The sequence below is a fragment of the Passer montanus genome, unplaced genomic scaffold (genome assembly GCF_014805655.1).
Source record: "Passer montanus isolate IOZ18808 unplaced genomic scaffold, ASM1480565v1 scaffold64, whole genome shotgun sequence".
NCBI lineage: Eukaryota > Metazoa > Chordata > Aves > Passeriformes > Passeridae > Passer > Passer montanus.
Window position 1 is genome coordinate 3,215,507 of NW_024371482.1, and position 243,793 is coordinate 3,459,299.

The 243,793-nt window shown below is 48.3% G+C and overlaps 1 protein-coding gene and 1 long non-coding RNA gene across 3 annotated transcripts; one reads left to right on the forward strand and one right to left on the reverse strand.

The window, feature by feature from the left end:
- Window positions 1–90,411: 90,411 nt before the first annotated feature.
- TOX2 (TOX high mobility group box family member 2) lies at window positions 90,412–243,589 on the forward strand. 2 transcript variants are annotated; one of them, XM_039728203.1, is made up of 9 exons: window positions 90,412–90,591; window positions 151,931–151,996; window positions 179,508–179,753; window positions 217,234–217,473; window positions 221,683–221,910; window positions 231,989–232,069; window positions 234,282–234,689; window positions 235,921–236,051; window positions 242,394–243,589. In XM_039728203.1, the coding sequence occupies exons 1-9, from the start codon at window positions 90,490–90,492 to the stop codon at window positions 242,428–242,430; spliced, it is 1,539 nt and encodes a 512-aa protein (XP_039584137.1). In that variant the 5' UTR covers window positions 90,412–90,489; the 3' UTR covers window positions 242,431–243,589. The 2 variants fall into 2 exon arrangements, with proteins under 2 accessions (XP_039584137.1, XP_039584138.1); XM_039728204.1 differs by lacking the exon at window positions 90,412–90,591 and adding an exon at window positions 105,851–105,907.
- LOC120511343 lies at window positions 224,812–225,784 on the reverse strand. Its single transcript, XR_005629701.1, has 3 exons — window positions 225,380–225,784; window positions 225,144–225,235; window positions 224,812–225,011 (listed from the first exon to the last, which is right to left on the reverse strand). It is a non-coding gene; the product is annotated as an uncharacterized LOC120511343 (long non-coding RNA).
- Window positions 243,590–243,793: the final 204 nt, after the last annotated feature.

Sequence of the window (243,793 nt, forward strand, 5' to 3'; positions counted from 1 at the left end):
TTGCTCTGAGATCAGCTCCCTCCAGCCCTTCTTGTCCCCTCTCTCTTGGAAGCATTTAGACCCTGAAAGTCAGAGCCCATCCTCCCTCTGCAGCTTTGGACTCAAAATCCTGCCCTCCACTCCAGCTGTGCCTTTGGAGAAGTTTGACTGCATGCCAGGAATGCTCTGACTGAGCCTCTCGATGGTTTTCATCTTTGTCCCTTCCCCCTGCCATGCAGAGCTGGGACCTGCTCCCCATTGAGGCTCCAAGGCAGGGATGTGTCCCCACCAAGGAAAGCCCCCAAAATGTCCCAAAGCACCACAGGGTGCTGAAATCTGCAGCTCCCTGAAATCAGTCCTTCTTCCCAAAACTGTATTCTGCCTTTATTTTCAGAAAACCTTCCTGAACCACAAGCCCCTTTCTTTTTTTTCCCACATCCTTGCAATGATCCCCACAGCCAGGCAAGGACCTCACCCTCCAGCCAGGGCTGTCTGTCCATCCCTGCAGTAAAGGATACAGTGGTTTAATTTGATTTTCAGGCTATGGTAATAGATAGGAAAAAATGTGGAGAAAACTAAAAGTACCACCAAGAAGGGAAATGCACGAGGACAGGGATAGCAGCAATTCTGCAAGGAAAGAATCTGGATGGACCAGGATTGTGAAGGAAGAAGAATCAAACTCTGCTCCTCACTGCAGAAAAAATCTGCACCACAGCCACCAGTTATGTTTGGGGTAGCATCAGCCCCTTTGTCTGGGGATATTTTTCCAGCAAGTTTTGTCCCAGAATGGTAGAAATTTAAAGCACATTTTTGCTCTTCCTCTGAGGAAACAGCAGGGATGTGTCTGTGTGGGAGGGAGCTTTGAGAAGGAGCAGGGTCTCACAGGCTTGGTGTGCCCACACTTGGGATGGGGCTGCTTCTCTCTGGGGGAGAGGCAAAGCATTTAATGGAGAATCAAATCAGGCTCCAAAAAGGGTGGAACCCCTCTTCCTCCTGCTGGCACCAACAGGAGCTCTAGGTGTTGGACACTCAGGAAAGCCAGGAGGAATGGTCCACAGTGCCTCCTGAGAGCCCAGTTCCAGCCTGGAGGCTCCTCTGGGGAACACCCCACAGCCAGGCTCCTTTGGCATTGCTTGCCCAGTGGGGAAGGAGCCTTTTGGGGCTGTGGTGGGGCCAGCTGGGAGCTGAAGGACATCAGCTTCTTCCAGCTGATTGTCCTTGGGACTGATGGAAATTGCAGAAATGAGCCCCAGGACTGGATTGGGGCAGAGTCCTTTTACCTCCATCCACCCCAGGAGCTCAAAATGAGCTTTAGAGCAGGGGAAGCCTGCACACACTCACACCCTTCCCCAGCTGCCTGCACCCCCTGCACTGCCCCTTCCACCAATCCACAGACCCCAAAAGCAGTCAGGAACCTGGAAATATCCCAAGTGCCTGATGCTCAATTATCATTAATGATCATAATGATAATTCAGCCTATTCTCTTCTTACTGTTCTTTTGGGAAAAAAAAAACAACCAGAAAAACCCCAAAAAACAAAAAAAACCCAAAAACAAACAACAACAACAACAAAAACAAACAAACAAAAAAAAAAAAACAAAAAAAAAACAAACAAAAAAAAAAAAAAAAAAAAAAACCCCCAAAAACAAACAACAACAACAACAAAAACAAACAAACAAAAAAAAACCAACAAAAAAACAAAAAAAAACCAGAACTCCCAAACCTGGATACAGTTATGAAATTTTCTTTCGGCCTCCATAAACCATTTCCAAGTAATTATACAGCGAGAGGAGTTGAAAAGGAGCCGTGCACAATTGTCATAAAATGTAATTAATTTGGAGTAATTCACAATGGAGAAAAAGTGCTGCAAAGAGTAAATTGGACAGGAGACTTGTGTGCTGGGGAGATGTGGTTTTGAAAGGCTGCTGACTAATACAGCACTGACCTGAAAGCAAATCCTTACATTCATGCTGGACCGGCTGTTTCCATGACAACAGTTGTTATTAGTAACTGAAAATGTATTGCTCTTACGAGTGGCAGCATATTTTTTTTCAGCTGAATTCAAGAGCAGCTGGGTACTTTACTCATGAAGATAAAGTGCTCAGATCGCTCCGGCACTAATGCTGTGTGCTGCACCTCTCACTACAGCAGCCTTATACTTACACATGACACAAAGAAACGGGAGCATTGCTTCAGGGAAAAACCTCCCAGGCTCCGTGTAAATGGCAACTTGTAGCAAAGAAATCAAAAGAAAACAAGCACGGTCATCACCGTGCTTTAAATTAACCCTTTGGTGAAATTCCCGGGGGATTCAGGCTGACTGGGGTGTTCAAGGAATGGGTAAATCCTGTTAGGAGCTGATCAAGCCAGCCTGACACCCCCAAATGTGATGCCAGCCCCCCAAGGGGCACTGAGGGCATCTCACCCTTTAGGTTAAGCTGCTTCTCATGCACTCTCCCCTCTTGTTCCTGTCCTGAGAGCAGCAATTGTTATTATATTTATGAACAAACTCAGGAGAGAAAAACTCTCCCCTGGTTCAGACCTGTGCGATGGCTCTGACTGTAAAAGCATCCCTCTGAATTTTCCTGAGGAGGAATATTTTAAACTGAAAAGGAGTAGGTTTAGATCAGATTTAAGAAGAGATTCTCCCCGTGATGGTGGCAAGGTCCTGGCACAGGGTGCCCAGAGCAGCCGGGGCTGCCCCTGGATCCCTGGCAGTGCCCAAGGCCAGGCTGGACAGGGCTGGGAGCACCCTGGGACAGTGGAAGGTGTCCCTGCCATGGCAGGGGTGGGATGAGCTTTAATGACCCTTCCAACCCAAACCATGCTGTGATTCTTTGAAGAGAACCACATATCAAAGAGCTTGGACTGTGACACCCCTTGAAATACTGTGGGTAGACTCCAATTGCCACTAAACCAAGAGAATCTCTGACAATTTAATCCATGGCTGCTGTGTGGTGTGCATTTCACATGTCCCCTTCTGGGGTCTGTGGAGAGAGTGGTACTGTGGGTATGGACTTGGACTTGGACAAGCTTGGACTTGAAATACTGTGGGTAGACTCCAATTGCCACTAAACCAAGAGAATCTCTGACAAATTAATCCATGGCTGCTGTGTGGTGTGCATTTCACATGTCCCCTTCTGGGGTCTGTGGAGAGAGTGGAAATCTCTTTACACCACAATAAGAGGGGAGTAGAGCTGAGGAAAATATCAGTTGTCAAAGTTGCTGGAGTAGGCAAAACGCTGCACATGATATTGTGTGAATGAGCCTGTGAATAGCAATAACATATTCAGGAAGCAAATAAGTTACAATCCATAATCAAAAAATGTTGCAAATTACATCCTTAATAGATTACATTTATAATCTACTTGAAAGAGATCTTTAGGCACTTAATTGACACATTCCAAGATAGCTATAACATATTGGCTAGTTAGATACCAATTGACATACTTATTAAATATCAATTAGCGCATTCCATAATTTGGTACCTAATTAGCTTGCTATAGCTATTCTATCAAATGCCAATTAAATGCTTGAAATTTCTTACAAGTTGGCTGTACTAAGATAATAATTAAGAATGCATTGCTTAAGTCATTTTTAGTTAATTACATGGCAAACTAATTTTGGCTACACACATTAGACCTTTCAATAAATCCCTCTTTATCAATCAATTGGTATCTAATGAACTCATTATTCTTTTGCTACCTCTGAATAAAACCCTACTCTGCCATTCTCCTGGATGGATCCCAGCCTGGATGAGGGGCTCTGTGGGTCTGCCACCCCCAGGGCTCCCACAGGGGTGTGACAGGCCACGTTCCCAGCCTGGTGAGCAGTCCCTGTGCTCCCATCCTCGCTGTTTTGGGAGGGTGGGTGTGCAGGAGTCACGGCTGAGCCCCCTCTGCAGTGCCACTGCTCCAACCTCCTGCAGCGTGGAGGGCTCAGCACCGACCCAGCAGCCACACCCAGGGAGGGTCTGAGGAAGGATGGAGGAAAGGAACAGCTGGCTGAGGCGTGGGAAGTGAGAGGATGGAGAGGGATGAAGATGTTGGAGCTCAGGTGAGGTGGAAGAACAGCACAACATGAATTTGAGGCGGTGCAATACAAGAATGAGCCTCACAGAGCTCTCTGTGTCCCCTACAGCAACAGAGCACCACTCAAAATATAAAAATAGCCTCTTGTATTGATGTCTTCTCTCTCTTTTCCCCAGCAGCTATGAGTCAGCTGCCTGATTAGGCTGCTGCTGTGTGTGGAGCATCTTTTCTGTCGGAGGGATCCATTGCATGAAGGCAGACAAGTTTCTGTGGATGTGATGTCCCTCTGGATTCACAGTTCTGTGCTAGGGGAGCTGCATGGTGACTGCCCCACTCCTGTGACTGACAGAGCTTAGCTGGGCACCTGTAGCACCCAGACTGGGAGACCTCTGGGGGGGCTGCTGGTTTGGAATGTCAGGGTGGGAGTGTGGCTACGGATTGCAGTGAATATGGAGACTGATGTGGCAAACTGCAACACACATCACTCCAAGAGTGGGCAAGGGGAAGGTGTCCCTGCCCATGGCAGGGGGCTGGAATGAGATGATCTTCAAGGTCCCTTCCAACCCAAACCATTCTGTGATTCTGTGATGCTGAGATGGTGCCCGTGGGTGGCTCCATCTTGTCTGAGAGCACACTCAGGAGATCAGCCCATGACTCTGCTCTGAACACTCTCTTTGTCTCTCATTTTGACTGTAAGTAAATGAGCTTCTAGCACCCAGCATTTTACCCCTAGGTTCTAGTCTTTTGTTTGAGAGTTAATTTTGTTTAATTTATTACTTTTAATAAATATAATGAAGATACACCTAAAATGCCCATATTCCCCCTTTCCCTGTTTTTGCTCCCATGTATGTTTGATGTGTACGTGCTTAAATTAGCAAAGCGATTTCAGTGACGTGGAAAGGGATTTTTCAGAACGGTCTGGGATGTCTGAATTACTTCTGGGCTCTCAGGGTGTCGCATCCTGCTGCAGAACATGTCCCAGGACACTGGTGGAGCTGACCTGGGCCACAGGGAAGGGACACAAACAAGTCTAGGAGAGCTGGAAATCTGCTTCCTCTTCCTCATGGACCACCCACTGCTTGCTCTCACACACAGCCCATCCAAGGAGTGTCTCTGGGGAGTGACAGGACTGTGTCCCTCCATCCCTGTGCAGGAGTGGTTCATGTTGACAGGGTGGGGAAGAGCAATTCACTGTGTGGGCCTTGACAACTACATTTTTTACATCAAGCAAAGCCAGAAGCTTGAACAAATGCCTTTGTGGTGACAGAGTGAAAGGGCTGCACAATTTTTTTTCTTCATCCTGACATAATGAAAAAAGGCTTTTGACAAAATCCATTCTGCCCTTTGAATGAAGTTATTTGTTTGACTAAATGCACTGACTCCATCCAAATTATTTATTAGACTTGCTTGACATTGCAGGCAACCTGGATTCCTGCAGGGCTAGCAGTGAAAGGTGGGCTCTAGACTAATCTCATCAACAGATAACAATGCAAATTGAGCAAAGAGATGCTTTGTACTTAAAAAAAAAAAAGGGTGGTGGGAATCCAACCATTGCACACCTCACAGTCTCAATCTGGGACACTCTGGTTGCACTGTGTTCTTCCCACACATGCATGACAAATCAATAAAGTTCATCCCTGGAATCCTGCATTAATGTTGTTGTCAGCATTGGTTTTTCAAAGGTTTCACAGGAAAAAAACCCCTCAAACATATGTGTTGGAAGAAGGATTCCAGCTCCTTTCTATGTGGGATTAGAAGTAAAGAAAGGGAGAAGGAGTCTCTGCTGAAGACAAAGAAACAGGAGAAGCAGGAAATGAATAATTTGCTGATTCTATCACTGTAAGTAGTGGTGATGCAGGAACAAGGTGCTCCTCCAGTGCCACTGGGTGCTCCAGCAGCACACCCCAGCTCTGCAGGATCCATGGGGGGTTCAAGCCCTTCCAGCCACTGCAACAGCCAAACCCAAGCCAGCTGTCTGCCTTTTCTTGGGCAAGCCACGTTCTGGCATTCTAGGTGAGAAGAGCAGGCTGGGTGGTGTGAACATTCATCTGGGTCAATTTTCTGTTTAATGGGACTTTTCCATCAACTGAGCACCGTTTTTTACCCCTATTAATATGCATCCCTCACTGACTTGGCCTGAGCTCTCAGTGGAAACTACTGACATCTGAGATGCTGAGTCTGAGGTTACTGAAACTGAACTCACCTAAGCTGCATGGAGGCAAACAGCCCTCTGCCCTCCTCACTCTTCCTCCTTGCCTGGAGCTCTTGTGGTGCTTCTCGCTTGGGGTTTCACACCTTGGGGGTCACAGCTCCTGCCCGGTGGTGGTGGGTGGCCAGGGCAGGCTGGGATGGGCTCCTTCAGCTCGACCTTGGAGTGACTTTTTCTCGCAATCAAGGATCGTGCGTCACGGGAGCGGGACCTTCCAGTGACGCAGGGGGAAAATCTAAATCAGTTGTTTCGCGGCTCTGCCGTGCTGGGAATGGGGCAGTGAAAAACCCAGCGGTGCCGACGGCCAGGGTCACACTGACTAAACCTGAGAGCAAAACAAGGCACAAAATCTGTGGAAATTACCAGGTAGAGTGAAACCAGGGGAGGAAAAGCGTGCAACTTTCCACGCTTGGCTTTGGTGCGAGGATCCTGCGTTACGGGAAATGTTTGCCGTGGAGCTATTAATAAAACCTGCTGAACAAATACCGAGCCACTAAACAGCTCTCCTGCACATTAATAATCAGATCCAGGGTAATATTTAATCTAACCATTTAGTCTGTAACGGCCTAGCTGTTCCTTTGCTTTTAATTACCACTTTCGTTTTAAGCTAACTGTACAAATTGGCAAGATTTATGAAGCATCACTGAACACCATACCTCAGCCTGCCTCGTGGCTCTACAATTAAAATGCTCATTTTTGAACACTAGATTTGTTTAATCCTCTAAAGAACCCTTGAAATCATTTGGACAAATATTTTAGCCTCTGTTCTTTCTGAATGAAAATAGGTGCAAAGGAGATTGAAACCAGCTCAAAGTTGGTGCACAGCAGTCAGCATGACACTTTGACTCTTAATGAGCAGCATAGAGATCTTTTTTGGGATGTTTTTGGGATGAGATGGGCATTTCAACTTGATTTTCATTCATGTTTTCTACTTTTGTCCTCTTGCTTCATATGAGCAAGTCCATCGCTTCTGTGAGCTAATCACCCCAAATTTATCCCAGTGGTTTGTGGGTGGGAGCAAGAGCTCCTGTTCAGGCTGTCTGAGGTCTCCAGTGCTCACTTAGGTTTGTATTTTAAATGCTCTGTTGTTGGAGCACTGCACAAACATGGAATACAGACATTTCCTTTGCATTACAAAAGAAGTTACTCTCCTTGATGGGAAACATTGATGTTTTGATCTAACCCTTCCTTAGCAGATTAAGCGATGAGGATTTAGCTCTTTGCCACCCCACCAGGAAACAGCTCCATCCAGATCCTCACAATGGGCAGTGAGTTATCCAGCCAAACCTGACTGACTTCTCCCTCTATCCCTAGGTAGAAGCTGGAAGTCTCTGCCTTCTTTTCCTTTTCACTCCCATTGTGGAAATCAGGCAGATTCTGTGAGGGCAGTCTGGGTTGGCTGAACCCCTGCCTGGCTCAGCTCTGGCTCAGGGCCTCCACATTCAGCTCCAGCTGTGTGAGGAAGAGAACCTTTGATGCACGGGAGCTGTTTATGTAAAAGGAGCCTGGCAATGTAATTTTTATCAGGGCTAAGGCTGTTCCTCACCTTGGAACAAAGCAGAGGAGGAAGCTGCATCTCCTGGTAGGGAATGGGAGATGACACGTCCTGCTGGAGCCCGGGCAAACAGGCACTTGCCCAGGGCAGCAGCCTGAGGCACAGACTGAAGTACACATGGGATGCTCCAGGGCTTCTGAAAGCTGCTCCACGCCTGTACAGCTCCAAAGTGAGAACAGGCTCATCCCCTCCAGCGCTGCTTTTTGCAAAGCCAGAAGCTCTTTCCCTTCTCTCATCACCTCTCTGCCTTCCTGGACCCCTTCTCTGCACTTGTAAATGTCTTACCTACATCTACCCTCTCCTTCCGAGCAGAGTGGGGGCTCAGCCAGCCCCACGTGTTGCCCAGAGCTGTGTCTGCTTTGTGCACACCCAGCCCAGCAGCCACCCTGTCCCTGCATCCTGTGACCTGTCCTTGCGGCTCTCTCCATCTCAGAAAGCGCTGGCACGTCTCTCTAAGTTTCATTTCTGAGCAGGGCAGCCCGTGCCTGCGAGGAAATGAAAACTCGAAAGAGTGATTTGCAGTCCCAACAACCCCCTCCCTCGCAGGGCTCCGTTCTCAGCCAGCCCACCTCGCCCTCACCCGGGCCGTGGGAGGCTGATTCAGCCCCTGCTGGCACGGGAAACCTCCCGGGGGGAAGGATGGGGAAACCACTCCTGTGGCTGCTGCCCAAGCCCGGGCAGCTCTGCAAAGCCCCTCGTGCCCATGCTGGCACCTCAGGCCCAGAGATGCCACTGTCACCTGTCACAGAGGACAGCACTGCTGCTGCCGCGCTGCCCTGGCACTGAGCTGGCTGCTCTCCTGCTCTCCCTTTCAGTCCTTGCTTTCTCCACCACTCCTGTGCCCAAAGGTTCTTTTACCCTTTCTTTATCTTGTTCTTCCCCCACTCTATTCTCTTCCGAGGAAGGGAGGACAGTGTTGGTCCATAAATGCCCCATTCCCCTCTGACACAGCACTGCACATCCTGGGGGAGGGTCTGGATGGAGGATCCCACCATTCTTTGCACCCCCTCTGAATCTCTCTGCCATCAGCTGTCTGGGCAGCCTGGAAGGTGTAAATCACGGGAAGAGCAGCCCCCACACCACCTTCCCAAGCTGGAAGCCTTCCCAAGTCATGCTGCTGTGGGTGGCAGTGGTTATCTCCATGACGGCAGCCTGAGCTATTCCAGCTCAGCTAACTCTGCCCAGCTCCTGCAGAATCCTGTGGGGTCCTGCATGGCTGCTACAAAGGATCCCAGGCCTCACCTAAAGATACCAAAAGTGGAAGGTTGGCCTCCACCTTTATGAATTTGTCCCAGTGCTGTTAATTGTTGTCTGTCCCAAAAAGAGTGGAAAATGTTCATTCACCTTCCAGCCTTTCCTTGCTCTGCCTTTCCTTGGCAGAAATGTGAGCTCTTTAGTATCAGACATTTCTATCTCAGCTTAATTTTTATTCTTTTCTTTGATTTCTGTAAATATCTCATTTCAAGATATTTTTCTTGCTGTGTTATGAATTATTTGACTGTTCCCTGAGTACTCCAACATCTGACTTAATGTATGGATGCCAGAGCTCTGCAGTTGGGCTGCAGGAGTTTCAGGGAGTGCTGGGAGGAGAGGAAGGACAGCACTCCCTCTCTCCCTGTCTCCTCCATTCCTTGTCAGAGACACCCCATGTGCTGCTGCAGAAGTTCATGTTCAAGTGCTCGACCACCCCTCAAAGAGCTTTGGCTGGGGTAGATCCTGCCTGGAGCTCCCCTTTCTCAGGCTCTTTTTTCCTAATGTAACTTTGCATTGGGCTGGATTAAAATGATTTCCTTTCTTTTCCTTTTGATTAGGCCCTGTTTTCCAGGTGACACCAGTGTCTCCAGTGACACTGTGGGACTGGCTCTGTGCTGCTCACCAGGCTGTGTGTGACCTGCAGGTCTGACCAGCAAGATTCCTCCAGGAATTTGGTAAAAGGACTGGAACTGGCCAGCCCTCTGCCACCAAAAGCTCATCCTCTCCCCCTGCCCACAGTGGCTCCTCTCTGGCAGCTTTTTCTCCCTGGTAAATTCAGAGTCTCAGCTCAGTTTCAGTCCTGCCTCCACAGGTGGGAGAGTTGCAGAATGGATTGGGCTAGAAGGGACTTTAAAGATCATCTGACTCCAACACTTTGGGCACAGGATGGAGGTTATTCTCCAGTTATTATTAGAAATCATCCTGAAGTCAATCAATATCTGCAGATTTATAGGTGGGGTGAGACTCAGAGCCTCCAGCAGCTGAAGGCAGTGGCATAACAGCTCATATCAGACAGCTCTGTCTGAGACAGACAGTGTGAAATTACCTATCGAGTGTAAAACACAGAGAGAAAGTTTTCTATGCAGGTCATGACCTGGGGCCAAAAGTCTGGGTTGTTTTTTTTTTTTTCCCCAGTTATTTCCATAGATGTTTTTATGCTCATGGAAACCATCCTTCCAGTCTGTCCTGGAATAAGGACTCTGACAGTGGCTGGAAACCAGCCTGAGCTCCTGCCTGCTCTGGGATCACCCAGCTTTTCCCTGGTCTGGAAAACTTCCATAAACAAAAAGTCTATGAAAGAGTAGGATTAGAACCACTAAAAGGAGATTTTAGACTGGAGGGAGAAGTCAGATTCAATTAAATTTCAGAAAAAATTGAACATCCCATCCTACTGTATGCAATTATTATAACACCAGAACAGTCTTGGAAGGTGTTGGTTTCCCTCTCTTCACAGCCACGAAGGTGCTGAGTGACTTACAAGAGAATTAAGTCCTGCTACTCTCTTTAGCCTTCTTCTGACTTTTTAATTTGCAAGGATCAGTTTTTGCTTCTTGGCTCCACTCACAGGGAAAATATTACTAAAAAAATATTTTTAGTGATAAAATATTGTCTTTGCAGAGTCTAAGGATCTGTTTTGGTGTATCTTCTGCATGAAAACTTCATTGGAGAAAAGACACTCCTCACATAAAAGGTTGGGTTTCAAATTGTAGAAGTCCTGTAATCATCAAGGTTTTTATTAAGAAGTCTAAAATAGAGTTGCAAAATACTTATAAAGCTATAACTAACCCAAAATGAACTTCACATTCACAATATTTGAGATTCTGACTTTTAAGCCGGTTCTGTGATCTGCATGCCAAGGAGCCCTGACATTGTGAGAGAATCTGAAGCTCAAGGGTGAGTGATGGGACCTGATTTAGAGCCACCCACCCCAACTTTTCTCCAAAGTCTGTGACAAGGAAAACCTGCAGAGCCTTGGACTGAAGTAGATGAGGAGGTCAGGAAAGAGAAAAACAAGGAACAGGTGGGAACTTGAGAGTTTTGAAGGCCCACTAGAGAATTAAAAACTCCCCAAGCTGGGAGGTCCAGCTCTCCAAAAAGTCCATTCCCCTCTCTCACTGAAAGGAGTGAAAAGAGTCTCCCTTTGGATTGTGCTGTGCCTGTCTGACTGTACAATGGAACAAATCACCTCAACAAGGGGCGCTGGAAAGATGAAGAGCTGTCTTGGATTAACTCCCAGCACCATGACTTGCCTCCATTAAATCTTCCTAAGCCAAAGACATTTTTCCCCAAACTAGTGAGAAAACACAGAAAAATCCCCAAAAAGGCACCTTTAAAGAAAATATGTGTTTGATTTTTTTTTTTGTTTTTTTTTTTTTTTAGGGTGAGTGATGGGACCTGATTTAGAGCCACCCACCCCAACTTTTCTCCAAAGTCTGTGACAAGGAAAACCTGCAGAGCCTTGGACTGAAGTAGATGAGGAGGTCAGGAAAGAGAAAAACAAGGAACAGGTGGGAACTTGAGAGTTTTGAAGGCCCACTAGAGAATTAAAAACTCCCCAAGCTGGGAGGTCCAGCTCTCCAAAAAGTCCATTCCCCTCTCTCACTGAAAGGAGTGAAAAGAGTCTCCCTTTGGATTGTGCTGTGCCTGTCTGACTGTACAATGGAACAAATCACCTCAACAAGGGGCTCTGGAAAGATGAAGAGCTGTCTTGGATTAACTCCCAGCACCATGACTTGCCTCCATTAAATCTTCCTAAACCAAAGACATTTTTCCCCAAACTAGTGAGAAAACACAGAAAAATCCCCAAAAAGGCACCTTTAAAGAAAATATGTGTTTGATTTTTTTTTTATTTTATTTTATTTTTTTTGCAAGGCTCTGAGACATTTGTGTGGGACTCTTTTCTCAAGTGCATAAAAGGAGCTAAAGACTTAAAAATGTGAGTGAGAAAAGACAATGGAAAACAATAAAGCAGGCCAGTAGCCCACACAGACTCAAGAAAGTATCACTGGTGTTGGCTTCAAATGGAAAACTCACTAATAAGCCATGCACAGATCCCTCCATGGAGCTTGAAAATCTGTGTTTTCATCAAACTCTGCCATTGCTTCTTCCAGAAAGACAAAGTTTCCCCGTGTCCATGCTCCTCACGACTCCTCACATTGCCCCATCCCTGTTCCTGCAGGACCTTGCCCAGCAGATCCAGCTCATCCAGGGGCACAGCAGCCTTGTCAGGAAGATGTGCCACAGGCCATGGAGATGAGCTGCTCGTGCCTCTGCTCCTGGGTGGAAAATGTGCAGTGGAGACAGCCCAGAAAATCAGTGTCCTCTCCTGTCACTCCCTCACTCCAGCTCGTTATCCCTGTGTGTCCCTCCCTGGAAACTGGAAATTAGGGAGCTGCTGAGGTGCAAAGCCTGGGATGGTGGGTGTGCTCCAGGCAGCCCTGCTGCTCCCAGGGCCTGCACAGCCTCAGGGGCACTGAGGGTTGGTCCCAAGGCAGCTGATCCCAAGGTTTGCCTCGGGGCCCTGGGACCTCGTGAAGTGCCAGTGCAGGTTTCCAGAGCTTCTCCAGGTGAGCACCAAAGCATGAACGTTTAATGTGACAGAGTTAGGAGAACTTGAGAATCAGAGGATCACAGAATGGTTTGTGTTGGAAAGGACCTTGAAGATCATCTGGCTCCCCCCTCAAATACAGCTGTAAGGGAGGGAGAGTGAGCTCAAGGCTTCAGGGGAGGCTCGAGAGGAGCAGGGGGAGCTGGATGCACACCTTGAGTTCCCTGCCCTACATCAGCTGCCAGGCAAGGTAGGAAACCTCCTTCCCTGTGCAGAGACCTCAAACTCTCAGAGCAACAAGTGAATTTTAAGACCATTTCATCAACACTTCAATCCAGGGAGCAGATTTGGTTTTATTTTCAAATGTCCCTCCACCACCACCGTTTTCTTCACAGAAGTCTTGAAAGAAGGAATTCCATCATTGAATAAACAAGTCTAAAAGGGATAAATAGGTTTTAAGAATAGGAAATATGTTTTTAATGAGTGATTAAGTCAACTACTTCACAAGAAAGAAGATGAAAATTGTTTCTGGGTTGTGGTGGGTTGTGTAAGTGTGGGAGAAAGCCACCAACAACAGAAATGAAGACAGGCTGGGACAGCTGGGGCTGTTCAGGAGATCTCACAGCACCTTCCAGCATCTGAAGGGGACCTCTAAGAAGTCAAAGAAAGACTTTTCATCAGCAACTGTAGTGATATGACAAAGAGTTCAAACTGAAAGAAGGGAAATTCAGGTTAGATATCCACATGAAATATTTCCCTGAGGGGTGGTGAGGCCCTAGCACAGGTTGCCCAGCCCTGGAAGTGTTCCAGGCCAGGCTGGACCACCCCAATAATGCAGAACAGGCCATAATCCCTCTTCCCTGCCAAAGGTTTTTGAAGCATTGCTCAGCAGTGCCTGAGACACTGAGCTGAGCTCAGGCACAGAGTAAAAGGTCATTTGGTAATACAATACTTGCTTCCCACACACCCATTTTCATTTGACTAGAAACTGCTAATAAGTTAACACCAGCCCCAAACACTGCACACAGGCCTCAGATATTAATAAAGGGTTTCAGTACTGGTTTGAGATGAAAGTATTAATCAAAAATAGGTGTGGGTGCATTAGGAATATGAAATAGGCGCCTTCACAGAGCAGACTTTCAGCCACAGAAATCCTGCCCAAATGGAAAATCACAAGTGTCTGCAATCAGCAGTTTCCAGAGCTGATGCACTTGTCAGTCCTCCCTGGAAAACCAGGGATTCCTCAGGCTTGAGCCCAGCCTGGGGGTTCATTTCCTCCTGCACAGGTTGGGGACACAGGCTAAGGCAGCTGGGCAGGGACAGAACCTGCTGCTCCCACTGGGCAGGGTGGATGTGATGGGACATCCTGTGCCATCCTGTACCCACGTCAGCTCACCTGGGACCAGCAGCCTCACCAGCATCCAGGGGACTCATGATACACCATCAAACATCACTCAAACCCACACAATTGTCCTGTGAATTCCAAGCTGCAGAAAACACATTGCTTGATTTTCCCCTTCCAAGCTAAGGGATGCACCAGGGAGAAATGTAAGAGCCAGGCAGAAGGCAGTGCTTGCAGTTCTCAGGGTGGGATGGGTCCTTCTCATTCCCAGAGTGCTGCTCAGGTGTTATCAGCTCATCCTTTTTTTGTAGTTCCACCCACCCAGAGGGTACTGAAAACATCATCCTTGGGCAGCCTGACACCAAGAGAGAAATGCCTTTTTTTTTTTTACTATTTTTTAATCCCATGATATCTTAAACCCACTCATCTGGAGCATGAGCCATGATCACTTGATGCTGACAGAACCAGAAATGATCACACTGGCTGTGCCTTGGGAATTGTCCCTCCAGCTGAGCTGTGAGGGCACAGCTTCAAAGGGAAAGAGGAAAGAAAGAAGGAAAGCAGACAGCAGGGCCATGCCAGTATCCTTGTGGGAGCAGAGGGTGCCTGTGAGTCCTCAGGGAAAAGGAAATTGTAGAACATTAAAGGAAGAAGTGGAATTCAATTCCACACAGATTAAGGCACAAGAATGCTGTTCCAGGTGCCCAGCTCCATTTCAAGATAATCACAATGCAGGAAGCCCTGGGAGAGAGGAAGCAAAGGGGTGGAGGGGATTCTCCATCCAGTGGCATCCCCGTTCTGGGCAGGGCTGTCCTGCATGGCACCAGCCCCTTGCTGCAGTGCCAGACTCTGCAGAGGGAGTTTGAGGAGCCCAGCAGAGCACAGGCGTGGCAGGGGCAGTGCAGGGACAGGGTGGCAGAGGTGGCAGCCCTGTCAGGGTGTGCTGGAAGGTCTCTCACAGTGGCAGTAGTGTCCCTCTGCAGCAGCAGCTCTGCCAGGCTGTCAGGTCAGCCTGCCTGAGGTGCACAACAAGCTCTGCCCTCCCCAGAGGAGCGACTGCCCAGCTCAGCAGCCTCTCACCACCTGGGCACTGCCCCAGAACCCGCTCACACTGGTGGGTGGTGACAGCCTTGCCTTGGCTTCCAGATGCTGCTGTGTCACTGAGGTAACCTTTCCTCAGTCACTGGGGTTTCGGTGTCGTGCTGGTGAGTCAGGAGAAGATGCTGATCATCATCATCACTGAAAAATGAGTTCTCAGTTGTAAGTCAGCCAAGTGTGATGCTGGCTGGCCACAGACACCTTGCAGAAAGGGAATCACACCCTTGAAGGGATGAAGCAATGCCTGGCTTTGGGTTGGAAGCCCAGATGTGGTTCACAGATTATATTTATCCTCACCAAACCCTTGCTGCGATGTTTGCCTTCTGCTCACAACAATTTTCCCTATTTGAAACTCAAATCAAAAATAGGGAAAAAATTAATTCAGAATGACCTCAGATATTGGAGTTCTGGCTCCACGGCATCTTCAGAAATGACTTGGGATCACACAGTGTGCAGTTTTGATCCAAACTTGACATAATTATGTTTTTAATGTTCCCATTAGCTTTGTTCTTTGCTAAGAGCAGTCTCCTGACACTCCTGTCTTCCCATCCTCTTTGTGCACCTTCAGCCTCTTTGGGTTTAAATACTCAGATTCACATCCTTTTTTTTCTTTAGCTTAAAATCCTGCCCACTTGGCTTTTCTTTGGGTATCTTTCAGAGGTGTATCTGAGAATCTCAGTTAAAAATTAAAGCCACAGGAGGCCCAGTCAAAAGTGCATAAATCTGTCCTATATGAAAGTTTTCCAGGTCATTCCAAGGTGATTATATTGAACCTCTTAAATTCTACCTATTAGTAACAAAATATCATCCTTTTCAGTAAATGTAGCAAACCAAATATTCTTATGGTTTTTTCCCTACCTCCACTGTGTGACTGGAGATAAAGGCAGAGCTGATGGGACCAAAACATTTCCAATCTTGGGAAAAAAAAATTAAAAACCCAATCAGAACATTCAATTTCAACAAGTATCTCAGTGACAGATGGGGCTCCCCATTCCAGGCCACTTCCTCCGTGAGAGGGAATCCACAAGAATCGGAAGCACAATGCACAGCCTGTGCAGCCTCTTGTGCTCATCTGGTCCCCTTAATGTGTGGAATGTGAAATTCCATCTGGCAGCCGAGTGCACTCCAAGCACATTTGTGGGGAGAGGGATTGCAGAGCTGTGGGAGGCGCTGCAGAAGCTCCGCTCGTGGTGCCACCAGAGGAAGGGGCACAGGAGACAGAACAACACCAGTTGCACGCTCTCCAATGGGGATTTGCACAATGGGGGTTTTATGGGGCTGTGGGAGGTGGGGGTGGTGAAGGAAGAAGGTTTTGGTTGCTCTGTTCTGCCACTGAGTGTGGTTATGTCCTGTTTGCAGCAAGGGCAGCTGTCCTCAGGCTCCTGAGAGCAGAGGTTGTGGCAGAGGGCTGGAACACCAGGACTGGTACATGACTCTGAGCTCTCCCTCTTTGATCTGGGGCACTAAATATGATCCTTTTGCTTGAGCTCTGTGCTTTGATTACAGGCTAAAAGCTGCGTGTGTACTTAAACGCCTGAGCAAATAGAGTGAACTGTTCTTGGAAAGCGAGCACTCACAGTTTAATTTATCTCACTTATCCCTCCAGTCTGGCAGCTTATAAGTAACTGCTATGATCAGAGACAAGTTGTTTCCCATTCTATCTGGAGGCAAATAATAGTTTCACAGAAAGGGATCTGACACTCTGTGTACCTAAGTGTTTCTCACACACGGAACATTTGAAAACCACGATTCAAGTGCCGGGTGAGAGGCGAGGAGTCAGCCCTGGCTTTTTGTGGGGAAGCTTCTCCCTGGACCAGAGCCAGCCCCTTGTGCCATGGATCAGGTACATCCTGAGGGTAATGAGGCAGCAGCAACACAACTACCACCGTGTTCTTCATAATAGGGACTAATGGGGCATTGCTGGAGAGTGACTGATGCCACGTATGTAATTGTGAGAAGGATGTGTGAATTTAATAGGGCACAGATTAGAGAGTAATCAATAAGTCTGGGCCGGAGCCTTAATGGAGCTGATACGGTGAGGAAATGCTGTGTGGCAGAACTATCTTTGCAAAACAGCTAAAATTCCTAAGTGGCGTTTCAACGTTGCCCTCAGGAGGGATGGAGGAGGATGCTGTGCCCCTGAGGATGCAGCCCCCAGAGGAGGGATTTATGGGTGTTCCTGAAATGCCGGCTCTTCCCTCAGGTAAGACACCCACCTTTTACTCAGAGGACAACATCTTTGGTGACACTACTCAAAGCTGAGCCCCTTTCTTCACGCCAACTGTTTTGGTGCTTGCTGGGCTCCTCACAGACCCACCTGCTCCTTTGGGACTTCCCTCAAGAGCTGACACCGGAGCAAGAAACATTGCATGGGATTAAAGCCCAAGCTCTGTTTTTACAGATGGGTTCATTGGCTACAAAACGATGTGGGGTTTTGAGTGAAAGCCCAACCCAAAGGGTTTTAAAAACATGACTCAGTGCTGCCCCTGGGCTGGGGGAGGGCTGCACCATGGGAGGGTATCTCCATCTTCTGAGGACACCAAGCTAGAGTGGATCTGTCCCACTGTGCACGAAGGATTCTTTGTAAAACAAAGTGGAAAGAGGCACGTTACATCCTTTTATCTGAATGACACCAGCTTAGGTAATAGTGTTTTACTCCCTGTGGTGCTAAGCAAGGCATAAATCCTCTGAGAATTGAAGTAATAGACATAAACCCTCCCCTCTCTTCTTCCCCCTGTGACTCCACTCTTCTCCACTCCTGTATTAATGGATATTTTATATCTGGAAGGAATTCAAGAGTCTGTAGTAGGTAGTTAAACATCCAGATGTATCAGTAATAATTATGCTCAGCTTGGGGAGGCGAGGCACTTGAATAACAGGCATGGTTTCCATGGATGGCTACAAGATTATAAACATAAAATTTATAAGTGGAATGGGAACATTTGGTTTATTTTCTCTTCTCTTTACAATCACTGCAGTTTAAATTGAAAACAGCGAAGGGTAGCAGGGCCAGGCAACAACCTGAAGGCTGTAAACAAAATAATTCATGTCTTACTGATGGGATATGGTCATATAATCAGTAAATTAATTTAGCCTACTCTAGTTTCACCATTAACTTTCTATTTTCTCATTTCAATGGCATTTCCCTGCCCAGTTTATGTCTCTCTTCAATACATATTGTGCTATAAAACAGAAGCAAATATCTTGAAGGGTAAATAAAGAGGTAACGAGTCTACAAAAAAGATGTTATTGAAGTACATTAAATTCTGCTTACTATCTTTTAAAATTTTCTTCATCTAAGATTCATTTTTACTATTTGATCAGTCTCCAATATAAAAGTAAAATGCCAAGATATTTGATTTTTACACTGTGTCCTTAGTACCTAACAGCACCAAATGTTTCCCTGAGACAAGACAAGTATTTATGACCTGGAAAGGAAAGGAAAGCTTGCAAGCCTGAGGGTATGAAATCAGGATGACTCAGAACAGGAGCTGGAAAATCACTTCAAAAGGTCTTCCTAGCCCTGACTGGGACAGTGGTTGATCTAAGCCATGGTTTGGCGAGAGGGGAGCCAATAATTCATATTGATTTAAAGCCATCTTTGCTACAAAACAAAGCAGACACCTGATATCCATGTGCAAAACCTGTCTGTGCAATAGCACATCTGTGAACATGTGCAATTAGTGCAATTAGACAGCAATTTATATGTAAATGCCCATCCAGTCAAATGTGCCTTCACTTAATTTGTGAATGCACTGGAATATCATTCCAGGGGGGTTTTCTGCATTTTTAAACCTTCCCGTTGATAACTGAATGCAAGAATCCCACAGTGCCAACTACGGGCTGGGCTCTGCTGGGGCCAGCAAGGGACAGGGGTCTGTCCTGGGCCATTCCCCTGGGTGGTGCCAGGGAAGCAGGACCCTGGAAGAGTGGCCTGCACCCTGCATGAGCTGCTGTCTCTCCCTGGATGAGAGAGGGCTGCTCTCTCACCTCCTGGAGGCTCTCTCCCTGACTCCCAGCACGGAGGGACCACAGCTGGGACCAGAAACCAGAGTCAGGCTCGTCCCAGGAACCCTGCCATGTGGGTGTAACCCTCCTGATGGAAGTGTGATCTCCCATCAGCCAAAACCCAGGGCAGATTTGGGCTCTGGTCTTGTACAAGAACAAGGTTTGGGTGTTAAAGCTGAGAGTTCTGCACAGGGAGGTGGTTTCATGACTGTCCTGAGAAAGATTAGGCTGCCACTCAAATCTTGGCTTTCACCCACTGCCCTCAAGTGACAATCAATTCCTCTTTGGCAAAAAATCCCAGGTAACAGCCCTTTGTGTCCTTGACATGCCCCTGAGGACAGGAGGATCTCAGCCTGTCCAGCTACCAAAAAACCACAACAAAACCACAACCTCTGCCCTCATCTCTGCCTTGAGCTGCTGGGGAATTTGGATGGGTAGGACCTGAAGGTCCATGAGAATTGAGAGGGCATCTCAAGAATCTGTTGGATGAGGTAAATACAGCACTACTCTGCCCCTGACACAGGTTAGAGGAGGCTGCTGAAGTCTGTGCTCATGGAGCAGCAGCTGTGTGAGCACAGTATGCAACGTGTACATACAGGTTTACCAAGAAGAGGATAAATTTTAATAGCAGGAATATTTTAACTGTTCAACATGCAAACAGGCTGCTGTGCTGATCTGATCAATGCTGCTTTGCAGGCCACATTTGCCATGGTGCTATATATAGTGTTCCTGGAGTTTTATTTAATAGGATGCTACATTTGATCCTAATGTGCCATCTCAGAAATAATGAAGCAGAAAAGATCTTTATCTTCTGTGAAAGTTGCAGTTATTGGCAGCCATTCAGAAAAAAAAAATAAAAGTAATTGCACAATCTTTGGAGATATTGTATTGCTAACTGATTTCAGTGTGAAGCTTGGGTGGTTTTCATTCTGAGTTAATCAGGCAATGGACCATATATGTTGCAAATACATCACTTTCAGACACTCTCCACATATTGACAAATACAATTGCTGGGGCTGCTGCCTGAACCAAAGCTTTCTGTACCTTTGGATCCTTCTTTTGTAGCAAAATAAATAAATAAGTGAGCAGAAGAAGGAGGACTCTTTACAATGTGCCAAAAGCACTCCCCTTGCTGGAGCACAGCACTGTTTGCCACTCAGTCGCTTTATTTTGGAGCAACTGATGCAGATGGCTCAGGAACTGGTGTGTTTGGGATTGCTCAACGTGCTAAATATAGAGCTGGGAGTGGAGACAGGGCCCTAAATTCAGCAGGACTCAGTGATGCAATGGCTACATTTTAGTGCTGCTACCTGTGGCACAGGAGCTGGACATCTTATGAGGAGCCCTCAGCAGCCCCAAGGGGCACGTGGGGCAAGCAAAGAGCAAGCCAGGAGCTGCTGAAGTGGCAGGAGATACTGGGAGAGCTCTGCAGGGTTAGCAGAGCCTCTGAAGATGTGAGTCCATGACTCCAGGATCATAAAGGCTTCTCCACTGAATGTTCAGGTCTATCCTTCAAGGGCAGCACCTAAGCCATGGGGCTGTCTCCATGCTGAGAGGAGGAGGCAGCCCCAAGGCCTCCAGCTGGGCAGTGAGTCTCCTCTGCACCCTCAGTGAGCATGTGGGGGAAAATGCAAGGAATTTTAGGATTTTGAGAAGTTATATTTCTAGTTTGTGCCTCAATATGCTATTGGAGCTGCTTGAAACCTTCTTGTGAATCCAGCTCCATAAAAGCTTTGAACATCAGGTTTTCCTGAGGGCTGCATGAGCTCACCCTTCTTGTGGCATTCACATTCTCTGAAAAATCCCTCCACCCGGGATTTTTCTTCTGGGAAGCTGAGAAGCCTCAGAGAAAAAGGAAAACAATTCTTATCTCATTTGCTTCTCCTGTGTTGTGCTCATGTGGAATGTGTTTGGGGATTGTTCACCCACAGGTGATTGTTTCATTGGGTTCTGCTGTGAGTTGTTTTCACTCTTTGGCCAATCAGGGCCAAGCTGTGTCAGGACTCTGGAGAGAGTCACCAGTTTTCATTATTATCTTTTAGCATTTAGTAAGTATCCTTTCTGTTTTCTTTAGTATAGTGTTCTTTAACATAATATAGTATCATAAAGTAACAAATTAGGCTGCTGAGAACATGGAGTCAGATTCATCATTCCTTCCTGCCATGGGCACCCTGCAAATACAATACCCTTCTCTCCCTGAGGACTTCCATTTTCGGAAGAGCAGAAGCCCAGGATTCTGTACCAACACACATGTGAAATTAGGTACTGTGCACACAGATGTGTGACAGATGTGGGCATGGAAAAGCAGGAGCACAACACCTCCAGGTGATTCTTAGCCCTGGGCTCCCAGAGACAGCTGTGGGGACAGCTGCATTTGTCACAGAATGGGCTGGGAAACAATCAGAAGCACCAGTGGATGGATGGCTCCCTCATTGCTGGCAGTGATGCCTTAGGATTTTAGCTTTTGCATTTTTCAAATCCAGTACTGCTTTGGTGTATAACTCCAAACTCCATATGCAGTGTTAGCTCTGACCAAACAATCCCTGTAGGCCTGAAATTCAAGGACACTCTGCCTCAGGCCCCAAAAAGTATTAAAAAAGTGAGGGGGTGGGGGAGAGCAAACTGGGGCTAAATTACTTAATTACCTACAGCTGTAATTGGAGGATGAACCCCTGATATGTAAATAAACCAAACTTATAATTGTCTGAAAAACTCATGACCATCCCCCAGATTGGGTGCAGCCCCTCAGAGGCTTTTGGCTGCCCAGGGTGTACCTGTCTGAAGGCCTTTAATAAATACCCAATTTTATTCTCTTAATCTTGTCTAGCCTCTGTTCTAGGTAGCCACTCCAAGGCGTCAATAGCAGCTGCAGAGCCTCTTTCTCCTCTGCTTTCTGGCAGGACTGGTTTTGCCACCATTCTTCCAGTTTGTGCTGGAACCCAGGAACATTGCCAGTAATTCATTGGAAAGGCAGTGAACAGTGCACAATAGGATTTGTCACCAGAACACTTTCTCACAGAGTCATGGGTAGAAAGTCCATCAATTTCCAACAATATTCCCTAAAATATATTTGGAACCAACCTGAATCCCTTTGTCTACCTATAACTCGTTTGTGGGTCAGCTCAAATAGGTGTTACAAAATAATCTAGTTTGGAAAGACTTCCTGAAAGTTTTCTGTGTCACTCGCAGCTCAGAGCAGGACCCACCTGAAAGATGGGTGAAGTTGCTCATGGTCATATCCAATCAAGTTTTGAAAAGTTTCCAAGCATGGAGATCCTTGGGGTGTGTTCTCCAGTGCAGACACAAGACATGTAATGTGAAATCTTTGTGTATTTACACGTCCTGATTTACACAGCACAGGACTCCACCAAGAAGTTGGTGAGTTGGGTTGATTAGAGGCTTTTCTGGTTTTGTAAAGCCTGTGGGAATAACCTGTCTCACAGAAACCACCCAAAATAGCCTCACAAGGGCTGCATGCAGGAAGCCAAGCAAACACTGCAGAAACCTCCTCAAAACAGGGGCACAGCCAGCACTGGCACCAAGGACAAGGGCCATGCTCAGCAATGGCCTTCAGAGCAGGAATCTGCAGAGCCCTATCCCTCCACAGGCTCCATCACAACCTGGAAATATGGGGTTTGTGACTTCTTTATAAAGGGTTCATCATGAGCTGTGGGTTTTTCCATGAGTGCCCATGAGCTGCAGTGGAGACAGAAAATAATTTGTTTTACAATGGAAACTTTATGTAATGAGAATGGTGAGGCTGGACTATTTGTCAGCAACCTCCAGGTGATGAGTTAACCTCCCTGACTCTGTCTCTTGAAGAGATGCCCATCCAGTGGCATTATCTGCCTTCATGTACAGTCCTAAAATGATAAGTGATAAACATCCTAAAAGGGAAAATGGCATCCCACATGCTAAACATCCTTTTATGATCTTCCATGCCCCATTAACAGTTTGGTGTTCCTGGTCCTGGACACCAGGTACCTGCACTCAGCATTCCAAAAAGGGGGGCTCAGAATGGGTGTGGAGCTCATCCTCCAGAGAGCTGGGAGGGGCTGTAGCTCTCTGGAGCCTGCTCAAGCTCTTCTGCCTTTGTGAGAGTCTTTCCTGGAAGTTCTGGGGGCCCTGCTGCTTTGAATCCTGTTACTGTGAAGATTTCTGCAGGCTCAGTGATGTGCTCAGCAGCTTCCCCACCTCTGCTTGGTCATGTAAATGTCAACGTGAATCATCAGGACAGAAGCAAAGGTATCAAAACTGCTGCATTTCCTGTCCCAGCAGTGACATTTAGAGCATCATTCAAGCCAGTGATGGTGATAGGGAGGACTTGCAGGAGTTTATCAGAGCATCCAAATCACTCCTGAGGAGCCTCATCAGAAGATGTGTGGTAAAGGGCAACAAATAAACAGAGGTGTGCCAAAATCTGAGGTGTTTCAGGCTCAGTCACAGCACACACATCTTCCCTGGGGTGTTCCCAGGGATCTCTCACCATTTCCCTGCCTTGGGCTGCCTTTGGGACAGCTTGGCTGCACCTTGGGACACTTTGGGCTGCTCCATCCCTGGGAGTGTCCAAGGCCAGGTTGGACAGGGCTTGGAGCAACCTGGGACAGTGGAAGGTGGGAGGCTGGACTAGATGGTCTTCAAAGTCCCTTCCCACCCAAACCATTCTGGGATTCTCTGTTTCTGTGCAGAACTTCGTGGATGCTTGTGAAGAGTGGGTGAGAGCACAATGAAAAGAGTGAACCCACTTTTTTCATTGTGCTCTCACCCCAAAGGCTCAGACACCACCCCAGGCACAGCCCAGCCTCAGTCCCTGCTCCCCAGCACCCAGGTGGGCAGGGATTCCTCTTGCATTCTTTCACTGGGACATGATTTGTCCCAGTTAATCCTCATATTTAGCAGGAAGGATGCTGCTGAACTGGTAGAGTTGTTTCCTGTTTTCTTTGAGTGAATAATGTACGGCAGCCTCTGTGCTCCTACTCCCTGATTCCAGCACTCAAGCTTTGATTGCCATCTCAGTGGTCCCAGTGAAACTTGTTTTTCAGGGATTTATTATAAAAAACAGTGAAATTCCCTTTGGGGCAGTAGCTTGGTAAACACTTAATCAACACAAAGATGGGAGCTAAGCTCTAAATGATCCATTTTCAATCAGCTTCTCCCTCAGATACACTCCTGCTTCCAAGATTTAAATGAAGAAAGGCTTTTTAGGGAAACTAAATTAAAAATAAAAAATCCTCCCTCCAGCCCCCATGCTGGCAATTATTTCTTCCATCCTAAAAAACTGGTACAGACACTCACTGGAGCGAACTGATCTGAGCAGCACAGTCTAAGATCAGTAAAAGCCCCCTTAGGCAATATCTTTTAGGTTTGCTATTTTCTTCTCTGGAGCTTCTCGCTGTGATTTGTGGTGAAGGAATCTTTCTCTATTTTTAATCACCTTCATCACAATCCCTGCTCTTTCCTCCTCCTCCTCCTCCTGGCTCCTTGCTGGGAGCTGCCTGGCTGTCTGTCTGTCGGTCACGTTTGGAAGAGTGACAGATTGCCAGTTGGAAGGGAGGCACAGTCTGGGAGTGCAGTCTTTAGCTGATAATAACTATTTCATCAACATCAGTTCTCCTGTTTTACAAAGCGTAATTCATAAAAAGAAAACCCTCTTGGAGGTTCTCACAATACATAAAAGCCTATAAATAAAATATAAATGAAGAAAACAAGACACATTAATTACATACAGCAGAACAGGCTCATCTAAAAAGCTTGCTTGTCAGTTTTGATCTCAAGTTTGCTGGTGATATACTGCTTTTTATGGCTGGTGGAAGAGAGCTGGAGAGTAATCCTGTCCAGGGATGAATGGCCAGTGTGGCTGGAGCCTGGACAACAGGGCCACACATGGGCCTTGGGCTTGGGGGGACAAGAGAGCCAAGGGGAACAGAATCTAGCACACTGAACTGCAGAGCAAGAAAAATGATGGATCCATTTCAAGGTGGGGTGGAGACATCTGAAATTTGATGGGGTCTGAGCACAGAGGAGGCACAAAGCAGGGGAGGTGGGCACATCCCCAGCCCACCCAAAGCTGATCATCCACCTTTGTGCACACAAAGGAGAATGCCAGGAAGGGAGCAGGAGTTTAATTAAGCCTGGGAACATTCATGGGCGTATGAATCAATGTCTCCGTGAGACAGGGGGAAGCGCTGACAGGAGCCACAGGGGCCAGCAATAATTCATAAGCAGTACAAAATGAAGCTGGTCATGCAATTGATACAGAGGCACAGCACGTGTTTGCTCTGGGAGAACACCATGCCAGTGCTGGGGAGAGCAGAGCTGCAAACTGCAACCCTGAACACTCCTGGGGCTCTTCCCCAGCTCCAGCCCTGCTGGCAGGTGCTGGGATGGGCTGTGTCTGCAAAAGGGTGTAGAAACTGGATGGTGAAATACAGAGTTAGAGCAGTAAGAGGGACCAAAGTTTGACAGAGTGGAGTCACAGGGCAAAGGGCTCACTGCAGCCAGTGCCACCACTTAGGGAGAGGGGAGGAGTCCCTCAGAACCCACAAGGTGGATGCTGTCTTGTTTTCATGCCATGGGACTGAAGGAACACTGTGATGGGGCTACTTTGGACTGAGAGCTCTCAGCCAGGAGGGCTCAAAGACTGTCTGGGTAAAAAATGTTTGGCCAAGCAGGGAGAAATGTTGAGGGGCAGATCTGGACTAGAGAGTCACAAAGTGCAGACTTGACATGATTTCTTTCACAGCAAGACAAAGCCTGTTCTATAAGCTCCATGTCTTGGGTGCCAGCAACATTTGGAAAGTTCCTACAGCACACAGAGAGGCCTTTGAAAAAACGTTGTGCCATCACTTCTAAACCTTGCGTGCAGCACAGAAATTCAGCTGCTCGTGCTTTGTGAGGGCAGGCCCAGGGGCTATCGCAGTGCCTATCAGTATGTGAGGGACATGTGGATAAACATATGATCAAATGAGTGCCACAGCTCCCTGGTGCCGTGCCAGGCAGCATCTGTGTCAGCTGCTGGCAGGGACTTGTGCAAACTCGCGTCTCTCTGCATCCCGGAGTTTATCAAAGATCACACAGCAGCCAGCAGCCTCTCGCAGCTGAAAGACCAAATAAATCTGTCCCTTGTCTCCCAAGGTCCTTCCTCGGGGGCTGTTATCTGTGCCAGGAGGAGCAGGGATGTGGGAGGGTGGTGGGTTCACACACACTGTCTGCACGCCCTGGGCCGCCCGCCTCGGGGGCGTGGAGGAGCTGGAGACACCTGGCAAGGGCTGGGGAGGCAGCACCAGGCTCTGCTTCTCCATAACAGCCATGGGAAACTCTGGGAGGGAGTTTTCCATGGAAAAGTGGTTTGGAAGATTGCTGGAGTGGAGGGACTGTGGGCAAGCATCACTGTCTTGGTTTGAAAAGCCAGGTGTCTGCTAAGGAAGGCAGGAGCCTCCCTTGAATTGGAAAATGTAAACCCCCTCCTTCTGAATTATTGTAATTTTGAAATTAAGGGGCTCTCAGGCATAGATATGGGAATAGGAATAACAGTTCTTTACTAGGAAAATTAATACAAATGCAATAGTACAAAAAAGAAGAAGAAAACGTACCTTATAACCCAGGACAATCAACCTACAACCTCTGCTGCTAAGTGCAGGCTCAGTGCTGTTTTGGCTTTGTTCCTCTGGGTGTTCAGGATGTCACCACCCTGTTCATGGAGCTTGCAGGTGGATTTAGTGCGTTTTCTCTCAACATTAACACTACTGTGTTGGCAGCCCCACTGGGGAGCAGTTTTTGAGAAAGCCTAATTTGGGTGAAAAAATTGCAGGCATCTAAAAACACAGAATGCATTCAGGCTCATTATGGTTATGTAATGATCCTCAAACTCTGCAAAATATGAAACACATCCCTTTCATGATTTGAAGTTAATGTAGTTTTATTGAAAACATTGGAAAAAAAAAAGAGGAAGAAGAAGAAAAATATGAAATGAACAGCTCTATTTTGAGCCAAAAAAGCATTCTGTTTTCCCCACAAAGTTTTTTCCCCTGATATTTACTGGTTACAGTACCACTGGGTGACTTCTGTCATGGATCCCTGTGCCATGGAGGTCTGCTGGCACAGGCTGTTCAGGATGTCACTGGGGGGGACCTGCAGGGCTGGTGCAGCTGTGGAAGGACAGGGTCGATGTACTGATGGCTGTGGGTGTCTGTGCTGGGCCACCAGGACCCAAAGTTGGGCAGTGCTTGTTCACTGGGGTCCCCAGGAGAAGAAAGGCATGAACCCATTGGAGTGAGTCCAAAAGGGGCCTCAAACATGATCCAAGGGCTGGAGAACCACTACTGTGGAGCCAGGCTGGGAGAGCTGGGGGTGCTCAGCCTGGAGAGGCAAAGGTGTAAGGGAAACCTCAAAGCCCCTTCCAGTGCCTAAAGGGACTTCAGGAGAGCTGGAGAAGGACCTGGGACAAGGGATGGAGTGACAGAACAAGGGGAATGGCTTCCTACTGACAGTGGGTGGGTTATGTTGGATATTAGGGAGGAAATCATTCCCTGTGAGGGTGCTGAGGCCCTGGCACAGGGTGCCCAGAGCAGCTGGGGCTGTCCCTGGATCCCTGGCAGTGCCCAAGGCCAGGCTGGACAGGGCTGGGAGCACCCCAGGGTGGTGGAAGGTGTCCCTGTCCATGGTAGAAGGGGGAGTGAGATGATCTTTAAGATCTCTTCCCACACAAACCACTCTGTGATCCAATGATTCTGTGATCAGCTTGCTTTTATTCTCCCAATACCCCCAAAAAAATCTCTGCTCTGCAGGACAAGCCCAAGATGGGAAGCTCAACTGAGCTGGGGATGGCACAAGCATGCCTGGGCCAGCAGCAGTCCCCAGCTGGGCTGCATGTGGCAAAAGCGTGGTTAAAAGCTGTTAAACTACTGCTGGTTTGAGAAACCCCTCTGGGTCTCAGGTTGTGAAGTGCAAAGCCTCCCTCAGCACTAACTGCTGTCAAATATTAATGCTGTTCCCCTTCCAGCTCTTATTCACAACAAATTTTCACTGCAGCAGGAAATGTTGCTACCCACAGCTAGTTTGAATAGCAAAAATGTGGGATTAATTGACAGCTGTAAGACTAAACAAGGAGGCTGCTAACTGAGATATCATCCCCTGCCATGGAAGATGCTGTCAGTGCTGGCACAAATGGCAGTGAGGGACAGGGAAGAGGCCTCCAAAGAGAGAGCCTTTAGTGGGATGGAAAGCAGGGTTCTGTTAAAAAATCCCATGGTGTCTTGGCAAAACTGGACCTCTCCTGCCCAGGTCAGAGGTGAGGAGACATGTGCCCCATGTTGGGTGACAAGGTGATGCCCACACTGCTGCCACAGAGCCCACGGTGCTCACTGCAGCATCTTCTGCCTCCCACACACCCCTCCTGCTCCTCCTGCCTCCCACAGAGGCTGCCCTGAAAAGTGCAGGGCTGCAAGGAGCATCAAGAGCTGATCAAGACAAATCCCAGGGCTGCTCTTGTTCTGGGACACCCCAAGCCTTGCCCTGGTCTGCTCTTGTTCTCCAGCTTGGTAAGGTGGTTGGTGAAGTAAAGCCTCACCAGGAGCCAAATCCAGGCAGGGTGGCAGCTCCTGGGATCAGGACCTGGTCTCATGTGAGTGCATCTCTGAGCCTGCCTTGCTGCTTTGCTCTGGAGCTGAGGAGCAGCAGGCACTTGTCACCAGCATGGCTCTGGCCCTGAGGATTCAGCCCTTCCTGGCTGTCCTTGTCCTCTGTGTGTGCTGGCTCTGCTTGGCCACTGCCATGTCCCCTTCTCCCAGCCCTGGGGAGGGGTGGGCATGTTAAAGAAGTGTTAGTTTGACAGAGGGAGAACAAATTGTGCTGCAGTCCTGCCTCCACCAAAGGCCTCTCCTCCTGAAGAGCAGCAGCAGTTTGTGAGCTGAAATGGTGCCACAGGACACGGGCCAAGGCTGGGCAGATGGAGATGCTGCACAGACAGACCTTTACTGCAACCAAGCAAGCCCGAAATAACAGAGTGCATGAGTCCATCCTCCCTCTTTACACCAGCCTTCCTTTCCTTCTGACTCATTCAGTCTGGTAATGAATTTTCTTTATTAGTCAGAAATCAATTCCTCCTACTCCTGGCCAGCAGATGATGCACTGTGCCACTCCATGTTATCTGCACTTGGGTCTGGCCTGCCACTGAATGTGGCAGGGACTGGGAATTTCAAGCTGGGGGGGCTTAGGAGGCAGTGAGGGCAGGATGGCCTGTGCTCCACAAACACCAGAATTCCCCAGTTCAGAGTCTGACTGTAAATTTCAGATTTAATTCCACCTGTTTTTGCAAAGTGAAGCACCATTGGTGGGGAGGATGGGGTGGAGACATAGAATCACAGAATCACAGAATGGTTTGGGTTGGAAGGGACCTAAAGATCACCTCAATCCCTCCTCTGCCATGGCAGGGACACCTTCCACTGTCCCAGGCTGCTCCAAGCCCTGCCCAGCCTGGCCTTGGGCATTGCCAGGGATCCAGGGGCAGCCACAGCTGCTCTGGGCACCCTGTGCCAGGGCCTCAGCACCCTCAGAGGGAACAATTCCTTCTGAATATCCCATCCAACCCTGCCCTTTGGCAGTGGGAAGCCATTCCCCGTGTCCTGTCACTCCATGCCCTTGTCTGAAGCCCCTCCCCAAAGCATTTTTTAATATGTCCTGGAAAATGCAGAGAAAACCTTTACATTTTCAATGGTTGTGATTGCATATAACCAGTGAATATCTTTGCCAAATATGACTTCACTCCTTTTGCAACAGTCAAAAATTCTGGTGTAACAATTCTGCATATAATGTGCATTTGCACTTTTCCCTGAGTGTGTGTGACTCTGAATGCCAGAGATATTCACAGTTTCCCTGTAGGTGTAAATGCTGCAATGTAGGGATGTTATAAAATCCCAGGGAGGATCACAGGGGTTTGTTGAACACACACAACTGCACTGTCCTGGGGGGAGCCAGCCAAGCCCTGCAGAACATCTGACACCACAATTGCCAGCCCAGCCCTGATTCCTGCAGCTCTTCCTTCTTTCTCCCTACCAACTGCTCCTGGCTGCTGCTGCTGGGTGTCAGGAAGCTTGGGTTAATACTGGAAAAGTTGAGTGTGCAAGGTAAATGTGGGTCTGCAAGGCCGTCAAGTCTCTGTTTTTTAGAAAAAAAAAACCAAACTGGTTCAAGGTTTTTTTTTTTTTTTGACCACAGTGAAAACAGAGCTAGGAAAACAAATGATAAAGACAGAAAGAGAAATTATCAACTCAGCTAGTCCTACTCAGTGCTTTGCATTTCTTCTCAGTAAGAGCTGGGGATTTGCAAAGTATTCACATTCAAGGTACTCAAAATTCTTTCAGAAAACAGGAAATGAAAGGAAGGGTCCTAAATACATATTGAGTGCTCATTAGAGGGTTACAGCTTGGGACCTACATACTGCAGTAGCTCTGCTGGAAAACTCCAGTGACCTGGGCCATTGCAGCCTGCTTTGGAAAGCCAATCCAAGCAGAAATAGCAGCAAGAATAAGTTCAGCCCTTCTTTCCCAGGAAGGTGTTGTTAGGAATGCAAAAGATGCTTATTTGTACTAAATTTTTGCTGGTTTCAAAGGAATGTTCCTGAAAAGCCTCATGCAGGATGAATGTGGACAGACCAGCAGAATGGAGAAAAGCAAAGCTCTTTTCTGCAAAAGAGGCAGTTTTGGAAAGGAGAAAAAAAAGAAACAAAATATAAGTTCTAAAGAGTTGTGCCTGACTGAGTGAGTGAAGGTTTTTTTACAGGCAGTCGTGAGGGGTCTGTAATCCTGTACTTTGCAGTAAGGAAGAAAGGAATCCCACTGTTCTACAAACAGCAGCAAGGGTTTCCCAGGAAGCCCAGAATGCTCAAAATCCTGGATGGCACGTGGATCCAGCACTGTCCTGCTGTGGCAGGATAACCAGGTGCCATTAAGGCATTAACAGAGCTGCAGATTATAAGGTCGGGGGGAACACTCTGATCAGAATGAGATACTCCAGAAAACATTCACTGTTCAAGGTGAATCACTCTCAAAAACAGAATTCATGCTAAGGAAGCACTGAAGACCTCTGGCTGAAATAATCTCCAGCAGCCTGGCACACGAGGCTGTGAGGAAGCTGTTTATTTCTAGAGCTCAGCAGAGCAGCTTTGCCTGGTGATTGATGATATTGTCCTCATGGATCATCCCATGTGTGAATCCAGGTGAAGAATCTCCTCCTGTGTCTGAGTTGAGCAGGGGAAATGCAGAGCATTGCTGGGAGCAGTGAGACCCAGGAACAGGAGCTGTTTCTCTCACAGACCATCCTGCTGCCCATGTCTCATGTTCTTGTACATCCTTGTTCTGGTTTGAAAGCAAAACCAGTGAGAGACTCCAAGTCAGAAATACAATGTATTAGGAAAAGGGAAAAAAAACCCTAAATACATGCAATAATACAAAAGAAAACACCACTGGCAGAGTCAGAATACAGCCTGACACCCTGCTAGTTAGGGTGGTTGCAGCAGTCCAGATGAAATGGTCTTGTTGAAGTGGTGATCCTGTAGAGACAATCTGGTAGCTCTTGTCTGGAAAACCAGTGGGTAAGGGCAGTTTGTTCTGTCCCAAATCCCAGATTATATCCAGGTGGGGAGGCTGAGCTCCTCCCCGCTGGGCAGAGCATCCCACAATGGGCTGCTATCATTCTCTGAGTCATATTGTGGATCCATTGAACAGAAATGGCTCCTGGAGGGAGTTATCTCTGAGTCATGGGCAAGGTATTGATGGGCCATTAACATGAGAAAAGGAAAAAACCAATTCCCCTCCTGGTTTCGTCAGCTCTTGAGGATTTGAATGGATTACATCTTTATATTGTAACCTAGGACAGTCCTGCTTGTTTCTCCTTGTCCCTGTCCCAGTTCCCTGGAGCTGTGGGAATGGTGGAGACCAGAAACTGCCCGAGAGGAGCTGCCATCACACCCTGTGCATCTTCCCACTTGGAGGCTGTCATGCCCTGTGACTCCCACTTCATCCTGGAGGTGACAGTTCAGCTGAATGTCCAGCCCCAAGCCTGGAAGAAGAGCTTCCAGCTCATCCCAGGCTGTGTGAAATGTGGTCCTGACAATGAGGAATGGGCCAGCTAAGCACAGCAAAGCCATTCAGCAGGGAAACAAGGGCTGCCAGGATGTTTGGAAGCTGGCAGCCTGACCTTTGCTGTAGATGTTCACCTACCAAGCAGCCCCACACGTAGGCAAGGCACTAAAACCTGACCCTGAGCGGTGTCTGATGGGTTGGAGAGATGAAGGTTGGTCCATCTGCAGTGGAGTCCATGCAGGTGCATTCACACAGGCAGCAGCAGGTTCTAAACCACACTGGTAAAGATTTTCAGTACTCCCATCTCTCTGGCATTATTTCATTCCATCTAATCAGAGCTGCTGCTATAAATTTCCCAGTCTCTGATACAAGTCTGAGAGATACACACAGACTGCTGACAGTGAATCAAGTTTTGAGCCTTTAAAGATTTACTTCTTTCTTTCTGTAAGCTGGTTTTCTTGTGTTCAGTGACAATCCAGAAAGGGTGGGACATGGACACACACTGGAGTTTTCAGCAGAGGCAGGATGTATCAGCATCTGGGTCACAAGCAACCCTTAAAACCAAAGAATAATAACATTTTCTGAAAGACACATCTGTAGGAATGATCTAAAAACATTTTAAAATAAGTTAATTTTATTGACAACTTGATGACAGGATAGAAGCTAAGTTTTCAGATCAGATCAAATTTAAGGTGAGGTGGTGAGGTCTTTTTTCTGCCTTTCTGAGGTTCTTGGACAATTAATTTGGGGATATTTTTCAGAGACCATCAGAGGTGTTGGCTAGTGAATGGCACCACTCAGAGCAGCTGTAGTTTCTGCCCAACCTCCCTTGCAGGGATGCCAACACCTCAGAGACAGCTGAACCCTGGCATCAGGATGGTTTTGGTGGCTAGCAGGCCTTGAGAAATTTGTGGCAATGTTAGAAAGCTCTAAAAAGCCAAGTGGCTTTCTATTTACATATCTACATCTCTGACCTGATCAGGGCTTGGTCCCAAATCCCCATTCCTTGGCAGAAAACTAAAACTGGGGTTTTTTTTTTTGCTTTAACTAGAGATGGGTGAGCAGAGCCAGCATCCCAGAGAGGGCAGCTCCAAGCAGGGCACTGCTCATGAAGAGATTTTGTTTTTCCTTCACAAACACAGTTCCTGGTGCAGGTATTTAGGGAACAAACAGTCCTTTTGTAGACCAAATATAAGTGGTTTGTCATTATCTTGAGAACAAACTGTTTGTCTCTCCAGTTGTAAACACACTGAGAACAGCTATTTAGTCCTGCCACTACAATTAATAGTAATTTAGGTCACTTTTGCAGTATATACTGGCTGCAGATGTAGTCTCCCAGAGTTGCTTGCTGTCCTGGTAGAAAGGATAGAAGGAAAAGAATTACATATCATTTCTTCTCTACAAGCCACAAGTCATACACCAAAATGCAGGGGAAATGCTGCAAACAAGTGGCTGCTTTGTGTCCATGTGTGTGTGACAGAGGCAGAAAACACATCCATGGCTTCCTGACAGAGCATTTCTTGTCAGGCACCAAAGAGGCCATGAGCTTATTTAACTGAACACAAGAGGAATTTGCAAATCACATGGGTTTACCAGCAGCCTCACAAATGTAAACTCTTCATTCTCCCAAACCCTTCCCTCTCTGAGATCAGACACTGTCATGCATAATGTCCTGTGCTAATTTTTCTCTCATTATTTTCCAGCAGGAGCCATGTATTTGCCGAAGAGAAAAACTCTTAAGTGGCAGTGTTCTTACTGTCTCTTGCCATGTTTCTGGGTCGTCCCAGATCTGATTTGCTATAAGGAAGAAATAAATAAAATTCTCTAGTTTGGGAGAACTGGAATGGAACTCCTTGGCTTTCTTGTTGGCCCATGATAAAATCATAGAATATCCTCGGAGGAAAGGGATCCACAGGGATCATTCATTCCACCTCTTGGCCCTGCACAGACACCCCAAAAACCTCTCCCTCTGTCAGAGAGCATTGTCCAAACACCCCTGGAGCTCTGTCAGCCTTGGGGCTGTGATTGCTTCATATTGACCCCCAAATTTCCTGACCTGTGTGTAAAGGCCCCTTCCAGGTGAGTGTATTTGCTCCAGAAAAGGAAAAAACCCAGGATTTCAATACCATAAGGCTACAACATTGACCCTGGCCCGTGCTGACAACACAGGCTCAGCACTTCCATTTACCCATCTGCCAAAGTTTTGGGACTGTTTCTCTTCCAGTCAACCAGCTCCAAAAGCCTGGGGAGAAAAGTGGTGACACCCTGACCTTTTAGGTTGGAGAAGAGGCAAAATATCTTTTTTGCAGACTACAAAAAACAAAGTTTGGCTTTTCCAGTACCCCTTAGTCCTGTATTTAATACCAAATGAGAGATAATGGGAAAGGACTAAAGAAACAGTGGATTTTAAGGGGGGAGAGGTTTGGTGCTGGTGCAAAGAAAACTAGAAGGGATGTACAACAGGAGTGTACCTGGGAAAAACAAGAGGAGTTCCCCAGTGCTGGTGGATCCCCAGGTGTCCTTTGTTGTCCAGAAAACAAGAGAAAGGAGAAAGGGACCTAAAAGAGACCTCAGACTGGAACCCTGGAAGGGACAGATTAAAAAAAAAAAAACCTCTGGGAAAAGTGTAAAAACAGAGATTATTTGCTCTGCACCTGTATCCCTTCTCCTGTTGCTAGCAAAAGATCACCCAAGCCTTTTGAGAGAAATCCAAGGGCTGTTGCTTGTACTCAGACTAATATTTGACAGTTGGAGAATAATAAATACTCAGCTTTCAGACAAGCAAAATGTTATTGTTTTACAAAATCCTAACTTGAGTGTGGTAATTAAAAGCATTTTCATTAGGCATTGCCAATTCCGCCTACACGTCAGCGCTCACAACAACTTGTCATCCGTGTGGGAACGGATCCCAAACAAGGAAAGGGCTTTTACAAGTGGTTTTTCCCTATTATTTTTAGACTATTTTCTACAGTTTTCTGGGCTGTTGGGGAGCCACAAACCTGCAGATGATTAAACCTGTCAAAGGAGAGGAAAAATAGGGAAAATGTTCCTCAAGTAAAGAGTTGTGAAGAGGAACATAACCGACTCTGGTGATGGAGAGAGCAGAATTCAAAGGGCTTCTCTCATGCTGGGAAGGGTCAGGAATGCAGACAGGAACTAAGGAAAAGTAGCTTTTGACTCCATGGACAGTGAAGCACTGGGATGGATCAGCCAGCAGGGCTGGGGAGAGAGGGAAGAGGTTGTGAACAGGAGGGTCAGTTAGAGAACTTTAAAAGAAATAGTTTTTTTAGGTTCCTGTCAGAAAGAACAAATACGAAGGTGATACTGTTTGGGATTCACTTTGTGAGGTCCCTTCTAGCCCTACTCTTTGGGGTTTTTGCCAGTAGGTAAATTTGTGTGACCAGGTGTCATGTGCCTGATTCAAGGCACTGCTCCTCTTACACCTTCAATACCCTCCTTAGGCACCTGATAGACAAGCTCTGGATTCTGGAATAACAAAACCTGCTGAACCTTTTGGCTTTGCCATGTGCAGGAGACTCCACAACCTGCACTGAGGCCTGGTCCCTCACCTTTAAAATGCAGGGAAATTGCACCTGGCAGGGCTGGCGTGTCCTGTGCAGCCTGTGAGGGCAGGCAGGGCAGGCAGGAGCTGAGCTGCTGCATGTAAAAGGCAGAAATCCCTGAGGGCTGGCTCGGTGTGTCACAAAGTGCTCACAGGAACACTTGCCATTTGAGTCTAATTTATGATTATCCCACTCACTTCAGAAAATCCTGTTTATTTTTCCGAGACATTAATTTTTCTGACCGCAGAGTAATTTTTAACCCAGTTTGTAGTCAGAGGCCTGGAATGCTGCTGCTGCTGCCTATGGAGCACACTGCTCCAGGTGAGCACATAGCACTCGTGGGACACGGGTAAATCATAAATTTCAAGCACCCACAACCTGCTATGAAAGCAGGTTATATTTAAGCAGGTTATATTTAAAAAATCCCTTCTGGTCACTTTTTTTTGGGCAATATATAAGCTGATAAACTTAAAACTTTTAGGCTGGGAAGATCACATTCCAGAGTTTCACACCACCTGTGGGGTCAGGCTGAGATTTTAACATGAGCTGGTTGCAGTGCTCTCTGTGTGCAATGATTTCTGTGCCAGTTTGTGTTGTTGGCAGAGCTGAAGGCAATGGCACTGCTTTTGAGAAATATTTTCTGCAGCTGAATATTTTATTTTGAAAAGTCAGTTATTGTTGTTAATACCAGTTTTTAGCTGCAGAGAGCAGGTTTATTTTTCCGTCTCAGGAGAGATGAAGAAACAGCCTTTGGGTGCAGTTTGGGGAATGCTGATGTTTGCCCTCACCCCTTACTGGCTCTTGCAGGTGTGTGACCTCTGTAGTAGATCATCCCAGTATCCAATTTGCAGAACATTTTATTAGGCTGGAAAACACCCAGCAGTGGATCCTGCAGGGAGCTGCCTGGAAGCCAGTTACTCCACACTGAGCTGAGGAGCTAAGGACATCCTAGGACACTGGTTTAATCCATGGATTGTAATCCAATCCTTCTGGGCTGCTTTGAGGACAGGACTCCTCCTTTGCTGGGGTGGGGGAAAGAGATACCACGGCCCTTCCCTCCTGGGGCTGCAGGTCTGGATGCTGGGCACTGCCCAGCACTTCCTTCCCTGCCAGAAGAGAGAAAAATCTCTTAATTCCAGAGAGAGATAATTATCCCTGCCCAAGTCCTCAGTCTCTAATCTGCAAACAGCTGCCAGTACATAATCACCCAGCTCATTAAAAGTGACAGTGCTCCAGCTCCTTGCTTCACCCACGTCCTCTCCTCCTGCACTGACATTCCCTCTCATCTCCTCCTGCTCCTGGCTGAGCGAGCTGATCCCTCTCCAGCAGCACCATGGACAAGGTGAAGTGGTGATGGCTCGTCCTTCTCGTGCCCTTTCTGGGAAATGAAGGCAGAGCTGCACCCATGAACCTCAGCTCATCTCTGGCTGCCTCCTGCTGCTGTTTGGACCTGATCCTGGTTCCCAACTGCAGCCAACTGCTCCCCCATGCTCCTCACTTGGTCCCGGTGCCAGAGCTGTTATCAAGGCCATCATGGCCAAAAGGATGGAATGTTTCTGTGGGTAATGAGAGAAGTCACCACAGGGAAGTGAAGTTCTCCTGCTGTTGGGACTGGAGCAGAGTGCTCAGAGCAGAAGCACTGGAAACATATGGAAACATATAAGAATATTGGGGCCAGGAAGCCCCTGGACTCTCTGTGGCATTGGGACTGTCTCAGCCCTTCTTCCTTTCAACCTCCTCCTGCAGACACTGCCCAGACACCTTGGGCACCTGTCCTCTTCTACTTTTATTCATAAATACCTAAAAGAGATGTTCATCTGAGGTGTGTCCCAGCCTCTTCTGTCAGCATGGCTCCTGTCTAGCACAGACTGAAACAGCAGCCAGCACTGATGTCTCCCAATAAGCATTTGTCTGTCTAAATTGTCCTGTTTATTTTGTTCCCATGTTATTCTGGGAATTAAATGAGACACCAATTTTCTTTTTGGAGTAGGTTGATCTCTCAATCTGCCTGCTCTTTTTGGAGGAGAAACTAGAAAAAAGACCCACCTGCTGAGTGGCAAAAAACCCTCACTCTGTCTGTGTCTCAGGCAGAACTCTGTGTGCACATGCGTGTGTGTGAAGCTACGTGAATTCCACTTGCCAAGGTGGAAATGGTGACAGAAAGGCAGAGAAGGCTCTCATTGGCTCTAAAACTTAAGGCACCTGCAGGACTCTTGCATGTGTTCCCATGGGATGTGGGGTTTGAAGTCTCTGTGGTCAGTTTTAAGGTCTGAGTTTGAAGCAGCTCCAGGCTGTGTGGGAAAGGCTGCTGGAAAGCTGCTGCTGGGGCTGTCTCTGCCTGCTCTCCCTCATCCCTTCTGGGGCCACTGCTGGGCCTGACATCCTAACAGCTGCAAGATCCAGCTGATCCCATCACACCAGTGAAATGGCCCTAAATCATCCCTGTCTGATTCTGGACTCCAAAGAGACATTTCATGGGTGATTGTGAGTGATACAGTGTGTGGTAATGGATGTATTTAAATGGGATTTATGGGTGACACCTGTCACATAGACCCTTCCATCAGTGACAGGCTGCAGAGATTTACACAGTGACACTGAGATGTGAGCTGCTCTAAGAGCTCCCTCAGCAGTGTTGGAGCCTTACAGGGTTTGTCAGGAGCACAAACTGGGCTTCTTTGGCCACTGGCTGGTACAGCACCACACAAAATCTGTGCCAAAGGCTTGAGTGCATCTTGGCAACTGTCCACAGAGGATTTCCTTAGCCCCAAAGCTCTGTTTGCCTTTTCCTCAAATGTGGTGGGAGGTGTTTTGGTGAGTCCTTGGTCACAAGAGCTTCACAGGAGCAAGCAGCATCTCAGAAGAGCCCTACCACTTGATTCCTCCTCCCTCCCATGTACTTCCCACAGTTCACAGTGTCCTAGAATGGAAGGGGCTTCAAAGCTCATCCATTTCCACCCCCTGTCATGGTCAGGGACACTTTCCACTGTCCCAGGCTGCTCCAAGCCCTGTCCAACCTGGCCTTGGGCACTGCCAGGGATCCAGGGGCAGCCACAGCTGCTCTGGGCACCCTGTGCCAGGGCCTTGCCACCCTCACAGGGAACAATTCCTTCCCAATATCCAAGGTGATATCCAAGGTGAATCTACCCTCTTTCACTCTAAACCATTCTCCCTTGTCCTATCACTGCTTGCCCTGGCAAGAAGTCCCCCTCCACCCATTCTGTAGGTTCCCTTCAGGTACAGGAAGGCTGTTCCTATTTGCTGATGACTCTGGCTAAGGAGGACACCCCCCAGCTGTGCCACCAGGCTTCTCCTCCATTCCTGCACAGACCTCTCAGCCCAGCTTCCCTCTCCCCTTGGATTCTTCCAGGATCCACCCTTCCCCCTGGATCTCCAAGCTGTGGCTCCAAACGCTCTCCTCCACCTCTCCATTTCCCCATCTCCAGCAGACATCTCTGCCAGCCCCATCCAGGAGACCCTTCCCACCCTTCCTGGGAGAATTGATGGGGATATCTGCAGTGAGAGGATTTCCAGGAGACCCTTCTGCCCTTCCTGGAAGGACTGGTGGGGATATCTGCAGTGAGATGATTTCCAGGAGACCCTTCCTGGGAGGATTGGTGGGGATGTCTGCAGTGAGAGGATTTCCAGGAGACCTCTGGCAGGGCCTGATGTTAACTCACCGTGTCAGCTCCGCTCAGGCACAGCTGGGCTGTGCCAGGGTTCCAGGCAGGATTCCCATTGTTTCTCAGTTTATTTGGGGGCAGGGAGGCCTGGTAGATTGATTTTGTTTTTCCTCATTGCTTTTTCCCCAAGATCTGTCTTTGGCTGTTTACGTGAGGCAGTTCATATCTCAGCACTCCCAGACACACACACAGGCATGCATCAAACAGCTGAAGTCACCAATCAGTCTAAACATGCCCAATATTCACAATATTTTGCTCCCTGAGCTATCAGAGGTGGCTGGATACTACCTTGAATTGACCTGTGGGAGTTGACTGTGCGAGAATATTTTCTCAGCAGCAACATGATACATTTCTTGCTTTTTGGGCTTTTGGTTTTTTTAATCTATATCTTTATAATTCTGCCGTAAGGCAGCCTTGGATTTGTAAAATTAGCCTGTCATAACAAATTCATGTCCTCATCAAAGGCTGCTGTTGTGCTTCCTCCCAGACTGGAGCATTCACAGACTAAAGCTGTATTATCACAGTAATTTCAAAGTTCAATAGTGTATTTTCAAAAGCAATTGCTTTTAAATGCAGTTTGTTACATAACAGCAAATTTAGACTTACACTTTTCCTCAAAACGAAAATTAAATTCTTTAAATAGTAAGTCAGCTCCTGTTCACTCTTGTCTTTGCTTTCCTTATTCTAAAATGATCCAGCTATGCTTGGTGCCCCTGAAAGTGCAAGGTTAGAAGGACTATATAAAGTCTTTTTATTACAAAAAATGGGAATTTTAAGCCCAGAGAAAAGTGGACTCCACATTTAAAATCTCTTAAAATTCTCAAAAGTCTCTCACATGACTCTCTGGCCTGAATGAGAACCTTTTATGCAGAGAGGTCCATGGCTGACTGGGATTGAGAGTTATGGATGGCTGTGCTGGAGACTGAGGTTGATGAGAAGGGGATATTGATGGAAACATCTCTGATCAGAAAAAAAACACTCAGCAGCCCCAAACCCCTCCTCCTTTTGATGCAGGACATCACCTTTATTCTTCTGGATGAATCACTGTCCTCTCTTGTCAGGGTGGAACAAGTTCATCTCCTTCAAATCTTGTCTGCTTGTGTTTCCTTGTTGGGATTTTCTCCTGACCCCACAACTCCTCTTCCATTTCATTGCTCAGGACACTGCCTCCCTCCACGGGGTATCCATGGGGATGCCCACTTTGGCCATTTTTTGCCTAGCCTTTCCTTCCACACCCACACAACACATCCATCTTTCTGCCTTGGATGGTCTTGCCTGAGATCCAACTCATTTTTTTGCAAGATGCAGAGTTTGGACACAGGCAACCCAGTGAGCATCCCTAGCTGGCAAGAGAAAGGAAGACCTTGAGAACCACAATTAACTTGACCTCTCTGTTTTATGCAATTGTCTTCAGAAATATCCTTAAAATCACCTCAACATCATTCTGAAATCCACCCTGAAGACTTTCCTTTCCCCTGGCAGGCACCCACAGGGCTTGGGTGCATTAAAAGCACCATCTATCATCACATTGACCAATGAAATCAGGCTGTTTGGTTGTATTCTGTCCACTTTCTGTATCCCTTATTTTAGTTTCCTTTGGTTTATGGTTAAATTGTAAGTTTTGGAGGTGATGTGTTTTAATCAAATTCCTAAAAATAATAGCAATTATAATAATAATTTGACAATACACATTTCTAATTAATTGGGACAGATTTTGATTGGCAAATCTACACAGGGCTCATTTTTTTGTGAGGTGCAGAGTTTGGACACCCAGTGAGCATCCCTAGCTGGCAAGAGAAAGGAAGACCTTGAGAACCACTATTAACTTGACCTCTCTGTTTTATGCAATTGTCTTCAGAAATATCCTTAAAATCACCTCAACATCATTCTGAAATCCACCCTGAAGACTTTCCTTTCCCCTGGCAGGCACCCACAGGGCTTGGGTGCATTAAAAGCACCATCTATCATCACATTGACCAATGAAATCAGGCTGTTTGGTTGTATTCTGTCCACTTTCTGTATCCCTTATTTTAGTTTCCTTTGGTTTATGGTTAAATTGTAAGTTTTGGAGGTGATGTGTTTTAATCAAATTCCTAAAAATAATAGCAATTATAATAATAATTTGACAATACACATTTCTAATTAATTGGGACAGATTTTGATTGGCAAATCTACACAGGAGGATGATGGGTAATAGATGTTTAGGTTACATCCCACTGGCATCTCAAGATTTTCCTTTCTTTTCTACAGGTGCTGCCTTGTCTTGTAATATAATTTGGAGACACAAGCACTGAGCTCAGTTACTGCTGAATCTACACTGCCGTGTCCATTGTTATTTCTGAGAGCTGTGGCCTAAATTGTCAGCTTTGGGAGCCTAAAGGCTCCTTAACTCAAGATGCTGATCATCCCAAACCACCATCCATGTGCAATTGCAAATAATAATTTATATGGATGTGAGCTGAAAAGCTGCAGGAATTTGAGCTTGTAAGTCCAGTGCTTACTCTGCCATTAATTAAGGTTATCTCTTTATTAGTAATTTCCCTTGTGAGGGCTCAAACAGCATAAGTCCTACTGAAGAGAAGATGCTCTTAACCTTGCTTTTTTTGGCAGTTTGGAAAATTAGAGTTTATTGATTGTAAAGGAATTCTTACCAACTGGTGCTCTGAGTTACAGGGGTAAAGAAATGAACTGCAGCAAATCTGCAGATCTCAGGTCTATCTGTGTGCTGGGGACAGATTTTATCCAGTCCCTTCCCATAAAATATGGTGAATAATCAGCAGAGATAATGTGGGAAGTAGCAGATGAGTTTTCCCAAGGAGCAGGCAGACAGCACGACCATGTGGGGCTTGGGAAGGGTGGGTGTAGAGCAGCAAGGAAATGAACAGAAACAGGCACTCACTTCTGAGGAGTGATTTCAGGCCTTGAATGGTCAGAGGTGTCAAGGTGATCCTAGTTCAACCCAGCAGTGGGCAGTGGGAAAAGTGTAAAAAATGGAGGTGAAAAGGGTAAAAATGGTTCCTGAGGTCACCATCACCCAACACCACTTGACTCTTGTGTCATGGCAACTCTCATCCAAAAAATGTGCTTGCAAACACAAGGAAATTGCCCAAGAGGCTTCCATGTCCAAGAGGACCTGGTTCCTGTGGTTTGGAAATGGAGAAGGCTGAGAGCACCCATGGATTTCCCACTGGAGTCATCAAGTTGGCTTCTTGTGACAAAATGACAACTTGGCCATTCAAAGAAAGTTCAAGGGCCTCTCAAGTTTTATGTCTTTGCTACAGGCTGATTCAATCACAGAAGAAATACAATTTTGGCTCTTGGCTGCCTGTCATTCCTTGCTTAGTCATCTCAGCATCCAAACACATTGGAGCATCTGCACTACAACACAGAGGTGAACCAAAACCTTGTGAGTAATGAGGAGCAAAGAGTGAAAGCAAAAGGCTGAGAATCTCAGCATAAAGTTCACAGGATGAATTAATGAATGATTTTCATAGAGAAATAAGAACTATACTCTCCAAGGAGATTACTCACAATGAACAATTCGATCTACTCCAGCCTGAAGAAAGGAAAAGGGGAAGAATAAATAGTCTTTCTCCAAAAGGAAAGGCTATTAATACTGCAGTGTCTTAATGGCTCACATGAGGACCATTGTTATCAAGTGTATTTATTAATAGCCTGGATGCCTGAGCATTCATCTCAGTGCATGGGCAGTGAAAAGAAAATTTGTGCATGAATATGAAACTACGTGAAATGGTCAAGTCTTGAAAGCTCGGGGAGGAAATTCCACAAGTTCCATGATGGGGCAGTGCAGTGGCTGAACAAATGTGGTGCATAAAAGGCAAAGTAACAGGAATTGGAAGGGACAATCTGGACTATTTGTGTCCATTAATGGGTTCTAAATTGACTGTAACTGCCCAATAAAAGCTCATCATCAATGTGAAATGCAATGGGAACATCTGCCTGGTGTGGTGTGCAGAGGATGTCAAAGAGCAAACAAACTTCATGAGCTAAGAAAGGCAACAAGGAAGACATGAAATCATGCAAGGTCCTGGAGGGTCACACTGCCAGAGACCTCTGTGCTTGGATGCTCATCCCCAGCCCCCAGAGCCCTGCACACCCACTGCTGTCACCTCCCCAGGCTGGAACAGCAGGAGCTTGGGGGAGACAGCCCCAGGTGAAAACTTTCCAAACCTCAGCCCACCACTGTCTGGGAGACCCCTGTTTACCAGCCCTGACACAAGCATGTAATCTCTGCCATGAGGTCAGATCTCCTCCTACACAGGGGGATTATTCACAGAATCCTTTAGGCTGGAAGAGACCTCCAAAAGCATTGAGTTCAGCATTTAACCAGCACTGCCAAGCCCACCACTGTCTCATGACCCCAGGTGCCACTTCTGCCCCTGGTGTTTCCCACCCTGCCTCTCCATGAAAGAGCTCAGGACAGCAGCCATCACCCCTGTGCACTGCTTGTACCAAAACAGCAGCCAGCACAGAGGGAACTGCCCTGAAACCTCTTCCAGAGCTGGAGGTTCTTTCCTCCCTCTTGCCACTGGCCCTGGACCCAGCAATGTCCTTCAGCAATCCAGGTTCCTTGTCTTCCTCTAACAGCACTAATTACCTGCTCACGCACTGTGCTGAACCATTTTAATGTTTTAATCCCACTTCCCCAGGCTCCTTCCTTTGGAAAATGAATACCCATCGTGAGGAGGGTTGTGTTTCCTGCATGAACATCCCTTCCCATGCAGCAGCAAATCCCAGGCAGCAGCATGGATCATGTATCTCACTCCTTTCCACATGGATTCCTCCATCACTTGGTCTGCTGCTGTCGCTGCCTCCAGTGTTTTCACAAGTCTTTTCTTCCCCTCACCTCAGCCAACAATAAATTTCACATTTTCTATAGCAGAAGAGGCTCTTCCCTCACCTGCCCTGACCCCTGATTGCCCTTGGGTTGCTTTCACACCCATGAGATGTGTTTGATTTGGGTGTTGGGGGATTTGGATTATAAAATTTTACATACTATCTCACCCAACCCTGAACTCAGTGCTGGCTTTCTGTGCTGGTGCTTTGAGCACCTGTCAGAAGTTTCCTCCTCCAAGTTTCCTGCTTCAAAACCTTTCCTTACCCTGAGCCTGCCGTGGTGGACATGGATGTTTGGCAGAGCACTTTCCTTGCAGTACAGCTTGTCTTCAAACACCTTCCTCATAGCTCAGCACTTAATACACATCATGTAACTCTCTTCCTTTTCAGCTGCTCCATGCACCAAGTTCAAATCCAATCTCATGCCCATAAACAAGCTTCCAGCTAGCATTCTCTCCCTAATGTCCTCCACTCCCTGCCTGGGCACTTAAAATCTTCCATTACTCTGCTCTTTCTACATATTTTATTGTTTGTTCCTATCACCTTCCAGACCAGTATTTTTCTCCTGTATAGAAAAGGAGAGATGATTTTCCCATCACCCCATTTATTGTGTTTTTATCTCATGAAGTTTGTGGCTAAGCAAATGCTCATGGTCAAATCCTTCAATAAAATTGATGTGTATAAAATATTGTCCAAGCAGCAGTGATAACTCCATTAAGGAAGGCCTCAAATCTGTATAATTCCACTGGCTTCACTGGAGTAGGTCTTCATAGGAACCAGGGTGGATGGAAAGTATTTCCAGCACTGCCACATTAGAAATTGCTATTTTCAGGTCCTGTTTAAAAGCTTGCAAAATGTTGTCCTTTGGGCTGAAATTGCCTATAATCAGCACCTATCCCACAGTGATTTCTCCCTTGTTTTGAAAGTTTGTGCAGAATTAGGAGATCTGCTTTTGAATACAGTAAAGAGGAAAATATCTTCCTTTTTTGAGTCTTTCTGACCTTTTTTTCTTGGCAGCTCTACAGCTGAATTGGCTGTGGTTTGAAAGATGCAATTTGGCAGGAAAATAGCCCTCACTGGGGAGCAGTGCAGGGCTTTGTATTGCAGGAAATTGGGTTTGATTTACCCATGCTAGAAGTATTCAAAAATTGCAATCTGACCATATGCAGTGGAGGGCTTTTTCTAAGCTGATTAGAGGACATGGAGACCAGGGAATAGGAGTCTGCATGAGCCAGAGGAAAAGGGAGTTCCTGAGGGATGGGCAGGGGGAGCCCAGTGTGGTGGAGAGGGGTGCTCAGCTCCTGCCACCTTCAGCACAGAATCCCAGGGTGGGTCAGCAGAAGGGACCACGCTGGGCTCATCCGGTGCCAGCTCCGTGCTCAGGCAGGGCCATCCCAGAGCCAGGGCACAGGGCTGTGTCCATGTGGCTCTGGAATGTCCCAGGGAGGAGAGCCCAGAGCCTCTCTGGGCTGTGCTCAGGGCTGGCACTGCCCAGGGCAGCAGCTCTGCCTCTGCCCAGGGAATTGCTGGGCTCCGGCCCTGCCCGGGGCTCTGGGGCAGAGCTGGGCCTGCCCTGCCCTCTGCTCACTGGGACAGACTGGGGGACAGGGACAGACAGACAGAGGGACAGGGACAGACAGGGGACACAGGGACAGACTGGGACACAGGGACAGACTGGGACACAGGGACAGACAGGGGACACAGGGACAGACTGGGGGACACAGGGACAGACTGGGACATATGGGGGACACAGGGACAGACTGGGACACAGGGACAGACAGGGACAGACTGGGGAAACAGGGACAGACAGGGCCAGCCAGGCACAGCCAGGGCTGAGCCCCTCTCAGCTGGGCTCCTCTCCAGGCTGAGCAGCCCCAGCTCCCGCAGTCTTTCCTGGGCACCGAGATGCTCCAGGCCCTTCCCCAGCTCCAGGAGCTCCTGGCCCTGCTGTGCTGAGGAGCCAGAGCTGGGCACAGCCCCAGAGGTGCCCCCAGGGCTGGGCACAGCACCCAGAGGTGCCCCCAGGGCTGGGCACAGCCCCCAGAGGTGCCCCCAGGGCTGGGCACAGGGGCAGGGTCACATCCCATAAGGGCACAGCAAAAGCAGTGGCCCTGCCAGGATCCCAGAGCAGCCAGGGGTGCTGAGCCAGAGGGAGCCAGGCAGCAGCAGAGACATCCCCTCCTGTGCCAGACACAGGTGGGCATCCATGGTGCAGTGCCAGTGCTGGGGCTGTGTCCCACAGCCTGTCCAGAGGGACAGGAGCTCTCTGGGCACCCTGCAGAGGGCAGGAAGGGCTCCATGTGAGGCTGGGCTGGACTTGGGCACGAGGCAAGAGCCACCCACAAGCTGCCTTCAGCTCCTGACCCCCAGCTCATGGCTGTGCTTTGATTTTATTGTTGAACAGTCCAGTTTCTGCACCCCAATGCCTGCACAAACATATTATTGCCATGCACAGGAGCCATCCTGCTATTTTCAGTGGCTTTTTCCTGGTTATTTGAGACCTTGTAGGATTAGATCCACACTGCATGATGAAATAAAATTTTTCTCTAGGCTGCATTGAACACTGGGAAAACTGAGTCTGCAGCAATAAACAGAATCCATATTTCTAATCCATTTTAAACCAGAAAAGAGATTTTTCACAAACTTCCTCAGCTATGAAGATTCTTCAAATCCTCTTCAGTCCCTTTAAATATTAAATCATTCTCATGCACACAGCAGGCATAGCCCATCTCAAAAAGCAGGAATACCAGCAAATCATATTCACATGCACATTCTTCGGAGCAGTTGTTAAACTTGTGGGTGAGCTGACTGAATTAGTGGAACAGAATATTTGACTAAAATAAAAATATCTTTGGGCCTGACAACTGGAAATCAGTTTGCAACAGTGATTTCTGATAGACAGTTGTACTGCATGAGCAAATTCCATGCTGGGGAAAAAGGATCAAGAGACAGGATGAATAAGAGGTATAGTTAATAATAACTAAGCATTGAAAAAATTATCCCTCTGAAACATGGTGCTGGCCATCCTGGACTGCTCTGCTCTCTCTCTGACCCAGAACTGTGTTTTTCCTAGCAGAAGTAATTAGGTTTTAATTCAGATGTAGTTTCAACACCCTTCTTTCAAGCTGGTTTGTAGCTTACTCTGAAAATCTCCCAGCTGAAACCAAAGTGTGGGGATAAACTAATGAGCGACCACATAAATATATCCACAGAGAGGGAGGATTTGATTAACCTGAGCTCTTTGCATTACAAACACCTTCCACTGTCATTTGCCAGGGAGATGAGGATGAGTTGTTGCAGGATGAGTTTATCTGATCCATGCCATACCCACGGCCTTCATCCTTCATGGCCACTCCCTAAGATGTTCAATTCATACTTTTTTTCATCCTGCTTACCAATACTTTCCTCCTTCTTCACAGCAGGAGACCACACAGAGCACAAAGAGGGAGGCAGTGCTATTCCTTCCCTGCACTGCAGCACAAAACCCATTAATTGCACTTTTGGCAGTGAAGCCCAATGAGGTACGTGCATATAGGGCTCAAAGCTCTTTAAATATGCAGGAAATGTTCCCCTAACAAGCCTTCACTCCTTGAGAGCTGCTCTGCAAAGTTCCAGTGGCAGAGGAGTGGCTTTTCTGAATTCAGTGTCATTGGGATGGGTGATTGTGCTTGGGGCAAAGGTGGCAGCAGCTGGTTCAGGCGTGTGAGGGCTGGGGCTGCTTTCTAACCCACTTCTGAGGAAATCCTGCACCCCCAGGACTACTGAACATAGCAGCAAGGAGGATAACGTTGTGCAGCTTGAAAACCCCACACCAGGGCACCCTGAGATTAAAGAGGTGGTCTTTGAGCCCCTCATGTTAATGCTCTGTGGCTTTACTAGGTGGTTACACTTGTACCACCTCACAGTGAACCAAAGTGAACCAAAGACAGTGAACCAAAGACATATCCATGTTTTTCTCCCTTGGCAACCTCCTCCCCCATGACAGTGGAGACAAAGCTATGGCATGAGTTCCTGCCTCTCCACCTATGTTCTTTAATTTGGACCTGAAGCTGTTTTTTACTACCTGTTCCCAGTTCTCAGGGCACAGCTGAAGAGCCCTGGGCTGGGTTTCAGGGTGAGGGGAGGTAACTGGTGCTCCCAGCAAGCAGAGAGGAGTTCAGGGTCACCCAGTCCAGCTTCCCATGGCCACGCTGTGCTTTGGGATCCAGATGTATTGAACAGAAGGTGGGCTCAGGAATGAAACAGCAGCTCTCAGGACCAGCTAATCCTGGTTGTATCCAGTTCAGAAATGGCTGCTGATCCAGAGGAACTGGAAAGAAGAGCCCTGAAGAGAGTGAATTTATATTCTGAGCTTTTGCTTCTCACTCACAGCTGTCTGAAAAACATCACTCCCCCCGCCCCAGCCTGAGCTACTCAATGAGAAGAGCACAAGGAGAAGGAACAGCTCAGATCTGGATGGGCTGTTTGTCAGGTATGAATTCTCTCATCCAGCCACTCTCACTTCTATTCAGAACATGTAATGAATGTCTGAAAAATCTGGAAATGTATGTTCAGATCAATGGGAGCTGATTAATTACCTAAGATGTATTCAGATAACAGAGTTGAGAGGAAAAGCAAAGGCAATGCTTTCAAAAATGCTCAATGAAGTAAACCAAGTACATTGGGAATGTGTTTAAAGGATAAGTGCAAAGACGACCCAGGCAAGCGAGGTATCAAAGAAAGGAGACATCCAAAAGCCGGTCTTACAATCAACAACATAGACATGAAGGAGAAAAGAAATCTCTAAAGCTATTAAAAATCTGGAAACCTATTAAAAATGGATTAAAAAAGGTACAAGGAAATCAAATCAAGAGACATGGAGTGGCACTTGCGAAAGAAGCCTTAAACAGAGTGGAAAAATTACTCTGTGATCCAAGTGAATTTGAATAGTGGCTCCAGTCATGATGGAGAGCAGCACTTTCTGATTTCACAGGCCAGCAACTAACAGATGGAATGTAGATGTGCCTTCAGTCCACAGGAACACTCCAGGGGGTTCATCCTGCCTGTCCAGCTGTGGTGTCCCCACCTCAGCTGACCAATGATCCCAGAGATAGTTAAAAATCCAGGCTCTGCTCTGCCTCCTGCTCCAGCAGCACATCAGCGAGCCCTGCCCGTGTCTCAGAGGTGTGTTTGGAGTGGGAAGAGCACCAGAAACCACAGCAAGGGAATGGCAAGTGGGAGCTGAGCCTGTCTCCCAATTCCCTGCACAATTAACCCTCTCAACACCAGGAGCTGCCAGGGGCCCTGCAGAGAGGTTGTGCCCAGCCTGCACTGGACACAGCAGTGAGGATTTCATCTCTTTGTCAGTGGAGCAGACTCTGTGCCATGGACATGGGAGAGAGCTGAGCTAATATTCACACAGAGAAAGCTCGTGGGTTGATGTCCCATCTCAAAGCACAGCCCTTCTACAAAGAACTAAAATTTTATCCAGTATGTGATGGAGAATCTCTTCTGCTGCAGCCTTTTAGAAACACCACAGCCAAGCACCAATACCTTGGGTGAAAGCAGGTGCTTGTGGAGGTTAGAATGGACTTTCCCAGCTCTACCCCTTCCAGGTAAATATTGCCTAAATCTGGTTTTTTGTCTCTTCCAGATGAAAATCTACTGGCAGCTCTAATTTTCCCCACTTTCTCACTTTCAGTTTTATTTTGTCTGTACAAACATCAACACTAACACCCAAACATTACTTTTGTAGTAAAGGAATAATAAAGTTCCCACAAACTAGGTGATTTTCCCAAGAAAATCATGTAAAAGGTTGAACATTCAGAGATACCAGAGGCACTTGAGTGGTGACCATCATTGCTGCACATCCAGGAGAAGCAACCAGACAAGTCTGGCAGTGCTGCAGGAATGCTGAGCCACACTTTTCACCTCCTGCCCATCCCCTTTTTTCACACTGCCCTTCCCAGCCAGAGGATGAGAAAAGCAGCACCCACCCCACACAGCCCACCAGGAATGTCTCCATCTCTTCTCCAAGGCAAGGTTTCCTCCTTCCCCTCATCTTCAGGAGACTTTTCCAGACCATTACTGCTCTTCTGTTAAAAATCTTCTCATAACCCCCTGAATGCTTTCATGGCCTGCATGCTGCATTTGTTCTTGTTCCAAGACAGTCCTTTAGCTTAAGTAGTTTTCTTCCTCCTCTCTATTTATTCCCCCTTCTCTCTTTGCACTCAGGTCTCTTTTGGTCATTGTTTGCTCGTCCTGCACCAGCCAAATCTCCTTCCCTCCAGGCAGAAGAGTTCAGCCCCTTCCAGAGCCTTTCCCTGCCCCTTCAAGGGGGGAGAGGTCTGCAGAGCTCCTGGCTGTGCTCACACCTGGGCAGGGACCTGGCTCTGTGTTGTCTGTGGATGGACAGACAGCAGGACAGAGCTCTCCTTTGTTTTAGTTAGGGTTTTTGTTTTAGTTAGTAGATGGCCCTTGATATCAAGATAGCTGCCTACAGGTAAGGCTGCTCTATTCCTGCTCTACCTGGACACTTCCCAAGCCCAATCCCCTGACCCCATTAGGCTGGAGTATTTTCAAGGGCCCAGAAAATACTTGGGTACACACTCCAGGAGCACCTCAAGCATGTTGTTCATCTCTCCCACGTGGATCTGCCATACTCCTGCCTGGGGAGCAGCCGTGGTTCCATGTCCTGCCCCAGTCTAGCAGCTGTGAGCCACTTCCCTCAGCCATGCCAGCAGCAGTATTTTTAATGGGGACAGTTGGGCTTGGAAACTTGTTTCTCACAGTACTCACCCTCACCCATTCCCAGTGGGATAAATGTTTCCTGGGATAAGCCTTTTCCAGAGCTGCACCACGCTGGCAGCTCCCCATCCCCTGTGACAGAGGAGTGGAAACAACTTTCTCTCCTGTTCTGCCATTTCCAAGTGATGAGGCCCAAGCTCCAAGCAGAAATTCATGTTACTACTCCCAGCGTGCACAGCTCTGCACTTTGTACTATTACATTTCATTCTGCTTCTATTACTTCCCTTGTCAGGATCATCCAAGTGTTTTATTTGTTATATTTGATCCGATTTTCCATTTACCTTCGGGTCTTTAATTATTCTTTCCTTGCAAATTTATTCTGAGCTTTGCATACTGTTGATGTCTCTAGTTGCCTGGATCCTTTATTTCTTTTTTAAAACGGGCTTGTCATTTTTCTGCTCGACTTATGTATTAAAAATCCTGGAGAGTGGACTCATGATTTCATGTGCCAGCTCTTTTAGGAGTCTGGGTTGGATTATTTGTTCCCCCTGGCTTCAGTGCATTAAAGCTCTTTCAGTCTTGCTTTCACCTTGGATGCTGAAATTTCCATTTTTATAAATCTCATGCCCATTAGTGATCGTCCTGTGCCCTTGTGTCCTGCAGCAGCCTCTCTATTGAAAATTGAAGCAAAATACTAATTTTTTTTTGTTTTTTATTTCATCTATCTTGCTTTATTTTTTGTCTGTGTGAGCTGGGATTTTTAATTTAAAATAAATTTGCAAGTTTTAACTCCATTTGAGTTTTGGGAACTTTCATTTCAGTCTTGCAATCTCTGCACTCAGATGGAGTTTGCTGATCCATCTCTTCCTCTATCCCTTTCAGGTTCTTATCCCACTCCCTGCCATGGCAGGGACACCTTCCACTGTCCCAGGCTGCTCCCAGCCCTGTCCAGCCTGGCCTTGGGCACTGCCAGGGATCCAGGGGCAGCCCCAGCTGCTCTGGGCACCCTGTGCCAGGGCCTGCCCACCCTCCCACAGAGGAATTCCATCCCAATATCCCATCCATCCCTGCCTTCTGGCCCTGGGATGCCAGTCCCCTCGTTCTGTCCCTCCATCCCTCTTCCCAAGTCCCTCTCCAGCTCTCCTGGAGGCCCATGAGGATCTGTCAGGTCTAAGGTGTCCCTGAAGCGAGCCTCTCTTCTCCAGCACCAGGAACATCTGCCATAAATTTGATGGAACAACCTCTGTTCCCAGGGTCTGCAGATGACCACAGCCCCTCTCCCCATAGCAATACTCTAAACACTACTTTTAACATCACTGGGTAGCTGAAGAAAAAGTAGTCAGATTCCCTTCTTCTGCTCTTATTTTGTGACAATGAGAACAACCTTGCTCTCCTGCTCGCCTAACAGCAAAATCTTATGGCAACAATAAAATAAGAACTGAAACAAGAAACTTTTCTGAGAAATCGGCAACCTTTTCCTCTGCACACGTGGTTCCTGTGGTTGGATTTTTATTTAAAAGAGCTCAGGTTACTGATATTTCAATTTAGATCTGACTAAAAAAACACCTCTCTGCAAAAAGCTGAGGTTTGTCCTCTACATTTCTTCTACTTAAAGATTCCTCAGGTGCCTACAAGTGCAGAGTCTCTGGATGGGTTCTAAATAGCCCAACCAAAGAAAAAGCAGTTTTAAGGGAAGCCAGTGTTAGAGATGAGAGCCTGGAGAGTTTTCTTCCACACAAAGATATTCTGCAGCAAAATAGGACATCCTGCATCAGCCTGTCTCATCCTTTCTTTTGTTTGAATGTTTCTCATCTATTTTGGGTTGTTCATTATTTGGTTTTATTTTTGGTTGGTTGGTTTGATTTGGTTTGGTTTTAATGGGATTCATTATTTCACTGAAATATTAAGTCTAGGGTGAGACAGCAGCATTTATTCATTTTTAGTGTCCAGTGGAAAGCAATTCTCATCCCAGTGAAAAGTGTTGACACATCAAAGACTTTCCCAATTTATACTGAGATGAAACAATTAAAAAACCCATTCTTATTAAAAAGAAGAAAACATTATATCCCTTGAGTTCAGGGCCACACAAACCTGAACCCAGCTCTGGCTTTTCCTTGAGCTAATCCAGCACCTCATGTCCAACCCAGTCCAGTGTTCCCCTGGGATTTTTCTGTCCCAAACACTTTTGAGATGTTCCAGGAGGGACAGGAGTTGTGTCACACAGAGCTGGGGGTGAAACCAAGGAAAGAGTGAATTCCAGTGGGTGTGGGACTGGGATGGATGGGAGCAGGCATCTCAGGGAGGAGGGGAGGCCGTGGGAGCAGCAGAAAGGGATGGCTGAAAGGCAGGGGAGGATCATTTAAATAGAGAAACACATGAACTTGCCATCTCTGGTGCCCAGAGATTGCCCAGCTCCTGGTTTTCCATATGGGGATTCTCACTGAGGAATTATTCTGGGGGGCCCAGTCCAACCCCAGCCCTGCTGAAGGTCCTGGGGGTCCTGCCAGGTACATCCTGCAGATCCCACTGTGGGTTTCCCAAATGCTGAGTCCAAGCCATGACACAAAGCTGGTAGGACAACCTCATAAATCCCTGTCTTTGGAACAACAAGTCAGCTCTGATGCCAAAGGGAGCAAGGACAGAGATGAGTTCTTTAAGTGCATTTGGTCAAGAAAAGAGTTCCAGTTTTGTCTGAACAGTTAACTTCCTTCACAGTGAAATAATTCCTTTACTAATGAGGTCCAGCCCAACTTAGGAAAAGAAAGGGAGTTAATTCAGCATTTGTTACTCCTCTGACTAACCAAAAATGTGATTTTAGGCAGTGATTTTTCCCTATCAGACCTCCCAGATGTGATTATTTGCCATGCAATAAAAGCTTTTTCTAATGAAATCCAACGTGCTCCAATAAAGACTTGATTGGCCTTGACAATGCCATCTTTTGCTCCAGTTCATGCAAAAACTACCAGAGAATGATCTTAGGAGCACAGGGAACTTCTGTGGGTGCTGTTGCTGGAGGTCCCTTTGTGTGGGATTTTCTGCAGGCTGCATTAGTGGGACTGAGCCAGCACAAAGGCTCCATCTGAGAGCTCATTACAGACCAATTTACAGCAGGTCCTGCTATAAATAATGCATCCAGTGGGGAGCTGAACAGCCCTTCGTGGAGTAATGCACTCAGGCTTCTTCCTCCCACAGAGGCCAGAGCTCACGTGTGTGCTGGGATCACAGGAGAACGTTCCCAAACCACCTCGGTGACTTGGGCTCAGGACAGGAGAGACTCTGGGATTTAGATCCTACATCTCAGTCAAGTTATTCATACATCTGTCAGGCTATTCCTTCCTTTATTGTCAGGAAATGCTGCCTGAAAAGCAGAGAGCAGGCAAAAGATCTATTTAGATATTCCATGAGGATGAGATGTGGGGTTTTCCAGTCACTCCAGTGAGGGCCAGCAGGGGAGGGGAGGACAAGAATGGTCACAGCTCCACTGTCCCTAGAGACCCCCAGGCTGCTCTTGGCAGGGAAGGGGATGAGGACTCATCACAGCTTTAATCCAACACCTGCAAAATGAGAAAATTATTGGTAAAATTGACTTTGAGAAATGGGGCCAAAAATCTTTCTGAAAATCCATTTGAACAACTTTTTTTTCCCCATCCAAGAGGAGCATCCAGGTGATCCAGTCTTCCTGGTCTAGCATTGCCTGTGTAGTGAGGATGAAACCTGGAGCTCCTCCCACAGAGCTGTGCAGTCTGTGCCTCTCCAGGTTTCCAGCACAGGGGCGGTTTTAGTGACAGACTGGATATTTTTGGTGTCTCTTCCACCTCTTCTCTCTCAAGAATATGACGATATCCTGGCTGACACCTTCCCTGCCTTGTGTGTTGTTTTGCTTTTTCCCCCCCTCCTTATTCTTTCAGTTATCCCCCTCTTGTGTCCCCTTACAAAACCCTGATGGGGCTTTGGCCTTTCTAGCCACAAACATGCCACAGCTGTGTGGGGTTTGTACCATTCAAACGAATAAAGGAGATTCCTTGGAGTTTTCATGCTTCTCCTTCCCTTCACTGGCATTTCAACAGTGCCACAATTTTTTGCAGCCTTCCAGTCTTTGACACAAGAAGCTCTCTTGCTGCCTGTTTCACTGGGGGCTGTTTTGGCCTCAAGTCCCCTCACAAGGGTGGTTTGTTCTCTCTGTTCATGAAGTTTCCATAGGACAGGAGAGGTGTTTATCCAGGCCAGGCATCAGCTGTGGATGTGAGATCCTCACACCTCCAGAGTGTCCCCAAGGTGTGGAGGCTTCTGCTGGGCAATGAGCTGAAAAAGCAAATAAAGAGAGTTCTGTTGCATGCTCTCCTTTGCCTTCAGCCTGGAAGGGTCTTGTGCACGTGCCTGGGTATGAGCAGGGATGAGTTGGTGCAGGTGAAGGTACCAAACACCCAGGGATGGTGCTGATGGCTTCCTTGGGCAGAGATCCTCAATCCAGAACCATCTCTGCCCAGCACAGGGTGCAGGGGTGAAACAAGGCCATGCCCACACCTCGTGAGGCAGATCCTGAAGGCCAGTCAGATATTCAGAAGCTGATTTTTGCCAGCTGTTGTGAAGAAAACCCTTCAAACTCTCCTGAAAAACCACCATAAAATTGATGTATCTCCTTGGGACCCTTGAGATGTGTTCTGTTTGTATGACAGCGAGTTCAAGAACAGCATATCCACAGGCCCTGAGAAACAGACTCTGGAGGTTGCCTTTGGTAGTTTGAACTGCAGACACATCAGGGGCACCCTCAGCTACCCCAGAACTGCCCCTGCCCCCCCAGGCTCTACATGCACCCCCACCTTGCCCGTGGCTCTTCCTGCCCCACAAACTGCCCATCCCAAGGCTGAGCCCTGCAGAAGCACTGGGGCTGTGGGGCAGGGTCCCACTCTGGGCAGCCTCCACCCCCAAATGGATCAGAATTCAGCCACTGGAAACTTGGGTTGGAGTCAAATCCCTGGTTACACCATGAGAGTCCCCAGCTTATTAAGCAGGGAAGCAGCAGCCCAGCTTTGTTTGAGAGAGGATTTAGGAAATGTAACAAGCTGTTTTGCTGTTAGATGCTGAAAGGGGAAGAACAGAGCTGTAGTAGTTGTGTTGGTTGTTGTTTTTTTTTTTTTTTTCTCAGTCCCTTTTTATCTTTTGGCAGCCCTTTGTACAATTAAATAGCTCCACGGGGATGCCATATGTTGCCAATAGTTTTACACTTCTCAGTAGTGGGAGGCTGGAACACTTTCCAAATTGACATGATAGGAACCCATTACAAAATTCTTCTCTAAGAGGAACGGCTAAATGTTCTGTCAAGGAAGTGAATTAAAAATAGACCAACTGCTATTGTTATCTCCCCTGAAGAATGCACTTGGCATCACCCACAACGTGGTACAGCTGGTGGTACACCTCTGCCCCTGGGAGCCCCAGCAGGAGCCTGGAGGGCTCTGAGGGGTGAGGGGCAGGGCTGGGGCCAGACCCCAGGGGCAGAGGGGTTGGTTTGGGACCTGCCTTCCCTTCCCCACAGCAGCTGAACAACGTGGTCCCTGTGGTCCCACAGCCCTGGGCACGGTGCTGTCCCAGCCACATCCCTGCCTGCCACCACAGAGGAACCACAGGAGGACCTCACGGGGCTGTCTGCCTTGCCTAAGCCCCAGCACCCTCCAGAGAAGCTTCTTCCTGGTGTGCTGGAGCACAGTGTCACCCAAGTGCTCCTTGGGTCAAAGCTGGGAAGTGTCAAATGCATTTCAGTGCTGTCTGCTGGTCCAGCACACAAAACCTGCACCAGATGGATTTTATTTCCCTGTGAGGGTGCTGAGACCCTGGCACAGGGTGCCCAGAGAAACTGGGGCTGTCCCATGATCCCTGGAAGCGCCCAAGGCCAGGCTGGACAGGGCTGGGAGCAGCCTGGATGTCCCTGCCCATGGTATTTATGGTCCCTTCCAACCCAAACCACTCTGTGATTCTACAAGTGTATTCATTTATTTCCTCACAATCTGATGCCTTCATGAAAATAGACATTTTTGCCCTCCTGCATCTCCCCCTTATCTTTGCCTGCCTTGTTCTTTACTTTTAAAGGAGTCACTTGCCCAGTGACTCCTCTCTGCAGGGCTGGTTCTGCTGTGGGACCCGTGGTGGCACATCCAGCACGCCCCTGTGGGTAGTGCAAGGGGGATCTCTTAATAATTTGATAACAGCTATTAAGTAAATACCACATACTAGGAAAAAATATTTCATTTCAACCTCAAACAGGGTGGGGTTAACTACCAGAAGTGAGTTGTTTACCTTGGGCTGAAACGCCTGAATAGGGGGACTTTGAAAATCTGCTCCCATGAATTACAGGTTTCCACAAGGGCTTCTGTTCTATGGTGGTGACAGCTTAAATAAGCAGAAGGATTTTCCTTTTTGTCTCAGTTACGCCTCTCCTACAATCCCAGAGCATCATTCACACAATCAAAAATTGCCAGTGTGCCAGGTACTACAATTGCAGTCAGAGCTGCCCCTTTATTTACTCTGATGCTATGCTGACACTGAGTTAGTTTTTAAAAAAAAAAATCAGATTTTTTTTTAAAAAAAGCCTCTGTGATTCTTGCTTGAAGTTTGTACTAAGAAACAATAAGCCAGCAGCAAAATTACCAGGTGGAAACATTGGGTCAGGGTGAATTGATCTGGTTTTGGTTGCCTGGCCCTGGGAGTGAGCCATGCTGAGCCTCCCTGGATCCCTGGGATGAGCCTGCCCTGGGGTTGTGTTTGTGGAGCCTGTGCTGGGCACAGGGGACTCTGCTGAGAGGAAAGGTGTGTACACCTGGCTGCTGGACACCTTAATGGGGTCTGCACACCTCTGTGGGCCCAGTGCACGTGTGTCTGTGCTTGCAGAGCTCTCTGGGTCTCTCAGGGGCCAGCTGCAGTGGTGTAAAATATAACCAGTGTAATATCACCCAGTAATTCAGACACCTGGGCTATTAGAGGGTCAGCTGCCAAAACAAGGGATTTCTCATGTCTGCCAAAAAGCCCTCAGAGGTCAGTACCTCGGGGGTGCTGTGTTGTGTGGGTACAAGTATGAAAGGTGCATTGTAGTGGGACCCATGAGGGGTGATTTTAGGTGATTGGCTTAAGGCATTTACAACACAGTGTAGCAGAAGATGATAGGCCAAGAAACACTTATAAGGTATTGCAATTAGGAAATAGTTGGCTTCTGATTGTGGTGGTGTGAGTTATAACATCTGTATTGTCTCACTCTTCACATAAGATTAAAAATAGAATAAAAGTTTTTAAAACGCCTCTCAGTTACCCCATCTCTGAATCAGAAAAGAATTTAATCCAACAGTGGAGCATATCCACAACTGTGCTGTAGCAATGCCACTTTGATAAATTAAAACTCAGCAGATAACATGCTCTAATTGTTTTTCCCTTTTTGCCACTGGGGTCACTTGATCAAACACCACCTCAGCTCCTTCTCCTCCATGCCTCCCACCATGACAGCCCACAGCTACAGGGAGGGCTGTCCCAGCCTGTCCCCCTTCTGCAGCTCACCACGGAGCCTTTGAGGGCTCAGGAGGCCTTTGGGGCACCCATTGCTGGGGGGATGCTGCGAACCCTCCGTGCCTTCGGTGGGAGCAGGTATGGACCCACCTGGCCCTGAGTCATGTCCCAGCCAATATTTTGCCTTCCAGACAGGAATAAGTGCCTGCAGCTGGAGTAAATCAGCATTTCAGCCTCTGAGGCCAAATCCAGCCCCAGGCAGGTGGAGGATTTCAGGTCCCCTCTCAGAGGAGCCTGGGCCTGGCTGCTCTGGCTCCCTTTGTGATGCTGCCAGATTTGAGCTGAGCAGAATTGAGCTCTTGAAGGGCTGCACAGAACTGGAGTGCCTTCCCCCTCTTGTCCTTTGTGGGCCCTGAGTGTGGCCCCACATGGGAGGATCGAGCCACCCCTGGAGGAAGGAGACCCATTGTGCCTTTCCTGGGATGTGCAGAGCTGCTGGGTTCGTGGAGGGGCTGTGGGGGAAACCTGAGCTGTCTGTGCAGGAGCTCAGGCTGGATCATCGAGTTCTGTCTCCTCTGAAGCTCAGTGAATCTAGAAAACCATCTCCCCTTGTCATCCATGCTAAGAGATTCACAGCACCTGCACAAAAGTGCTTTTATGTCTGCTTCATGCATATTGAGAGTTGACATTAAAAGAGGGGGAAAGAAAGAACAATCCATTAGGCTCTGTGCACTAAATCCTAGATTTCAAACTGACACATCTAAAAATACCTATGATATGAAAGCAGATACAGCATGATAATTATATACTGCAGGTCTATTGTACCATTGTGTTCTATATGGGATTCCAGGAGCAAACCAGCCTGGTTCAAATGGGGAACTTTGCTGCTGGATGGATTAATATCAGCAGCATCTCAAAGTGCTCCAGACCCTGGACCAGGGCTCTTCAGTGCTGGGAGTTGGCACTGGGTGGCTCTTCCTTGCCCAGGTTTGATATATTTCTTTGAAAAGTCCTTTGGTAGATGGTCTGAAACCAGTTTCTTGTGAGAAGTGGTGAGCACCTGTGCCTTCCCAATTCCTGGAGAGATTTCTCATGTCCTCAGATGTGGTAGAAAGAATGTGTCATTAAACAACTGCCCTCAAGCTGGCATGGGGGAGCCACCCAGGCTCTGAATCATTTAACCATGGCAAAGGATGAATTTTGTGTGTTTCTGGCAATTTCCTGTAGTTAAAAATGTCAGTGAAAATTAAGATTAAATTGTAGACTCATTAGTTAATGATTTAATTTTATATAAATAGACCCAGTAAATCATGTTCATTATTGCATAATAACACAATAATGTGTTTGTTTGTGTTGAAAATGATCTCCAGAAGATGCACCATGCATATCCCTGCATATAAACCATCTCCCAGCTTTCCCACCCTGACTCAGTGACAACACAGGACAGACTTGCCTAAAAATCAAGCCTGCTGCTAGAATTCTTCTGCCTGCCTGAGAAAACATTAAATATCCCCTTCATCCAGGTGAAACAGCAACAGACTGGTTGGGAAACAGCTATTAAGGGAGCAGGGTGGAAGACAGACCCACACTGCAAAGTCCCTGGTGTCACCCGAGCGTCCCTGGTGCTGGGACCTGTGCTGGCATTTTGCAGTTTGCAGTGATTCTGAAAGCCAAGTCCTGGCCAGGTGGGTTGGAGAAGGTCTCGTTCCCTCGGTAAAGGTTCTTTGGGAACCTCTGGCTGGCTCTGCCAGCCCCAGCTTCCAAGTGGCCGTGTCACTGTGGTGATAGCTGTGGGTTTAGCTGGTGGAGCTGGCTGGGATGCCCCAGATGAAAGACTCTATAAAAAGGCAAGTTTTTCCCTGTAATTTAAAAGTATTGCCAACCCCAAATGTTAAAAACTTCTGAGCTTCCCAAACCACTAAACCAGCCAAACTGTCACAAGGTTTTCACTTTTAATTGGAACTCCACCTTATTTTCCTTCTGGTTTTTGAGCCTGGGTTTGGGACCTGTTCTCATTTGCAGAGAAAAGTCACGACGAAGCACAGAATCTCTGGGTTTCAGAAGTGAAACCCAAATATCTCTCCATCGCGTGTGTCTCTCTTAGAAATGGGGTTTCTGAAATGTCAGAGAGGGGGGAGCATGCTGACAGCAGCCCCGGAGTGGAGCAGGTGCCTCTTTGCTTCCCGTGCGTGTGTCACACAGCTCCTCAGCTCTGCCGCTCCCAGAGGGGAACAGGGACCCCAGGCAGCTTTGTCCTTTCCCAGAGAGAGCTCTGTGGGAGGAAATCACCCCTCCTGCTCTCTGAGAAAAGCACCTGTGTTGAAGTGGGTCAGAGAGAGCTGTGAAGTTCACACATCCCTGCAGTGAGAGCAGGGGACGTGTGACAGGGAGGGTGCGGATCTCACCTCTGGTGCTGAGCTCTGCTGCCAGCAGAGGTGGCCAGCACAGGCCATGTGATTGGTATTGGTGCTCAATGCCAGAATTGCTAGAAAACCCCTCAGGAAGAGCCCCAGAGGGAGGTGATTCTTTTTGTAATTGCTTGTTGCCTAACAGGGATGGTGTCTCTGAGTCCAGCCCTCTCCTGGCAGTGACTTCTCTGTGTTTTAGGGGCACTGAAAGCAAACACCATCCAACCACAGTGTTTCAGAACTGGGTTTGAGCCTCTCTGTGTCTCTTCCTGTGCTCAAACCACAGGTCAGGCTCTCAGCTGTGCTTCTGGAGACAAGCAGAGGTTTGCTCCCACAGACCCACCAGCTGGGACATATGAGCAAGGGTCACAGTCCCCTGCCAGGGGACAGAGCTTGGCTCGTGTCCCTTTCCTCAGGAAATGAGGGAAAACAGGTCCCAGGTCTCCCAAATCCTTGTGTCCAGCAGAAACTCCTGCATGAGGATGGCCACAAGTCTGGGATGAGCACCTGGTGGGAGCATGAGTGCAAAATGAGACCTTCAGGGGTTGAGATGGGCAGTGCCACACTCCCAGTGATGAAAGGGCTGGAATGGGATCCCCCAACGTGCTGTGGAAAAAGCTGCACCTCTGTGCCTCAGCTTCCCCCTCTGCTGCTTCTGGAGGCAGGCATTCCTGGGAAAGGCTGGCTGAAAGGCAGGAGTAGCAAACCCCAGAGGACAGAGCAAGCCCAGGTTTGCTCTGGAAGCCCCCTGGCAGCAGCAGGACCTGCAGACAGCTCTGTGAGCAGACAGTCATGGCCCTGGGGTTGGGATGCCTCGGCCTTTGGGGCTGCTTTACCACTACAGCTCTTTCTGTCAGGCTGCTTCAGCATCTGCCCAGAGCAATGAGGCTTTTCCCTTTCTCTTAGCACTGACAAGAGCCAGGCCTTGAAGAAGGAGTCAGGGAGCAAAAGGCTACAAGGTGGGTGAAGGCAAAACGCAATTTCAGTGACTGTGTAACCCTGGCTCTCTCCATGTGTGCTTTTTCTCGCTTTTCCTCCCAGCTTTCAAGAATCTGTCACAACAGTTTTCCACTGAAACACCTATCCTGGCAGAAACCTGACTTTAGATACCATTATTTGTACAATTTCATAAGAATACATGCTGCTTTAAGGACTTCCCTACTTGTTTGAGGTCACTCACCCTGTAGTGCATCTCCCTATCAGTACCAGGTGCGTGTGTAACACAGAAATTCTCAGGAGCTCTGAAATCAGTCCTACCAGGAAATTAGGACAAAGGGAGATATTATCCCTTCCCTTGTTATTTTTCAGAGAGAAGTTGCAAAGCAGGAAGAGAAAGGGGGTTGTGTGAGTAGCAGAAAAGGAAAAATAAAAGGGGGAAAGAAAAAAGGGCATAAAGAAGGAAAAAAAACAGGGGTAAAGGTGGGGGAAGGCAAAGCCACCTGTCCCCGCGGGCGGTGTCTGGGCTCCGTTACTCCATGGCTCTGCAGCAGGTGCTGCTTTGATCCCACATCCTGCCCAGCTCGGCGATAACAGCCCGCAGCACCCCTGCCAAGGGCCTCATCCCGGAGTTTATGGCTCTGTCCTGCCCCCAAAGGATCTCTGGGTGTGCAGCCCCAGGCACACGGGGTTTGTAAACCACCTGTGAGGACAGAGGTGTGCCGTTCTCCTCTGCACGGGCTGCTGAAGAGGGAAAGGAGGGAAATTTGGGAGATAAATGGAATAAAAATGCCCTGTGCGTAAACTCCAGAAATCCCATGTAGCTTGGCTTGCTTTTTATAGGATTAGCTATTCCTCTGCATCATCACATAGGGATAGATGTGTCAAACAACCACAGATTACTGTCGCTATTAAGGTCACCTGCGGGAGCTACTCCGGATTCCCTCTGATAGCACAAACCCCGAGTCTATTCAAGCCACATAAAGTAAGACAGGCTGTGACAAATTTCTAAGCTACTTCCCCAGTGCTTATCCTGCCTCAGCCGTGAATCCCCCCCGTGGGTGTGCTGAGCACAGGGAGCAGGGGCTGCCAGGGTGGGCACGGCCAACGTTCAGGAAAATCCGGCAGCTCCAGTGTTTGCCCACAGGAATGGAAATTATATTTGTTTTCTGATAAAAAGGTTGGTACTTTGCTCTTTTGCAAGGTGTTTTTAAAGGCAGGTATTCTAGGGAGGGATTTAACTCCTTCCAATGAGCTCTGTCCCTGCCTCTGCCCATAGAGATGTCATAAAACCTCGGGAAGCTCCTGAAGACATCCAGATGCCCTCACTGAGGGGAAGAATGGTCCATCCCAAATGAATGTCCATCCCAATGTAAGTCATTACAGCTGAAGCTTTTAGGATTCTGGCAATGACTGTGTCTCACAAAGCATCTCATCCCTGAGAAAAGTGCTGTTGGGCCTGGTGCCTCTCTCTGCTCTCACATCTCCCCCGTGGGAGAAGTAACCTGGAAGGACCATTTGGGATGGGAAGTCCAGCCCCACATGGGGACTGGTTCCCTGGTGATTCACATGCTATGGGAGGAATGGAGGTGCCCAAACCACCTCCTTTGGCTGAGGCATGAACTAGTTAATCAGAGAAAGTCAACTAGGAAAAAATTATATTGGTGAGCACTCTTTGCCAAGTGACAGAAAAAAGATTGGTGATTCATTTCAGGGGGTAACTGTAGTTCAAAGCTCCTCAGAGAAGGTTAACTACTTGTGACAATATGCCCAGAAATAATTTATTTGGCAGCGGATGAGAAAAGATTAAAAAAAAAAAAAATTGAACAAACTATTTTTGGATAGTGCTGGATGGTCGGGACCAAGGAGCAGGACTTAAGGATGGGTCTGTGCAGCCAAACCCCGATGGGGTGGTGGGTCCAGAACATTGCAGGGTCAAGCAGGAGCTGGCCCTGCTTGGATCTGCCCCTGGAGTGCCCAGCCCTGTCTCCTCCCACCCTCAGCCTCCCGAGCTCCATGGTGGGCACGGGGCCAGTTTGCTGGAGGAGCCTTGCAGAAAGAAATCTCTGGTCAAGGGGTAAAATTCCTTGGGAAGTGAGAGCTGCCGCCAGGCAGCGGCAGAGCCGCAGCAAGAACCCCCTGATCAGTATTCCTGGAGCTCTGCACTTTTTCAGCAGAGAAGCACCTACATTTAGCAGCCAGAGTAAATATCAGCCCTTAATATTGTGTGTTAATAGACTCGCTTCTGCAGCTACTGATGACTGTAGTTTTGGAAAATTTATTGTTGCTATAAAACGAGTCTCTCTCTCTCTCTTCCCTCTCCCTCTCTCTTCTGCTAATTGACAAAGAGGCCCAGTAATTAAAGGACAATAAAAGTTTTCCAGTAATTAGTTTCTGTTGTTTGGTTACAGGCCATCAATTGTTCTTTAATAATACCAATCGTTAGCATGCAGTAGTCAGTGGGCTCTCAAAGGCTTCTGGGGCACAACCACTTACCAACACTACACATTCCATTCCCATGAGGGCATCCCGCATCCAGCGGGAGATTAACCCTCTCCTAGGATGAAGCACTCCTACGCTGCCTTCGTGTTGTGGGGTAAACAGCTCACATAGCTAATGACCAGGAGATGGCAATTAGGGGAAGGTAATTATCTGTACCTGGGGAGGAGCAGGGGCTAGGGCAGCTCACATGGGTTGGGGCAGGGCTCCGGCAGCCCAGGGTTCTGCCTCTGTTGGGAGGCTGCCCTTTAGCACGCCCTGCCCCTGCTAAAATTCAAGGCAAAATATTCTTTCAGGGTCTAATTTTGCAGAGGGGCATTCCCACTGATTTCAGCAGGATTAAAGGATTAAGTGTTTGTGGGGGTTCTATAAGAAAGATGGGGGCAGACTTTTTGGCAGGGGCTGTTAAACTAGGACAAAGGGCAATGGTTTTAAACTTGGTTTTAAACTAAAAGAGGGTCAATTTAAACTGGATATAAGGATTGATTTTATTTTTTTTATTATTATTACTTTTTTTAACAGTGAGAGTGATAAAACACTGGCACAGGGTGCCCAGAGAAGCTGTGGCTGCCCCTGGATCCCTGGAAGTGTCCAAGGCCAGGCTGGATGAGGTTTTCACCCTGGGACAGTGGAAGGTGTCCCTGCCCATGGTAGGGGCAGAATGAGGTGAACTTTAAGGTCCCTTCCAGGCCAAACCTCTCTGGGATCAAGTGACCATTTAGGCAGTAAGGAAATCCTGATGATTACAGCTTCATATCTGCCCCCCTGAATGGTGCATTTGAAGCTTGACACTGAAGTTGTTTGTGAGATTTGGCACCCATCTAGGGAGGGCTGGAGACAGCATTCACTGTTGGCCTTCTTTCCCTTGCTGGACCCAGCTGAGGCTGAAAGGAGAGCAGATCCAGAGAGGCTGTCTCCAGCAGAGACCTCAGCCTGCAGGGATGTCAGGCCCTGATCATCCTACATTGGACTTTACCATAAGACGAGATCCTAGCATAAAATATATTGCTGAGGATTCCTTAATTGTGGAAGATGCCACATCCAGGAGATGTTGCCTCTGATGGTGCAGGGACCTCAGCAGGCCTGGGTGTCCAGTCTGGACTGAGATCCCAACCCAGACAAGCTCCCTACCACCCACCTGCCTAATTTTGGGACAGATGGATTTGAGGGGAGTATTCAACAGGCAAAGAAGAAAGTAAATCCTTCCTGTCCACAAGGTTTTTCACAGGCACCTTATTTATACACCTGGCTCACAATTAATTTAGAAGTTGTCTCTCAACCTGTTTTGGTTCTGTGAATGCTGACAATCTCCACTGGTGTTGCTGGTTTTCTTCCTCTCAGGAGTTGTGGAAGTTTGGAAGCTGTGGCTCCTGCAGCTGGGCCCTGCCCAGCAGTGTCAGCCACCAATCAAAAAAAGAAAAAAAAAGGAATAAAACTGAATCTCAGCATTGCAGAGTAAAGGTTTAAAATATGATCTTTAAAATTCAGAAAGAAGATTTAAAGCCCCTTCCCATCCTTTATTCACACTGGGATACAGGTAAAGACTCATGGATTGTTTTTGTAAGGCAGAGACCCAGTTTGGGGAGATACAACTCCCAATTTCTGAATCCTCAGGGTTGCAGTGAGGGGAATTTTGCACCATGTCCTCAAGCTGCAGCATTCCCCTACCATTCACAGCAAGCTGGATTTTTTAGTTTGTTCTCATATTTCATTTTCTCCTCCTTGTCTCCCACAGCACGTCCAATGGGAGCTGGGAGAAGTTCTCCAATGGGGTGATCCTCAAACACACCTCCCTGATGGAGATTTTATGGACAACTGCTCTCAGGGATGGGGTTGAACATCAATGGAATCCAGTGGAAGCTGTTCCCAGGGGGAAAAAGGATCCCTGCTCCCAAGCTGGAGTCCTTGCTGGCCTGGAGGAGCTCTCTGTGTTTAACAAAGCCTGGATGTGGCACTGGGTGCCAGGGTTTAGTTGAGGTGTCAGGGAACAGGTTGGACTTGATGGTCTTGAAGGTCTCCTCCAGCCCAGTGATTCTGTGATTCTCTCCTGCAGTCAGCCCCTGCCCTGCCTCTGCCTGTCTCTGCTTTCCATCACAGGTTCCTCACGTGCCACAGCTGAACAGCTTGGGAGGCTCCTGGGAAAAAACCTTGATTTTGCCTCATCAGAATTTTCTGGCATTTCCTGGAAGATTCCCAAGGAGCACTCAAACCCTTGAGGAGCCTGGATCCTGGACATGATTCCTGTCCATAAATAGCCAGGCTGAAGTTCAGTTAAATAATCATGGCATCCAACTGTGTGGGCCCTGCCAGAGCTTGGCACGGGCTTGTCACCCTGAGCCAAGCACAGGGGGTTGTGCTGGGGTGTCTCAGCCTTCCCTTGTTCCCTCTGGCCACAATTTCTGCCCAGCTCCTCTTCTTCATCGTGTCCTTTGGCTCCTCTCTCTCCTCCTGGGCACACCCTTGCCCCAGGAGGTGCCAAGGGACATCAGCCCAGATTTCCCTCCAAGGCTTGGGGAGGAGCTGTGGAGCTGCAGAGGAGGATGGGGGGCTCCAAGCTCGGCAGGGAGGTGGATGAAGTGTGGGCAAGTGCCAGGAAAGGCTCCCAAGGCTGGTTCATCTTGCTGCAGGGCAGGAGGGAGATGCTGCTGGTGCACACAGGGGTGTCCTTGGTCACGGGCACACCCCTCTAGTGCCAAGGAATGTTCAGCAAAACCCATCTCCCACCCAGACCCCAAAACCTCTTCCATGCACTCCTTGGCAATGGATTTGCCTGCAGTGAGTCCAGGTGAAGCTGCAGGACTACCAGAGAGACCTTGTCCATAAAGCATGTTTTAAATTTAGTTACAACTTCTCCCCTCCTCATTTCAGGCTTCCCTTGGTCCCTACCTTGGCACAGTCTTCTGAAGGACCTGCTGGTGTCCCCAGGGCTCTGGGCACCTGTCCCAGCCTGGAGACCACTTCCAGGTGGACACCAGGAGCTCTCTGGAAGGAGCCCCCAGAAATGAGCCCAGGGCACTGCAGGGGACTCTTCATCCTCCCTTCCTGCTCCAGCCCAGAGAGTGCAGAGGAACTACTGACACCTCCCAGGGGACTGAGCTGCTCTCCCTCAGCCACAGGAGACTCTTCCAGGTCCTTTTAAGCACCTGCCTTCCCATCTGTCTCCTACATATTCTGGATTAGACAGGAGCTGAAGATCATCAGCAGAGAACTCTCTGATGAGGAACATCATTTCTCCTCTTTCTCAGCCCCCAAGAGCTGATTTTTTCAAGGAATCACTCTAGCTCCATCACAGTTGGTGCTCTTGGAGCACACCCAGCACAGGAGATAAATCTGGGGAGGTAAGTGACCTCCCTTGTGCTGAGATGGATCAACCCAGGAAGACTTTTGCTCTGTTTGTCCCTGTTTTCCTCTGTGGCATCAGATTTTGGGCCTCTTCCAGCAGCTCACTAATGGAAAAGATATAAATGCAAGGGAACATGGATAATAAAGTGATGTCTCTGCTTTCACCTGCTTCCCTAAAGGCTCCCTGGGAGGGAGCTCGTCAGAAGTGAGGGGTGCAGATTCTCCTTCAGGCATCTGAGCAGAAACATCCTCTTCCTCTATAACAATACAGGTACCTGCTTTAGCAAAATGCTGAGTAGCCTCAAATCCTGCTGCAACCAGGCAGGATGGGAGCAACTTCTGCTGCCCAAGACAGGGTCCTGCATGAAGCCACGGGCTGCCATCACTTCTGGTTTTTTCAACAACAGGAATGAGTGTTATCAGACAAGTTTTGCACAAGCAGTTTGCCCAATTCTGCCTTTGTCTGGTGAGGTGGGGAGATCTTAGAGACACAGGGTGAATTCTTCTCACCTGATGCAGCCATGACTTGAATCTGTAGCCCATCCTTGGCATCAGGGATTGCACAGTGAAGGAAGAGTTACCCATGTGTATAAAGAAATAATTCTCTACTACCTGCCAGTCTGGATGATGTGACATCTTCCTGTGGGCAGGGCTCAGTCCATGCACTCCTCCCCACATCTTTATAGAATCATTTTAACCTCTGTTTAATCTGAGGGGAGCAGGTTGAAAGGAGAAAACTTTGCTGCATGCAGTTATTATTTCATAGAATCAGGGAATGTCCTGAGCTGGGAGGGACCCCCAGGGCCACCCAGCCTTGCACAGACCCCCCAACAGCCCCACCCTGGGCACCCCTGGCAGCGCTGTCCCAACGCTCCTGGAGCTCTGGCAGCCTCGGGGCCGTGCCCATTCCCTGGGGAGCCTGGGCAGTGCCAGCCCCTCTGGGGAAGAACCTTTCCCTGATTTCCAGCCTGATATTTATCAATATAACAAAGTGATAACTATCAAAATGATGTGGGAAAAGCTGGCAGGGCAATCAGGGCATGAGAAGCTGCTGGCTCAGTGCTGGGAGCTGCAAAGGGTTACACAAAGATTGCCTTTCTCTGTTCTCCCTGCTCAAATGAGCTCCCAGTGTCTGGGTTTGGCCCTGCTGCTGGAGCCCTACAAAAGGGCTGGACACATCCTCAGACAGCACAGATGTGGTGGAAAGCCAGGGGAGGAATGTTTTTGGCAAAACCTGAGGCATATCAGACAATCCATTTCTGAGACATGGGTCTTAGGGAAAATAAGTGTAATTCAGAGTGTTTGAAGCATCTCCTAATGCTTTTTCATGTCATAGCTCAGAAATGGCTTGGCCTAGAAACTTCAGATTTGTTTAATTCAAGAGCCCTTGACGTAATCTAGCACAGATGAGGGCTTCTGAGAGGCTGCAGTGCTTATTTGGAGTTATTCTCTTCTGAATTAAAAATATATTAGTGTTTCACCAGCTGTGACAGTGAAAAGTTAAGACAGGCTTTCCAGACTTTGTAAAGCAACCTTGGAGTCCTTTTCCAGGATCCCTATGTCAGACTTGTTTCACCCCACAAAGAGTGCAGCAAGGCCTGCTGAGAAGCACTGGAAACCAAAGGCAGCCCTGTGTCTACATCTGCCAGACCTCCTCAAACCTGCTTTTTTCCTCAGCTAGCAGGGAATTCCTTTCTTCTGACTTCAGTGCCCCATTCTGGTGTCACTGCTCCCTTGCCAGGTGCACTCACAGCATCATCCCAGAATGGGTTGGGTTGGAAGGGACCTTGAAAAATCATCTTGTTCCACTCCCTGCCATGGGCAGGGACACCTTCCACTGTCCCAGGATGCTCCAAGCCCTGTCCAACCTGGCCTTGGGCACTGCCAGGGATCCAGGGGCAGCCACAGCTGCTCTGGGCACCTGTGCCAGGGCCTCAGCACCTCACAAGGAACAATTCCATCCCAACATCCAATCCATCCCTCTGGCAGTGTGGATCCACTCTCCCTTAGCCCATCCCTGCAGGCCCTTGTCCAGGAAAAGCTGTAATAGCCAAGTTCACTGCTCAGGCAGAACCTGATTTCTCCTGCCAAATGCCCTCAGGAGCCCTTCCTGGGATTGCCCACCTCTACCCCCCTGCCAAGCCTTTGCCACCTTCTTTTTGTGCCCAAGGGTGGGCTGAGTTTCCACTCGTCACCCACATCTCATTCCAGCCAAACCTAAATAAAACTAAATGTGTCAGACAACTCCTGGCAACAATTCATCTTTGAAAAGGAGGAGTGAGCCAGCATGAAGTTTGGGAAGAGATCTATTTGCAGTAATAAAACTGGAAAAAAAAAACCCCAATCCCTACTGAAATTCATTTCCTCTCTAATGGCCAGGGTGGCTGGAGGAGCGTGGATTTTTTATTTTTCTTTTTTTAAAAAAATAATTATCAGAGCTAAGGAGAGATATTGCAGACAGGGTGTTAATTAGACCTGATATACTTGGGTATGTTGCATTTCATTAGGAGAGTAAATAACCCCAGCAGATTTTAATCCTGCTGGCCGTTGGCCAAGTGCTGCAGAGGGATTATCCTGGAGGGTTCAAAGTAGGCCAAAGAGCTAAAAGCATCCTTTCACGAAAGAAGAAGGCCAAGGATCCAGGTTAGGAGTGGAAGGCCAAAGCTCTGGGATAATCAGATTGAATTCCTCAGCAGAAAGTACACTAAAAAGGAGATAAATCCCAACTGCCTTTCTGCAGGGAGCAGGAGGGAGGCCAATCTGGGCACTTTCTCCAGCTGGAAGGGAACCATGGCCTGATGTTGTTTGTTTATCAGCCCCAGGCTGATGGAGCTGCCTTGGTGGGGGCTGAGGGTGACCCAGCACCACTGCCAGGGAATCCTGAGGGCACCAGAGACCCCACAGCTGAGGGGACAATGGTCTTGGGGTGCCACAGCACCTCTGAGCAGAGGAAACGAGATCCCCATGGAGAGGCCACCCCAAAAAGCTGCTGGTGCCTGACAGTCACACACTGTGACCCCCGAGGGGTGACAGCCACTCACTGGGGAGGTGACACTCAGGGCAGAGGAGCAGAGTCACCCTGCTTTGCTTTGGGTGGGGTTTTAGGGCAGCACTGAGCAGCCAGCATTCACCCCACAGGGGTTTAGATACTGCTGAGCTTCTCTTGTAAAGGCACAGTGGAAATGAAACCCAGGGGTGAGGTTTTAATTGACAGGAAAGAGATCCCAGTCCTGCCTGGTGCCTGTGGTGCAATTGATCAGAAATTGGGGGAGCTGACCCTGTGCTCCCCCAGGATTTAGCACAGAATCACAGAATGGTGTCCGGGGAATCTAAAAAAAGTGTCATTCCCTCCTGTGGCTACTTCTGTGCAATTGTTCCCAGTCTTTAAAGAAGAATCTGTGTCCCTTCTCAGCACTCAACTGCATTTTAATTGAATTAAACTCTGTCACAGCAATCCAGCCATCCTATCACCAGACTCCAGAAACTTAGAAAAATCATCTTGTTCCACCTCCTGCCATGGGGAGGGACACCTTCCACTAGACCAGGCTGCTCCACCAGCCTGGCCTTGTTCTCTGCAGCTGCTGCCTGGGAGCTCCTGCTCAGGAGAGATTGATGGACTGAAAATCAATGGAAAAGGTGCAAATAAAAGCTAAAAATGAGACCTTCTCCGAGCCTTCAGGAAGCAAAAAGAGCTGAAGGAAGGAAAGAGAGCCTGTCTCTGGGTGAATGGCCATGTCCCACTCTTCATCTGCCTCCTTACCGCTGGCAAGTTTTGAATGTAGCAAATCACTGCTGAAAAAATCAAGTTTTGGAACTTCTCAGCCTGGAAATGAGGGAGAAATTAATTTTTGTCCTTTTCACTTGGGAGCATGACTTGTAAATCACTCAGAGAGCTATTTCAGGGCAGGGCTGGAGTTCAGTGATAGGATGGCTGGATTGCTGTGACAGAGTTTAATTCAATTAAAATGCAGTTGAGTGCTGAGAAGGGACCCAGATTCCTCACCAGTGGCTGCAGAGAGCTGCTCAGGAGTAGCCACAGGAGGGAATGACATTCCATTCCATTCCATTCCATTCCATTCCATTCCATTCCATTCCATTCCAATCTCAGCTGTGAGTAAAGCTGCTCTAACCCTCCTGTGCCCACAAGGGATGGTTAGAGCATCCTTGTGGTCCCACAGGGATGCCTTGGTGGAGGAACCATGGGAAAAGCAGTTTGCTAAACAAGTCCAAGGGGTGGAGAAGAACACAAACATCTAAACATCTCCATCCACTGCAGAGGGGATGAGAAGAGCTCACTGGAGAATGAGTCTCAGTGGCAGCTTTGGTGTCTGTGGTTCATAGCTGGGCTGGAAATCCTGCTCATGGGTCCTACACTTTAATATTTAAACCAGTAGTTCCAGTCTGGATCTTCTCCTCCATCTCTGATGTTGTGATCCTTTGGAAATGAGAGGGGAGTGAAGCCAGCCCGAAGGGAGGAGCAAATACCCAGGATGAGCTTTGCATTTATTGAGGGATCAAGCCTAGGAAATTGTTTCCTTCCCACGTGGCTGCTCATAATTCCCCTTTGGAGACACTGCTCATTAATGCCTAAGAGGCTTCAGTGCTGTAGGTGGATGTGAAAGAACAGCAGAGCATCTGTTAGGAGGTCTCAAAATACCTTATGCTTCCACATAATCATTACTTCTAAAGCTGAACAGCAATTTGGAATGTTAAAATTTGGGAAAATAAATTAAATCTGGCTTCAGCTATGGGAAAGGCCAAACCTCAATGCAAGAGCACTCCTACACTGTGCCTAAGAGCATGGCTGATTGGTTCAAGAGGTGTTTGTTATTTAACCATAGGAGACAAGGTCACTAGAAACAAAGGATTCTATTTATTTCTTTACATCTGTTAATTTATTTTATATATTCATTTGTATTTTATTTATATGTTCAGATAGAAAAATATCTATTTATATTTATTTATAACATTGCTAGAAACAAAATCTTTTCCTGTGTCATACCTGTTACATCTCTTATTCAGGATAACAATCCTATACAAAGCTTGATTTTCATGAGAGTTTTCTGAAATCACCACGATTTAATCACAACCTTAGAATTAAGACTATTGAAGTGTTTTCCTGTGCCTGACATTGATGCTGCCCATGCCCAGCACTGCTCCCTCCAGCCACAGGGAGCAGCTCTTAGTGCTAAAAGTGGGGCTAAAAATGAGAAAGCAACACAGCTTAAATTACAACATCTTTTAAATTATCTACAAGGGACTAAACTATTCATCTCGTAGAGCTGTTCCTAAAAGCCCCAGACTGAGGTGGAGAGGTGATGGATGATGAAGCACAGAGAAGAATAGGAAGCAAACAGCAAGAAAGAGATGTAGGGGCTTTTATGAGTGGATTACTCAAAACTTTCACCTGTGAGCTCTGACTCAGCTGCTGCTGGGGAGCACTGGGTGGGTACAGTCCCAGGCAGGGTCTGAAAGCAAGGATTTTAGCAGTGTCCACGTGGTGAGGGATTAGTTGTTTTATTGCTGAGTGTTTTTAAAAGGCTCCATCCTCTAAAATATAAAGGAAAAAAAAAAACCATTAAAGGGGTTAGTTTTCCAGCTTTGTCAGGTGTGTGTGAGTCCCTCTCTTGGATGCCAGGTAGGTGCAAGCTACTGATTATCTCTTGTTTTGGGACTGTTTTACATCTTCTGGGTTTGAAGATAATACCTGGTCCAGAGAAGGGGAAATCAGGCTGCCATGTGCCATTTAAAAAAGTAAAAATTAGGAGATGGAGCAGTAAGTTTGGGAGTAGAGAGCTGAGGGGATAACTTGTTTCAGTAAAAAAGGCCATGGAAGGGAAAGGCCTTCTCCCTCATGGAAGGGAAGAGGCCCCTGAAGAATCAGGAATAATTATTCCCTGAAGTGTCTGGGTTGGAAGAATTCCTGCAGCCAGCATGCAAAGCTCTCTCTGCTGTTGCCATCAGCCACACATCAGGCTACTACTGAACAATTAGTATTGTTTGCAGGTAATTCAAGAGTAGAAAAAGTTCTGATTAAGGAATTTGGCACATCTAATTAGAGGGAAAAAATGAATTCAATATGGTTGAGGTGTCTAGTCATAAAGCTCTTGAAAACAGTCAGAGAAATTCACAGAATCACTGGGTTATGTAGCCTTACCACGGCTGAGGTTGTATCAGTGTGTTAGGGTGGGTTTGCTCCAGGTCCAAATGGCTTCTGGCCAAACCAGGGTAACAGAAGTGGCGTCAGAGTCAGGGCCCACCTGATGCAGGCAGGATTGAAACTTTGCTCAGTGGTAGCTTTCCTCCTGTGGCCTGGCTTGGGTTGGTGCTTGGGGCACGCTGTGGCGGTTGGGCTAAAATCGAGTTTTCCCATAATGATCTATTTGAAACAGATGCTCAGGAGGAGATGCCAGTGGCTGCTGGAGGTGAACAGGAGTGGGATGGGACAGGAGCACAAGCACAGGTCATTTGGTTCCCAGCTTTTCTCAGAAGGAATCAACCCCACTTTGTCTCCATTAATTTTGGGATGCAAATGAAGAAAAATGAAGTCAGCTTTCAGGTTGCTGGGGATAGATGACATTCATTCACTCTGGCATTCAGCTATTTCTGTTGTTTACATTTGATGCCTCTCATAAATACACTGTTTCTGATTAAGGAGAAATATTTTTCTAAAGGTTTGCTTAATTTTTCACTTCAAAGTCAATCTTTAAAAACCTCTCTGCCATTATCAAGCCTGCAATGGCTTCATCCTAATCCCTCTTACTCTCTCCATTCTTATCCTTTGCTGAAGGGAAATGATAAAAATTTTCTGACACGGAAGTCGGATCTAGTGCTGAAAGATAAGCTGTTTCAAAATAAAATCATGGATTTCAAGCATTGGTTAATATTGCCATTTTTATAGATCTTTTCCTACTGCAGATTGAACAAAGCATATTAGCTAAAAGGCCTTCTCCTGAAATAGGAGCTCATACTTTTCTAACCCTCCTTCTTCATTCGAAGTTTCCACTCCTAAACATTGTCTTTCTATAGTAATGAACATACAGGCATCAAACCTAGCTTAATAATTATAAATTCAATCAAAAGTAGATCTGGGATACTTCCAGTGAGTGAGAAAGCTTTAGGTGAACTTAGGTTTAATTGGTAGCTGGGTTTGTTCAAAGACTATTTTTAAGGTGCTTAAAGCCTCCCTGTCATAAAAACTGGCACTTAGATTTTGTCAGACAGACTGACAAAAAGAGATTGAAAAAGGATACACAAGCAGCCTTGAGCATGTGTCTTTGCAAATTCCACTGTCTTTCAGTACAGTTTGTATTGGAGTCAAGGCTGGGAGTGCTTCCAGGTAACATCCCCAAAGGTCTGCCCAAGGGTTCAGAAGAAATTGTCTTGTGTATGTTGGAATGAACTGGTTCAGTGTTGTTTTTTCGGGTTTTTTATGGGTATGACCTGGAATAGTTTCACAAGAGTCAATAGCATCACCAGCTGAGAGTGCTGAAGCAAAAATCATATGAGAATGTGGGTTATAACACAGATTTAGTTAAATGTTCATGTTCTGATGGAACCAGAGGGTAGAAAGTCTGCTCTCTTTATGCTCTGGCTGTTTTACTTAATTTTGGGGATGAAGCAAAGCATCCCTGACAATGTGTACACACACCAGCCATGAGCTGGGCCTAGAGGGCAGGATCCATGGATTAATATCAAATATGAAGTTTTCTGCATCCTTAATGTCAGCAGGGAAGTGTTAAGGAGGGAGAGGTGGTTCTGGGTGCTCCACTTTCCCTCACCCTGTCTCTCCATTTCCTAATGGACCCTAGGATGGAATTAGAGCCTGCAAAGAGCCAGAGACAAACCCAGTGCCTCTGGGCTGCTTGTTCCTTGTTCAACAGCCAAAAAAACCTCAGCCACAGCTGGAGATCTCCCAGGCCCATTTTGGATGGCAGCAGGACCATGCCAAACCACAGCCTGCCATTGACAGCCCCACGGGATCCTGCCCACCTAGAACCATGGGACAGCCTGGGCTGGAAGTGACACTCAAGGACCAGTGAGCCCAGCTCCTGGCCCTGCACAGGACAGCCCCAAGAATCCCACCAAGTGCCTGAGGGCATTTTCCAAATGCTTCTTGAGCTCTGGAAGGCTTGAGGCTACCTGTCCATGGCTAAAGCATTTCCATCAAACTGGTTTCCAGCTACAAACTGTCATTAGCAACACCACATTGCAAATCCAAGGGGTAAACAGTCCTGGAAACTCGCAGCCAGACTTGGAAGCTCTTTTCTTTACCTCCAAGTACAGCTGTGGCCAGCACCAGGGTTGTAAAAAGCTGGCAAAATCCTGCATTGCTGGAAGCTGTCCTGGTGAATGCTGTGCACCAAGAATATTGTGTAGTTCTGAGGAACACCTCTGTCCCACCAAACCTTCTGATGTTCCCAAAACGTTCCTGCAGGAGGACAAGAAGGTGTTGTGGTTACAAGAGAAAAGTGCCAATGGGGTTGTAACCAATCTATGCATTCTACTCCCCTCTACCCATTTTCTGACAAATTGTGGATGATGGGTCATTTGCAGGAGTTGTCCAGGGCACTCCTGACCCCTCAGGCTCAGAGCTGGGTGCCAGATGAGAGAAGGAAGGAGAGGCAGACTCCATGAGGCAGGGCAGTGTTTCTTTTTCAAAGAACCCAGCTCTGATAACTCCCTCTGGAGAAGCACCAGGACAGAGGGGTTCTCTGCTAATGGGCCTTCATGACACCAGCACAGTGGGCAGCTGCAACCACTGAGGCCATCAAGGACTCCCAAAAATATCCTGTTACTCACAGGATTGCATCATTCCACTGTGAGCCCCCCAGTCCAGCCCAGGGGGAGGGACTGAACATTCCTGCCAGAATCTGAGCGTATATAATGTGGATATTTGGGGTTTGGAGACACCACCACCACCACCGGATGGACCCAGAGGAGGAGCAGAACTTTCACAGCATCACTCATTTCAACAGGACTGCAGTCACCACTTGACAGGGCTGTGACCACCACCCTGACCAACAGGGCTGTACTCTCAATCTGTGAATTCAAGCCAGTTTTTCTGTATCACTGCATTTATTGCAATCTTTCTATTAAATTGTAACTCTGACCTGAAATCTCTCAAGTTATTTGTGTGGGTTCATTTCTCACCCCACCCCCCATTTTATTTTCAAAGCAGCTCAAAGGACTTTTCCAGCATTTTGGGGTTTAGCAATGCTGAGGTAGGTAAAGACTAACCCTCAGACCCCAGAAAAATCATATATTCCCTTATAAACTATGGGACATCTTAGGTCAGGTGTCTGACCAGGAACTTGGACCCATGTGATGGGCAGAGCAGATGCATGAAGGATTGTGGGGTTGCTGGTGTAGGACCTGTGGCTGCAGCTTTTCCCATAGAACTTCATTTTCAGGAGAGGTAAATCCATGAGCGTGGAATGTCAGGACTTTCAACAGCTGGTGTGGAAAATGAAGTGTGAAGACACAGAGTCATTGAAGGGCTTATTTACTAGGTAGAGGTGCTTGCACAGGAGACAGAGGTGGAACTGTACATGAAGAGCCCCTTGCCCCATATTCCAGTGTCTGTCCTCACCCAACATCATTCATGCTGTGTGTTCCTGTCTTTGATCCAAATTTTCACTGCTGATCAGAGAAACCTTTTCTCAAGCAAATTTTGTCAGAGCCAATACATTCCCAACATTTAGATGAATCCTAAATGCCTGATTTCTAAGAAGTGCCATCCAGAACCCCAACCCCAGGCCCAGCCTGATGTTAATGAGACCTGAATTGTTGCTTTCAAAGCGTGAAATTGGTGGTGATATCTCAAGACTGAAAATGATACACAGGCATCAAGCCCTGTTTAGTGTGAGAGGGGGGTTATGTTTCACAGCATTGATGGGTCTTATTTCTTGTGTTTTGTGCATAAAGCCTCTCTACCCTTTAATGACACCAGGAAGGGCTCGTCCACTTGGGTGACTTTTGGGTTTTGAGTTTATAACCATCAGCTCATCTCCGTTCCTGCCACGCTCCGTGTTTTCTAGTAACCTTTGGAAATTGTTCACTTCAATTTTATTCAGCAGAGACAAAATGCTAATCTGCTGGCACTTCACATGGTGAGGGAGAGAAGGAGGGGAAGGAAGGAAGACCTGTGTGATCTATTCATTCATTATTCCAGGGCGCATGGGAAGTCATCTCTTTACATGATTGACCTGCCTGGGTTTGATTACAACACACAGCTAACCTTTTCCAAATCTGCTTGTGTCATACAAGAGAAGGGTTGAAGGCTGTTGCCATGGCATTGAGGTATCTCTTGAGAAAGAGGAAGGGGGGAAAAAAGAGAGAGAGAGAGAGAGAGAGAGAGGAAAGAATGCTTCTTTACTTCCTAGCCAAGTATAAACAAGAAACACACGCACATGCTTTTGTTTTGGAAGAGCTTTCAGCTTCTTATCGAGTCTCATCTCTCACTGTGTTTCCTTGGGAAGGGAAGCAAGAATTGTCTGCTTTACAGATCAGTGGGAGGGGGATGACAATTGGAGGGAGGAAAAAAAAAAAAGAAGAAATCAGTCTTGCCACCATTCATGATTTATTCATGAGACACGTGAGTTTTGCATTTAAATGTGACATTCTCATGATCTCAATATTGTATATGCAAATCTAAAGATTTCTGCATCTCTCCACATGCCCAGCTTAAGTCTCGCCTCAGATCCACAGCTCTGCAAATGTAAAACCAGAGAGGTTCACGCAGCTTCTGCTTCTCTCCCTGTTTGTTCCGTGCCTCAAAGACTGGAAGCAACACCAAGCTGCTCTTAACAGCAGAGCTGTAATTTAGATGTCATTACTTTTTAATTTTTTTTTCTGATAGTGAACACTCGCAGTCAGGAAATTACCTGTAGGCTCATGAATGGTTTAACTTTCTGAGGTCGTGCCTTGCCTGAGCTTTCCAAGCCCTTTCCTCCTAAGGCAGATCACTTGGGATTAGCACAGAGCAGTGCTGAGCACTGCTGAACAAAGAACTTACACCTTGAGCAGTGTAAGGTGCTCAGTGCTTCAATGCTCCAACAGAAACGTGTCACTTGTCACTCAATAAATAAGGGGAATGACCTTGTCTGCAGGTTTTTAATTAAGATATGATTGATAGAATAAAACATAAGTACCAACTCAAGGCCACGTGATGAGGCTTTGAGCACCCTGGTCTAGTGGAAGGTGGCAAGGGGTTGGAATGAGCTTTGAGGTCTCTTCCAAACCAAGCTCTGTGAAATGTGCTGATGTAGAGAGGACAGGCTCAGTTTGGGGCAGAACCTGAACCTTGGTGCCATCTCTGTCCCCAGCCAAGGCTCTGACTCCAGGGCCCCTCATCAGCATGAGGGCTGTGAAGGAAGGACTCTGCAAAGCCACACAAACCCTGCTCCCAGCTAGGCCAGGATGTCCCAGCCCTGCCCAGGAGAGACCTTTGGGCCACTGCTTGCAGGAGTGATTTGTGTAGGGACAATCCTGTTCTGGGGGCTTGGCCTGATCCCTGTGCCTGCAGTGCTGCTTCATGTTCTTCTCACTCAGTGAACCAACCACAACATAAGTTTTTTTATAGGTTTTTGGATCAGCTCTGGTACAAACATTTCTCAGTTATTAATGAACAACCACAGCACTCACTGATAACAAGGAAATTTGTAGTTTTTATAGCACTTTCCCCCATTCATCGCTCAGCACCTGTTTTCTTGTCATATTGAAGCCAAAGCTTGTTGAAGTTAATCACCTTGAGTTTACTTTTTGAGGTCAGGGCCCATATCAGCAAAATTCTTCCTATTGGTTTCATTATTTTAAAGCCATAAATGTTTTCTATCTATCCATATAGCCTAATATCCCATCTCCAACAATGACTGCCTCAGGAAACTGGAAAGGAGACAGAGCTTGTATTGAATGACATTTCACAAGGGTGTTATCTTAGATTTAGGAAAATCTGGATATAGATTTCCTGATGTCATGTATTCAGGTCCAACTAATTGCTTTCAAGAACTTGTCCCTTTCAAACCCACCTGCACATTTGCTCCCCAGCATGGCAATGGGTGTCACAATTTAATTTCCTATAGGGTGGATTACTACTTATGTTTAGGAAATTTAATGCTGTTGATGCCCACTGTTTTTTCCATTACAGGAATTAATAAAATAGTTGTTCCTGAGCATGCTGCTCATGATTTTAGAACCTGTGTCAGAACTCCCTCAACAGTCTCATCTCCAAGCAAAAATTCTTATGTATCTATCTACCCTATTAGGAGCTGCTCCTATGGAAGCTGCTTACAACTCTGATGCTTTAAACCTGTCTCTATAAATTTTCCAGTTCTCTAACATCCTTTCTGAAAAGGAACATTAGGGCTGCCTGCAATATTTACGAAGACGGTGCAGCAGGAATTTATGCACTGGCAAAATGACTTTTTCTGTTCAGTGTCTCATCCCACAAACTCTGGCATTCGTGTTACATTTTAGACCATCCCTGATTGCTGAGCTGATGAGGGTTTTGGGGAACTGAGGTCTTGGTGACACAAACAGCCCCAGCCTGTCTCAGGGCTGGAGTTGCTGTGCTCTCATTTGCAGTACGTGGCATTTCTTGCCTCTGAAGTCCCTCTGCTGCTCCATCTGGCTTGGTTATTTGGGTGGCTGTCCCACAACATCTCCTCCAGCAGCAAAGTTGGTCTAGAGAAATACCTGTATACTTTGACTTGTGTGCAAATATCTTTGTTGTGTTTAATTGATATCCTTTTCAAACCACAGATCCCAGCCCACGTCCCTGTGGGGTTCCACTGGCCACCTCTTGCTCAGGTGAGACCATCCCCTTTTTGCCTGTCCTTTTTCCCATCTCTAAACAAATTATTTATCTCCACCAGGCAACTTGTTTCTAGTCCACAACACTGACTCAGAGCCCACAGTGTGACTGTGTTTTCCTCTCCCAATGATCTCAAACTTGCATTCAGCAGAAAGACAGGGAAAGATTAGTAGGAGGAAAAAAAAATCTCTGGATTTGAATATTTTTTTTAAATTGGGGTTTTTTTCCATCATTCTCACATGCTCTTATGCCATCTCTTCAATACTGATACAAGCACCTGAAATAGCACAATTCATAGCTGGCCAGACTGGCAGCCCTGTTTTAACAGGCAGGGAAAAGAAACTCATGCAGGGATTCCATTGTTATTTAAAGATATGTTATTTTAAGATATGTTATCAGTTTTAGCCCCTATTTAAAAGCTGAGAGAGAAAAACATTTCTTTGCAAAGAAAAAACCCCAAGTGTGTGTTGTCCTAAATTCAGACTGAGTTTCTTCATTCATTCTTGTTTAGCCTGGATTTAGTGGCCGGGGTCTGCAGCCACAGTCAGCAGTACTGAAACAAAGTGGTTTATTCCTGAAAATGTCCCAGTGATGCCTTTTCTCCTGCCCAGGGCTCTCTGCCCTGAGCAATGTGAGAGCCTGTGTGCTGAGGGTATGCTGGAACACCTTTGGGCATCATTTGGGGCTGCATTTGTGAAGAATCATGAAGTCCCAGAATGGTTTGGGTTGGAAGGGCCATTAAAGCCCATCTCGTTCAAGCCTCTGCCATGGGCAGGGACACCTTCCACTCAAGCAGTTTGCTCAGAGCAAGGATGAAAGGGCAGGGGGAATCAGCAGAGCTCCCACTGATTTAATTCAAGCAGGTGGGGTTCACCTTGCTAAGGCCTCCTCATGGCTGCATTCACGTGGAGCAGGGGTGTGTTCTTCCCACAAGTGAAGAATGCACTGCCTTGCAGACCTTGGTTTCTGCAAACGTGGCCCCTGTGAATGTAATCACCGTTGTGCAGAGCTGCTGAAACTGAAAACAAAGCCAGAACGATCATTGTGCTAAGTTTGGGTTCCTCATTGTTCATTGAATTACATCAGTGTTTTCTTTAGTTGCACAGTCAGCTGGCAAAGGTTTGTTTGAAATCTCGAGACTCTCCCCTTTCAGGGGAAAACATGAATTTCCGGAGATGTGGGATCTGCTCTGCATCATGGTGCTGGGGCTGCCCTGGCCCAGGACACAGCCCAGCCAGCCAGGGGCTCAGCCAGTCCTCAGCCCCTCAGCCAGGGCTGAAAATCAGCCACAGGGAAAAGATTTCTACTTTTTATTCTTTGTAATTAACTTGATTTAATCTGTTTTTTAAAAAAAGAGAAAAGTAGTGATTAAAATTTATTCTGTAGAGGGTCCCTCTCCACAGCTCATGGCCAGTGTTTTGTTTCACTGGCATTTTGTTAAGGTGGTCCCATGGGGTAAAAATCTTGCTTTCTCCAAAGATTTTTGGATGCAGAGAGCGAGAGACATCTCCCCTTGGAGCCTTTATGTCCTGCCTGGTGACATGGTGAGTGGCAGTTGTGCCATTGTAATGTGGGAACCCCTGAAATTCCCCCAGGAATATCAGGATGGGAATCAGAGAGTGGTTTGAGTTGAAAGAGACACTAAAGATTATTCTGTTTCAGCCCTCTGCCATGGGCAGGGACACCTTCCACTGTCCCAGGCTGCTCCCAGCCCTGTCCAGCCTGGCCTTGGGCACTGCCAGGGATCCAGGGGCAGCCCCAGCTGCTCTGGGCACCCTGTGCCAGGGCCTCAGCACCCTCACAGGGAAGGAATTCTTCCCAATATCCCATCTAACCCTAAACTCTGTCAGTGGGAAGCCATTCCCTGTGTCCTGTCACTCCAGGTCCTGCCCAAAGTCCCTCTCCAGCTTTCCTGGAGCCCCTTTAGGCACTTGAAGGTGCTCTGAGGTCTCAGTGGATCCCTCTCTTCTCCAGGTGAACACTCCCAGCCCCACTGTTCATTTGCATTTAAATTAATTTCCCTCTAAAAGTCTGATTTTCATCATCCACATCCTAACTTCTCCCAGAATCATAGCCCATGCTGTCAGAGCAAACTCTTCTGGAAGGTGAAGGTGCCAGAACAAGAGCTGCTGAGTGGTGGGGTTTGGCCTTCTGAAAGTTGTAATTTTGTTTGATCCAGAGGAGGCTCTGAGGGGCTCAGCCTGCACAGCCCAGCTGATTCCAGGCTCTTTGCCTGACTCAGGGATGGGCTTCTTGCCTCTTTTAACCAAGAAGAGGAAAATAGTGATAAAAAGGCAGAATCTAGGATGAAGTTTATTAAGAATCAAAGCAAAAATCCATCTTGGAGGAAGCTGTACAACATCAGTGTTGCACAAGTTTCCAAAGAAACATGCAGAATTTAGGAAACTCAGAAACTCAGGTGTTGTGATGCTGCTTCTGTTTGGGGGGAAGGTCTTGTGTAATAACATAGAGCTGGAACTGCAGCTCAGAAGACCAAGGAGAGGAGGCAGGAGTAAAGGGCAGGATGGAGAAGAGGGCAGTAAGGGCAGCAGCAGTGAGTATGGGAAGAAAATCAGGAGCAGAAACTGAAAAGAAGAGTGTGGGTTGTATTCCATCAGGGTGCCCAGAGCTGGGGACTGAGGTCTCTTCAGCTGGGCCTGAAGAAGAAAAAGCTCAAATCCTGCAACACTGGTGAGGCACCTCTGTAGTGAAATCTGAACTTACCAAGGTTAACCAGCTTGTGATTTGTATTAATTTTGCAACTTCTTTCTGTAGAGAAAGAGAGATGCAGCAAACAAATTGAAAATATTCAAATCTCATTTCACATTTAAAAAATGAGCCATTTTCAGTTTCCACTTGGAAAGAAGGCCTCTGTCTCCTCAGCAATGTAATTATCTCAAGACAGAGAGGCAGGAAGTAACCTGACACTGAGCTGCACGGGCTGTGTCACACAGGGACATTTTGGGGTTAACCCGTGATAATTCCCCGCACCCTCCCTGGCATTGCTGGAGTCTTTAGTTCTGCCATTGAAATGAAAATCCATTATTTGTGCAGCTCAGCTAATAACACCAACCAGCATTTCCATGGGCAGCAGAAACCCTGGAGGAAGGCTGCCAAAAGCGCGGGGAGTCAGAGTTCCTTTTCATGTTCAAAGCTTCAGCCCTGAAATGCTTTAGCAATGCCATTACAAATGCCTAATGTCAGACCTGTGCCGAGCCCCTCCTCTCCCCCACTCCATTAGCCCTGCAAGGATGATGACAAACCATCTGAGGAAGCAGGAGTCATCCCAGGTCAGGCTGAAAGAGATAAAAACCTCTGATAATCTCCAGGTTCATTAACATTTTTGTTTTTAAAAAGGTAACTTTCTGTCACTAGGAGTGTATAATATATATATAGAGCAAGTGGAAGCTGGGATGTAATTTTAGCCTTGATTCTTGAGGCGATGTATTCTGGGCTGTTGAGCAGGGGTGCAGCCTGTCTTCATGTGTGGGAATACAGGCAAAACCATTTTTAAAGTGTAGTACATGTGCTGTACTTCAGCTCAGAGGTTACCCTGGGAAATTCCCACCCTGCCCCAAGATGCTCACTGATGATTTGTTTGGTGAAAGCAAAAGCAGAGACTTGGAAACACAAGAAAAAACCTCAGCGATGAAACTGAGCTAAAATGCATTTTGACATTTAATCCTAGATCAATTGGCACATCTCACAATAGATATTTTTTTTCTTGTCACCTTGGCAAAGCAGAGCCATGGGAAACTAACTTAAAAAAAAAAATTAATTTTGAAGATCAGCTGCCAATCTTCTCCCTGGGCTGAGGGTGAGCACGGGAGCCATCCTGCACTGTCAAAATGTTGAGTAAGTTTAGAGAAAACCCAACCATTACAAGCTCAGGACATCATTTATAAAACAAAAGCCAGTATCTTCTGCATTGAGGAGTCTGAGAGCTGCTCTGAGAAAGATTAATTCTCTGGGTAGAGGAGGGGAGCTTGGCTTCACCCCCAGAATGAAGGGAGATGATTCAATTGCTTCACTTTCCGAGCGCGAGCCCCGGACGCTCACGCAGAGCGTGGTTATAAGAAATGACTCCTTTACTTCAGGAGGAAGAAACTGAAGAAACTGTTAAACTTGGTCACAGTATGTGACATCCTTGAAATCAAAAGCAATACTTCTTCTCGGCGACTGCACAGTAAAATTAAAGATACGAAGCCAAATTTGTCTCTGGAGTAATTCTCTTGCCAGTGGCTGGGGAGGCACCTGGGATTAATTTCCTCTATTTTACAAGTGGCACAAGACCCTGACAAATTATTTTGAATGTTTTTTGTAGCACTTAGTTAACAGAAACCTTATTCACTACGTATCCCACACCCTGGGAAATGGAGTAGCTCTGGATTTGCCTGGCTGAGGATGGGATGTGGGGTGGATTGCAGCTGCTCCTGGACATAGTTTCCTATTCTCGGCTCACAGTTTTCCTGCGAAAAGTTTATGTTTTCCTGGAGGAATTCTGAACAGCAGCATGGTGTGCCAGTGCTCAGTGTGCCAAGGTGAGAGCTGGGGCAATGCTGTCCAGAATTCCCCCACACTCCCTTCATGTGGGCAGAAATGAAAAAAAAAGTGAATTTACTGATTTCTCACAAAGTAAAAATTCTTCCATGGGGAAACAGGTGATCAAGGAGGGCAGTGCCTTGGGGAGGGGACAGTCTCTGACTGGATCTGGGCTGGATTGTTGCTCTTGCCCCAAGCTCCTGGGTTGTCCCGTGGCACCTTCCCCAAAGGGTGGCAGAGCTCACTCACCTCTTTATTCCTGCAATCCTTCTGTTTGGCTTTGGGGTAGACCTTGCAAACCCTGTGTGAGATACATTTCTGCTCCTGGACTGCATTCCCATTCTTGGCTTACAGTTTCCCTGCGAAAAGTTTATGTTTTCCTGGAGGAATTCTGAACAGCAGCATGGTGTGCCAGTGCTCAGTGTGCCAAGGTGAGAGCTGGGGCAATGCTGTCCAGAATTCCCCCAGATGGGTCCAGCCTGCATCTCCAACCAGTCCTGGGTCCTCTCTCCTCCCCAGAATGCAAACTCCTCTCTCTGCAGCTTATTTTGCTGCCCCAAATTTGGAGGATCATCTCAGGCCAGGTCAGGTTTCAACAAGCACAAACCATTCAGGGTCCTTCCTTCCCATGGAGCACCAGAAGGAAGGAGAGAAGCTGTTACACTTCCCTGGGAGATGAGGCTCCCAGGCAGCCAAACAGGCAAATAATGACCAAAGCCAAATGCAAACTCAGGACACGTGTGGGCACAGAGCCAAGGTCAGGGTTTCAAGGAAGCCACCTGCAGCTGCCTCCCAAGGCTGCTGCTGGCAAGTAAATTCATTTTCTGCACATCTGGGAGGCTTTGAAAAATCAGGAATGGCTCTGGGTATGGGTTTAAGGAGGTGAGGTTAAGGACAAGGTTCTTCCTTTTCTCATGTGTTGAAACCTCTGGGCAGCAGAAGTGAACAGATGTGACTTTTGAGAAGATCCTGATGGTCAGGAGGAAGGTTGTCCAAGGAATCTCTGGTTGCCCCATCCCTGGGAGTGTCCAAGGCCAGGCTGGATGGGGCTTACAGCAACCTGGGATGATGGAAGGTGTCCCTGCCCATGGCAGGGGGTGAAATATGATGCTTTTAAAGGTCTTTTCCAACCCAAACCATTCCATGATTTTATGAAGAATGGTTCCAAGGTTTGATGCATCAAGCACTTGTATCCTCCTGAACACGAGAAGAAACTTGCTGATGTATTTTACAGTATTGGGACCTTTTGACTTTAGCATATTCCTGCTAATGAAGATTTTTTTGGGGGGGGAAATTATTTGCTTATATGCACAGCCAGGTTGGTGTTTGACCAAAGGTGAGATGTTTTCACTCAGACAGAAGAAAATCGTCAGTCGATGTTTTGAGTGTCCTTAATACTTCCCTGTCATGTTTGAGCTTGTTTTGTTTTGTTGTATTTGGGTTTCTGGAATGTTTTATCCTATCAATGACATTAATTATGGAGTAATTGCCTCGGTAGCATGTAACAACTCTCTTCTTTTTTTTCAAAGAGATTTTCGCACAATGTGTAAACTTTGCTGTATATGTGCTACGTTTCTTGTGTCATGAAATAATGTGTAGACAAAATAATGTTTTTCCTGTCAGAAATTCAATGGGCATCTAAAGCAAAGTGACAGGTGGTTAAATAGCTGCATTTAAAGGATGTCAAGAAGATTTTTTGGACAGGTACCAAAACCCAATGCCAAAAAGAAGGCCTAATACCATCTGTTTTGTTAGCAGAGAGATGTAATTTTACATTAGATTTTAAACTACATGAAATGCCAAATTCATAACCTTGATTTGTGGGTCAGATCTGGCTTATCTAGATTGTGAATGTTTCTATTTACCAGCACAGTTCCTGACCCAGAGCCCACACAGGTAAATGATGATGTTTTCAATCAGCCCATTTTAAAGTCACAGGAAGCTCTTGAGCTGCATTTAATTTTGGTTTGTATTACATGTAAATCCAGATGCAATGTGGATTTAATTAATCCAATTTCACTGCATTTAAATGTACACATTTGCATTGTGTTTATTGGCAATTGGTTTTATCCATTTGTTCAGCATTTTTTATGACCACTGAAACTACTGAATATTTAGAGATCCCTCTACTTCCAAGTGGGAACGAGGAGTGTAGCTCTTGAATTAAATCATTCTCAGACATAAACTGGGGATAAGACTAAAATGTCAAAATATAGCTGCATAATACAGTGGGGAAAATGATATCAGTATTTTAAAGTAATAAACTGCACTGTGCTAAATTATTTTAAAAATTGTTCAGCAGGCTTTTTAGATGGTTTGTTGAGAGAAGGAGGACTACTTTGAAACAAATAATGAAACTGATAGATTTGGAGGCTTTTTCCTGCTTCTGAAAGGTGCCTTTGAAATGATGATTGTTCAGATTTAGCCTAATATTTAGAAATACTCACTGTAGAGTTTTCCCTTCTTTGTGAGGAGTCCATGTGGCTTAAATGGGATTGCTGAGATAATCACACTCTGCTGTTTCTGTTCCAGAGCTAATGTTAGCCATGAAATGTGAGTTGTCATGTTGGGAGCTCCTCATTCAGCTGCCTGGCCAAAGCAACTGCAAACATTCTGGGGTTTTGGGGACAAGAAAGGAAAAGATCCCGGTGTTTGCAGCCTGCTTGGCTGCTTGGGGATCCTGCAGCTCCAGTGGTATTGCTGGTTCCTTTCAGCCATCCCAGAGCACTCCTGTCACCTGTGGACACCTGGGCAAAACCCAAAGTCTTGATCTGTTGTGGTATCACAGCAAGGACATACATGAAAATAGGTCTGTCCCAATCTTTCTTCAAGGCTCCCTTCAGCACTGGAAGGGGTCCTAAATTCTCCCTGGAGCCTTCTCTTCTCCACGCTGGACACCTGCAGCTCTCCCAGCCTGGCTCCAGAGCAGAGGGGCTCCAGCCCTGGGACCATTCCATGGTGCACTGTTGATCCTACATGGAGAGGTGCTGGAGGAGAGCAGGAGCTCACACAAATCTGCATCCCCTGGCAGACCCACGGCTGCTCAACAGCAAAGTGCCACCAGGACAAAACACAGGGAAAAACCGGGAAAAACAGGCTGAAGGAGGATTCAGCAGCAGGCACAAGCTGGAGGCTTCCTGCATGCATGGTGAGGCTGGGCAGGGGCAGGAGCTGCTGGGGCATGGGCAGAGAACCATGAAGGGACCATGCAGGCACCCATGGGCACCCAGGCCCTGGCTGGGGGTGAGGCTCAGCTCCACTGGGTTGTCTTCTTCTGACAGAGGAGGAGAAGCACTTGGACACATGAGGTGAGCTGTGAGAACATTGCTCTGATGAGGAGCATTCCCTCTGCCAGCTTCCCTTGGCATACATATGTGTACATATAAATACATAAATAAATAAATAAATAAATAAATAAATAAATAAATAAATATAAAAGCATTCTGGCCATTAATAGCAATAACTCTCTGCCATGCCGGGTGTCTCAGATCAGTCTCTGTTCGAGGTCTAACGGAGGCAGATGAACATGCAAAGTTGGACAGGGTTGAGCTGTGTAAATCTGAGGAAATTGGGAAAAAAATGAGCTTTGAGAGGGTCTGAAAAGGAGCAATGGAGTGGCTCAGGCACTGCAGATCAATTGGGTTGTATCTGCCGGGGAGGTGCTGCATGTTTGGTGATGAAATGTGTTCATTTTTTGTACCAAACAACAGAATTGAATCCTGCTTTTAGTGGGAAAGTAAATTCCACCTTAACTGCAAAGCCACTAGCAATGACTCCACAATATAAGAAATGTAATAATTACGATAATTAATAAAGATAATAATACAGTCAAACCTTGCTAATGACTCAGAGGCTGCTTACTAAATACTGACTTTGTGGATAAACAAGCCAGAATAATGCATCATAAAATACACTTTGTTCCATTATTTTTACATCTCTATTATTTTAATTATTTATACTTCATAATATACCAGTCACTCTACTTGGGAAGGTTTTATAAAAATAATGAAGCTCTAATAATGTGACATGTCAGTTCAGTATTTGCTGAAACAGGGAGACAGGAAAACCAGTCCTTTCAGGGGATGTGTAAATCAGGAAGGGCACAGATCCGTGGAGCTCAGATATTCAAAGTTTTAATGCAAAATATTAGACATCTCTATTATGCCTTTGACTGGGAGCCCTCGGAGCAGCTTCCCTGGTGGAGAGCTCCTGAAGCCAACCTGCTTCGCTGCTAAAAGCAAAAGGATCGATGCTGGTTCTCCACAAAAAAATCACAGTTTGAAAAATAATAATAAATGTGAAGTAGTTTTTGTGCCCAAGTCAATTTTTATCCTTAAATCAATTTTTTCCACCACCATGACAGCCGAAATCTTGTTTTTAATTTAAATGAGAGCTGAGATTTTTACATAATCACTTGATTCCTGGAGCTGGCATTCCCTCGAAACCTCGAGCCCGCCTCCCCGCTCCCTGAATTTGGCAGGAATTGGCCCCACTCTTGCAATGGAAGACACTGCAGGAAGAACTCAGCATTTATTTAGCTCAGTTTTCCAGCTCCAGAGAGTCCTGAAGGGTGCATGTTGGAAATAAGCCTTCGGAGTCAGTCAGGAGGGCTTTTTCTAAGAAAAGAAAAAAAAAAAGGCAATTTCTCTTGGAGATTTGCCAGCAAACTGACTCCACCAGCCCTGTCCCAGCTCTTTGCCAGCCTATGGACCAGTTATTGCAACTTTCAAGCGTTTCCCTGTGCGTGGGGATGGGATAACGTACCAAAACCACTCCGTACATAACACGCTCTCCCTCTGGGCTGCTCTTCCAGAGGGATCTGTTGGGAGCCGCTGGAAGGGAGCGGGAGAGAGCGGAGCCTGCGGCAGCGGGGAAGGGAGGGAGAGCCCTGCCCGCCCAGCCTGCTCACCTCCGGGCATCCTCCCTCCCCACGGACACGCTCGGGTTTTCCTTTTCCATGTGTCCGGAAAATGCCGGCCCGTGGCAATCAGGAGGGATGGCCGGGAGGGTGGTCGTGGATGGAGCTGCCTTCCAGCAGCGGGAATTACAAAGATGCGTGGATGGGATGTGTGGAAAGCCGAGGCGGGGGGACAATGGGGGTGTCCGTGCCCTGGGGAGCAGGAAGCCACCGCCAGGTGCAGAGGTTGAGCCTGGCTGTTCTCTCCAGGCTGGGGAGGAACAGGGCGTGCTTAGGGGTTCTAAACGGGGCACCTATTTGGGGTTCCCTCTGAGGGAGGATCAGCGCGCTGGACAGCATCCTTCACCAGCGGGGAAGAAGGGGAACGAAGCCGCTGGGCACCGTCCCGTGTCGGGAGAGGCACACGGGGCACGGTGCGGGCTGTGCGGCACGGCAGGCGCGCCAGGGTGCCCGGCGGGCAGCGGTGCGGGCTGTGCGGCTGCGGCAGCCTTCCCCTCGCCGGGGCGGCCGGGCACGGGGCCGGGCGGCCCTCTCCCCGCGCCAGAGGCACCGCCGCCGCCGCAGCCGGGTCCATGCCCGCTGGAGCCCCCGCCTGCCGCCGCCCGCAGCCCCGGCATGGACGTTCGGTTCTACCCCTCCGCCCCCCCCGCCGTGGGCTCGCTGCCCGGCGCGGACCCCACTTGCCTCGGCCCGCTGGATTATTATCACTGCAACAAGGTACCGGGGGGGCCCGGGCTCGGCGCGTCCCGCCGCTGCTCCGCGGGCGCGGGAGCGGGGAGGGAAAGTGCCGGCGGCGCCGGCTGCCGCGGGAGGGAATTTTGAAAGTGGTCTGGAAGCGGAGCGGGGGGAGCCGTCGGGTCCCGCAGCGGGCGGGGGCAGCGGAGCGCCGTGTCCGTGTGTCCGTGTGTCCGTGCGGGCTCGGTTCAACCTCCTCCGCTCCGGGAGCGCCCGGCCCGGGGCGATGCGCACCCTGCGGGGGTTGTTGTTGGGTTGTTGTCGGGTACTTTTTTGCTGTTGTTCTTCGCCGCGTTGTTGTTTTGCACCTTCTTCTCGAGCTGCGGAGCCGCCGGGCCGGGTCGCGGCTCCTCCCGAGCGGGGTCCGGCCCCGTCGCTCGCCTCCGTCCCTCACCTGCCGCTGCGCTCCTGCGGACGGGGCACCCAGCTCCGGGCTGGGGTGTCCGTGTGCCCCCAGACCCCCAGCACGGCAGGCAGACCTCCATCACTCACGTTTTCCCCGCTCGCTGCAGCTGCGAGGCGAAGCAGCCTGCACTTGTAACGGGAGAGGGATGCGCAGGGGATATTTGAGAGCGCGGAGGTGCTCTAGGAAATTTCCCTCATCCTGGAGACAGCGAAGCGAAGGGGATAGATGCTACTTCAGGGATAAGGAGTTTTCTGCGAGTGTCGCCTTGCTCGCTGTGGGTAAAGAGCGCTGATGTTTCAGCTACAAAGCCCTGGGATCCAGATCTCTTTGGAGGGAGGGGGATCATCCCAGACGTAATCCTTGCTGCCTTCCGGGCCAAATTCGGGTAATTGCGTCGAAAAAAGATAATAAAAGGAGAAAATGCTCTCCTGCGTCGGTACAGCAGCTCAGGATGCTCTCGGCTCACCTCACTGTGGTGACACTTTGGGATCAAACTCTTAAAACACGAGCAGAGGGAAATGCGTGCGGCTTCCCAGACGCGGCAAATTAATCTTAATGTATCAAGAGATGTATTTAACTGTTTCTCTGTCAGTGGGTTATTTATCTCTTTTTATTAAGTTGTAGCAAACCGAATAGTTCTCGTTTATTTTGAGATGCCGGATTATACTGAAAGGAAACAACTTTCGTTGTTTTCGCCTGTATCTGCGTACTGCTGGCTTCAAAGTGTTTTATTATCATTACCGTTGCTCTTAAAACATTAAATAAGCTCTTAAAATACTAACGAGAGCCGGATCACCTGGGAGCAGGACATTTGTCCTGCCGAAACATCCGCCCGCCGTGTGTGAGAGCAGAAACCTGGGATCGTGTGAGCCACTGGCGACTGCGGCTGCCCCCAGACCCTGCTGGCTTTCGGAACTCGCTCTTACCAAGTTGTTGGATCCCAACACGGTTTACTTTGCCTCGCAGCGTGCTGTGCGGGAGCTGGGGCTGGCGGCCGTGCTCGCAGCGCCTCAGCCCCGGGGCTGCGCGGTGCCGCGTCCCCCCGGAGCCCCGCCGAGCCCTGGGGCGCGGGGCCCCTGGTCCTCAGCTCATCCGTGGCCTGAATCCCCGAGATTAGTCCCGGATTAGGCGGTGGCAATGGATCCGCGGCTCCTCGCTGCCGCTGCGGCCGGGAGGCTGCGGGGAATGGCCTCTTCTGGGGGTGCAGCGGTGCGATGGGCGCTGCTGCTGGCCGGGGCGATGGGACAGCGCAGAGGAGCGCCCCAGGTACTGACCACTGCCACCAGATGCTGCTGTTGTCACTGCTACCGAGGATCTTAAGGCAGCGGCAGAAGAAAGGAAGTGACTTACCCTTTGCTGATACTCAGGGTGCTTTTTCCATCCCCCTCCCCCCAACCCCTTCTTTTCTTTTCTGAGTTATCAAATGACATTTGCTTATGCACAGCCGTGCACGTTTGTCTGTGGCATGAGGCCGCGGGAATGAAGCCGGGATGGAATGGGCTGACTCAGTTTCCCTGACGGGCTGCAGGTAGAGCGGCTGTAACTCCAGCAGCAATTGCGGCCCGGATGGCGCGGGAGGAGCCGTCTCCTGCTGCTTCTCCTCCGGATAACTCCGGCAGGTGCGGGGTGGATCCGGCCGAGGATCACCAGCAGCGTGCTCTTCTCTTGTGCCTGCCGTGGAGCAAGAGTTCTCCTGCTTCCTGGAGCCACATGGGATTCTCTGGGAAACTCCAGAATCTCACACCAATCCCAACCCCATCGCTCCTGTCCGGTGCTGGTGGCTCAGCCCAGGGCTGGGCTGGGACAGTGTCTGCCTGAAAGCATTTCCACTTTAAAAAACTGCAGAGGAGGGTAGGGTGGACTGGAAAAATCAGAATTCTCCCACTATGGCGTGCAGATATCCCGGATAAATCCATCTCTGGGAAGGACCTGAGCAAGGAGCACTTACAGGCGCTTTGCTGTCCTCCTGCTTCACTGAGTTAATGGAGATGCTCTAAAGCCCTTTGATTTAAAAGGCTTGCTTTGTTCAGGGTATTTTTGTTTGGTTTGGGTTTTTTTCCCCTTTATTTATTTATTTCTTTAGGGGGAGGCAGCAAAGCTGGGCTGTGCAGTGTCACTGTGCATAAATAACTCGCTGGGAGCACGGCGGAGCTCTGCCATCGCCGTGAGCTGCCTTAGCCCAGAGCAGCCTGAAATGTTAATGGAATTGTTTTGTGCACTTACTGGACATGATATTGTTACCAGGAGGTCTCCAATCTCGCCTGCATGCTGCAGTCAGCCACAATTCCTCTCTGCAGCTACGCAGGGGCCTATTGCACATCAGCATTTCCATTTCTGAAAGGACAAGGGATGTTTAGAGGGATAATGAAATGGGAGTGTGTGTTCAGCCCAGGCCTCCCCAGAAAGGGGATGCACCCTTTCTTTACCTGCTTCCACAGCATCCCTATTTTCCTGGAAGGGTTGGCCACTGGGAGGGAGGGAAAAGGTGGTGAGGGGCTGGACACCCACAAGTGGAAAACCTCCTGCCCCATCAGGCAGGGTGAGAAGGACCCCTCCCTGCTGCTGAGTGTGTTTGGTGTGGAGTTCTGATGGATCAGGAGAACTGGTGGCATCAAAGCTGGGGAAGAGGGCTCCCTGTGTAACCCAGTCCCTGCTACTGGTGATCCTGCATGGAGCACCCTGCCTTGGCAGCTGGGGAGAGGAGCCAGCTCCAAGCTTCCTGGTGCCCAGGGAGCTGTTCACAGCCTGATACTCCTGGGCAGGATTTTTAGGGCTGCAGAGTGCTCAGCCCAAGGTGTGGGGCTGCTGAGGAGCCGCCTGGGAGGACAAGCTGCAGCGAGCATTTCCCACTCTGGAGTACTGCCCCCCATCCTGTGGGCTGGATCCAGGACTGCTCCATCCCTGGGACTGCAGAAACACCTCTGGTGTCTGCACAGTGCCCACGAGGGACTGGGGAGGTTCAGCTGTAAGTGTGAGGAGCCCTCATCCAACATCCAAACTGCGACACCCATCGCTGTCATCGGCCACCTGAGCGCTGCTAAAGCAACACCTACCTCTGCTTTGGATTCCTTGTTTAAATCTGGGTCTAAACCCCTTTTTCTGTCTCCTCTGGCCATTTTCCTGGGGCACTGGTACCTGCTGCATTCCCCTTCCTGCCTGCTTGCCAGGAAAGCTTTCACAGGGCTTTGAGCTCTCGTGTGCGGTGCCGGTGTTTTGGGGAGAGCAGCGTGTTCCTGCACAACCTAAGGGGGTGTTGCTCCCTGGTGAGGCATTTTCCCACCCCCCAATTGCTTTGGGAAAGTGTGGGGGGTTTTCCCACTTGAGCTCTAGGGAGATTCTGCAGCTCTATTTCACAGTAAGTAAACCACAGTATGGTAAAAAATGTGCATTTTAGTAACACCAAGGCTCGTTCTGCTCTTAGCAGAGCTTTAGAGACAGGATCTGGTGTGCTGGCTGATACAGCAGCATGGAAGGGTTTTTCCTAGATCCTAAATTGTGTTTGTGGATCCACAAAGCTCAGGAGGGAGTTTTTCCTTCTCAGCCCAAGCAAAATTGCCTTGGCAAGGGAGGCCTGTGACAGGAATCCTGCCAGAGCACGATACCCTGAGCTCTTTCATGCAGGGATGCTGGGATGCAGCAGGAGTGATCCTGCTCCCCAGGGGCATCTTTGGGGAGTGAATTATCATCTCTATTCTTCCTGCAGAAATAAATTTAAATATAAATTCTTCCTGCTTGCTTCTGGTGCTACAATGGTTCAACTGGGTTAGCACAATGCCCAATTTTCAACCAGGGGAATTGATGGGGATTGATGAGGAGGAGGACGAGAACTCAGCCTGGGAATACCAAGTCCACGCTGCTGTGACACCCTGAGAGAGCCCATGGTCCTTGGGGGCCCTGTTATTAACCCTGCAGGATTTCTGTGGGATTCATCAGCACCATTAAACCTTTTCACAAATTTGCCTTGTAGGACCCTGTGGCTTTGCCTCTCCAAACACAGCCTCTCTTGCCTTTTGGACTAATAAATTGACACAAGCTATTTTACCAATGCACCATTGAAATCTACTAGTCATGTGATGGGTATTAGTCTGCAACCAACGCTCTCTTCTTTTAAGAACCCTTCAGAAATGGGGTCTGAGCTTGTATGAGCCTGAGTCCATGCAGCAAATGCATTTCTGTGAAATGTTCTGGTTTGATTTCTACAATAAACTGTACATTGCAGTGATAAACATGGTCCCTTTTTCCTTGTTCCAGCAGTGCTTTGCCATTCTGGAAGATAAAATACATTCTTTCCCTTCCTACTTCCGAAGCCAACTCTGTTTTGAAGTAGCATAAATCTTTCTTTGGAGATGGAGGATTTTGGATGGAGAACAAAGTCCAGCAGATTTTTAATTTGGGGCCCATTTCATTCTCATTTGGCAGGCAGCTCCTGTTGATTTGCAAATGTAGATTTTAAATTTATTTTTTTCTTTTAGGCCCTGAATATGAGCAAGGGCTTCCCCTGAAAAGTGGTTGAGTTACTCAGTGGGACAGCCCTGCCTTCTCCAGAGTGGTCTTTGATGGGTTGCACAGCAGAAAGTGTTTGAAGCTCCATTTTTTTGCCTTGGGCTTTAAGTCAGGGATTGGGAGCTAAATAATGAATGTCCATCCATTCACAGAAAATGTTGTTCTCTCTGCATGCACGGAGGGGAGGCTTTAATCTGGTTGTTTTGGGAACAATGGGAGATGTTTTGAAGACCAGTCTGACTTGTGTGTAACAACATGTTTGTTTGGGCTGCTTCTGAATAACCTTGTCAAGGGCCTCATCCGTGGAAGTCCTTGTAGCAGAGGAGACATCAAGAAACAAAAAATTCAGGATCAAAACTGTGCAAGTTTCTCTGATTTATTTATGATTCTTCAAATCAATGGTTGTCCCCTGAATCGGTGCTCTGGAGCCTGTGGGTGTTACACCACCATAACTGCAGAGTAAATCCATGATCAGCTCTGCCTTGGACCTCGGAGCCTGCAGCAGGCACCAGGATCAGTTTGTGCCTCCATGACAGAGAAAACATCCTGTTAAAGTGAATTTTCTGGTGCAGACCAGAGCACCCAATAACTTGGAGGGTGCATGCTGATCCTTGTGCCAGGGCAGTGGGAGAGCACCTGGATCCCTGCAGAGCTCTTCCAGCTTTTCCTCCTTGTAAGGACAGGCACTGCCAGCTCCCTCCTGGGGGTTGTCGTTAGCATTGTGATCTTTCTGCAGCATTTGCAGGAAAATCTCTGTTTTCGTGCTGCCTTCACTTTGCATCTCCTTCCTGCTGGCTACAAGGAGCAGGAGGTGAGGATACTCCACCACCACAGACTGGCCCCACTGGGAGGGGGGAGTGTTTTCCCCTCGAGGTGTAATTTTTCCCTATTACCTTTGTACTCCTCTGTTGTTTTTTTTTTTTTTACAAAATGAGCTCTAAATGCTTTTAGCATAAGTTGGGTTATATCTTGCAGTATAAATGAAGCATATAATTGTGTTTTCCTAACAGCTCCACATTAAAAATAAGTTATTGTGTTGCTAATGTGTTTTTCCTGACAATTTTCCATCCGGTGAGTGCGAGGCTTCTGTCTGAACTGTCGTGTAGCAGCACCTCTGCCTCCTCTTGAGATCTTATTCAGTATTCCTCAAGTCGGGCTGAAGTGTTAGTGTGATTAGAGCTTTCAAACTATTAATTCCTAATTGGAGGTTTGAGCTCTAATGTTCCACCTTTGTGATTTTACACTCGTTTTAATATAATTAAATAATGCATAATGTATGTTCTATAATATTACACATAAATTATAGATGGCATACACTATAGTCTATGGTGTACATAAATTATCTATTATCTAATATATGATAGAAATTATATTATGCATTATATATGATATATGATATATAATTATAGTAATTGGGGATACACAGCTCAGCTTCAGCAGGAAGAAATTTCTCAACAAAACTTACTGGAACAAGCACTGATCACACCACTCTTTAAAAATAATAATAATAAAAAAGACGGAAAACAGCATTAAATCACCTGATTTTACAGCTGTATGACCAGATTTAAATATCTTAATTATCTCCCTCCCCCCCCACCTTTTCCTATTGTTTCCCTCTGGAGGTTTTGTTCTGATGGATGCCATTTCTTCCCTGAAAAATGGCCCTGGCTGCCGCCGTGCTGCAGGCAGAATCTCTGCGTTGTGCCACAGAACCTCTCCCCGCCTCCCCCATCTTTTGCATGGATTGCTTGACCTCTGCAGATATAATTAAATCTCTTCCTGACGACTGTGAGATTGCAGCTCGGCTCTGTGGCGAAGGGAACTGGGAGGGAAGTGTTAAACGGGGCCCGAGCCAGGAATTGTTCTTGTGGAGAGATTATTGGTTTGTGTTGGTGGCTGCACGTGGCTTCAGAGGAACCTGATCTGCAGAAATCAGCCCAGCCTTGGTCCGAGGCAGCTTCTTGACCTCTAATTCTGGGCTCGACTGGAACACAGGACAATTTTGCCAGTGTTTAAAATGCAGAAGATTTAATTTTTTCTGTTGGTTTGAGGGCTCAGCCCCTTGCTCTCATGCTGCCTTTTTCCCCCTGGGTTTCTAAGGATCTCATGACTTAGCAGGTGCCAGGAAAGGGGGGTGACAGCATAAGGACCTGTGGGGACAGTGGCAGAACTTGCTGCAGCTCTGCTCTGAGTCTCTTCTCCCCATTCCCAATGAGCACCATCTTCCAGGCAGCAGAGACCCCCAGCCTGGAGAGAAGGTGTGTGACAGCCCTGGCACTGTGGTGCTCAGGGGAGGTGGAAGATGAGCCCTGGCATGTGCCACCCTCCCCTCTGGTGACGTGCCACCATCCTCACTGTCACCCAGGCTGTATTTTCCCCACGACCCCATGGATCCCATTCCACCTCCCAGTGGCAAGGAGCCCTTTTTTCTCAGATTAGCTGGATCACATCAGCAGGTTTCTCTTCCCACAAAACCTACTGGTGAGTCAGAATTTCCATCCCCATCTGGACTCCTCAGGGAGGCTCCATCCCCTTTCTTCCCGGCTGGCTGCATGTGCACTGTGCTTTCCTCTCCACTTTAGAAAAAACAATCACCTTCCTCTCCACCTCTGCTCTTGCCAGTGGCCAAGGTTGGGAGATAAGAGCTGTGTCATGGCTCTGCCTTTTATCCTCTCCAGGAACTGGCCAAGCTCTCCCTGTCCAGAGCAGCAGCTCATTTCAGGGCCCCCCAGACATGTGGGGGTTATTTTAGGAATAATTTGAGCCACCCTGAGCACTGAGTATCCATTGCAGGAGATTCAGGCCTATGGAGAAGTGCAAGCAGAGCCTGGGATATCTGAAAGGCTTCTCTCCCAAAGATATGGATCTCCACATTTATATCCATGAAGGAACTTTCACCTTTCCAGCCAGGTTCACCAAGTGTTTATTCCTGAGCACCTCCCTCTCCCTGGGAAGGTGGTAGGGCTGTGCAGGCTCTTTAGGAGTTGCCAAGCCTTTTAAAAACCCTCAAATGCAACAGTTTTAGTGTGAAGGATGATGCTGGGAAGGGGAGGAGAGTGTCATGGAGAGCTTGGCCTCGTGTGGAGCTGCTGGGGCTCAACCCTGTTCCAGCAGTGCAGGCTGAGCTCCCTTCTCCCCTGAGAGCCAAAGCCCTGGTCAAGGGTGAGCTGTTTGATCCCATCCCTTTATTCCACCCTCACCTCTCCTTTATGCAGAGGGGAAGATGCTCCCAGGGACCTCTGTGGTGCTGGGAGGGCACAGGGTGGGCTGCTGAAGGCCCCCAGCATGAGAAGGACTTGGAGCTGCTGGAGAGAGTCCAGAAGAGGCCACGGAGACCCTCCCAAGGCTGGAGCCCCCCTGCCCTGAGCCAGGCTGGAGAGCTGGGGGTGCTCACCTGGAGAGGAGAAGGATCCAGGGAGAGCTCAGAGCCCCTGCCAGGGCTAAAGGGGCTCAGGAGAGCTGGAGAGGGACTGGGGACCAGGGATGGAGGGACAGGACAAGGGGCAATGACTTCAGGGGTGCAGGGTTAGATGGGATATTGGGAAGAAATTCTTCCCTGAGAGGGTGGGCAGGCCCTGGCACAGGGTGCCCAGAGCAGCTGGGCCCTGGATCCCTGGCAGTGCCCAAGGCCAGGCTGGACAGGGCTTGGAGCAGCCTGGGACAGTGGAAGGTGTCCCTGCCATGGCAGGGGGTGAGATGAGATTGAACCCAAACCATTCTGTGATTTTTGTTGCATCACTTACTAAACCCCAACTTTTTTTTTTTCTTTTTTTTGTCAATAAATAACAGATCCATTCCCCGTTTCTTTGTTTTCTTGGGTGCTTCTTTGAACAGAGGGCTTTTATACACTGAGCCATCTCAGAACATTTTCCCTGCAGTGGAAGAATGATGTATTTTTAGGGAATTAGATCTGTTGTCCCTACTGTCAGAAGAGGGGCAGTGTACCCTGGAGTCCTCAACAAAAAGAGGAGAAACTTTGACAGCATGGAAATGAAATGTATGAAAGCCTTAGTGAATTCTAGCTGAATTATCTTGGTTTGTTTCAGCTTATGCAATGGCCCAAAAAAGCATTGGAATATCGTATGAAGAAGAAAAAGCAGAAATACTGGGAGCGGGGGGACATAAAGAACAGAAACTGGGGCTTGTAGCAATGGAAAATATTCCTCCCCATCGGATCCTGCTCTGTTTGTTCATGCTCAACCCAGGGAGGCAACTTTTCCCCTGCCACATTATCTTGTCTCTAAATAGCATTCAAAGGAGAAGAAGAATGTGCTGTTAAAAATATCAAACTTTTGGGAATGGCTGGCAGACTTTAGCACTGATAAGCGTTGTTGATTGAAGATCAAACAGCCCTGGAAGAAAAACCTTCCAGCAAGCACCGTGGGTCCAGCCCTGCAGCCAGACAGTGAGGTCAGCCTTCAATCCAGGGATATTTAGGGACTGACACTGGAATTATGGTCTGGGCTCTCTACCCCAGACGGATGTTGGTGACACTGTGCTTTAAACTTGATAAATCTGTTCAAGCTGAGACCAGCATTTATTACGTGCCAAGAGTTTGCATTAGTAGGTGGTAGCTTTATATATCTATTTTTTCCTTCATTTAAGATAAAGAGAAAAGGCTGCAGGTCAGAATGTGAACTGAAGACTGCTGGCATTTGTTTTTTAATTAATTGACAACCTGCATTTCTGTGTCAAGGTTGCAAATTAATAGTGGGTGGCCATCTGTTTGCAAAGCAGATAGTTCTAGCTGTGCCAAACATGTGGAGTATTTAACCATTTGATTTAAATCAGACCAGAATGGTGGCTTTTTGAACACTCTATTAAGTTGGGTTTTCCATTTAAGAGTTGGGCTTTGAAAAGGTGCAAAGTATTGAAATGGTCTTTTTAGTTCATAAACTTGCAGGCCTTTAAGTGAGTTGTTTGCCATATTTGGCCTTCTTTTTAGGAGAGGCCAAATCCTGGTGGGAATAACAACATGGAGCTTCAATCACCTGTGCAAGTGGGGTACCAAATTTGTGTGAGAGCACCAAAGGAAAAAATACATGTTAAAAATCATAAAGTAACTCAGGCTGGAAGGGACCTCTGAAAGTGTATTTGAACTAATTTCAATAGCACCTTCTGGGATTGAGATGGCAGGAAAGAAAAATATCAATAGATTTTCTGCTCTAATACAGTGAGAGTCTCAGTGGTGGTGCCTGCAATCAAATGCTAAATAGAAAGTTTGCAATAAAAAGGGCTTTAGTTAGAATTAATAAAATGTGAAATGCCTCGTTCTTTGGAAAACATGTGGTATTGACTGAGATTTAGAATATGTCCTGGGAGCAGGGATCTGGACTGCAGGCTCCAGAGCTGACTCTGCCATCCTTTCCCTGCATGCGTTAATATTATTCATTTATTTATTTATTACATATTTTTTAATTTTATTTTTTGCCTGGAAAGGTCACAATGTGCCAGTTGGAGAGGAAATAAGTGAAGAGCTGGAATCAACGGCAGCCTTGCACAAAATTATCATCCTCTTTTCCCACTCCTTCACCTTCCTGTGCTGTGCATGTCAGGGACGTGATCTTTAAGGTCCCTTCCAACCCAAATTGAATTCTAAACCAGGATCCCTTATCACAGGCATATCCAAGATTATAATGGAAACTTTCCTGGTAAGTTTGATTTTAAGTCCTGCTATCCAGAGCTGCCCTCCAGAAGCTGCACGTGAAGCCACAGGTAGTTCCCATTTTCAGGAATTTTATTTAAATAGCATAGCTGAATTCTCTGGGAAATGTGGATTTTAATACCCTCTTGTTTTGAGGAATTCTCCTTGGATGTTCTGAAGCTCAACTGGGGCTTCTCATTTGCTGCCAGAGCTGGAAATCTTGGCTAGCTCAGAGGCAGGAAGAGCCTGGTGCTGGATCTGGGGCTTGAGCTTGTGTCACTGTCATCGTGCCATGAGCACGGGCACGGTGCCAGCTTGGAAGGGATGCTCTGCTTGGCACTAAAAGGTCTCGAGAACAGGCTGCTTCCTTGCTTAGCACAGATGCAGCAGGAAGGCTGCAGGACCCACAGGCTCCTGGAGAGCTGCTGGGGCTCTTCCCACCACTGGGACACCGGGCCACGGTGCTGAGGGACCAGATGTCCTGAGAAGCTGTGAGATAGGGCTGGTGGTTGCTGTGCTGCTCTCTGGGTGAGGGCATGTGCTTCCAAAAATGTGGAGATGTGGTGCTTGGGGACGTGGTTTAATGCTGGCCTTGGCAATGCTGAGTTGATGGTTGGACTCGATGATCCTGGAGGTGTTTTCCCACCTCTAGGATTCTCTCATCCTCTGGTGGCAGTGTGGGACATACAGTAGGACAGGGGCAAGCTGGGCCACATGAAACTCATCCCTTTGGCCATTGTGGAACCACTCACAAGGCCAGTGGGGTGATCCAGCCTTCTCTGGGGCTTTTTCTGGATTTGGTTTGGGATTCTTGGGGCTGTCCCATGCCAGGCCAGAATGATCCTTGTGGGTCACTTCCAACTCGGAATACTCTGTGACAAACATAACCTCCCAGAGTGAAACCCAGCAGCACCAGGCCGAGTTGAGTTAAAAATGAAGCAGTTTGTGTGACTGAAGGTTTCGGAGCGCGGTGCGCTGCGGGTGCAGTGATGGAGCCAGGCTCTGCAGGGCGGGTTGGCCAGTGAGCTCCGTGCCTTTGGGACCCTGCCTGGGCTCCTCTGAGCCCAGAGTGAGTGGGAGCTGCTCATCCCTCGCAGCCCTGGAGCCCCGGGAGGCTCAGCTCTCCCTGGCCATGACTGAGTGCGGCAGGCGTGACTGGAGCACCTTGGTGGAGCGCAAAGCTCGGTCCCACGGGGGTGGGAAGGAGGTGACAACAGAAAGTTTCATTCCCTGCTCTCCTCAGCCACGATTCAGGCTTGGCTTCCCTCTGCGGAGGCTTCCCCTCTCCCTCTCTGCTGTCCAAGTGTTGCTTCTTTTGCATTTGTTATTTATTTTCTTCCTAGCCCGGGGGCTGCTGCGAGAGGTGTCTCTTTGCTCTGCCGGCTGTTCCTGATGCTTCCTTTTCCTCACTAATACCAATTGTTTCTGCCAAAAGCGCTCGCTGGTGTTATGTAAACCTCGAATCACACGCTAACGCTCCCACCCGGGGCTCCCCAAGGCGCTGGGTGGGATTCGCCCCCGCGCCGGCTCCGCTGCCATCCCCTGCTGCTGTGCCAGGGTCCCTGGGCTCAGCCCGGGCCGGGTGGCACTGGCCCGACCACCCGGTCATCTGAGCCAGCATCCCTGCTGTGGCTGGCAGCTTTAGCGGGGCAGGAGAGCTCCCTGGGCTGGGCTGGGGCAGTTTGTGTCGCGGGGTCTGCGGGGCAAAGCTGCGGTCTGGGCACGTTTTGCGGTTTTTGTAGCAGTTTTTGTAGCGGTGCTGGCGGATGCTGTGCGAGGGTTCTGCTACCACTTGGTGCATCTCCACCCCACCCCTGCCCTCGGTCCAGGGCAGAGCCTGACGGAGCAGTCTTGTGCTTGCTGGTGGACTTGGAGCTCCTGGAGGATCTTTATGGAGACACCCTGTTCCTCCAAGGCTCCTGGCTCGGCACCTCTTCTCCTTAGCCAGGTGGTGTTCTGTCCAAACCAGTTATTTACCTGGAAGGTGACACTAACAAAATCCTAATGAATTTCCAAGTGCTGCTTTGTGTGGTTTGGCAGCCAGGATTCTCTCAAAAATAAACAGAAAAAAAATAAAAGAGAGAAAGAGAGATCCACCGTTGCTGTGTGCCCAAGCTCTTCCCCATCCACTCCACTGCTTTTGAGAGATTAAAAAGAGATTAAATCCTGCTGAGCTGGCAGGTGATGTTGATGAATGTTTGGAGGGGATTAGGGTAAATCCATTCCTCCTTGTGATTTAGCTCAAGATTTGAACTCATTGATAAAATTTGTCCAGGTTTTACCTCTGAAACCTCCTTTGAGCCGGTGAAGGTGTAAATGAAGGCAGAGCTTGTTTTTGGAGTAGAAAGGATAATGAATTAGCCTTTGTAAGGTGATGAAGGCTTAAGATTGCTGTGCATCTCCAACTGTTGCAGTGTCCAGTTAATCCTCACTGGCACAGACCTAGAGGATGCCCAGGCTGGCTCCTTGGCTGGGGGAGTCTGGCCTGAAGCTGAAGTGCAGCACAGCTGTGAGATGCTCTGCAACAACCAACCTGCCTGTGGAGGACACTGTTTCCATGTGAGACTCGAGTTCCCACCAAAAAATGCCATTTCTCAAATTAGGATGGCACGGAATGGACCCAGCTGTGGACTGGGGCTCAGGGGCTACATCCAGCCAAAGCTGTCCTGGTGTCTGGCACTATTTGGGTTCTGTGGTGGCACTGCAGTGGGACAGGAGGTAAAGAGGATGTCCTGGCAGCCTCCAGCAGCTGTTGGACCTTCTGGTCCTCCATGCATCCTGCAGCAGGGGAGCAGGGATGGTGGGACTCCAGAGGGTGCTCCTGCCAGGTGTCCCAGCACCCAGAAGATGGTCCTCAAGTTCCCACCAAAAAATGCCATTTCTCAACTAGGATGGCATGGAATGGACCCAGCTGTGGACTGGGGCTCAGGGGCTACATCCAGCCAAAGCTGTCCTGGTGTCTGGCACTGTTTGGGTTCTGTGGTGGCACTGCAGTGGGACAGGAGGTAAAGAGGATGTCCTGGCAGCCTCCAGCAGCTGTTGGACCTTCTGGTCCTCCATGCATCCTGCAGCAGGGGAGCAGGGATGGTGGGACTCCAGAGGGTGCTCCTGCCAGGTGTCCCAGCACCCAGAAGATGGTCCTCAGAGGAGCACTGAAACCTGCAGTGCTGCCATCTGGGCTGGGGACCAGGGCTGGGACTGGCAGCAGCGTGTGCTGGGTGTCCTGCTGGGGCTGCAGGAGAGGATTCCAGCTCCAAGGATATATTTGGAACAAGGCTCAGCATCAGCACTGAGTGGCTGTCCTGGTGCTGGGAGGAACAACCTTCACTGCTCTGTGTTGCCTGTGCTCAGATGAAGTCCTTGGGGTGCAGGAAGATCTGCTGGGAGGGCAGGAGTGCAGTGTGGAGCCTCCAGCCTGCAGCAGCTTTACAAACCAGGGCAGGGCATTGCTGCCAGAGCTCTGCACTGCCCGTGGCATCCATGGCAAGGCACGGGGGGAGAAGCTCTGTGCAGAGCCACTTGGGTGGTTTTGGTGAAGAGCTCCCACTGCTGCCCTGTTCGGATCTGCCCCTGAGACTGCCCTTTCCAGAGGGCATGGCTTGGTCACCTCAGCCTTCCATCCCCCTGTGCCCAGCTCAGGTCTCAGTTTCCTGCATGGAAGGAGTGGTAACTTTGGGAGAGCAGCTTTGCAGGTCTCTCTGTGCTGCTCAGCAAAACTGACATTTAGAAATCACCTGGGTACAGGTGAAGGTGCCAGGTGGCTGCTGCTGAGTGTGACCTGGAGCTGCAGGCTCTGTAAAACAGGGCTGAAGTCAGAGATGCGCTGAAGAAGCAAAGTTGTGGCATGGAGGATACCAGGATCAGGCTTGTTCCCTGTGGAGCAAATCCTCTGAGCTGCTTTGGATTTTTGCAGCGATAGCAGCAAACACAGCCCCCTCCCAGTCCTTGAGGATGCTGCTGGGGTGGGTAGGAAGCCTGATAATGTCACAGACAACTGGGAATACTTTCAAGAACATGAACTGGGAACAATTTAGAAATAATTTCGAAAGAAAGATTTCTTTTTTCAGTGTGTCATTGGAATGTATGCTTTTCTAGAAAGTAGGAGGAAAGAGAGCTTGAAATTAAATGTATTATTAAACAGACCTTTCTTAACTCTCATTAAGGAAGAGGATTTGGAGAGAAGTGTCTTCCAGTTTCTTTATCGTGTTGCTGCACAAGCTGGTGTTTGCCAAGCTGGTATTCTTGACTCCTTCAAGAAGGCAAAAATGGAAGTTAAATTCCTTGTATATTGGAAAAGAATATTTGGTATCTGTTGTTTGTGATGATGGTAGTCTGTTTAAAATAAAGTTACCTTTGTATTTGCTTAGTTTGACTCTAAACAGGAAAATAATGGCTTTTGTAATGTCTCTATTAGAGGAGTATTGTTTGAAAGCACTTTGGGCTTACATTAGTGGAGTGCAAAATGAATTCCTGCTCTGGAGCAATAAACCCCAGTGGGGCTGGATGCTGGGAGCTGCCAGTGTGATGTGGGGATGTGCATCACAGAGGCCTCTGGGGGCCAGTTCTTGATGTAATTCTTCATGCTCCTCATCTTCCCTCCTCCCTTCACTCACCTCAGTGATGCAGCATCTCACCCCAACAAACTGGTTTCACATTTGCATCTGAGACTGGGGGCACTGGGCAGCATGAGGAGAGGCCAAGAAGCTTTTCAGTGCTTTCAATAAAGCTTCTCCATGTGTCAGCACGTGAGTAAACAGACTTTGGTGAAACATCCTTTATTTTCTCATCTGAACACCAACAAACACCTGCAGTTTGGGGGTTTTCTTGGTTTTCTTTTTTCTTAATTGTGATGGGAAAACGGGAAGCAGAAGGAAAATGCTCGCTGGTGGTGCTGGGTGAGTCAGGAATTGCAGGAGTAGCTCTGGGGTGTGTGAGGTGCCTTGCACGAGCACCAGAGGCAGCTCCCGGAGCTGCAGATGCACACACAGGGTCTGAGCTGAGGCTGCTGGAAACTCAGCACAGTTTGCTTTTCCAGCAGTACCCAGTGATGTGGCTGCCCCTGCATCCCTGGCAGTGTCCAGGGCCAGGCTGGGTGGGGATTGGAGCACCCTGGGACAGTGGAAGGTGTCCCTGCCATGGCAGGGGGTGGGATGAGAGGAGTTTTAAGTTCCTTCCCACCCAAACCATCCTGGGATGATCTGTGTGACAGATCAGCAGCAGGAATTAGGAGCACAGCATCTGGGGGCTCTGCTGTCCCCAGGCCCCCTGCAAGCAGCTGCTCAGACCCCAGTGTTCAGTTAGTCACACAACAGCCTGGTGGGGGACACATGAAATCAGGAGCACCTGCTTGCCTCTTTTCACAGAAAATAATGAGGAGGTTTTCATAAAAAGCAGCTAAATGCATTAGAAAGAGAAGCCAAGATCCCTCTGTGCAAAGGTGTCAATGCTTTTATTTTAAGCTGAATGTTGCATTTAGTTTGTTATCTACAAATTATAAAATGTGGGTGGGGATGACTCTGATGTGCTGCTGGAGGGATTAGAGCAGGAGGTGTTTTCAGTGCAGAGCTGGGTGGGATGTGCAGCTGGGGCAGCTCTGTCCCACAGCTCCCCCAGGATGCAGCGTGCCAGTGCTGGTTGTGGCAATGCCCCTTTTCTGTTCCAAAGCAAAACAGAGCTTCTGGATGGTGTGAAGCCATGAATTTGGGGGATAAAATGCTGTGCAAGCTCCTGCTCTTCCATATTCAGTTCTTAAAGGGGGTCAATAAAGATAGGGACAAACTTTTTAGGCAGGGCCTGTTGGTACAGACAAGGGGTGATGGTTTAAGCTAAAAGAGGGTCAAATTAAACTGGATATAAGGAAGAGTTTTTTTGTTTTGTTTTGTTTTTTTTACAATGACAGTGGTAAAATGTCAGATTATGCCCTTTTCTGACCCAGAGATGGGGCAACTGAGAGGCATTTTAAAACCTTTTATTCTGTTTTCAGTCTTATGTGAAGGGTGAGACAATACAGATCTTATAAGTCACCCAATACAGATGTTATAATTCATACAGATTAATTACAGATCTTCTAATTTTTCTACAAATTCATTTCCTACAGTAAAACACTGGCACAGGCTGCCCAGAGAAGCTGTGGCTGCCCCATCCCTGGACATGTTCAAGGCCAAGTTGTGGCTTGGAGCAGCCTGGGATAGTGGAAGGTCCCTGCCCATGGCAGAGGAGTGAAACTGGATGGGCTTTAAGGTCCTTTGTGGCAAGGATGTGCCCAGAGGATGCAAACCTCCCTGGCTGCTTTGCAGGCAGATGTGTGGTGCTGCCTGTGGAGTCTCCAGCTCTGCATGAGCAGAGGACACAGATGAGCTCTGCTGCTTCCTCTGTGGCTCCTGTGGGTGCAGAGCTGTTTCAGGACCTGGGCTGAAAGGCTGTTGGGTGCTACTGCAATGATGTGTGGCCAGCAGAGTTTTGAGGCCACAGCTGAAAAATGTCCTACTGGGAACCTAAGAAAGGATGGTTCCTAAAAATTATAGCTAAGGCGGACAAAGAGTGTGGATATGTGGGTGTATAAGGGACAGAAATCCTACTGCTAGCAGGGAATTTCTCTCCAGGGTTATTTTTCAGAGGAATGTCAGTGCTGTGGGTTCTGCACTAGCAGGGGGTGTGACATGTGGTACCCCAGAGCAGAGCAGGGCCCTGTCCTGTGTGCTGGGAGAGGTGGCTGACACCACACTGCTCGTCCCTGTCCTGCAGCCAGGGAAATCTCTGTCCTTGCAAGCCGTGGGCTTGGTGGGATCGCAGCTGGGCTGTGGCCTCTCCCTCTGCTGTGATGGGGAGTTTGCACTCTGGGCAATCATTAGATAAGCATAAGAAAGCACAGGGGTGATGAAGGTGAGAAAATGTGGTTTAAGCTCAGCTTTAGCTCCAGAAGACCTCTGAGAACATCAGCATCCTCCAGCTGTGTCACACAGGGGCTGATGCAGCCACCAGTGGTTTGCATCAGTCAGCAGCACTGACCTTGGAAGAGGTTCTGAAACAAATGGGATTGGCCAGACATCCCTGGTGGCTTGCAAAAAATGTGACTTCAGACATCAAAGAGTCAATTGCACCTCAGAATCCCCAGGCACTGTGGTTGATTAACTTGTGGAGTGGGTTCCTGGAGCGTGCTGAGGCTCGTGGCTTTGGTTTTACCAAAATCAACAAAGCTGAAAAATTCATCAATCCTATTCCTTCCTCCCAGTGACCACACACTTGGCAGAATTCCCACATTTTTCCTTCCTCTTTCTCTGTGTGTGAGGTTTCCCACCTTCCCACATGAAGGGCTGCAGGGATCAGGATGCTGCCTGTGCTGTGGGAGCCCTGGACACTGCTCTGAGCCACGATGGAATGGAGCTGCAGCTCTCCAGGCTGCCAGGATGCTCCCTGTTCAGCGTCTTGTCTGGATCTTTTCGTTTTGGAAAATTGGGGGGAAAAAATAGTAAAAGAGGAACTTACCCGTTGTCAGGCTCTTGCCCTGCTCCAGCGGTGAGAGGGTTAATGGAGAGGTGGCCTGGTCACCACTGTCCCCGCGGGTTTTGCTGAGTTCCCAGCAGTGAATTTCAGAGCTGGACTGAGATCCATGCTGCCAGTGAAGATCATGGAGTGCACAGCTGCCCTGTGCCCATAAAACCGTGGCTTAGGAGGGAAGGCTGGTGCTGATAGAGGGAATTTCCCCAGAGTGGCCAAGTGACTGCTGAGTGGTGGATCAGAGGAGCCCCCACAGGAGCCAGAACCTGGGCTTGGCTTGGATTGGTGTCTCTGCATCTGCCTGGGGATGGGGGAGCCGTGGAGGAGGAAGGGGTTAAGATCAGTGCAGCTTGTCCAACAGGAGCCAGCACCTGGCTGTGCAGAGACTCTTCTGATGCATTCCCAGACAAAGGATTGCAAAGATCAACCATGGACCAGAGCAGAGCCCCCACTCCTGTGCTCCTGGGAGAGTGGAGGTGCCCAGATCCATCCCCAGGCCTGGGTCTGGTCCTTGAAGAAGCCTTTTCTGATACTCTGGGGCTCCAGCTCGTGTTCCCATCTTCATTCATCCTGAGCACCAAGGAAAGTGTGAATGGGAAGGAAAGCAGTTCCAGTTTACCACATTTGTAAATTTGATATGAGCAGACTTTAATAATGAAAAAAAAACCCACCCAAAAAACTGAAAACAACCAAAGAAAATCTAGCATGAAGCCCACGAGATGGGTGGATTTAAGTGCTATTAAGAGATTACTGGCAATGCCCAGCTGTGTGTGTTGGCTCAGCTGCCAGGCAGCAGCAGCACAGCCTCATTCCTCGTGCAAGTGCAGCTCATCCCTGAGCTGTGGAGCCCCATCTCTTCTCAGCAAAGTTCCTCTGGTGCCTCCATCTCCATCTTCTCCTCTCTGCTTGTCCCAGCAGGCTCCCTGAGCCCTGCTAGCAGCATCCACAGGGATGGCAAGGAAGGTTTCCCTGGGATGTCCATTCTTTGGTGAACATGCCACTTGCTGTTGGACATGGACCTGCAGCCCTAGAGCTCCTGGTTTTGAGGGGTGAAACTGATTGTGTGCCAAGAGGTTGTGGCCTGAGGTCCGGGTGAGCATCATCAAGGAGCTGTGATGATGATGATGATGATGAGTGCTTCTCTCCACCAAGTCACTTTTGGTGGTGAATTAAATCATGGCACCCCCCCACCCCTTCTCTTTCCAGTATTCAGTGCTCTGAGCTAAATTAAAATAGGAGCCTTTTCAAACCATTCCCTTAATAAAAGTATTTAGTTAATAGATGATGCATAGCTCACAGAGCTTGCAAGAATCTGACACAGGGTATCACAATATTATGATATTTAACAGCAAAACCTACTGCATTATCAACTTACCTCTATAGCATGGAGGAGGCAACAGCTGAGGCATAAAAACTAATGCTTCAGTGTGACAGAGCTAAAATTGAACTTGGCAATTACTGCGTGCCTGATTCGCAGCATTGTGAAGTGAAGCTACTATATAAATCAGCTCCAGTAATCACAGGGTTTAAAATTAGTCAGTTACTATTAACTCTGCCAGTGTTAGCATATGCTGAAGAATTATAAAAGTGAAAGGTATGGAATATCTAAAGTACAGGTTTAAAGTAAACCACTTGAACAAGCTCCCAGTGGGAGGATTTGAAGTTCATGCAGAAGTAAGGTTTTGGATACTCTGACAAAGGGTTGTGGAACACATTTAATTGCACATTGCTGTCTAATCTTTTGAATGCTTAACATCCTTTCGAAAGCACCTTTTCATGTTCCCAAGACTTTCACAGTTCACAGAGGGTAGAGTGATGATTGAATTTAATTTTTCCTCCCCTACAGGATTTTTTTTTTCAGAGCAGCGCAATTCAAATAGTTCGCAGAGCTCTTCAATGCCAGGCATAGAAAAAAGGAAACAGCAGGATAATGTTTAAAAATCATTACGGGGAAGTGAAAGGCTGCTCTGAGCACAGCACAGAAATTAGCAACTGCTATGATTGCTAAATTTTTATTCCATGCAAAATTCATGGAATTTGCTGCTATGAAGAATAGGGGAGTCAAGTTATTTAATAGGATTCTAAATTATGTAGGATGCACAAATATTTTATATGGGGCAGGGAGCTGTGTGTGTTTGTGTAGGAGCTGGGAGCAGCTCTGCTGGGGTCAGGTGGCCCTTGCCCTGTCCAGTCCTGCTCCCCCATTCCTCAGTTTCATAGCAATGATTTTAGCTCCATTTTGGAATTAACTCTGTTTTGGGCTCAATGACACCCGGCTGTGAGGAGTGTGCTTGGCTTTGTCACCTCTGCAGGTTCCTAGGAAGGGTGGGGACAGGCAGCTGCCTGCAGCAGGGTCTGTGCCCTTGCTCTGTGCCAGGGATGTGTCACACTGCCACCTCTTCTGGTCACAGGGACCTCGTGCTTGTGTCTTTTGTTGTCTGCTGTCCCGGGGTGATTCTGAACGAGTGCCTCCAGGCTCAGAGTGATGGAGGGGGTGGCACAGTCCCCTCGGGGCTGTCAGCCTGCCCTGGGCTGCCCTTGAAGGATGCTCTGGCACTGGGTCTCATTCTGGTTTGTCCCTCCTGCATCCCCTCCAGGAAGGTGAGCTGCAGGCTGGTGGGTTCCCTAGCTGGAAGCTTTTGCTGCCAGTGGATCTAACCCTCTGTTTCCTTACCTTCCCCACAGCTCAGGCTGAGCCCTCACACCCCACAGCATCCCCAGCTCTCCTGCAAGGCAGCTCCAGCCCTGGCTTTGCTCTTTGCACGTCTGACCTTCAGATTCCCACAGAAGTCACCATGGCTTTTGTGGGTTTCCTTTCCCTGCTTGCCTCCTGTCCATACTGTTTTGTTCAGCCACAGCCACATCTGGTTTTCCAGAATAGGCACCTTGTGTCTTGTTTCTGACTCCAGTGAAGTGGAAACGTTGCAGCAAATCTGTGTTCAGTCTTTCTTTACTTTTAGTCCCCCCATGTGTCCTAATTATTTAGTGCAACTTGTTCAGCCAGTGGTTTTGAAGATGCTCCTGCTCTGGCAGGGATAAAGATCAGATGAGACTGGGTTTTCTCTCTTTCTCTTTTTGGGTTTTTTTTTTTTTTTCCTGCCCTCTTTCTCTCTTGCTTTTTAAAATAGAGAAGCCAGAGCAGTGGCAGCAGCTGGACCATGCCATGCTCCTGGCAAAGAGCACACAGAAGATGCTTTGTTAACCAAAGTGCAGCCTGATCAAAAGGAATTACAGAGTCACAGATTGGTTTGGGTTCAAAAGGACCTTAAAGCTCACCTCATTCCACCCCTACCATGGGCAGGGACACCTTCCACTAGCCCAGGGAGGTGGGAGATGACCCTGCCTGTCCAGCCTGGCCTTGGGCACTGCCAGGGATCCAGGGGCAGCCACAGCTGACCCTGCCTGTCCAGCCTGGCCTTGGACACTGCCAGGGATCCAGGGGCAGCCACAGCTGCTCTGGGCACCCTGTGCCAGGGCCTGCCCACCCTCACAGGGGAAAATTTCTCCCCAATATCCCACCTAACCCTGCTCTCTGGCAGTGGGAGCCATTCCCTGTGTCCTGTCCCTCCATGCCTTGTCCCCAGTCCCTCTCCAGCTCTCCTGGAGCCCCTTCAGTCCCTGGCAGGGGCTCTGAGCTCTCCCTGGAGCCTTCTCCTCTCCAGCTGAGCACCCCCAGCTCTCCAGCCTGGCTCAGGGCAGAGGGAATCCAGCCCTGGGAGGGTCTCAGAGGCCTCCTCTGGACTCATTCCAGCAGCTCCACGTCCTGCTCACCCTGGGGCCTCTCTGGTGGGTGCAGCACTGCAGGTGGAGTCTGAGCAGAGCAGTGAAGGGGCAGAAGCCCCTGGCTGTCCCTGCTGCCCCTGCTGTGGGATGAGCCCAGAGGGATGGAGAGGGGAACGCCAGGGGCTGTTTGGGTGCTGCACTGATCACAGAGTCTGTCCCTGTGCTCTGTGACAAAGACTGAAGGCTGTGAAGGTCACTGTGCACTGATGTGCCTGTTTGCCATCCACTGGGGGCTTTGCATTTTGGAAATAGGCTCTGTTATTGGCCTCGTCACTTTATCAGTCGGAGTTAAACCTTGCTGCCTTCCATTACAGGGTTTTGAAATATATAATTTTCAATTGACTGGTACAGGGTAAATTGCCCCCATTCTCTCTGCCAATAACTTTAAGATTCATGAAGAATTTATCAGTACATTTAACACTTCCACTGAAACTCTATTTCAGAGGTTATGGAAATGAGCTACAAATTAAAGTCACAATTCAGAAAGCAGGAAACATGCTTGTGAGTGAGGAAAAAGCTGTCACTGGCATTGTGAAGAAAGAGAGGTATAAATAGGGCACTGGGTTAGAAAGCAGGAAACCTGCGTGCTGTGGGTTTTACTTGGAATTTCTTCTGGTGACCCCAGATAAGATTGTTAACCCTTGGCTCTGCAGGCAGCTGGATGTGCTCACTCTGGGCTCTGCTCCTGCCTTTTGGGATTGTCTGCATGAGCTGGCTCTTTGAAAGGGGAGCCACTCCATCAATCATGGCCCTGTGGTTTTTGTGCTTAGCAAGGATCACTCCACCAAAAAGGCTGGATTTCTCAATATTTCCTGTGCAGTCATATTTAGCCTTGTCCCCAGCACTGCACAGCCTGGGGAGAGGGAGCTCAGGGAGAAGAGTCTGTCCTTGTGAGCAGCCAGGGGAGGCTGGGTGGGGTCACAGCCATGAGGACAATTCCTGCTGGAGATGAACTTGTGTCGATGTGTTCGTGGGTGGACGAGGGAAGAGATGAATCTGAGTCCATATTTCTTAGAAGGCTGATATATTATATTATATTATATTATATTATATTATATTATATTATATTATATTATATTATATTATATATTATTATATTATATTATATTTTATTATATTATATTATATTATATTATATTATATTATATTATATTATATTATATTATATTATATTATATTATATTATATTATATTATATTATATTATATTATATTTGTGTCGATGTGTTCGTGGGTGGACGAGGGAAGAGATGAATCTGAGTCCATATTTCTTAGAAGGCTGATATATTATATTATATTATATTATATTATATTATATTATATTATATATCATATATCATATCACATCATATCATATGTAAAAGTGCTATACTAAAGCTATACTAAAAAGAATAGAGAAAGGATACATCAGAAGGCTAGGAAAGGAATGAATAATAAAAACCCGTGACTGCTCAGAGCCTCAACGCAGCTGGACCATGATTGGTCATCAAATAAAAACAATTCACATGAGACCAATCAAAGATGCACCTGTTGGTAAACCATCTCCAGACCACATTCCACAGCCAGCAGATAGTTCTTGTTTACATTTCTTTTCTGAGGCTTCTCAGCTTCTCAGGAGAAAAATCGTAGCAAAAGGATTTTTCATAAAATATCACAGTGACAAACTTGCTGCAGTCCATGACCACAACTTCATGTTTGGTTTTATTTTGATGGAGAAGGTGAAATAAACACTGTAAACCAAGAGGGACTTTTCTTATCTCCATGGTGGGCCCAGGAGGAGCCTCCCACGTGAGCCAAGAGTGTCCCTGTGTGTCAGTCCTGGCCTGCAGCCTCCTCAGGACTGAGCAGAAAAGGCTCCAGTGACCAGGCTGAGTCCTGGGAGATGCAAAATTCCAGTTTCCAGGACAGGACAGGTTTCTGCCCAAAACATGCTGTGGTGTTTCAGCCTCCTCCCAGCACTGCTAAGTGTGTAGTGTATCTACAGAACATGGTCTGGTGCTTGTTACATCCTGCAGTATAACTTTATTAAAGCGTTTGGGGTTTTTTCCAGCATACACCAGACATGCTGGTAGTCTGGGGAGCCAAGGTGGACAGCTAGAATGGGAAAGGCACAGAGACAGGAGGAATTATTGCCCCTAAAAAAGGCACTGTGCAGGATCCCACCCCCGCGAGGTGCAGGGATGTGCATTGCACCACAGAATCACACAATGGCTGGGCTTGGAAGGGACCTTTAAAGGTCACCTAGGCCAACCCCCTGCCATGGGCATCTTCCACAAGACCAGGCTGCTTGCAGCTCCATCCAATCTGGCCTTGAACACTTAGGGTTCAAGGGCTGGGGCATATTCATTCTCTCTAGGCAACCAGTGTTGTACCACCCTCATTGTAAAACATTTTTCTAATGTCTTATCTAAATTGACCCTGGGGCAGTGTGAAGCCATTCCCTGTGTCCTGCCCCTCCATCCCTTGTCCAAAGCCTCTCTCCAGCTCTCTTGGAGCCCCTCAGGCACTGGAACGGGCTCTGAGGTCTCCCCTGAGTCTTCTGCAGGTGAGCACCCCAGCTCTCCCAGCCTGGCTCAAGGGCAGAGGGGCTCCAGCCCTCAGAGTATCTTGGTGTCCCCCTCAGGGGAGATGTGGCTGTGAGAACAGCCATCCCATGGTGGTGTTTGGTGCCTTAAAATCCATACTGAGACAAAACTGATCCTGTGAGAAGGGGCCTGGCCTCTCTGACAGCTCTGCTTTCAGTTCCTGGGCTGGCAGCTCCAGAGCCTGTGCAGGTCAAGGGGTCGTGCTGGCCTTAAATAAAATGACAAGTGCCTATGATAGTCCTGCCTGTTACCAGTGGTAAATTTGGCCTAGGGAGTTATTTCAGGCTTGTGCAGCCTAAAATTTTCTCACAGCCTGAAATCACATCTCCAATAGCAATAATAAGCCCCAATTGCTGCCATCCCTGCGTGCTCTGTAATAAACAAATGGTGCTTCCCTGGAGGTGTCACCCTGGCAGTGCTGCTGCCCAGGAGTGCTTCTCTCGTGGATGAAATTCAGGAGTCAGGATGTTTCCCATGCACCTCCTGCTCCTGGGGAAGCTGGGAGCAGTAGGTGTATTTTGGTCTTGGCTGTGTTCTCCAAAGGTTAAAACAAAAAGAAAAGGTGATGATTGCTTCGTACCTGATCAGATCTTGCAAGCTAAGTCTGAATCCTCCACAGGAAAGCATGAAGGATTCCCCACGTTTCTTATTCTTTGGTGTCCCTTGTCCCCAACACCATGTGGCTGTGAATCCCAGTGCTTTCACAGGGACATTCCTGGTGCCAAACCTGTCAACTGGTGAATCACTTTCCTGCCTTTGACTGCAGTGAAACCCCCAGGCCTGAGCATCTTTGGGAAAGGATTTGCCCTGCCTGCATGGCCCTTTGCAGAAACTGGTGGGGACAGAGCAGTGACACCTCTGTGCAAGCAAAGGCAGAGTTTGTGCTGTCCCTGGAGCACACAAACATTTGCTCTGTGGCTCTGCTCCTCTCTGTGCACAGGTTGTTTTGTTTCCTGTGGTGTCTGTGCTGCTGTTGAGGCAGTTCCACGAACCTCCTGTTTCTCCTAGGGCTTGTTTTCGTGGCAGGTGTTTGCTGTGATAAAATATTGATGGGGAGGAGGAAGGAAAGCTCCGTGGCCCTGCCTCTTGTAATTTTTCAGGTGGGAGGTACAGAAAGGGTGACATGGTGATTTAAAAATCAACTGAGGTCAAGATGGAGAGTCTGAATGTGTGGAATTGGAATATAACTGGGTTCTGGTGTGGCTCAGGGTAACTCTGTTAAATGCCTGCCTTTGCCAGAAGTGGAAGCTGGGTTCTGGCAGGTCTGACTGGCCTTGGCCAGAGGGGCAGGGGGCAGATGCAGGGAGGTGTCCTGCCATGATTTGGGGTTCCCAGCACCATGTGCCAACCTGTGCCACTGCACTGGATGTCCCAGCAGCTGAGGTCACCACATGGTCCCCAAATGCCCCAAAAGGCAGCGTGTTCCAGCTGTTGCTGTCTTTGTTGATGTCACCAAACTGTAAGAAAACCTGAAAAGGCAACCTAAGAACCAGTGGGCTCTGATAGCAGAGCAGCTCCTGACCTCTGGCCTGCCTGGATCCTTCCAGGAGCAGACTCCAGTGTGGTGCCAGCCCATGGCACGTGCTGGGCACAAGCTGAGCCCCAGCCTGGGTGCCTGCCTGTGGCAGAGGGGCTGGCACAGGGGGCTGTGTTGCAGCATCCTCTGTTTGGCAGCTGGGCTGAGGGAATGAGCTGCTTTGCACCCCTGTAGGACCCGCTCCTGATGGGGAGGGGAGACCTGTGGGGCTGGGAGGAGAAGCTGCATCAATTTCCTTTCAGACTGATTACATTGCTGCTTTTGTGCTCTTGCCCAACCCTCTCCTGCCTTTTCTTCCTGCCTGCTCTTCCTGCCTGTTCTGATTTTCTGCCCCAGCAGGCTGAGGCTTCCCCAGCTGTAAGTAAAGGTGAAGCACAGTGTGTATAAAGTGCTTTTGTATTGGACAGAGATGCTGAGTATTTAATAACCAACCTGGAACCTGCAAGCAGGAGAGGTTCTCCCCTGCATTGCACATGGTGGGTTGGGCAGGTAGGACCTTGCCCCATCACATTTCTGTTTCTTTCTGTGAGCAAATATGTTGGATGATCCTGTTCCCTTCCCAAGAAAGAACAAACCCTGATGCCTCTGGACCTGTTTTGTGGAGTACTGAGAAACATCAGTGTGAACATGGTGAAATCAGGAACGAAGGGAAGAAATCCAGATGAGACCAGTGTGAGGGTGGACAGTTTCCTCTGGCAGTGGAAATGGGACCTTGCTGCACCAAATGCAAGACTGAATGGGGTTTTGAGGAGCTGTGGAAGAGTTGCACCCAGCAGGGTGGCCTCCAGTGAGACCAGTAAAGCTCACTGGGTGGCTGTTCCCTGCTCAGCAGCTTGGCCTTTGGTGTTTTATTTTTAATACAGATCTGAAAATAAAACCTGCTTTTGTCTTAATTGAAACAAAAACAGGAGGTGAGTGCCCCACAATTTCACAGTGCACAAGCTTGAAGTGGCTGTGGTTTTTGTTTCTACCTGCTCATAACTATCTGATGAACCGTTTCTGTGGGGTTTCTTTTCTATTTTTTTTTCTTTTTCTATTTTCCCTGCATGAAGAGAGGCTGAATTTTTTCCTGGCCTGTTTGTAACTCTGCTGTTCCCAGCTTTTGCCATTAGCAGCTGTGTTCATCCCGGGTGCAAGCGAGTGTGCCCCAAATCCACATGCACGTGCCAGCTCTGAATGTGACCTCCAGGGAGGAGTTTAAATTACTCTAAAAGCCTTTCTGCAGCAGTGCAGGTGCAACACACCATGGATTTGCTGTTAGCTCTGACTGATGGCAACAACATGAGCTGCAGGGTGAGGTCAGCTGCACTGGAATTCCCCAGTGCCAGTGGGTGTAAAGTACCTCCACAAGCTGTTAGCTCTGACTGATGGCAGCAACATGAGCTGCAGGGCGAGGGCTGCAGTGCCTGGTTAGCTGCACTGGAATTCCCCAGTGCCAGTGGGTGTAAAGTACCTCCACATGGGCATAAGGTACTGTCCACTCCTCTGTGTCCTGGTTTTGGCTGGGATAGAGTTAATTTGCTGCTTAGCAGCACAAAACACTGCTGTGTTTTGGGTTCAGTGTGCCTGTGATGCTGATAACACACTGATGTTTTAGTTGTTGCTAAGCAGTGCTTACCTAAATTAAAGACTTTGCAGTTTCCCAGGCTCTGCCAGTGAGGGAGAGTGGCCAGGACAAGTGACCCAGACTGGCCAGGGGGATATTCCATACCACAGGCCATCGTGCCCAGTACAGAAACTGGGAGCAAGTTGGCCAGGAGGGACCAGTTGCACTGGGCACTGGCCAGCAGGTGACAAATGACAGTATTGGGCATCACTTGTCTTTCTTGGCTTTCATTCCTTTTTCTCTCTCTCTCTCTCTCTCCTGTTCATTGCAATTATTATTATCATTATTCTTCTTCTTCTTCTTCTTCTTCTTCTTCTTCTTCTTCTTCTTCTTCTCATTATTATTATTATTATTATTATTATTATTATTATTACGATTAAATTTTGCTTCATTTCAATTATTAAACTGTCCTTAACCCATGGGTTTTACTTCTTTCTGATCCTCCTCCCCATCCCACTGGGAAGGGGCAGTGAGGTGGCAGCTTCCTGGTGCTGAGTTGTTCTCTGGGGTTAAATCACCACACACCTGCCACTAAATATCTGCTGAGTTAAATAAATGTTCACTCACTCTTAGTGCTAAGGAGAGACAGACCTGTGATCACCTCAAAGGGACAACCAGTAACTGATCCATGAGTTTGGGGTTTGGTTTTGGTTGTTACAGTGAACACTTCTGCTTAACGGGTTTTTTCCTTCTTCATTTCTATGTTTCTTTGGACTTGTTCCTGTTCCTTGTCACTCATGGGCTGTGCTGCCCAGGGACTGCTAAAACCCAGCAAGGTCTCATCAGAGCTGATCACCAGAGCTGTTTCAGCCCTTTGCAGTTCTAGGCAATATGTGGGTTTAATTTGTCATTATCCAGACACCTTCCTATATGGGGAGTTTGGGCTTTTTTAAGCCTTCCCAAAACAAGGGTATTGAACTAATGGGCCTGACTAGCTGCAGCAGATCCTACAGTGCAGGATTCTTTGAAACCAGACTGGTGTGACTGCTTGGCTAAGTCAGCATGTGGGTATGGAGAGGAAATGCTGGAGCAGGGAGGAAGATCTGGTTGGAAAATGGAATACACTTATTCTCTTCAATATTCTGCTATTAAATGATAACAAGATGATGCCCTTAACATGAAGCAAGGGAAATGCAACAAATATTTACCTGGTTGCAAACCTAGATCTTTTTGAGAAAGGATATCAGCAGCTTTTGGGGAGTGAAATTCCAGCTGGTTTTTAGTTCTGTTTTCCTTGCACAATACCCAACTACCAGCTTGATAAACCATGGCTTAAAAATGCCAAAGTCCTGTCTAAGCCTTTGAATCTGGTAATCAGAGAATCACAGAATGGCTTGAGCTTGAAGAAACCTTGAAGAGCATCTGGTTCCACCCTGCTGCCATGGGCAGGGACACCTTCCATTGTCCCAGGTTGCTCCAAGCCCTGTCCAGCCTGGCCTTGGACATATCCAGGGATCCAGGGGCAGTCACAGCTTCTCTGGGCACCCTGTGCCAGGGCCTCCCCACTCTCTGAGTGAAGAATTTCTTCCTTATATGTAATCTAAATCTCTTCTCTTTAATTTAAAAACCATATTGCCAGCAACTGATGGAGCACAGACTCACAGCTTAATATTTCCAGCACTTGGTTGTGGTTTCTGCATTGTCCTGCTGGGAGCATGCTCAGTGTTGATCATAATTTGTGGCTGGCATTGAAAGAGGCTCAGGAAGGAGCTGGTGGTGGTGAGCAGAGGCAGGGAGCTCACCTCTGCAGGTGACCATGTCCTCACAACACGGGGACCTCTGTGTCCTGCCCTGGGGCAGTGTGCTGTGCTGACTCTGCTCTCCCAGAGAGATGCCAGCCCCCTGTGTCATTGGCATCTCCTTACAAAGAACCACAGCTACGCCTCATCAGATAAGCAGGAGAACATTTCTGATAAAGATATGAAGACAAAGTCCTTTAGATAAGATGTGTGTGAATTAGGAGGCCTCTGGAAATAGCTTGTTCTTGGAGGTTTGCTGATGCAAGGCAGAGTCCTTGTGGCAGATGTCAGCTGAAGGCTGTGCTGAGTTCCACTGGGTCCCTGTGCCAGCAGAACTGGCCAGGCCTGGCATCCTGGGCAAGTTCCTGATTCCCTGGCTGTTCACAAGCTGGGTGGCAATGGGCTGTGTTTCACTGCAATGCCCTCGAGGTGCTGTTTGAGGAGCAGTCTGTGTGCCTTGCAGCCCGCTGGATGTTTGCAGGCAGTTTGGCGTGGTTATTTATTGGTTTTCCTGGGGCTTGTGCACAGCTGAGCAAACGAATGCTCGTTCCTTGGAGGGTGTTTGCACGAAGCACCTTGGAGCCAGCTTGAACAAGCAGCCTCAGCCTTGCTCTGCATCCTGTCAGCTGTGCTGGGCTGCACCAGGAGAGGGGAAAGCAAAGTCCCTTTCTGCAAAGGAGAGTGGAGAAAATAGCTGTCTCATTAATAAGTCAATTGGCAATTGATGTAATTTTTGAACTTTCTTTAATGTAATTTTTAAACTTTCTTTAATGTAATTTTTAAACTCTCTTTGAAGGCTCCTGACACAGATTACCACTCTGTAGCCCTGCCTGTTTTGGTCAGAGGTGTTGCTGCCACATGGCCTGAGCTGGGTTGTGGCTGTTCCCCCTGGCCAGCTGGGGATGTGGGGTCAGCCCTGCCAGCTGTGGCACGTCCCCCTTGGAGCATCCTCCCACCCCTGGGAGCAGGGGCTGCATGTGCTGGCCCCATAAATTTCTGTTAATGGAAATACTATTTATTACCGAAAACAAGAAAGTGAAAGATATTTAGGAGTCATAAGGCCATCAAATTATGTCATGGTCCCCAAATGTTTCAGCATCCTACCTTGTGGCGAGTCCCACCTCCCTCACAGCTGCAGAGATCTGTGTCTGCCTGACACAGCTCTGCCCTCCTCACTCACAAACAACTCATCCTCCTTGTTCCAAGCTCCCTGTGCCAGCCCTTCCCCGGCTCCTGGGGCACAGTGGGAGTCCCTGTGCCCTGCTGGGGTGCTCAGTGAGAGCCCTGGCACGGGCTCTGTGCCCTGCAGCCCGTGGTGCAGAACCACACTGTCAGCGTGCGGTTTTGCTCTTATGTTCTCTCTCTCTCAGTGGGAAGGATGCACCCTGTGAGAGGGGCCAGGGTGCAGCACCTTCATTGTTCTGGCCACCACACACCCCAACCACCCCAAGTCATCACTTGCAGATCGTTATCCTGTGCTCTGTCACGTCCTGTAACCACCTGCCTCTTCCGATGGCAGCAGCAGTGTGAGATCTGCCGGGGCAGGGCAGTGGCTTCCCAAAGACACAGCCTTTGAGGGCTTAAACACAGTTAGCTTTGGCTCTTCTGTGTGCCACATGGCTCTGGTCTAGTGTGGGACTCAGAGGGCAGCAGCCCCCCAGCTGGGCAGGGTTTCAGAGTTGATTTAAGCCTTTCCATCAGGCACGAGGCATTTGCTGCGATCCTGTGAATTTAACAAACTTTTGGAGTGATTGCTGCCACGTTGGGATAACAGCATCCCCTTGGGCAGGCAGATCAGCATCCACCCCGGGAGTGGCAGTGGAAGGAGGGCATCCCTGAATGAAATGATCCCTGAATGTCTGAGCAGAGATGAATGAAATGATGCTAAAAGCCATGGGAGGGGGGCCCAGTGCTGAGCGTGGGGGATCCTCCCTGGCTGGGCCTCAGGTGAGCTCCTGGCAGGATGAGCAGGGCTCTGTCTCTGTTAGCAAAGCCTGCAAAGAGCACATGCATTATTTATGCAGCCCGGATCCTGGTGTGACGGCACAAAAGCTAAAATGACAGTAATTAGAATGGATCTGCACTCAGTGACCCAGGGAAAAGGGAAAACCTGGGAAGATAATCGTGAGTGAGAGAGGCAACACACACCACAAAACAGTGATGCTTACAATCTGAATGAGGAAACAAGCTCCTAAAGCAAACTAGCTCCTGGAGATCCCATTAATGCTGACAAATATCCAGCTCCAGGATTCAGGAAGTATCACAGTGAACATCTGTTCAGGTAAATAATGAGGATGAATCCAGTTGCTGTTTGGAAACGCTGCCTGCTCCCCTGCTTGAGGTGAGCCTGTTAATGTTCTCTGCCTGGTAAAAGCACCTGTGCTCGTTACAGTGCTAACAATTATAATATTCTCTGTGCTCGGGGATTAGGGAACACCTGGCTCCCACAGCCACTGCAGCTCCGAGGGAGGATAACCCCACCCCTCGTGTTAGGGATGATGGATTGCCAGAGGAGAGCTGGGAGTGGTTTTAAACTAAAAGAGGAGAGATTTAGATTAGATGTTAGCCCTGGCACAGGTTGCTCAGAGCAGCTGGGGCTGCCCCATCCCTGGAATTGTTCAAAGCCAGCTTGAACAGGGCTTGGAGCTACCTGGTCTAGTGGAAGGTGTCCCTGCTCATGGCAACCAGATGAGCTTTGAGGGCCCTTCCAACCCAAACCATCCTGTGAATCAATGAAAATGGGTGAGGTTACAGTAAATTCCAGTCTGGATTCTGTTTTGATATGTTCACTGTTCCAGCTGACTGTTTCAGGTCAGGCTTTAAATCTGAACAAATTTTCTCCTCTGATGTCTCCTGAATCTCTCTTGGGTTTGTTTGCTTTTCATAAGGAGGCTCAGCTCACGAGCTGAAGAAGTCCTGAAAGGTCCCCTCTGAAGACAACTTTGCCCTCATTTGGTTGGAGAAGTGACTTATTCAGCATCACCATTTTGCAGACATCCAGCATAAATAATTTATAGCCATAAAAACACCCCTGGAAAAGAGCTCTTCTCATCCAGGAGCGCTGGAAGCATCACACTGGCTTTGGACATGGCAGCCCTGTGTACTCTGAGGTTTTCTGGTTGCCTTTCAGTTTTGTGAAGACAAGTGGAGGAGCATCAGCCTTGAGACTCCAGCAGGACGTGTGGGATCATGTGTGGCTTTGGAGAGCAGCCTCTCCTCCTGCAACCCTGGTGACACACACGTGGCACTGTCCCCTTCAGTACAGGAAAATAAGGACAATTTGGTCCAAGCTGCCTCTTGGCCAGAGAACAAAGCTGTAGCTGGATGGGGAGAATGTTCCAGGCTGCTCCACATGCACAGGGAGGGGCAGTTGATCAGGGGTGGGTCAGATGCTGTTCCAGGGCTTTATTCGTGTGTGAGGCCCATTCATGTGTGAAGGAAGTTGGCAGCTCTGTGTGTGAGCCCCATGGTCCTGCCCTGCACCCCAGTGAGCAATGTGAACATTTTTGGGACAAAACCTGCTGCTTTTCAGGGTGCCAGTGAGAGCAGGACCACCAGAAGCTGACTCCTGTTTAATTTTCTCTGTCATTAGTCCCAGTGCTGAGGGGCTCATGGTCCCTCCTTGTCCACCCCTGGCGTGGTGGTTTTCATCTGGGACAGGCCAGTGGGGCTTGGGGCACCCTGGCAGAGAGGACAATGTCCCTGCCAGTGGAGGGGATGGAATGAGGTGATCTTTAAGGTCTCTTCCCACCAAACCTTTCCACAATTATATGATGAACTGTGAGTGAAGGGACACAGCTAAACAGGGAAGGCATTTTCCTGAGCTGGGGTGTTTTGGCTGGAGCAGAAACCAGCCCAGAGTGAACAAGCTGGGATCACTTTGATCCCCAGAGCATGCAGAGTTGCATTTCCAGGTCCTGATGTCAGCCCTGCCATCCTCCATGGGGTTCTTTGCCTGCAATAAGACACCAGAATTTCTCTCTTGGCTCTATTTACTCACCAAAGGCAGTGCTGCAGTGGGACAAACTGCAGGAAGGGAGAGTTGGAAGAGATCCTACTTATTTTCTATTGTTTGAGCCTTGTAGTAGGATTTTTTTCTTTTTTCTTTTCATGTAAAGTGTGTTAAATGTTTCAGAAGTGACAGGGCTAGGCTGGGACCCAGCACACGCAGGAGAACAAAGCGTGTCAGAGAGTCCCTGGGCTGGCTGACAACCCTCTGTTCTGGCTAATTTTTGGTGTCATCAATCACAAGCAGCCAGACAGCAGCCTCGGTGTGCCCTGTGTGCACTGTGGAGCTCATTGAGTGACCTATTAGTGCTTCCAGTTAATTCTGGTGACATATTTATAGCAGGGAGATCTACAGCACTGATTTCCTACAGGACACATCAGCCTTTGACATCAGATTAAGTTATAGAGTCCCTTTTCCTGGCTGGATCAATAGGCAGAGTCAAACAGAGCCTTGTCTATATGCAGATGAGGAGGATTAGATTTAAATTGGCAAATGTCAGTAATGGCTGTTTTTCCCACCAAGGGAAGAATAGGCAAGGAAAAATTTCCATCATTAATAATTGAAGTTTATAGAGGGGGGGAGAAAAAAGAAATGAACGTATCATATACCACTCCTGCAGATAACAGGGCCCTGCTTTTGCTGATAATTCTGTCTGGCAGACAAGTGCTAAAAAATTATTATGATTATCACTGGGTTTCTGAATCTGTTATGAGTCTTCTGCAGTCATGGAATATTTTAACAAATGCCCTTTTGTAGCACAGCTGAAAACACTATCAGTAGCACGAAAGCGTTCATAGAAAAATAGGGACAAAATAGTTGGAAAAGAGAGTTGGTTTAATTTGCCAGAATGGGGAGAATAGCAAATTCTGGTGGAAAGCAGCGTGGCTGGAGTGAGTGGCTGTCTCCCTCACCAGCTCCCAGCACGGTGGGCACTGGCCAGCAGTCCTTCCCTGATCCCATGGGAGAGCACTGGGCCTTGCTGGCTGTCACAGTGCTGCTCCAAGGGGCTGCCCAGGGGTGACAGAAACCTCCAGAGGCAGTTAAAAAAGAGCCTTTTGTATCTGTTTGCAGCACAATGTGTGAAAATACAGAATTCTACTCGCTTGGGGAAGACTTTTCTGCTCTTTTTTGTGTTTTCAGGGAAGGCTCCCAGTGGTAGCCCAGGGTTTTCATGTCAGCCATACCTGTCGATTATGCTGGCAGGAACCCATCAAGTGTCCAGAAAACATTTTGGGCCCTCTTCATTGCTGCTACTCTTCCTGCTGCCAATAATTTCTCCAGGCTGCACAGCACTAGAGGTCGTGGTGCTCTGCAGCAAAGATCTGTGCTCCCTTGGCTTCCAAGAGCCTTAATCCCAGCAAGCATTCCAACAACAACAGCCCATGTAAATCATGCAGGAAATAATACATGGGAAGGAGGCAGCATGAATTTCTAATTAACTAAATTTGCAACTGGTACACACAAGTTAAAGGGCATGTGATTTATCACCTGTCAGTAAAAATATTGGTTGTAGCTTGTGCTTCCAGTGCTGTGGTGTGTGCAGAGCTCAGCTGGGGAGTTAAAGGGCATCTGATTTATCACCTGCCACGAGCCATACTGGTTAGAGCATCACAGCTGGGGTGGCACAGGTACCACGTCCCCATTGTCACCAAAGGGCCGTGCCTTGGGCACTGCCCCAGCAGAGAGAGGGGGAAAGCCTTTGTTTCAATAAACAGGTGAGGAAAGGAAAGAGTGACAGCTGCTTCACCCAGCTGAAAGGGAGCACTGGAGAGCTGTCAGTGCAAGCTGAGGCATGATGGGCCTGGGGGCTCCTCAAGGGTGTTTGTTCCATCCCTGGCAGTGTCCAAGGCCAGGTTGGACTGGGCTTGGAACAACTTGGTCTAAGTGGAAAGTGTCTCTGTCCACAGCATGGTTGGAATGAGATTATATTTAATGTCCTTTCCAGCCCGAACTAGTGTATGATAATTCTGTAAATTAACTCCTTTGTGGAGGTTTGAGTTTGTTGAGACCAGACTTTAGGAAGCCCCTTTAATTCCAAGCCCCTTCCTATGTATTAGGAGCTCTGCTTGTGCTTCCTGGCCTGAGAAAAGATTAAATTTTTAATACTTTCAAAACCTAGATCCTTCCTATTCCCAGCAAAAAGGTGAAGGAGCTCAAGCTGTGTGTGGGATGGAGTGGCCTGTTCCCTGTTGGATTCCAAAGCCATGGGTTCATGAAGGAAGTTCAGTGCCATTTCAGCATGCCCAAATCGTCCCAGTTATCTCTCTGTGTCAGATTCCAGTTTCCAGGGGTTTGTGAAGGGATCTGTGGGAGCCAAGTGTTCACTGTGCATGGAAGGTTGGCCAAACTGGATTCCAGCCTTGGGCATCAACAGGTACTTGCAAGGGTCACTCTGCATTGTTGTGTCTGTGGTCTCCTCTGACACCTGCTAGACTCCAGGAAAGGTTTGAGTTTTACATGTTTTCTCAAGAATTAGATGCTCTCTAAGAACATCTGTAGGTGGAAGTGGAATAGATGAGTTCCTGTTCTTCCTTGTGAGGCCACACAGAAACTGTGGTCCTGTCAGCACAGGAGCTGTGCTGCTGGAGAGGAGTCCTATGAAATGCTTCTCCCCAGCTCCTTGTGACCTTCCACAGGCACTTTGGGTAGCTCATCACCTCCTGGGGTTTGGTGGGGTCTGTCAGATCTAGGGATCAATGGTGTGAGAGGCCACCACAGCTCACACAGCTGGGGTCCACCAGAACATCAGCCTGTTGTGCCTGGATCATTCTAACCACAGCTGTTAAGATAGACTGGGGTAAGGTCTGTGTGTGATCTGACAGTTTCTGGAGTATCTGATGGAAAATCCTGACAACTCTTCTCTCAGTGTTTGTGTGTGCAGTCATTGCTGTTGGCTGCAAACTCAGAGAATCAGTGAGAAAGCTCTGTGGACCACAAAAACCTCATTACCTAATGTCTGGAAATACAAGACATGTATGAGTTCAAGCAGGAGCTACAGTAAATCACGAGGCTCTTGAGGATGGAGGAAACTCTTTTAAGTGGGTTTGAATTACCAAGCTCAAAAAATCTCCCAGCCCAATGCTGAGTAGAAGTTGGTGCTGACTGGAAGGGTTGGGTGCTGAACCTGATGTTTGCAACTGAATCAGATCCTGGATCAGACTACCAAAAAGCTCTCAGATGATGAGCAGAAGCTCAGGGTGGTGGGAAACTGTGTTCCTCACCTGGCTGCTCCCCATCGTGCAGGTGAGTTAGAGCAGGTCCTGTGAGGGGTAGGGAGTGAAGCCCTGTCTCCAGCTCACCACCCAGCTCTTCTCCTGAGCTCTCCACTGTAGTCTTGCCCTAGTTCCACTTTTTTCCTGTGTCCATCTCACCTTTAGGTTTCCTCCTTACGGTCCCTGTGACCCACATGTCAAGATTTAGTTTCTTTGGGGTTTGTTTTTTTAAAGTGTTTCGTCTTGATCTTGCTTTGTGTTTTGAGTGTTTTGCAAACCTGGGCAATTATTTTTCAGAGTAGCCAAAGTGCCCTACTAACAAGGGAAATATTCACATAATATTCCGAGTTGGAAGTGACCCAGCTTTGTGTCTCTTTTACATAAAATAAGTCTGGTGGGGTCTTTCACCTTCCAGGGTCTCAGAATGAGCACAGGAATGAAAAATGGGCAATGCAAGAGCATTCTGCTGCTCCCTCAGCTGAAGGATGGAAGGAATCAAGGTAACACGTTTGTTTGCCAGGGAATACTTTGTGTTCTTGTTTAATCAGTTGATCTGAAAATTAAATAATTTTCTTCTTCATCTTCCATGCCATTGATCTCAGAGCCATTAGGGGAGGTACAAGGCGTCACGGTGACACGTGCCCTGCCTGGCACAGCCCTCAGGGAGCACAGCCTGCAGCAGCAGGTGCTTTTTGTGTGTGACTCACGCTGGGCTGGGCTTGTCCCAAACCACTACAAGCAAAAAGAAGAAAAGAGGAGTTGTGAGGCTTGTACAGATTCAGTCAATTTTCCCTGACAGTTCCCCTTCCCCTGGTTTTGGAGCTGACTCCCACGGTGGCCTCTGCTCTGCTGCCTCTGGGCTGGGGTTTGTGGTTTTACAGTTGGGTGCCTGTGCCTGTGGGGGCACTGGGTGCAGGGGGCTCAGGGCAGCACCCACCCGCTCCCACAGCTCCTGGATCCCCAGCCCTGTGCCTGCCAGGCTGCTCCAGCACCGAGGCAGCAAACTGAGCCCCCAGGCTCAATGTTCATGTTCATACATGTGTGGGGTCTTGTGTTATCTCTGTGTGTGCATATAAATGTACAAGTATATAATGCCAAGTCTGTGTGTGTGCATTTGCATGTGTGTGCAGTCTAATTTCTACAGTATTTGAGCTCAACCTCATAATTGTGCTCTAATCATAGAAACACAATCAATTTGTGCTTTAGAGATGCAGACAAAAATGAAAATTTAAAAAAGTCCACTGGAGGACTTAAACAATTGCTTTATTTAAATAGTTGCTCTGTAAACAGGACTCAAGGTGACCTTATTTTTAGATTACATAATACTGAGATTTTTAGATTTAAAAGAGGGGAGATTTAGATTAGGTAAAAGGAAGTTCTTTACACAGTGTCAGGGAGGCCCTGGCACAGGGTGCCCAGAGAAGCTGTGACTGCCCCTGGATCCCTGGCAGTGTTCAAGGCCAGGCTGGATGGAACTTGGAGCAGCCTGGGATAGTGGAAGGTGTCCCTGCCTTGAGAAGGACAAAGCATGAGTTTAGGACAAAGCATCCCAACCTTGCCATCCATCCTGGCAGGAGTGGCTGTGGGTGCCTTGCCGCACCCCCTCCTGGGGTTGGCACCTTCTCCCAGCATGTCACCACTCAGCTTTCCAGAGAGGAATTTTTGTGCTGCTAGAGCTGTTGTTTAAACCCCTCTTCTGCTGGTTTATTCCACCTGTGAGGGATCCCTTAAAACCACAGGCTCCTTGCCCATGAGTGTTTTTGGGATGGAGGCAGCCTGAGACCCGAGCAGGGCCGGGGAGTGCTGTGCCATAGCTGGGAATACATTAAAGGAAGGTGGGTGTTGAAAACATTGTGCAAAATAACACAGCACGTGGCATTTTGGTTTGATCTTCCAGCTGCCTTCTGGTTGTTTTACTGCATTTGATCTCTATCCCACAGGGATGGACATGACCAAAAGGAACAGGTTCACTCCCCACCTTGCTGCTTTCCCTACACCTTTCCCTACACCCTCTTCCTGAGCTCCCACTTGGATTTCCTCTGTCTAGCAGGGTGCCAGGTTACCAGGGACAGGTGCCAAAAAATCAGCCCCATGCTCCTGCCAGTGCAGAGCACTGTCCTGGAAAGCAGAGCCCAGGGCTTGGTGTCTACCACCACTGGGAGGGATAAAGAGAAGGGAAGATAAAAGAAACAATAATATTTTTACACTTACTGTAACTCAGGTTCAGTTTCATATTTCATTAATTATTGTTTTGTCATGTTTGGAGCCTGGGGAGGAAAATATTAATCACAGGTTTTGCTGAGTGCTGTTTCAGTAAGTAAATTAATTTCAGACAGGAAACTTGTTTGTGGATATTTGGCTCCTTCCCGCTGCCGGCAGGCGAGCTTGCCGTGCTTCCCAGCACCCTGCCGGGCCCCAGCCACCCCCTGCCCAACTTTTTGGCACATTTTCCTTCAGGATTCACTGTCACCACAGCAAGAAGAGATTGCAGGTCCCCTCGGGTTTCCTTTTGCTTGTTGTTGTTTGGTTTTTGTTCTTCAATAACTTCTGGCAGAAGCCAAGGCGAAGAGATGCTGAGTGTGTCCGGGGCAGGAGGTGGTAGCAGCCATGGGATGCTGCAAAAATCCAACCTGGTCTTTGCAAAACTCCTCTGGCCCGAGGCAGCTGTGTGAAAGGAATCTAATAGCCATGACAGAGGATGGCCCATTGCTCCTGTCCCCTCCCCATCCCAAATCACAGCTCACCCTGGCTGTGTCCCACATCCCTCTCCAGACACAGGGCTCTTCCATCATCTTTATTTGCCCACTCATGGCACTGGGGAAATTCCAAAGACGCTTTTCCGTCTTTTTTAATAAATCAAAGCCAGCATTTCTCTGTCAAGAAGAGAGCCCTGAGGTAGATCTGATTAATGGCACTCAGCAGGTTCCCCATCTCCTGTCTCAGAAGCAAGCAAGGAGCAGTGTTGGCTGAGCAAGGATCAGAGCAGTTACACCTCAGCTCCTCAAGGCAAACCTCCCAGGTGCCTATTTTGGGAGAGGGCTTTACATCCTTTCTCACTTCTGGAGTTTGTGACCCCAGACAAAAATAAATAGCATGTAACTGCTCCTGCTTTGGGTTATTTCTGGCAGCACCACCAAGTAACTGAATTTCAGAGGGCTGTGAGTGTGTGTGTGTGTACAAACCAGTAGATCTCAGTAAGATAATCAATTACATGCAAGAGGAAACCAGAACTTTTTCCATTGGTTTTATCAGATATTGTGGTCAGTCGAGGCAATTCAGAGCAACTCGGAACCCGATTACGTTCATTCTTCCTATAATCACTCCATCTCTGTTTACCATATTCAGTTAAAGTGGCTTGTTTGCTACATCCGCTCTGCTGCCAAAATAACCTCATTTACTCCTGCAAACGGCTCTGCTGCTGCTGCTGCAGTGCTCCTGCCTTGCAAATACACACTTGGCCACAGCCCTGAGGTTTGGATATGCTGTTCTTTGAATCCTGACAGGGAGTTCATTGGTTGGCAGCTCATTCACTTTCAAATACCATTTGAATGACAGGAGGCTGGTTTGAGTTTTTTTGGAAACACAGGCTTTGCTTTCACCTGCTGTGGAGCTGAGCAGGCTCTGAGTTCCAGGCTCCTTCCTTGGGATGTTGGTGCTTTGTTATTTCTTTTCTTTTCTTTTCTTTTCTTTTCTTTTCTTTTCTTTTCTTTTCTTTTCTTTTCTTCTTTTCTTTTCTTCTTTTCTTTTCTTTTTTCTCTTCTCTTCTCTTCTCTTCTCTTCTCTTCTCTTCTCTTCTCTTCTCTTCTCTTCTCTTCTCTTCTTCTCTTTTTTTTCTTTTCTTTTCTTCCTTTCTTTTCTTTTTTTGTGGTTGCTATTGTTTTTGTTGGGTTTTGCAAACTTAAGCTTCAAACAGAAGAGTGTTAAAAATACTCAGGTTGCTGCTTGATGGAAAGTTGAACGTGGAGCTGGCGGGAGCCTGCTGCAACTGCAGGGTGCAGGGGAGGGTTTGCCTGCAGGCAGCAGCCTGGCATCTGTGGGACTGAGTTGTTCTGCTCCTTTCCTCCTGCCCCTTGTTTTTCCTGGAATCATGTGTGTGAATTGCCACTGGGATGGGTTGGTTTGGTGTGAGGTGTTTGGGTGATGCTGGAAGAGCTCTCCTGTTTGGGGGAGTCCTGGCATGGTTTGGTTTGGAAGAGATCTTGAAGATCTTGTTTTAATCCCCTCCCATGGGCAGGGACAACTTCCACTGTCCCAGGGTGCTCCAAGCCCTGTCCAGCCTGGCCTTGGACACTGCCAGTGATCCAGGGTCAGCCACAGCTGCTCTGGGCACCCTGTGCCAGGGCCTGCCCACCCTCACAGGGAACAATTCCTGCCCAATATCCCATCTAACCCTGCTCTCTGGCAGTGGGAGCCATTCCCTGTGTCCTGTCCCTCCATCCCTTGTCCCCAGTCCCTGTCCAGCTCTCCTGGAGCCCCTTTAGGCCCTGGAAGGGCTTTGAGCTCTCCCCAGAACCTTTTCTCCTCCAGGCTGAAAAACCCCAACTCTCGAAGTGTCTTAACGGGAAAGAGTGCAAAGAAACCTGACCAAACCATTTAAACTCTGGATTTTTGCCTTGCATTCTCTCTCTTTGCCATGGCCCAGCCCCTGCTCCTCCCCCTGGCATGTTGAGTGAACATGTGTGAGCATTCTTAGTGCAAGCACAATTACCTTGGCCCAGCAGCTCCTTGGTGTCCAAGGAGCATTGGCCAGGTTGGACAGGGCTTGGGGCAGCTTGGGATGGTGGAAGGTGTCCCTGCCCATGCCAGGAGTGGAACCAGATGAGCTTCAAGGTCCCTTCCAACCCAACCATTCTGGGATTCTGTGATATCACCCTGTGCTGCTCCATTTTCTGTCACCACACCTGGGATGGGGGAAGCAGATGGTGCTGGGCAGCAGGAGCCTGGATCTCATGGTGGGATTTCATGAGTCCCTGCTGGGCACCTGGATCCTGTCCTCTCCCCAAAGTGAGGCTTTGCTCCCCTGTGTGAGGTGCCCCATCCCTTGGTGGGAAGAAAGAGCTTTGTCTTCTTGAAGCTCAGGAAACCACCGTGGAAACAAAGACCCCAAAACAACCCAAAGCAGGGATGGTTTTATGCTGCTTTTGAGTTTCTCACGCCTCTTAGCTCAGAATGTGATTTTAGTGCTCCAAAATGAAACTGTCTTGAAAACATTGTGGGGTTTTTTGGTTGTTTAGGTAGGCGGAGCGAAACTGCTCATAGAGAGAAATCTAAAGCCAGAGGTGCATTTGTCCCTCTTTGTTTTCCTATAAGTATTACCTTCTGCTTCAAGATATATAAGCATTTTTTTAGCCTGAAATTCTGCTTTAAGTGTACAGAGCCCTGATTTGTTTCACTATGAATCGTGGCTCTGAGCAGCCCCCAGTGGGAGCTGCGTCTGCGTTACAGAACTGGAGATGGGAGGCTGAGGTGCAGGACAGGGGATTCTCCTTCCAGTGACCCCACAGGCTTTGCTCCTCGCAGGAGCATCGTGAAGTGATTCATTGCTGTGCTGGAGATAAACACAGTTATCTGGATTTCACATGTGGGACACTGCTGGTTTCTGAATGAGCCCATTTGGGGCAAGACTAGAGCAGATTTTTCCCAGGGCGCTGGGACTCCCACCAGCTCCTCAAGCCACCCTTTTCCAGGAACAGCCCCTGTGCTGGGCACTTGCATCCCTGCATTGAATGATTTGCCAAAATTAATGGTTTTATATCTTATCCTAGGTCTCTGCCACCTCCTTTTTTTTTTGAGAAAACAAGGCTTTTTTCTTTTTTCTCCCGTGAAACACCTCCATGTTTCAAATGTCCTCTCTCGCCCCAAGGCTTTGGTTTCCCATCTTTCTTGCCTTGTTTTCTCATCTCTCTCTGCTGAGGAGGGGGGAGTGGAACAGAATTCAGCACCTGGAGCAAGTGTGTGCTGACAGCTTGGGTAACAGCATTACAGGATTTTCTGTGCTCTCTTCTGACCCGTTATTTTTGCACTCCATCATTTCGATATTGCCGTGCTCTCAGTGGAGGTTTGCATGGGGCAGCTGACACAATGGTTGGTCTTACACTTACTGCCCAGTGAATTTACCCCTGCTGAAGTCTAGAAGGATTTCAGACCCCTCCTTCCTGCATGGACTGGTTTGGATTTGTCAGCACAGGGTTTCTCCTGCTCTGATGTTCCCTTCTTCTTGGTTAGGTGGCTCAGAAATTCCCAAGACTTCATCATTTTTAATTAACCTAAATAATGTTCTTTTCATCTGCAAACTTTGTCTCAGTCTGCAGCCTAGTTTTCAGGTCATTAATAAAGATACTGAGCAACAGGAGACCTGGTTAAATACTTCTGCTGGTGGGTTGTTAATTATTTCCCTCTCAAAAAACAAGTCCCAGGCCTAGTTTTGTCAAGGCCCTTAGCAGCCTCAGGTCTGTGTTCAGTGTCACCCACATCTGAAGCCCAGTCTGGTTAAACCAAAGCTCAGCTTGGTATGGGAAGTCTTCAGACAGCTGAGATCAGCCTAGTAATAATTTAGGCTTAAGTCAGCTCCTCACAGAGCAGCTGTACTGAAATGATATTTCAGTTGAGAGCACCTTTATTGAAATGGGCTGAAACTCGAATGGAGGTGGGTTCAAAGCTTTAAGTTTCCTTTGTAGAGAGCTCTGAGAAGAAACCTTGGAAAGCATCAACACACTGTTTCTCTGAAAACCCTCCTCACTGAGGGTGAGCCCCAGGGTGCTCTCTGGGACCATCGTGATCTCTTACAGCTCCTCTGGCTCTGTTTTGTTGTCACCAGTCTTCCTCACCCTACCACAGTTGTCCCTATTTTCAGGTTGCTTTCCAAGTCTCTCTTAGGGTCAGATGTGGCATTTGCCACCCCTGAGCTGTTTTTCAGAGCAGCTGGTTTTGCTGGTGATTTTGCCTGTCACATTTTATAGGCTCCTTTGGGACTGTTGTGCTTGGAGAGGCAAAGCTAAAGATGCTCTTGCCATGACATAAGCTAGAGTTTAAGCTGACAAAATGCTGGTCCTAATGGGATGTTTGGGGTGAGTGGTGTGAATTCTTATCCCCCATCATCATCACAAACTCTGGCTGGGAGGCCTCAGGGAAGGACAGAGGGATGTGATTGCTGCCATCCTCTTCACTGGCTGATGGGGCTGTGGCTTGGCAGTGATGGGAGAGCAGAAACTCCCCAGGAGGGGCACAGGGAGCCTCATTTCTGAATTCAGAGAATAATTAAATGCCCTCAGGTGTCAGGGGGTTGTCAGGTGCTGTGGCCCAGGCTGCTCTGAGAGCCAGGGGATGGATGGATGGATGGATGGATGGATGGATGGATGGATGGATGGATGGATGGATGGATGGATGGATGGAAATCATGTACCAAAATTATGGTCTCTGGGCTGTCTGCAGTAAATATCTCCAGCAGGCTTAAACTCCAGCCCTGGCAGCAGCAAAGGTGAATGTGATTTGCACAGAAAGTGTTTGCTGGGGCTCATCTGTGTCAGCACTTGCAGCTCCTTCAGAGCCAGCCACGTTGCCGCTTGTTTCCGCTCTGACTTGCAAAGATTTATAGATATATTTTTAGACCTAATATATTAATACACTCCCTTCCAAGAAATATAAACTATGAGCTTCCTGCTCTCTGGGAGATTCATTATGTTTTGCTGAAAGCAACCAAAGTTGTTTTCCTTTCCAATGAGCACACAAGTGTCTGGTCCCACTTACCGACTGGAGAAGGTGATTAATTCCTCTGGTTTTGGAGGCAGCAGCAAAACATAGTCTGGAGATGCAGAACCACCCTGCAGCCTCGCTGGGGCTGAATTATCTGGCACAATGGAGCCTGTAATTAGCAGGTAGAGAAGATGCTGCATGTGGAGCATTAGAGGATCACAGAGGGACAGGTTACAGGGCAGCCGAGGGAAACTAAAGATTAGGCCCAGGCAGTAACAAATTGAGTGTTTTCATCTCTCCAGGATGTTAAATCTCTATAATATAAATCTGAATAAAGAAAACCTTCATTGATGTAAAGGAGTTCAACCAAAACAGAGTCTGGGGCTGTTGTACCACATAGCATGCAGCACTGCTATCGTTCCTGCTGCTCTCTCTCAGAACAAGGATTCTTTCTCTTGACAGTTAGGAAAATTTTGAAAGTGGGAGAAAAAAGGTATCTTTACAGGAGGTGCAGGTGAAATACAAAGTGGAACATATTCACTGGAGGGCCTGAAATCTTGGTGTGACTTACCGAATCAGGATGCAGAGTATTGGTGGAAATCACTTTCCACCACTAAATTATTTTGGAGAAAGTGTAGGATACTAATCATTAGCTAGTAAATGGGATTTTTTCAGGTGTCTGACTTGGGCATGGCGAAAACCTGAGCAGAGAGTCCTTTTCTCTGGAAACATGGGGATCAAAATAATCTCATGAGATGTCAAAGCTGACAAAGTGAGGCAATGGGGCATGGACACAGCAGTTGTGGGGCAATGGGGCATGGACACAGCAGTTATAGGGCAGTGCCATGGGCACAGCAGTTATGGGGCAGGGGCAGTGCCATGGACACACTGCCTACGGGACAGTCCCTGCTGTTTAACCCCACTAGCACAGAGGGGTGGACATCCTGGGAGGTGGGCAGTGGGGCTGGGCACCCATCTCCTCAGGCTTGCAATCCCTGTGTGGAGCTGTTGGCTGCAGGTGTGCTCGGGGCCAGGATCCATCCCAAGGACAAAACTGTGCTTACATGGATGCAAACCAGACCCAGCAAGTCCATTCACAGCATCCCTCACGTGTGCTGGTGGGAAGTGCCCCATGGTGGGGAAGGCTGCTGGCAAGGACCCGGCCCTGGAGTCCCTGTGGCTGCTCAGGTGATGTTTTCTCCTCTCTGAGCTTCATGCAGGTGACTGCTCTGACAGCCCAGCCCACGCAGACATGGGCTGGGCGGACAGCAATATTCCATAATACCCCTCACAATTGTTCCTTTAACAGGCATTGCTTGGATTATGTATAAGAATTAATAAATATTAGAGTGGATTTAAGAAAGTGGATTTAAGAAAACCCTTTGGTGTTGGTAATTGTAACTGGCAGCCAGCACCACCGGGCCCAGCTCCTCTCTGTGTGTCCTGGCAGGCTGAACATGAGCTTCTTTTCTTGTGAAGCCCATGCTGGGCTCCAGGGCCATTCTGGGGGCAGCTCCAGTGTCACCTCTGTGGTTTCTCAGGCAGGGCCCAGAGTGCTGGAGCACAAGGATTTCAGCAGGGGTTAATGCTTCCTCGTTAGTGTGGCTGTGCTGATTAGTGCCTGCACCCACCCAGCTGACAACAGCCGGGCCTTGGTGTCCCCTCCCCATGGCAAACCCACAGCAGGCAGTCTGGGGACTGTCACCAAGCCTGGAAGGGTGGCACAGCCAGAAATCCTCCATGATCTGAGGGTGAGGGCTGTGGGGGGAAGATGGGAGCTCAGTTCGCCAGGGCAGCTTTTGCATTTTCCCTTTGTCAGCATGAGCTAATGTTGAACAGGGCAAATCCTTCCCCCCAGAAGGAGCCTGGCAAGACCTTCCCTGTGAATATATGAATAGCAGTTGGGTAAGCAGTGCATCTGAATTTATGAATGATTTGACACCGACAGGCTGAAACAAACTGTAATTTTATTGTGGTAGATTTAGTGGGTCAGACATATACATGCCACGTCAAAATGACCTAGAAAACCTTTGTAGGTCAAATTATTGCTTGAAAACTTCTCTTTTTCAAAGGCAAGGCTATAAGTTTTCGTGCTTATCTGACACATTTTCCTTCTGAAAGTGCAACATCAGGACAGGATTTGTCATGTCCTACACTGAGAAGGCAGAAAGAAACCTGAAGAAGGAGAATACTAATTTCTTAATGAAACAAGACCTTTTCTGGCCACCTCTCTTGTCCTGAGATAGAATGTTGGATACCTGGCTGGCAGGAATTCAGGGCAGAAGTTGCAACACTGATTATAGCTGTTTCCAGTGGTGCTAAAACCTTTCAAACTCCTGGGTCCTGCAGCAGCCAGCACCTCCAGCCTGCCTTTGGAATCCTAATCCTTCATGAGATGGGAAATTGTTTATTAGGAGCTTTTTCTGCCCTGAAGAGGTTCAGGGAGGCTGCTGAGGTTTGCATGTGATGGCTCCTCACTGGAGCATTGGAGTGGGGCAGAGCCACACTCTGCTGCCCTGGACACTCCAGCCTGGGAAACACGGGGTGGGTGAGGCTAGAAGGACACGGGACATCAAAGTTGTCATCCTGAAGCTCCTTCCTGCCCCGGTAACTCCTGAGTGTGAGCAAAGGCAGCTTTTGTGCTGTTAGGAGGAAGCCTGAGCTGCTAACAAAAGCTCAGCTCTTCTTGTGGGTTACTTATTTCAGAGTGCAAACAGAACATAACAGCACCTTCAACCAGGAGTGCAGAGGACTCCTCACCACCCTCATTTGCTTTGGGGTGGGCTGAGACGTTTTTGTCCTGTGGTGCTTGTGGCCATGCTGTGACACGTGGCTGCCTGAGGAGCCGGCCTTGGGCTGGAGCCCAGCTGTGGGCAGATGCTGGCAGCATCCTCAGAGGTGCCCAAATCATGGAATCTTTCAGGTTGGAAAAGACCTCCAAGGTTATCAAATCCAGCCTTCCACTGGGTACCACGGTGCCCACTAAGCCACACTGGGACACACCACCCTGGCACATGGCACATCTCATGTTTTAATGCTCCCAGCCATGGTGATCCCTGTGCCCTGCCCTGCTCCCCAGCAGAAGTCCTGCTTCCCAGCTGGAGCCAAAGGCAAGCTGTTGGCACATCCCCCCTCTGGCTTTACTCCCAGTGAAGAGTGGGCATCCATCCCAATCCCATGCCCAGGGCTCCTCCCTGCTCCCCTCCAGCTGCCCAAGGTGGGGCTGTTGGAAATAAATGATTTAAAGTCCTCCCAAGCCACAGCATTCCACAGATCTGTGGTTCACCCACCCCAGGGCTGGGTGCAGGTGGGAGCCATCCCCATGGGCATCCCACCAGCTCCCTGCCAGCACTCCCACAGGAGCAGCACAACCCAAACTCCACAGGTTCCAAATGGATTTTCCAGCCCAGCCCTGACCTACTTGAAAGTAGCTTTTGCCATCCCAGGGAAGTGGGTAATGGGAGGCTGCAGTGCCTTCAGAACAATTACAGCTCACAGCAGTCCAAATGAAAATGTTTGTTGAAAACAACATGTGCATAATTAAGGCTTAATGAGCCCTTGTCTGTTTGGAATCTGCAATTAGATTTATAATAGAAAATACCAGCAAATGCCAAATAGCTTTAAAAGAAGACTAGATAAAAGATAATTTTGCTGCAAATCTATAGTAATACTGTAATTTAATGAGCTGGAAGTGGTGCAGAGAAAGACTGTAAAAGCTTTGGACAAGTTTGTATTGTGTGTGTTTATCTTATCTGCCCATTTCCCTATCTATAAAGCTGTCAGTCTTGCTTTTAACTGCTTGGAAAAAGGCAGGACTTTGCTAAAATCAGGAAGACTCCCTTTGTTTATTTTTATTTAAGTCATTAATTAGTCAGGCAAAGCTGCTTTTTTGTCTTTCTCATCAACATGCTTTAAACTTCTTGTTAGGGTTAATAATAGTAATAAAAATAATATTAGTTATAATAATATCTTTATTCAATTATTTACAGTGAGGCAGAGGCATAATAATAATCAGAGGTGCTTTTTTCTGGTTAGTTTCATTAATTTTAATGAGTTTTTAACTGTCTTTTTAGGATGTTGACAATTTTCAGCACTAAGGGAGATATCGAACAAGTAAACCTGAGGTCAGCTTGGCTGCAGTAAGCACAGAATACCTTTAGCCCTAATGAAAATGTTAGATGGCAGTAAAATCTGGTGGAATGATGAATAAAGTGAACACACAGGCAGCAAAAAAAGGAAGAGAAGCTGAAATTAGAAGTGCTTGAGGGAGATGGTTGGGGTTTCTTTTCCTATTTAATAGTTGAGGTTGGGAATGAAGGTTTAGGTGTGGCACGTGGACCAAGGGAACCAGGTCAGTGGGGTGCTGGGGCTGTGACGTGCACACCCCCCTGAAACACAGCTCAGCAGCTCTGTGGGACCAGCCTAACTCAGCACTTGGTGAAACAGGGCCACAAGGATGTGGTGGTGCTCCTGGGGAGGCACCTTTCAGCTGTGCTGTAATGGCCCGTGGGAAACCCTGCTGGGCCTCAGCTGCTGTAAACCCTGCCTGCCCTGGGCTCTGTGTGTGCAGCTCCTGCTGCTGGGTTTGCACTCGGCTGGGGCAGCTCCAGCTCAGCCTTGCCAGCAGTGATGGGAACCCCCAGCCCTGCTCCTCACCTGCCCCACAGGATCACAGAATGAACCAGCTTGGAAAAGATCTTTGAGATCATCAAGTTCAACTTATGACCTAACACCTTCTCATCAACTAAACTGATGCCTTAGGATTTGAGCTTTTCTATTTTCCATGTATTTGTTACCCTGCAGTTCTTCAGTGTATAACTAAACCCCACACACAGTGTGAGCTGCTGCTTTCCCAATTTGGGCAGACACAGCAATTCCTCTCCAGGCTGGGAATCAAGGACACCTCCCTGCCTCAGGGCCCAGAGATGGAAACAAAAGTGAGTTGGGGGCAGCAAACTTGGGGTAAATGACTTCATTACCTGGAGCTGTAATTGGAAGATTAACCCCCAATATGCAAATGGACCAAACTTATAAAAGTGTGAAAACCAGTGACCTGTGGTCCATTTTTGGGTGGACCTGGGGGGCTTTGTCTGCCCTGGATGTACCTGAAGGCCCTTCAATAAATATAACTGCCTTTTATTCCCCTGGCCTCTGTTTTTAGGTAGTCCCAAAAAGACATCAAAATTCTGGCACCCAGTGCCACATCCAGGCATTTTTTAAACAATCCAGGGATGGTGACTCCACCACCTCCCTTGGCAGATGATTCCAGTGCAAATCACTCTTTCAGAGAAAATAATTTTCTCCTGCTGTCCAGCCTAAACCTCCCCTGAAGGCTGTGTCCTCCTGTCCTGTTGCCATTCCCTGGGAGAAGAGCCCAGCCCCGCCTGGCTGCACCCTCCTGTCAGGAGCTGTGCAGAGTGATGAGGTCTCCCCTGAGCCTCCTTGTCTCCAGGCTAAACACCCCCAGCTCCCTCAGCTGCTCCTCACAGCTCTTGTGTTCCAATCCCCTCCCCAGCCTTGCTGCCCTTCTCTGGACACTCTCCAGCCCCTCCAAGTCCCTCCCAAACTGGGGGCCCAGAACTGGGCACAGCGCTCGAGGTGCTGCCCCGCCTGTGCTGAGCACAGGGGAAGAATCCCTGCCCTGCTCCTGCTGGCCACACCACTCCAGCCACTGCTTCCCAGGGCTCTGCCCTTCTCAGGGACATGGAAACACGTGGTTCCTCTGGATCAGGTTGCCCCATCCAGCCTGACCTTGCAATTTCAGAAATTACCTTCCTATCATCCTTGTTTTAGGGTTGGGTTTTATTTAGTCTTTAAAGATCTCCCTTTTCATTAGTTTTATTATTTTTGAGTCTAGAATATGTCCAGATATTGTGATATGGATTGTACTTTGTCAGCCCTTTTTTCTTTTTTTTTCTAAGTACCACTGCAAGAGTATATTTGCATACAAAGTGGAGTGCAGAATCACAGAAAGCAGGTTTTTGCTGGTGCCAAATATCTGTGTCTTGGAAACTATTTTCTAAATGACTGGCATGGAAGATCTCTGATTTATTTTTTTTCCCTCCCAACCAGCTGGTTTTGCATAATGTTCCCCATGGTCTTGAAAAATCAATTATTTGTTTCCCTTATGCTTTGCAAGAGAAGAAAATAGACACGATCTTGAATTCTGGGGGGCAGAAATGTACCTTTGTTTGGAAAGAGGTTTGGGTTGAAGGGACCTTAAAGCTCATCTTGTTCCACTCCCTGCCATGGACAGGGACACCTTCCACTATCCCAGATTTCTCCAGCCTGGCCTTGGGCATTGCCAGGGATCCAGGGGCAGCCACAGCTGCTCTGGGCACCCTGTGCCAGGGCCTCGGCATCCTCTGAGTAAAGAATTCCCTTGTGATATTTAATCTGTGCTGAAAGAGCAGGGGTTGTGGGGTGAATTAAAGCTCCTGGTTTTCCTTGTGAATACCAATTGAGTAGCACATGTGATTTTAGGAATTACTGGAGTGAGCTGGGAGGTACTTGGGATCCAGGCTGCTTACCTGTGCAGCTGCCAGCAAGGCATTGGGACTGGAAACAAAATACATGGTCTTAGGAAAGTGCCCAGCATTGAGGCATCCCCTCCTCACTCTTCTGACAGCTCTGTTCCTCACGTCATTATTTACTCACCATGCACTCAAGAAAAGACAAATAGAGATTTCCAAACCCGTTCGTGCTCCGTGTACGTCAAACCCAGCGTCACCCGGCCAGTGCCACTGCTGCTGCTGGCAGCTGCAGCCTCACTGCCCAGGGAATTGCTTTGATTCCATCCAGGAATTCACCTCAGGTGTGTGGCTGAGCATCACTGCCTGTGCTGCACACTCCCTGGGCAGAGGGAACCAAATTATAGGGTGGGAAATCTTCCCTGTTAAGGTTTCTTCTTTCCCAGCTGCTCCCTTGCCTCCTGGGCTGTTCCAGGGCTGTGTGAGCTCCTCTCCAGGGGCTCCTCTGGCTGTTGTTCTGCTGTGCAAATCAGCACCTCCGTAAAATACTCCCAGAGCGGAGCCAGGCTGGTGGCTGCTTCCCAGGCACACAGGTATCAGCTCTATTTTTATCTCAGCCTGAGGTTTTATCTTGCAGAAAACAATGTTTCTCGGTGCCTTTGACGCCGGCACTGTTCTAGCACAGAGTCTCCGTGGCTTCTTTTAGATCTTTGCGTGTTTTCTGCCTCTCTTGGTTTCCTGTGAATTACAAGTGTTGCTGGAGGAGCAGGCAGTGCAGTTGTTGCTCGTTAGCACTTATTGTATTTATTTAACACACACCAGGCCAGTGCCAGGATGGTGCTGCATCCCTGTGCCCTCCTCCCTCCTCTCACCAGATCCCTCAGCTCTCCCTCGCACTCAGCTGCTGATGGGTGAAGGACCAGCTCAGCAAGAGCCTGGCATTTATATTTTTTTTGCAGATAAACTCCTTGAGCACCTGTGATAAACAGCTCCAGATGTGGCTGTTGTTTGGTTTTGAGAAGGAAGTGATGTACATGCCTGTGCCTTGCAGCGGCAGCGCTGCAAAACAGCAGCATTGAGCTGGTCAGCAATGGGCTGGGGAGCTCCTGCCTGAGAGCAGCAGGTGCTGCCCACCTCCCAGCAGCCTGATTTCGGTATCCATGCCCAGACTTGGAGAGGAATCTGAAAGGATTTGGGTTTTGGCTGCAGCTCTGGTGAGCTCTCGGTGCCACGGAAAAGGATGGAGATGTGCTGAGCACTCCGTGCACCAGGGCAGCTCAATGCACCAGCTCTCCCCAGCAGCATTATTACACCAGGCTAAAAGCTAAACACAATCATCTGAACACAGTCAAAATGTATTAGATCAACATCTGCCCCCAGGAGCAAAACCTGCTCAGCTGAAACCCCAACCCCTCCTCCATGCACCGCAAGGTGTAACCGTGAGTGACTTTGGCCTTTAAATGAATCACCTTTCTCTGAGCATCCTTCTCAGTGGAGCTGGGAGAAGAAGAGGAGGCTGGATGGATGGAGGATTAGCTGCTCTGTGCTGCTTTCACTTCTTTTTGGAGTCGCACAAGAAAGGGTTAAGCAGAATTTTGATCTCTGCAATATTTTCATGCTTATACATTCTGTTTCTCATTTCCATGACAAAGATGGTAGGAAGAGCAGAATAAGGTACAGAATTTGCAGAGCAATTTTAAGACTGTAATGAGAACAGAAAATAGTAGGGGGAGAAGAATTGTAATTAGAATATGAAATGGGGGAAAAAAATTAATCTATTTCCATGTCAGTCTTGAGACTAAATTCTGCTGCTCCCTGTAGCTTTCAGTGGACGGGGTTTTTTGTGTGTCTATGTGAAGAGCTTGAACTCCTCTGCAGGCTCTGAAAGATCCAGGTAAATGAGTTTAAGGCCTCATCCCCCCCAAATAATGTAATAACAATAATATTGTGTGCAGCGTTGACAGAAAGCCAGCCAGTCTCTTAGATAAATGAATGCTGTTGCTCAAATAGTGGTGGCATTTCAGGAGAATAAAAGGGGATGCTGGGGATGCTTTTGGGGTGGAGGTCTGTGTAAATACCACATCATCATGTATCACAGAAGCCCCCAAACACCAAATATTGCCAGTCCTGAGGGACATCTGCGTGTCCTGAGCCCCCCAGGCAAAGCTGGGCCACCCACATGGGGTTGTGCAGCACCTGGTCCAGCTGAGCTCTGAGTATGTCCATGGATGGAGGTCCCACAATGATATTTGATCACCCACATGCTAAAAAATGAGCTTATATCTGCCCACAGAGTTCCCAGAGGTCTGGGTTTTTTACTCATCTCTCATTTGCCCAGTTGCTGTTGTGGGTCCCTCTAAGCCACAGCGTCCTGCAGCAAGAGGTTTTGGGTTTGGGTCCAGTATGAAGAACTTCTCTGGAAGGGTTTAATTTCACTTGCTAATAATCTCAGAGTCTGTCTCCTTGATTTTAGGCTGTTAGAACCCTGCTCTCATTTCAATTTTTCACATATGTCTTCGTTGAGTCCATCCAACACCCTTCTATCCCTTCATCCCCACTTTTTCCTCATCCACGTGTGCCATTCCACACCTTGGATCCTTTTTTACTCTTCTTCTAAGAGTACAGATGGTAAAATAATACTTGGTCTTTCCCTCTTTGCTCTTTTCCTGATTGCTTCTAAAACATGAATGGCATCTTTTTGCTGAGGACTGGAAAAAAACTGGAAGTGAACTCTCTAGAAAAGTTTCTCTTCTGGACTGCAACATCAATTTTAAGGCTCATTGTCATGTCTGTCGTTGGGATTGCTTTTCTTCAGTGCATTACTTTGCATTTATTGACATTAAATTTAATCTTCCATTTCCTCAGTGCCACTTAGTGCAGTGAGACTCCTAATGCAAAGCTATTCCAAGTCGCTTTTAGTTTTGGCTGGCCTGAATAATTTCTGTCTCATTAATAAACTGAGCCCTTCCAGATCAGTTATATGATGAGCTGGAGAGATTTTAGTGAAGATGGATCATGGACCATGATCTTCTGGTTGCTAAAACCTACTGAGTGTCTTGTTGTGAGTAAAAGAACCTTCTCCTGGGCCCCATGACGTGTTAGGTTTTGGGGTTTAGAGCTGCTTTTTGAGGAACCTTGTGAGAAGTTCAACCAGAGAGATCAGTTCATCTTTCCTAGGGGCTTGCTGACCCTTCAGCAAGCTCTAAGTGGGCTGTGAGGCACAAGGTCCCTCGTCTTGGCTCCCTCTGGGCCTCCTTGGGGTGTGTTGGAGTGTGATGGGTTCACACTGAGGGAGTTGGACATGCTGGTGTGGAACCTTCCCCTTCCCACTCCTGTTTGTCTGGGCACAGAGACAGAAGGTCAGACATTTAAAATCACTGAATCATTTAGGTTGGGAAAGAACTCTGGGATTGTTGGGCCCAACCATTGACCCAGCACTGCCACCTCTAACCCATGTCCCCAAGTGTCACATCCACATGTGCACCATGCCCTGGGCAGCTGTGCCAGAGCTGGACAAACCTTTCAGTGAAGAAACTTTGCCTAATCTCCAATCTACACCTGATGTGTCCTAGCCTGAGGCCGTTCCCTCTCCTCCTGTCCCTGTTCCCTGGAGCACAGCCCGACCCCCCCGGCTGTCCCCTCCTGTCAGGAGCTGTGCAGAGCCACAAGGTCCCCCCTGAGCCTCCTTTGCTCCAGGCTGAGCCCCTTCCAGCTTCCTCAGCCTCTCCTGGTGCTCCAGCCCCTTCCCCAGCTCTGTTCCCTGCCCTGGACATGCTCCAGCCCCTCCAGGTCTATGTTGTCATGATGGTCCCAAAGTTTCCTCACACTGTTTTAGAGCAGGTGGGTCATGGGAGTTCCTTAGGATTTCTTTGGTTGGCTTTATGTTTTCCTCCTGGCCATCCCAGTGTGAGAGCTTCTCAGATGGGTCTTTGCAAGGGAGATGCTCCAGTTTAGGAATTTCTCAATACTCATTCCATCAGTGCCCATCAGGCTGGTGCAGGTCATTCCTTTCCTTCCCACCTGGCTGTAGTTTCTTGACAGCCACTACCATACCTTGGTCCCGCCAGCTCTGCAGGTTTCCTTCTCTTGGTGTATTTGAGAAAAAAACTCCTACCAGGTTTTTATCCTGCTTGTAAACTGTTCTTAAAACAAACAAACCAACCAAACAAACCACTTTTTACTGTAAGGCTTTAAGCCTCAGTATTTCAACTGTATCAAGAATTTCCCCTGGGATAATGTGTGAGAATGTTCACCATTTGTAGGAAACACCGGCCCCTCAAAGCCCCGGTGGCTGCTGTGGATGCAGGGTTTGTGTTGTGCCTCTGACACCTGCTGTGGGGTCGTGCTCCCTGTTAATGCCATTTGTCCCCAAACAAGCCACAGTGCACAGCCAGGCTGGCAGGGATGGACAGCCCAGCTTCCCCTGCAGGGCACTCCTGGGGGGAGAGTAAATCTCCTGCTGAACTCCTGACCCTCCCTGACAAGATCAACCCAGGGGCTACCCAAGCATTTCAGCACACAAATAAATAATGCTAAGCAGATCACTCCGGGCCAGAGGTTGTGTAAAGACCTTAATGGGGGAACTGCAGTTAAAGAGATTAAGCTAACCTCAGTTGTGTATTCCCTGAAGAGGTGGGATGCTAAATTACTCCTGCAGGAATTTGCAGTGGCAGCTCAGCCACGGAGCAGGGGTAGGGCTGAGGTGAGGATTTCACATCCCAGAGATGTGTACAGAGAGCATCCTTGTTGTAGTTGAGATGGTCACAACACAAAACAACACTCCATTTTCAGGAGGCTTCAAACCTGGTTTTATTTTAGATGCATGCTTTTTATACATTCTTACAAAACAAAGCTGATACTTTACTTATTGGGCACAAGGGACAAAGTGCTCATTGGAATAGGCAGTTGCAGGTTTCTCTTATTTATCCTTCTTTCTTTCTTGGTGTCTATGTCAACAACCTTGGTAAAAAATTCTTTCAGGGGTAAACATGGGTCCTCTTATCAAACTTCTCTCTGGCTCACAGAAGTGGCTGTAAAACCTCTTCCACAGATCCTTACCAGGACCAGCATCCTTGGGCATGGATCCCTCAGAGGGCTGAGCCTGGTGTGCAGGAAGCATCGTGGGGATGCAGGGCTTGGAAGCACCATGGCCAAAGTGCACTTACAGCACAATGTGCTACTCATAATACTGATAAAAATGAATTGTGGATAAAACCATTCCTGTAACACTTTCTAAAGAAGAGTTATATTTCCCCATGGTAGGAATGATGCCATTGGAAGCAGTTGAATAAAGCCTAGCAAAACACAGGCTCAGATTTTTTTTGTTTGTTTTTGAGAAGCATTAAATACAAATTAATTGTGTAACACAAGTTTTCTTGGGTCCTAACTTTTACTCAATAAAAACCTAAAGGAATTCTTTGCATGGCATTTCTTTGGGTCTGATGCATCAGGTTTTAGCTTTTATATTTTTCAGATTCTGTGCTGCTTTAGTGTGCAATTCTGGGCTTCATATTATGGGATGATGAGCTCTCTGCACAGAGCAGGGAGACAAAACAATTCCTGCTCCAGCTGGGGACCAAGGACAAATGATCCAAATCTCAGGCCCAAGAGCACAAACAATGTGGGCTGAAGAGAGAAAAACAAGCAGGATGGGACTGCATGGGCTGGGGCGGTAACTGGACAATGAACTCCAATATGCAAATGGAGCAGAACTGATCACAGTGACAGACCCTGTGAGCGCTCGTGCATTTTGGGACCATTTTGGTTCATCTTGGGTGCAGCCCTGGCTGGGCTCTTGTGCTGCCCAAGGTGGATCCACTGAGGCCTTTTAATAAATCCCTGCTTTATTCTTTAGCTCTTTCCAGTCTCTGCTCTAGGGCAGCCTGCACAAGGTCACTCTGTCTTGGTGCTGGTGGTAGCTGAGCTGTAGCTTGCTGGGAAACAAACCCAGATGCATTCCAAGAACCTGCAGTGAAATGTGGCATCCCCAGTGCACTCAGCTTGGAAATGAGGTTGTCATGAGAAGGAACCCACTGCCCATCTCCTGTGTCCTGGTACCTGGAGGCAAACCAGAGGCAAATGTTTGTAGCTCTGAGCAGTAGGAACCACTGGAGGCATCCAATTTGTTCTTAACTTGTCATTTAGTAGCTCCTTGATGGTGATGGCTCTTAATTACTGCTGGATTTGTATTAACAGGCCACCACCTTTTCAAGCTGTAGAACCTCAGCTGACCTGCAGTTAAGGTGCTCTGGTCTAGTATAGCAAAAAATGAGTGTGAAAATTCCGGTAAGACTCTTCCAAGGGAAAAAACCCAAACAAAAAAAAAAAAAAAAACTCCAAGGGAAAAAACCCAAACCAAAAAAAAAACAAAAAAAACCAGCTAACCCACCACACATAAAATAAAACTAAATAAAAAGTTTGGAAGGCTTTTGAGATCTTGCAGGTATCACAGAAGGTATTACTGGTATGAATTTTGCCCACATATTCTGGTCTAGTGGAAGGTGGCCCTGCCCATGTCAGGGGAGTTGAACTGGATGATCTTTAAGGTCCCTTCCAACCCAAACCAATCTCTGATTCCAGTTTTTCATCCAGAGCTGAAGTTTCCATCTCAGTTCGTGGCTCCCACAAAATTAAAAGGATGTGATGAGATTCATAATAAAAATGTACAAGCTGGCAGTGCCATCCAGGAAAAAGTAACACCTTCTTGGAATCTTGGCAGGAGGTTGTGTTTCTTTCCACTGGGCCCTTCCCATTTAGCAAACATTTGTTCTCCCTGTGTGCACAGAGCTGGAGATCCCACAGCTGCTGCACTTTGGGGTCTGTCCCAGCCTGCTGCCTGCCTTTGTTTTCCTTTTTCATATTCATCTGGCTAACATGAGACCTGTGTGACCTCTGGGCACATTTACAGGTTTGAAAATAATGCTATGGAGCAAAAATAACAAACCAAAGTGAGTCTAGAAAAGCAATAAAAAATTTTAAAAGCGCTTTGTACAACAACATCTGAATTGAGCTCCGTGTATGGGCTGATAGAGCAGTGCCAGCTGCAGCTCCCCTGGAAGAGCTATAGTAAAAGAATTATATTTTTAATTAAGTTCTCCATGAAAAACTGAATTTCAGACAGTGTTTTGTCACACTTTTGTCTTTGCTTGGACCCAAAATACTCGGTAGGTTGTCCCATGGAGGGGTGCAGTTGTGGTTTGGTTTCCATCACCCTGATGTCCTTGGAGCTCCCTCTCTGAATGGGGCTGGCAGCATCCCTGTCCTTATCCACCAGTGCCAGGCAAAGCCACCTCCTGTGGCACAGGATGGAATCCTTGGGGCTGGAGCTCTTGTCACCTGCAGACCAAGGCAGTTCAGTGGCGCCCATTTGACTTTGTTGACAGATTTGGTGGAATTTGGGGCACCTTCCCTTCTCTCTCACCCTTTCCCTTTGACTTCCCCTTTTTCCTTCCCCTTCCCTTTTTATTTCCCTTGTTTCTTTCCCCTTCCCTCCCTGCTCATTTCATGCAGGAGAGAATCGGCCACAGCCACTGATTTGTTTAATAGGCTGGTCCTATTAACCAAAGAATAATAAAATTAACTAATTGCAACCAAGCAAAAGTGATAAAGTGATTAAGACAGCTGTACAAGAGGATGTCCTTTTGAATTAGGACTTGAAAATGATCCCTGCCACATCATTCAGTGCAGGCTGGCTTTTGGGGTAAGGAGGGTGATGAATGGCTGTATCCAGGTCTGGGACAGGAGCTAGAGTGAAGGAAAAAAGGGAGGAGGCATTTATAACCAAGGGGAAATATTAAAACTTCTGTTTCTATCATAAATCTACCTGGTATGATGGGGCTGATTGTTTTGAAGTGCATTCTGTAGCAAAACAATAATGAGAAGAGGGAGAGAACATTACTTATCTGCTCTACCTGGCTGCTGCATAACTGGCAAACATCTAATTGAAAAAATATCCTGATGGGAGAATTTCTAATAAATTTGTTTGCACCTTCATAGCCTGGAGGAGAGGGAAGAAAATCCAATCAGCAGTGGGGAAATTCCAAAGTTTCCATTGCATTTTGAGTCTTGATTTTCAGGCTCGCTGCTCAGCCTGGAAAACAGAGAAACAGTAATTTTGAAGGCAGGATTCATTACAGTTGTTATGAAGGCATCAAGGGCAGAAGGAATTGTGGAATGGAGGTAGGGGAACAGTAGAAATCCATAAAAAATACATTCTGACAAACAAAAGGATGTGGAGACAGGGGTGGGTTTGCTCTGGGTCTCTTCTACTGAAGGATACTTTTGGTTTGCTGAATGTAACTTTCAAGGTAATTTTTTTCCCTGGAGAAAAAGGTGGTGGCCAGGTGTCTTCTCATGGGAGACAAGGGATGGAATGAGAGGAATCAGCCTCACGTGCACCAGGGCAGGTTTACATTGGATATCAGGGAACATTTCTTCACTGGAAAGTGGCGAGGTGCTGGAACTTCATGTGCACCAGGGCAGGTTTAGTTTGGATATCAGGGAACATTTCTTCACTGGAACAGTGGCCAGGTGCTGGAACAGGTAGCCCAGAGCAGTGGTGAAGTCACCATCCCTGGAGGGATCTATGAGAGGTGATGTGGCACGTGGGGACATCATTGAATGGTGTCCCTGGCAGTGCTGGGAGAATGTTTGACTCAGTGATCCCAGAGGGTTTCTCCAGCCTTGGAGATTCCGTGATTCTCCACCAACCTCTGGCACCTCTGCTGCCAGCCCAGGTGTGTCTGCTGGGGTTGGTGGGGCTGTCAGAGGGTATTTGGGTGGGGTCAGAGGGTATTTAGGCAGGGTCAGAGAGTATTTAGGCTGTAGAGCTGGTTGGATCTGGGTTCCTGGAAGCTCCAGCTGGAGCTGTGCTGCCAGGAGCTGGCTGTGCCAGTGACCACCTGCCAGGTGGAGGGAAATCCAGGTTAGAGTGGATGGTGTCCAGCTGCCTTCTGGGGAATTGTTTGTCTCACTGCATCCCACAGCTCCTGCCCCACGGGTGGATCTCACAGAATCCAGCAGCTGCACAGGAATCCTCTCCCACCTGCTGCAGCTGCTGCTGGTATTGCTTAATGAATACCACAATACCTGCTCCAGTTTTACAGCTTTTAATTGGTTTGCTGTGCCAGAGGACAGTTTGGCAATTAGAGGGTGTCTGAGGCCAAGCAGAGCCCTGTTAGCCCCACTTGGCTTTACTAACTCTGCAGACTTTAATAGCTAATCCTGTAGCACTCTGAGAAATGGAAGCATAATTAATTGTCTAGGCTGAAAATCTTCACCTGCTTTTATTTAGATTTTGCTTTTATTGCTCTTAATATGGCCAATTTCTGTTAAGGCATAACTGGAATCAGCTCCATATCAGAGAGTGAGAGAACAGGTGAAAGGTAAATGATCTCCAATTCATCATCCTGCTGGTAAGGGCAGGAGGGTTGGCTCTTCCCCTTGTTAAGTGCAAGGTGTCACTCACAGCTGGTACCTCCAGCCTCGTCTCGGGAGTGTTTTATGGCCCAGCCCGTTTTTATTGCCATAATTAATTAGTGAACTCAGCCTTGAGGCCTGCCCCAGCCGTACTTGGAGCTGCAGCCAGTCCTGCAGGGCTTTTTTCCTTCCTTTGGAACCTGAGCGGGTGAAAAGCTCCCGCTGCAGCTAATTAGTGAGAGGAGTTGTAGCTCTCCATGGGGTTTTGTGGCCTGATAAGTGGATTAGCAGCTGGGAGCTGGGTGTGTGCTGGAGCTGTGGGACACAGGAGGATGGGCTGGGCTCGGGCTGTCCAGCCATGACGTGGAGCAGAGTCCTGGCAGGGCAGGCAGGAGCCCAGGAGAAGAGGGGATGGATGTGCCAGGCTGTGCACAAAGACCCCTCCTGAATGCTCCATGTCGTGGTTGGGACAGAGACAATCCAAAGCAACACTCCATTTTCAGAAGACTCCAAACCTGGTTTTATTTTATCATGCATGCTTTTTATGCATGCTTACAACACTCCTAAGTTGACACTTTACTCATTGGTCAGGAAAGACAAACAAAGTGCTCATTGGAACAGGCAGTTGCAGGTTTCTCTCATTTATCCTTCTTTCTTTCTTGGTCTCTATGACAACGACCTTGGTAGGAAATTCTTTCAGGGGTAAACATGGATCCTCTTATCAAACTTCTCTCTGGCTCACAGAAGTCACTGTGAAACCTCTTCCACAGCTCCAGAGTGATTCTGCATTGCTGCAGGAGCTTTGCTTTGGTGCTGAGGTCTGAAAGAGGATTAAATGGGACCTGCCCAAGTCTGGACATTTCCATTGATGGAAGTTGGCTTTTTATATCAGATTGATGGTCTAGCAGGAATTTTAGCAACAGCTTCTTTGGGTGATGTTTGCTGCATTTGTGGGTTCACACATTTGAATTATTTCTTTGAACTGGAGTGATTCATTCCTTATTTCACTGAAAAAATCCCATATCCATGCCATGCCAGCATGTCCCATTGCAATAACTGGGATGAAGGTGTGCTCATACCTTCTCAAAGTGTTCAAACAGCAGCTCAGGGTTTTCCTCTGGGAATTCTGGCTCTTGATGTGGAGAGCCAGGAAGGTATTTGGGATGCACAGCAGCATGGTGTGCAGATGGCATTTTATTAACTCTTTCTTTTGCCTTTCTAGTTTGATGGGGAGAACATGTACATGGGGATGAACGACAATGCCCAGGAGTTTCTATCGGCCAATCAGGTAAGTGTTCTTTTGCTGGGGTGAGATTTTTAGGGGACTAAAGCACAAATTCTCTGTGAATCTGCCCTCCTGGGACATCAGCAGTGTCCATGGAGGAGGTCAGAGCCCAGCTGCTGCCGAGGAGCAGCAGGTGCAGCCCTTGGTGCAGGGGTTGGGATGCATTTCCATCCTGGTGCTGCTGCCTGCCACTGGAGCCTGGCTCTTCTGAAAAGCTTTGCTGAAGAGCTTTGCCTCAGCATCCCTCACTCCAAACGAAGGTGCATTTGGTGTTTCTGGACAGAGTGAAGTTTCCAAGTATTGTGTGCTGTTCAGGTGTCTCCTTCCCTCATGTGGAGTATTTCCTGCAGCTAAATAGATTAACAGGGGAGAAAAAGGAATCAAAGGGTTCCTGTTTTGGAGCTAGAAACCCACATGTGGGGGACCAGAATAGAAGTGTTCATGTCTTGCAGGTGCCTGCACCTTTTCTGGGTGTGGATGCACATGGAGAAAACATGGAGTGGGGTGCTAAACCTGTGTGTGGGTTGGAACATGATCTTTAAGGTGATCTTCCAACCCAGTCCTGTGATTCTCTAAAGTTAAGCCCATATTTAGGTCCTGCTGGGACAGGAGGACTTCAGCACATGCTTTTCTGTCCCCCTGACCTGGAGATGAGAGCTGGTCCCCTGTGCACCCCTCGGGGGTGGCCTGGCAGGGTTAGAGGTGCTGCACCCTCAGCACAAAGCACCTCATCACATGCAGCCTCAGAGGGAAGGGGGCAGTTCCTTGCTGACACGTCCCAGCACCCATTTTTGGTTGTGTTGGGCTGTTTTGTTGACCACAGACCCAGCCCCACAGAGTGTCCCTGGGGTTTGGGACATCACTGTGGATTACATGCAGGGTGCTCCAGTGGCAGCAGGGGTTAAACTCTGTCCATATTACATAGGAATGGGATGAAATCCTGTGGTTTGCCTCCTTGGAGCACAGCAGTGCATTGGCTCATGGCTCAGGAGAGCTGGCACTGGCAGCTGGCACTGGAAGCTGTCCCCACCGTGGCGTGGGGAGAGGCTGTTCCTGCGTGAGGAGGAATTCCAGGGTGGGGAAGGAACAGCAAACTTTGTGCTGCTGAGTGATTCAGCAGAAACAAATATGTGTTCAACCAACAACAGCGTGGGGTTGATCATTAGAGCCAGGAATTGCCAGGGGGTGAGTAAATATGGGAAAGAATGGGGTGATCCTGAGTGCCCCATCCAGGGGTCAGCCCTGTCCCCCAGCTGTGCAGAGCCACATGCTGTGGATGATCACAGGGCAGTTGTTGCAGATCCTTTGCATTTAAAACCTCCCAAGGGACAAGGATTTCAGTGTGAAGGGCTGGCAGTGCTGGCACAGGGACCAGCCCCAGCCCCTGGCCACGATGCGCCTGCAGGACCAGTTTGGATTTGGGCAGAGCCATGGCCAGCATGAACCATTGGTGTTTCCTCCTTAGCACCTATCTCATCCCATTTCCCTCAAGGGTGGCCATGAGAGGGAGGTCAGCAGGGCTGCTGTGGGGCTGGGAATGCTTTGCTGCACCTCAAGGAGGAGGGTTGGCTCCCAGAGGAAGGCAGGGATTACCAGGTGGTGGAGGAGTCATGTCCTGAGTTTGATCCTGGAGAAGGATCAACCAAACCAGCTTAGATCCCTGTAACTTGGGCAACAGGAGTTCACTCTTCATTTGCTCTGTTTACTTGCTATTTCCCATTTTGGAGTAGCAGTTAAGGGTGGAGAGGGAGGAAAGTTCTTTCCCTTGGCAGAGGAGGGCAGGAACCCCCCACTGCAGGGATGGCTTCGTGCACAGGGGTGTGCTGCTCTTTCTCCACCAGCAAAAGGACTACAGAAAGTAACATGGAAAATAAATGGGGACCTTTGCCTTGTTTGGCACCCCCAGGTCCCTCCCTGGGCTGGTGTGGGACAGTCAGAGGGGAGCTGGGAGTACAAGGGGGCACCTGGGCTCTGTGGAGGCTGCAGTGACCCCCATAACCTCATCAGGGGTGGCAGGAGTGCAGCTGGGAGGGAAGGTGAGGATCCCAGTTCATGCCCTGCATGAGCTTTGGCCGAGGAGGATGAGGAGCAGCTTCCTCCTCACCCTCCTTAGTGCACCATCTCCCTTTATTTGCCTGCACATCAGCACTTGTTTACTGGTTTTACAGCCCCAGCCATGACTTCAGCACTAATGACACAACTCTGTTATTTAAATGGGGGTTCCAGATGGTTTTTATTGTTTGCTAAACCTGTTGTAACCCGAAGGAGTACATTAAACAGCAGGAGGGGGGTTTCACAATCTCACCTCAGAGGCTGCTGAACCACCAGATTCCTTTACAGCCCGTGAGGGACATCCAACAGCCCTTGGGTTCCTTCAAGACAAAGGCAAATTGTACACACTCTCAGAGCTGGAAAATCACACTGCAGCAGATGAGCCTGGTGGGTTGGGGTTTTTGATCCTGCAGCTCCCTGACAGCAGCTTTGTCTCAGCCCCTTGTCTGGTTTTTGATCCTAAGGAAGTTCTGTTCATCCCAGGGAAGAAGGCTCCAGGAGAGCTGGAGAGGGACTGGGGACAAGGCATGGAGGGACAGGACACAGGGAATGGCTCCTGCTGCCAGAGAGCAGGGTTAGGTGGGATACTGGAGAGAAATTTCCCCCTGTGAGGCCCTGGCACAGCGTGCCCAGAGCAGCTGTGGCTGCCTCTGGATCCCTGGCAGTGCCCAAGGCCAGGCTGGATGGGGCTGGGAGCAGCCTGGGACAGTGGAAAGTGTCCCTGCCCATGGCAGGGGGGTGGAATGGGATGAGGTTTGAGGTCTCTTCCAACCCGAACTTTTCTGGGTTTCTGCAGTTTCTCATGGTAAGAGTGTGGTAAAGCCAGGATTAGGGTCCTCCTGCCTCTCCTTCATTATTCACTGCATAGCTGCCAGCTTGAGGGGAAAGAGAAACAAAACCTCACAACAAAACCCGTGTAAAACCCCCACAAAACACCATCCAAAATACCTTCCATACAGAAGTCAGGAGCCCTCTTCCTTCCTCCGATCCTCCTTGTTGGGATGGCTTCTGTGCCATGGTTACAGATCTTGTCATCCCAGAGGGGTTGGACTCAGCTGAGGACAAAATGCAGAAATAAAGGAGCCTAAAACATAATGAGAGCACTGACAGCTCACACCAGCACAACCTGCTTGGGGAAAATAATTCCTCTTGTTCCATCAAATAGGAGGGACATTTGACCCCAGAAGTGAGTCAAATGTGAAATGTAATTCAACCTCCAGCAGAGGCCAGGGTATAAATGCAAGCTGACATCTGATAAAACCATTGTGGACATTTGACCCCCGAAATGAGTGAAGTATCTCTTGTCTCTTGTGGAGTCAGCAGAGCATCATTCCTCACCCCTGTTAATTTTCATTCTTTCTTTCCCACCCTCCTCCTCAGACAAAGGCAAGGAATTAAGTAATGTGAAAAATCCCAAGGAATACACAGATATGAAGTGCTCTGCAAGATCAGTAAAAATGCAACGGTGCTGGTGAAAGAAATAAAAACATCTGCAAAATCAGTGGGCAAATATATTTATTAAGGTCATTGTGATAAGGACAGTAACACCAGGAAAGGGAAAGGCTGAGGAATGAGGTTGGTTTTATTTGGCATCAAGACTTTTGCACTTGCAGGAAGAGTCCATGGGTGCTTTAAAAAGGTGAATTAACTCTGCCTGGGAATCCCCTGTGAGAAGGTATCATCATCCCCTCTGCTGGGTGGAGAAATGCAGGAGCTGCCTTGTCAGGGAGCTGGGGGTGATGTGATGAGGTTGTGGGGACTGCCAGGCCCTGGCATGGCTTTGGGGACCATTGTCCCCTGGCCTTTGGGAGCAGGGATGTGACTGTGTGCCTGGTCAGTGCAGGGGCATTATGGAAAGCCTCAGGGGGGTGTTTGCTGCATTTCCCCTCCCTCCATGATTATCTCTGGCTGCTAGCAGGACAACAGGCAGCTTGAAGGAGAAAAGAGATGATTATTTATCACTGGACTGTTTGGATCCTGTGCCCTGACAGATCCCAGGAGATTTCAGATTCCAGCTGAGCAACCAGCCCATTTCTGTCCCAACAAGTAAATTCGTGTGACTCCTCATGGAAAGGCTGTTCAACACCTGGGCTGTTCAGCCCAGGGAGACTGTATAAGCAGCTCTTTGCTTTTGGAAGTGAGGGCACAGACAGGACCCACTGCTATAAAGGATTGAAAATATGAGAGTTCAATTAAAAATAGGAGAGTTAAATTGACCAAGTTTTTGGCACACCATTTCCTCCTCCTGAAGCTGTTCCTGTGTGTTGCTCCTGGTGGCAGGCTCATGCTGCCCATCTCTGTGTCAAAAATGTCAGGTCTTGGCTGCCAGCTTTGCACAGCTGCCCTGAGCAGCCTGGGGGAGTGGAAGTTGTCTCTGCCCATGGCAGGGGCAGGAACTGGATGGTCTTTAAAATCCAATCCAAACCATTCCAGGATTCTGCAGCTGAAAAAGCAGGGTGCCTGGAGAAGGTGTGGCTGCTCCTGGATCCCTGGAAGTGGCCAAGGCCTGGTGGGATATGATGCCTCAGGTTTAGCTTTTATATTTCCAGATTCTGTGCTGCTTTAGTGTGCAATTCTGGGCTTCACACGAGGGGATGGTGAGCTCTCTGCACAGAGCAGGGAGACAAAACAATTCCTGCTCCAGCTGGGCACCAAGGACAAATGATCCAAATCTCAGCCCCAAGAATATAAACAATGGCAGAATAAAGAGAGACATCCATCCATTCCGGGATTCTATGACAGAAAAAGGATTTCACCCAAGCCTGGTGAGACACCTGCTGCAGGTGACATCAAGTGTCCCATCTATGTGTGGAGCAGCACAAGGGGCTTTAATTTGGGCTCTGGGCATTAGGGTGAGACTGGGTAACTCATGGATGGGCTACTTACACTGCCAAGAAAGCAAATCCATGGGCAGGGACATGTTTCTGGGGGCTATGGATATGTGTAAAACAGAAGGTGGATTTTCCCTGGCTGTGTGTGACTCGGGGAGCCCTGCTGGGCACAGGGGCTTTGCTGACACCCCGAGGGAGATGCAGTTAGGAGAGATGACATTTGTCATGTGCACAGACATCCACAGCATGTCTGCAGCCATGCTCCAGTATGAACCTGAGTGTGGGGTGAGCCACAGCCTCCCCTTCCCACCCACGTGGGATCCATCTGCGGGTGTCCCCCCGTGCCTGCACGTGGATAAATCAACATTTATCTCCTGTATCTATTGCCCTTTATCTCCCTGCCTCCGTATATCCCCACGCTGGGGTCTGTATTAGCCATAATAGATACAGTGAGTCACTGATCTGGTGGGTCAAATGGTCAGGGCTCTTTGATCAGCCGTCAGGATCCATTACCACCAGGGCCTCTGCTGGGGCTGGAATTACAACTTACATTTGACTCATTTCTGGGGTCAAAACGTCCCTCTTATTTGATCGAATGACAGAAATTGTATAATTTGTATATATCCCTGAGCCATATGTGCTCTGAGTGCCACTCTAATGTGTTTTATAAAGGCACAGCTGTCTTGGTGACTTATTTAAAATGGGATTTTGAAGTAGTGTTCTTGCCGTTTAATGTCCTCATTCAGGGTTACACAAGGTTTATCAAATAATAAATAACATTTAGAACGTTGGTTTTAACATAACAATGGCTTTGCTGCTTATAAGGAACTGGGCGGTCCAATAAAGCTGTGTTTGGTAAATAAGTGATAATGCAGAAAGCAAAGACAGGATAATTAGAAATTAATGATGTGTGGGAAGCTATGGATACCTTCCTCATGTTCTGCTAACGCTCCAGACGAGACAGAGCTCCTCTTGGCAGCCTCTGCTATAAAATATGCCTTCAAACCTTGTCATAATACTGGCAGACGTGTTGTTCCCACCAGTCTTGACTGAATCACAGCAAAATGTCAACACTTGATAAAATAAACCTGGGGCTGGGGCAGACCCACGTGAGTGCAGGGCTTCCCCATCCCTGCTGGGGACACGGAGGCAGAACACAGTGGCTGAAGTGGCCGTGGAGCCCTGGGCAGAGTGAGGGTAACTGGGGGCTCCTAATGAACGTGTGGGTCACCCTGCCCTCCTTCTTGCTTCTCCCTCCAGAGCAGGAGCTGGGGCCAAGGTGGTTTTCAATCCATCAGTGGTGGAGCTGCTCTCCCACTGACAGTGAAGCAACAACAAGCAATTGCTCAGGTGTGAGATGTCCTTCTGGCAGTTGTCTCTGGCCTGCCAGCTGTGTGAATCTGGACGAGCTTCCAGCACTTTGTTTGTCCCACAAAGTGCAGCAGGTTGCTCATGGTCACCACAGCCACTGCCTCAAACCTGGGATTGCTTGGGAAGAAAGGCAGGAAGAGCCAGGAGATCACTTGGCTGAGCAATTCCTTAGCGTGGCCTTCTCTTGAGTCATATAAAAAGGTCTGCACAGAAAATTAGAGCCTATGGTGAGGTTATTCTTTGTGCAATTTCCACTTAAGTCCCTTAATGGACTTTGGTGTTTCTAATTAATCTTTGCACATGAAGAAACTTGGTTTAACTTTCATAGAATCACAGAATGGATTGGGAGGGAAGGCACCCTTAAAAGTCATCTAATTCAAGCCCTCTGCAAGGAGCAGGGACATCAACAATGAGATCAGGCTGCTCAGGGCCCTGCCCACGCTGACCTTGGGTGTTCCCAGGGATGGGACATCCACAGCTTCTCTGGGCAATCTGTGCCAGGGTTTCAGCACCCTCTGAGTGAATAATTGAGGAGGCAGGGTTTGGGGGCTCCATATTCTGGATTTTTGGTTTGAACTGTTGATCACAGGAACAGGTGATATCAGAGGTTGGTCTGTGCTAAAGGAAGGCACATGTAAGTGAGGGGTTAACATAAGGGGCAATTCCTTTTTTAAGGGGGGCATGGAGAGCTCTGGTGCTCCTGAATTTCCAGCTGCTTTGTGCTCTTTGGACTTTACTCTCTTGTGCCTGTGCAGAATCTTGGTCTCTTCCAATCTGCAAATAATCTGTATTTTTAAGTCTGGAATTGGCCCTATCAGGGGCAGAGCACACCTGAAAGTAAATAACTGATGACTCCACTCCCTTTACAAGGATACATTGCAAATACTGCAGGAACATACAGATATATGAGTATAAAACACCCCTGGTGAAGGGAAAAGAGAGGTTTGTATAGACTCAGAGTTGAAAGAGGATTACACAGAGTTTGGGAGTGTGCACTGCAGGCCCCCATGCTAAGATACAGATTTTTGCTCTCTCCCTGCTGTTCTTTGAGTAATACTGTATAATTTCATATGTTGTGCTGGAGAAGAAAAAATAGAGGGGAGACATTGATAGATCCTAAATGCCTTTCTCAGCAGACAATTCAGGAAGAATCTCATGTACTATTTTAGAATGAACAATAGAGTGTTACATGTCATTTATTATAATCAGCAGCTAATGGAAACCCTTCCAGGAGGGGCCTGGGAGTTGAGCACAACTACAGCTGAAGATCCAGGCTTGTGAATTTTGCATGAACCCCTCTGTGACAGTGAAATTTTTGAAAGGTGCAGTCAGGAAGTGATTCCTGTAGCTTAGTCATAGCAAGAGGAGGTTTTACTGCTGGTACAAGGCCGGCTATAGTGTTTAAATAAAATAATAATAATAGTAATAAAATCCCTTCATATTACAAGCAGAGTGAACATCATCTTCAACCCTTGGTCTCAAGGGACTCTCGAGTTTTTAGCAATAGGGTGTTTGAAAAACAGCCACCAAGCATCCCAGAGTGAAAAACTAATGCAATTGAGCCATTCCTGGACCAAAATGGATGGTCTCTGCTTCTCCTGCACACACTCTGGGGAAAAAAGGGAAAAAGAAATAGCATCTCAAACGGCTGAGGACACCTGTCAGGTGGCACACAGCACCTGGTAGGGATGGGAAACACTGAAACTGTTGTGGCTGGATTTCATGTGCAGATATTTCATCAAGGAGATTGCTGATAGGTTTAGGTTTAGGGCCAAAGGCAGGAGGGCAAAGGAGATCTTCGGGTGCACTGGAGGACACACACCACACTTGACAGCCTGAGTGCTGGCCACAGCATCCACCACTCTCCAAGGTCCCCTGGAGACCACAGCCAGCTCTGGCCAGCCCCAGCAGTTACCTTTCCCTGTCTTTTCTGTGTCTTTCCAAGGTTTTATGAGATATGAATCAGCTCAGAGAATGTTTGTGACCCAAAAAAGAGTGTCTGTATTAAGCAGCACATCTGGCTGTAGCCCTTGTTCAGTGAGATGTTGAATCAAAATGTGCCTGAGGATCTTCAGCCAGAGCTGGGATTTCTTTTGTAGTGAAAAGGTCTGTAAACAATGAAACATTTAAAAATTAATAATAAAACCCCAGTCTGTGCAGGAGATTGGCCCAGGGGCGAAGGCAGCAGAGCTGGGGAGATGGTGGGAACGGGGTGTGGCAGAGAAGGAGCAGCAGGACCATGTCCATCCCCCTGAGAAACAACCTTTGCTGCTGCTGCGTCTTGGTCTGAAAGGTTCCACATAGAAAATACTGGTACCAAGATGAGTTCTGATAGAGGATTGGACATGGGTGGTTCTTGGTGCTGAAATTCCACCATGCCCACCAGTGGGGCTGCAGGAAACATGTGTCCCAGACCCCAGGGATGCTCCCTGTGGGCTGGAGGGTGAAGGAGATGGAGTGACTGGGCACAGCTGAGGTCCAGCCAGACTGAGCAGGATCTGCTGGAGTGCAGGGTGGCTCCTGTGGCATGAGGACACCTGGCCTGGCTGTCCAGCAATGCTGCAGGGCTTGTGAAGCCAATGGCTCCTAAAAGAGCAGCAAAAGATAGAGGAAGGTGATGTGCTTTAGGCAAGGAAGTGTCACTTTATCAGGGATTTCCCATGTGCTTTTACTGCTGTAAAGGGACCGCACACAGTGTAAAGAGAGCCACTGCCCTTGATGGTCAGCATGGCCCAGGGCAGGGTGGAGACCTGCATGGGGCACAGCCTGGAGCAGCCCTGAGGGAGCAGACCCCCTTTAAAGCCTGGCTCTCAGGGTGATGTGGTGCTTGTGTGTGCTTTAAACCCTCACCTGGGCCACTCCTGCTGCTCCCGGCTGGCCTGGAGCCGTGGCAGTCACTCAGCCAAAGGCAATCCCAGAGCTTTCATCCACAGGCTGGTTGTGCCTTTGGATCTGCAGCTCCCTGTGCTGAGCTGATTCCTCAGCGTGTGCTGAGTTCCTGCTGTGGCACAGTGTGACAGGGAGCCATGTGCATGCCAGGGACTGATGCTGAGCTCTGACAGCACAGCCCCAGCGCTCTCGGGGAGCTGTGATGAGCGAGGATTTCCTCCTGTGTCCTGTTGGGGGGCTGGGTTTGGCTCCTGCAGAGGGTGGTTTGCTTCTCTAATGGACCTCTGGGGAGTTGCTCTGGAAAACTCTATTTATTTGTGGAAATGCAGCTCCGTGGGTCGCAGCAGTGTGGAAGAAAATACCCAGCCCATTGCTCTTGGGATTTCCTTTCCCAGCTGATTGATTACTTCTTCCCTCCTCATCAGAGACCCATCCTGAGCTGGTGTTTGGGTCTGCTGTCACAACACAGTGATTAAATGAGGAGCCACTTACTTCCAGCAGGAAAATGTTATTTTCCACTTCAGTATTTGGATGAAGGCCTGGGCAGAAAGGAAAGCCCCTCTGCTGCCTTGGCTGGGGACAGAACGAGCCCTTCTCTGTGTGTCAGCTCTGAGGCTGCCCTGGCCACGTGCAGGGCTGGGCTCCATTCCAGCCCCACGAGGGCAGGACCATCAGCAGAGCATCTGTACCCAAAACAGAGTGACCAGGAGCACTAGGACAGTGATTGTCCCCTGTGCTGGCACTGCTGGGGCACCTCGAGTGCTGTGCCCAGTTCTGGGCCCCTCACGAGAAAGGCATTGAGGAGTTGGAGTGTCCAGGGAAGGGAACAGAGCTAGGGAAGGGGCTGGAGCTCCAGGAGGGGCTGAGGGAAGGGGCTCAGCCTGAAGAAAAAGAGGCTCAGGGGGGACCTTGTGGCTCTGCACAGCTCCTGACAGGAGGGGACAGCCGGGTGTGGGTTGGGCTCTTCTTCCAGGCAAATATCAATGGAACAAGAGGAAATGGCCTCATATTGTGCCATGGGAGATTTAGAGTGGATATCAGGAGGAATTTCTTCACTGAAAGGGTGGTCAGACATTGGGGTGGGCTGCCCACGGAGGTTTGGAGTCCCCATTCCTGGAGGTGTCCAAGGAACACCTGGCCATGGCACTCAGTGCTCTGGGCTGGGGACAAGCTGGCGAGTGGTCACAGGTTGGACTTGATGACCAAGGGCTCTTCCACCTGGATGGAGGAAAAAATGGAGGAAATACTGGAGGGCTTTTCCATGCTGAATGACTCCGTGATGTCAGGGCTCTGCAGGCCCTGCAGGATGAAGAGGGCAGTGTACCCCAGGTGCAGCCAGCCAGCTCCTTCTGCTCAGAGCCAGGCTCTGGTTCACTTGACCTCCCCTCGCTCGTCAGGCTGGGCAGAGCAGGGACATGAGCTGGCTGGGGAGACAATGCCAGCAGTCCTTGTGCTCCTGCTCCCCTGGGGAAGGCTGGGATCTTCCCTCTCAGGTGACACACCAGGCCAGGGTGGCCAGAGCCGTGGTGGGAACCAAAAACCAGGGTAGGCAGCTGTCCCAGGAGCTGAGCTGTGCCACAGCTGAAGGGTGCCTGTCACAGCAGCTCCACGAGCTCCACATTCAGCCCCTGTTCCATCACCCACTGGGCTGTTCTGCTGGGTCTCACCCATCACTGCCACCATGAGCAGCAGCCTCTGAGCTAGCCTGAATTAAACTTATCTCAAAGAAGCAAATCCATCAGCTGCCATCAAGAGTGCCGGGTCTGAGGCTGTCTGGCTCAGGTCTATACATCTGTGTACACCGTAAAGGGCAAAATATGACTTGGCTTTTTTTACTTTAATTAAAACATGAGTGAAGAGTATGAGATTCATATTAAATTGTATTTTCCTGGCTGCTGTGGGAAGGAGCTAACTGATCTGATTACCATGAAGATTACAAACTATCAAAGTGAAAAAGAGCTTTTTGCAAGTATTTCATATTAAACCTTCAAACATAACACTTTAAGAATAATTATAGTTGTATTACTGGAAAATGATTCATGAATTCTGAATAAATATAAGGCCCTTAAAGGGAAATGTTCCAAGACCACAGTTTTCATTCCAATCTGATGAAATTTAGTATCATTTTGCAGCTGTAGAATAGAATGAAAAAAAATATGTACATAGACTGTATTGAATATATGTCAGACTAAACTAATGAGATTTTTTACATCAACTCTGAGCACGAACGCAGACAAATGGAATAGCCATCCTCATTTTCTATAATAGAAAGCACCAAAAGGGAAGGCAGAAAGGATCTTACTGCTCACAAGTCTTTATTCCACCCTTGATTGTTAAATAATATATTTTAAGTTCTCATCTCTCGCCCGCAGAATGTTTGAACTGACACTAATGGGTATGTAAGAGAAAAGAGTGAGCTCTAAGAAAAAAGTGAGGAAAGGCTAGGATTGGGAATTTTATCAGTATTCCCAGTGGGCTGTAATAAAGATACTTTTCACACAATACAGTGAATGTTTACAGCAGACAGTTTAGTTTCCTTCCAACAATTATGAGAGAAATTGAATCTCAGGAAATGTTAGTTTTGGCTAAAATTAGACATAACAATAAAGATACCCCTGAAAGTTTATTAAGGAGGGGAAAAAAAAAAGAAAAGAAAAGAAAGCCATCAGTCTCTGGAAGACAATTTAGCAAATTTATTTTAAGAATTCCAGATGACTTCTAAACAAAACCACACACCTACGTGGTGCTGAGGGCTCAGGCTCCCCATGGGAGCTGCTTTTCTCCTGAGAAGCTTTCTTTCCCAGGCTTCATGAATTCCTAGCACATTTTGGAAGCAAATATCCAAAAGGAGCTTGTTTCCAGGCTGGACCCAGCTGGAGGACGATGCCCATCACTTCTGCAGGCAGACGGAGCAACAGGTCACATTTTTTGGGTAAAGTCAGGGCTGGAAAGCCACGCCGGTATTGAGAGCAAGTTACTGAATGCACTTGAATGCAACTTTAGGAAGGATCTTACCATGCTCAGAGATGCATCCAGAGATCCAAAAACAATTTTAAAAATAAAAAAGGAAAGATGCTCTGTAAAGTGCAGGAAACTCTGAAGTGCTCTGAGCAGCTCATGTGATGGTGTTTAATTTTTGAAACGCAGTGAGTGGAACATGCAATGGAATTCTGCCTGTCCTGATTTCCACACTTCTGCATCAAGGAGTGCTGCAATATCCCTGTTAGAGACACCTGATTTCCTCCCCTTTTGTCCATGCAATCCTTGATTTTTGACTTATTTCTCTCTGTTTCTGGAGTCTGGAAAGAGATTCCTGTTATTTGCTATCAAGAATAGGGATGGGAGGAGAAGTGGTGAAAGCTGATGCAGCTTAGCTTGCAGCCCTTGATTTTTGACTTATTTCTCACTCTGTTTCAGTCTGGAAAGAGATTCCTGTTATTTGCTATCAAGAATAGGGATGGGAGGAGAAGTGGTGAAAGCTGATGCAGCTTAGCTTGCAGACAATGTGCCCCATTTTGGTTGTATTTGGGGTCAGACTGGGCTGATGCTTTTTGGTAACACCAAGTGGGACTCAGGGTGCCCAGTTTGGTGCTAGAATTGGCAATAGAAGCACTTGGCTCTGAGTCATCCCAGGTTTATGGAAATATCTAGGCCTTGTGTGGGCTTGGATTTGACAGATAGCAGCTGCAGCCCTTGACTACATGGGAAAATGTGAATTTTTACCATGAGGTTGATGTTTTGGCTTCGTTATGTGCAGCCCTGTTGTGCTCAGAGCCTCCCCCTCCTCTCCATCAGCATCTCTCCCTCTCATTTTGACTCTTCCACTTCTGCCCAGTTTTTTGGAACAGTTCAGGTTCTACCTGGTGTTTCTAAACCAGTGAAAATAACAGAAACACCTCTCCAGCTGCTCAATGAATGGAGAGTTTCAGGTGGTTTGGCCTCTGGAGAGCTGGGCTGGGTTTCCTTTCTGACCTCATCCCTTGGGTGCTTGGTTGGGCTGGTGTGGATGTGAGCCCTCTTGCACCTTCTTTTCCTCTGCACAGCCATTCCCTGTGTGCACAAATGTTGTCCTTGGTCTCTGGATCTGCCAGTGCCAGCTCTGGAGCTGGTCCTTGATGCAGGCTCCTGGCTGTGAGCAGCACATTGATGCCCTGGCTGAACTCCTAGATGGACAGTTGTCCTTACTTTAGGGAAACATTGCTGTTTTGATTATTAATGCGGTGGTTTTCTTTTTTGCCTTCCTCCTGAAGGGTTGGTTTCTTCTCTCACTGCTCATTTTGTCCAGGTTTTTTAATGCTTTAGAAGGAATTTGATGAGTGTCTGATTTAGGGCATAGATGAGCCTCTCCCAGCCATGTGTGTGTTCCTGCCTATTTTTAGATACCATATATAAGCCTGGCTTCATTAAAGAAAAAAAAAGTTGTTAAAATTGTTAAAGATAAAATCTGTTTGTTTCCCAAAATTCACATATTGGAGGCTTGAGGCTGAGATTTTCACACCTACTCTGGGGATTTGGACACTTGGCCATGCACCACGTTCCCATTCTCACAGTTCTGTCACGAGTCTCTTGGTGCTTCCTGCTTTCCCTAACAGCCCCAGCACCTCTGTGCTCCTGTGACATGACAGCTTCTGCTTTGCATAAGGGAGGAAAAGAACAAAATTCTTGGAGCTGTGGTTGTGAAGGAAGAGTCATAATTGTGGCTCTCAGCAAATGCAAAGGAGGTACAGAGAGATCCTGTGTGATTATCATGGGATGCTTGGGGTGGGAAGGGACCTTGAAGTTCCACCCCTGCCATGGCACAAACACCTTCCACTATCCCAGGGTGCTCCCAGCCCTGTCCAGCCTGGCCTTGGACACTGCCAGGGATCCAGGGGCAGCTGGATCTTACCTTGACATTGCATGGACTGGGAGTACTGGGTTCAGGGGGTATGGGCAGCCACAGGTTGGGCTTGATGGTCTTGGAGGTCTTTTCAATTCTGTGATCTTGTGATTCTGTTGCTGAGTTGTGCATATTTAGGATCTGCAAGGAGTGAGACATGCCAACCCCATGGTCAATCTGTCCCAGACCTCCCTTGGCAAACCACACCCCGTCACTGCCACTGGAATTGGGTCCATGCTCTCTCAGGGTTTGCTTTGGCAGAGCTGACTCAGGAGTGTTTGCCTTTGGCACATCTCCCACGTGCCAGAGCCAGGTTCGGGGGCTGAGGGTCTTTGGGATAACGTGGGAAGCTGATTTATCACCCTGGTGATTTCAGTTCATTTCCTTCCCCCATTTCGGCAACTTCCTGGCAGCCTGAAATGTTTGCCAGTGGATGGGTGGGTGAAGAGTTTCAAGCTGTTCTTGGGGCTAAAGAGTAAAGAAGGGAGGGAAGAAGGTGGCATTTTACAAAGCTGTGGCACATTCTTAATAAAAGAAATGTTATAAAAAAGGTAAGCAGCACCTCAGCTGCTGAGGCAACAGGCGCTTAAGAAGCACTGAATAAATACATAAAACATATTTGCTGAAGGCATTTGTTGTTGGAAGTTTAAACATTAAACATGCCTTCTTTGTCTGATACCATAATAAAGCAGGGATGTTCAAAGAGCCATTAGTGGAGTTCTGACTACAGCTTTACATCTTCACTCGTGTACCAGAGCACCTGCATTACATCAACAATGCCTCAGTGAGTTTTGTCCCCGGAAGGGAGGGACTGGGATTGCAATGTGGGCTTTGGGCTTTTTCTGTGGTGCATTTCCCTTTAGCCATCCATCGATGTGGATGTTTTGGTTTTGTTTCCCTTGTAAAGTGCTGGGGCAGGTCCAGGGGAGGCAGCAGCTCTGCCTTTGTCCCGCTGTCCCCAGGCTCACTAAGTGCTGGCTCGGGGCCTGATGAGACAAATAAACAGGTTTGTGTATTTAGGTTTTTAAATTACAGGCTAAGGAGGAACACAGATACTCAATCCATTAAGAAATAACTAGGTGGGTGATTCAGTACCATTTGTGTAAATGGCACTAACTCTGGTCTGCCTGCACAATTTATTAATACTTCACGGGATGAAAAAAAAAAAATTATTTTAATCTCATAATGGATGATGAGCTGTGAAATTGCTTCTGCTGCAGCTGGGCACCCTGGGGGAGGTGCTAGATTGCACCACATTATGCAAGCCATCCCCACATCCCTGCCTTCCTCGTGCTAATCACACACATCAGATCTGGCTGATGGCGAGGGGGGCACTGCTTCTGCTGGGGTTTATTACTTTTTGATTTTTTCATATCTACAGTTTTCTTGTCAATTTGCTTTGGGGTCCCAAGTCTGGCTCAGGAAGAGTGAGGGCTCAAATCTGAGTGGGTTTGTGATGATGCTTTGTACTTCAAAGGTGTTGGCAACAGGAAATAAAGAAATTTAGCAAAAATACCAGGTCTGGCCCAATTGGTGAAGATTTCATCTGGCTGATACCCACACTGTGAAGGAGAGGGTACCAAGAGCTGTTACTGCTCTTTGCTCTGCTGTTATAGGACTGGGACCATGAGCAGGACCAGCATCCCAAGTGCTGTGGAGTTCCCACACTAAAAACACAGCCTGGGCTTAAGGACTTTGCTTCTGTGTGAGAAGGTGGAGCAAAGCAAGGGGTACGTATGGGGCATCTAGGAAAAAATTTAATTGTCCCTTTAGCTCCAGCATGGGATCCTCAGCATTGGTGATGTCTTGGTGGTGTCTCTGCTGCCTTGCTCACATCACTTGTGGTGTGCCCTGCGTGCTGAGGGCGTGCAGAGCTTCTTTGGAAAAGGTATCTTTGCTGATGAGAGAAAAAAAACCCAAACAGCCTATATTTGGGGGAAAAAAGTCTGGGTTGCAGACGGGTTGTGTTGCCATTGTGGCTTTGCTGAGGGCCCTTGCTGCAGAACACAACATCCCAGAGCAAGGGATGGCTGTGAATGCCACGTGCCACACGTAGGACATGTCTTCTGAGATGAAACTCTGGAAAATGTGGTGCAAAAAAAAATCATCCATGTGAAGTGTGGCACAAAGGATTTGTTTAATCCCTTAACTCCACTCCTCCAGTTTTGAGCACAAGGGAAATACTCTAAGACAAAATCTGAAAGGGAACAAGCATGGTACAGAGTGTAGTTTCCTTCCTGCTCTGGGTCCTTCTGGCTCAGCTGAAGCCAGGTTGAATTAATTTCTTAGAGTGCTTTTTGCTAATTCTTCCTTGCCTGTGCCTGTTTTTGGGCTGCCTTATCTCCTGACCTGCTTACAGTGCATTATACACCATTGTGTAACACACCCTGGGCTCAGCACCCTCCACCAAATCCATCCAGCCCAACAATGGATTGCTGTGAGTGCACTGAGCTCATTATGCAAGTTCACTATGCCATGAGACAAAAAGCCAATTATGTAAAACCTGTACTCAAATAATTCCCTGAAATGCGTGATGTTCTTGAGTAGAATATGATTTTCCTTGTATTCACTTCCAGGAGAGATCCTAGGAAAGAAAAGAAATGGGTTTATGTTTGTCTGGCCTAGTCAGTCTAATTTTAGATCCCATTGGCTGCTGTCTCACGGGGTGTACAGTGCCTTTAATACATTTTAAAACCAGGCAAAAATCATTATAAACAATTTTAAGGAGGCTGATTGCGAGGCAGATGACAGAGGCTGCTCTTTGCCAAGGTAGAGCAGAGCTTGCACATCTCCTGGCTTTGCCTGGAGCACTGCCACGTTTGCTCTGAGAGCCTGGGGAAGAACAGCCACAGAAACAGGCAGAGAAAGGAAATAGCTCCCTCCTCAGCCTGGGGAGCTCAGGTGAGCTGAGCTGAGCTGAGCTGAGCTGAGCTGAGCTGAGCTGAGCTGAGCTGCTGCTCTGGGTCACCCAGGAGCATCAAAGGTGTCCCCCAGCCCAGCCCTGCATGTGGAGCACAGCAAAGGCTTTGCAGAGCTCTGGGTATTGCTGATGTTTGTGTCAACCAACACTGAATTCTTCTGAAAACGCTGTCAGCCTCCAGCAACTGAGCCTTAATATCCCATCTGGACAGGGCTTGGAGCAGCCTGGGGTTCTGGGAGATGTCCCTGCCTGTGGCAGGGAGCGGGGCTGGGTGAGCTTTCAGGTCTCTCCCAGCCCAAACTCCTTGGTGATTCCATGATCTGTGTATCCAGGAGCTGCAGGTCTCTGTGCAGGGACCTGTTGCTGCCATACAGAGGTGGCACCTGGTGGCTCTGGAGGGACAGCTGGCCCTCGTGGAGCTCCCTCTGGGACATGTGGGGCGCTGGCAGGGTCCTGCCCTGCCCTCTCCTGCGAGGCAGCTGCTGCCTTGCCATGGAAGCAAGAAAGGCTGAGATGGGTGATTACATTTTTCTTCCTCTGTTCCTGGGGGTATCTACTTCCAAAACTCATTTTTGTCTGTGTCACCAGGGAATTAGGGGTCTGTCTGTCTCTCTTTCCTCAGGAGGATAAACACAGCACTCCTAATCCTTTCTGCACCCCTGCCTGCTGCACTGCTGCCCCTTCCATCCATATCTGCCTTTATGGAAACCGTAACCTCTGCTTGAACCAGAGATTTTCCTGAACAAGAGCCCTTTGGGATCTGAGTGGGCTTTCCTGGATACATTTTTAATAAACACAATAATTTGACTGCAAACCCATTACCTATCCCCTGTTTGTTCTATGGGGTAGTCATTTCCATGCCTGCAAAAGCCACTAACTCACAGGGCAATCAAAGGAGGAATGACAACCAGGATAAAATTGGTCTGTGTTGTGATAAACCCGTCCATCTTCACGTCGTGCTCTGGAGCTTTATGTACTGCCTATAAATAATGGCCTCAAAAAGATATTAAATCTTTAGAAAAAAATCAAGCCTAATTGTAACTATATTTTTGTTTTCCATTTTGGTTTATGTACAGTATATGACTTCTGCAGAGACATTTTTATTCCAGGAAAATGACAGGCCAACAAGAAGCCATAATTGCACTGATTTTTAGAAGTGCCTGCATTACTACAGATCTGATGTACTGCAAGACATGAATCAGAAAAATTCTATTAAAAAATCTCTTGAATGGCTGACACAGGAGTATTATCCATGATGATTAATTTGACTTGGTCATTATGAACACAGACAAGTCTGACAAAATTGCATTTCATTCCCCACTGAATTCATAAAATCACTATACACATAATAAGAAGTTATAGTTCCCTGCTATCCACTATTCTTGACAGGATTCCAGTTCTGGATAAGATACTGATTAAAAAAAAAAAATAAAGGGAGAGAGAGAGAGTTGGGAGCCTTTTTAAAAGCCTACAATAAGGCTGATTTCTTTTGCTCTAAATTGTTCATAGAACTCCATTATTTTTAGCTTTTTTTGGTGAAGTGGTGATGCAGGTCAAGAGCAGTTGGACAATATCAAACCTGACTGTGAGCTTGTGGTGCCGTGGGAGGGGATGCAGCAGAATGGCCAGGCTGAATCTCGGGGATTTTCCATCCTTCAGACAATTACAAATAACTGGTAGCTTATTCTTCATTTCCCACCCACACAACAGACAGGCTGAGGCCAGAGGGTCCTGACAATGTTGTTTCTGGCCTTAGTAGCATGTAAAATAACCCCCCAAATTGCAGAATTGGATGTAAGCCTCCAATTTTTAATTTTTTTTTTTTTATTTTGGTGTGAACTGAGATTTTCTGCTCCCTGTGGATATTGTTCCCTTCATAGCCCCTTCCTGCTGAGCACCACACCACAGCCTTCCCTTTGCCACTGTGGCAACCTCCCAAGGACATCCAAGGTTATTGGGACAAGCAAGGACGTTTAGGACCCTCTGTGGACAAATGGTTTTATGAAACACACATTTTTGTAAAATGTGTGGAAGAGAGACCTTTCTGAGCTGTCAGATTTGGGTGTGAAACCATCCAGGCTTTGGAAGGGCTGTGGCTCCAGGACCTATGGGATTTCCAGGAGATGGGAGAAGGTCAGCTGCAGTAAAGTTTAAAGGTATAAACATCCTGCTGATTCAAAGGTGAAGCCATCCAGAAGAGCTGGGATTGAGCTGGGGATGGTTTTGTGCTGCAGTTGTAGTGTAGAGTCTGCATCAGAGCAATGCCCACGGAGTGGGGAGGTGGGGTTTGATCTCTGGGACAACCAGCACTTGCTGGGGGTTTTTGAAGAGAAGAACCTTTGCTCTGGGGACAGGCTGGGAGAGCTGGGGGTGCTCAGCTGGAGAGGAGAAGGATCCAGGGAGAGCTCAGAGCCCCTGCCAGGGCCCAAAGGGGCTCCAGGAGAGCTGGAGAGGGACTGGGGACAAGGTCATGGAATGACAGGACAAGGGGGAATGGCTTCTCACTGCCACAGGGCAGGGTTAGATGGAATGGGAAGGAAGGAATTCTTCCCTGTGAGGGTGGGCAGGCCCTGGCACAGGGTGCCCAGAGCAGCTGGGGCTGCCCCTGGATCCCTGGCAGTGCCCAAGGCCAGGTTGGACAGGGCTGGGAGCAGCCTGGGATAGTGGAAGGTGTCCCTGTGTCAGGGGGTTTTGAAAAAGATGGTATTTAAGGCCCTTTCCAACCCAAACCATTCAGTGTTTCTATTATTTGAAACCCCTCACTCTGGATATGGAAGAGGAGCACACGCAGGAGGAAGAGCTCTCTTTCCCACAGGTTCCCTGCTGCTCTGCTGTGCCCCCAGCCTCTCGCTGAATATTGTGCAGCACTTCCAGGGCACATTTCTGTTCAGGCAAGAACTCATTTTCCCTTTTTAACAGCATTCCCCTAGTAAAAAACCTGAGCATGTGAAAATTAATGTAGCAGGGGCTGGGAACACTTCAAAGACAATTTGTAGATTGTATATGACTGACTGTTAATAAATACTTCTTTCCAGTATTTATCCACCTCTCCCCACATAATTCATTGACCCTGGCATTCACACAGATCTCTGTGTGTGAGGATGAGGCAAATCAATTTCCATTCCTAAGACCCAGAGCTGCTGACGCAGAAAATCAGCACTGCTTCACTTCTTGGCACAGGGCTTTGGGAATCCCAGGTGTGAACAGGAGCCGTCTGCCATCCCTGCCTGCAGAAGGGGTGATGGAAGGGAAAACCCCCCTGGCCACCCCACAGCAAGCACCCATCCATTCCTGTGCTGGCCCCAGAGCATTTCTCTGGAGTTTGCAATGTGCCAAGGGACTTCCACTTTCTCCTGCCACCTCAGCTGACATTTCTGTCCCCATAGCTTCAGTGCCATGAGATGAGCAGAAAACCCCTCTGGTTTCTGTGCTGGAGAAATGTATCAAAATCCCCTTGCAAATAGGATTGTGCCTGGGTGAGCAATGGGTGCAGCGGGAGAGGAGACCAATTTGGTCCTCAGGAAGCTTGGATTTTACCATTTTCCTTGTGTTTGGACTCTTTCTGTGGCTCAAGGTGTTCTCTCAGCCTGGTGGTCCTTGCAGTTGCTGTGAGCAGTGTGGGAGAGGAGACCAATTTGAGGAAATACAGGCAGCTGGTCCTCAGGAAGCTTGGATTTTACCATTTTCCTTGTGTTTGGACTCTTTCTGTGGCTCAAGGTGTTCTCTCAGCCTGGTGGTCCTTGCAGTTGCAGTGAGCAGTGGCACATTTGAGATGTGTGTAGGGAATGGGGAATGTGCCTGTGTGGCACACCCAGCCGTGCGCTTCTCTGTCTCCTGACTCCCTCTGACACATCATCCAGCTTTGGATAAATCAAAATAACCCCAAAAGCCCCTGGCTGCCTGTCCACAGCTCCTTCCCTGTGTGGTGCTGGTGGGAGAGTGCTCTCCCTGGGATCGGGGTCCTGCTGGGAGTGGGGTGGGGGGATTGCAATCACAGCTCATGGGATGGGGTGGGCACCCCATAACCTCCGTGTGTCCACCAGGAGCCAGGCTGTAGCACCTCTCAGCCTCACAAATACCAGTGTTTTCCTCACTCTGCAGACTTGCCAGGCTGGTTTGGGTCTCTTTAGACCCATCTCATCTCTAAAGTGTCAGGAGTGTCACTGAGCTTTTGCATCAGCTCCAGGAAAAGCCCAGTTCGATGAGGGATGGCACAGAGTCCATGGTGGTTTGTGTCACCTGGATAGATTGCAGCAGCCTCCCTATTTCCTTGTACCTTCCCAAGAACAAATGTTCTCTCTCAGGCTCACATTTACCGTTGAATGCTTTTTGACAGGGCAAATATTTACCTGCAATAATACTACAAATCTTGATCCTTCTCACTGTGAAGAACATTTCCCTGAATCAATGCTTGGCTGCAGCTCCTGGATCCTCGGGGATAATCACACAGAACATGACTCAGTGCAGAATTGGGGTCACTGGACATTTGCCATGCTGCCAAGGAGGAGAATGGTTTCCCAGGTGCTTGGTCAAGCCATGTCCTCTGTGATTAACACCAACATGCAGAGCAGAGATGGTCTGCCTGGCTGTGGAGTGTTTTGTAAAGGAGGACAGGAGGGGAAAGGCAGGAGGAAGCTAAAGGCATCATTTTTAGGCATGCTCAGCACTTGTCCTCCCTCCTGAGTCACCTGCATGAGGATCTGCAGTGACCTTTGGAACATGGCTTTGGCTGGGTCACAGCTGCTCCCTAAGAGCTGAATGACATTCAGACATCTGGATGTCCCTTGGCCCATCCTCCTCTTTGCTGCAGTGCTGGGAATGCTCCCCAGGCTCAGGGGGTTCTGTTAAGGGATGGCTGGTGGAGCTTGCTGGGGTTTGGCTTCATGTACAGTCCAGGAGGAGGTGCAGCACAGGAGCCTAAGGTGAAGCAGCAGCAGCAGCAAGGGTGGCTTTGGGTCCATGGCAGAGGGTGAGCAGGGTCACTGTGCCCTCAGGCCACAAGCCCCAGGTGTGCTCTGTGTTTGCAGCAGAGGAGCCAGCTGCCATGGACAGACATGTCCCCAGAGCTGCCTCCCACCTGAGAGCCCTCTCCTGCAGTTCTGGGTGTCTGGGATGCCTCCTGTCCATCTCTGCCTCCCTCTCCTGAAAGGCAGCAGGGAGTGCAGCAAGTCTGGGAGATCTTGGCAGGTTGTCCTCTGGTGGGGGGACACTGCAGCATTGGCAGGAGACCACACTGGGGTGTCTCCAAGACCTGCAGGTGCTCTTGGCAGCTCTGCAGTGGGGTCTGGCTGTGCAGGCCAGCCCCTGCCCTTGCAAGGGCTTCCGGAATTCTGCCCTTCCTCTCAAATCATTCTGAATATCATGTCCCCAGCCCCATGCTCTGAGCTGGGAGGGAGCAGCCAGTTCTGACTCCTCTTGGTCCTGGACATGGCCTGGATGTCAATTTGCCAGGAGCCAGAGCCTCTCTCCCCATTACAACCCCCCCCACATCACCTCCCCTCCAGCTCTCTGTCAGAAGAATCTGAATCAGCTGTTGGATGGAGATGGTGCAGGGACCCCTGCTCAGACTTGCATTTCAAGACAGAAAAAGTGTTTTAAAATACAATTTTGCTGCTGTTGGAAGTTGGTTGTACCTGGTGTGATGCCGTCCTGTGCAAGCACGGGGCAGAACCAGGTTGATGAGGTGCTGAGACCCTGGCACAGGGTGCCCAGAGCAGCTGGGGCTGCCCCTGGATTATGAGGTGCTGAGGCCCTGGCACAGGGTGCCCAGAGCAGCTGGGGCTGCCCCTGGATCCCTGGCAGTGCCCAAGGCCAGGTTGGATGGGGCTTGGAGCAGCCTGGAAGGTGTCCCTGCCATGGCAGGGGGTTTGGAATGAGATGATCCTTCAGGTCTCTTCCCAGATTATTCTATGATTCTGTGATAGCCCTGGGGCCGTGCTCAGGGCAGTTGGATCCTGTACAACCCCTACAGCTGGTGCACAGGGACACCTGTGGGGCTGAGGGCACGGGGGGCACTCAGAGGAGGGGCACTGTCCCTCTGTGACAGGGCCAGGCTCCATCCTGTGTCCCCACCCCACTGCAGGGCTTCCCTGCTCCAAGCAGCCCCAGCATCTGCCCAGCAGCAGCCACGAGAGGTGGCTGCAAGAAGAGGCTTGTTGTTTCAGCTGATTTCAGTGTTTTAATTTGAAGAGGAATAATGTGTAATCACCACAACTGTCATCTGTTTGACAGTGGAAAATCCTCGATCCCTTTTTGTGCACAGTAAATGGGCAGCCATTCAGCAGCACGAGCTGCTCCTCGCTCAGAGTCCTGGTGGGATGAATGGCTTCAGACCAGCCCGCTAATCTAATTTGTAATGTATCCTTAGAACGTATAATTGGCTGTTTAATTTAATTCAAATTAACATAAGAATAGGAAATATAATCTGCCACAGAGCCCACATGGTGGTGGAGAGGAGCTGGGTGTTGCTGCAGAGGGGTTGAGGGGATGGCTCTGTGCCCACCGTGTGAGACCACTCCTTGTGGGGACAGAGTGTCACTGTGGACACGTCAGCACGCTCTCTGTGTGACAATAAATCACCCCTTTCCCCAGCTCCTGAGAGTCTGTGTGCCTCATCTCCCTTCCTTATCTGTCTGACCATCGATTTCAAGCACACCAGAGTGAGGGCAGCCTGCTCTGGGAAGCTGGGTAGCACAGGGTGTGAAAGCTGGCAGGCGCCGGCGCTGATTATGTTGATTGGATATTGTCTAATCTGATTTTGATTGTGTACAGCTTTGATTGTAATTTTGATACGTCTGCAAAATGCTGTAGCTATTCGGAAAGCTTTGTGATTTAAACAGGTCTCTTTTTCTTTTCTCTCCTTTTTTTCTCCCCCTGGGTTGAATAGAACAGAGGCAGAAACGTGCCTGGGGGTGAGCAGGGTGCTGGGGCTTTGGCACCCTGTACAAAACCACCTCAAAGCCCTTGGGTGAACTGCTCTGCAGCAACACAGGGAACTCGTAGTTTTGAAGAGAGCTTTAGGAAACTTTGAGTGGGTTTTACATAATTTAGTTAAGTACAGCAAAGCCACTTGCTTATATACCTGATACCAAAATAAACCAGTTGGAGGAACAAGTTTGCTGTGCGCTGATTTATTTAAATCCCTTTCTGTAAAGCATGGAGAGAAATCCTCTTAAATAACTGGGAAAGAATCAGTGTACCTCGAGGAGTGTAGCCCAAATGGAAACCCAGCTACGAGACGTATTAAATGGGATCTCTGTCTGCCTTGAGTACATCCCCTCAGCCCACTGCTTCCCTGTATCATAACAATGACAGACAGAAGCTGCCTGGAAGAAAAGCTGGGCTTGAATTTCCCCTGCACAGTAACAGTGGGTACAGAGCTGTCATGGCCCAGGCTCTCTCTTGTGTTTCTGTCCTGCTCCTGTTTCCCCACAGCCAGTGGGAATCTCAGGCAGATGTAAAGGTTTGGGTCAGAAATGCAGAACCTGCTCTTGAATCACAGATTCATCAAATGGGTTGGGTTGGAGGGACCTTAAGGCTCATCTCATTCCAATTCCCTGCCATGGGCACTATCCCAGGTGGATCCAAGCCCTGTCCAGCCTGGCCTTGGGCACTGCCAGGGATCCAGGGGCAGCCCCAGCTGCTCTGGGCAGAAGAATCCCTTCCCAATATCTAACCCTGCCCCCTTTCAGTGTGACGCCATTGTCCTTCTTCCCATCTCTCCAGCTCTTGGAGCCCCTTTAGGCCCTGGAAGGGGCTCTGAGCTCTCCCTGGAGCCTTCTCCAGGCTGAAAAACCCCAGTTCTCCAGAGCAGAGGGGCTCCAGCCCTTGGAGATCTCCATAGCCTCCTCTGGAGTTCCAACAGTTCCACGTCCTTCTCCCGTGGGAGCCCCCAGAGCTGAGGCAGCCCCACAGGCAGGGTGTGCAGAGAGGGGGCAGAGGGGCAGGGTCCCCTCGCTGCCCACGTGTGGGTGAGCCTGGCACACGGGGGCTCTGGCTGCCAGGGCACACGGCTGGCTCCTGCCCAGCCTTTCCTCCCCCACAATCCCCAGGTCCTTTTCTCACAGGGCTGTTCTCAATATTCACCTCTCCTGGTCTGTACTGCCCGGATTACCCCGGCACAGGAGCAGTTCCTTGACTTGTTGAACCTCGTTAAGTTCCTGTGGCCACACTTGTCCAGTTTGTCCAGATCCCCCTGGATGTCATCCTGTCCTTCTGCTTTTTTTGTTCCTTTCTGCAGCGTGCTGAGAGGTGTGGGCTCAGCTTAGCAGAGGATGAGCCTCTTCCAGCCCCAGCTGTGGGGTGAGGCAGGAGTGCCCCCTGCTCTGACACCCCGCAGAGCCATGGTCCTCCCTGGCAGTGCCCTTTCACCAGTCCACAGATCCCCCCTTGCTCCCTGCTGCATCTCCCACTGACTTCTGTGCTCAAGTTAAACACAGGCTTTATTTTATTTCATTAAGGACTTTCTCCCCACAGTCTGTGGTGATGAAGAGCACGAATCCGGGGGTGAGCTCTGGGACAATGGATTATTAAAGCCTACAGTGCTTAACTGCTTTTTTAACATCTAGGGTTTTGCTCTTAAATCAAGTATTAAGTCCAAATCCAACCATGAAACTAGGTGATCTGGGAAATTTAGCTTTAGCATGTGTGTAATGCTATAGCTAATCAGAATTTCATATGCTATAATAATAGGTGAAACTGTAGATGTTTAGAATAAGCCTCCTCTGCCAGAGACTCATTATATTCTGTGTTGGTAATTAATAATTTTGGATAAATTCACATGTTATGAAGAAAAAAATTATTTTGTCTGAAGTGAAAATGATTGCACAGGTGCGATAACATATTTTTATATAAATGGGAATGCTTAGAAGTAAACAAGCCATGAGAAAACATGGGGAGCAGACAGAGTTCCAACATCTCTGCATGTCCGTGTCACCTCGAGGGAGTGTTAGCAGGGAGGTAAGGCAATGCTTTTCCAGATGAAATTTGGGACGGGATATAAGGAAGGATAAATCTCCATGTGTGCTGGAGTCATGCAGGCTTTCTTTAAAGGGTTTTTTAAGTGATGGCTGTGTTTCCAAATCCCCCTCCCTGGTTGGAGCTTCTGTGGTGGAGTTTTTAGGATTCTGAGGAATTAGGATGAGAGAGAATGGGTTTAACCTGACAGAGGGCAGGTTACATTAGATATTACGGGAAAATGCTTTACTGTGAGGGTGGGCAGGCCCTGGCACAGGGTGCCCAGAGCAGCTGGGGCTGCCCCTGGATCTCTGGAAGTGCCCAAGGCCAGGCTGGGCAGGGCTTGGAGCAGCCTGGGACAGTGGAAGGTGTCCCTGTGCCAGGGATGGAACTGGATGGGCTTTAGCATTCCTTGTTACCCAAACTGTTCCATAATTTTGTGAATTGTGATCCTGAGTAATTGTTATTTCTACAGCTCTAATTCTCACAAAAGCTGTTAAAACACCAGCAGTAGGCTGAGAGCTGATGGGAGCCCAGAGAGAGACTTTGTCCTAGGAAGGCAGCAGGCAGCTGTGCCCTTCCATGGCTGTGGTCCACGTGTGGGAGTTTCTGCTGAGGTTTTTGGGACTCAGAGAGGAGCAGGGATGCAGTGAGGGAGCAGGGAGCAAGGGGATGCCTCAAGGGGCTCCATGGTGTGCTCCTGATGGATGGAACAGTGCTGCCACACTCACACCCTGGCTCCTACCTCGTTACAACCTGGTGTGCAGCACTGGAGGTGCCTTTGTTATCACAACAAACCCATTTCCACCGGAATCTGTACTTCTTAGAGAAATAGTCATTTTTCTTTGCCAAACCAGCAAGGCAGTGATGATTTGAGGAAAAAGGACTTTACAAGCAGGTGTGGTTTTTTCCAGCTGGGACAGATGGGGGATATTTCCACCTAAGACATGGGAGTATTTCCACCAAAGCCATGGGGCTATTTCCACCAAAACCATGGGGGTATTTCCACCAAGGACATGGGGGTATTTCCACCAAAGCCATCTGTGCCTGGTGAGACAGGTTTCAGGTTTAAATACACATTGATCCCCCAAGCCCACACCTCCCTGCCTGCCCATTCCCTGCCCATAGTCTTGGGTGATGCCACACCTCCTGGTAGTCCTGGGTGGGCATCTTTGATGAAGTAACATCATCTCCCTCAATGTTCTTTCTTCTGGGCAGGCGCAGTGGAGGTTTGGCTTTCTCTCAGGTCAGTTTGTGCTGGCCAAAACCAGGAGCCTGGTTCTTGCTGGCTCCTTAAGCAAAAAGGTTCTGCTTTGTGGGTTTCAACAATACCTAAGTCTTGCTTTACTGAGCTTTCTTATCTTTATGCCTTTACCTAGCAACTAAATTCTTATGTGTTCTGTTACAAGTTGTCTCTACCTAGCAAGTTACATTCATGTTACAAGCTGTCTTCTGTACTTTTGCAAATCTGTTAAATAAGCAAATTTGTTAAATAAATTTATTAAATATATTTTGATATATTTCTGTTTTCCTCCACTTGCCTAAGTACATTGTATGCTTCTAAAATTCTGAATTTTCATACATATCAGTGACAAAAATGTCTCTTTGGTGTTTCAGACGTACAACAGCCAGAATGAGAACAACGAGGACTACGAGATCCCTCCCATAACGCCTCCCAACCTCCCCGACCCGTCCCTCCTGCACTTGGTGGACCATGAAACTGGATACCACTCTCTGTGCCACAGCCTCCCTCCCAACAGCCTGATCCCAGCCTATCCCTACCAGAACATGGACCTGCCAGCCATCATGGTGTCCAACATGCTGAGCCAGGATGGGCACCTCCTCTCCAGCCAGCTGCCCACGGTCAGTGCCTCTGCCTCCCTCTGCCTTTCCCCCAGAGCACTCTGTGTGTCAGTCAGGCAGCTGAGCAGAGCAGGGTGTTGGTGGTCAGCTCTTTGCCGTGAGGGGTGGGAGGAGCTGGGGTGTGTGTGGTCACCTGGTGAAACTCATGGTGGCCGTGTCATGCTTCGTTTGGTGACCTCCTGAGCCTCATTAACCCCCCGCCACGTGTGGAACATTCTCCTCTTGCCTTTTCTGGAAATGAAGCTCGAGATAATTTTAGTAAGAAGGTAAAATTTTGGGGGTTGGGCTCTTTCTCCAAGCAGCACTGACACAAGCAGAGCACGCAGCCTCAAGCTGCACCAAAGGAAATACAGGTTGGACATTAGGAAAAAGCTTTTCATGGAAAGAGTGATAAAGTTGTGGCATGGCTGCCCGGGGAGGTGGTGCAGTCCCCATCCCTGGGTGTGTTTAACAAAGCCTGGATGTGGCACTGGGTGCCAGGGTTTAGTTGGGGTTGGGTTGGACTCGATGATCTTGAAGATATCTTCCAACCTGCTCATTCTGTGAATTCTGTGAATATAAAAGTAGATCTTTATTTGAAGGATTTCAGGGGCAGTTATGGAAAGGTGTCCACAAAAGCCCACCCCCACAGGGGTGAATTCACATTTATAGGTTTTAGGAAATTACCATAATTGTTAGAAAGCACCAATTAGGAGCACAAGTGGTGAGGCAATTCCCCCCCAGGTCAAGCCCCTTCTCTGGAGTCCCCCCTTACCAATGGCTGCTCTCTGTCCATGAAATGGATCTCCAGGAGTTGTTCTCAGCCTTGGTTCCCAGGAAGAACCAAGACAGCACTGGGGTCTTGTACCCCTCAGGGCTTGGAACTCTGGATTTTGTTTTGTCTTTCTGCTTAGGGAAAGGCCATGGAAGATTACTGGGGAAAACTAGTCACAATAGGTGACAGAGTTACAAATATATGTGAAGAATACAGAGAACATATAAAAGAAAAAAAGGCAAAGCCAAAATGACATCACTCCCTGAACGAAGTGAAGTGCATGTGCTCCATCCCCCATGGCAAGGTGGCCAGCCAAAGCCCCAGTGTCCTTCCTCTTCCTCCCTGTCACCCCTGCCAGGGTGGCACCAGCAGGAGGAGCACGGATGCTCCCTGAAGGGAAAGCTCTCCTATTGATTTCAGGGGGAACAGGATCCCTCCCTGCTCTCACAAACTCCAACTGCCTCCCGGCTACACCGTGGGAAGGGGATACCGTGCAAAGTTTCAAATGACTCGTGCAGGGATAAACAAGGCAGGGATAATGAAGTAAAGTGAGGCTCTGGGAAGAAGCTCCAGGGCTAATTAGAGCTTACAGTGCTTCTGCATCAGCAGCACTGAGGAAAGGTTGTGGCTTGATTTTGACAGTGATATTGAATTAATACTGCTGCTGCTTAACACCATTTTCCTCTCCAGCAGCTTCAGCCCCGTGGTTGGTTTTGGACGTTGTTTCTCTCTAAGATCATTGATTTTGAATGACATTGATATCAAACAGAGTTAATTTTACTTAAAGAGCGTGGCTGGGAGCCTGGCCCTGCCTAGCTGGGGAACGCTTGGTGTTGATTGCTTCAATAGATAAGGGCCTGAAAGGTAGTGATATTTAAATATTTAAATGGGATATTATCTCTTGGTCTAGGAAAATCCCAAGGCTTTCTGAAGTCCTGATGAGTCTCTGAGTTTCATTGTTAGTGTGTTTAAGAGAAATATCATGTTCTGCCCATCAATATTGAACAGAGGCATATTTCTATGGAATTAAATATTACTGAGGGCTCTGTGTTACCTTTTAGGTTCTTAGGTGATTAAAACATTCATTTCTGAGACAGAAAGAGTCAATTTCAGATGAAATACTTTTCCCTGGTTTAATTTAAAGCACAGCCCCTTTGCCTGACCTCTATTTTCATAACACGATAATTTTATCCCGTGTTGATTGTCTCATTTTTGAGAGGTGATATTGCACTTATAAATCACTTTCTAAAATACCTAAAGAAAAAAAGAAGAGGGGGATTTATTAAGCAGCTTCTCTGAGTCTGAAATAATTTATTTTGGAGTAGTCCTTGGGAAATGTTCTCTTTCTTACTTTATGGTACTGTTTTACAAATGCAGCTCGGTGACAATAAATCAGGGCCAAGCCACAGAAGATAAGAAGGGGACTTAGTGGGCTGTAAATGTAGAATAGAGAGATTAAGATTTGTTTGCCCCTTACCGCAAAAATAAAAAAAGTCCAGTGAACCTTGAACTTCCCAGCTGAGAGTGAACTGAAGCTGTTCAGTTTTGGAAACCCTCGGGGCTGTGTGACATCTTCAGAGGTCCCAGCAGCAAAGGGGTAAGGGAGGGAGCTGTGTTGTAGTTTTAGGTCAGAATTAAATCCTGCCTTACCCTCCCATCAAAGCCTTTTTTCCACTGAAGGGTGACACCTTCTATCCCTTTTGGTGGGGAATTATTGTATTTGTAGGGATATCCTTGGCAGGGAGGAAGGATGAATTTGACTCCATGTTCTCAGAAGGCTAATTTATTACTATATATTATATTATATTATATTATATTATATTATATTATATTATATTATATTATATTATATTATATTGTAAAAAAGAATACTATACGAAAGTACACAGAAAGGATACTTATAGAAGGCTAAAAAGATAATAATGAAAACTGGTGACTCTCTCCAGAGTCCTGACACAGCTTGGCCCTGATTGGCCAAAGAGTGAAAACAACTCCCAGCAGAACCCAATGGAACAATCACCTGTGGGTGAACAATCCCCAAACACATTCCACATGAGCACAACACAGGAGAAGCAAATGAGATAGGAATTGTTTTCCTTTTCTCTGAGGCGTCTCAGCTTCCCAGGAGAAAAATGCTAGGCAAAGAGATTTTTCCAAGGAATGTAAATACTACAGGGACCCAGTCTCCCTTTGCTGCAGCACCAGCCCACGAGGGCAGTGCTGGCCCCAGAGCACACCTGCAGCTCCTGTGGGTGCTGGGGGAGCAGCACATGCACATCAGGGCACAGAAGAATCCTGGAGAGAAAGCACACTTTAAACTCGTCTGGTTAATACCTAACAGCCCCTTCCAGGGCCTAAAGGGGCTCCAGGAGAGTTGGAGAGGGACTGGGGACAAGGGCTCAAGGGACAGGACACAGGGAATGGCTCCCAATGCCAGAGGGCAGGGATGGATGGGATATTGGACAGGAATTCTTCCCTGTGAGGGTGGGCAGGCCCTGGCACAGGGTGCTCAGAGCAGCTGGGGCTGCCCCTGGATCCCTGGCAGTGCCCAAGGCCAGGCTGGACAGGGCTTGGATCCACCTGGGATAGTGGAAGGTGTCCCTGCCCATGGTGTTGGAATGAGATGATCTTTAACGTCTCTTCAAACCCAAACCATTCTGTTTGCCAACAGTTCCAGAAAGAGAGGGATCATTTCACCCAGGTGGTGATGGGAGGCCAGTCTGGGACTGAGCCCTGCCTGCTCAGGGCTCAGAGGAGGTGGCTCAGCGTGCAGAGGTTTTGGGTTTGTTCCAGGACCAGCACTGCTGATGCAAATGCTGGAGCTGGAGCCTCTCTCCTCCCTGCTGCTCTCTGCTGTAGCTCACACAGGTTTTTGCACACACAGCTATTTCCTGCTTTGGTTGCCATGTCTGTGTGTTTGAATACAATGAGAAATAACAAGCAATTCATGGTAAAATGTTTTGACATGGGCCAGACTTTTGCTCTAAAAATGTAACTTGAGCCTTAGATTTTTTTAAGTCAAAAAGAAAAAAAATAGCAAATCTCTAACTGCTGATAAGACATGAGCCAGGAATCACCGAGAACCATAGGATTGGTATTTTTTCCTGAAAGCTCAGAAGTGAATAAAGAAAATCCAGCTGCAGGTTGCTGTCCCCTGTGTGTGTGTCTTGTCCTGGATGTCCTACATTTCCCTCAGATTGCATTAAGCCTCCCAGTGCCTCTCAAGGATTGCCCTGCTGCTCCCATTGTGCAGGTGACCAGCCCAAGGGAGTTTAATCAGCACAGAAATTCCCATGGCAGGACAGGAGCTGAGGAGTGCAGGAGGATTTGCTGTGTGCCAAGCCCTGCTCCTGGCTCCAGCTCACCCATGGGCTGCCAGATGGAGACCCTGGTTTGAGCAGAGCTGTGCTCTGATGGGAAAACCCCAAATCCAACATCCCTCTGTTTGCTCATCCCTTCAGCAGCACCCAGAGCACCCTCCACACCAGCACTTGGATCTGCCCATGGACCAGCTCCACACTGCCATGCCATGGCTCTTCACTGCTCTTTCTGTCACTTCATTTCCCCCTTTTTCCTCCCAACCCATGAGTTTTTAGAAGTTAAGGGGGTTTTCAATCCCTGAATGGGGGCAGGAGCTGCAGAACAGGGAAGCAGGGATGGGTGGAAAAAGAGATGGCACAGGATGTGATGAGGGAAGAACTGCTGGAAGGGGTGGGGGAGGGCTGGGCAGGAGGCAGAGCTGGCTCATTTGGGGAAGGTTTTCTTTTTTTTTTGTTGTTGTTGATGACAAGAAGCAAACAGAAAATTCTTAGTGCAGTGGAGTTTTCTAGTGATCTCTTTTTCTGTGGGAAAAAAGGGAAGAGAAAGGAAAGAGGAGGAATGGCAGGAGGGAAAGAAAATAGGAGAGATGTGACTGTCACTGAGAAATGGGAGTCATTAGGGAAAAGTAATCAAAGAGGAAAAAACATGTTTTCCTTGGGAAGAGAATAACTTTGCCCACTGTGAACATCCCAGCAGCAGCTGAGCCTCCCAGGGATCCACAGGGAGTCCTGCTGGGCTGGGATCACACTGGGGCTGGGATTTGGGGCTGTGGGGAAAGCAGGGGAGGGGGCAGAGATGTGCTGTGGATCAGTGGGGAGGTGGGTGAGTGCTGGGTTAAGGAGCTGCTGGGAATAAATGAGATTTCAGAGTGGATTTGGCAGAACATTTTTGACAGAAACAAAGGGCGATCAAGGTCAGAGCCCAGGAATCTCCAACGCAGCACAAATGTATTTCCATAAATATTGGATAGCAGCCAAGAGAGCTGGGGGTGCCTCTGCCTGTCAGGTGGGACAGTGCTGGGGTGGGGGGAGCCAGGAGCCTCTGACTTGGGGGACAGCACTGCCCAGAACCCTCCAGCACTGCTCCAGGACCCCAAAACTCTGCTCCCCCAAGCCTGGCCACAGGATGCACCAAGCAGCAGCCACCCTGCCTCCTCCTGCTCTGCCCTGCCAGGGGCAGTGTGAGCACAGCCATGCATTTCTGCAGCTGGAAAGAATCCTTTGGGCATGTGCCTGGCATCCTTTTGGGTGTGTGGCTACATCTTTTTGGGCGTGTGGCTACATCCTTTTGGGCATGTGGCTAGCATCCTTTGGGGTGTGTGGCTAGCATCCGTTTGGGCACGTGCCTGGCATCCTTTTGGGCATGTGGCTAGCATCCTTTTGGGCATGTGGCTGCTCCTGTGGGCCAACATGAGCTCTGTAGGTGTATGGAGCTGGTTGGAGAGACTGACATCTCTCCCTGTGTCTGCCTCTTCCCATTGCTTCTCACAATGAGAGATTTCTGTGACTCCTCTAAAGGCACTAACATTTCCTTCAGCCCACTGGGGTGCCTTTTTATGCTCACAGCAAGCTGGTGCAAGGGCAGAAAGGCTTCAGCCACAGCCTGAAAGGTTTCATTTCAGTTTGTTGAGTGAAACGGAATTATTTGAAAAATATTGAAAATCCTCCGAGGCAAAAGGAACATCCATGGTGTAAAATGTCACATTTCCAGCGAGCTGGGGAACCTGTTTAGGTAGAGGTGAGAGAGTAAAATGGTGAATGGGAGTGAATTGTAGAAGAAAGGTGAGTGCCACCCTGAGAATGTTTCAGTTGACTTTGAACAGCTGCTTCCCAACACAACAGGTTTTGGTGTGGAACAGAGGTGAGCAGTAAAATAAACCAGCAGCAACCCTGTGCCTGTGTCCCACATGAGAAATGGAAAGGAAAAGTAGCCCTTTCCCAGAGCTGGGATGGGCATCCCTGGGATGCTGTAGGCTCCAAGGACAAGCTTGGTGCTCACCAGCCTAGAGTGAGGTTGTCCTGTGGGAAGATTGCAAGGCAAGAACCCAGATTGCTCCAAACCCCATCCAGCCTGGCCTGGGACACTTCAGGGATCCAGGGGCAGCCACAGCTGCTCTGGGCACCCTGTAGCAGTTTTTACCACCCTCATTGTAAAAAACTCGTTATGTCAGTTAAATATTGTCACAGAAACCAAGTAAGCTGTGCCAGTCTTTCCTCCAGGCCGCTGGAAATCCATGATCCAGCAGGCAGAGTGGTTTACATGCTGTGGGCAAATACTTCCAATGCATCAATATTTCAGTAATTTTGAGTCACTGCCCACTAAAATAAGTTATTTTAAATAATCTATACCCCAGTGCAGTGTACAGGCAGCATTGACCTTCAAAGCAAGTGCCTGCTCTTCAGAAGAGTCTTTATAAATAAACAAACCAACAAGAGCATTGCTCGGGTCACCAGCAGCAAAAACTTGCCTGAGTTCCCCTTGTTTCAGTCCTGGATAAGTTTTCACTGGCAATTTTGTGTTGTGAGCTTTAAGGTTTTGACTAATTTGGCTTTCTGCTTATTAATGGTTCAGTATTTAAAAACTGAACTCCCAAACATGAGGTGGAAAATAGTAATAACACAGCCCTACATGAAGGGTTCTTTGTATTAAGCAGAGCCCTGTTTGCAATTCCCTGCTAGTGTTTTTCTCAGAGGCAATAAATGAAAGAAATATGTCTTTTTAAATTTTATAAAACTCAGAAAAATGGTTTTAAACAGCTTTTCTTCACCTTCTATAATTATTTATTTTCAAACAGTCCTTCAGGGTAATGTTCCGTTTTCTTATTTCACACTCCTTTTTCTCATAAATGAACCATCACTTCAATAAATCATTATGAAAACAGAGACTAACACAAACCCTGAAAGGTTGAAAGATTTATGTAACACATTTATGTTTTCCATTTTCTCATTCTGGTACTCCACTGCTAAAGCTAAGCTAATAAAAGCTGCTATTAATATTTCTTGTTGCCTGGCAACCACTGAGAGGGAGTAATAGCTTTAGCTAGAAAAATAGATGACCGATAAGGAAAAATTCAATTCTTTTATTATCTCAAGGGAAAATGGGCTTTTACTGGAACATTATGATGTACGAGTGTGAAGTTGAATACAAAGGGTATTTTTTCAGTTGTTTTTCTATTTTTAATGAACATTATTTTACCTTCACAAACTCGTTTAAGGCATTTGCCCCACCTACTTGCGAGCTTAATTTAGCAACACCCACACACGCTTCTGGCTCTAAGTATCTGTTGGCATTTTCACTTGGAAGCCCCTTCCCTCCATGCCTCCCCCCAAGCTGGAGGGCTTGGTCATAAAATTTCACTCCAGGTCGGAACCTGGGAGACAAGATCCCAAATCAAAGAGTAAATTGTTCTTGTGTGTGCTCAGAACTTGCTTGCTCAAGGGAAGGGGCTTGGTGGAGAGGTGTTTTCTGGAGTTTGAGGGGTCGTGGCTGGGCTGTCTGTGCTCAGGGAGGGCAGGAGCCACTGCTGGTGCTGGGGCTGCCAGTGCAGAGCCTGTGGGCAGAGTGTGCACAGATCCCCCTGGGGACACCAGGGCTGGGGATGAACAGATCCAAAACAGCCCTGGGAGGAGGACTTGGGGGTGCTGGTGGGTGGGAGCTGGACATGTGTGTGTGCCCGGAAACCTCCCAAGCCCTGGGCTGATCCCCAGGGTGGGCAGCAGGGCAGGGGGGTCCTGCCCTCTGCCCCCTCAGGTGAGACCCCACTGCAGAGCTGCCCCAGCCCTGCCCAGCACAGGGGTCCTGAGCTGCTGCAGAGCCCAGGGGAGGCACCAGAGATGCTCCAAGGGCTGGAACCCCTCTGCTCTGGAGCCAGGCTGGGAGAGCTGGGGGTGCTCACTGGAGAAGGATCCAAAAGGCCTCAGGGCCCCTTGGAGGGCCTAAAGGAGCCCATAAAAAATATGGGGATAGACTTTTTGACAGGGCTTGTGCAATGGGACAAGTGGGAAAGATTTCAAACTGAAAGTTGGTTTAAATTAGATACAAGAAGATTTTACAGTGAGGGTGGGCAGGCCCTGGCACAGGGTGCCCAGAGCAGCTGTGGCTGCTGCTGGATCCCTGTAAGTGTCCAAGGCCAGGCGGGACAGGGCTTGGAGCAACCTGGGATGGTGGAAGGTGTCCCTGCCATGGCAGGGGAATGGACTAGATGACCTTTAAAGGCCCATTCCAACTCAGATCATTCTACAGTTCTATGAATACAGGTCCTGTTCTGTGGGAGAGGTCCTCCCTGAGTTTCCCAGTCATCCTGCACACCAGCAGAAGCTGCCTGTGGAGCAGCAGCCCCCTTTTCACATGGCTGAGGCAGCTTCTTCGTGGTCCCTTGCCAAGTGCTGCTGTGAGAGAACTGGGGGGATGTGGGTCCCTCTCAGGACCTGGCTCAGAGAGCAGCAGAGCTTGTGAGGACTGGGCTGTGCAGGAGGGCAGGGAACCTGAGGAACCGGGATGGTTGTGTGGTTGGTCTTTAGGTTCACTCGTGGGTATCTCATTTCTGAGATCTGAGTAACCAGCATGTCATGGTACACTTTTCACACAAGGGAACTGTTGTGACATCTGAGAAGCAAAGCAGATGTGGGCTTTACTTGGTAATCAAAGAATTTCTCCCTAAACAAGGGAAAGGAAGAAGACAAGGTGTCACTTGAACTGGCAGGGGGTGACTGTCACCTGCCAGGGTGGGAATCTCACGTGGGAATCTGCCTTTTTTCTTGGAAACCCCTCACAGCCACCTCCCTGCAGGAGAACTCCTCAGCAGGAGATCCCTTCCACCCCAAACTGTTCCACGAGTCTATGTCCCAGAGCAAGAGGAAGCAGGAGAGCCTTCAGATGTGCTCTTGCCCACAGCACCACGTTGTGCCTGCAGGAAGGGCCCTGTGCTGCCTTGTGCAGGCTGACCTAGAACAGAGGCTGGACAGAGCTAAAGAATAAAGCAGGGATTTATTAAAAGAATCTCCTCAAGGGATCCCCCTTGGGCAGCACAAGAGCCCAGCCAGGGCTGCACCCAAGATGAACCAAAATGGTCCCAAAATGCACGAGCGCTCACGGGGTCTCTCCTTGGGATCAGTTCTGCCCCATTTGCATATTGGAGTTCATTGTCCAATTCCAGCTCCAGCCCATGCAGTCCACAAATTGTTTTGTGCAGAGACCTCACCATCCCCTCATATGAAGCTCAGAACTACACACTAAAGCAGTAGAGAATCTGGAAAATATAAAAGCTAAAACCTGAGGCATCACCTGCACAGTGAACCAACTTGTGTGTGTGTGTGTGTGTGTGTGTGTGTAAACCTGCAGAGTTGTCTCTGCTACCTGTGCCCTTATCTCCCTGTACTAATCTCTTGACCAGAAGCCAGCAGGTCCCAAACCGAGGTGCACCTGCTGCTCTCAATGAACCAGCAGCTCTTCTTCACTGTTTGCATTCCCCCTTTTAATTATTCCATGAAAATTCATCCTCCTAAACTTTCCTCTCCTTGAGTTGGCCACTCTGTCTCTCTGATCAGCCAGCACCCTGGGGACAGTCCCAGCAGGGAAAGTTCCCCTATCAGCCATACAGTCCTTGGGGAGGGCACAGAGTGGGACGGTCCCTCTTGCTCCTTCTGTGCCTGCCTCAGCTGCCATTAAACACTGCTGGCACAATTTGCTTTGCTTTTACTGCACTTTCAGATAGCCCCGACTGCGCTTAAACTCGCGCTTAAGCAAACTCGCGTGGAGCTCTAATGAGCGCGGTTTGCGTAAGGCCAGGGAGGAGGAGGAGGAGGAGGAGGAGGAGGAGAGGCTCGCTGTGAGCAGCGGCTGAGTATCAGCGGTGTAATTAAAATATCAATTACGCCGTGTTGACAGTGCGCCAAAGAACTGCCTCTCGTGTGTGCACTAAACTTAATCACTGCAAAGTCTCCTCGCAAGACCTGACGCAACCGTGGTGCCAAACACAACACGAACCCGGCCTTGCTGAGGCACGGCTGAGATATTACTTTGTGTAATGGTGCCGTGCTCCAGAGCTGGTATCGTGTTCTGGAAATTATCTTTTAATGTACAATTTGTATTGCTGAGAAATGTCACTTACTTTGCAGAACGTCTCGCCAGCATAAAGCCTAAGATTTATTCCTGTCATTTTTTTGTCTCCTCTGCCATGTTGGTAATAAGAAGTCTATTTTATGTGTGTAATGCCTGTGTCAGTTTTGAAATTTGGGGTTTCATGAAAGACAGTGGTATAAATAAAACATGATATAAATTAAAAATATAGTGGGAAATAAAATCTCTGAATTACAGGAGCAGATGAGATGAATGCAGCGTGAAGGAGGTTTGCAGAACAATATCAAATAACTCCAGTAAATATGTTCAAGGAATGGGATGGATCTTTTTTAAGATCTGATTCTGATCTCAGGTGTGTTTGTCTCTAGTGCACAGACATGCAGGTGGATGTCTGTTCTTAGCTCAGTTTTAACCCTTTAGGTTTAGGCCATGTCAGCCTTTGGGGTGAATTTTTTTTCTCCTTCTTAGCAAAAAGTCCCACTTCAGCAATTTTCCTGGGTGAGGTTAAAAATCCATTTTGCTCCATCAAAAAAATGCTGCAAATGAAAACGTGCCACATGCTTTACAAACGAACAAGCGATTTGCAAGAGAGTTTCTCTGGAGTCTGGAATGTAGCCTTAGGGAAAGAGTGTCCCAGCATTGGCAATTCCCTATTTCCTGGTGAAAGACTTGCCAATTCAGCCCCAGGAGCTGGAGTTGGTGCCTGGATGGGCTTTTCCCCAGCCACTTGAGTTCTGGTGTACTCTGGGACCATCTCTTCCATCTTCTTCCTCCCTATCATAATTTGTAAAAACACAGGAAATTATGTCAAAAAGTAGTCATGAGGAAAGATTTAAAAAAATTAAAGTGTTGGGATTACCCTTGCTCATGCTAACTAATCTGGGGCATTTTGGAATGTCTTGCTTTTAGTTGCAGCATGAGATAAATTATGTCAGATCATCTCTGCTTAAAGACTGGTTGTCTTTGATGCAACAATTTAAGGTGTGTTTGAGCCTCAGGGATCCCAATCCCTTTGGGAACAGTAGGTAAAGTGAACAATTATGTGTTTCCAGGGTCTCTCTGCTTACCAGGACATGGGTTTCAGCAGCAGCCAGGGGCCAGAACGTTCATGTGAGAGCTGCAGGCAGGATCTTCCTCCTTCCCTGAAGTGTTGGACGTAGCTTGGAGCAACCTGGTCTGGTGGAAAGTCCCTGCCCATGTCAGGAGAGAGGAACTAGATGAGCTTTAAGGTCCTTTCCAACCCCTACCATTCTGTGATTCCTTTGCCTCTTGCTGAATGTACTCAGCCCTCTCTCAGGTGATTAACCAGAAGCTGCTTCACCCTCCCCAAAATGCTGCCTTTGTGCCTTATTTTGTACATGTGACCCAAGGGCACAGGTCATCTGGGGACTTGTTTTTGTTTGGGTCACACAAAGGAAAACAGAGGCATTTCCAGGCAGGAATAATCCCCCAGGCACGTGTCTCTGCACCTTCTGCTGCCTCCCATTCCTGCTCCCCGACTGTGTCAACAAAGCTGAGCTTTCACTGCCACCTCTGGACTGACAGCAGGGGCCTAATGTCAGGAAAGTGGTTTGCCAAGGAGATGGAGCTCCCTGCATCCTCCTGGAGCTTGCACCATCTGCCCCCCTGTTTGCTGTCCCTTCTGCCCATGTTTCTCCCCTCTTTTCTCATTTCCATGGGAATAACAAGACGTGGTGGCTGTGAGTCAGTGCCAATGCAAAGAGCCTCCAAAAGACAAGTGAAGGGTTTTAATTCTCATCATAACCTCTGCCACACCCTCAAGTGTTCATGTTCCCAAGTGTGTTCACATCCCACATCATAATGTGACATAAAGTCTTCCTTGAAGTGCATCAGGCAGCTGTAAACAGAACAATTTTTTGCCACTTTTTAACCAGCATCACCTCTGATACCAGAAAAACCAAAGCAGCGTGTCTGGCAACTCTTTGCCATCCATCTTGTGCATCTTGATCAATGTTGCAGCCCATCTTTAATTGCCCTTATCCCTTAGATCAATCCTATTTATCTCATAGCTGTCTCTGGCCTCCCCTTTGCATGTTACCAGGGTGCATTAACCTGCTCCAGCAATCACTCCCTGCCCCGCACAAGGAGGGGCTGTGGAACTTTGAGGCTCATTCCCAGTCATGCACCTGCTTTGCTTCCCATTGCTTTTCCAGAAGTTTCAGCCCCAAATGGCCTTGCAGTGCCTGGTGTTGGTTCCATTCCTGTCCCGCCCGGGGCAGGAGAGCACAAAAGGATGGAAATTTCCACGGCTCTTGTTTCAGCTGTAGAAGTTATGATGACTGTTCACTGCTGTAGGTGTGTGCACGTTGAGTGAGTGTCTTTGTATTATTTCAATGGGAGCCGTTTTTAGAGGCAAATAACAGAAAGTGCTTACAATAAAAATAATGGGCTGTAACAGGCTTTGTTATGCAATGAGGAGATCAAAGAGCCACATCAGCCACTCAGCTGAGCGCCTGAGTGACAGGAGGAATGGTCCCTAATTGGTAGGTAAGATTTCCTCAGCTGGTAAATAGAAATGGTAATCCCAGGCCTTTCAGAGGAGTTTTCCCCTGCCAGTGGCCTCGGTGTGGTTTGCTGTGAGTGTGAGTGATGGTGCAGAGCGAGGGAGAACACAAACAGCAATCCTGAGGCAGATTTCCCTTTCTTCAACAAACACTCCCCATCTCTACCTGCCTTTTGTGTGTGAATCTGGCAAGGTCCAGCTGCCAAATTGGGACCCCACCCCAGAAGACTGAATGCTCTGAATGTGGGAAGCACACCCTGGGAAAAGCTCTGGCAGCCCCTGCTTCTGAGTGGTACAGGCTGAACCACTTCACATCCCTGTAGCCCTGAGAAATCAAAGTTATCATTTAAATGAAGAGTGCTACTTGAGTCCTGCCTCTGTGAAGAGGTGTGGGATGCAATGTCAAGAGAAATTATAATGATTGCTACAGATGCAGCTTGTCAAAGAAAGAGAAAAATATTTCTGCATCTGATGCATGGCAGTGAGCCAGCTGGTAATGTTATATGTCCGAGTGTTCCACTTGGGCTCTGCTGGCAGGAAAGCATTCCTTAATGCTCTGCCTGGCTGTTCCATTTGTCTCCCAGCTCTGCAGAATCCCATTAGGAACCTTCCGTTTACGCCGTGGAAATTGTTGGGTCTCTGCTGAGGGCGGCGCGAGGAGGGCGCCGGGTATTGCTGCAATCCCTCACCACCCACAGCAACTGCCAGCTCTGTTTCTCACTCATCCTGCTGCTCTGGGCATTCCTCAGCAGGGATCCAGCTGTCCTGGCACCTGCAGCAGGCAGCTGTGGGACACCAGGGTGCTGGTGGAGGGAGTGGGATCTGCTCCCTTTTCCCAGGGCTGGCCCCGATGTCTTTTTGTCCAAAGCCTGGGTATCAATTTGTTGTTAAGGAGCCCAAAGGTGGGCATGTAGTGGCCAACAGGGGCAGTCCTGTCCCACCATGTGTTGGACATGGTTCCCCCATGGACACCTGTCTGGTCCCTGTGGAAATGGGCAGCAGGGCAAGTGGAGCTGATGGGAGTGGAAGTGACAAACTGAGAGGAACGTTCCTTCTCCTTGTGCTCCTCCCGAGGCAGGGAAGGATGAAATCAGGGCAGTTTGAGGTGATGCCACAAAAAAAGGGACTAGCAAAGTGTCAGGAGGTGTCTGCCCTGAGCCAGGACATTTTCCATAGAGAAGTGTTTTTTGCCAATCTGTTCCATTCTTGATGTTATTTGCAAACACTGGAAAAAGCAGTGATTAAAGACTCGTGCACCTCATGATTTGTGGGGGTCTCTCCAGGTTTTGTCATTACCCTGGATGCTCTATTTTTTATGTTTTTGCATTAGCAATGCTGAATGTTGGCAGTGAGGGATAAAACTGGAGGGTGACACAAAGAAATTGGACATATTTGGGACAGGAGAAAGGAAATTCATAAAGATGTAAGCATAGGAGGGAAATGGACTGCAAGATTGCAAAGGCAGTTTGTTCAGCGTTGATAAATGTGGAATTAATGCATGTTGAGGAGAAAAATATTCACTATTCATAAAGCTTGCAGTGCTCTGGATTGACTGCCAGAATGCACCTCAAAAAACCTTGTGCAGGGATAGAGGACAGGAGAAACTCATGGAGGAGGGTGGTTTGGAGAGTTGTACACTCTGTACTGTGTTAGTCATCCCTTCTCAGGCAAGAGGGAGAAAAAAGAGGCTCAAAGAATAGAAACAGAAATTATTATGGGTATGGAAAGATCCTCTGCAATGGCAGATGCTCAGTTTAAGAGGGAGGCAAATAAAGCAATTGAAAGCATAAAAGTGCATGGAATACACAAGTGAAAGCAGCTACATCAGGAAACTTCATGTGAGTTGAGATTTTTTTGGAATTTCAGAGCAATAAAAGGGAATACTTTTGTCCACACAGGCAAGGATAAACACTGTGACTTGCTGAGAGTAAGGGTGAAAATAAAAATGCCAAAAAGATATTTTGAAAATGCTTATGGATCTACCAAAAACATGGGGAGTTGCTGTAATAGATGTTAAAATGTTGGTGGAGAGGTGGAAGTAGTTGTTATACATAGTAAATCCAGAGCTGATTTCTGGCTGGAGTTAATCTGAAGTTTGGAGCACCAGGTCTCATCCCAGCTGTATTGTGTCACATTCCAGGGAAACTGTGGTGGAATGGGACCATTTCTGCTTTGGGCTCCTTGGAGCACCTTACATGTCCTGGTTTTGCCATAGAATATTGTTAAAAACCAGTGACTGAATCAACTCTGGCCCCAGTGTTACACAGGAATGCAAGCAATGTGTTGTTTCCCTGTGCATCCAAACCCTGGATCCTCTTTTCCTTGACAGGGTAAGGGTGGAGATTTGGGCACATTCCCAAATTAAACCTCATGGTATTAATAACTTCTTATTACTCAAAATATGTTTAATACATCTCATCAACATCAAATTCTCTAACATAGAGAGAAGGTCTGTCCCAATACTGTTTTTCCAGTTCCCACTGCTGCCAACCCTTGGCACAGAGCAGCCTTCCTGAACCACCTCTTTGAAGGTGCACTTTCCACACGGGCCTGGCTTGCACTGATGCCTCAGGTTTTAGCTTTTATATTTTCCAGATTCTGTGCTGCTTTAGTGTGTAAGTCTGGGCTTCATATGAGGGGATGGTGAGCTCTCTGCACAGAGCAGGGAGACAAAACAATTCCTGCTCTAGCTGGGCACCAAGGACAAATGATCCAAATCTCAGCCCCAAGAGCACAAACAACGGGGGCTGAAGAGAGAAAAACAAGCAGGATGGGACTGCATGGGCTGGGGCTGTAACTGGACAATGAACTCCAATGTGCAAATGGAGCAGAACTGATCACAGTGACAGACCCCGTGAGCGCTCGTGCATTTTGGGACCATTTTGGTTCATCTTGGGTGCAGCCCTGGCTGGGCTCTTGTGCTGCCCAAGGTGGATCCATTGAGGAGATCCTTTTAATAAATCCCTGCTTTATTCTTAGTTCTGTCCAGCCTCTGCTCTAGATCAGCCTGCACAAGGCATCAGCACGTGCAGGACTGGCCTCTGGAAGAGCCCAGCTCTGGTTGTTAGCACAGGTTTTGTGCTCTTGGTGCAACACATCCATCTGCCACTGCCAACCCACCTGCTCCACCACAGAGGGTTTCTGCCCAGTGCTGGAGACAATCCCTCACTCAGTTCCAAGTTTCACTGGTTGGGCTTTTTTGTGGCACGTTTCCAGGTCTAAATCAGTTCACACTAGAGACTCTCAGATTGTTTCAGCCTGTGTTTTTTAGCAGCAGTCTGCAGCCTGTTGGCATTAATCTGGGGGAGGAGGAGGCACTTTTACCTTCAGGAAAATCACTTCCTTGTAGAATGAGTCCTGTCAACTTTCTTGTTCCTGTTCAGCTGATCCAACAACATCCAGTTCTGGTGCGAGAAGAAAATGGGATAGCTGGGACGCAGTCCCTGCCCAGCTGTCCCCTGCACCACAGAGCTGAGGGCACAGTTAGGCCCCTGTGTGGGATGTGGGAAGTGAAGGGTCCAGAAATAAACCACATTGTGCAGATCAGAGCTTCTGTGGACATTGAGCAAATATTTGCTGGTGACAGAACTGTCTTCATGGCCCAAGAAGTTACTCCAGGGCTTTCCTGGCGTGTCTTAGATGCCAGGCAGCTGTAAGTGAAGAAGATTGATTTGAAGGCTTCCACACTGCAGGCTGAAGGACAGAAAGATCTGTACTTATGTGTCCTCCTGTTGCGTCTATCCCATCATCTCACCAAGAGGACCCAACACTTCTTGCTCAGCTTTGTCCTCCTCAGGGGGTTAATTTCTTCTTCATCATTTGCCTGTTCCACCAGAGTTTCAGACCCTCTCTACAGCATCTACAGAAAATCTGAGAGTTGTCCTAAGAATTAAACCCAAAGACCAGAGACCAAGACAGAAAAAAAAAAAAAAGGAGTTAAATCCTTCCACCAAAGCACACACTGAATTGGTGGAGTCCTAGTTGTGCTAGGAATCCCTACAACCTGTTCCAAGAACATCACAAGGTGGATTAGACATCCCTGTCCCACCTGGGGTATGGCTGATTTTGAAAGTCCTTCTTTTATATGTAGTTCTGCCATGGCCATGCTGGTTTACAGGGCAGAAATGCAATTCCTGGAGGGCTGGCAGCCCAAGTTCAGCACAAAGCATTCTGCCCTGGTGAGGAGACTGGATTGATGCCAAGTGGAAGAACATTTCCACTGCTAAGCAGCACGAGGTGAACATTTCCCCTGCTCACCCTGTGGCTCCTCGTTTTACAGTCAAGATCTATAAAATTAATCTGTTTGTGGAAAGGCTCCTGTGTGGAATTCTGCCAGCAAGTTCCTCAACTGGGACCTCTTTTAAACATGATTTTTCTCCGGCCTCTCGCAGTCACAGACCATTGATGAAATGCAGCCTGATAGAGCCTCCCTGATGTGGATTTCCAAGGAATTTGGTGGAAAAGAGCCTGGATCTGCTAGGATCACACAGAGCTGTATGCCCGAGCTCCTTGCACATGCAAGGGCTGGTCTGTGTGTGCCTGTCTGTGCACGTGGCTGTTGTGCACTGATTTCAGGTCTGCCCAGGAGAATTCTCTCTGTGTTAATCCTGCCTTTTGATTTTATGCTTTGAATCTTACGCCTCAAAAATCCGGGACTAAATTGAGGCTCCTTTGACAATTTGGATTTCTTGATCCATAATGGTTGATGGGAGCTGGAATTCTCCTGAGTGACAGTTTGCTTCATTCCCTTTTGCTTTGCTTTCTCACTGAAGTAGAAAAGTCATACCCAGTACAATGACTTCAGTGCAGTCAGCAGCATTTCAGCCATGCTGATTTATTTGAGCCATTCACTGAGAAGTTCTGCCCTGCTCTGGAAGTGCTGGTGCCCGTGGATTTCATGTTGATTTTTACTGTTGCCTGTGAGTGGTCAAAGGTTTTAGTTATTACAACCAGGTTTTTTGCTGTTGTGTTCCTTGGGTGATGCTGAACTCAGTCATCCAGCTGTGCTTGGAGGATGCATGGGTGGAAGTGGATCTGGCTGGAGGTTACTGCGTTTGGGAGTGGGGTTCTTGCAGTGATTTTTAATCATTTTCCATTGTATTTACATTCCTGCAGTGCTTGTGTTGTTGTTGCCACACGATCACTATAAATAGGTGTGAGGAAACAACCAGTAACATTTTTAGCACCCAATTGATCACTTGGCACACTCAGATGCCGTGTACACCATGAATAATAACAACTGGCCCTCAGTTATAGCTCACACTGAAGGTTCACCGGGGACAAATTAAAGGAATAACTGCAATTATGGCTGTAGCAAGATGGCTTCTTTGTAGTCCATCATCTACAGTAATTTAAAATTATGGATCATTAAAATCAATACAGGTTGCAGCCAGACCTTAGGAGCTTGATTCTCCCTCACACAGATGTGTCAGTCTTGTCAAAGCTGGCAGCCAAAGTTACAGGACACAGCATTAGCTCAGGGAAGGTTGGACTTACTCTTTCCTCTAAGAAACCTTTTCCTAGTTCACTTCTTCCCTGTGTTTATCACTGAATAGGAATGTAAGTATTTCATTGTAGTGGTTTTAGTTCACCAACTTGAGATTTTGCAAATTTTGAGATTTCCTGGCCAATGCACCAATGAGTGTGGTGGGTTCAGTGCTGGCCAATCCCCAGTGCACTCACTTCCTGCTGTGAGATAGGACTAGGAGAAAGGCAAAGCAGGCTCAAAACTTTAAAAGGGTATAAAGAAAAATTTATTAACAGTGACTAAAAGAAAGAGTAATGAGAATCAGAACAAAATCTTCAGAACAATTCTCCTTCCAAAATCTTTTCTTTCCCACTGACAAGGTAAAGAAACAAAACCTAAAATTTCTGTCAGTTTGCCACCTCTAGAATAGTCTTTCTTCAGTTCACTTAGGGAGAGAAGTCCCTCTTGTTAATGTTATGGAGACTTGTCCACAAGAAGAAACAATTCTCTCATGGCTCTCTCATGAATAGCAGCTGCCCAGGGAAATCTGCAATTGTGAATTCCCTCCCATTTTCCACATACAGATAATCATGGAATCATTTAGGTTGGAAAAGACCTCTAAGATCATCAAGTCCAATCATTAACCTGACACTGCCATGCCCACCACTAACCCATGTCCCAAAGCACCTCATCTATATGGTTTTTGAGCACTTCAGAGAGAGTGATTCCAACATTTCCCTGGACAGCTTGTTCTGATGCTTGACCTCCCTTTCAGTGAAGAAATTCTTCCTGCTGTCCAACCTGTACCTCCCCTAGTGCTTGAGGATGTTTCTTCACCATGAGGAAACTGAGGCCACCTGGTCACTGTACATTTAGGTGACTTCTTCAGCGCCAAAAGAAACAGAGAGGAAAGAAGGAGAAATCCCCTGCCCTGATGGAAATTGGGCCAAAGGCACTGCGTACAGACAGGGCCCTTCCTGAGTTATGAAAAATGTCTAAGAGATAACAGCTTACAGAGTCCTTAGAAAAAAAAGTCATACTGAAAAAAACAGGGTTTTCAGGCAAAGTCAAGAATAAGATTCCCAAGTGCAGGGCAGTGTCAGTGTTTACTGTAGACTATAAAAATACTAAGTACTGAGCCTGGGTATTTTGTTAGAAGCATTCCAAAGGTGTAAAAGACCACATAAATAAGCCAGCTTTGTGGAGTGCTACCCAGGGCGGGCCTGAATAAGTCCCTCAGGTTTCTTTCACACTAAGAAGCTCTCCTGGAGTGTGATTCATTGAACTGTCTGAAATCCCTTCTCTGCAGTGAAGCAAATGTGTCTGCAGGGATTTGAGGAGGACCAGACCCCCAGCTCAGAGACATGAACCCACATTTTGGGTGTCTCTGTTTGCACACATGGTAGTTTTTCCAGGAAGAGTTTCATGTTGGAACTGAAGGTTAGTAAAAAGTTCACATTCTGCCTTGGCAACACAATGAAGAGATGTGAGGAGACGTGAACATGGCAAGGAACAGGTGGAGCTGGGAGTGAAATCCTGGTCCTCAGAGGGCAAGGCAGTGGTGGGGTGGGATGAGCAGGGGCTGAGGTGCAGGAGAGAAGGGGCTGAAGGGACAGAGGATCTGTGATTTGCAACCTCTTCACCTGATACACAAGAAAGGAGCTTCAGAGAATCATGGAAAATCAAGATGACATTTGCCAGCTTCCAGTCAGCTGGCATCTCTCTGGATTCCCCAGACTGCTCAAAAATCTGTGACAGAGGTTTTGTGAGGACATCAGCAGCAATTTGAGGATTTTCCCATGAATTTCAGCAGGCCTCATGGGTTGGTAGAGATGAAGCTGGAGCAGCCAATCCTGCCCAATTCCAGATCAGCTGGGAGCTGATCATTCTCACAGTCCTGATCCTCCAGCTCCAGGCACTGAGACCCCCCTGGTCCATCACCTGTGTTGAAGACAAAGGCAAAGAATGCATTAAACACCTCTGCCTTGTCCATGTCCCTGCTTGTGAGGGGACATCATCACCCCCATCCTGGAATCCACTGATGGTATTTCTACACTGCCTCTTGCCATTAATACCTTTGAAAATCTTGGCAGCATTCCTGCTGGTGTCACACGAGGGGCATTCCTTGGTGCATCATCCCCTGCAGCATCGACTGCAAAGGCAAAGCAGCAGGACACGACCCTGCAGCTGTGCAGCAAGGGAGGTTTCCTGAATTCACCTCGTGTTTCTCAAGGGCTGGGACAGCCAGGAGCCTCCTCCACATCCTGGTGCTGCAGCCCAGCCCTCCTGGGTGAGCTGTGTGTGCCAGCTGTGCCTGGACCTGTGCATCAATCCCATCCATGAGGGAGAATTCTAGAGGGGAACACTGACTCTTGTGTTCGCTAAAATTTCAGGAACAATAATCTTCCATGGACTGGGAGTTTCCTTCCCACTTTCTCCTACATTTAAAACTTGACAGATTTTACTTTCAGTGGACTGTCTTTCCTGCCTCTGCAGATTCTGCTTTTGGGGTGGAGGCAGTTCTTAAAGCCATCAGTCTCACTTGGGCCACAAGATGGGGAGATCCAAAGGGAGCAGAGTAATGACCCACCCCATTTAGGGTGCTGGATACAAGGATCTACCCACTCCCAATCCTCAGGGCTTCCAGCTGAGCAAAGTGCCTTTTCCCAGTGCAGATTGCAAGGCTGGGTGAATGATGGCACTCTGTAGGAGCCCAGCCAGCTCCCCATTTCTGAGGGAAGCAGAAGGAGCCCTGGATCTGGGAGCATAAAGGAAAACATGTCTGAATCATGCATTGACATCACCGGGAGCGCTGCAGCTCTCTGACTCACGTCAGAGCTGGATTGAAATGGTTACAGCAGAGTGCGTGGCTTTTGGTATTCTGGGAGAGCTGCTGCTGTGGCTGAGAAAATTATTCATGGATCAAAAAAAGCAAAGCATTAGCTGTACAAAGTGTCAGGATTGTCTGTGTTCCACTGCGGGGCTGAAACGAGACGCCAGCTGCGGTACATGAGAAACAGCTGGAAGAAACACCAACAAAAATGCACAGATTAGTCTTGAAAGACCCTTGCAACTGAAGCCAAGGTATCACTTACTAATTTATGGGGAAGTACAGCGGGTGCAGAGCCCTGAGCTGACTCACAGGCGGCTGATCTGGAACAAGAGGGATCACAACAGAGGAGCAGAACAGTCGGATGCTTTCTGTCACTGGAAATAAAGGTTGAGGTGAACAGATGATCTGCCAGGCAGCCACAAAGCCGTAATTAAGAGATGCCAAAACAGCCTTTTGTCCTACAAGGGGGTGGGAAAAAGGAATGCAAAGATCACAGAGGAGATGGTGGTTCCTGCCGTGCACACAGGGGAATAGAGGAGGGAACAATCTTCCCCACGAGGAGACACATTCAGATTCCAGCAGGCAAATGCAGCACAGAACATTGAGTCCTGTGGCTGAGACATAACATGGGAAAAGGAGCAGACACAAAATCACCTTTATTCCTGAAATCTTTTAGTAGGATCAGTGGTGGAGTGTTAATTTGGCAGTGTAAGTACTGCCAGTGGAGCCGTGGGTCAGCAACAATCCACTGTCTCCACTGGTGGAAGTAAAACTGTGTGTAACATATGTGTAGGAGCCTGCAGGAGGTACCATGAATGCACTTCAGGGTTAGGAGCATCCAAACACAGTGCTGGAGGAGAAACACGTGTGGACCTCACTTTCCTTGAAAATGGGTCTAAAATCCTTCAAATGATCCCGTCGGTGCAGAAACAACTTTGCAAAAACATTGTTTCATTAAACTTCTGCATTTTTGAAGTTGTTCATTCAGCTGAGCCATCGGTAATTAGCGTTTAAACACTTTGAGAATATTCATTAGCTTTGCCAACCCTCCTGGCAAAGGAAAATCACTCCTGGCATCCAGGATGGGTCAGGGGTCAAAGCACCTGGCAGAAATGTCTCTGGAGGGAGCTGGGAGCTGCTGGGGACCCTCCTCTGCTTCTGTCTGTGCTCACCTCGGGACACGGAGCCACAGAGCAGCTCCTGGGCACAGCAGCATCAGCCACATCTCCTGCTGGATAAACTGCCTGGCCTCTGCTCTTTCCTTCATCCACGTGCTGATGAGATCACAGACACAGGGACAGTGATACTGTCCCCTGAGCAAGGCAGCAGGGTTTGGTGTGTCCGAGAGAAAGTCCTGGCCAGTGTTCACTCCAGAAAAAAAATCCTATTTTTTCTGGAAATAAGGCAATGGCTGCTGTTATTTCCCACCTGGCAGCTCTGATCTGAGAGGGTGGGATCAGTGCACAGGAGGGAACATTTGAGTCTGGGGGTTTTCCTGGAGCTCACCACACTCCTGGCAGCACTGGCAGAGCCTGAACCTCCAGCACCTTTGGGCTCGTGTCACCAGCCCTGTGTGCAAGGAGGGAATATCCCCCCCGTTGGCAGGGGGAGGAATATTTTAATTTCTAAACTAACCTTGTGTGTTATGTGGTGCTGCTGAGAAGCCGCAGCCACTGAGTCCCACGATGTCATTTTTACAGTCTCTGGTCAGAGCAGGATCTCACTTTGAAATAAAAACATTCAGCCTTAAAATAGAAACCCACACAGAACTGTACAGCCTCTTGAGAGTGGCTTTTTAGGGCTGCTGCTAAAAATGCCCCATTAAAAGCCTACAAGGTGCTGCAGAGCCATCAGGCTGCCACGTGTAGGGATTTTATGGTGGCTGCATTTTATTTCCTAATTTTGATGGGCCAAAGGCTGGCGAGCAGAGAGCAAATATTCACAGTATCTCCAGTTATCCCTGTGTTTCTGTCTCCTGTGCAGTGGGAGCGGGCACAGCACAGCTGTTGGGGTGCCAGTTCACACTCAGGGCCACCCCACATGTGCCACCCAGATTTGTTCTGGGCAGTTGGGAGAGCTGTGTTGCCAAAGCTGTGACGTGGGCACACGTGCCAGGCTCTGAAATCCTGCCAGTCCACGTGCTCAGAGCATCCAGGAGGGAAAGAGCCACCCAACATTAATTATGACTTTTGAAGCTTTGCCTAATTACATTGTCTCTCTTAAGAAAATGACACAAATATTTATGAGTGGGACTTTTAATTCTCATTGTAATCAGTGACATAAATAGGTAACACCTTTATAAAGAGTTAATAAAAATGTGTCAACACAAGCTCCAGCACAAACTATCGAGCAGTGTGCAGTAAAACATTCCAGTGTTTATTGTATTGATTGAATATTCATGAGATGCCAATTTAAATTACAGTTCACAACTGTTGCTGTGTCTAATGAATAATTTAAACAAGTGTGGCCAAAGAGATTTCAACGCTGCATTAGCAAACTGCAAGGGATTAAGCAACAGAGAATTTATAATTAGCTTTGTATATCCTATAATAAATTCATTGGAAAGATGGTTTTAATTATCCCACATGTTAATTCAGAATTCAGTGCATTAATTTTCGATTGAAAAGTAACCCTTTCTTCCCAGATAATATTTTTGGCTCTTCTTCATCTTCTGCATCTCAAGAAGAGAGAATTGCAATTTGGAATGACTTAATTTTTGCAAATCTCATCCATCATGACACAGCATTTGTACCTGCCCGTCTCAGGTCTGGAGCAATTCCTTTTTCCCATTTCCAGCTGGGGAAGCTGAGACCAATGAGATCAAATTCCCGTCCCACAAGCTGGATCCCAGAATCCTGCTGGAGCTTCTCCCAGATCTGTGTTCTGCTGCACATCCTCTTTGATCCACTCCTGGCTACTTGGGCAATGTTGTCTGCTCCTGGCAAACAAGTCTGTGACAGTGATAGAAGTTTTTGGCAGTTGTCTCCTATAAGCAGCTTTAGGGTTTTGTTTCAGAAAGGAGGATGTGTGTAGATAACAAGTGTAAACCTCAGAGTTGGAGCTGAGATCGCTGCATTCTTCAGAGCCAAACAGGAATGGTTTTGTCTCTATTTGGCAAGTCTGTAAAGGGCTTTCTCCTGGGGGAGGTTGGCCCTTTTGCCACAGGGACAGGGCTGCAGAGTCCCTGCCATTTGTCCATATCCAGGGTGAGAAGGGCACCAGCCCTGTGCCTCTGAGGGGCTGGGGGTGCACTGACAATGTGGCTTTGACCTCGGGTAACAAGGGGACAGCAATGTCCTCAGCAGCAGAGAGGCCCGAGCTCCTCATCAGCTGATGTTCAGCCCTTAGAAACTGTGAATATTTCTTGTGCTTTCCCCTCCACCTGCTCTCCCTAAGCCATCCCTTCACCTTGGTTGTCCCCAAAACCTGTCCATATGCACAGACACAGTTGTAGCTCTTGCAGAACCTCATCATTTGTGCTGAAACTCCCCGGCCAGAAAACACTTGGGAAGTATTCCAAGGAGCACAAACCCTCACACCTCCGTGCAGCCGCCCATGCTCAAAGCCTGTCTGGGAAGCTCCGAAGGTGTCTTGTGGTGCACGTGGGGGAGGAAAGTGCTGCCTTTCCAGGTGGTTTTGTTTAATTCCAGGGCAGCAGGTTAATGAGATTGCTGGGATTTGTGACTTTATCTGGAATGTAAACACGAGCCTGGCACGTGTCCTCGGTGTCTGATCAGATGGAAATGCAAATGCGGCGCCGAGCGTGGCGCGCCATCCAAAATGTTTTGGTGACACAACGTGCAAGACAAAATAACGATCACTTTTTTTAATTGAAATGTCTTCTGTTGCATTTGAGTCCTGCCATATCCATCTAATCAACAGCCTGGCACCGAGGGGGATGTGCCTGAGCTGGAGGTGGAAGCTCCTTGGGGAGGGGGCACACCCAGGGCTGTCCCAGGAGCCACCGGCTGTGCTCAGACTTCCCCCAAGACTTTAATTGCTGCTTTAGTGCCTCTGTCTTCTGGGTGACTGGAGTTACTTAAGGTGATGAATGGAGAGCATGGCTGGAATGCAGTAATGTTGTTGTTGGCACGTATTGATTAAACCTCAAGGCTCAATTGATCAAGCTCCCCAGTGCCGGCGTGTAATCCCAGGGGAAAAAATCAAGCCTGTAATGGGGTTATGCTTTACTCTTGGTTTACCACTTGGGGTTATATGTTTTGGGAGGGAAGGAAGTGTTTGTGATGGCCTGAATCCCTGCTGTTACCAGGATTAAATGAGGACTGGCAGTAGGAACACTTGTTATTGTGGCAACCCAGTCCTGGGCAGACCCAAACCTCATTTAACATGGCATATCTCACCTCCAGGAACTGAGTGCCTGTCTCGGTGTTAGAAGGAAATAAATGAATCTCTGAGGTGTTTGTTATCCATTATGAGGAAGCCCAAGAGGACAGAGATGCTGCTGGACTGAATATTCTTCCCCTGGTCTCACTTAGTACACTACATTTAATCTGATAAACTGCATTGCACAGCGCAGGCAGAGCAGCAGCTCAGGTTAATGTTGTGCTGGAACCTAAGTGAGCACTTCCTAAATCTGTATGGCTTCCATTCTGCATTTATGTAGATTTTGGCCTGTCTGTAACTTGGAAGAGCAGCTGCAGTTGCATTGGCTGGCTAAGAAAGGAGATGGGTTTGCCATTGTCAGCAGTCAGAACAGAAGTTACAGCATCTGGCTCTTGTGGCAGGAGTCAGCGCTTGGGTTTCCCTTCCCTCTTCCCTCCTGCAATTAATTTTATATGTACAGAGTCATTTGGGCTTTTCACACCTAATTTAAGCATTCAGCATTTGCTATAATTAAAGGCAGGAAGATAACTGACTGTGCCTCCTGGTAACAGTTTGTGTGATGCAGCGAGGTCCTGGCACATCCTGCAGCTCTCAGAGGTTCCCCCCTGCAGGGCAGGAGCAGCACTGTGCTGGTGGAGAACTGGTGTGCTGGAGGTTCAGTTTTGTCTCAAATTGCTCCAGCAGAGCTGGGCTTTGAAAATCCTACAGTTTCCCAACACATATTGAGCCACAGAGCCATCCTCCTTCCCTGCATGCTGGTACTCCTGGTATTAAGAGGCACTTATGAAACACTTATTCCAAACTAACACAATAATCCCAGCAATATCTGGTGCAGAGACAAACTGAGTGAGGGCAAAAAGGGGGCAGCTCCCTGCAGATGTGCAGAGGAGCTGTGGTTTGTGTGCACATGTGGGATCAGCACAGGGACCCAACTCTTTCTAATGCTGCAGCATTTCTTGTGGTGCTTGAAAAGTGGGCTGTGAGACTTTGCAATCAAAAAAAACCCTATTAAAATTCATTCCCAGAGTTTAATCCCACTGGGATGAGTTTTCTATCTAGTCTTTCCAGTTTCCTGTTGTGTTCTAAAATTGCTTCTTTTTGCCTTCTTCTCCTTCTCCTTTTTTTTAATGCTCCATGCAATAAAACGTGGACGTCTCTCATTACCTGTGAGTCTATTGCTTTATGTGAATGCAATATCTAAAGTGTGTGAAAAGAGCCAGGAGAGACATAAAGCAAAGGGAAGCTGGGAGTGCAGAAAGGCTTCAATCAGCTGCACAAGCCCAGGGAGGGGGCAATAAATGCTGGGGGAGATGAGGGGGCCAGCCCTGGGATGGGGGAGTGTTGGTGCTGCCGTGGGGGAGATGGGTCCCGTGAGGGGTGCTCTTGCCAATGTTAGTTTTTATCCCCCTGAGAAGAAAACACCTGGATTTACACAATCCAGCATCTTCTCCAGCCAAAGTGAAGCTTCTTGCTGCCCTGCCAGGCTGGGCACAGTTCCATGGTTATCACCAAGTGGTGTCCAGGGATGTGCCAGGGTGCTCTCCCTGGGGAAGGGCTGGGTGTGATCCTGCCTTGGCAAGGACACACAGCACAGCACACTCTGGCCCTGCCCATGCTGCTTCCACAAAAAGTAAATTAAATTATTGGCCCCCAACCCACCTGGAGCAGAGCTTTAGTCCATCCCAGCAGTTCAAAGTCTTGTGAGGAGGCTGAGCTGTAACACAGGGTGTTAAACATCTAATAACACCAAGGATGTGGCAAACCACCAGGAAAAGCAAACCCCCCAAGGAATCTCTGTCTGAAGATGGGAAATGCTTTCTGTCTCTAGTGTTTTCCTGCCTTCCCTTTTGTTTTTAATGCCTAAGGTTATTTACATGACACCAGATCTCTGCTTCTCAGGAGTTCATTTGTGTCTCACATGCTGTCCTTGACCCGTGGGATGGCTTTGCTGGGCAGGTGATGGAGTGCACAGCTTAGCAGGATCCTCAGTTCCCACTGATGAGCAAAAGGGCACCTCAGGCATGTGGCCAGGGACCACCTGTAGCCCCACACCACCTGAGGTGTCTCACCCCAGCCTTGGAAGCAGCAAGTTCTGTTTATAGGAGTACTTGTTGTAGAAGGTTTCAACACTGACTCCATGTTTCACCAGTATCTTTGGGATTCAAAGGAGAAAGACAAAAATGAAAGAAAATATGATGGATAAACAGGTCTGATACTGAAAGATATTTCCCCTTGCTTGAGATGCTTTTGCTTCACCATTACACCCAAATAATGGAACAAAAATACTCCATGAGACAGTTTGTCTGCTCCTCCATCCACCTCGAGTGTGGAGACAGAAATCCAGATTAAGGAAATCATTCTGGATGGGCTCCAGGCCTGGCAGACCCTTCTCAGCTCCCAGCTCCATCTTGGCCCCCTCAGCCCCTCACCTTCACCCTGAATTTCTATCATCTGCCCCTTTTGCTTCTATTCCCCTCCACAGCTGCTTCTCCCTGTCTTTCCAATACACATGTAGGGGCTGTGACAATTTTATTAAGTTCTATACTCCCCATGGGATATAGAAGAAGGGGATCAGGGTCTGCTGCTATTTAATTACCTCCCAGTGCCCATTCCAGGGAATTCTGCCCCAGCTTTTGGTGCTGGTGTTATGGTGTTCTGCCTGGATGAGTATCAATTCCCTTCCTCTACAAATGGTTTTTGCAAAATCGCTAAATAATGCGTTCAGAAAACAGGCTGGGAATTAATGGGATAGATTATTTGCAAACATGTTCACTGAATTATCAGGCGTGTTCTTTATCCGTAAAATAATGTACTTTTAAAAAATGGAGTTTATTGAAGATGTTATTTACAGACAGTTCTCCAGCTGAGAACTGCAGGAGCACTGACAGGGCACGTGCACAGCCCAGCTGCTCTTCCAGTGCCAGAGCACCCCTGCTCCTCCAGATCACTGAATCCTGGAATGGTTGGGCTTAGAAGGGATTTACAAACTGCCCACTTGCAGCCCCTGCCATGGCAGGGACATCTTCCACCATCCCAGGCTGCTCCCAGCCCTGTCCAGCCTGGCCTTGGGCACTGCCAGGGATCCAGGGGCAGCCACAGCTGCTCTGGGCACCCTGTGCCAGGGCCTCACCTCCCTCCCAGCCAGGAATTCCTTCCCAATATTCCATCCATTCCCTGCCCTCTGGCAGTGGGAGCCATTCCCTGTGTCCTGTCCCTCCATCCCTTGTCCCCAGTCCCTCTCCAGCTCTCCCGGAGATCTGGATCCTTCTCTCCTCCAGGTGAGCACCCCCAGCTCTCCCAGAGCTGAGAGCCTCCAGCCCTTGGAGCATCTCTGTGGCCTCCTGGATCACTCCAGACTCCACACCCTTCCTTCTTTGGGGTCCCCAGAGCTGGGGGAGCTCGGCAGGTGGGGTCTCACCAGAGCAGAGGGACAGGACCCCCCCTCCTGCTGCCCTCCCCGTGGGATGACCCCAGGCTGCAGTTGGGTTTCTGGGCTGCCACTGCTCATGGACAGGTCATGTTCAGCTTCTCAACCCCCCACGTCCTCCTCAGGGCTGCTCTCAGTCCATTCCCACACAAACACAACTGGGAGAAGCCCTGGGAGCCTTGTCTGGGGACATTGTGTGGCTTAAGGTGAAGCTTCGTGTTTGAGAGCATTGCATTTGAAGCTGCCAACACTCATTGGAAAGATCAGGGTTTTATTTAAAGCGCTTAAAGCAGAAAAGTTTCTTTTCTCATGTTTGTCTGCTCAGGTTCCCTCTAAGCCATCAGGCTGAGCTTGTCTGTACATGGCTTCTGATAACTGAGGAGCTCTGCTAATGCTGGTATTTAATAATTCCTGGAATATTGGGGAAGCTCTGGGGGACTAGAAAAGAGCTAATGTGCAAATATTTAAAAAGGGAAACAGAACAGCTCTGGTAATTACAGACCTGTCAGTCTGTCATCAATCCTCAGCAAAATAATGGAGTGGCAGATCCAGGCCTCAATTAATAAAGAATTAAGGGAAGGTAATATAATTAATGCCAATCAACATGGGCTGATGGAAAACAAATCTTGTCAAACTCACTTGATATCTTTTTTGATGAGATTACAGGTTTGGGTGATAGAGGTAACAGTGTTAGCATAACACACTCAGACATCTGCAAGACTTTTGACTTGGAAGCACAAAATCTACTGAGGAGGTTGAACAATACAAACCCAGTGTTGCACAGGTTTGGTGGGCTGGATTGTCACTCTGTCTTGCTGCAGGGTTTTTATGTCTCTGCAAAAGGAAACATTAAATAATTGCCAGTGGAGCTGGCAGGTGATGGGAGCAGGAAGGTGGCACAAGGCAGAGGCAGAGCTTCTGGCATGGCCTGGTAAACTGATCCCCAACAGAGAAGGTGTGTTTGGGAAAACAGTATTGTCCTCCTTGCAGGAGCAAAAATGGTCCTTCAAGGTGAGGACTCCTCTCCTTAGAGATGGTGGCTCTGGAAAAGGGCTGTGAGATGTTTTGGGTGGGTGCTGCTGAGGGAGATGTGCAAAAAATCATCCAGAGCAATGAGCAGGGTGGAGAGCATGGAGAGAGGGCAGAGCTCTGTGTGTCTTTGGCCAGGGCAGGACGGGGTGGATGGTGCTCTGCAAGTGCTCTGGGGAAGGAGAAAGGGTAAGAGCCCTCCAGTCTGGCCAGGGCTGGGCTGTGAGCTCCAGGGCTGGGCTGTGAGCTCCAGGGAGCTCCAGGGATGGGCTGTGAGCTCCAGGGATGGGCTGTGAGCTCCAGGGATGGGCTGTGAGCTCCAGGGATGGGCTGTGAGCTCCAGGGCTGTGAGCTCCAGGGCTGGCAGCACAGGCTGGCCACAGAGGCTGCATTCTGGGCTTGCTCCAGGGATCATCCACAGGGGGATGTGACAGATGAATCCACCCCCCCAGGCAGGTTCTGAATCCCACAGAGAGGAGTTCCCCAGCTCTTTGCCACTCTCCTCTCTCCATCCCTTCCCCGTGTGGTGCCCTGGGCTCACAGAGGTGCTTTAGATCCCTTTGTCACAGCCACCACAATAAAATCAGGAAGGCTCATGAAACCCAGGGCTGGGGAAAGCTGTGCCTTCAAACCTGCCCCACTGTAGGTCTGTGTCTCAGAAATGCTTTTTTAAAGCCATGGATGTGGATCCTTCTTTGCTGCCTGGCTCTGAGTTGAGAGATGCTCCTTCAGATCGTGTTTGCAAACTTGAATCTATAAAACCTTTTTTTTTTTCCACTGTGCTCAATGAAGACAAACTGTAATTTCAAAATAGATCAAAAAAATTTTCACGTGCCCAAACCCCCAAAGCTGGCCCCAGCAGTTGCCACGGGCTCCTGTGCTGCAAAGCCCCCCCGTGGCATCCTGGTGGGGGTACAGGTCCCCAGGAGCTGGCAGAGGGGACCCTCTGTGTGCTTGGTCCCTCTGGGAGCTGGACACACCCAGGAGGGAAGTGACAACCACAGCTGGGAATGCCAGTGCACAGGGAAATCCTCTGCCTTGTGATAAATGCCCCCCACCTCCTCCAAAATAAATTACTTCCTTTTTAAATCCTTTCCAACTGTTCCCCTCGTGTTCATAATAGGATGATCGGTGGAACCAAAGATGTGGCTGTTACTTTAAAGGATAAATTAGTTTGACTCTTAACTCAATAATTAAAACTGTTATGGCTATGAGCCTGCAGGGATAATGTACTATTATTATAGTCATTTGTTTCAATTAAATGCTTACTGATTTTACAATAGCAGCTGGGCACCTGTGTGAGATAGCTATTACTCTGAACAAGACATCTCAAATTCCAGCAGAAATTTGTCACTGCACTAAAGCATTTTACACAGACCATGAAAGTTTATTAGGAGCAGTTACAAATCGGGAAGAGGAGGGGTGGTAATTGGGGATATATTTTCTTATCAGCTCCTCTCTCTCCTGCTCTCTCTCTTTTTTAAGTAAATCATCTTTAAGTATTTCAGCTATGGTGATGCGTTTACACTGAAACTTCAATACAGGAAAAGCCTGCTGGGAAAACTTTGCTTCAAAGCTGTTCGGCAGATAATTCCTCTCCCTGGCTGATTGTGATTATAAAGCCTTGTTCTTGGGAACAAACCCAAGGAGAGGGAAGCTGTGCTGGGGATGAGCCTGGTGGCTGCCCCGGGAGCAGCTGTTTGCCTTGCCTGGAGAGGAAGAGCCTGGGTGAGGAAGGCTCTGACAGCTCAGGCCACCTGTGTTAACTGACCCTGGGAAGGGTGGGAGTCATGGAATCATGGAATGGGTTGGGTTGGAATGGACCTTAGAGACATCTCATTCCACCCCCTGCCACGGCAGGGACAGTTTCTACTGCCCCAGGCTGCTCCAAGCCCTGTCCAGCCTGGCCTTGGGCACTGCCAGGGATCCAGGGGCAGCCACAGCTGCTCTGGGCACCCTGTGCCAGGGCCTCAGCACCCTCATAAAAAGTTTCTTCCACTTACCTATTCTGAATCATCTCTCTTTTAGTTTAAACCATCACCCTGTGTCCTGTCACAACAGGCCCTGCTAACAGAGCTGTCTCCATCTTCTAGCTCCTTTAGGCACTGGAAGGGGCTCTCAGGCCTCCCTGGACCCTTCTCTTCTCCAGGTGAGCCCCCCCAGCCTGTCTCAATAACAGAGGTGCTGCAGCCCTTGGAGCATCTCTGTGGCTTCTGGACTCTCCAGCAGCTCCACATCCTTCTGGAGCTGGGAGCCCCCAGGCTGGGGCAGCTCTGCAGGTGGGGTCTCACCTGAGCAGGGAGAGGGGCAGGGCCCCCCTGTGTGCTGCCCACGCTGGGGGATGAGCCCAGGACAGGGCTGGGGTGCCCAGGTGCTGGGGTGCCTGGCACATGGAGTGCTGCCCCTCGGTGCTGCCCACTCCTGCTCATCTTGGCCATTGTTTCAGCTCAGGGGGGTGCAGGGCAGGGCTGTGTGGCAAACTCCAGCCAGGTTTCTCTTTCTGCTGCTCCCTGGGTACCACACACGTGGTTTGGCATGGGTGCCACCAATGCAGCCCAGCCAAGCAGGCAGCAGGGCTGGGCACTGGGGCATCGCTGCTCCCAGGGCAGAGCACACCACGGGGGAATCACACAGAACCTCTGGGTCTGCAGCAGTCTTAACAGCTATTGAAATTAAGGAGGAAATTAATGAAGAGATATTAAGTCAAGTGTTTCCTGGGGTATGGGCCTCTGATGTACCAGGGAGAGCAAAAAATGCCTCCCCCATAGTAATTAAGCTTAAGGAAGGGGCACTACCAGTGAGAATTAAATAGTACCCCCTAAAAAAGAAGCCAGTGAAGGAATCAGCCCAATAATTGAAAATCTTCTGCAGTTAGGGTTATTGAAAGAATGCCAGTCTGATTTCAATACCCCCATTTTACCTGTTTGGAAGCTACTTCTGCCTCCTGAGCACAGGGCTTGTTCTTGGCTGAGACCAAGGAAGGTGAGAGGAGGAGGAGGAAGAGTGTCTGATGAAGCCCTTTTCTGACCCAGAGATGGGGTAACTGAGAGGTGTTTTAAAAACTTTTATTCCATTTTCAGTCTCATGAGAAGCGTGACATAATACAGATGTTATAACTCACAACCAGAAGCTACCTATTTATTAATTATAATACATTATAAGTATTTCTTGGCTTATGATCTTTTTATCATTAAAATTACTCTTTGTAAATCCTACCACATTATATCTTTTTAAATTATATTTCTCGAAATTATCTAGTCTTATTTATAAAACTATCTTTTTAAACTTATGTCTAGTTCTATTTCTCTTTTAACAATATCTGTCTTATTCTATAATATTTCTAAGTTAGCATTTCTTATCCCAAAGTTTACGTGAAAATACATACTATATATTCTTTCTATCAAACATTGAGAATTCTTTACGAATCCTTTTCCCACAGAGGAGGAGAAAAATCCCATGGAAAGCAAAGGCAGAAGGTGGGTTTAGGGGTGGGACCTGCCTCGGGGCTGCACTATATAATCTTTCTATCAAACGTTAAGAATTCTTTATGAATCCTTTTCCCAAAGAGGAGGAGAAAAATCCCATGGAAAGCAAAGGCAGAAGGTGGGTTTAGGGGTGGGACCTGCCTCGGGGCTGCAGTTGGGAGTCAGGATTTAGCAGGAGGCAATTCCATGGCACAGCATCCCTGCCTGAGCCCTGCTGGCTGCTGCTCTACCCCAGGAGCTGCTTTTTACATTAGAATTTTGGGCAACGGTGCACTTGAAGCTGGGCTTGACACATTTGAAACATTATCTGTGTTAGCACCCCAGTCCCCAGCTGGGCTCTTGCTCATGGCATTTGTCACTCCTGAATTCCCCTTCTCCCAGAAACAGGGAATGTGGACCATGTGCTGTTTGTCTGCCTGTTCTTCTCTCCTTCTCTGGATTAGCTGGAGCATTTATGGGCCTGATATGCATATTCATTAAAAGAATTGAAATATTGTGGAAAAGAAGCTGTCTTTGAGTTAGCACAGCCTTTGGGAATCTGCTAAGTAAGATGCACTTAATTACTTTAGCAATGACTACATCACACTGCACTCTGGGTTTCCTCTGAGAAGCAAAACATCTTTTCAGCCCAGCAAACCCATCCTGGGCCTTTTGCAGCACCTCGTGGTGAGCTTGAAGGGCTGAATTCCCGGGCTGGAGAGGGGATCTGGGCTGCCTCTCACAGCCTCTGCTCCTGGGAAGGAGCTCATCACATTTATGGGGGATATTTCATTCCACTGTGTTCCCAGTGGGCTCTGTGGGGCAGGGAAAGGCATGGGACAGCCCCACTGAGCCCAGGGCTGGCACTGCATCCCACAGGAGCAGGTTGTTTTCTTTCACACAGCATTCATTACCTCCTTTCACTTTGGCTTGCCATGATCACAGTTTCATTCATAATTTCCGTGCCTAATGAGGCCGTTTGCTGCTGGGAGTCACCTCAAAATCCTGCTCCTGGAGGTCTGTCTTTCCTTGGGTCTTTTTTGGGGGGTATCACATGCTCTGGGTGCCAGCTCAGTGTCAGCAGGATCCCGCAGTGAGAAGCAGGAATAACCCTTTCCCTGCCTTGAGTGAGAGCCATCCTCATCTTTAATCCTATTTAAGAAGCTCCAGTGCTGCACACGAACAACTCACCATCATTTTCACTCCAAATATTTCACAGCTGGAAAACTCAAGTGACTTTTCCACCACTCCTGGGGACACCAGGAGTCATCACCAGGAGTGATAGAGAGGTGGTAGCCTGGCATGTTGTTTCCAAAATTGTAATTTTTTTTAAAGTAAAGGGAAGCAGAGAGAATTGCAGTGAGTGCCAAATGGTGGGGACAGTTCCTGGTCAGCAGGGTGCATGTGAGGAGCTGTGCATGTCCTGCAGAGCCTCCTGGACCGGGGGAGAAGAGATGCAGATGTGGGAGAGGGAGAGATTCAACTAAATAAAATATTCAACTAAATAAAATATTCAACTAAAAGCACTTTTATATCATGCAATTGTAGAATGCTTTGGGTTGGGAGGGACCTTTAAAGGCCACCCAGTGCCACCCCCTGCCATGGCAGGGACACCTTCCACTGTCCCAGGCTGCTCCCAGCCCCATCCAGCCTGGCCTTGGGCACTGCCAGGGATCCAGGGGCAGCCACAGCTTCTGTGGAAAATCTGTGCCAGTGTTTTACCACCTCCATTGTAAAAAACTTCTATCTTATATCTAAGCTAAATCAACCCTCTTTTAGTCTAAAACCACTGTCCCTTTTCCTATCACCTGAATAAGGGTCTGTCCCCATCCTTAGGGGGTCCCTTTAATGATGTAAAGGAGTTGGGAGGGGCAAGCTGGGCTAAGGTATCCTTGGAGAAGGATGTCCCAGGAAAATTGCTGGGTCTCTGCTGCTTGAAAGGTTCTGTGATGGGGCTGCTGAGAGCATGGGGCTCCTGGAGGAGCTCTCTGAGCCAGGCTCAGGTTCCTGGTTTTTTCTACAAATTTTCAGAGGCATTTGCAGCATGTGGCCCATATCCATAATTGCACTCCTGGACTTGTTCTGCTCTGATGCATAAATAACATGCACTGTAAAGAAAAATGCGTGATTACATATTTAATGGATAAACTGAGCCGTTGTGGTCCATTGGCCACGTAATAAAAGTTTCAAAAAAATTGTCTTAATACAGTATTTCCTCAGGAGACTACTGTGGCTGGAACGTGAGCAAGCTGTTTTAAATTTTAGAATTTTTTAAGCCACATCTCATAGCCTGCCCCATTTCTCCCATCTTCCAAACTTTCCCTTCATTTAAATTTAAAATAAGGACAATAAATTGTTCTTTTCCTTAGCAGCTGGCAGATCTTCTCCAACATGAAAGGTCTGGATTAAACTGACAAAACCCAAGACAAATGTACGTTTTTTGGCTGGAGTTTGGGAATTGCTCACTGCTCAGCAGATGGGAGCTGTGTCCCCACCTTGCACGCTCCCTGTCACTGCCTGTCTCACCCAGGCCATTCCCATGACTTTTGCAAATTCTGTTTAAAAGCAAAAACTGCATCTCTGGTGCCCCCTGTGCTGCCCAAGCCTGGTGTCTGTCTCCATGGGTGCATCATCCTCGATGCCTTTATGACCAGGACAGCCAGAGCTCTGCAGTAAGATGCATAATAAGGTTTCAAGGGCACATAATAAGGTTTTAAGGGCACACGAAATTTGCCATAGTTAATCTCTATGCCCCTAAGCAAAGCATAGTTAAGCTCTGTGCCCCTTTGCCTCTAAGCAAAGCCAGCCCTGCTGCCTCCTTGACACCACCAAAGCCAAGGGCAGCACTTCAGTGTGGCCCCTAAGTCAGCCTCAGTCAGACTCGTGCTTTTGAAATGCAGGAATGTATTTAATTCCTGTGAGTTCAATCCCTTCACAATTAATACAGGAAAAGGGCAGATCCAGGGAAAGCTGTTCTGCTGACACCTCTTCTGCTGGAGAGCCCAAAGGAGAGCAGAACATTCTGTCTGTGTCAAGGTGTGGTGTAAAGCTCTTGATTCCTGACCTGCAGCGGGAAATCTGGGTTTGTGTTTGGATTTATGTCCTCTGAAGCCTTTGGAGGCCTCACAGGTCTTTCCTAGGTCTTTTTCTGTTGTGTGCTGCTGATGGTGTTGGTGAATCTCCCCTGGAAATGAGGGATTGCACCTCAGTGGGCTGATCGGGAGCTCAGGTCTTTAAACTCATATTAGCATTAATCAGATTAAAGGTAAAAGGGGAAAAGTCTGACAAGTGTTTCAGGTAGGGTTTGCGTCCCTCCCACTCCATGGCTGGATGAGGCTGTGCAGGAGCCAAGCTCTGCTAGATCAGCAAGGATGGATCCTGTGGGAAAATGGGGTTTTGGGGGAAATTATTCAAACTGGGAATGGGGTCTTGATGCAGAAGACAGCAGGGTTTGTCCTCTTCTCATCTCATCTCATCTCTTATTTGCTTCTTGGTGTAGAGGGGCTGGACCTGCTGGAATGAGTCCAGAGGAGGCCATGAAGATGCTCCAAAAGCTGGATCCCCTCTGCTCTGGAGCCAGGCTGGGAGAGCTGGGGGTGTTCACCTGGAGAAGAGAAGGCTCTGGGAAAACATTAGATTCCCTTCCAGTGCATAAAGGGGCTCCAGGAGAGCTGGAGAGGGACTGGGGACAAGGGATGGAGGGACAGGGCAAGAAGGAATTATTTTAATTTGTAGGAGGATAGGTTTAGATGGGATGTTAGAGAAGGTGGGGAATGCCTCTGTGAAGGTGGTGAGGTCCTGGCAGAGGGTGCCCAGAGCAGCTGTGGCTGCCCCTGGATCCCTGGAATGGTCCAGGGCCAGGCTGGATGAGGCTTAGAGGAGCTTCACTTCTCCTGGTGATTTTGCCATAAATCACCTGTTTGTGAACCTTTCTTTCAGATCCCTGAGAGGTGGCAGCCACCAGCAGTCCCTGAGGCAGTCAGAGGCACCTTCTGGGCACACAGCCCACACACAAAGCTGATTTAGCACCCTCTGTCAGGCTCATGGGCACAGCAACGAGTGCACAGTGCTCAGCTCACCTCGTTTGGAAGTGAGCTCGAGGAAGACTTTCCCAGCCATGTGGAGCAATTTAAACAATAAATCAGCCTTAAAGTGATTTGGCAGTATGGCGACTGAATGAATGAATGAATGAATGAATGAATGAATGTTGTAGTGACACGTGATCTCTCCCTCCCTCAGATCCAGGAGATGGTGCACTCGGACGCCGCGTCCTACGAGTCCAACCGCCAAGTGCCGCTGCTCAACCGGCCCGGCATGCTGGGCGGCCCCATGGGAGCCCTCAGCCAGTCCCAGCTCATCTCCCAGATGGGCATCCGCAGCGGGGTCACCCACGGCTCCCCCTCGCCCCCGGGAAGCAAGTCTGCCACCCCATCTCCCTCCAGCTCCACTCAGGAAGAGGAGACCGAGTCGCATTACAAGGTACGCGCGGTCGCGCCGCGTTTGGTGCTTTTCAGAGGGGGGTAAATTGTGCTAAATAAAACCACAGACTGCTGCTCTTGTTTTGACATTTATAGTGGGAGACTCTCCCAAGGATGAGGGTGTTGTTCCCAGCTAGGGTGGGGTCCAGCATGGCAGGCTGGCACTCACACAGCAGGTTTGGAGGTCAGAGCTGTTCTCCTGCCCCCACATTTTACCAGTTCCATCAGGCCACAGGATTTCCTGGGGTGATGATTACAGTGAGCAAAGCAGCTTCAGGGCTAAGAGTCTGCAAATGCTTGGAGCTAAAGTGGATTTCTGGTGGTGGGTAGAGGAGACTGACACAGGGAAGGAAAATAACTCATGGTGGGATTTAACGGAGCTCATTGGACATGGCTTGCTAATGAAAACAAACAGGAATTCAAAGAATCTACTGCCTTTTAGTTCACCAAGGTGGTGTTTTCAGTAGTCAGCAGTGTCCCAAATGGTCTCTACAGCCAGCACAACTGCTGCTGAGTGTGGCACCAACAAACCCAAGGAATTCCTGGGGGTTTGGGCACACCTTGGTTGTTGTCCATCTCTCTCCAAGTGCACCTGCAAAGCCAAACAACATGTGCCATGTTCCAGGAATCTGTGGCTGTTATTTACTGAGGGCAAACTGCAATTACAGCCTGCAGGTAAATTGCTGGGCTCCCTGGGGACTTTGATTAAAGCCTTCCATGGAAAACCTTCTCCTGAAGGCACTGGTATTGTAACCTTGTCCCTCCCAAACAGACTGTTGTGACGGTTTGAGTGTATAACCAGAGCAGCAAACAGTGCACGGGCTGGAAAACTAGGAAAATTATAGCACTGAGCAAAAATCTTTCCCTCTCATGGAAATCCAGGAAAATGGACTCCCATCAATCCTGTAGTTTTTCATCCATTGGCAGATTTCACTTCAGATTGGGGCATTTCAAAGCAGAGTGCTCATGTGGGTGGAAACAGCTTCAGTGGATAAAACTGCAAAAAGAAGGGATACAAGAGGTTAAAACAAATGGAATTTTTCAAACTCTGCGATTCCATGTTCAGGGAACACTGTGGGAGGGGTTGTGCTGCTGGATCCCACAGCCTGCCATCTCCCAGAGCCTGCGTCACAAAGCTCCAGGCTTTGTGCACCTGGGAGCTGAAATCTTTCATGTCAGGAGAAAATGAGTTTCAGTGTAGTGACACACCAGCTTCTGTCTCTGCCTCCACCAGCATCACCCAGCTTTCCTGTCAGCCACCCAGGAGCCCCTGAGCAGGGCACAGCTTTGGGGTTGGATCTTCTGCTTTCTTGAGCCAGTGGTGCCCATGGGGTAGGAAATTTGGAGATGTCCAGATGATGACAGCTTGCAGAGATTAGAATTTTTCCTAATCCTTAAGGCAATCCCTCTCATTGTTCTGCCCTGTAACCCCCAGGCAGGTGGGAGTGATGTTGGAGGGAGGAGGAGATGCTGAGTGTGAGGAAAGCAGCAGACCCACGCTGTGGCCTGCAGGTTTCTGTTTGCTTTGTCTGTCTGCACAGCTGCTGCCTTCACCCATCAGTCACTTTTTCATGTGACCATTGAGGGCTTTTCTGCAACAAGTCATCAAAACAACTAACAAGCAGAAATTAATCTTGTGAGCTAGAAGGTCACAGGTTAAAGAATTTAGTCTGATGCCAGCAGGTCCTTCAGGTCCCCTGAGCCAGGGAGCTTTTGAATTTCAGAGCTCTCTGAGCCTCACTGGTATATTTACCTGCTTCACAGCTTGGTGTGGGTGCACATGAATGGGAGGGACAGGTGGGTACAGCCCAAATTCCAGCTGGATTAGTGGCCGCTCTCCATAGTTATTAAAATCTCAGTGTCCGTGAGGTTTCAGCCCTTCCTTGGTTCAACATCTAAGGCACCAAGTTTCTGGGATCACATCATTGCCCCGTCCACCTCTGCCACCAAACAAACCTTCTGCTGCCTCTCCAGGGCAGGTCCAATGCCAGTGGCCACCATGGGCAGCTGGCCATGCTCTTCATCCCCCTGCCCAGCCTCCCTGGTCCCTTTGGCCACGGGGATGACCCTTGGGGCTACAGATGCTCTGGGGCAGTGAGGCACTGGCTCACTGGGGGTTGACTTCAGCCATGAGCATGCTTTGGCTTGGTCAAAACTCTCCTGAGGTCCAAGCCCAGGCTGTTGTCTCATCCCACCTGGAAAACCCCATGAATACCAAATCCTGCTCTTCTCCCTGCTGCTGTTTCCCCTAAATCCCATGTGCTCTTTGGTGCTGCCTGAGCTGTAAATGCAGCTGGGATTGTGCTGCTGCTGTTCCAGCTCCTTGGCTTGGTCAGTGGCTGTGTGGGAGCAGGTTCCCCACAGCACTCCACTGAGTCAAATGGGATCACAGTTAGTTAAAATACCATCTCACTCCCTAATGGGCTGAAGCCCTGTCATGCATTTTTTTTTCCCTTGTAATAAGCTGGCCTTTCACCTCCAGGCCTCCCATTCAAGCCCAATTGGGCAATTTTAAATTAAATGCAATTTTTGTGGTCTCTCTGCTCATTCACTAATGGTCACTGTCTGTTTGACAAATGTCACTGCGCTGATACTGAAATTAATGATCAGTCAAGAGCTACAGAGTGGAGAGCAGGAACGCTGCTGCCCTTTTCCTCCCCATGCCTGGCCTCTGCCAGCTGAAGGGAAGCCTCTTAAATCCTGGCACTGCCAAGCACATGCTCAGATTGACCAATGGCACATGCTCAAATTGACCAATCCATCAGGAGAAGGGGCTGTTTGTCCCCAGCTCAGCTGGAGGCATTGTTTTCACCAGATCTTGATGTTTAGAGCTGTGTCTTTCCAAGTAATTCAACAACCTGTGCAGCTGATGGTAGTGCCTTGAGCTCAGGGCTGCAGCTGGAGGGGCTGGTCCTGTTTGCCCTCAAGGATGCAGAGATCCAGCAGTGCTTTCATTCTCTGCCATCCCAGATGTATTTAGGTTTTCCCTCACTGTGAAATAAGGGTAATGGTGCTTCCCTGTAGTGCAAGCTTTCACTGGCCACAGTTAATGCATTGAGAGCTTTGATGGGTATCCAAGTGTTTTCCAGGGGTCTTTTCCTTTGCACATCCTCCCATGGAGGCTTCTGTGGTCTCCTCTATTCACAGAATCATGGAATATCATGAGCTGGACCCACAGGATCACCCAGCCCTGCACAGACCCCCCAACAACCCCACCCTGGGCACCCCTGGCAGCGCTGTCCCAACGCTCCTGGAGCTCTGGCAGCCTCGGGGCCGTGCCCATTCCCTGGGGAGCCTGGGCAGTGCCAGCCCCTCTGGGGGAAGGAACTTTTCCTGCACAGGGCATGCCAAGGGAGACTGATCAGGATCTTCTTTCCCTGCTGCCTTCAGTGGAAGCATCCCCGTTTCCAGCCCTGCTGTTTCACTCCCCAGCCCAGTGGCAGCATCTCTTGCTGAGCAGCCACCAAGGCCAGCTCCTGTTCCCTGTGCCCTTCTCCCCTGAGCTCCAGCAGCCCCTGGCACTGAGTGTGACACATTCCTCTCACCAGCTGTGCCCAGATCAGTTGGAGGAGTGAACAGCACAGCCAAAGCATTTAATTGGTGTGTTTAAAACAGTTCAGTTCCTGGATGGTTTTCTGGATATGTTAGCAGGATGGAGCAAATTTTGGATGGCCCTGGTATGATGTTTAATGTGATGCTGGTGTTGCTTGGTCAGTGCTCACACCCTCCTGGAATGGGGAGGTGAGGGAAGTCAGGAGCAGATGCAAAGGGGGCTTAGTGAGGTGGAAATCAGAAACCATGTGGAAGCCAAGTTTGGGAAATTCATGGACTGCTAAAGCAATCTAGCTGGGAAGCAAGGCATGTGGAGAGATTCCAGAAAAGGATCAAGGAGTGAGTGAGCTGGGGAGGAGGGTGGGGAAGGAGAGTGACTGAGGACTGGAAAGCTCCAGATTTGGAGCAGGGGCAAAGGGATGAACCCAAGCTGTGAGCTGGTCTGAGAGGAGGCACCAAAGCAGGCTCAGGCACCCACCAGCAGTTTGTGCCATGATCCAAGAGGCTCCTGGGGGACAAAGAGACCCCCAGGGCTGCTGCCCCCCTCTCCATGCTGAGACATCTCCACTTCCCATTTCCTCTCTCATCTCCTTGGCTCAGCAGCTGTAGCAGGGGCTGGCATCCGACCTTAGCTAAGCTTCATCTCTTGGTTTTGCAGGCTACTGGAGAGAAAAGACCCTCAACAGACCTGGGTAAAAAGCCCAAAAGCCAAAAGAAGAAGAAGAAGAAGGACCCCAATGAGCCCCAGAAGCCCGTGTCAGCCTATGCCCTGTTTTTCAGGGACACACAAGCAGCCATCAAAGGGCAAAACCCCAATGCCACCTTTGGGGACGTGTCGAAAATCGTGGCATCGATGTGGGACAGCCTGGGAGAAGAACAAAAGCAAGTGAGTTACTGAGTTATTTATTTTTGTCTTTCAGCTGTTGAAATGAGCATTTCTACAGTGCAGGAGTGTTCAGGGCATGGCCAGGAGCTTCCACAGGCTGAAGTGCAGCTAAAAAGCTGTTTTTGGGAGCAGTGCTGAAGTGCCCACTGTGCAAAACTGCTGTTGTTGCGTAGGGAAGAGCAAATTTTTATGACAACTAATTATTCTTGATAAGCTCATACTCTGCACAGCCCTCAGTGGCCTTTCCCTGACGTGGGGTTTTCCAGCTTGAGATGGGAGATGGGTTTGTATTTGCTTATTGACGTACAAGGAGTGACAGCCAACAGGCTAAACACTATTAACTCCCTGAGCTGCTGGCTGCAAACCCAGCATTCAGGCTTTAAAAGCTTCAGAAGGAGATTTCTGAAGTGGCCTCACAGAGGAAACCTTGCTGCCCCAAAGCTGTCAGCCACTTTGTCTGCTTCAGGTGGAGAATTCCAGCTCCTGCTTTCCCTCCGTGGCTGCTGCTGAGTCAGTTACAAAAGCCTGTAACTGCTCCTTGCCTAAGGAGGGAACCCCAGGGAACTCTTCCCAGAGCAAGGATGGCTGTTTGTCAGGCAGAGGAGATCTGACAAGGTGTGTGATGGGTCCTGCACCCAAACAGGCTTTAGCTGGGAGCACTTCTCCTGGAGCCTGGCCACGGCTCCAGCTGGGTGTCCATGGCCAGCACTGGGGGAGAGAGCAGCAGGGAGGGAAAAAGCCATTTAACTGGAAGTTCTGCTGGGATAGAACCTTGATTTCCACCCCACACTGAGTCAGGAGTAAGAGCAGAGGATCTCAGGGATGAAAGCTCTTTTGCTGCTCCCTTTTCTCCTCCTTGGGTGGATCACTGTAGGATCACGCAGGCAGAAATTCCTCCTCTGAAGAGGGGAGGAAGGTCAGGAGGGTGACCCCAGCCCTGCAAAGCTGCAGGATAGGGGCTTGGGTTTTGCTGTTGTGTCAGGGTGAGGGAGGTTCAGGAGTGTGGAAAAGCTTTGTGCCACCTCTTCCTCCTGCTTGCATCCCCCAGCATCTCAGCCTGCCCCTCTTTACTGCACCTGGCTCCAAACATCACCACAGCTCGGGCACTGAGCCCGGCTCCGAGTGGAAGCACGACCCTGACTCAGCGCAGTGCAAACGCTCAGCTCTTAATTAACAGCAGGGATTAAACCAGCCCGTTTATCTTCCCTGCTAACTCTCCCTCCTCCTTCTCTTTCATGAGCTCGCAGCAGCCTCCCGTCTCTTTACACACGCTGTCTAAGTGGCTCCATTTCTCCCTCTGTAATTGATTTAATTAAGTCATTTGTTCCTTGTCTGAATGCTTAAATATTAACTTCCTGGCTTTGTCTCCAGCTGGATACTTCTCTCCCACAACAGTTACCTCCCTGCCCAGAACTCTGGCTGGAGGGACACGATTTCTCTTTGGCTCTGGGAGCCTGTGCCTGGTTTGTGTGATGTGGCACGTTCACTCTGGAAGTGTCTGGCTGGAGGAGAGTTTATTTAGCTCCTGTTTGCTTTCCTCTGCCAACATCCCTGGTGAAGCTTTTTTTTAGATTCATGAGGCAATGCAATGGAAAGGGAAAAAGGAAAAGAACAATTTTAAATGCCTTCAATAAGTGAAAACAAGTGCCTGGGCTGTCCTGTAGGTGTTTCCTGCAGGATGTGGTGCACACATTCCCTGTGAAGAAGGCAAGCAGGCATGCCCAGGGCTCTCCTGGCACATCTGGAGAGGGGATGGTGTCCAAGCAGCACAGCCAGCATCACTGGCAGAATCCTGCTGCAGCCTGGGAGTCCAGCCTGCATCATGGCTGCACCAGGACTGTGCTCTGGGAAGGGGTGGAAAAGCTGCAGAAGGGAAATGTTTCATCAAGGACTCTGCTTTTGGCTTTGTGGACAACAGTGGCTTCATGTCCTCACTGCAGAAAGCACCCTGGGGAAAAGCAGCAGTGGCACAGCAGGCAAGCAAGAGCCAAATCTGGGTGTTTTGGCTAAATTATGACCAAAGTTCTAGTTAGAGAACAGTTCCTCTCTTCCTGGCTTGAGAAGGGGTGGATGTGAGGCTGTAGGATCTGCTCTGGAGCTGACCCCACACTTGGATCCCCAGAGGTGCAGGGCCAGCCCCAAGGTGTTCCTAAGCAGTTCTTTACCCCCCTGGAGCTTCTCTTCAGAGAAGGTTTGCAAACCTTGTCCCTCCAGTGGGCCCAGCAGGGGCCCAGTCCTGGTGGTGTTTTGGTTCCCACCTTGTGGGAAAGCAGCAGGGAGGGGGTTCCAGGGGAGCTGGTCCATAAACCCAGGGCATCTTGTGATTCCCCCTGGCACGTTCCTGCTGTGCCTGCCCCGTGTCCATCCATCCCCCAGCTCCATCCTGCACACAGTGGGGGCACAGAGCCGGGGTGGGCCCTGTGCCAGGGCCAAAGGGCCGAGGGAAGCCCAGTGCTGGTGGCTTGTAGCCATGCCAGGCAGGGCAGGGTGGTCCTGTGCCCCCTCCAGAGCCCCAGCCCCTCTCCACAGACCTCCTGCAGCATTTCTGCTGGCAGCAGCGATGTGCCAGCCCCTTGCCAGGTAGTCCTGGCCAGCACACAGGGGGTTAATCCTCTGCCATTTGTGCTGCTAATGATTATATGCACTGTAATATCAAAGCTGGAGCTATTTATTTGCCATTGAGCAGGTGCTGCTGCTCCCACAAAGCAAATTTGCTTTCTCCTCCTGATGAAACAAGGAAAATAAAGGTTGCTCACGTCCCATTTCAGATATGTTTTTTTTTTCCCTGTGCACCAGCTGAAAGACAAACACAGAGAGAGAACCAGAATGCATATTATGCAAGAAACCATATAATCTAGCAGCATCTTTGATTTGGCTGCTGTTGTCACAGACATGCATTTCACAGAGAGGCTTTTTTCTCCCCCCTTTCTTTTGTTCTTACTGGTTTATCATTTGTGGCTTTGTCATTTTGTTCCTTCTTCTTCTTCTCTTCTCAGCCTCTTCACAATGAATCTTCATTTTCCCTCTGACACACTTGTATCTAAATTTCCTTATTTCCTGCCTTTTTTTATTTATATCTGTTGCCTGGTGATTTGATCATGCTGTGGAATACAGGATTAGCAATCTCCGTGTCCTTGGGTACTGCTCAAGGACACCTGTTCGGCAAAGCACCATTTTCTTCCCCATTTTAACCCCTTCCAGGGCGGCTGTAAAATAGGAATAAATAACAATACCTTAAATATCCCCAGCGCTGCGTTAGCAGGACGTTGTAATCTTCATTCTTCAACAGCTGGTGTGGCCCTTCCTAAGGAGCTTACAGGGGAATCTGAAGAATGTGACTCAAGGAAAAAAAAAAAATTAATACATCCTCTTTGAACTTTGCAAATAGTTTAGCAGCTGTTCCTGTAGAGATAGCTTCGACTTTGCTGCAGAGTGAAATGCTAATTCAGCCATTAGCATCCAATGGTACCTGTCAGAGGAATCCAGCTCCGGGTCCCAGCTCCAGAATCCCGTGCCTCGGTGGGAGTTTTTCCATTAGCAGATCTCAAGCAGTGTTCCCCAGCAAGGTTTAAAAGGGCCGCCTGATTTGACAGAAATTAGAAGAAATTGAGCTCTAGATTGGAGCAAATTCCCTAGGAGGATTTTCCCCTGGCACGGACAGCCCGGTGCCAGCCTGTGCCACCACAGGGCCACCACGGCCAGACCTGCTCAAGAGCAGGTGACAGCAGCCCTGGTGGCTGCCCTCCCTCAGGGGGATTCCTGGGGCTCACAAGCCTGGAGCCTCTCCAGAGAAGTCTCTGGATTCACTCTCCTCTGCCAAGTTCTGTTCTTCCCTCTCCGAGCACCTCCCTGTTCCCTGCAGTATTTTGGTGAAGAGGAGGTTGGATTGGAGCCAAGCAGCGGTGAAGAGCACAGAGGACAATGCCAAGGTGGCAGCTGCAGGAGCCTCTGGAACCAGCTTCTTTTTGTCAGCAAATCCAGCCACAAAGTCAAAGCCCTGGGCAGGTATTTCCATAGACCCTGGGAGCTGAAAGCAGAGGAACCAAGGAGCTCCCAAGCAATCTGCTAGGTGATCCCCAGGCTAACCCAGAGCTTCCCACCTGAAATGAGCAGAAATTGGGCAAACCCAGCATTTTCAGCTGAGTTTGGGACACAAAGGTACCAGAGATGAGTTCTTGCTGAAGTCAGAGCCCTGGGCAGGTGTTTCCATAGCCCTGGAAGCTGAGAGCAGAGGAACCAAAGAGCTCCCAAGCAATCTGCTGGGTGATCCCCAGGCTAACCCAGAGCTTCCCACCTGAAATGAGCAGAAATTGGGCAAACCCAGCATTTTCAGCTGAGTTTGGGACACAAAGGTACCAGAGATGAGTTCTTGCTCGTGCTTCACCAGGACCAGTTCAGTAATGCTGAGTGACTCTGTGGCCAAACACAAATGGGGTTTGCTGACACAAATGTACAGCCTGGAGAACAACACAGCTCCAGGGATCAAGTCACACTCCAGGGGTAAATTACCCAGCAGAATTGCCTGCTCAGCAGAAAGCAATAGATCACCCATTTAATCAGATCCATCTGCTCATTGAACCTGATCCATCTGCTGCTGACAGGACACTGCAGGGCCTGTGGTGGGACAGAGCCATCGTGGGCCAGCTGTAAAGCTGTTTTATGGAAGAGCCACCAAAGGAGAGAGATCCCATGGGAACAGCCATATTACAAACTGCCCAGTTCCAGCTTTGTCAGCACCAGAGCCACAGCAGGATGTACTTTCCTTCTGCAGCCCCAAGCCCTGGCAGTGAGGGCTGGAAGGGTCCAGGCAGTTGCCCTGGCCTGGAAGGAGGTTTCAGCATCTTCTGGCATCAAGGAAAGCCATGCACCAGAGAGGGATCAAAGCACCAACCCCAAACAAAGCTTCAAGAGAGATCTGGTGGAGAGCAGGATATCGATGGGGAGGATGGGAAAGGTCAGAGCTTTTAACAGCTCCACGAGGGTGACAGTCCTTCTTGGAGAGCAAGATCAGAGGTTTGGAAGATGAATGGTGTGTGGTTTTCATCGGAGGTTCAGCTTTGGATTTGTCACCCTCCTGTTCCCTTTGGAATCTTCAGTGGATTGTCCTGGGAATAACCTTGTGCCCTCACATGGAGCAAGGGATGACTTCCACCCTATTGTAATTGCAGGGTGCCCTGACAAAGGAAGGAATGATGAATCTGACTCCATGTTCTCAGAAGGCTAATTTATTACTTTATGATACTATACTATTCTAAAGAACACTATACTATACTATACTAAAGAATACAGAAAGGATATTTACTCAATGGTAAAAAGATAATAATGAAAACTGGTGACTCTCTCCAGAGTCCTGACACAGCTTGGCCCTGATTGGCCAAAGAGTGAAAACAACTCCCAGCAGAACCCAATGGAACAATCACCTGTGGGTGAACAATCTCCAAACACATTCCACATGAGCACAACACAGGAGAAGCAAATGAGATAAGAATTGTTTTCCTTTTCTCTGAGGCTTCTCAGCTTCCCAGGAGGAAAATCCTGGGCAAAGGGATTTTTCAGAGAATGTGAATGCCACAGGCCACCCCATGAAGTCGAGGCAGTGAGAGCAGGAACCTCTCAGGGTGCTTTAACCAATGGCAATTCCTGCTTCACTGCAGGCTCTTCCATTGATTCTCCAAAGGAACTGCTTCCCAGCACTGTGTCTCCACCAGGATAAAGTAGGAGCTCTCCTGAAACCATGCAAATAGTTCCCACAGCCAGGGTCTTCCCTGGAGGTATCCTCAGGGTTGTTGACCTCAAGAATTACAATCCAGACCACAGCATTTGTTCTGGAAGTGGAGCTTGGTTAGTTGGTTTTAATGGTGGGAGGGACAGAATAAGTCTGGCCCAAGAAGGGGATACAGAGGGGGATGCACGGAGGAAAGGAGGATCTGGGAAGGAATAAGGACAATCTGCCATGTTCCCTATTTGCCTTTCCAGTGGCTGTGGTAAGGATGTGTGGAGAGAAAGGGGAATGTGGCAGGGAGGACATGCTTTGAGACATCTTGTGCATAAGCCATAAGTTATAGTGATCTCAAGACATATCTTGCAGGAAAGTGTACAATAGTTACAAGAAAAACCCTGCAGACTTACAAGCAGAATAAAAACCAAATTTACACATCTGGGAGAAGAAAAAAAACAGTCATGGAATCATAGAAAGAAGGGCAAGGAGAGACTTAAGAGGTCAACCAGACCATACTGATGCCTGAAGTCAGGATCATCTCTACTTAAGCCATTCCTGATGGATGTGTTCCTAATCTGTTCTTAAACCCTCAGTGGTGGAGATTACACATCTCCCCAGGCAATGTCTTCCCGTGCTTAATTATCCTTACTGCTCCCAAGGCTTCCCAGTGCTTACCCAACATTTCCCTTGGTGCAATTTAAGCCTATTTTGCCTCTTTTCCTACATGCAAAGGATCACCCCGTGCCTCCTTTGCTACATTGTGGTGGCTCCTCTTGGTCTTCCCCCCCAGCTTTCCTCCTGGAGACCTTTCCTGCACTTCCCATCTCTCCTTTCCTGATGTTCTACCTTTTCTATGAAGCAAAACACCCCAAACTCCACCTGGGATTGCAGCAGAGACCCTCCAACTTGGGGTCAGTGCCCTGCTCGATTTTTTGGGGGAGATTTTGAGCTGTTCCCCTCGTTCCCAGGCTTGGGAAGCAGGATTCCTGAGGGCTGGGATGCAGAGGTTACGGAGAACAGCTCCGGCTGTCACTCAGTGCCTGCGCGACACGGAGCCGCTCGTGGGCGTCAGCGGGGTTTGCAATAATTGTCTTCTCTAATTAACTTGTTATCAAACAAGAACATTTCATTATGGTACAATTACTGGCTGCTTTGCTGAGACACAGAGGTGTCAGGATTACGATCCCGACATATGCTTCTTACAGCTCTGATTTTTTTTTGTTTTCATAATCACTAACCGTTTTTATTTCCTACCCCCCCCAACCCACCCACTCACTTAATGACTAATGAATGCTCCTGCTAATGAATAAGGAAAATAAATCAGTGGGCATGGCAGGTTAGGAAGAAAAACATGCAAAATGTTTTGAGGATCCTTAAATCTGATAAATTACTTCAAAATTAAAATCCCTGGGAGAAAATGGGATTTAATTAGAAAGTAACATGGTTTTGTCAATGTTTAAATTAAAATTTTAAAGGTTATAAATGTTGCACTAGAGCTGCCTTTACACAGAGGATTTGTGAGGAGCTTTGTTCAGATCCCACGTCAGCATGGTGATTCCCTGGGGACAGGCAGGTCAGTGTCCCTGATGGAGCCCTGTGTGGGTGCAGGGCAGGACTGCAAAATTCCCAACAGGAGACCCTTGGGAATGGTTCCTTACAATGAGGGTGGTGGCACAGGTCACCCAGAGAAGCTGTGGCTGGCCCTGGATCCCTGGCAGTGCCCAAGGCCAGGTTGGACAGGGCTTGGAGCAGCCTGGGACAGTGGAAGGTGTCCCTGCCCAGGGCAGGGGGGGGATCAAAAAGGTGCCTTCAACCCAAACCATTCTGGGATTCTATGATTAAAACCCAGATAATCCACTGGGAATCTTCCAGAACTTCCAGCTCACCAGAGAAACATTGGAGAGCACAGTCCCTGAGCTCACCCCACCGCCCTTCTTGGCAGCCCTGGCCAGGGAGCACAGAGGCTCCTCCTGAGCAATCCCCTCTCCCTTCAGCACAAGGAGCCACTGGCTGCCCCTGCCCAGTCCTGCACCAGACCCCACCCAGCAGCACATCCCCACACGAGAGCTCTAAAAGAGACAAGAACAGATGAAGAGTGGCAGAAAAACAAGGGTTTAGCAGGAAAAGCAAGTGATGGAGATGAAGATAGGCACAGACTTTATTGGTTATTTATTTATTTGCATTTAGTTTTAGGAAGTCTCATTTACCTGTCCTCTCACTGTCCAGAAATTGCAGGGTTTGCTCCAGGCAAGTCTTGCTAATAATTGAATTTATCTCTGCATAGCTCTGAATACTTTGTTTAACCACCATACCAAGGAGGTGGGGCGGGGGGGGGGGCCAAAAAAGACCCCACTCTTGTATTTTGCTGTTATAGAGGAAAAATATTCTAAAATGTTCTCCATAGAGCAGCATCCAGCTGTGGCCCACTCTTCAACACTGAGATACAGGAATTTCTATTTCATTGCTGTGAGGGCATCAGGTACCACTTTTAAGAGCATCCACCAGCTCTGCTGCTGAACACAATAAATTCTGTGGTGCTGTGATGGGCACAAACCTGTTCCAGTGGAAGGTGTCCCTGTCCCTGGCAGGGGGATGGAACTGGAGGAGCTTTAAGGTCCCTTCCAACCCAAACCACTCTTTGATTCTATAATAAAAGATGTGGAGATTGTAGAGAAAGGTAATAGCTTTTATTAAGGGAACTGATACTGTTTGAAGAAATAGTTACTTTTCACAGGCAAACTCTTCTTCAGGCTGACATTTTGAAAAGTAATTTTGTTCTGAATGGAGCAAATGTAATATTTCCCGAATGCCATAAAGCCAAAGACAAACGTAGAGAAATGCTCCATTTCAGAAAATTGCCGTCTGAGACCTCCAGTGTGTCGAGTCAAAACGTTTCATTACAGGACTCGCTGTGATTTAGCAATGAAAATAAGGCTTTCAATCCATTTTTAATAGAATTTATCTGTACTGATTTTAAACTCACATTCAGTTCAACTGCTGGAAGGTTACTCTCCCTTCAGAGGTCACTGTTGGGAGGAAGTCTGCCACAGCCATGGGAATTTGCAGGGGAAATAAGCTAAATCATAGAATTTTGGGATTGTTTTGGTTGGAAAATACCTTCAGGATCATCCTGTCCAACTGTCAGCCCAGCACTGCCACGTCCCCAGGTGCCACCCCCACAGGTCTTTAATTCACCTCCAGGAATGGTGGCTCCACCACTTCCCTGGGCAACCCTTTCCATGAAGAAATTTTTCTCCATATCCAACCCAAATCATCCTGGACAGAGAATATGCCCACCAGGCTTCAGCACTTCAGCTGCTGAAAGCTGTTGTTGGTTTAAAAGCTGAATTAAATACATGCAAATCTGTTCTAATTGAAATCAACTTTCAATGCATCACTTGAGGAAGGCTTTGGGTTTCCAGTGGAGAAGGGGGTTGGTGGGTATTTTCCCTGGGAGTTTCTGCCTTTATCCTGAAATATTTATTCAGTTTTAAAATACTCCTCTGTGTAATCCCACGGGGACTCACTGCTAGGGACAGGCTGGATCTCACCATTATTTATTGAAGGTCTTCACCTCCTTGTGGAGAGCCAGGATCCAGGCAGGAAGGGGACCAGCACTGACATGATCACAAGGCATCTCTCATTATGGGGAAAAATGGAAAAATAAACCATAATTCACTCTTCCAAATCTTTTATTTTTGTCTTAGGGAAGTGAACTCTCCTGGTACTTGCTGCTTCCCTGCAAGCTCCAGCTCACCAAGTCATAACATGAGGCAAAAATCCCAGGTTTCATAAGATCAGAGAGCAGTTCCAGCTGTACAGACTGCAGGGAAGAGCTGGGGTTTTGACCTCTAAAGGATAAATATTGGGAAAACCAAGATAAAAAATGGATCATTTAGGAATTCTGACTGTCTCACATATTTTTAAGCGGGCCATCATGACAGCATCATAGAATGGATTGAGTTGGAAGGGACTTTAAAGATAGTCCTGTATTTGAGGATTTGGGCTTTTGTCTTGCTCTTCCAAGAGCCTGGATCACTCTTGACTCTGCTTCCTCTTGGGAAGGGATTTCATTGTGTTCACCTTATAAAATCAGACTGTATCTCTTACAAATACCTGTCTAAACACACAGACCACTCTGACCAGAGGTCCCAGCACGGGATCAGATCAAAACTCCCAGCATGGTCCAATCCAGGGGCTTCATTTTCTTGGTTTGGTGTAAATTCCCCTGCAGCAGAATTGAGTTTTTCATGCACGCAGCCCCACTGAAAGGGGTTCCCACTGTGCAGGTGGGGTGCAGCCGAGCCCAGCAGCCCCCTGTTCCCTCTGCTAATGATTTTCCATCCTTGGTCCTTTCAGGCATACAAGAGGAAAACAGAAGCTGCCAAGAAGGAGTACCTGAAAGCCCTGGCTGCGTACCGGGCCAGCCTCGTCTCCAAGGTACAGCCATGCTCACAGACAGGTTACAGCTCACAGCAGCCTCCAGGGGGGAGCACATTTATCAGAAATGCTGTGTAATTGTGATAGCAGAGCTGCTACCAGCACTAGCACCTTTCCAAGGGGCTGAAAGAGGGGCTCTGTGGCACGGTTAGGGCAGGAGCTGGGCTGTCATCTGCCTTTAGAGCCCTGCAGTGAGACCCCACTTTGGATGGGTTCAGCAGCAGGGGGGTTTCATCAGTGTCCCTGTGTGGGGTGAAGGGGTCCCTGCTGCCTGTCCCCACCGTTCCTTGCCTGCTTTTGGGGTGTGAGTCAGCAAAGGGGTCAGGAGGACAAGGTGGCACCAGGGGCTGGCCCAGGGAGGTGACACCCAGCACTGGGCTCACTGGTACCAGCACCCTGCTGCACCCTGCTCCATGCATGTGAGCTGTCCCACCTGCTCAGGACCCCAGGTGTTGCTTCTCCTGTGCATGCTCAGCCTAGACCAGATTTGTAGAGAGTTTTAGGGAGGTTTTAGGGAGTTTCATGGAGTTTATAAACCGCATAATTATGGGTTGATGAGATGTGGGAATTTGGGTGCTTACCACACTGCAGCCAGGCCAACCCCACAGAGCCCATTCCAGTGCCTAACAGTGAAATTTCAGGGCATTTCAGGCTCAGACAGGAGCTCCCAGTGCTGCAAGACCACCCTGGGGAGCAATGCTGGGCCCAGTCTCCTAAATGTGGATGCCCATCCCAAGGGACCTCACAGCTTGCCCTCCTCCACTCCTCCAGAGTGGGGACACAGCATTCGCTGCCTGGGAGTTTGGGGGGCTCCTGTGGAGCTCAAAATCTTCCTGGCTCAGGGATAAGGCTGCCCTTGGGTAGTGAGTGGGTACTACACCACATCCTCAGAGCCTAATCATCGCATTCAGCTGCCTTGGGAAATAAAGTGATCTCCCAAACCACCCCTCACATGCAGCATCCGTGTGGTGATGGTGAGCTGGAGAGGCTCAGAGCCCCTCTGCAGACCAGGAGCTGCCAACTTCTCAACAGAACAGCAGCAAGGACAGAAAAAGAGGATGGGAAGGGCTTGTTGAGGATTTAAAATTCTTGTTGGTTCTGCTGGAAGCCTCTGAGGGTCCTGTCTTGAACATGCCTCTCAGCAGTGTGGGCCAGGAGTTGCAGAAGGCATGGAAGTCATGGAGACGTGCTCTATAGCTTTGTTTTTTTCACAATTTCTCCAATTGTTCTTCTGCAAAACTTTGTTTTGAGCAAAGCAGCACAGTGTGGTCCTGACTTCTGAGTGAGAAGGGATCAGGACTATCATCACAGGGCCCATCACAGGACAAAACCCTCATTGTCCAACCCAGAAAATTTCCCCTTGTCCTTCTCTCCTTCCTGCCAAAATGATGCCATGACTGTCCCGTGCATTATAGACCCACCAGGGCTGCTGGGATGCACAGGATGGGGAAAGCAGAGGATTCTTAGACCCATTTGTACTCTGCTGGAAGCAGGAGGGGTTTGTCAGCCACCCACAGCAGTGAGCTGCTGGTGGGCAGTTTGCATCTGCACTGGTTTGATGCCTTGTCCAGGCTGACCTAGAACAGAGACTGGACAGGGCTAAAGAATAAAGCAGGGATTGATTAAAAGGATCTCCTCAATGGATCCACCTTGGGCAGCACAAGAGCCCAGCCAGGGCTGCACCCAAGATGAACCAAAATGGTCCCAAAATGCACGAGTGCTCACGGGGTCTCTCACTTTGATCAGCTCTGCTCCATTTGCAGATTGGAGTTCATTGTCCAATTACAGCTCCAGCTGAAGTCCCAGGTTGTTTATGCTCTTGGGCTGAGATTTGGATCTAGAGCAGGAATTGTTTTTTCTCCCTGCTCTGTGCAGAGAGCTCACCATCCCCTCATATGAAGTTCAGACTTACACACTAAATCAGCACAGAATGTGGAAAATATAAAAGCTAAACCGGAGGCATCAGGTTCATTCCCCCTGGTGCTCCAGGCTCTGCCAAAGGCACAGTTGAGTTGCTGGGCTTTAGTTTTCCAGCTATGGATACTGCACCCAGGCTGTGGGCACCCAGCTGCTGCAGGGCTGGCAGTTCACAGGGCAGGTGGGAGAGGAGCAGGATCCATGGGGAGCTCACCTGCACTGATGGATATCTCGGGATGCATATTGATGTTTCCTCTTTCCCTTCCTCACCACCTCCCACTCTGTTTCCCCACAGAGCTCTGCCGACCAGGGGGAGACGAAGAGCACCCAGAGCAACCCCCCTTCCAAGATGATCCCCCCCAAGCAGCCCATGTACCCCATGCCTCCGCAGGCGTCCTCTCCCTACCCCGGCCTGGGCTCCTTCCTGTCCCCGTCGGACCTGCAGAGCTACCGTGGCCACCCCCACGCGGGGCTGTCCCGGACCCTGCCCTCCAAGCCCCTGCTGCCCAGCATCAGTGCCTCCCCCCCGCCCTCCTTCCAGATCAGCCCCCCGCTCCACCAGCAGCTGTCCTTGCACCACCCGCAGAGCTCGCTGCTGCCCCAGCCCCTCAGCATGCAGCAGGTCCCCCAGCAGCCCCTCCTGTCCCCCCCCATGGCACTACAGGTACAGCCCCCCATGAACGCCTCGCCTCCCGGCCAGCAGGTCAGTGCTGGGGCTCGCTTGGGCTGGGCTGCTGTCACCAAGGGAGGGAATGAGCACCAGGAGGGGCTGAGGGAGCTGGGAAGGGGCTCAGCCTGGAGAAAAGAGGCTCAGGAGGGACCTTGTGGCTCTGCACAGCTCCTGACAGGAGGGGACAGCCCCAGGTTGGGCTGTGCTCTCAGGGAAGAGGGACAGCACAAGAAGAAATGGCCTCGAGTTGTGCCTTATCAATGTGCCAATCAATGCTTAGATTGAAAATTAAACAAAATGTCTGTTGAAAGGGTTATCAGGCAGTGGAACAGCTGCCCAGAGAAATGATGGAATCACCATTCCTGGCAGCATTCAAAAAATGTGTGGATGTGGCACTTGGGGACAGGGTTTAGTGGTGGGGTGGCAGTGCTGGGTTGATGGCTGCACTCGATGATCTTGGAGGTCTTTGCAACCTGAATGATCCTGACTTCTCCAGCACAGGGGTTGGGCTTTAGCTCTGCACAGCCAAAGTGGCTTCTGTAATTTGGTGAGAGCATTACAGGGGAACCTCACACTCACTCGTTGGGGTAGGAGCTGTTGCTGAGGGCAGCATTTTGTGAAACTTCATTCCACATGGTTTGTGAACAAAATATAAAAATAAAAAAATACCCTCCCCCATTGCCCTAATTTGGATATTTTGGAAAGAATCATGTTCTTTGCCAGGTAACTATCATGAATCTTGTTTATATACATTGCCTAATGGATATAAATTTAATTAAACCCACCCCAAAAATGGGGAAAACCGATCAGCTTTCAGCTGGAGCAGCCCCTCAGTGTCCTTGCAGAGTTGCAGTGGTGGCAGCTCATGGGGACAGTGTTGCTTGTGTGGCTGTCCCTTGTTCCTGAGCACTGGGGTGGGGAACTCAGCACTGCACAGGAGTTTTGGGAGGCACTGGACACTGCTTTGGTGACCAGACTACAAAAAACCCAAAGGCTTTTGTGGCTGTGTGCCCTCCACAGCCATTGCCAGCCCCGAGGAAGGGGGTCCTGACAAAAAGAGCAGGGAAAAGGGATGTCAGATGTGCTGCTGCATTGACACCATGCCTGGCCTTGGACCTCCCTCTGTCCCTGGGCCTCCTCCTGTGCTCTGAAGTGACAGGTTTTGGGGACAATGCCTGTAAATGTGATTATGCACTATCATTAAATCTGCAGTTCTCCTGCTTTGTATGCCCCTGTAACCCTCCTTTTCCTCTCCACCCTGCAGGACTTCTCCCACATTTCGTCTGAGTTTCAGAACAGTGTTGGACCCCGTTCTCCTGGTGCATCAAACCCCCCAGGAAGCACTGAGTGGGACAACGACTACCCCAGCAGGGAGTGTGGGGTCAACCACTGCAGGCCAGTAGACAAAGCAGCTCACTGCTAGTGCACATGGGCTGTGACAGTGCCCAGCACTCACTGCCTGCCCTGAAATGTATGGCCAGGTGTGCTCAGGGAAGCTCAAGGCCCCCTCATCTCTGTAGGCTCACTGAAGTGATGCTATGGAAGCAGGTAGCTTAAAAATCATGGAAAAATTCTTCATTGGACATGAAAAGTTGTCTTTTTTTTCCTCCCCCTTTTTTATTTATTTCCATTCCATCAGAGGGTTAGACACATTTCTTTTCCTGGAGGTCTGAAAGCAGCCACGTCCATAAGGCCAGGCCTCAATGTGGCCTTCCAGTGCTTAAAGAGTCTTATTAAAGAGTTGGAGAGCAACTAATTGCAAAGGCAGATAGTTACAGGACAAGGGGGAATGCTTTAAACTGAAAGAGAAGAAATTTAGATCATATATGAGGAAGAATTCCTTTCCTGTGAGGGTGCTGAGGCCCTGGCACAGGGTGCCCACAGCAGCTGTGGCTGCTCTTGGATCTGTGGAAGTGTCCAAGGACAAGGTTGGACGGGGCTTGGACCACCCTGACAGTGGAAAGTGTCCCTGTCCATGGCAGGGGTGGATTGAGAGGGGTTTTATGTCCCCTTCAACCCAGACTATTCTGTGGTTCTGTGATACACAATGTTCTCTGTTCCTAAAGCAATTGCTCTTATCACTGAGGCCACAACCTCCCGTAATTGTCTCTACCAGCAGGACCCTCACCATGCCTGGGGTTGGTGTACAAATCCTCAATCCTCCCAAGAGCCACACGATGCTCCATCCCCCTGCACCATGCAGAAGAGCCCTACTGACATCTGCACACATCTTCCCTTATGCCCTACAATCTCTGACATGAATGTGCCAGCATGAAGGTCCCTCTAATGCTGCTGGAAAATCCCAGTAAATGAAAACATCAGGGTAGTCTTGAAGCTGGGGAGCAGGGAGTGTGTGGAAACAATTTCAAACCTCTGCCAGCCACTGCTCTTGGCTCAGCTCTGATGGTTTGGAGGCTCTGTTGTGCCCTCTAGAACATTCCTGGCGTTCTGTGTGCAAGGAGGCTGAGAAGGAGGCTGGATATGGTCAGGGTATTGATTTCCTTCAAGTGCTGGAACACTGTGCTTTCACCAGGAATAATAACCAGCTCCCAGGCTTTTCAGAGCACGGCTCCTGTCTGTGCCAGCAGAGCACTCACAACTGCTGGGCTGGGCACAGAGTGTACAGACATTTATTTCTTCCAGAGCAATAAACAACTGCCTGATCCATTCGAATATCCCTGCTGTCTGCCTGCCCCAGGGGCTCAGGGACATGGATAGGTCTGACCTTTGCATGCTCCTTCCTGAAGTCTCTGCAGACAGCCTGGAAGAAGGAGCATGACCAGGACCTGATTGTGAAAGTCACTTCACATGTCATGGGCAAAATTTTGGAGGTGCTTGGCAGGCTGTGGCACATGGATCCCAATTTCCAGAGGTCTGGGCAGATCCCAGGAATGAACTCCCCTAGAAATAAGCATAACTTCTTAAGGGATCAGCTGGGAAAACATTTGATTCCCTCTGCAAATCCCACTGCCTGTGTCCCATGCAGAAAGCCCAAGGCACTCCAGAAACAGGTGAAACGTTCCCATAGCAGTGGGGACTGACTTCTGTGTTGCTAAAACAAGCTCTGTAACGTCTGGCTGGAGTGCCACACTGTAAGCAGAGGGCCCATGCAATTCATGATCAAAGCTCATGCATTTCATGCCTTTGTCACAGCAGAAATATCAAATTTCATGGGTTTATCACAGCTTCCTGGAAAACAAAAAAAAAGTCATTCTAAAACCAGACAGATTATGCAGAGACTTCCAGATAATTATTAGATAATAGCAAGGAGCTCAGATGGATAGAGATCAGTCCTGCAGAAAGTGCTTAGTGCACTGAAAATGTCATAGTGTCTGCTGAGGAAGGAGCCATCTCTGTGACTAAAGGCACAGGAGCTGATGGCAGCCAGTGCCCAAAGCTGGATTGTTCTCATTTGTTGTAAAGCCTGGTGTGCAGCAGTGCCCTCACCTCCTGCTTCTGCTGCCCTGGGAGTTGCAGTGTCAGTGTCCCCTCTGCATCACCTGGAGCAGTCCCAGGCAGCTGCAGCTCCCTGTGCCTCGAGGCTGCTCACAAGACAAGACAAGAGAAGATCTGGATCTCAAAACCCAGGGCAAGGAATGATGGGGCAAGGAGGAATGGCTTCCCACTGCCAGGGCAGGGTTAGATGGGATATTGGGAAAAATTCTTCCCTGTGAGGGTGGGCAGGCCCTGGCACAGGGTGCCCAGAGCAGCTGTGGCTGCCCCTGGATCCCTGGCAGTGCCCAAGGCCAGGCTGGACAGGGCTGGGAGCATCCTGGGACAGTGGAAGGTGTCTCTGGGAACAAGATGAACTTTAAGGCCTGTTCCCATCCAATCCACTCTAGGATTCCATGAACTCCCTGACTCTTCTCCTTTCTCCAGTGCACTTTGCACTAATTTCCAAGTGACCTTCTATTGTAAATGCAGGCAAACCCTGTGGCAGGGAGGAATGATGAGAACTCTATCTTATTAGAAGGCTAATTTATTACTTTACTATACTGTCAAAGTTGTCATTGGGCTCCTCCACAGCTTTTCATTAGCAGGGTGGGTCCAACCCTCAACAGATCCTGGGCACAGCAGTGATAAATGGATGTTGTCTCCTTGGGTTTGGTCCATCAGTGCTGCCCTAGGTATATTTGGGAAGTCTCTGGACCATGTAATGGCCCATTTCAACCTCAGAAGTGCATTCAGCTTAATTGCAATTAAAGCAGCACTGTGAGGAGTAAAACCTGGCTGGAAAGAGAAGGAATTGTTCCTTGATGGGATGTTTCTCAGCTGCAGAGCCCCAGATTCCTGGAAGAGAGGATCATCCCAACCTCCCCAGCACACAGACAGTCCTGTTGGGTTATGAATTTTATTTCATGTCTAATCTTGATATTTCTTTAGCTTCCAACATCTGTTGGCACTGGGTTAGCTGGGGTAAAACCTCCCAAGCCTCGTTTTCTTTTGTGTTTGTCATCCAGACAACTTCTGAAAAACTGACAAGGTTGTCTTTCTCTCTGTCCTTCTCTATCTAATAAGGGAACTGCTGTAGGGATTTTTGTTTCCCAGCCTATTCTTGCTAGTTAAAATGCCATCAAATGACACTTCTTCCCTCATGCCCTGCAAATTCTGGGATCCTGTGAGCAGACACTCTTAATTCATAACTCAGCCATGCTGGAGAGAGAGTTTAAATGCTTCTTTCCTCCTGCTCTCCCTATTCTTAATGACTTTTTGCTTACTGATTTCCATCCAATTTTCCTGGCTCTTTCTGGGCTGAAGCCCAAGCTGTCCTCGATTGTGAGACATGGGGAGCATTTCTCAGCTCCTGCTTGGTGTTTGACTATCACTTCCCACAAGCGACTGCAGCACACAGTTTCAATGCTTTTTTGCCACCACGTCACAAACTCCTTTCCTAGTCCCCTGTCTCCCTCACCTGACAGCCTGATTCTGGCACTTGCTCTTTCCCAGGCACTGAATTCCTCTGCTTCACAGTGATTTTCTCCAAGGGAGCTGCCTCATCTCCACCAGAGGTGCAGCTTGGTTTACAATCACGTGCAAACCTTTCTTAATCCCTAATTCAATCTTAACTCCTCAAAGCACCTCCCTTGTTTTTTCTGCCTTGTTTTCTGATTACAAATCTCTCCAGAGTCTTTCTTCTGATTACAAATCTCTCCAAAAAACTTTCTCCAGGGGTTGTGTCCTTTCCATCCTAAAACATTCTATGATTTACCTTTGTCTCCTCACATTTAGGTATTTTTGGGATAACACTGAACTGGATTCTTTTGATGTCCTTCCTCTTGTTTTAAGGCATGGATTAGGTTCTTTTTGTCATCCTTTAGCAACTTTTCCCTCCTCTTCCCACTCTCATTTAGGCTAAAAGATGGGGCACTGTCTTACACCTTGTCCAGGCACAAAAACCCATGTACAGCCACTAGATCCAGAAATTTATAACCTCCCTAATTCCTTTCAACAATGAACTGATCCTCTCCAAAGGGGGGAATTTTCCAAATCAGGAGCTAAATGGGCAAACATTATAAAAAGGCAAAGATAACCCCTCACAACTGCACTTAGTTTGGATTCAATTATTTATGGTAATACTTTGTAATGAACTGGGAAATGCTCTGTAGCATGCTGTGTAAAATTAATGAAGTTTTAGGACTGGAATACCTCGCTGCTGCTCAGTGGCATTAAATCTTTTCTGAGTGCAGAAGGGAAGACTCTGCATTTTAAATGCAGATTATAAAATGTGGAGATTAGTAGAGGGTGGGCTCTTGACTCTACCAGAAGACAGCTCTATCAACACCAGCCCTGCTCTGCTGCCTGCCCCTTCCCTATTATTCCACTCACAAACACACCTACACCAGAACCTCCCAAGACTTTTAACTTTAACTTTTAACACTTTTTAAGGCCAAGTTGTCTTTATGGAGCTGGTGATGTTTCCATTGTGCATGTGCAGGTGATAAACCCCACTGAAAATCCTGAATGTCAGAGAAAAACCCCCACAGATCATCAGCCAGGGGAGAGAGACTTCAGCCACTTCTCTTTCTCTCTTATGTCCCAAAAAAAAGTGTCTGGGCTCCCTCTTTGGGCTCTACATTTGTAGTGTGAGAATGAGCACATTTGATCCAAAATTAACTCTCCAAACCTCCTTGGCTCAGCCTCAGGTGTGGTAAAGCAGGGGATGGTGGCCCTGGAGCTGATCCCAGGCAGAGCATTCCAACATCCTGCTGGTGGGATCTGCAGGGACCCCCAGAGCTGGCCCTGCCCTGCAGCCCCACCAAGCCACAGGAAGGAACTGATGTTCTAACCCTTATAGCTGAAATTCAGGAAGAAATAAAATTACATCCAACTCTCAGGAGGACCTTGTCAATCTCTACAACTAGAGCCTGAAATTTAGGGTTGGAGTTAGGGTTACCCCCTAGGCTTAGAGGATGTAGCCAGGTGAGGGTTGTGCTCTTCTCCCAGGTAACAAGGGACAGGACAAGATGAAACAGCTCAAGTTGCACCAGGGGAGGTTTAGATTGGGTATTTGGAACAAAATTTCTGCAGGGAAAAAGTGCTCAAGCACTTGAAGAGCTGCCCAGGGCAGCAGTGGAGACACCATCCCTGGGGGGCTTTAAAAGCCACGTGGATGTGACACTTGGGGACATGCTTTGGCAGTGCTGGGAGATTGGTTGGACTTGATCTTAGAGGGGTTTTCCAACCTGAAGGATTCTGCTGTGGTCCCTCTGTGTGCAGCCCACCCTGTGTTTTGTGCCCTTGATGCCTTTTCCAACCTGTAAATGAAACACACTTTTCAGATGATATTAGTACAGGAGGTGATATGAAAGCTGGTCTTTGTTGGAGGCCTTCAGGGGCAGTTATGGAAAAATGTCCACAAAAATTCAACCCCACAGGGGTGCAGGCAGTTTTATAAGTTTGGTAAATTAGCATAATTGACAAGAAGCACCAATTAGGAGCACAAGTAGTGACATAATTCCCACCCTGGGTCAATCCCCTTCTAAGTCTTCCCCCCCTCACATGGGTCTGGTGCTTTGTTGATGAAAATGTCTCTGAAGAGCTGCTTTTCCACCTTGGTCGCCAGGGAGAACCAAGATAGGACAGAGGCTATGGAATATGTTTTGCCTTTCTGCCTAGGGAAAGGGCATGGAAAACTACAGGGAAAACTAGCCACTAATACAATTTACAAATATATGTGTAAAGAATACAGAGAACACATTGATGCCGTGGAGTGGCTCCCTAGAACAGAGGCTAGACAGAGTTAAAGGAATAAAGTAGATATTTATTGAAGGCCTTCAAAGGGTGCACTTGGGCAGAGGCTACACCCAAAACAGATAAAAGTCATGAGTTTTTCAGACAGATATAGTTTGGTCTATTTGCATATCAGGGGTTAATTATCAATTAGAGCTTCAGGTAATGAAGTCACATTCCCCAGTTTGCTCCCCACAGTTCACTTTTGTTTATACTTTTTGGGACTGAGGCTGCAATGGTGCCCTTGGTTCCCAGCTGGAAAAAGATTGTTCTGTCTGACCAAAATGTGAAGAGAACTTACTCTGTGTGGAGTTCAGAGTTATACACTAATGCAGGATCTGGAAAATAGAAAAGCTAAAAACTTAAGGCATCAATATGAAAGGAAAAAAGGTAAAAACCAAAACAGCGTGACCCTGGAAGCCACGGCACGGCACAAACCGCGCGCCAGCTGTGCCAGCTGTGCCAGCCCCTTCCCCGCCGTCTCACTGCCTCTGCTTTCTCTTACAGCATGCTGCCAAGGGACAAGGCACTCTACCTCACCTAAGCTCAGCACCCCTTCGGGAGGAGGCTCAGACGAAGGACACTTGAGGGGGTCAATCCTCCAGCCCCGCGGGAGGCGCGCGGGTCGGACGGGCGCGGCGGCTGCCACCGCGCCTCGGCGCTGGCTTCGTTCCCAGGCTCTGAGAGCAGTTTTCTTTGTTTTCCTTTTCTTTTTGAACTCTAAACAAAAAAAAAATAAGTCTACTTTCTGTGGAAGTCCCCTTCCCCCCCGCCCCAAAAAAATAAAAATAAATACCCCACCTCGTAAATCGCAAAGAACAAAAAAATAAATAAAGAGAGAAAATTCAAATAAAAATAATAAAATAAGTGCAAAACCAACAAAAAAATAATGACGTTAAACTAAGGACACCGTTTTTCTGCTTGCCATCAGCTTAGCTACGGACTATTTTCCTAGTGAACTGCTTTTAGACGCAGCATAAACCCAGGTCTGGTGTCCTGCAGCATTAGGCCAGCTCAGTAGGAGGATGCACTCTTTTGACTTGCTAACAGCACTAAACTTTGTGCAAGAAAATGTGAAGTTTGTGTGAATATTGTAAATGCAAAGGCCTTGGACGGTCTGGCGAAAAAAAAATTACAAAAATAAATAAAAACTATTGCTAGGTAGGTGGGGGAGAGAGCAGAAGGCAAACTATGAGAGGACAAATGTGAAAGAGATCATGAAAATATAATTTGTTGGATAGTTGTAAGTAGTTTACTAAGTGTTTTAGAGCTGTGCTAAAGACATCTTTAAGATTTTTTTGTGAAAGAAATTAGTAGTTTACTTTATAGTAAAAGCATTTTATATTAATTGTAGCACATTTTTTAGTTATACATAGAAGGGAGATGTGTATAAAAAACAACAAAAAAAGCCTGCCAAACTTGTTTCTATTATTTGTACAGCAAGAAATGGACAATTTATATCCATGTTGTATGGCATTATTTTTTTTTTCGGCCATATGTCCATCTATTTAAAAAATTGCTGACAATGATTTTTGTCTATTTATGAAAAATTAGAGAGCATAATTACAGTTTCTCATAAGGTGCATTTTTGGGGTTTTTTTTAATTTTTTATTTTGTTTGAGGGCGCTGCTTTGGCAGCGCCTGGCACATTCGGTTCACAATGCTTATCTTACCTTTCTTTATAATAAAACGTATGAAAAGTAGAGCTGAAGCAGTCTCTCCTTTTTCTGGGGGACATCCTGAATGTGGCCTCTGCCTTGTCCTCCTCAGCTTTCCAACCCTCTCTCCTCTCCCACCACATCCTCACCTGCCCCACCCTCTTCTCACTCTGCAATATCAAAGTAATTAATTTCATAATAAATGCACAATGATTAAAATAAGGAGGGAAAATGGAATATTATAAAAGC

What these genes read in the sequence shown, in the direction of transcription:
- TOX2 (XM_039728203.1), top strand. Translation starts at nt 90,490, where the DNA reads ATGGACGTTCGGTTCTACCCCTCCGCCCCCCCCGCCGTGGGCTCGCTG. An exon ending in AGTTTCTATCGGCCAATCAG is followed by an intron (nt 151,997 to 179,507) that starts GTAAGTGTTCTT and finishes TTGGTGTTTCAG; the next exon opens with ACGTACAACAGCCAGAATGA. An exon ending in AGACCGAGTCGCATTACAAG is followed by an intron (nt 217,474 to 221,682) that starts GTACGCGCGGTC and finishes TTGGTTTTGCAG; the next exon opens with GCTACTGGAGAGAAAAGACC.